The following is a 260,324-nucleotide window of genomic DNA, read 5'->3' as shown; positions in this document are numbered from 1 at the left end:
GGAGTCGCAAATTTTGTAACTACTTGTCTTTATCTGAATTTTAACAATAAATGTCCTTAAAATATTTAAATTAGGTGCACTGTCAGAATGAAAAAAAGTGTTAACATTTTAGATTATGGTGTTTGTGTCATTCTTTGAAGAATGCAAAAATATTAACATTAACAAGAGCTTGGATGTATGAAGAGTTAACATGGATTTATTAATGGTAAATAACTTGATTAAGTAATTGAGTTAACAACTTGAAGGTTGACTAAAATAATGCTGCACCAGTAACTTGTTAGGATCTAAGCCTGTGGCATAGGATGTTTAAACAGAAATAAACAAGACAGACTGAAGGCACTCTTCAATGAGCTAAGACTTGTTTTCAAATTTCCTTTTTTACCCCTTTTCTCCTGACAGGAAAAATTCAATATTCACCCTCGACATCCGTCCTGTAATGTTTTATATAGATGTTTTATTTTGGGGGCCGAACCTCAAATATGCCAGTCACTGCACTGCCAACTCTTATTTATTGAGAATTAATCTGTCACTCTTTTTTCAGTATTAGCAAAATCCTCTTCTATGATTTCTAAAAATATTGACTACATGGTTTATTTCAGCTTTCTCTGCAAATTAAGGCACTTCTACCCACAAGTTTATCCAAATTGTTGATACACACAATAAATTGTAAGGGAGATGCTAAATGCATTTCGTTGTCTCTGTACTGTACACTGACAATGACAATTAAAATTGAATCTGAATCTGAATCTGAATCTGAAATTGATAATCCCAGAGCAGAACCATATGGAACACCACTATCCACATCAGATCCTAGAACATGGTACTAACTCTTGCTATTCTTTCTTATGTTGAACTTTGCCTAAATTTGTTGTTGTCTATCTTATTATTTAATAACTTAAAAAAAAAGGTCAGACACTGGAACAGTATGGTGCACAGAATTATCAGCCTGCACAGTTATAAGCCTGTTAATACAGAAGGTTTCTGGACCTTGATTTGACCCATTTCTGAATCTTTTGAGTTTTTATATTTGAAAAGGAAGGCAGATCAACATACAATATTTTAAATGCAATCTGACCATGTTTTGTTATGAATGCTAAGAATACTTCTGTCCCTCAATTTGGCAATTGACTTTGCGTTGGATCTCTGTTTTGCCTTCACTCTCAGATGGAGTGCCATTTCATTCACTATGCTTGTTGGATATTGCCTTTTCAGATCCTAGAACATGGTGCTACAATACCATGCTTTTATAACATCCAATCTCTTGACCAATTGAGGTTTTAATCCATGATTTCCTCTTTGAGTCAGACTGCTGTTCATCACATACAGCATGGTGTTCAATGGTATTATCCCCTTCAAACCTATCGTTAGACTCAGAGAACTGGGTCATGTTTCATCCCCATGTAATTGGTTCCTCAACTTCCTCATCTGTATGAATTAGCAACAACACTTCCTCTTTCATAACCACCAACACAGGAGGCCCCCAAGACTGTGTTTCTTGCTCTACTCTTTCTATACTAATGACTAGCCAGACAGAGTTCCACTGCCATATTAAAATTATTGAATATTAGGTAACAATGAGTCAGGGTACAGGAGAGAAATTGCATGAAGCCAAAACTATTTTGCTCTCAATATTAACAAGATGAAGGGCCAGACTTTTTACTTGAGAAGAGGAAAGCTAGGATTCCCAAACCTGCCTTCATTGATAGCAGTGGAGAGTTAACAGCTTTGGGTTCCTGGACATATAGGTCTCGGAAGGTTGATCCTGACCCTGCATAATAATGTAATCACATAGAAAGCTCATCAATGTCTCTAGAGGATCAGATAGATTTGCTATGTTGCTGAAAGCTCAAACATTTACAGTTGAGAGCATCTGACAGGTTCCATGAAGGCCTGGTCTGACAACACGAACACTAGAGAATAAAGAGGGGAAGATATTACTTGGTCAATCAGCTACTGACCTCCTTATTAAAGAGATCTACAGAAGATGGTGTCTGAGAAAGGCAGTTAATATCATCAAAGACCCATATCGCCCTGGCCCAATTTTGCTGCTGCCATAGGCAAGAAAGTACAGGAGCCTGAAAACTGACCACAGTTTCTTCTGAGCAACCACCACAATTTTGAATACTACAAAACACTAACCTCAGCAGCTATAATTTAATATGGACTGTGTTTTGGATGTACTACAGATTTTGGTTTTGCACTATTGTGGTTACCCAGTATTACAATTATTAATTTATTGTATTATTGAGTGAGAATTTAATTGTTCCTTTGCTAGTACTACTGGAGATTAAACACTGATCATGGGCACTTGGTATGAGGTGAAGCCATAATTCAGGAAGATTGTGGTGAGCGACATTTTGTGCCTACTTTACCTGCTGCTATTTTACATTATTTGTAATTGTGCCAGATCTATAGAAATGTTGTCTACAATCTGCCACATTTAAAATCCAAATTAGGCATGACTATACTGCTGCTACTTGATTTATTGGTAGCTAAAACGTCTATGTTCTTTCTAATTCTCTGCAGTCTTGATGTTGAACTGCATTGTGAACCTTGGCACCTCACCAGAGTTTCTAAATAACTGAAAGTTAACATAAATAGACTTTATCATTTGTTTCTTGAACCTATTCTGCTTTTACTGTTTTGCTTGTTTAAGCCAGCATAGATTTGTATTTTCCAACCAGTCTGTTGTCTTTTGTTCCCTCTATTTGCATTTCCCTACTGATAGAATCATAAGTAACTACAAAAAAAATGGACAGAGGCTCTGTTTTCTGCTCGTTAAATACAAGAAATGAGAAGTACTAAAATAATAATCGCAAGTGAAAAGATCAGGGACAAATTTACAGACAAATCGTGCTTTTAATAAAAAGTTTAATTCAAGTACTAAAGAACATTATAATATTTAGAAACTATTTAAAGATTGCAGATGGTGGAATCTGGAGCAAAAACCTGCTGGAAGAGCTTAGCGGGTTGGGCAGCAACATACGTGGAGGCAAAGGGGTGGTTTACATTTTGAGTTGAGACCCTGCGCCAGGATTGAGAGTGTCGAGGGGAGATACCTAGTATGACAGGATGAGAGTAAAGGGTGAGATGGGCTGATAGATGATGTGGATCGACACAAAATGCTGGAGTAACTTAGCGGGGCTGGCACTATCTCCGGAGAGAAGGAATTCGAGATGATAACTTGGGTCGACACCTTTCTTTAGACAGTCGGACAGGTAAACAAGATGTGGAAGGGTACAAAGAGCGTGTAAGGTGTGAAAAGAACAGACCAAAGCAGAAGATGACCGAGGAAATGTATAATTTTTGGCTGTGGGGAAGGGGACAGTGAGGTATACAACCAGCAAAATTAATAGGACCCTGAAACCAGTAGAACTAGGGTAGGGGGTGGAAAGAGAGATAGCAAAGGTGGACCTTTGTGAGGAAGGGGGAAGAACAGTGAACATAGAAAAGTAGGTGCAGGGTTAGTCCATTTGGCCCTTTGAGCCAGCCCAATGTAGGACCTGGCATGGGGGGACCGCCAGGGGGGGGGGGGGGGGGAGAGAACCAAGGACGACACGGAGGTGGACGATGGGAATGGAATACTTTATTGTCACGTGTGACCAGGCACACTGAAATTCTTTGCTTACATTACCCAAGGTGTGCAGATAGTCGCCACATAAAGTTACAAAGTACACTGACAAAGTTACAAAGTACCCCCCATCCTCCGCTCTGGGTCATCCATTGTTCTCTCTTTCCCCCCCAAGCCACGTCCTACATTGTGCTGTCTCGAATGGCCTACACCTGCACCTATTTTTCTATGTTCATTGTTCTTCCCCCTCCTTCACAAAGGTCCACCCAGGCCAGTTCCTCCTTTGTTCCTTCCCCCTCCACCCCTCACGGTGGTTCTCACACCCTCATTGGAAAAGGCCAGAGATGTAAAAGGAAACCCGCGAGGCTCTGTTGGCTGCCATGGGTGCGCTGCTGAGGCTCCACCGCTGAAGCTCCGCTGCCAAGGCTACAATGCCGCGGCGAGGCTCCAATGGCCCAGGAAGGCTTTGCGCCCGTCTTCTCCATGGCCTCCCGAGAGGCATCTGCCACTGTTCATATATGTGCATGAACAAAAGCAATCATTCTCCATAGAAAATACATATTAATTTAATATTGAAAAATACCAAATATACAGGGAACATAATGTGACGTAAGAAGACCTGTTTGTACGTTAAAATGGTACGGGAGCTATCAGGGTTTGTTACCATTTCTAGAATGTATACCCTGCAAAAGTTAATGGATTACTATAATATGTTAGAATTATGTTCCCTGGATATTTGGTCTTTTTCAATATTCAACGAATATTCGTATTTTCTATGGACAATGATTGCTTTAGATCATGCAAATATGAGGACGGGTTAAAAGGAGGCTGGATCAGTGAGGACATGTTTCCCTGGAGTGCAGGGGGCAGAGGGGTGACCTCGTAGAGATTTTTACAATCATGACAGTCGGTAGCCACAGCCATATATTTTGCCAGGGTAGGGAGCCTAAATTTAGAGGGAATAGATTTGAGGTGAGAAAGGAACAGTTGCGGTGAGGGGCTCACTTGTACCCTCATGGGCCTGTCCCACTTAGGCGATTTTTCAGGCGACTGTCAAGCCGCCGGCAGTCGCCTATAAAAACGGCGACTGTCAGAGTGGAGCACACATCGCTTCACCAGCCGTTATGCAGGTGGGGGAGAGGGCAAGCGTTGTTTGAATGAAATTCACATGGTGCAAAGCCAATGTGATACAGACACACACCACAACGAACAGGAAGGCTGGCGCTGTAAAGGGGCTGTCCCATTTGGGCGGCCTAATTGGCGAGTTTAGAAGAGTGAAAAAATGTCATGTTGAAGACCTCTTTCGACTATGTAGAAGACCTCCTTCGAACTCCTTTGACTATGCTACGTCTAACTTCGGGAAAATTGGACACCGAATAGTGGAGAGTGAAGATGACCTCCTTCAACCTCCCTTCGGGGGGGGGGGGGGGGGGGGGGGGGGGGGGGGGGGGGGGGGAAACTACCTTTCAGGGTCCCTATCTGGTCGGTGAGGCAGCTTTTCTCCATGCTGCAGCTTCGACTCGTCCTCGCGGCCTACCAGCGGGCCTGGAACGGCGTTTCCTGTCGGGGACCGCCCAGAACCTCGGCTTCGGCGGCGGCACAGCGCTGGAGCGCTATCGCGAGCGGGCGATGCCTTGCCCGGGTCGCCGTGCTGGAGCTCCAGTGAGCTGAGGATCGCTGGGGAAAACATCACTGAGCTGTGGGACTGTGGAGCGACCAGCTGCGGGCGGCGGCACTGAGCTTTACACCGGGAGCCTGGGATCTCTAGATGAGATCGCCAGTTGTGGAGCTCCAACCGGCGCGGCCTTGTCAGCTTCGGAAGCCGAGGCCTCCAGTGCAGAAGCGGCTGTTCCATGGTTCCCAGGCTGCTGGGAGGACTCTCCCAACGCCGGAGCAGCATCACCCGGTGAGAACGGCCTGGAATATCGGGCCTCCGTAGAGGCAACTGTGGAGGCCTCAATGGGCCCGGCTATGGGTGAACGGGTTGGGGACTGGACTTTGAAAAAAAAAAAAATGAAATGATTCAATTTATTGTCATTGTCAGTGTACAGTACAGAGACAACGAAATGCATTTTTAGCATCTCCCTTGAAAGGGAGACACAGGGCGTCGCGGTGTGCCCGCGCCTGCCGCCATTCCATTACAGGCAAAGGTGGGTGAAGTGTCTTGCCCAAGGACACAACGACAGTATGCACTCCAAGCGGGATTTGAACCGGCTACCTTCCGGTCGCCAGCCGAACTCTTAGCCCATTGTGCTATCTGTCGACTTTGTGCCTTCCCTCATGGTGGGAGCCATTGTGGGGGGATGTTCTTTGTGTTTAAGACTCTTATTGGTGTTATGTCTGTATTCTTTTTTTGTGTGCTGCAAAATGGCAAGAAGCATTTCACTTCACTACACCTGGGTGTATGTGAATGTGACTAATAAAATACCTTTGATACTTTGATGTCGACCATGCTACGAGTATGAGTCGAAGGGGGGGGGGGGGGGGGGGGGGGGGAGGAGAAGGAGTGGAGACAACTTTTAAGAAGCCAGAGATGCTCGGCGGACAATAACATTACCAGTCGGTTATCCTTTATTCTGAAAACTACTGCTTACATTTTTTTCCCAATGTGCCAATGAAATTCACCAGTAACAACCTTCGACCTCCTGGCGACCCACCTATGGCACGAGAATTCTCGCTACCCTCCATGGCGGCTTCATTCTGGTCGCCGCTAATTTTTCAATAACCACCCACGAACATGTGGCGACTGCATCCTGCAGTTGCCTAAAAAGTCACTGAAGTGGGACAAGCCCATCAAGCTCAGAGGTCGGCTGTGGGAGGTGCCGGTGCATGGAGTCGGAGCGATGACTGTGGGAGGTGCCGCATTTTCAGGTAATAAGCATTTTCAAAATTTTATTTTCCATTTCAATATTACAGTATGCGCTGCATTCATTTCAAATAAATCTGCCCATTTTGTTTGAACACCCTCCAGACATCTTTTTTGCCGTTCCTTCTTGCACTTTCATCCTTTCTGTTATGTAGTCTCATCTGCCTTGTGCTTGATTAAAAATTTACCCCTTTGTTCTTTCCTCCAATGTGCACCCACACCATCTTTGATTTCTATTACCTGTTCATCTCAAAATTCTCTGCAATCACACATGTTCATTGACGAGATGTTACCTTGAAATGTTGCTTGCCCTGTTCTGCTTCACCTTTCCTGCATCTGCAGCATTTTATTTTCTGTAGATTGCTTTTCCTTTGGGAGATTATGCATAATGCATACATATTTTCACACTGTTTACTACAATAGTTTAGTTTTATTTAGAGATACAGCACGAAAACAGGCCCTTCGACCCACCGAGTCCACACATCCAGTGATCACCTGTACATTAGTTCTATCCTACATACTAGGGACAATGTTCAGAGGCCACTGAACCTACAAATCTGCATGTCTTTGGAATGTGGGAGGGAACTCCGAGAAAACACACGCAGTCACGGGGAGAACATACAAACTCCGCACAGACAGCACTCATAATCTGGATTGAACCCAGGTCTCTGGTGCTGTAAAGGGGCTGTCCCACTGCAGTGACCTAATTTGTGAGTTTAGGAGAGTTTTAAAAAATGTCATGTTGAAGACATCCTTTGACTATGTGGAAGACCTCCTTCAACCTCCTTCCACTAGGTTGAAGACTAGCTTTGGGAAAATTGGACTCCGAATAGTGGAGAGTGAAGACAACCTCCTTTGGTCTCCTTCGACCTCCCTTTGACTATGTTGAAGACTATCTACGACTACCTTCGATTATCTACGAATAATATGCCGACCTACTATGACCTATTTCGACTAAACCTACGAGTAAAAAAAGTATCGATCTTTTCCATGGCAACCTTCTTTTACTCGCGGGCATTTTTCAACATGTTGAAAAATACGCCGCGACCTAGCTGAGGCCTCGAGTACGCGGGGACTACACTCGAGCATGAAGGAGAGTTACAAAGACCTCCTTGGACCTCATGTCACTGTGAGTATGAGTCACGGGCAAACTCGCCAGAACTCGCGGATTAGGTCGCCACAGTGGGACAGCCCCTTAAGGCAACAACTCTACCAATGCACCATTGTAACACAAACAAAACAAAAAAAATCATCCTCACAAATGTTTAGAGAAACCAAGACTCTAATAGCATCGACATTAATACCTTTAAGATTTGATGTGAATTAAATTGTCACAGAATTTAATTTTAAGATTAGCAGTCTATTTCTCCATGAACGTACGTTATTTTCCTGCATTCCTATTGTGGATTTGCTGTTATTGGCAGACATAACAATACCCCTGAGATTATTTTTTTTATGGCTTTGTTCCAGTGAGTTGGCCCCGACTGTGTTATCCCTGTGGTAATGAACTGAAGCTTAACAAATTGCCTCTGTCCCAGACATATGGTTTTCATTAGTGTGCCCAGCCTTGTGATGGCGTGCCGAGTTGTGGTTTAAATAAACAACCTGTGAAAGTATTGTTTTATATATATTTTTAAAAAATCATATTATGTTGTATGTTTGTATTCCTCACTTTCCTTGAGTCATTGAATTGTAGAGTAAGTGAAACGATGCAGGACTTGCGAAGCTTTGGAATAAATTAGCCAAGGAACAGGCTAATAAGCCGTGGTCTAAACTACTGGTCTGAAGCCTAATGGGCCTGTCCCACTTAGGCGATTGTTTTAGGTGACAACTAGGCTGTCGCCGTGGTGTCGCCTGCATGGTCGTGAGTAGTCCCCTTAGTCGCCCAAAGAGTTATAGCGTCTTTCTGGTCGCCGCTGGATTTTCAACATGTTGAAATATTTTCTGCGACAGTGGTGACCATGGGTTTGACGCCGATGAGCGTAGGTTGTCGCCAGGTTAACGTGGGTTGTCGTCAGGATGTCATAGGTTGTGGCCAGGTGATATCGGTTGTTGCCGGTGCTGACTTCATGAATTCCATTGTCGTATTCACCGGCAGCCGCCTAAATAATCGCCTGACTGGGATAGGCCCATTAGTCCAGTTGTTGGTTTTTTGGCGACCTGCTACAACTATGACAGTCGCCTAAAAATCGGCTAAAAATCGCCTACGTGGGGCAGGCCCATTATCTTGCAGAGGAGAAATGCAGAGGAGTCCAAGCCAATAGTTTAATATATGAGAGTCCACTAATGAAATGAAGTCTACATAAGATTTTTTTTTTGCCTGCACCATGTTATCATTTCCATTTTTGAACACAATTTTTAAAATATGTTTTTGCAACAATGAAGTACAAACAAGTCACAAAATACCTACCGAGTTCAGTGGTATTGAACAGCTATTGTAAGTCTTACGATTTTAAGCAAGAAAATATTTATTTTTGGGGAGGGGGTATATTTTCCCTGTACTTCAGTTTCCTGGCAAAAACACGACTGACTGACAGTCCCAATCTCTGTCATCTACCTTGAATTCTGACTGTTCCATCCCCCTGCTCCACATCCCTCACCCCCTTCCCCATCTTCCTTGGTACGACAGCTACACTCTGCTCCGAGTATAATCTTGATGGGTGCAAAGAACACAATTTGCTGGAAATAACCCAGTGAGACACGAGAGAAGAGGTGAGCATTAAGGTCAGAGGGCACAGGAAGGAATCTTTCAAATGACATTTGAACCATGACTGTCATTTGACTTCATTGCCTTTGACCTATTCCACAGCAAAATATATCCTCAGCCCCATCCCCAACCAACAAGTAATCAAAAAGGCCATAGGTCAAATAAAAAGCCTTTGGACATACAGAGAGGAATTTCAAGCACAATTCAAAACCGCATTTCCCGCGTCTGAGATAAAGGAAAATACATGCAAAAGAACCTGAGAGAAACTGATTGTGATTATCTTCAAATTTGACTGTGGTGATTTAGCAGGGGTCTCACTTCCGGCTGCTACAGGGAGCTTGTCACCAGGTTTCTTAGCAAATACCTCATCCCATTCTGTCCATCTGACACAATGGACATGATCCTCACCATGTGAGAACTCCCAAGGACAGCATCAACCTCGCTAGCATCTTTGACTCCATCAATTGAGAGGGAGTGTGGTGGATGTTCCTCAAAGTTGGTTGCCTTCAGAAAGTAAGATCCATTTTATGTTTGCTTCATGGTTGGACTGCCTTGGCATCTCCCGGGTTCTCTTCACACAGTGTAGAGAAATTTATTTGATCCAAGCAACCATGCTTGTTCTATTCCTAGTACCGTGCTTGCCATTTAATTACAAATAGCAAAGTATTAGGTGGAAACACAGGCAGAATATGTGACTTTAAAATAGGAGCTGAATTTTTATCTGCATGATTTGGTTTCATATTTGTTTTGTAACTTAATACTAATTCCCTTTAACGACTGCATCCCTTCAAGTCTCTGCGCAATGTCAGAGGCAGTTGTCAAGGTTTTAATAAACCGGTCCATTAATATAATTCTTCTATCATTCAGTTTTATCCTTCTGTGATGGGCTTCAGTCTATTCCTCTTGATTTGTCAAACAAGAGAAATAATCTTTCATAGATTACTTCATATGATTCCATAAACCTCTTTAAGATTTTGTATTGAACGGTCCACTCTGGTGACAAGCCAATTTTGCTCACCTTTCATATTATACAATGTTATATTATTGCAATGGCTTGACTCATAACCTTTCAATGTCTACAATACCTCCCTGTGATAGGACACTGAGCCTCAGTTGTAATATTCAGGCATAAGAGACAGGGGCAGAATTAGGCCATTTGGCCCATCAAGGATACTCTCCATTCAATCATGGCTGATCTATCTGTCCCTCCTAATTCCAATTCTCCTGCCTTCTCCCTATAACTAATCAAGAATCTATCATTCTCGGCCTTAAAAACATTTCCATTGACTTGGCCTCCACAGCGTTCAGTGCAATGATTTCCACAGATTCACCACCCTCTGACTAAAGAAATTCCTCCTCTTCTCCTTCCTAAAGGAATGTCCTTTAATTCTGAGGCTATGAACTCTAGTCCTAGACTCTCCCACCAGTGGAAACATCCTCTCCACATTCATTCTATCCAACATTAAAATTACTGTCCTGATTAGCCACATAATGAGTCAGAGTTGCAGTTAGTGAAAAGTCACTGGCTCCTGATGTGGTTGCAATGATCGGCGGGGGTTCGGTGATACCTCTGTTACCAAAATCATAGATGCCAATAGGGTGTTAGTCTTTGTTTAGAGATACAGCGTGGGAACTGGCCCTTCGCCTACCGAATCCGCACAGACCAACAAATCACCCACACACTACTTCTATCCTACACACCAAGAACAATTTACAGAAGCCAATTAACCTACAAACCTGCACATTTCTAGAATGCAGGATGAAACTGGAGCACCCAGAGATAACCCACGTGGTCACACGGAGAGTTTAGTTTAGTTTAGAGATACAGCGCGGAAACAGGCCCTTTCGGCTCACCGAGTCCGCGCCAACACTGTCCTATACCCACTAGGGACAATTTTTTTTTACATTTACCGAGCCAATTAACCTGCAAACCTGTACGTCTTTGGAGTGCGGGAGGAAACTGAAGAGCTCTGAGAAAACCCACGCAGGTCACAGGCAGAACGTACAAACTCCGTACAGACAGCACCGCAGTCTCTGGTGCTGCATTTGCTGTAAGGCAGCAACTCTACCGCTGCGCCACCGTGTACAAACTTGTATACCGTGTATAGCACCTGCAGTCAAGATCGAACCTGGTACTCTAGCGCTGTAAGGCAGCAAGTCTTCTGCTGCACCGCTGTGCCACCCTTCATATTTGATATGTGAAGAAGCCAAAGCATCAAGAGGAAGCCTACGTTGTGGAAGGGAGAACTGGTAAACTCAACAGTGGAGGTCAGGATCGATTGCCTAAAATTCTGACATAACAGCTTTGATGGCTGCACCACCAATCCACTACATCCCATAATTGAATCACCTGTAGATGGACAGTCAGCTTGTTAAAAAAATGTGAACATCTTCAATAGCTGTCTAAGAACAGTCTGAAGAAATTCCACATCGCATCTAGCATCTGGGAGCACATTGCACTAGACAGGCGCTCCTGGAGGAAATCCGTGCAGGAAGGAGCGGCACGTCACGAAATGGAACCACGCTGTGTCGCAGATACAAAGCGACAGCACCGTAAGGAGAGAGAGAAGGGGGCTCGATGACTACCAACCACCGCCAGTCTCCACTGCCCACGTTGCACCAAGGTGTGTGGATTGCGGATCAGCCTATACAGACATCTGCTGACCCATAAGTAGTCGACCCTGTGGAGAGGACAGTCATACTCGTTTCGAGTGACCGCTGATGAATTTGCAACTTTTGACAGGCAAAAATTGCAAAGGTTTTCAAATATGATAAATAATTTTTAATATTTATGCGATTCAACCCTTCGTGACCTCAAAAACTATTCAAACCTTATAGAATGTTTTAAGCATTCAAAAACTGATGAAATCTACATCACTCATAAACACTAATTAAACATTAAGGAAACAGTTTTGAAACTCTAATGCAGCTGATAGTTGCTCACTGGTGCTCCTGTCCGTAGGAGTTAACGGGACCATACTGTCTGCTCCAGTTACAACCCAGTGCTGCATCTTCACACAGGTTTGTCACCATTGATATTCAGCGATAGCTACAGCTTGCACTCCCTCGCATCTTGGAGAATCACGTTTCACTGGTTAATGGAAAAATAACAACAATCTGCGCCATTAGAATTTCCATGTCCCCATGCGCGCACACACACACGCACACACACACACACACACATGACTTCGAAGTTCAAGAACATGGAACAGTATAACAGAGAAACCGGCTCGACGGCCCACTTAGTGAAATAGACTTCCGTGTGAATGAGCTGTTGCACAGAAGCCCCTGAACATGTAATATAAGACTGATATTTATCCGGCAATATTCTAGTGCATAAAGGTGCTGGCAAAATGGTGTGAGATCAAACCTCCAACAGAGGGCTAGCAATTATATTCAGAATAATGGCACATTATGCTTTTGGCCGTATGGTAATTTGCATATCACTGTACCTTAATTGGTACATTGGACAATAAAAGACCTTTGAGGATAAAGGGACACTCAAATTAAAAGATAATCTTTATTTGATCCTCGTAGTAGGTTTGACAGTGACTGAGACCTTTGTGCATGGTCCCAATTCTTCTTTCTCAAGGACAAGTCCTTTCCATTTCATGGGAAACACAAGCACAACAATTCCTGCTAGGCTGTGGGCCGAGCATCAAAAATGTGTCTAGAAATCAGTTTCCGTGACCCAAGTCACCAAATGACATGAAATTTTCCACAGATTTAGATGAAATATAATTGAGAAGGATGTCATAACTCGTCATTGCCGAAAGTTGCACATTAATTAACTAAACTAATTAGAAAATGAGATCGTGAAAGTAAGCGCAATCTAGTGGCCAATGCCCATATTATATGATGGGCAGCCTATTTCCGTGTTGCAGTCCATTTAAACTATATATCATTATACCTAGATATATTCCAGATAGTAATATAGGTTCTATTATTATTATTATATATTCCAGATAGATATATTCCTCCGTTTTCCTGGAAACGGCCGTTACGGACGGCACTACGTACCCCCCCCCCCCCCCCCCCCCCCCCCCCCCCGCCCGCGGAGAAGATCCGTGGCTCCGCGTTTGCGAATCGGCCGCTTTTTAATTGAGACCGCGGCTTCACTATGTTAAATACATAGGCCCCGCGATCGGAGCACCTTTCCCCCGGTAAGTTATCGCAGGCAGCTCCGAGATTAGATGATTAAGACTTATTACTCTGCAACAAGCTGGCATTAATGAAAATGTTTAATTTACCTTGTTATTGATACATATAGTTTAGGCCCTCCATGAATGAATGAATAATGATTGAATGAATGAATGAATGAATGAGTGAGTGAGTGAGTGAGTGAGTGAGGGAAGGAAGGAAGGAAGGAAGGAGTGAGTGAGTGTGAGTGACCTCTAAATCTCATTTTTTCACATTATAAAGGGTGCAATTAAATTAATTAAAGTCCATACAGATTAATTTTCATAAATTCAGACTTTAGATCTTACCTTTCAGTTTGAGTCGATTCACAAAGTTTCACAACTTTGTGCTCAGCAGGGACTTTGCTTTCAAGACTTTCTTCCACTTCTATCCACTTAGCTGCACATTTTTCAGACTTCTTAATGCTTTTCTCACTAAATTCAATTACCCTGCTGCAAGTTTCCACGACAAAGAACCTTCATCGGAATCTCCAGTAAAACAGGCATCAGTGAAGCCCTCTCAGCTATGATGTGTGCTAGCCTGAAACAAAGCGCGTGAGTATAGAAGCTGGGATGTAATGTTAAAATTGTACAAGGCATTGGTGAGACCAAATCTGGAGTATGGTGTACAATTTTGGTCGCCCAATTATAGGAAGGATGTCAACAAAATAGAGTACAGAGGAGATTTATTACAAAAAAACGTTGACTCCAAATCAGATGACTAATGAGGGCAGTACATTTTCCTTCTGACAGTTTCATGTTTAAACTCATGCATAACACCACTTGGGCATAATCTTACTCGGAGCATCATTCAACTATTCCAACCCGCTGCATGTTTTTATGGTGTATCTGCTTTACTCAGTTTAGTGCAGTAGTCTCAAATATGTTTGCATAGTGAGTGCATTGAACACTGAGCATAAATAAAATAAACTAGTTATTAGGTTATGTATTGCAGCAGACAAATAAAACTGCCCTCACTTTACCCCAATCCAGTTATTTAAAGATTGGATTTTATTTATTTCCAGTGTGGTTTCTAAGTTGGGACTTCTGACCTTTATGATTTAGCCAAGTCACAGCACAAATACCTGAATTAGGATTCTCACAACTTAATATCTTGATCAGCCTATTAATGGTAAATACAAATATTAACTCTACATGCCACAAATATTGAAAAACAACAACAATGAATAGTTTACTGGTTAGGTTTGTTACAAGTCATTATTACTGCTCCCATATATGTATTATTTTGCATGTTATGCTTTTTATTAATATGTCTCCCGACCTACCATGCACACATTAAACTCAGCATAGAGCTGACTTCACTGTCAGCTGTTAAGATGGCTTAAATTAAAACACCACCATGAAGAAGAGCCTTTTCAGGATGGGCGCTGGGTTGCTGCCAGGAGAGAAGAAAATCTATGAGGAAGTCCAGCTGTGCCTTTTTTCACAATTGTTAAAGCACTCAAAGCAACAGATTTCAAATGTGCCAAGGGTATTCTGTAAAACCTATATGTTACTTTATGCTTTTCTTCATGGCTGCACCATCATTTTCCTGCAGCAGATATTTGTTTGCACCAGTTGAAGAACAGTGATCCTTCAGAACAAGAACATGGATGAACCTTCAGACTTGTTTTGTCATTCAGTGAAATCATGTTTCCCCAACACTCCTACTACACTGGTCCACTTGATCTCATAATCTAAATTTGTTAAGGTAACAAATATCTATCAACTTGTTTTAAAATTGAACAATTCCCATGGCATCAATGACCCTTTATAGAAGAGTTGCAAACTTTTACTGCCATCTGTATGGATTGGAGTTTCTAACTCCACTGCCGAGATCTGGCTCTAATTTTTAGACCCTCACCTAGGCCAAGGCTGCCCAGTTCTCTCTCCATCGAACCTTTCATTCCCCCAAATGTTGTGAAAAGTGATCAAATCGACCCCTAAGAGACAAATTCCAGGGAATTTAAACCCAGTTGTGTAACTTCTCCTCTTGACCCTCAGGAGACCTGGTGTACCTCCGATAAATCAGTGCCACACTTTCTTCACAACCCACAAACTTTGTCTATCATGCAATAGGAAATATAGTGTGGTTGTTGAAAGTCAATTATCTGTTCTCCATTCCCTATTCCTTCTCTCCAGAGATGCTGCCTGACCCACTGAGTTACTTCAGCATTTTGTGTCTACCTTCGATTTAAACCAGCATCTGCAGTTCATTCCTACATTCGGCCCAAACTCCATCAATTGCTTAATTAAAGACCGCCTTTCCCGCACAAACATAAAAGTGGGGATGCAACAATGTTCAATTCCATTTGTAACTCCTTAGAAAACCAAATAGACCATGCAGGTCTAATGACAGTTCAGAAGGTTAATATTCATTCAATTGAAATCAGCTTGGCTGGTTGTTACCTCAGCTATCCACCATAGCATTAACTTCCCCCATAACTGCCAGATGTCCTGTTGAGAGAGTTCATAAGAGAGTTGTCTTCTTCTGATTGCAGAAACTTAAAAGTGCTGGTTTACAAAAAAAATATTAACTCAACAGGTCAAGCAGCATCAATGGAGAAAATGAATAGGTAACATTTCGGGTTGGGATGCTTGGAATGTTGTCTATCCATGTTTTCCAGAGATGCTGCCTGACCCGTTGAGTTACTCCAGCACTCTGATTTAAGGAATTTAAGATGTGTAACTGCAACTGGGTGGAGTTTAACACTCGAGGGAGCAAAAGTGGCCAATGTAATCTGTCCTGGGAATTATAAGGACAGTTATACTCAGAATGTATACAGTGCATTCAGAAAGTATTAGACCCCTTCATGTTTTCCACATTTTGTTATGTTACAGCCTTATTCTAAAATGGATTAAATTCTTTTTTTTTTTTAATCATCGATCTACACACAATACCTCATAATGAAAAAAGCGAAAACAGGTGTTTAGAAATTTTTGCAAAGTAATTAAAAAGAAATAACTGAAATATCACATTTACACAAGTATTCAGACCCTTTTACTCAGTACTTTGTTGAGGCACCTTTGGCAGTGATTACAGCATCAAGTCTTCTTGGGTATGATGCTACAAGCTTGGCACACCTGTATTTGGATAATTTCTCCCATTCTTCTCTGCAGATCCTCTCAAGCTCTGTCAGGTTGGACGGGGAGCATCGATGCACAGCTATTTTCAGGTCCCTCCAGAGATGTTCGATCGGGTTCAAGTCCGGGCTCTGGCTGGGCCAGGCAAGGACATTCACAGACTTGTCACGAAGCCACCCCTGCATTGACTTGGCTGTGTGCTCAGGGTCGTTGTGCTGTTGGAAGATGAACCTCCGCCCAAGTCTGAGGTCCAGGACGCTCTGGAGCAGGTTTTCATCAAGGATCTGCCCCTTTGTTTTTGCCGCCAAAGTGGATAACCTCACATTTATCTATATTATGGAGGATAGCTAATGGTAGGTACAGGTACAGATAAAGGTACAGCAGGCAGTGAAGAAAGCTAATGGGATGTTGGCCTTCATAACATTAGGATTTCAGAATAGCAGTAAAGAAGTTCTTCTGTAGTTGTATAAGGCTCTGGTGAGACCACATCTGGAGTATTGTGTACTGTTTTGGTCTCCTAATTTGAGGAAGGACATCCTTGTGATTGAGGCAGTGCAGCATAGGTTCACAAGATTGATCCCTGGGATGGCGGGACTGTCATATGAGGAAAGATTGAAAAGACTAGGCTTGTATTCACTGGAGTTTAGAAGGATGAGGGGGAATCTTATAGAAACATATAAAATTATAAAAGGATTGGACAAGCTAGATGCAGGAAAAATGTTCCCAATGTTGGGCGAGTCCAGAACCAGGGGCCACAGTCTTAGAATAAAGGGGAGGTCATTTAAGACTGAGGTGAGAAAAAACTTTCACAGAGGGCAGTGGAGGCCAAATCACTGGATGGATTTAAGAGAGAGTTAGATAGAGCTCTAGGGGCTAGTGGAGAAGGGATATGGGGAGAAGGCAGGCACGGGTTATTGATAGGGGACGATCAGCCATGATCACAATGAATGGCGGCTGGCTCGAAGGGCCGAATGGGCTCCTTCTGCACCTATTTTCTATGTTTTTATATGTTTCTATGATCTCTCTGTAATTGCTCCGTTCATCTTTCCCTCGATCATGACTAGTCTCCCAGTTCCTGCCGCTGAAAAACATCCCCACAGCATGATGCTGCCACCACCATGCTTCACCACAGGTATGGTATTGGCCAGGTGATGAGCGGTGCCTGGTTTCCTCCAGACGTGATGCTTGGCATTCAGGCCAAAGAGTTCAATCTTGGTTTCATCAGACCAGAGAATCTTGTTTCTCATGCCTTTTGGCAAATTCCAAGCGGGCTGTCATGTGCCTTTTACTGAGGAGTGGCTTCTGTCTGGCCACTCTACCATAAAGGCCTGATTGGTGGAGTGCTGCAGATATAGTTGTCCTTTTGGAAGGTTGTCCCATCTCCACAGAGGAACTCTGGAGCTCTGTCAGAGTGACCATCGGGTTCTAGGTCACCTCCCTGACGAAGGCGATTCTCCCCCGATTGCTCAGTTTGGCCGGGTGGCCAGCTCTATGAAGAGTCCTGGTGGTTCCAAAGTTCTTCCATTTAAGAATGACGGAGGCCACTGTGCTCTTCAGGACCTTCAATGCTGCAGAAATTGTTTTATACCCTTCCCCAGATCTGTGTCTCGACACAATCCTGTCTCGGATGTCAACGGACAATTCCTTCGTCTTCATGGGTTGATTTGTCCTCTAACAAGCACTGTCAACTGTGGGGCCTTATATAGTGTATGCCTTTCCAAATCATGTCCAATCAATTTAATTTACCGCTGGTGGACTCCAACCAAGTTGTAGAAACATCTCAAGAATAATCAATGGAAACAGGATGAACCTAAGCTTGATTTTGAGTGTCATAGCGAAGGGTTTGAATACTTATGTAAATGTGATATTTCAGTTATTTCTTTATAATTACTTTGAAATAAATTCTAAACACCTGTTTTCATTTTTTAATTATGGAGCATTGTGTGTAGATTGATGTTAAAAAATGAATTTAATCCATACTAGAATAAGACTGTAATGTAACAAAATGTTCAAAAAGTGAAGGGGTCTGAATGCACTGTAAATACATAATTTCATTAAACTGTTGAATTTTACATGCCTTTTAATTTCTTTTTTTTTTTTTTTTTTGTTTTTTTTTTGTTTATTTTATTAGAAGTTAATACAGCACAAAACAGTACAGTGGAACCTAATTTTAGGTGCCAACTATGTAATACCGTAATCCATTCTATGTACAACCTCTAGTTTTATGTTATAAGAAGGAAGTAAGCAGGACAAGAAAAAGAAAACAATAGAAAGGGGAAAAAGTGGAAAAATAGATAGTAGAGAGTAGAAAAACGTGAAGTGTGTATATAAAAAATAAAAAAAGGAAGAGAGAAAGTGGAAAGTAGAAATAGAAGAGAAGGCCCCTTAAAAGAGAATTTTTCAAATCTGTATTCGGAGATGTAGATCTATCTGCGTCATGAACTGAAATCAGCAATCCTTACGGTACCGCTGCATCACATGATTCCAAAAAGTCGATGAAAGGAGACCAACTCCTTAAGAATTGGTCATATTTATCTATTAGTCGGAGTCTCATTTCTTCAAGGCGTGCTATGTCCATCATATTCCTAATCCACATTTTAACAGTTGGTGTGGTTGTATTTTTCCAAAATTTAAGTATCAATTTATTTCCAATTATTAACCCATAATTAAAAAAAACATTTTGATCTTTATTTAAATTGGTATCTTCTCCTATTATTCCAAATATAATCCATTCCGTTTTGGGTTCTATTCTTGACTTGAAAATCTTTGTAAATATATCAAATATATCACTCCAAAATTTATTCAACTTTGTACATCCTACAAATGAATGTGTTATATTAGCGTTTTGAAACAAACATTTATCGCATCTAGGAGAGACGTTTGGATAAAATTTATTCAACCTCGTTTTTGAATAATATAGTCTATGTAATAATTTGAATTGAATTAAATTATGTCTTGCATTAATAGAACAGTTATGTGTATTCATCAAATACTTTTCCCATCTATCCTTCGAGATCTTTATCATTAGCTCTTGTTCCCAATCTTCCCTTAATGCTTCTGTTGAGGGTGATTCTCTATTTAATATATTATTATAAAAGTATGATATTAATTTTTGTGAATCAGCCTTAATATTCATTGCTTCTTCTAAAGGATCTAAAAATATAGTTTGAAATCTATGTGTATATTTCTTCATAAAGTCACATACCTGTATATATTTAAAATATTGATTATCCTTCAATTTTAATTTTAATTTTAATTGTTGAAATGATAACAGTTTGCCCACTTCATACATATCCCCTACTTTCCTAATCCCCAGTCTATCCCATTGTTGATATGTGTTGTCGATGAGAGAAGGTTTGAATGCGGGGTTGTTCAATAGTGGGGTTAGTACTGATAAATTATTTAATTTCAAGGATACTTTTATTTGTTTCCAAATTCTTATTATATTGTGAATAATTGGGTTCTTCTTATATATTATACTATTCAATTTTATCGGTGAGAGCAGGATCGTTCCTATATCGTGCGGATAGCACTCCTCTTTCTCCATTCTTATCCACTCCAACTGCTGAGTGGAACTATCCAGCCAGTACATTATGTTCTTAATATGCACTGCCCAGTAGTAATATATAAAGTTAGGTAATGATAAACCCCCAACTTCTTTAGATTTGCACAAATGCTTTCGTTGAATTCTATGTGTTCTGTAGTCCCATATAAAATTAGTGATAGTGGAATCTAATTTTTTGAAAAAATATTTTGGAATATATATTGGGATCGCTTGAAACAAATATATTAATTGTGGTAAGAAAGTCATTTTTATAGCGTTAATTCTACCTATCAATGAGAGCGGAAGCGTTTTCCAAAATTTAATCGTATCATTCAGTTTATTTAATAGTGGTATAAAATTGGCACTAAATAATGATTTGTGTCTTCTCGTAATTTGAATACCCAGGTACTTGAATTTTTCTGTTGCAATTTTGAAGGGGAACATGCCTTTTAATTTCATTTGTCTTATTTCAGCAGTGCACGCTAGCTGGAGTTAGGTAGGTGAGTGGTGGGAATTGAAAGGGGGTGTTGAATATTGAATGAGCAACTGGGCAATTTGAAAGATTTTCCATCTAGGTTATCCTCACAGCCTCCTGCAGGGAAGTAACTGGGTGTTTACAGCTGAATTGGTGAGAATTGAGAAGGTGTACGATATATGTTACAGAATCTAAAACCCATGGCTCTGATGGTACCAGGTCAATGTTGATCATCATGTTTGCAAATATTTTGCTGGTGTTGATAGGAGAGTCGTGCTGTGTCTGCCTAGTAATAATTTAGTGATGGCTGAAACACTCTGGGTGAAACAGGAGCTTACGATACGATACATTAGAACTTTATTTATCCCAGGAGGGAAATTGATTTCCCTAAAGATTCACGCACATGGTTATGTATTCTGCCTCAAATAAACCACGACCACTTCGGAAGTGTATATGCATTTGTCAAGACATTAGAAATTGACAACAAGACTGGGGTTTTGGATGGTTTTTCTTTAGACATTGATGATTATCACTTGGAAAATGTTAAGTGAGCTTGGGGTGTTAAACTAATTATTTTGTGGGGGATGTTCCTGCAAGCGCTAGCATGCAACCACTTATTGAGGCCTCCATGTGTACTAACCACACTGGACAGCACCGCAAAATGTAGAGAAGAGTGGCAGCAGAAATGGTTGAGCTATCACATCAACCATCAGGAACTAGTCAGTAGTCAAGCGAGCAGCACATGGTGCAGTTGTAGAGTTACTGCGCCAGAGATCCGGGTAACCAGTAACCAGTGTGGGTTTTCTCCTAGAACACCGGTTTTGTTAGCGTGTAAAGGGCCTGTCCCACGAGCATGCGACTGCATGCGGCAAGCGCGACCCACTTCGATCGCCGGAGCCGTATGGAGTTGTGCGGAGCTGGTCCCGACATCGCGCGGGGCTCCGAAAAACTGACACTGTTCAAAAATATACCACGGCAACGGCCCGCAGGCCCGCAGTCGCATTGAGGCCATACACACTGCCTCGACGCCGTACGAAGCGTCTTGGCGGCGTACGCCTCGCACGAACTTCCCGCAGACTTCGACCCGAACTGCACATCAACTTGTATGGGATCACTCGACCTCCGCGCGGCCCCCGCTTCCGGTTTGGTCGCGCTCGCCGCATGCAGTCGCATGTTCGTGGGACAGGCCCTTTAGGATTGCTGGTTGGCGAAGGGCCTGTTTCTGCTCCGTTTCTCTAAACAAAACTAAGCGTCTGGGGAGGGAATGGATCGGAGATGTTTCGGGCCAGGAGCCTTCTTCAGACTGGACTGAGATTTCAGAAATATTTTACAAGGACAAAGTGAACCGTAAACTGATCAACAATTACTCAACAACAGGTGCTGCTGCAGAGAGTTAAGATGATAGTCAACTTTCCTGTACTGATGAGGATGACCTATTAACACCATCTAATTCTCCAACCACAAAACTTACTAGAGACAGCAAAACCGAATGCTTCACCATCTGGAGGGAATGCACCTCATCCTCTCCACGTGGCCAGCTAAGTCTATTTTTAGCTGCTAGACCTTTTTTCAGGCTCTTGAAATAACAGTTAATCAGTACCAAAATATGTGATCTATTCTTCTCAATTTTTATTTTGGCCTACAGTAGGATGTGAAATAGCATCTTAATTGATGCAGAATACCAAATGGTAGGTTTCAGTGCAAGTAGTAGATGTTATGGTCCCCAAGCAACTCACTGTTTCCTTTATTGGAAATTAACTTGAATTTACTTTATGTAGCAAAACAGGACAACTGACAACCACATGAACTTACTTTTCCGTCTGCCACCTCTTGAGCTTTCAGAGGTTTCAAAGGTTTCAAATGTATTTTATTGTCACGTACCAATTAAGGTACAGTGATATGCGTATTACCATACAGCCATACAAAAAACAAGCAACAAGACACACAGCTACATAAAAGTTAACATAAACATCCACCAGAGCGGATTCCCCACATTCCTCACTGTGATGGGAGGCCAAAAAGTCCAATCTAATTCCTCTTTATTCTCCCGCGGTCAGGGCAGTCAGACGATCTGTCGGGGCGATTGAAACTCTCTGCAGCTGGCGGTCGGGGCGGTTGGAGTACCGGAAGTTGGACTCTGACCAGAGAACACAAAGTTCGTGATGTTAAAGTCCACAAGCACCCACGATTGGAGCTCAGAGGTCGGCCCCTGGCAAAGGGATTGCGAGCTCCGCGATGGTAAATCCGCATGCGACCACGGTGGAGCTCTCAAAGGCCGCCAACTCCTCGATGTTAGGCCGCAGTGCAGACGGAGATACGGGATTAGAAAAAGTCGAGGCAACAGATTAGAAAAAGTCCCACAACGCCCCACATAAAACAAGCTAAAGAACACTAAAAACATACATTTTTTAGTTTTATACAATGAACACACAAAGAAGGAAAGGACAGACAGACAGTTGGCGTGGCAACCATTGCTAGCACCACCCAGTGGAGCTTTGAGTTCCCCATTAAACATGTAATTCTAATGAAGAAATGGAAACCTCTGCACATAACCTCTGCATCATTCTTTAGGATTTTCTTCTAATTTTCTTGTCCTGAGTAATCTTTTAACAAATATTTTTCCTAAGCAATTTAGTTTAGTTTAGTTTAGAGGTACAGGGTGGAAACAGGCCTTTCGACCTACCGAGTCCGCACTGACCAGCGATGCCCCCACATTGACAGTATCCTACACGCACACTAGGGACAATTTTACATTTATAACCAAGCCAAGTAACCTACAAACCTGTACGTCTTTGGAGTGTGGGAGGAAACCGAAGGTCTCGGAGAAAACCCACGCAGGACACAGGGAGAACTTATAAACTTTGTACGGACAAGCGCCCATTGCCAGGGTCGAACCTGGGTCTCTGGCGTTGTATAAGGCAACAACTTTACCACGGCACCGCCCTCATTGATTGGCACCTGGTAGGAGCCAACCTGAGCTGTGATCCACTTGTTTAAAGCAAGTGTATCACAGAGAAGGAAACTCTCAATTTCCCCAATCACAGCTGGCCTAATGGAATTGTATGACATGCAGTTCAAACCAGTGCACATTCTGCCTTAGTCATTGTCTCTCTCTCTCTCTCTCTGCCTATCTCTCTCTGAACATTAAAGCCTTAGTCTTGATATTGTTTCTACCTTGTAAAAAGGTCCAATGTTAAGATATTGTGGCACAGTTGGAAATTGCAAAAATAAGGGGACGTACCTGTGAGAAGAGCAACTTATTTCAATTAATTGTTTCATGAGGTGTGGACAGCTATGGCAGGCCAGCTTTAACTGCCTTGTGTAGATGGTGGCGAGCTGCTTCTTGAACCACTGCTGCCGTTCTGGTGAAGCTTCTCCCACAATGCTGCCAGAAGGAGTTTCAGGATTTAGATCCAGAGATCCAGAAAAGCTGACAATATATTTAAATGCCAGGATAACGTGACATTCGGAGGAGAACACGCTGAAGGAGGTGTTTCCGTGCACCTACTGCCTTTGTCCTTCACGATGGTAGAGGTTGATGGGTTTGGAAGATTCTGTTGATGAAACTATGGAAGGTAACTGTGGTGTGTTGTATAGATGATGCTCACCATGACACATGCTGAAGGGAGTTGATCTTTAGATGGGACACCAGTCAAGTGAGTTGCTTTGCCCTGGATTGTGTTGAAGTTGCTGAATGTTAGAGGTCAATACATTGAGACAAGTGGAGACAATTCCACTGCAGTTCCCAGGGTAGAGAAGTCCAGAACTTGAGGGCACTGGTTTACATGAAAGAGGAAAGATATAAAAGAGACCCGAGGGGCAATATCTTTGCACACAATGTGGTGCATATCTGAGCTACCAAAGGAAGTTGTGGAGGTGGGTACATGTGATGTTTAAAAGATATCTATACAGATACATTCATATTTCACACAGAGAGTGGTGAATCTCTGAAATTCTCTGCCACAGAAGGTAGTTGAGGCCAGTTCATTGGCTATATTTAAGAGGGAGTTAGATGTGGCCCTTGTGGCTAAAGGTATCAGGGGGTATGGAGAGAAGGCAGGTACAGGATACTGAGTTGGATGATGCCATGATCATATTGAATGGCGGTGCAGGCTCGAAGGGCCAAACGGCCTCCTGCACCTATTTTCGATGTTTCTATGTTTATCCATGGATAGGAAAAGTTTATGGTGATTTGGAGCAAACACAGGCAGATGGGACTAGCTCAGTTATAAAACCTGTTCGGCATGGACGAGTTGTTCCGAGACTAAATGATTCTATGACTTGTGCCATGTAGATTTTGTAAAGATTCTGGGATGGGATTTGCTATAAGATACACAATTCCTAATTCGCTGTAGCAACTGTTGTATTTACAAAGCAGGCCGAGTTAAACCTGGTGGACTGATAATAATAATGCTGTTAACTATCAGAAGAAGACAAAGTCTCTGTTTGAGGTGGTTGTCAATTACATTCCACTCATCAGGTCAAGTGTGAAAGTTATCCTGGTCTCATTAGACTGGATAGACTTGGTTTATACTCTCTAGAATTTAGGAGATTGAGGGGGGATCTTATAGAAACTTACAAAATTCTTAAGGGGTTGGACAGGCTAGATGCAGGAAGATTGTTCCCGATGTTGGGGAAGTCCAGGACAAGGGGTCACAGCTTAAGGATAAGGGGGAAATCCTTTAAAACCGAGATGAGGAGAACTTTTTTCACACAGAGAGTGGTGAATCTGTGGAACTCTCTGCCACAGAGGGTAGTTGAGGCCAGTTCATTGGCTATATTTAAGAGGGAGTTAGATGTGGCCCTTGTGGCCAAGGGGATCAGAGGGTACGGAGAGAAGGCAGGTACGGGATACTGAGTTGGATGATCAGCCATGATCATATTGAATGGCGGTGCAGGCTCGAAGGGCCAAATGGCCTACTCCTGCACCTAATTTCTATGTTTCTATGTTTCTATCAGGTCGCGTGTGAAAGTTATCCTGGTCTCATTAGCATGGAACAGGCAGCTTCATTATCTAAGGATAGACACAAAATGCTGGGAGTAACTCAGCCGGACAGGCAGCATCATTGGAGAGAAGAAAAGGATGATGTTTCAGTTTGAGACCCTTCTTGACTGTATGAATCAAATAAAATGTTTAATTTCTATGATTTAGTTAAATAAAATAGATATCCTTTAACATTTTAGACTCAATTCTACCTGTTATATTTACATGGATCCTTCTATTAGAGCTCTGATTTTTTTTTTAAATTTAAAGACCATAGCTTACTGGTCCATCATCTTCTGAACACTTTACCAAAAACTTCCTTTAGAGAATTAGACTCTAGATCAGTGGTTCCCAACCTTTTTTTGGCCATGCCCCACCTAATCACCTCTAAAATCCTGATGCCCCCCCCCCCCTCCCCCATGTGGTGATATATAATTCTGATCATTTAAAAAGTGAACTCCGTTTCAGCTGAAGAAGCTTAAAACGGCAATACCTTGGTTTAAACAAGCTTCAAAAGAACATGGCCTCGCGCGCTTCGTGCGACATGCATGAAGAGCGATGGCGCGGTGATTATGTAATAACTACACAATAAAGACCTTTATTACCCAAAAAAAATTATTTACTCAAAATAACATCTGAAACATAAACTACATATGTTTTACCTGATGGAAAATCCAAAAAAAAAAAAATCGAAAATTTGGACCCAGACCTCCTCAATTGCCCCCCATTAAAAATCAAATTGCTCCCCTGTGGGGCGTACACCCCACGTTGGGAACCACTGCTCTAGATGGATCAAAATAAAATCCTTTGTCTATTGTCTATTGAACAGGCAGCTTCATTATCTAAGGATACACACAGAATGCTGGGAATAACTAAAAAATCCTCCACTTTAAAAAAAACTTGAATTTGTGCTAAAAATGCAATGAAGTAAAGTGCTACAATATTGTACTGGAAGGTGTGGATAGGCTCAAACAAACAGGGTGGACTGAATGATCTCCCCCTAAATCATGAATATTCTATGATTCTAAGAAAAGCAACAGTGCATAATGTGTGTGTTCCTCTGCTCTAGAATGTGTAGTATTTGTTCATTTCTACAATTCTACAATTCCTTACGCACCCTTGCCGTGTGTATCTTATAAGTGTCTGCTTCATGACCAATAACAACTGGTGCAACCCTGGAAATATCAAGATGCTTTCCCGTTCCTGCTCGCCGGGCCTGGAGCACCTGACGATCTCATGCCGCCCATTCTACCTTCCCCGGGAGTTTGGCTCAGAGATCGTCACAGCCGTCTACATTCCACCGCAGGCGGACACCGACGTGGCACTTTCGGCCCTACACGATGTGCTATGTCGACATCAAAACAAGTACCCGGATGCGGCTGTGGTGGTGGCTGGAGATTTTAATAAATCAAATCTCAAGAAGGTTATGCCGAACTTCTACCAACACATCACGTGTGCCACCAGGGGGGAGAGAACTTTGGACCACTGCTACACACCGTTCAGGAAAGGCTACAAGGCCGTTTCACTCCCTCCCCTAGGAAAATCTGACCACGCTGCTATTTTCCTGTTGCCGGAGTATAAACAGAGGATAGTTCGGGAAGCGGTAGAGACGAGGGACGTAAAGCGGTGGTCCGACCAGTCAGAGGCCATGCTGCAAGATGCACTGAGTGATGTCGACTGGAATATGTTTGAAGCAAGTTCCAGTGACGTCAGTGAGTTCGCGGAAGCAGTCACGGACTTCATCGCAACAGTAACCGACAACATAGAAACATAGAAACATAGAAATTAGGTGCAGGAGTAGGCCATTCGGCCCTTCGAGCCTGCACCGCCATTCAATATGATCATGGCTGATCATCCAACTCAGTATCCCGTACCTGCCTTCTCTCCATACCCCCTGATCCCCTTGGCCACAAGGACCACATCTAACTCCCTCTTAAATATAGCCAATGAACTGGCCTCAACTACCCTCTGTGGCAGAGAGTTCCAGAGATTCACCACTCTCTGTGTCCCCACATCGTCCCCACGCTTTCCGAACCAAAAACCCTGGGTAGACAGGTCTGTTCGTGTGGCCCTGAATGCTTGCATCACTGCGTACAACTCGGGCCTGGCATCAGGAAACATGGACGTCTACAAGGCAGAGTCCTACCGACTGCGAAGGGCGGTGAAGGACGCAAAGAGAAGCCCCCTCCTCTAGGTTTCAAAGTGAAGCCCCCTCCTCTACTCCCTCTTCACCTATGACTGCACACCTGTACATGGTACTAACACCATCATCAAGTATGCAGATGATACAACGGTGTTTGGCCTCATCAGCAACACTGATGAGCTGGCCTACAGGGAGGAGGTCCAGCACTTAGCAGCATGGTGCGCTGACAACAACTTGGCCCTTAACTCCAAGAAGACCAAGGAGCTCATTGTAGACTTCAGGAAGTCCAGAGGCGGCATGCACACCCCCATCCACATTAACGGGACGAAGGTGGAACGTGTTTCTAGCTTCAGGTTCCTGGGAGTCAACATCTCCGATGACCTCTCTTGGACCCACAATACCTCTACACTGATCAAGAAGGCTCATCAGCGTCTCTTCTTCCTGAGGAGACTGAAGAAGGTCCATCTGTCTCCTCAGATCCTGGTGAACTTCTACCGCTGTACCATCGAGAGCATCCTTACCAACTGCATCACAGTATGGTATGGCAACTGCTCTGTCTCCGACCGGAAGGCATTGCAGAGGGTGGTGAAAATTGCCCAACGCATCACCAGTTCCTCGCTCCCCTCCATTGAGTCTGTCCAAAGCAAGCGCTGTCTGCGGAGGGCGGAGGGCGCTCAGCATCGCCAAGGACTGCGCTCACCCCAACCATGGACTGTTTAACCTCCTACCATCCGGGAGGCGCTACAGGTCTCTCCGTTGCCGAACCAGCAGGTCGAGGAACAGCTTCTTTCCGGCGGCTGTCACTCTACTCAACAACGTACCTCGGTGACTGCCAATCACCACCCCCCCCCAGATACTTATTATTATTTATTCAAATCGTTTGCTATGTCGCTCTTCCAGGGAGATGCTAAATGCATTTCGTTGTCTCTGTACTGTACACTGCCAATGACAATTAAAATTGAATCTGAATCTGAATCTGAATCTGAGAAGGTACAGAGACAAGATGGAGTTACTGATGGAGCAGCAGGACTCCAGAAGCCTGTGGCAGGGGCTACGGATTGTAACCAACTACCGGAGCACCCCTTCCTCATCCGCATGTGCCGGCACCTCCCTAGCTGATGACCTGAACTCCTTTTATGCTCATTTCGAGAGGGGCAACACCACTCCAGGTCTGCCGACTATTGACAATACCGCCAGCGGGCTGGCTACCGAAGCTGAAGGGAGGAATGTGCACACATTCTCGCTGTCCGAGCACGACGTGAGGAGGGCTCTCACACGGGTGAACACGAGAAAAGCTGCAGGCCCCGATGGCGCCTCGGGGCGAGTACTCAAGTCCTGTGCTACGCAGCTAGCTCCAGTGCTCACTACATTATTCAACCTCTCCCTGGACAAGTCCGTGGTCCCTGCCTGCTTCAAAAAATCCATCATTGTACTGGTACCAAAAAATGCCTCCCCAGCCTGTCTGAATGACTACCGTCCGGTGGCCCTTACCTCGGTAGTCATGAAATGCTTTGAGAGGCTGGTGAAGAATTACATCTGCGCCTTCCTCCCTCGGAACATGGACCCGTTGCAGTTCGCATACCGTCCGAACAGATCCACGGACGATGCGGTCTCCCAGGTCTTGCACACCGCCCTCTCCCATCTGGACAGCCAGAAGGGGGGCTATGTGAGGATGCTGTTCATAGACTACAGTTCAGCCTTCAACACTAAAGTCCCCACCTGACTAGCCGGGAAGCTAATGGAATTGGGGCTCAACACCTCCCTGTGTGCCTGGGTCCTGGACTTTCTCACCGCCAGGCCCCAGGTAGTCAAGATGGGAGGGAATACATCGAAGTCCCTCACCCTGAGCACAGGATCGCCCCAGGGTTGCGTCCTCAGCCCCCTATTGTACTCCCTGTACACACATGACTGTGTGGCTAGGTTCAGCTCCAACTCAATAATTAAGTTTGCTGATGACACTGTGGTGGTGGGCCTGATCTCAGACAACGACGAGAAGGCCTACCGGGAGGAGGTGGCTGGTCTAGCACTCTGTTGCCAGGATAACAGCCTCCTCTTGAACATCAAAAAACGAAAGAGCTGATCATGGACTTTAGGAGGGCACATCATCCGAGGACGTACACACCATTGAGGATAAATGGGGATCCTGTGGATAGGGTGAACTGTTTTAAATATCTGGGAGTCCACATCTCTGAGGATATGACATGGGCATCACACGCCTCAGCACTCGTGAGTAAGGCAAGGCAGCGCCTTTACCACCTCAGGCAATTGAGGAAATTCAGAGTGTCTCCGAGGATCCTCCAGTGCTTCTACGCAACGACGGTGGAAAGCATCTTGTCCGGGAACATTACCATCTGGTTTGGGAATTCTCTGCCAAGGACAAGAAGGCTCTGCAGAGAGTAGTTCACTTGCCCCCCTGCAAGAACTATACATCAGGAGGTGCAACTCCAGAGCCAACAATATCATGAGAGACCCCTTCCACCCCTGCAACGGACTGTTCCAGCTGCTACGGTCAGGCAAACGCCTCCGTTGCCACGCGGTGAAAACGGAGAGGTTGAGAAGGAGTTTCTTCCCAGAGGCCATTCGGACTGTAAACGCCTATCTCACCAGGGACTAACTCTACTGAACGTTTTTCCTTCCATTATTTATTATGTAAAAGAATGCGTGTTATGATTGTTTTTATAGTTTGTTTGGTTGTTTGTCTTTTGCACAAAGGTCCGCGAGCATTGCCACTTTCATTTCACTGCACATCTCGTATGTGTATGTGACAAATAAACTTGACTGAATGCTGTTATTGCAGTTATTGATCTCTGCACAATACCAATGGATCAATATGACTTTGGGGTTTGTATACAATTTGTAATGCTGAATTATACTTTATCTCCCTCTAGTCCCCCCTGACTCTCAGTCTGAAGAAGGATTTCAAACCAAAATGTCACCTATTCCTTTTCTCCAGAGATGCTGCCTGACCTGTTGAGTTGCTCCAGCATTAAGAGTCAAGAGTGTTTTATTGTCATGTGTCCCAGATAGAACAATGAAATTCTTACTTGCAGCACCACAACAGAATATTGAAACATAGTACATTGTAATCGATTTAATAAACAAGAAATAAATGCTCAGTGTGCGTATATATAAAACATACACATATATACATGCATACATACACACACATATATGCACACATAAAAACAAACAAATAATAATACTGCAAAAAGACAAAACCAATGACCCCAAGTCTATATAGTCCTGAGCTTATTGAAGGTTGTAGAGTATGTTACTATGTTTGGTGCAAACCAGCATCTCCAGTTCCTTCCAACACATGATATTTTATCTGCCAGTTTCAATGTCTGCCCTCCATTGGTTATACATTCAGGGAAACATCTTTTTGTAAACTTATTTGCAGTCCTACTTCGCAAATTTTCCAATTTTTATTTCCCACCCTGCCAATTGTTGTCACCAATTGCGCAAAGTCAGAATGTCCAACTTTGTCCAACCAATGCATTGAATGTACAGCAGAAGCATTTAGGTCTCTTCAGGGGATGACTGTGTTTTGCCATCCTCACAGGCATCTGTGTCATCCGAATGTCTTTGCTGACATATGTTAATTCCAGATTTTTCTGCAAACAGGTGCAGGGAAGAAATGCATGGGAAGTATGTGAAGCACACTGGTGGTATTCATACCAGACATAGATGGAACACTTGGGGAGTTGTCGAAAACACTTCAGGAATTTGCTAATAGAGTGACTGCTTAGTTACATGAAAACCTTTGCAATTAATATTGTACCAGACACATACGGGGAAGTGTTTTTTAACGTGCTTAAACATTTGTTATTTATTTGTGCAGGAGCGGAAGGGTAGAGTTGCAGCTTCACAGCCCCACTCTGGTTTTCTCAGAAAGTGTGAATCCTGCAGATTTGTGAAAGAGCAGCGTTCATAAAACTGGAAAATTGTAAATACTTACTTTCCGAAGGAACTGAATCCTTGCCGTGGGGTGGTCCACTGATTCCGAAGCCAAGCAGTCATTATTCTGTTTGTGGTGGGAAATATTCCTTGCGGCAGGCACCTTGCCAGAGGCAAATTCGGTCTTCTGGTGATACTTGCAGGTTAACACAGTTGCCAGCAGGGGTCACTGGTTGGTACTGTGAAGTGCAAATTGCCCGGAATCTTAAATCCCCTCCCCATTGAGTCCAAGGACAACGTTCTTCATCCAGGTGACCTGAGGTCAGATGGCAGTTCGAATCCGGGCCCTTCCTGTATGCAGCCAATCATTAATTCACCTCACACATACTTTTACACAATTGCCACAGATAGAAATAATCTTGCTGATGTGCATTGGAAACTAAAGTCCAAGCTGGAGTTTGAAATCCCCAAACTCCTAAGTTTAAGCCACCTTTAGTATAAGCCACTATCTTGGAAAAGGAGATGAATTGATTCAGCTGCATAAAGGATGGTTAAATATCAGATTAACAGTAAAAATGACAGCTAAAACCCACCAAAAGCAGCACACACCATGTTGGCAGCTTCTAACAACAACCTTCCAAAACAATGGCCAGTTGAACAGGAATAAATATGCCTTTACTGAGGATTTCTAGCACAAAGTTGAAAATTGACCTTGAAGCTGTTCTTCATAAGGTCATAAAGAATAGTAGAATTAGGCCATTCGGTCCAACAATTCTACTCCGCCATTCAATCATTGCTGATCTATCTCTCATCTCCTAACCCCATTCTCCTGCCTTCTCCCCATAACCTCTGATACCCAAACTAATCAAGAATATATCTATCTATATCTGCCTTAAAAATATCCAAAGCCTTCTGTGGCCAAGAATTCGACAGATTCACCATCCTCTGCCTAAAGACATTGCTCCTCATCTCCTTCCTAAAGGAATTTAATTCTGAGGCTATGACCTTTGCTCCTAGACTCTCCCACTAGTGGAAACATCCTCTCCACATCCACTCTATCCAAGCCTGTTGGCTGTGGGGTAGATGATAACGAGTTATACAGATAGTGGAACTCATCAGGTACAACAACTGAGGTGGGGGTGGGATGGAGAGAGTGGGGATGGAAGGTTACGTAGAGAAATCAATATTCATATGCTTGTTTGGAGTTGCCCAAACAAAATATGACATTCTGTTCCTCTAATTTGTGTTTGGCCTCACTCTGACAGAAAGACCAGTACGGAAACAGGAAGGGGGAGTTAAAGTGGTTTGCTTTTTGTGTCTATCTTCAGTTTGAACCAGCATCTGCAGTTCCTTCCTGCTCCCTCTAATTGGAAGTTGGCGACTGATGGATCAAGTGCCATTTCTATTTTAAAAATAACTGAATTTATAAAGAGGAATTGCTACTGTTGTTGAAATGTAGGGTCTGCATCTGCTGCAAAAGTCAATATAATGTACACGTTCATGAACGATCAAACTCCACTCGTCCATAGAATAAAAGACAAAGCATCTCAGGAAATTTAATGGCAAAAAATATTTAAAGGTTGATAAGGTTGTATGATGGGAACCTATCGAGCTAGGTTAACATCAACAAGTATAACAGTGGACTCTCTGAGTATTGTTCCAATGCATTTCTGTTGATCTAAGAGTGAACTTCAATCTTGGTGGCAGCCGATGAACTTGGCAAAAGCAGTCCAGGATTTAATGGAGGCCGGTAATTTGCGGTAGTTTTAAAACAAAATAAAATGTATCTGGGAAGGGAGAATGCTTCCACTATTTATTTTGTTTCTTCCGAGAGTTTCAAGAGACTTCTTATCACTCAGCATCCACAGAGGTCGAGTCCCATCTCCCAGCTGCTAGTCCAGGGACCCTGTACGGGGGAGTCCAGTTGTGGGGTCTGAAGATGGGTCCCAACCCGAAACGTTGTCTGCCCATTTCCCTCCACAGATGCTAGTCTGCCCCGCCGAGTTCCTCCAGCTGATCGCTTTATGCATTGCCAGGAGGCCCTCTGTTCAGCAAGGCGCTCCTTTGAACAGCCCTTCCGAGATGAAGCAACAGTGAGCATAGGGTCTAAGAAGGAACTGCAGATGCTGGAAAATCGAAGGTACACAAAAAAGCTGGAGATACTCAGCAGGTGCAGCAGCATCTATGGAGCGAAGGAAATATAGATGCTGCTGCACCCGCTGAGTTTCTCCAGCTTTTTTGTGTACCCGTGAGTATAGGGTCTTCTTGTTCATGGAGTCACCAGCAGAAAGACTGTGTTCAGGCATAGGAGGAAACCAATTAGGCCTTCGTCTTGAAGAGGAAACCAGAAGCCGGCACTGCAGCAATGATGTGGACATTTATCTCAGCGTGAAGACAGCATATCCACGTATCTCCAGACTTGCTCCACGAGCATCTCCAGGTTCTTCTTGGTGGACACTTTTGCCACTCTCTGTCCCTCCATATGTGCTCCATAGTCTGTGTGAAAGAAAGAGCACAGTGGCGTGATGCTTGCTCCACGCCAATTTCTTCTCAACCTCTTCTGAATGCCAGACCTCTTATCAACAAAGGACCCGCTTATGTGCCCTTTTCACCCTTGCAGCAAAATAACCACTTTTACTTCAAGATCTGGCTGTTTTATTTTCTTTTACAATTCTATGGGGCCAATTATCCTCCTTCCACACGTATCAGTAGCCAAGGTGTTAGCCAACCACCAAGGTACAAGTCTCCCTTTAATAATATTAGTAAAGCAGTTAGGTTTTAATGAGTCTGGGGAAGGGTCTCGACCCGAAACGTCACCCATTCCTTCTCTCCAGAGATGCTGCCTGTTTGGCTGAGTTATTCCAGCATTTTGTGCCTATCTTAGGTTTTAATAATAACCTTGCAAGTTTGATGACAGGTTTATCCGGTGCCAACTCATAAATTAGCAGATTCATTGAATTCAAGACATGACTTGAGCTCAATAAATTCCTTGTGCCATGAGCTGCAGCTCTTCTCTATACCATTTGTCCTTCACCATTTCACGCTATTGGTAAAAGCAGCACTGCACCCCTTTCCACGGCCTTTCCTTCACTCCAGCTATGTCCGTTCTCAGAACATTAGGGCTTCAAACACTGCCTCTTTACTGTATCTGCTCTTTGCACAATGCTTTGTTGGCTGGCAGCAACACGAAGTCACAGGTCCTATAAATTACTTCTGAACAGAGAATTAAGCTGTTATCTAAAGCAGGGAATAGTAAAATATATCAATTATACTGCACTACTCCCTCTACTCCACAGCAGTGTTCCCACTTTGAAGGAAATTACAAAAATTCAGGAAATTCTGGTTGTCTTCTGGTAATTTTAGGGAAATCGAATAATTTCGGGAAATTACCGCATCCGGCCCGCGAAGGGGTGTGAAGGTAATACACTAATACAATAATAATTAAAGGTTTAAACAGAGCGCTGTCAGTTTAACGCGTGGGAATTTAAACAAAGAGCTGTCGCTGCAGCGCTATGGGTTCTAAATATAGCACTACCGGCTGCAGAGCTCTGGGTCACAGACTGTTCGGGAAAATTCTCGTATAACAATGAGTCTTTGGAATTTTCTTTCTCAGTGGAAGTTGAGCCTTTGATTATTTTTCAGGCAGAGGTAGAATTCTGGATAAACCTAGTGGTGAAAAGTTACCATTTGGCGGTGGGATTGCAGTTACATTGGGATTGGCCTTGATTTTACAGAACGATGGGTGGGCTCAAGGGGTCGGAGGGAGGGATGGAGAAAGGGGGGGGGGTGGATAGGAGGAAGCAGGAGGGAGAGAGGGAGGGAGGGAATAAGAGAAGGAGAGATAAAAGGACGGCAGAGAGAGGGAGGGAGAGAAAGAGGGAGGGAGGGAGATAGGGAGAGGGAAGGAGGTCCAGAATGTCAGTTTCCTCACCAGAAGTCAGAGCCTCTACAGTGATGTACACGGCTGGTGGCTCCCACTAATGCTGTAGTGGATGATGAGGTGCTGGTCATCATGAAGCAAATGAAGCTCTCCCCTTCTTTCCCAACAATGCAACTTAGAAAACACCCTATTGCCCTAGCAGGTCACATTTATTTTCATTGGTGATAATGACCTCCCTGCATCCTGTGTTTGCTTCGTGTCGTTCATCAATATTGCAAGCCTATCCAAATTATTCAGCTCGATTTTTTTGGCTCAGGGAGCTCGGCAAATTGTTTTTCAGTTAGTGTTTTTACTGATCGTTAAATTATCTCCTGGAATTATCACAGAATTCCTTCTTAGTGGATTCTCCGAAGAAACAGCTAAGAGTTGTTAACATTTTTTTGAGATGGCCACCAATTTTCTGCCCAAGATACAATTAGAAATTCCTGGGAAGATTCTATCACCCTATACAGCATTGAACATTATTTAGTGTTTACAAGGGTTTTGTATTTCCAAATCTGGCAAGAACATTTATTACTGAGCTGAAGTATGATACTTTTAAATAACAACTTTAAGCATAAATATTAGAAGCATAGTTCTGCATTTAAAATTATTTCTAACAGCAGTAATACTATTAACTCTTTCACAGTTCAGATTTTGAGATGTTGCCACTATTTGTATAGATGCAACAAGACCAGGCTGGGAGAATTGGTGTCCCTCTGCTTCCTGCAAAAAGAAATATCTATGCAGGATCGGGATATAGCAGCAACTGGGCTATTAAAGAAGTGATTTTTACCAAATGGATAGCTTGCATACTCAAACTTGGATCTGATTGTTCCTATTAATATGGATGTTCAACTTCTTTTAAATACACATGCTCAGAAAACACACTACATTCTAGTGATAGAGCAAATCATGGTCAGTCACATTCCATAGATATCTGCAATATACTACTTGTGGAATTATGATAAATCCCTTTTTCCTGAAAAGCAATGTAACCTCCATATATCTTCCGAATGAGCTTGCCACTTGTTCTACTAGTGCCCAGTTTGGCAGAAAATAATCATCCCTTTGCAAACCATATTTTAAGGAAGGAGGACATTGTAGCCTACAACATTTATATATTTTATGGTATATTTAGTGAATAAAATCCCAATTTAGATTCACCATAATAATCATGACAAAATCAGTGTTTGTGTATAAAATAATTCATCAACCTTTTGATATTTTACTTTTATGTTATCAGTGAAGTTGACTAATCATCAGGGCAGGTTCAATGCTGTTGTAATCTGCAAACCATTGGCAGTACCTGTAACGCATTATATAATGGTGGTCAACACTATCAAGGACTCCGTTATTTGTGTGCAAGGCAAGGTCTGCTTTTACTTTTGTGGACCAAGCCTTTTTATTTTTTTCATTCTTTGATTGTATTACATGGAACATTTAATGCAGACATTTTCTTATAAATATACACCAGAAAATCTGCTTTGTTGTGATCTCTCCTTGTATATGATTTGCTAAGCTAACGATTCTAAGCCTAATGCACCTTATTTCCACATTAAAACAAAACAAAATACTAAAGTATACAAAGAGCAGGTTTACACAGTGGCAGCTTGGTGCCTGTTCATTTGTGTTTTTAATATGGCAATAGTTGCACAACTGAAAAGCAGTAAAGGTGCTACCTTATACCGTTAATATCAATAAACACATGGTCGTGAGTTCAGGAAAAGTGCAAAGCAGCCACAAAAAACTGCTCCACTATGATATGAATAGAAGATAAGTGCATAGGTATATTACAATGAAACAGGTTGCTCAGATTATTGTGCTCCTAGCTCATGTCATTTGAGTTTACAGCTCCATCAAATGCATTTCAATAATAACAAACACGCATCCCATACTTTCCATCTCATCCACTGCCTTCCTCTTTGCTCAGTACACTTCCATCTTATATACAGCATATGCGCAAACAATTTCACAAATACATCTACATCCAAAACAGCGTCCTTCTTCTTTGACAAAATGTTTTTTTTCACAACTTCTGATGATCCATGTCTTTATGATACTCGTGTCTTTAGTGCAAGCTTCGTACATCTGTAGACTGAGCAGCAGTAGTGAGCTGTATCCTGTTTTTAAATGAGGATTTCAACCACATCTCCATCAAGGTTGGGTTTGTAGGAAAAATAGCCACTTCTTCCTTTCTTGTCATATGATCGGGTAAGCATGGTGGATGTATCTGCCGGAGAGAAAATAATACAACATATCAGTGCTTTGGGGTGCATGATCTCTCTGTGCAGTCTCCCAAATTTAAAGAAACACTGGCAATTCTGAATGAATTATAAACCTTGATTTTACATTGTTATTAAGATGTTTGCAATTGTGTCAAAATATCTCCACAGGCAATGTATATGGTTATGTAGATTCAGGGTACAACATCTGAAGAAGGGTCTTGACCTCACGTCACCTATCAATGTTCTCCAGGGATGCTGCCTGACTCACTGAGTTAGTCCACCACTTTGTGTCTTTTTTTAAATGATCATTTATGGTCATGTTGGCTTGGAAATTCTTGGCATCTCTTCTCCCAGCCAAAATAAGGGGTTTCTTGAAGCAACTAATAAATTTTAATATTTTAATATGCAGGAAGTAATTTAAAGTCAGCTTTCAAGAACAGTAAAATTAATGGCAATTAATCATTATTAAAAATATTGCTACTTCCATTTCTCCCAGGTTTTGTTCACCTAGACTCTCCTCAAAACACTTCAAAACAAGTAATATCTGTGGAATCAGATTCTGCTTTGGAATCAAATATGACGTGATATTTCCATTATTTAATTATTAATGGCTATTCAGCCACGGGAAAAATGTCTTCTATTTGAATGCAAAAACAAAGAACTGCAGATGCTGGTTAAATGTACAAAAGGGCACAGTGCTGGAGTAACTCAGCGGGTCAGCAGGCAGCATCTCTGGAGAACATAGATACACGATGTTGAGTCCAGACCCTTCTTCTCCATGCATGTTGCCTGACCCGCTGTGTTACTCCAGCACTTTGTGACCTTTTGTCCTATTTGAATGTTGCCCTCACTCTAGATACACCCAGACTCATCTGGGTTTTACTGAATATCACTCAGTGACCAGGCTCTTTTCACTTTCCAAACACAGTGGTACTATACACAATTGTAACTTCCTGAGGGTGTTCATCTTGACATTTTTTGACTAAAGTATTTAAGTATCAAAGTATTTGGACCTATTCCACACTGAAACAGGAAGGCAGGTTACTATCTAAATGGCGTCAAGTTGGGAAAAGTACAACGGGATCTGGGGGTCCTTGTACATCAGTCTATGAAAGTAAGCATGCAGGTGCAGCAGGCAGTGAAGAGGCAAATGGCATGTTGGCCTTTATAACAAGAGGAATCAAATATAGGAGCAAAGAGGTCCTTCTGTAGTTGTACAGAGCCCTACTGAGACCACACCTGGAGTATTGTGTGCAGTTTTGGTCCCCTAATTTGAGGAAGGACACTCTTGATATTGAGGGAGTGCAGCGTAGGTTTACAAGGTTAATTCCCGGGATGGCGGGACTGTCATATGCTGAGAGAATGGAGCAGCTGAGCTTGTGCATTCTGGAGTTTATAAGGATGAGAAGGGATCTAATTGAAATATATAAGATTGTTAACGGCTTGGACATGCTAGAGGCAGGAAACATGTTCCCGATGTTGGGGGAGTCCAGAACCAGGGGCCACAGTTTAAGAATAATGAGTAAGCCATTTAGAACGGAGACGAGGAAACACTTTTTCTCACAGAGAGTGGTGAGTCCGTGAATTCTCTGCTTCAGAGGGCGGTGGAAGCAGGTTCTCTGGATGCTTTCAAGAGAGAGCTAGCTAGGGCACTTAAAAATAGCAGAGTCAGGGGATATGGAGAGAAGGCAGGAACGTGGTACTGATTGGGGATGATCAGCCATGATCACATTGAATGGCGGTGCTGGCTCGAAGGGCTGAATGGCCTACTCCTGCACCTATTGTCTAAAATGACCTATTTTACATAGTCTGAATAGACGGGTCTGAATAGAAAGAATGGGTGACATTTTGGGTCAAGATCCTTCTGATGAGTCTCAACCCGAAATGTCACCAATTCCTTCTCTCCAGAGATGCTGCCTATCCCGCTGAGTTACCCCAACATTTTGCGTCTATCTTCAGTTTAAACCAGCATCTGCAATTTCTTCCTACACAGGAATTATCCACACCAAGTTAACACCCAGCAACCTCACCATTAATTAGCAAATCCTTTTACCTGCAGTCTCTTAAACGCAGGAACAATGGTGATGTTTTATTTTTGCTTTATTTGGGCCAGAAATCCAAGGCTGATCATAAAGCGCCCAACACCAAATCAGTCCCCCTTGTTCATCAGAGCAAGGATTACATGTGATCTTGCTGGCCTACATGGCTCAATTCTGCTTATGCTGCATTTATGAGCGAGCTTGTAGACAATCATTCAATATCAATCAGTAAAGGTGGTGCGAGGGCTGAGGAAATCCCTGTGTCTTGGTGCCAAATGTGGGAAATACACAATGATGTTTATTCAGCAGAAACTGCTGAACATGGTCTCAGAAAGGATATAATCCCACGGCATTGAAGTTTTAAATGCTGAAAAACATTTTGTTATGAACACTCCTGGAAGAGGAGGAGAATTAGTTCAACTTTATTAGCCACCAACAAAGCCATGGCCAAGTTTGTTTACCTGTTCTCTCAGTACAGCTACGTGCCGATTTAGGTCTGACGACGGGACTGCCAACAGGGGTAGTGTTGAGGCGCCTTCTACCATGGATTGGAGCACTACTTGGACGGATCAATTCAGGACTTTTATCAGTCTGCGTACTGTTGTCCTTACTGCCAGTCTTGCTGTGTGTGGAAACTACTGGAATTGAGAGTACAGTTGTCTGAAGAGGGGCGGACAAAATGTTTTCTTGACCATCTTTAGCAGTAAGCATCCCTGTGAAATAGAATCAAATTAGCCATCAGTCTGAAGAAGGGTCCTCACCCAGAACGTCATCTATCTAAATTCCACAGAGATGCTGCCCGACTCGCTGAGTTATTCCAGACAAGGTGTGTGGCAAGGAACTGCAGATGCTGGTTTAATCCGAAGACAGACACAAAAAGCTGGAGTAACTCAGCGGATCAGACAGCATCTCTGGAGGAAAGGCATAGGTGATGTTTCAGGTCGAGACCCTTCTTCAGACCTGAAACGTCACCTATTCCTTTTCTCCAGAGATGCTGTCTGACCCGCGGAGTTACTCCAGCTTTTTGTGTCTATCTTCGAGTTATGCCAGCAGTTTGTGTCTTTTTTTGTAAACCAACATCTGCAGTTCCTTGATTCTACATTCTAAAATTGGCCATTGGTTGTTTGACAGCTAAATTTGTTTGCGAAATTCAACTTAGCCTCATATAAATACAACAAATTTATTGAAAAGAAAAATCACCTGACATTCAAGTTTTTAACCAAATTGAACATGTGGTCATATTCATGCATGAACAGTTAACTGTACCCTACTCCTTTTTAAAACTTAATTTATGCTGCCATTCTCATCAATTTATGGGCATGGAGCATTAAACAAAAATGGGGCTTGGAATGCATTTTTAAGAAGTGCCAATGTTTTAATGGTGAGTAATGCATCCCTTTTATAGTTTTGATTCATGCTCTTGGAAATGTAACTGCTTTAATGAAAAGCCCTTTATACAGATTTATATAGTAACAAAGTCGTAAGAAAGTAGCACTAAAATTGACAAGGCATTAAAGAATAATATTTGTATCAAAATTTGAAATCCATTTGCAAAACGTTCACAAGTTATAGGACCAGAAATAGGCCATTCGGCCCATCAAGTCCACTCTGCCATTCAATCATGGCTGATCTACCTTTCCCTTGCAACTGACTTCTCCTGCCTTCTCCCCATAACCTCTAACACCCGTGCTAATCAATAATCTGTCAATCTCTGCCTAATACATATCCCATGACTTGGCCACAACAGCCTTCTATGGCAATGAATTCCACAGCTTTACCACCCACTGAACAAAGAAATTCCTCCTCATCCCCTTTCTAAAGGTAAGTCCTTTTATTCTGAGGCTATGGCCTCTGGCCCAAGGCCCCTCCACTGGTGAGAGTTCACTACTTGTTATTAAATTGTCCGATAGTATTTTTTGAGTATTGAATAACAGATTTAATTGGCATAATTATGTCACTAAACATCTATATATTTCATAAATTCAGTTTTATAGATGCAGCTAAGAAATTTCATGCTTGTAATCCTGTGTGATGGATATGAAACATTTTAGACTGGCAAAGCTGCCAGCTCCAACCTAGGGTTGCCAAGATAATGATTGAGGAAAGAGTACTGACTACTTATCCCTAACTAACAAACTAGAGTAAAATGTACCCGAAGGTTGATGTCCACTTGAGTTCTGATGGGCTTATTTCCATGCTCCGTGACTATGGGTCAATTTTATGAGATTTTGAACTCTTTCCCAGTGAGTGTTAATAACACCCTGATGCAATTTTACCGGATAGATTGTTCTGCATACATACGTTGCTCAGATTTGCTCTTTAAAAGCATTTGAGCAAGTGTAAGTAGCTCAAGGAGGTAGATATACGATTCAATGGGGGTCAGGAGCAGCAGAAATGCTCTGACCAGGTATTTATGTGGGCTACTGGACCCATCCCACCTCAGGGGCCGCTCCACTGCTGGATTTCAGATGGCCCGATGCTTCAGAACCATGCAGCCCACTAACGGCCGGAGTTCAAAGTAAGGCCAAATGCAATTTGAAGGAACAGCATCTCATATTTCACTTGGGCAGCTTACAACTCAGTGGTATGAATATTGATTTCCCTAACATCTTGATCCGTGCATCCCCTCTCTCTCCAACCCTCCCCCACACATCATACTAACTTCAAAGTCGTCTTGTTGAGTCTCATTGTCTGTAATTGTAATTGGTTTTCACCTAGTCCACTGCAAACAATGGCTTGTCTCCTTTAATATTGTTACTTTTTTACATATTTTTCATGCATATCTTTCATATCACTCGGTTCCCTTTCTATCTCATCTAATCTACATCACCCACTTTTCAGAGATGCTGTTCCCTTTCCCCTGACTATCTCAGTATTTCTGAAGAATGCCAGTGTCAGTCACATTCTTGCCAGATGTATGGCAAATAGGGGGGGTGGGGGGGGGGGGGGGTGGGGGGGGGGGGTGGTGGTGTAATGTTAGTTGTCTGTAAAGACTTTATGTGTGTGTGGGATGGGTAATCAAAATGTGCTCTTCTAGAGAATTTGGGGGGGGGGGGGAGAGAGAGAGAAAGTGTGTGAAGGAGGAAGGATGTGTGTGTGGAAGGGAAGGAGAGAAGGGAGGGAGAGGGAGAAAGGAGGAAGGAGGAGAAGGAAAGGGAGGAAGGAGAGAGAGAGAGAGGAAGGAGGAGGGAGGGAGAGGAGGGAGAAGGAGGGATAGGGATAGAAGGGAGGAGAGAGAAGGGAGGGAGAGGGCTGGCGACAGGAGCCGATGCCGGGGTCCGGGCGGACGGGGGTGAGCTGAGGCCGAGGCTTGTAAACATTGCTCCAACCCCCGGCCCTCCCTGTATTGTTCACCGTGTCTCCCCGGGGAGAGAGGGGGGGGAGCCGGGGCTGTGTGCGTGAAGCGCGGCGACTGGAGGGGCGAGAGCGCTGCCCCGGGACCGTGAGGGAATGACCCACCTCCCCCTCTCCCCTTTCTCCATTCACCCCTCACCCCCCCCCGACCCCGCCTACCCCTCTCTCCTCCCTCCACCCGGGGTAGATCTACCCGAGCAGAGAGTAGATAGCGGGGCCCCCTTAGGCGCGGGGCCCAGTTGGGAGCAATTGGTCCAATTGGCTTAAGGCCAGCCCTGATGGCAAAGAGATCTGACCCTGAAAGCAAAAGATGTCATTTGCCATTGGTATTGAGCTACCAACAGGTTCACCAGTTAATTTTGGTGATTGCCCACAACTGGGTTATATCTGCATTGATCATTCTGAACTACATAACAGCGGGATGAAATGCTCACACTTACAACTCTTAACATCAAAACCATCAACGGCTGAATTACAAATGTCACACGAAAGAAAAAAAGACATGTTTTCCCCACAGCAATATACGATATACCAATAGGTTTTAACATTTTCATATACCGTAATGGGGAGGGTAAAGTATTCGTATGGTGTTCACCTGCACTTCCGGTCCAACGGTTTTCCTCCTTTTTCCCGTCCACTATTTGGGAATTGCTGAGGGACGTCTGGCGAGAATGCAGCCCATGTGTGGAGGGAAATGACCTGCCAGGCCTCAGAGACCCTGCTTCAAGCTTTCCCACCTCCTTCCGTGATCGCTGCTGGAGCACTTTGATCATGGCATCTTTCTCGATTAGCTGTGCATGAAGGTTTTTTATTCTATTCGAAATGCAGCCAAATCCGGTTATTTCTGCTAACCTATTGGAAATTAAAAAAAGTTATTTAATTGCGCAGTTGTTTATTCCCACTCCAGTCCCAAAGATGCCGAGTTTGTTCAATGGGCAGAGGTCTTCATATATGATCATGTACAGGTTCTTATCCTTCTAAGCTTATTTAACTCTGTGTTAATGTTACAGCTGTTAGTTATCTCTCCTCAGTCCATTATTTCCCCAACCCATTTCATGTCTTTCATGGCCCACTTAATGTCCAGTTTGGCAAACACAAAAGGGGGGGGGGGGACAGCACCCCATATGGCTTGTAGCCTAATGGTATGAACATTGAATTCTCCAATTTTAAGTCACTAACCCACAAATAGCCCCTTTCCCACTCCCATTTCTCCCCCCCCCCCCCCCAAGACCCCCTTTTTCTTTCCCCTCCCTGAACCCTGGCTGGCCTTCCACTGGCTTCTCCCCTCCCCCTCCATCTGTATCTTTCCAATGGCTGCACAATTCACAACTTTTCTATCCCACAGCTTAACAATTTGCAACTCTTTACCGTTTTCGGGCTTACACTTGTCTTTTCGTCCATGGCCTTTGTTGAACAATCTCCGTATCAAAAAGGCCCTCACCTGTGTTCATCTATTAATGGCCGTGTTCTGTCTTGCCCTATCCTCTCTTCTTGCTTTCTTTTCCCCCGCACCCCACCCCCCCCCCCCCCCCCCCCCCCCCCCCCCCGCAATCATTCTGAAGGGTTTCGTCCCAAAACGTCACCTATCCATGTTCTCCAGAGATGCTGCTGATCCACTGTTACTCCAGCATTTGGTGTCCACCTCATGTCTTTACATTTTCTTCACAAATAAGGACTGATCTGCTCTTTATTTTCAACATTTTCAGTGTATTTATAGTATCAAGATCTTTAATTTTCCTTTTATGTCTTGTATAGTATCCAATTGATCAGTCGCTAGCTCTGATTAAACACACGGATATTATAAATAACATCAACCTTCCAGTCCTCAGTAGTCGAGTTAACAGAGGTAGCTCATCAGCTGAGACATTGCCTCAGCTAGAATTGTCCGACTTGATGATTGTTTAATTACATGCTTGTAAAAAAACATTTTTGTTTTAGAATACTCCGTACCAAATTGAGTGATCATTTGCATTTTCAACAATTAGTTTTTCTATTAGTTTCAGTTTAGTTTATTGTCATGTGTACCAAGGTACAGTGAAAAGCTTTTGTTGCGTGCTAACCAGTCAGCAGAAAGACAATACATGGTTACAATCGATCCATTTACAGTGTACAGATACATGATAAGGGAATAACGTTTAGTGCAAGGTAAAGTTGGCAAAGTCCGATCAAGGATAGTCCGAGGGTCATCAAAGAGGGTAGATGGTAGTTCAGCACTGCTTTCTGGTTACGGTAGGATGATTTAGCTGCCTGATAACAGCTGGGAAGAAACTGTTCTAAGCATCTTCACAGAGTGCCTGGAGTTTCAATCGTGCCTTGCAGTGCCTTTAGATATCGAGCATGCATGAAGGGGCTGTTGCTATGGAGACAAGCTGTATTGGTGAGGCATTTATAGTGTGTATCTCACCTGCCAAAAGGATCACCAGTCCACACTGACACGGACAATGAATCAGTTGTTTCCAATTTGTCACATACATCATAAAATTTGTCAATCAATGAGAAAGAGGAAGCTCATTTCAGACCTCAGCCATCCATCCATCCATATAAATCACACATTTCCTCCATGTGTCTCTTAAAATTCCTTTGGGGTCTTTGATTACACAATCCTATCTCTTCAAGAGCCCAACTTAAATTTGACTTCATAGTGTCCTTGCTTACTTGTGCACTAAATATCTATATTTTGTGTAACCAGGAAGTTAATGTTAAAACTAGTCCACAATTATTTAAATCAGCAATGTTGGAGTAAAAACACAAGCTGTTAGAGAAATATTTTCCTTTGCACTTGTGATTAGGCAATTAATCCTCATATAAAATTAATCCTGAACACATGATTCTGTAAAAGATTCAGTTGGGGAGATGAAATGTACCTGTGTTCTGTGTCTTGGTGTCTCTGATTTGATTGTATTCTCTCCTCTTCTTCCTTCCAACTTTGTGCATCCAGTGAATTGTCATTGTAACTGCTGTTTGGCGAGTGATTTATTATAGTGGTGTCCCTGGTGACACAAGAGAATTTCTGTTTTTCCAAGTGTTCAATGAACCCTTTATGAATACCAACCCATATTAAACATATCCAAGTCAGTCACACTGTTTGACACACTGATGCAACTGAAAATACAAGTTTGAATTATACATGTCACTTTAGCTTTGGTGGATTCTAAATGTCCATTTGCAATGCTAAAAATAAAGATTAGATATTAGATGCATGTACTACTAACATTTAAGAAGGAAGTTAAAGGGAAAGGAAGATTAGACTGGAGAAATGGACTAGGCAAACCATTTCCCTACTCTACCCCTCAAGAAGAACAGGTTCATAAGTGATAGGAGTAGAATTAGTTCATTCGGCCCATCAACTCTACTATGCCATTCAATGATCTATCTTTCCCCCCAAACCCCATTCTCCTGCTTTCCCATAACCTCTGACACCTGTACAAATCACAAATCTGTCTATCTCTGCCTTAAATATATCCACTGACTTGGCCTCCACACCCTTCCGTGGCAAAGAATTCCACAGATTCACCACCAACTGACTAAATACATTTCTCATCTTCTTCGTAAAAGAACATCCTTTAATTCTGAGGCTATGACCTCTAGTCCTAGACTCTCCCATTAGTGGAACCATCCTCTCTACATCCACTTTATCTAAGCTTTTCACTATTCTGTACGTTTAGATGAGGTCCCCCCCCCCTCATTCTTCTAAACTCCAGCGAGTTCAGGCCCAGTGCCAACAAACGCTCATCATATGTTAACCTACTCACTCCTGGGGTCATTCTTGTAAATGGACCATATATTCCAGAAAACAGCATGGTGCTGAGCTCTAGAAGAATCTGTACCTGGTCCACATTTCTCTTTTCTGTTATCAAAATTGTTACAAAAAAGAGGTTTAACTTCTCAGTCCAGTTCAGAAAACTGGAACCTAACCAGATGAAAGGTTCTGATGAAAGACCATCAACCAAAAATCTGTTTCTCTCGCTGCAGAAGCTGTCCGAACTGCTTTATATTGATAGCATTTCTTTAAAAAAAATCATCTGCAATACTTTGCTTCTGTACATCATTAGAATGAATCAGCCTTTAGTTCCAAACTCAGTACCAGACAAGATCTATATTTATTGATAACATTTCTCATGAATCTAATCACCACATTTGTTTAGCATCTTTAACCTTTCACATTTTTGAATCAAAAATGTTAAGTTTTATTTTGCCATTTCTCCACTATCCTTTGCACAACTTCTCTCTTGCCTGTTAACCCAACCAAACCTTATAGAACCAGAATGAGTCGGGTCCACACCCTACCAAAACATAGTGGCTTGGTGGTCAGCTCAGTTCTCTAGTCGAGGCATTTTGTTTTGATGTCAGTAAGAGCTGGCCATGTTAGGTAGACACTTGGCCAGAAAGTAGTTCAGGGACATGATTTGTGATGGCAGCATTATTTTGAAAAATCAATTTCATGTTTGATTTGTTGTCCTAGTAGGAACGGGAGTCTAAGGGAAATAATGCCAAGCCTCGTACGGAACCGCTTCATATTCTTGGTTAGGAAAAAGAATAAGGGCTCTGGCTTGGATTGGCTAGGGTTCAAGAATACACTTGAACTCTGCGTAGCTGTCGGTCTTGTGGGAAGATTCACGGAAATACCAATTCACTGTGCCATGCTAAGCTGACTAGTAACCATAGCTCACAGTTAGTTTTCACTTTTAGGTGTCAGAATTGATTGAAGTTGCTAACTGCTGCCTAAAAAAAGAGCGGAAAAAAAAAATCAGAGGAGTAAAGAGCAAATGAGGTCCATCCCTGAGTAATTAATAATGCACTTGTAGTTCAACAACCAGAAGGCAGATACCATTCCAGAGGGGAGAATGCCCAAGCATCCATGTATGGCAAAGTTTCCAGGCCATTATGAATGTAAGCGGAAAGACATTGGCTCTACATGAAATTGAAGTCAACTACATGTTAGTAAGTTGTGCTAAAACAGATTCTCATAATTCCTTCCTCACACGATGCTTTATTGTTACCTCTGAGCAGCAGCTGTGGCAGCAGCATCCATAGCAAAATGTCTCATTGCTTTTTCTTCCAAATACTTCTGCTCCCACTTGGTCATGTCAGCCTCCAGGGCCAGGATTCGTTCCTCTTTTTCCCGTAACGACTCCATCAGTGCCGGTGCGTTGTACTCGGGAACATTGGCCATCAGGGGACCACCGTGCTGCTGCAACAAAATAGCTTGGATTTTAAATTTAATTAATGGAGAAGAAAAACCCCGATGAGTCAATTTCAGGCTTGTCTAATACAACTGAAAGGTTCCTGCATCTGCTGCAAATACTGGTTCACACCGAAGATAGACACAAAAAGTCAGAATAATTCAGCGGGACAGGCAGCAGCTCTGGAGAAAAGGAATAGGTGACGTTTCGGGTGGAGACCCTTCTTCGGACTGAGAGTCGGGGAGAGGGAAACGAGAGATGTGTAAAGGTTCACAACAAATCTTAGTCCGTACCAATGACCCAGGAAAGGTGAAGCCCACAATGGTCCATTATTGGTTGTGGAAGAGGTGATAACGATGGTATACAAACAGTGATATTAGCAGGGCGACTAGGGTAGGGGAGGGATTGAGAGAGAGGGAACGCAGTTGATATTGATTTCTCCAATGTCAATTTAGCCATTCAATCCCTCTTTCCCTCTAGCGCAGTGGTTCCCAACGTGGGGCGTACGCCCCACAGGGGGGCATTTTGATTTTTAAGGGGGGCAATTGAGTGCGACTGAGGAGGTCTGGGTCCAAATTTTCGATTTTTATTTTTTTGGATTTTCCATCAGGTAAACATATGTAGTTTATGTTTCAGATGTTATTTTGAGTAAATAATTTTTTTTGGATAAAAAAGGTCTTTATTGTGTAGTTATTACATAATCACCGCGCCATCGCTCTTCATGCACGTCGCACGAAGCGCGCAAGGTCATGGGAGAACCTTATTTATTGAATTGGATTTAGAAATGCGATTCAAAGAGCTTTTGCTAAGTTACCCTTATAATATCTATTTCCTCCGTTTTCTCTCAAGGGAAAGCAAGGGGGGGCATCAGGATTTTAGAGGTGATTAGGTGGGGCATGGCCAAAAAAAGGTTGGGAACCACTGCTCTAGAAGGAATGGGTGACGTTTCGGGTGGAGACCCTACGTGCTATTTTACATATCCCCCTTTAAGACATCAATGATCATACTATTTCCTCGTTGTAGAATTATATGTAGAACATTGCCAACCCCTGAAATACATCACCAATAATTTTCACCTTCTGTTTCCTCATATCCCGAACACCTCGCACTCTCTCATTCCTTACCCATACTCTTTAGGCTATACAGATACTAAAGAAATACAACAGCAAAAGTAACGGTGTGCAAATAATATTTAGCTGACAAGAAATGGAAAACTAAAAGTGTTACCAAATGAAGCTTCTGATTTAGGCTGTTTATTTAGATTTTTTTCGTTACTACATAATGTTTGGATAAACGACTATTGTTATATCCAACATTTCTAATGTGTCTGGACTTAGGAGGTTAACTGAGCCTTGGTTATCATAAAGGCTCCTGTTAAAATGTTCCCTGGAGCACCTACTCTTCACCGTAGGAGCAAAATACCTCACAGTGTAACATGGAAAAACAGCCGACTTAACTCCTGTTTTTATGCAAAGACCCACTTTGAGGGCAGGTGTGGCTAGAGTTAAGACATAAACTGAATGCAAGGTCAACTAGGTTAATGATTCCTGTTGCTGAGTCAGTTATTAATGAACATGGCATTACATTCAAGATAAATTAATTCTGCTATGTTATGTAGCATTCAGGGACAATTACAGTATATGGAGGAAGGCAAAAGCACTTTAAAAGTACAAGAGGATAGAGCAGAAATTCAAGGACACAACATTTGTGCTCGGTCCGCCAAGGCCTACTGGAGCTCCTAGTTTGCTAACCATTTTAACTCTCCTTCTCATTCCTATACTGACCTTTCTGTCCTGGCCTCCATTGCCAGAGTGAGGTCACATGCAAACTGGAGAAACGGCAACTCGTATTCCACTTGGGTAGCTTACAGCCCAATAGTATGAACAATTCAATTCTCCAATTTTAGGTAACCTCTAACTAACCAGACACAAACCCTCCCCCTTCACCCCCACAGTTCCCCCCCCCCCCCCCCCCCCCCCCCATTCTCCCCCTTCCGTAACCCACAGCATCTCGCTCCCCTTCCCTGTAACCCACCTAGACTCGCGCCTATCCCCTGTCCCCCCACCACTGGCCTCTTCTAGCTGCACAATTCGCAACTTCAATCCTGTCTCAGACCTTCTGCTTTTATCTCTGGACTTTGTTCCTACCATCTGCCTATTAAAAAAAACAAAAAATATGTGGCCTGTGTCCACCTATTACAACGATTTGTCCCGCCTCTCCCCTCTTACAGCTTTCTTCTCCCCCCTGAAATCAGTCTGAAGAAGGGTCTCAGCCCGAAATGCCACCTATCCATGTTCTCCTGTGAGCTACTCCAGCATTCTGGGTCTATCTTTGGTTGTGTCCTTTTGTACACTAACCAGCATCTGCAGTTCCTCGTTTCTACAAAAAACACTTAGTTTTCAGCACATACACTCAATAGACATGAAGCGAAGTTCTGCTGCACACAATAATCTAACAATATCGACCTTTAAATGTTGATTTGTTTTGGTCTTGATCCATGTGCCCAAGAAAGAAATCTGGATCCAATAATTGGTGTGGGAAATCCGAATATGCACACTAATGACAAAATATAACGAGTGAGAATTCCTGTAAATAACCAGCGAGCTTGATACAAGATATTGTCTTTAGCTGGATAAAGAGAAATTGATTTAAATGAACTGCAATCATAATGTCCAGTGAATCTATTTCTGAATCATTTGTATAGGCTCAGATTTTGGATATTCATTGTCATTATGTTGTGAAACGGACATTAACTTAAGTGGAGTTTATCACATAAATTTAATTCATTCATTCATTTTTTAAAGAAAATAATCTTTTAGCTTTTATCCAAATCATTTGTATGCTTGATAGCGACACAAGAGACTGCAGGTGCTGTAATTTGGAGCAAAAAAAGAAACTGTTGGATGAACTCAGCAGGTTCGGCAGCTATAGTGGTGTTTATTACTTTATTATATTCCTTGAATGAGTGAACAGCATGTGTCATAATCCTGACCAAAGGGTTTAGCACACAACCAGTGTCAACGAGGACCTACATTGAATAAAGCTGATGACTTGTACTGAACAAATCTACGTCACTGAATTACTCTTTTCTCAAATCTTCTTTTCTCAACTCATGGCTTGCAACTCATTGTGCAGCAAATATAAGATAGAGTCAAATTTCTGCAGGTAGTTTAATTTGAGAAATGTGATCCATCCATTTATTGGCTTTAATGAGAGATAATAAGATGATGATAATCTGTTAAAAAAAGGGTGCTAGTTTGTAAAGGTCCCTGTGCTGAACCCCCCCCCCCCCCCCCCCCCCCCCTCTCCCCCCAATACTGCAGATTATTTTTTTTTCTTCAGGATCAGCGCGTAACCACTCAATGTATCTCGACTAAATTCCAGAAACAAAGTCACACAAACCTCACAGTTGAGCTGCAGTGTGCGCTTGCAAAAGCTCAGAGGCTGGGCTCCAACATATCATTAACTCATCCACTGGCCCAGCTGAGAACATGAGCCTTACAGTCAACATACATAAAACCACGATCCTCCAGCCATCTGCCTCTGCTGCCTTCCAACAACAAAGGTGACGATAAGACTCTGAAAAATGTGGCCCACCTACCAAACCCTGGGAGCCAACCCCAAGCAAAGTGAGAAAGTTAAATTTCACAAATTTAAAAATGTCAAATAAAAATGCTAATTTTCTCCATATATTCTTTTAATTCCATTTACTTCAATAAATCCATAGACTTTGCACTGGTTATAAAAGCTGAAAAATCTAACCAACTGTCCTGATCCAGTGAACTCTACAGGGAGCAAAGCTAGTCAGCACAGTGACAGTCAGCAAAGTGTCAAAGTGGAAAATACCACTGCCAACTTAAGGTAGTGTTAGCATTGGACGGGAGTCTTGGCAGAAGCAGTGAAATTCAGGCAGAGGCTGACCCACTGCAAATAATAATCGGCATATTTAGTTTTGCTCCTGGGTTTCATAAACATTGAGAAGGTTTGTCTCACAAGTTAACGGACAAAATGTTCTCTATCTGTTGTGTTCCTAAAGTCATCTAATCAGAGCAGAAAGCTTATAGTTTATGGTTTACTGAAAATATATGTTTTAAAACTCGCATAGCTAATTAATAAAGGAAAGATTAAAAAAAACTGTTAAACTTAAATAATTATATATTTCAGATTCAATTTTAATTGTCATTGTCAGTGTACAGTACAGAGACAACGAAATGCATTTGTTGATCTTGCATAATAAACTATTGCTATATATTCAATGTTTTTGCATTTGATCCAATGATTGACTGGGATTTCCATCTGATACAAGTAGGTTGACTGAAAGCAGGGAATACCTGTTGCACTCGGAGAGATTCCAGCTCCCTCTCCAGTCGAGTACGCAGTCTCCGTTCCATCTGCTCCCTCTTTTCACAGGCTGCTTGCAGTTGTGCCAGGGCCTGTTGCAGCCTCTCCACCCTGTCCACATACATCTGCTTCTTCCGCAACTGTCAGGAAAACAATACATCGGCATCAGGGACAGAAAGTTATTTTATTTCCAGAAGCTAGGAATTTGTAGGCATGCAAATCTCATAACAAGCACTTCTCAATTCCCCTGCTCTATCATAAGATCATGTGATAGGAGCAGAATTAGGGTCTTTGGGAGTATCAAACCTTATTTACCTAGTCATACTTATACCCACACTTTATTATATACATCTACCTACGTAACTTATATATATATATATATGTATGCATACCCACATGTATACTAGTGTCAACACGTTATAGTATTGAAGTTAGTAGACTGCACCCATTCGGCCCATCGTCTACTGTGCCATTCAATCATGGCTGATCTATCTATCCCTCCTAACCCCATTCTCCTGCTTTCTCCCCATACCTGTACTAATCTATGTCTGCCTTAGAAATATCCACTGACTTGACTTCCACAGCCTTCTGTGGCAAAGAATTCCGCAGATTCACCACCCTATGTCCAAGTCTGAATTCCAAGTGGTTGATACTGTATGTATCTCTGCTGACCACAGTTATGTTTGACCCATGAACATTCTAATGCCCCTGTCCCACTTAGGAAACCTGAACGGAAACCTCTGGAGACTGTGCACCCCACCCAAGGTTTCCGTGCGGTTCCCGGGGGTTTTAGTAATTCCAGGGGCATTAGTAATTCCTTTTGTTCACAAAATTAAGTTTCATTGGCTTCAATAGAACCTAATTTCAAAAACAGGGTTCAACTCGCTGTAGGTATCTGATCATGCATTGAGCATTTATGACTTGGGATTCATTTCTATACCTGGTGTTCAGAAGTACTAACTTCAATATTGAAGAACACAATTACTGGGTTACCAGTAAGGTTGATTTTATTGTCACATGCGCATGTATGGCAAGGTATAGGTACAATGAAAATATTGTTTGCAGCACATAGACTCAGCTCACACACAAATTATACATAAATCACATAAAATTGCCTGCAAAACAGTAAAAAACACTGTACAAAAAAACAACAGAGCAAATCAAAAGTTAGAAAAACTATCCATTGTAACGTAACAGGAGGTCCACAGTGTTATGTTGTGAAGATAGGATTATGGTAGTGCAGGTTTATTCAAGAACTTGATAGATGGTTGCAAAGTAGCTATCCTGCGACTTCAGGCTGCTGTACCTGCACTGAGAAGAGGGCATGGCCTGGCTAGAGGGCATGGGTTTGCTGATAGATGCTGCCCTCTTGATGCAGCACCTGAAGCAGATGCTTATGATGGGGGGGAGAGCTGAGCTGTGCCCGTGGTGGACCAGGCTGAGTCCACTACACTCTGCAGCAAAGATCTTATAGCTTTGCTATGAGATCTTTGCTCTGCAGCCTCTTACATTTCTGTGCGTTGAATTTCCACTCAAAGCTGTGAGTCATCAAGTCAGCTTACATTCGACAATATATCTCTATAGGTTTGTTAAAGTAGGTGGTGACGTGTCAAATCTCTTCAAACAGCTGAGAAAGAGGTGGTGGTGCACTCTCTTTGTGATTACATTTATTCGCTCAGCTCAAGACACGTCATCTGAGATGTTAATATAATCTCCAAGCAATGAGGCAGAAGGTTTCATTCTCACCTTATTTTGTCCCCATGGGAAGGCGATTTTACTCTAAAACAGTACCTGTGAAAAATCTAAACATATTTGTCTCCTTCCATTTTTGAGTCTGATAGAAGGTTCTATTAAATTGCACATTACAGTGTGAGCACCTTGTAGCAGGGAAGACAACTCGGAATATTCCAACAACACTGGTTTTAGTAATTCATATGGATGGTTATGGGAACAGGCAACTCAGACGCCCAAAATTAGTGTAATAAGGGCCAACTCGAGGACACAAAAATCTAATTTATTGATACGACAGCCAAATATGCCTATGGCCATGTTTGATGTTTAGTTTATTATTGTCATGAGTAGTGAGGTACAGTGAGAAGCTTTTGTTTGAGTGCTATCCAGTCAAACACTATACATGATCACAATTAAAGGCTAAGAACCCTGATGAGGCTACATGATTACAATTACATAGTCCTACTGTCTCCACCAACTTCTCTTTCTCTTCCCCCCCCACTCCCCGACATCAGTCTGCAGAAGGGTCTCGACCCGAAATGTCACCTATTCCTTCTCTTCATAGATGCTGCCTTACCCACTGAGTTTCTCCAGCATTTTTGTCTACCTTCGATTGTTCCAGCATCTGCAGTTCTTTCTTAAACATGATTACAATTAAGCCTTCCACAGTGCGCAGATAAAGGATGAAGGGTACAGCATTTAGTGCAAGATAAAGCCTGGTTAAAGATAGTTCAAAGGTCTCCAATGAAGTACATGGGACTTCAGGATCGCACTCCAGCTGATGAGAGGATCGGTCAGTTATCTGATTAAAGCCGGGAAGAAACTGTTCCCGAATCTGGAAGAATGCAGTTTCAAACTTCTGTGCCTCTTCCCCGATGGGAGTGGGGAGAAGAGGGAGTGAATGGGGTGAGACTCATTCTTGACTATGCTGCTGGCCTTGCCGAGGCTGCTCTGTAAGCTTCCTTTATCTCGTATCACAAAGGTGCGAGATAACTTGAGTTGAGGATTTCTGATTTGATGTAGGCCAATTAAGACACCTTTTAGTTTTAGAGATATAGCGCGGAAACAGGCCCTGTTACCTGCACTAACATGCATGATGCAAAGAGCACCCAGATCTCTGGCGCTGTAAGGCAGCGACTCTAGCGTTGCACCACCTTGTTGTCTAACTTTTGGCTGATGCATATGAGAACATGTCACGGTCATGTCGGTAGACAGCCTGTCGGCAAAGCTGCCCTTTTAATTTCAAACTGATTATTGTTTGTAACGTATGTAAGAGCAGGTTTTCTGAAGACTGGTTCTTGTTTGAATGAATGCCTGCTTTATCTACATAACTTTATAACTTCACTGAAACATACTGAATATTTGGTTTTAGATTTGTTTTGTTTAGATACAGTGCAGAAACAGGCCCTTTGGCCTACCGAGTCCACGCCGACCAGTGATCCCAGCACATTAACACTATCTTACACACACTAGGGACAATTTACACTTATACCAAGCCAATTAACCTACAAACCTGTACGTCTTTGTAGTGTGGGAGGAAACCGAAGATCTCCGAGAAAATCCACGTGGTCACGGGTAGAACGTACAAACTCCACACAGACAGCACTCGTAGTCGGGATCAAACCTTGGTCTCCGGCGCTGCAAGCGCAGTAAGGAAGCAACTCTATTGCTGCTTCACCTTGTCCCCCTTGAGGGGGTAGATATATCCTCTGGCTGGAAATACCGGAACCAGGGATCACCGTCTTAAAATCAGGGGATCACCATTCAGAACAAAGCTGGGAAGAAATAATTTCCTGTTCAGAGGCCCATTTATTCTGTGGTTCCTAGATCCAGAACATACAATTGGTTATAACCGCTTCAAAAATAGCAGTTATAAGCAACTACAAGTTATGCAGTGTCACAAGTAAACTGCAGCACATAATATTATTTTATCTTTTTTTCTCTGGCACAAAATACTCCCTTCAGGTTGAACAACACTGGAATCTTTAAAATAAATCATTATTCATGTGGGATAACACAGCAGCAACAGCAAGGAACAAACTAAAGACTACATTGGACTTTATTATTCAGCTTTTTTTATTACAAGCTCATTCCTGGCATAGCCTCAGGAGGAGAGCACAGAGAGTGTTTCAAAGACATCCTCAAGGCAAACCATGTAGCAAATGACTCCGTTATTGGAGGCTAGCGCCAAACACTGCTCAAGATGGACTACGTCCGTGCCACATGGAGCTGGCATTTTGAAAGCACGTGACAGCATCAGGCAATGGAAAACTGGGAAAAGCAGAAACAGTGAGCCGATCACCAGATCCCTCCTACTCTGCTGGGTGGTAGCAGACTACGCCACTCCCAGATCGGTCTATTCAGGTCAAGTCGATCCATGACCATCATCCTCACTCACCGGCAATCAGCAATAGCAATACGAAAAAATCATTTTGAATGCAAAATCAACCACAATCCTCTGCTAAAACTCCTTTGTTCACTCCATTGAATCTAATGCAAATTTAGATTATGCTTTTGTTCTGCAGTTGGCTGTGCTTCATACGAGAATTGTAAAATATATATATTTTTTTTAACGATGTTTACACATACCAGATATGCAGATAGACACAAAATGTTGGAGTAACTCAGCGGGACAGGCAGCATCTCTGCAGAGAAGGAATGGGTGACGTTTCGGGTCGAGACCCTTCTTCAGACTAGCAGATATGCAGCACAGAATTTTAAAAGGGATTTTATGTTAAAAAAAAAATTCACCGCATTTAACTGCTTCAATCTCTGACGTCAGAAGGTAAAATAAATGGACTTTCAAAAGTGACTACACATTATACTTAGTTTGGTTTCAATAAAAGCATATGCAAAGGAGGATCTGCTAAAAGGATCAATATCCATCAGGGAAGAATTCAAAGCAATGAATAATTGAAATTTGATTTATTTGTGCTCAGTTTAAAAAAAACTAAATCAATAGCTCTAAGTAATTTGTAAAAGTAGCAAGCCTATTAAAACTGGATGCCAAATACTCTGCAGTGTGGCCAATTGTGTTGAATCTGTCCATCACCAAGAAGCATAAATCAAACTAAATGATATACAAACATTGGGGTTATCAGCTCACCTCCTCGTCCAATTTGACCACCTTGGCCTGTGCACTGTTCAGTGCCTGTTCCAAAATTTCAATATGTTTTCTCTGGTCTTCATTGGTTGAATGTGTTGTGGCCAGTTCCATTTCCAGCTTTTCCTTTTCCTTCAAATACTCCTTGTCTGCATTAAAGATGGAGAACAAGGTTAGCTCTGTGAGGTAGCTTTCCTCTTAGTTGAAACCAAGCCAGATGGATCCAAGCCTAAAAGAAACCTAAAGAAATGTTCTATACATCATTCTCATTTGAAAATCTTCTATGTTATAATACATTTCAGCTGCAATGAATGACTACCCTTCAGAATTATATGGTAGTTATTTACTATTTGCTGAATTTTAATTTGTTTCTATGGATCAGCTACTGACTAAAGAGCGTAAAAAAAGGTTATCACAGACTTCCAAAATAGAGAGCAAAATGGATCAGGTCTGCACAAGTAACCCTTGAATTCCTTGGTACCAGAGAATAGCTTCCAGAAGGATTTTGGTTGTAATTCCCATTGAGGAATATTCACACGTGGAGTTAGAATTGGTAGTGGATGGAGAAAATACTAATTAGTGGAAAAGGTTAAATTGAGAAATTTACAGTTGCCTACCTTACTCACAATGCCAAATGGATACTTACGAGGACTGGTATCAATAAATTATCAGAAACCGAGCCTTTGCATTTGAATTAATGCGTTTGGAATAAACGATGCATTTAGGATATAATCCCTACTTCAGCAGCTATTGATTTGCCTAAGGGTAAATCTGCACGACAAAGAATCCATAATTTCTCTCAGAAATATCTGAAAGCCCCACCTAAAATTAATCTCTTTGAAATGCAATGATTGCTGCTATATAGCTAAATACAGGGGCATGTTCAAGCACATATACCAATTAACATAATTAGAATGAAAAACAAATCCAAAGTAGTGCAAAAAATAAGGGCCATAGTTTTCTATTGTCAAGGTAGGATTAGGTTCAGTCTGAAGAAGGGTCTCGAACCAAAGTGTCGCCCATTCCTTCTCTCCAGAGATGCTGCCTGTCCCGCTGAGTTACTCCAGCATTTTGTGTGTACCTTCGATTTAAACCAGCATTTGCAGTTCTTTCCTACAATAACTTATTTCTGTAAGCAACCTTATAGTACAGCAAAGTTAGTTGTCCAGAACCAGGTTTCAGTATCTCCCTCTTAATGGTGGCAGTGAGAAGAGGGCATGACGTATATGGTGTGTTCCTTGATGATAGATGGCTTCTACACAAGGTGCTGCCTCAAGAAGCTTTCGATGGATGCGAGGGCAGTGCCCATGATGGACCAGCTGAGTTCACCACTCTCTGCAGCTTCTTGGCTTTCAGTGCATTGGAATTACTGTACCAGGGGCACAATGCAAATTTAATTTTCTATACTTTCTACAGTGCCCCTGTAAAGGTTAGTGAGAGTATTTGGAGATTAACCAAAACTCTTTGTAAAAAATTAACAGAGAGTGAAGAGTGGATGAGGCTTCGACATGATTGCATGTGCATGCTGGGGCCACAAAGGATCATCCAAGCTATTAAAGGTCAGAAATTTAAAGCTGCTAACTCTCTTCAGCACTGACCCATCAGTGAAAACTGGCGCATCGTCTCTCAATTTCCCTTTTCTGTTCTGAAATCACTGATCGCTTTCTTGGTTTTATAGTTGGTGTGGCACCTCACAATCAGGTGTTCCATCAATGTCCTGTACGTTGACTCTTCACCACCCCCAATTCAACCAAGCATGTTTGTGTTGTTGGCAATAGGAGCTATACTTAGCCACACAGTCATGTGCGTAAAGAGAGTAGCGCAAAGGGCCATGAACACAACCTTGACGTGCACTTGTGCTGATAGTCAGTGAGGAAATGTTGTTACCATTCCGCACTGTTTGAGGTTGTTTGTAAAGAAAGAAAGGATCCAGTTGCAAAAAGGGTGTTGAAGACCGAGGTCCTGGAGCTTGGTGATGAGTTTGGAGGTTTGATAGCATTAAACGCCAAGCTGTTGTTGATGAATGGCAGCCTGATGTAAATGTTCCTGTCACCTAAAGGATCCAGAACAGAGCAGAGAACCAGAGACATAGCATCCGCTGTTGAACGGTTGTGGCGAGAGGCAAGTTGAAGCTGCCTGACCCGCTGAGTTACTCCAGCTTTTTGTGTCTACCTTTGGTGTAAACCAGCATCTGCAGTTCCTTCCTACACATTGGTAATTTCTGAGTCAGTTGTTGATTTGTGCCATAACCAACTTCTCAAAGCACTTCATTACAGTGGACAGAAGTATTACCAGTGGTAGTCATAGAGGCAGGTCACTGTGCTCTTCTTATTAGTACAATAGATGCTCTTTTGAAGCGGGTGGGAACATTAGACCACAGAAGCGAGAGAATGAACATATCTTGAATATTCCATTAAGTAGGTCTCTACACATCTTTCGTACTCAGCAGGGTATGCCTCTGTTTTTTGTGGATTTACTCTCTTGAAGGACGCTCTGTCAGCAACCTCAGAAACAGAGGACACAGGGTCGACAGGACCTGTGGAGGCTTGTGCAGGTGCGTCATTGTTCTCCATTTTAAAGCTTGCATAGAATGTGTTCAGCTCAAGATTCAAGATTCAAGAAATTTTATTGCCATGTCAACAAGTTGATAGGAATGTGTCTTGGTTCGCTCTCAGACAGACACAATACAGTACAATACAACCACCACATACACCACTAAATAATACAGACAATACCGTACGAAGGACAATATATACAGGAAGGACAGTACCCAGCAGCGTCATATTAAGCGTAATTGCAAGTGCAAAAGAAAGTGCAAAGTGATTAGTGCAAATTCAAATATCTGATGGCTTGGAGGTAGGTGCTGTCTCTGAAGCGAGATGTTTTACTTTTAATGCTTCTATATCTCCTTCCTGATGGGAGGAGATTAAAGAGGTAATGTGCCGGGTGAAAGTGATCTGCTATGATTTTTTTGGCCTTTCTGGTGAGTCTTGTTGAGTAAAGTGATGTCACTGAGGGAAGTCTGCTGCAACCGATGATCTTAGAAGCTCGGCGCACTATTCTCTCCAGCCGAATCTTATCCTGCGAGGTTGTGTGACCATACCAGACAAGCATAGAGAATGTGAGTATGCTTTCTATGGTAGACCTATAGAAGTGGGTCATGGCTGGTCGACCGACCCTGAATTTTTTAAGCTGCCGCAGGAAGTAGAGTCGCTGGTGGCACTTACTGATTATGAGACTGGTGTTGAGCTCCCATGATAGGGATTGATGTATGGTGGTCCCGAGGAACTTAAAGGAGGTGACCCTCTCAACCACCTCTCCATTGATGAAGAGAGGGAGGAGGGGGGGGTGGCCCACTTTCTGAAATCAACAACCAGCTCCTTACTTTTTGAGATGTTAAGTATGAGGTTGTTGTTCTCACCTGGAAGTGATGCGCCGGTGCTAACTGGTTTTGCCTTATAGGAGGTGATGGCGTGCACAACTGTCAAACATCAGTCTACAACTCCAGCTCAGCTCAAAACTGACTCTTATCAGTCTTTGGTGGTCTTCAGGAACCCGTCTACACATGTCTTTGGGAATTTTGTATGTTTCTCTTAGATCACCTCTCTTCCTACTGAACAGAACAGAGGATGGGCCCAGTCTGCTGAACGTCTCATCATAGGACAAACTCAGGAATCAATCTGGTCACCCTCTATCATTCGTACATCCTTTGTTGTAGAAACCAGATCCATATACTGTATTCCAGGATTGATCTCACCAAGACCTTTTGTACTTGCGGCAAAACGTCTTTCTTTACTCTTGTTCTCAAGTCCTCATATCATTTGCCTCCCATTGCTTGCATATCTGTGGCATTTTGCAATTGTTTACATTTCCTACTGGATTACCCTCACATTCAACTTTTCCATTAATATTAATATCCGACATAAAACTCATTGGAAACTTATTTTCATTATGGTGCTTGAATTCACACCATTCTAATTGGTTAAAAGATACACAGTCTCTTGTTTGAGAACATTTCCACCCAAAAGTTAATCATCTTCAAATGTGGCTTAACAAAACTGTCTGCCAACCACTTCAGTTAGAATGGCTGCAATAATGGAACGCTTTATAACCTATTTGAGCAGGGGCAATGTTTTTGAAATCTCTTCGGTTCTCAAAATGTAGTTGAATGATAAAAACCTGGTTAATGCTACGCAAGGCAAAATAGGTTAATTGGAAAAAGAAACTCAATATATAGCCTTGACCTTCAGATGAACTTTCCTATTCTCCACTTAATATTAGTAACACACATTCTGGCTGCATATAGCATAATGTCGAAGGCATTACAGGAATATTATGAAACAAAACTTAAGGCACATATGGGAATACTGAAACAAATGAGAAAATGCTGGGTCAAAAATGTAGGTTTTAAAAGGAATCTCTTAAAAAAGAGAGAACAATAGATACACAAGAAGACTTGAGAGACATCGTCCCAGTTAGGGCTTAGAGACCTGAAGGCATGGCTTCCAATTGTAGAGCAATGGATAGATAGAACGAATAGAATGGAAGTCTAGTGATCAAATAGATGAAGATTTTTTTTGTCCTCCCAAAACATTTAATTACGACTAATATTATGTAATGGGATAAATCACTATAATATCAATTTGACACCACAATTTTGTCAACAGATGTTTGGTTATTGATACGGCTGCTACAAAACAGATTGGAGTTCCCCCCCATTTTCACATAAATATGGCACTCATTAGCTTTGCTTGGTAAAAACAGCAAAAACATCAGCTGCAAAGCTACTGACACAAATGAGATGCCATGATTGCTATTATAATGAATTATTTCATTGTCTAAAATAGCAATGCCTCACATTGATGAAAATATGCAGAGAAAATGCTTGAAATGTATTAATTGACTTGACTGTGTCAACGGCTTATTTACAATCCCTACTTCCCCTATTATTCATTTTTTAAAGAATTTTATGATGCAACTTACTAACAATGAATACATATCAAATAAAACACAACAAGCTGGAGGAACTCAGCGGGTCAGGCACCATCTGTGGTCCGAAATGTTGCCTGTCCATTCCCTCCCCAGATGCTGCCTGAGCCACTGAGTTCTTCCAGTACTTTCTATTTTCTAAAGATTCCAGCATCTGCAGTTCCCCAAGTTCCCACAGAGTTATTCTGCTTGCGTAAATAATGGAAAAAAAGGAGAGAGTGCCTTCACCTATTGATTTTATCAAAATGCTTCACAAGTTTCAGACATGTGATAACACATCCCAGCCTGTTTGACGGCTATTGAAATTACGTGGGATGGGTTTAGTGTTGGCAAAATTAGAGCAATATCTCCAAGGGTCTGAAATTCATGAAGACCAAAAGGCAGCAGTTCTATATCTTACAATGAGGCATTTGACACAACACAACACAGAAGGTAGTTGAGGCCAGTTCATTGGCTATATTTAAGAGGGAGTTAGATGTGGCCCTTGTGGCTAAAGGGATCATGGGGTATGGAGAGAAGGCAGGTACAGGATACCGAGTTGGATGATCAGCCATGATCATATTGAATGGTGGTGCAGGCTCGAAGGGCCGAATGGCCTACTCCTGCTCCTACTTTCTATGTTTCTATATCTAGCCCCACACTGATTGGAACAGGTTAAATCCTGAAGAAGTTAACATCAGTCTGAAGAGTCACCTATCCTTTTCCTCCAGAGATGCTGCCTGACTTGCTGAGTTACTCTAGCACTTTGTGTCTATCTTCAAGTTAAAGCAAATGTCACTCAATTGCCAGGGCTCACTTGAGTGCAAAAATCATGATGGGTAAAACTAACTATTCAGGATTTGTCAATTGCTGTCACCTTATGTCTTCCTTTCAAACCAGTACCATTTAAAGCATGAATATTGTAGGGTGCTGCCGAAAAACCTCATCCAGAATTTGTATTACCTTAATTTGTGCCTTTAGATCAGGGTAACATCTTTATTTGGGAACACCCCCCCCCCCCCCCCCACACCCCACACATTAATCATGTTAAATCGGTCAAAAAACAGAGCGCTGGAAATACATCAGCAGGTTTGGCAGCATCTTTGTGTACCCAATTATATTCACCATGTTACGGCAGGGTGGTTCAGCAGTAGAGTAGCTGCCTTACTGGGGTCAAGGAAAGAGCGTTCACTTCGCAGCTCTGTTGCCACCAATCTTTCCACCACCACGCACAAGAAGACAGACACCATTGTATGCAGATGCCAAGAAGTATGTTCGGCTCGGACTGAACAACTTCTAATCTTGTGTGTGGACTCGATGAGAAGAAGAAGCTGCCTTACAGAGCCAGACTCCCGGGTACGATTCTGACTATGGGTGCTGTCTGCGTGGAGTTTGTACGTTCTTCCCGTGACCTGCGTGGGTTTTCTCCGAGATCTTTGGTTTCCTCCCACACTCCAAAGACGTACAGGTTTGTAGGTTAATTGGCTTGGTATAAAAAAAATTGTCCCGAGTGTGTGTAGGGTTGTGTTAATGTGCGGGGATCGCTGGTTAGTGCGGACTCGGTGGGCCGAAGGGCATGTTTCCATGCTGTATCTCTAAACTAAACCAAACTTAATGTGAAGATTCTGGTAGATATGTGCAGAATCCTTCTGGCATCGCACTGATGGGCTTTTCTATCTGTGAAATGTATTGATCAAGTGAAACTCACATGACTTAACTACTACCACACCCTTTCAGGTCAACAGCTTAGAACAACCGTAAAACAATTATTACAACACCTTAGTATCCAAACTCCAATCATAGAAATGTGCTAATGGGCTGCTAGAAAATGCTCTTAACAGTCAATGAAAACACCTGGATCAACTTATCTGAAGAAGGTCTGAAGAAGGGTTTTGGCCCGAAACGTTGCCTATTTCCTTCGCTCCATAGATGCTGCTGCACCCGCTGAGTTTCTCCAGCTTTTTTGTGTACCTTCGATTTTCCAGCATCTGCAGTTCCTTCTTAAACAACTTATTTCTTGCAACTTTGGATTTTTCCCCCCACCCACTGTACAGGCGAAGTCAACGTTGTAAAAACCACCCTCTAAAATTCATCATAACTTCAGAGAGGTCACTCATCTAAATATAGACATCCAATTGCAGAAATCCAATGCATTTTACAATCAAAGCAGATTGTTACTTTGCAACAATTGAAATAGCATCTTAGCATGGTCCCTGCATCATTCTTCTCTGCAATGATCCTACTCGCAATGACCCCATTTACAATTCAGCCATTTTGGATTAAAATCAAAGAAAATGCAGGATAAACATTTTGGGAAATAAAAGACTAAGGAATTTAAGAGCAGAGAATCGCAGGAGATCAGATATACAATGAGATTGATTCATCACTCTGGCCTCTCAGTTTTTACTTTAAATTGTAGCATCGAGTCAAAATAACACAAACTACTATTGACTGAGCCACAGTTAGAACATTTTATCCAATCTCTGGTACTCGTCTTTAGTAACAAATGTCAAGGCCAAGCAGAAAATACAAAGGAGATTTATTAATTTCATACCAACTGTGAAAATTAAAGAAACCAGAACATGTTGTCAGAGCTATAACGACAGAGGGGAATGGAAAACAAAAATCTGGAAATCTTCAGATCAGACAGCAACATTCTGGGTTGATGACCTTTTAACAATTAAAAAATAAACAATGTTCTTTGAGATAAAAATACATGTTTTGTTTAGTTTAGAGTTACAGCGCAGAAACAGCCCATTCGGCCCACCGGGTCTGCGCAGACCAGCGATCCCCGCATATTAACACTATCCTACACCCACTAGGGACAATATTTTTACATTAACCAAGCCAATTAACCTAAAAACCTGTACGTCTTTGGAGTGTGGGAAGGAACCGAAGATCTCGGAGAAAACCCACGCAGGTCACGGGGAGAAGGTACAAACTCCGTACAAGCAGCACCCACAGACGGGATCGAACCCGGGTCTCCGGTGCCGCTTTCGCTGTTAGGGAGCAACTCTACCGCTGCGCCACCGTGCCGCAAATGTTGGAAGTGAGAGTGAAGAAACAAGTACAAAACATAAGCTCTAGGACATGATGAAATACATCAAATTCCAATGGCAAGGATTACGAACAAGGCAAAAGCCGGTTATAATGGGGCAAGTAAACAAACAAGGTTTTATATGAAGCAACTCATTTAACCAAACACTTCTGTACTGGTAGGTACACAAAAATGCTGGAGGAACTCAGCGGGTGCAGCAGAGTGGGCCGAAACCCTTCTTCAGATCTGAAGAAGGGTTTCGGCCTGAAACGTTACCCATCTCCTTCGCTCCATAGATGCTGCTGCACCCACTGAGTTTCTCCAGCATTTTTGTGTACCTTCAATTTTCCAGCATCTGCAGTTTCTTCTTGAACACTTCTGTACTGGTGATGCTTAGGCTGTAAAATGAGTTTATGAAACAACCTGCTCTCTAAGCTTAAATGTGGAGAGTACATATTTAAAAGTATTCAAGTTGAAATATGCCAGGGACAAAATATGGCAAATGTAAACAATCTCTACCACGTTGTTTTTCAGTAGATGCATTTTACTGGTATCCCATAGCAAAATAGCAGCAGTAGAGCTGCTGCCTCACAGCGCCAGAGACCTGGGTTCAATCCTGAGCATGGGTGTTGTCTGTGTGGAGTTTGTACGTTCTCACCAAGTGGGTTTTCTCCCATTCCAAATACATGTACTTTGTAGGTTAATTGGCTTCTATAAACTGCCCCCAGTCTGTAGTGATGGATGGTCTGTGTGGACTTGGTGGGCCAAAGGCCTGTTTCCACACTGTTTCTGTAAACAAAGCTAAAACTGCTGAACATTTGGCCATTGCACTTGCCATTATATCAGGTCCGCTACACTGTGTCAGTGGGCCCCTCTCCTAGGTTATGAAGACTCTACTGGAAGCTTTCAGTGCATCTGGATTACCGAGTGTTATGAGGCAATTGACAATAGGTGCAGGAATAGGCCATTCGGCCTTCGAGCCAGCACCGCCATTCTAAGATAAAGATAAGATAAGATAAGATACATTTATTGTCATTTGGACCCCTTGAGGTCCAAACGAAATGCCGTTTCTGCAGCCATACATACAAACACATAGACCCAAGACACAACATAATTTACATAAACATCCATCACATCGCTGTGATGGAAGGCCAAATAAACTTATCTCTCCACTGCACTCTCCCCCCCCGATGTCAGAGTCAAAGTCAAAGCCCCCGGCTGGCGATGGCAATTGTCCCGCGGCCATTTAAGCCACGCCGGGTGGTGCGAGGTCGCACACCGGGTCTTGGTGTTAGAGCCCCCGGTGTGCACTAGCAGAGTCCCGCGGCCATTCCAGCCGCGCGGGGCGGTGATGTTAGGCCCCGCTCCAGGAGCTCTTCAACCCCGCAACTCGGGCGGGGGAAGTCGCCGTTGCGAGAGCCCTGAAAAGCGGTCTCCCTCCAGGGGCTCCCGGTGCCGCCGTCTACAGACCTGTCGTTGGGGCCTCCGACCCTCCGGTCGGGCCGCAGCAGCAGCAGCAGCAGCAGCGCTCCTCCACCGCTCCAGCCGTTCCGGACTCGACCAGCCCCGCGACGGCGACGGTGAGTTGTAGCACCAGAGTCCCCGGCTTCTTCCTGTTGGAGGCCGCTCCTCGTTACGGCCCCAACAACAACGGAAACCCGACGAGAAAAGGTCGGGTCTCCAGTGCAGGGAGAGATTTAAAAAGTTTTCCCACCCCACCCCACCCCCACCCCCCCACACACACACCCCAACAAAAAATAACAAAAACTACATTAAAACACAGACAGAAAATAATAAAACGCGGACAGACTGCAGAGGCCGCTGCTGGCCAGAGCCGCGCCGCCCACCGGAAGTTGTTCTCCCGCCTGTGCCTGACGCCGAGCGGTTTCTCCCCCGGTCCTGGGGCCACGCTGCCCGCGTCTCCCCCCGACCCCCGGCGACCCCCGGGGACATTCACTGTGATCGTGGCTGATCATCCCCAATCAGTACCCCGTTCCTGCCTTCTCACCATATCCCCTGAATCTGCTATCTTTAAGAGCTCTATCTGATTAACTGGGTGTTCTAGGAACTGTTGGGTCGGTGGGTTGGACCCAGGGAGTTTGATTGAATGGGGCAGGAGTTGTGGAAGAAATGCAGTGCTTAGCATTCACACAATGAGTGTGGGGAGGAGGATGGGTAGTACAAAGGTAATATCTCCGATAGGGTGGGAACAAATTAATTAATGTGGAACTTAAAAATTTGCTTGGATTCTTTGTCTGTGTTATGCATAACTAATAGCAGGCTGCAGGAAAGTAGTGACAAAGGATGAGAAATAGCACAGGAGGTCAAAGAGGAACAACCCAAAATGGTATGACAGAAAGTCTCACTAAAGGTTGATGAAATAGTGCGAAATAAAGCTATTATTGACGTCTTCAACAGGACACAAAGGAATTTTGTTTAAACTTATTAATAAATCGTCCAAATTACAATTCAAGCTGAATGCCAACAAATACACAAGAGCCAATGTGCCAGATATTCTGAGTTTTGCTATGATATTAACTATAACTGACTGTTCAGCTGGTAGAGGTGAGGCCTTGCCTCAAATTTGTGGGTATGCATCGTGCAACATCAGATTCACAGGGACAAATCTGTCATTAGGCTCCATCCAACCCCATCGTGACCTGAAAGATTCAAGATCCCACCGATTTTAAATGAGGATTGAATAGCAAAGATTTAGGGGGCAAAATACGTTTTAAAAAATGCTTTAATTACAATTTTTTCAATATTTTAAGTGATTGTCTTTCTTGCCAACTGCACGTTTTAAAAAAGGTATTTTTCAGTTTAAAAAAAAAAATGTCTTCAATTGTTGTGGATTATTTTAAACTATTAAACAGCAATGATAATTTTCCAGTCTACAAAGGCCCTGTCCAGGCTTTGCCAGCTGCCAAAGGCAACCTCGAGGCTGGATCTTCTTGCTGCAGAGTTTAGAGTTTATTGTCACGTGTACCGAGGTACAGTGAAAGGTTTTTGTTGCGTGATAACCAGTCAGCCGATACATGATTACAATTGCCATTTACAGTCTCTATATACATGATGAGTAAAGCCAGGATGTTTAGGCGCTAAAAATCTCTGAAATAGGCAGGCAAAAAGGCATAATAAAATTACAAAAAAAGCACAAAAAAGGTGTTCATTGACAAAAAAAGGCATAATAAGGCACGTATTTCCACCACCAAAATATGGTTAAAAATGTTAATATAAAGGTATTCTACATTAAAATACCAAAGTTGCCTGGTTGCACATATTTTCTAGCATTTCTTTTTCAAATTATCTGGTGTTAAACTACCGTCTCAGACAGAATATGCTTCAGTTGTGAAAAACTTCTTTCTACCACAGCTGAGGTCACTGGTGCATACCTGAAACAAGCTACCAACTCTATATTCATGTTGATATCTTGTGCATTACAACTACCTTTGAGAACTTTAGCTATGTTTTGTATTTCTTCAAGAGCTTTGTTAGCTAAAATCAATCTCCCACCTTTTCTTTCTATATTTTTATCTACATCGCCAGGAATTTTACAGATATCGTCAGTTACTTTGTTGAAAACCTGCAAGTTATTCACTAATGTTTCGCCACATTTCTCAAGAGAAGTGATAGCTTGTGGGATGTTTGCAAAATTGGAAGCAATAAACACAAGATCGCGGTGGGGGGACTTTTTCTGAATGATTTCACTGACGATCCTGACTGCAGCAGATTCTTCTTCTTCAAAACAGTTGACGATTTCTTTTATCTTTTCAAAATTTGCAGCATAGTAGAGTACAGCAGAGAGCCATGTACCCCACCTAGTCAAAACGGGCTGAGGAGGGAGCGGAATTTCGGGTGCCATTTCCTTGAATAACTGCACACGTGACGGTGCTTTGAGGAAGATTTTCTTGACATTGGAAACTAGGTGATCGACATTTGGAAGCTACGTATGTGCTTGGCAATTCTATGAAATCCTTGAGCTAAGAATGTCAAATGCAACATTATGGGGAATAAAACTTAAGAGCATGAGCAGCTTTTTTCATGTACGGACCCGCATCAGTCATAAACAGAAGAGCATTCTCATGGTTTATACCTTCTGGCCAAAGTACAGCAAGTGAAGATGTAAACAACTGAGCAATAGTTGAGCTGTTTGACTTCTCCAATACTTCCGATGTGTCAACAAATAGTAGTTTGATGGTTGACCTGCCTCCAGTGTACCAATGACCACATTGGCAACATATCTCCCCACAACATCGATTGTCTCATCTATTGAGATCCATATTTTGTTGCATGCAACTTCATCTCTAATTTTCTGCACAACAATGTTGAAGTTGCTGTCAACATAATTTTTCCGTAATGATGACTTGGCATATGTTCCTCTGTGTATTTCTCTAAAAAAAAACCTGAGAGATTTGTTTTCCAATTTCCACAGTGGAATTCCAGCATCAATGAATGCCTTGCTCAGATCACTCGAAAACTTAGATTTGCGACTGGAGCCAGCAGTAAATGCAGTGAGGAGACAAGCTTGGGTAATCTACACCCCAGCGGTATCAACATTGACTACTCTAATTTTAGATAGCCCTCGTCTTCTCCCTCCTCCCCCTCACCCTTCCCAGCTCTCCTTCTGGTCCTACTGTCTCCACCTCTTCCTTTCTTTTTCCCGCCTCACCCCCCACAGCAGTCTGAAGAAGGGTCTCGACCCGAAACTTTGCCTTCGAAGATGGACACAAAATGCAGGGGTAACACAACGGGACAGGCAGCATTTCTGGACAGAAGGAATTGGGTGATGCTCCGGGTCGAGACCCTTCTTCAGACTTATGTCAGGGGAGAGGGAGATACATAGATAAGGAAGTGTACGGTGTGAAAGCAGGACAAAGGGGATGATGATCAAGGAAAATTTTGAATAGAAAATAGCTGAAGGAGTAGGCCATTCAACCCTTTGAACCAGCGCCACCATTCAATATGATTATGGCTCATCATCCAAAATGAGTGCCCTGTTCCTGCTTTTTCCCCTATTTTTTTGATTCCGTTAGCCCTAAGAGTTAAATCTAATTCTCTCTTGAAAAGCTTTGTTAGCTTGGAGAAGGTAACAACAAGGGTGCTGACTTAAGGGCCTGTCCCACTTTCACGTCCTAATTCTCGACCTTTTTTACTCGTAGACATTTTTCATCATGCCAGAAAAACGCCCCGACCTACTTGATGCCACGAGCACCTTCGACTAGCATCACGGCCTGCTACGACCTACCTACGACCTCGTGATGACCATGCTGAGAGTACGAGTCAAGGGCAAACTCGGCAGAGGTCGGGAATTAGGTCGTGAAAGCGGGACAGGCCCTTAAGGCTTTAACGCAACTGGTTACTTCTGATGAAGAAAAATATTTCCTCAAATATTGAGTAAATTCAAATCAAAAGAATATTATTCAGTCAAAATGACAAATTATAATCATAGTGGGTACCATCAATTCTCCAATAAACTAAATGTGACTAAATAGTTTACAATTTAATGGTTTTGCTAGATCAACATATATTAATTTATTTGAACTAAATTACTGTCTTAATTTAGGTAACATCTTTTCTTTATTGCAAATTAACCTAACCTCAGGCAAGTTACTTGTGCTCACGTTTTTCATTTATTCCAAGTAATTTGAGGCACCTCCCGATTTTTTGTTAAAAGAAAATGTACCGATAAAAGGCAATCCCCAAAACCTAGTACTGAATTTGCTATTATTTACATGCAGGCTCCCGATGTAGTTTCGTATCCATAAAGGAAACCAGTGCAGAGGCCAACAGATGGGGTAGCAAAACAGCCGGCAACCTGCCAAGCGAGAGCATCTTCAAACAGCAATGAATGGCATTTCTCAAGGTCCAGGTTAGAGCCTGATGATTGAAGCTCACGATATGCTCGGCTTATTTAAAGCACGCAAAAACTCCTGGCAAGAGTACTCCAGTGAGAAACTGTAAACCTTTAACCGACAATGCAGCTGCTGTTGGCATTCCCAATATGCAATCCATCCAAACTTAATTCAAGGGAATGTGCAAATATAGAAGTGGACATACTATTTCTGCACATTTAGTTATGGAAATAAAACTGCTATCACATGGTGCAAGATTCTCATTTTACTCAACATATCCAGCTCCAGTAGTGGATTTCCTGTTTTATTGATGGATTTATTAATTCTACATGCTCAAATTAAATATTTTAACTCTTACACCCACCACCTTCCAAAGTTATCAGCAGCTGAAATTGAAAGAAAAATATAAATTTGAGATGGTTGCAGTGGTTTTATTTTTATAGTATCTTGATCACATGTGACATTGCATCATGGTTTATGGTTTATTTTTGGTTCAACTGAGTCTAGGCTACAGACAAAAACGTAGTTTCATAATATGTCGTTTATTTTTAATTACTTGAGGTCAACACCACAGCTTCCTTTCAAATGGCGAGTATTTTTATGTAAAGTTTCTCCTCCTGACAGCTTGTATCAAGTTTCTGATCACTTGATGTGAGAAAAAATGTAATAGCAAAGCAATTCATGTTGAAAAACAAAATAGGAAGTTTGAATTTTAGAAAACAAAAACTGTCTCAGTGTTAATGAATTGCAATGTTTTATTATTTCACTCTACCTCATGGGTTTTATGCTAGCAAGCTCACATTTCCGGTAGAAACTAATGAATTAGTACATTTCATCAGTACATTTTCTTTTACAAAAATTCGTGAGGTGCCTCAAATTACTTGGAATAAATGAAAAACGTGAGCACAAGTAACTTGCCTGAGGTTAGGTTCATTTGCAATAAAGAAAAGATGTTACCTAAATGAATGGGCCTGTCCCACTTAAGGCCCTGTCCCACTTTTCCAGAGTTATTCACAAATTCTCCCAAGTTTTCAAACTCGCAGAATGTTCGTAACAAGTCCGTAGGAGTCCGTAGATATATCGTACCGGCTCGTTATGCCGGCCGTAGGTACTCGGGGCTATTTCTTTACTCGTGGACATTTTTTATCATGCTGGAAAAAAGGTCCCGACTTACCTGATGCCCTGAGTACCTACGGCTGGCATGACGAGCCGGTACAATATATCCACGGACTCCTACGGCTTCCTACAGACTCGTTACGAACATTCTGCAAGTTTGAAAACTCGGCAGAATTTGTGAATAACTCGGGAAAGTGGGACAGACCTTTTAGGCGATTTTTCAGGTGACTGCCGGTGACTGTCAAGAGTGGAACACACACACACATCGCTTCCTTCACCAGCCTGTTATGCAGGTGGGGACAGGGCAAGCGGGGGGAGCGCTGTCTGACTTTTTTTTTTGGTGTGTGCAAATGTTGGTTTAGGTTTCTCTCGGTGTTTCTTGTGTGGGGGTTGGTGGGGGGGGTGGGGAGGAAACTGCTTTTTGGTCGCCTCCTTGACGGAGAGGCGACTTTTTCCATGTCACCTCCCTCGCGGCCTAACAGCTTGGATTGGAGCGGAGCGACCTTTCCCGGAGCTTCAGCAGTGGGCGCAGCGTGGACTTTTCCATTGCGGAGCCGGGCTAACCCTTGCCAGGGGTCGCCAAAGAGCAGTGCTCCTAATGCTGGCCTGGTGACTTTGGCATCATGGGGCTGTCGTCTGCGGAGCTTCTAGCCGCGGGCATGGTGTGGACTCACCATCCGGAGTCTGGGATCCCTTGCCGGGGATCGCCGGTAAGAGCTCCGACCGCCGGCCTGCAACATCCTGAAGCCGCCGTCTCCGGTAGGAACGTGGCCAATTCCAGCACTCCAACCCGCGTGTGTTCGACCATCCCGACGTCGGAGTTTTGATCATCCCGACAAGAGGGCCTGTACATCCAGCCGTCTGTATCGGCGACTAGAGAGGGTTGATGGCCCCGACCATGGATGAACAGAGGCGGACTGGCTGAACTTTGTTGCATCTTCGTTGGTGGATGTGACAAATAAATTTGACTTTGACTGAAATTCACACAGTGCAAAGCCAATGTGATACAGACACACACTGCGATGAACAGGAAGGTTGGTCCTGTAAGTAAGATGGTGAAAGCACAGTGTACGGGAAGGGTCACATGTCCTTTAAAATAGGGGGGGGGGGGGGGGGGGGGGGGGGGGGGGGGGGGGGGGGGGGGGGGGGGGGGGGGAGGGGGAGGAGTGGAGGAGGGGAGAGGGAATGTAGAAGGAGTGGAGACAGCTTCTAAGAAGCCAGAGATACACGGCTGTGAAGCTCGGCGGTCATTAACATCACTGGTCGGTTATCCTTGGTTCTGAAAACTACTGCTTATGTTTTTTTTCCCAATGAGCCAATGAAATTCACCGGACAGCACCGGCTACAACCTACGAGAACCTTCGACCTCCTGGCGACCCACTACCACTGCACCTACGGCACGAGAATTCTCGCTACTCTCCATGGCGGCTTCATTCTGGTTGGCGTTAATTTTCAACGTTGAAAAATTTGCGGTTACCATAATGAGGCCGCGACTAGTTCCCAGAATGCGGGAACTCCTCACGACCATGAAGGCGACTCCCCGGCAACCACCCGCGAATATGTGACGACCATGTGGCGACCGCATAGTCTCCTGCAGTCGCCAAAAATATCGTCTAAGTGGGACAGGCCCATAAGACAGTAATTTAGTTCAAATAAATTAATGTAAGTTGTTGATCTAGCAATACCATTAAATTGTAAGCTATTTAGTCACACATCAGCTATTTAGTTTATTGGAGAATTGATCGTACCCACTATGATTATAATTTGTAATTTTGACCGAATAATATTCTTTAGATTTGAATTTACTCAATATTTGAGGAAATGTATACAATTTCTAAGCATATTTTTCTTCATCAAAAGTGTTAAAGCCTTAGTCAGCACCATTCCTTAGCCCCCAGTGACCATTTGTTATGTTGAATTAGAAGAAATAATGAATTTTTGAGGATGAATAGCAGTGTCTAGTGCCACCACTGTCATTCAGCGAGTCACGACTACAATATTAACATTGACTTCTCTAATTTACAGTAACCCTTGCTTTTCCCCTCTCCCCTTCCCTCCCCTTCCCCTGAACAGTCTCCGAGTACATTTTATCTCTGTTTGCTTTGTTGTTACCTTCTCCCAGCTAACAATGATCTGGTCTCTTTTCAAGAGAGAGTTAGATTTAACTCTTAGAGCTAACAGAATCAAGTGATCGGGGGGAAAAGCAGGAATGGGGCACTAATTTTGGATGATAGAAACATAGAAAGTAGGTGCAGGAGGAGGCCATTTGGCCCGAGCCAGCAACTCCATTCATTGTGATCATGGTTGATTGTCCCCAATCAATAACCCATGCCTGCCTTCTCCCCATATCCCTTGATTCCACTAGCCCCTAGAGCTCTATCTAACTCAGCACGATGAGCCATGATAATATTGAATGGTAATGCTGGCTCAAAGGGTCGAATAGCCTATTTTCTATGTTTTTATTCCAGTTTTTCCTTGATCATTAAAAAATGATTCAAATGAATTAAAGGTCTCTCCATTTCAACCAGAGAATAAAACAAACAGGAATATGAATCTGATGGACAGCAGGAACTTTTGATTTAGCATTTTTGGAGTAGATGTTGAATTTGTCCTGCTTACTCATAGGGATATATCTCAGCCAGCCAATGTCACCTCTACATGTCAACGTCACAGGGCTATACACTCTCAATACACTTTTTTTTTTTTTTATAAAGTGAAAATTATGACACTGTCCTGTGATCCTTTGTCCATCATCACAAAGCAAATTCTCTGCAAGTGAAATAATATTGCCATTAACTCATAGCATCTACAAACTGCAGCATCCAATGAACCATAAAACTTGTTCTGGTAATTGTGGCCCACATAACTCACTCTGTGTTGTGTAATGGTTCTCTTTCGTCATGTCATCCTCAGCATCATCATACATCCTGTAGGCTATCTGTCTGTTGGCAGTCTCCAGGCGATCTATGTAGAAATAAAAACTTTTTACTTCAATAATGCTAAAGTACTATTTGTGATAACATATTGCAGAACAGACATAGAAACAGAAAATAGGTGCCGGAGTAGGTCATTCGGCCCTTTGAGCCAGCACCACCATTCAATATGATCATGGCTGATCATCCATAATCAGTGCCGTTCCTGCTTTTTCCCCCATATATCCCATGATTCCGTTAGCCCCAAGAACTATATCTAAAGCCCCTGACCCACTTCCCGAGTTACTCACGAATTCTCCCGAGTTTTCCCCTTGATTCAAACTCGGAGATGCCAGCCGTAGGTACTCGGGACTATTTGTTTTTTCGTGGACATTTTTCAACATGCTGAAAAAACATCCCGACTTACCTGATGCCCCGAGTACCTACGGCTGCCATTACGGGCCGCTACAAAATATCTATGGACTCCTGCGGCTTCCTACGGACATTCCCGAGTTTAACTCAAGGGGAAAACTCGGGAGAATTCGTGAGTAACTCGGGAAAGTCTCTAAAACATCCAGTGAATTGGCCTCCACTGCCTTCTGTGGCAGAGAATTCCACAGATTCACAACTCTGGGTGAAAAAGTTTTTCTTCATCTCAGTCCTAAATGGGGAAAAACTTTTTAAAGTAATAAACTGATCAAGACACACAAAATTGTGCTCTTCATAGCAATTCTACTTCCAATAAAATTTCCAGAAGTCCTGTCGCAAAGAATGTGAATAATGCTTTCAGAACCCAACTTCCAACAAAACTCGTCATAACAGGAACTAGATTTGTTCATTAATATAATCCTTTCTCAAACCTAGATTACTTCAAAATTTGTTCTACCAAAATAACTTCTAAACTATAGTCTTTGTTGTAATGTTGCAAATGCTGCACCTATTTTGTACACTGTAAGCTTTCATAAACAGCAGTGAAATAGGGACTGATTTTTTGCTTTGTTGGAATTATTTGAATGATACCTGTAAGCCAGGAAATGCTGTCAAGAAAACTGCTGCTTCAGGTATGGGTTCAGTTTATTATCTCAATTAAAAGATAAAATCTCGGCACATAAAACCCAGAAGCCAGAATGCAATAATGAGTCACATTATGTAAAATGCCCTGAAGATAATAATCAATGCAAAATTAACTTTTGAACTGCAGGACATCCTGTTAATTTGACACCCATCAGTGAACTTGCCAAGATTCCCCAGCACTTACACTGGGCAACGTGTTAATGGATCCGGTGAGAGTTCAGACCACAAATAGGTTCCACCAGCCCATTTACATCAAATGGAGATTTTACGGATGCAAGGAACAACGATCAGAATAAGTTATACAAGTTTCCAACGATATCCGCTTGCTTCAAGTGCATCTAACAGGATTAAGAAATCACAAGGAGGATGGACCCGATATGAAACAGTGATCACAGGGATTACACTTGACGCCCATAACTGGCCAGTTATGCACTCCAAGGGAAATCATCCCTGAGAGTGCAGCTTCTCAATGGGACTGCCAAATCACACAATCTATCCATACTGCAATTATTTTAATCAAAGTCTGAAGATGCAAAATGCTATAGAGATATTATACGCATGAAAGTGTAACACGACTGTGGCCGATAAGAGGATGCATAACAAGGAGATTGAACATAAAACAGTAAAGCACAGGAACAGGCCCTTTGGCCCACAGTGTCTGTGCCGAACCTGATGCCGACTAACTCATATCTGCTGCACATAATCCATATCCCTCCATTCCTTGAATATCCACATGCCTATCTAAAAGCCTCTGAAATACCACTGTCATATCTGCCCACATCACCATCCTTGGCAGTGTCTTCCAGGCACTCACCACCCTCCGTGCAAAAAAAACTTGCCATACATATCCCCTTTAAACTTTGCTTTTCTCACCTTGAGGCAATGTCCTCTAATGTTTGATATTTCCATTCTGGAAAAAATGTTCCACCTGTGTCATTCTGTCTACCCTATCAATGCCTCTCACAATTTTACATAATTCTTCCCTCAATCTCTGCCGTTACAGAGGGAAAAAGTATGTCCAACCTCTCCTTGTAGCTATACCCTCTAATCCAGGCATCGTTAAGGTAAATCTCTTCTGCACGCTTTGCAAAGCCTCCACATTCTCCCTGTTTTGGGTGATGAACAATACTCCAAATGTGGCCTAATCAGGTTTAGTTTTAGTTTAGTTTATTATTGTCACATGTACTGAGGCACAGTGAAAAGCTTTATTTTGCATGCTGTCTAGTCAGAGAAAAGACAAATGAATATAATCAAGCTGTGTACAGATAAAGGATATGTGGAGAATGTTTTCTGGGAAAGCACATAAGCAGGCTATGAGCTTCTTCATCCAAACTTACCTTATACTGTAACCCCAAATATGTTATTCAAATCTTCAAACAAGAATAAAAATGACAATGGTCCCATATACTTGAATGCTCAAAGGAAAAGTACCAGCAAACCAAACACTAAGCTTAGTCAAATGATTAGTGTGAAAATATTGTGCTGGATTTTGTTTGTTACTCTAAAGCACTGACTGTTAGCCTGCTCTGCAAGTGCAAATTAAAATGAGTGGAATGTGCTTCTGACAAAAGCAGACCGTTAATAAAACAATTTGATAATACCTCTGAGGTCCCTGTTGAAATCATGTAATCTTCGTATTTCCCCTTCCAGCTTATTCCTCATGGCTTTATCCAGAGTTTCTCGTTTGGTGCTGGACTTCACCAAATTCTCATGGGCTTCTGAGATCCGCTGAATTTCCATTTCAAACTGCAAAAGGACATGAAATAGTGCATTGTAACACACACATGATCTCCATTTAGTTTCATTTCTTAACGGCTATTGAAAGGGGAAAGCACATGATTTGCTTTCAAGACTAACATGACATGCGATTTTGTTAATATTAATAGATATCAAAACAAATTTCTTGAAGCTCATACAGACATATCTATTATGTTTAGAAGTAGTTGCTATTGGCATAAAGTGGAACAAAAGGGCAAGTGTGTTTTCAATGGCAGGTAATGAATGAAAGGCCTCACATTCCTGTACTCACATGTTACTCAACGGAAAGTTTTAATTGAACAGCTTCCTCCAGATGCCCAATTATAAAAGCAGTTATTTTAAATCTTTTAACTGTATTGCTTGAGAGATAGTCAAGAATGCACAATGCAACAACAGTGTTGAACAACACAAGTTGTGGCTGTAGGCAGGATACCAATGTCAGCCCATTGACCAAAAGAGAACCTGAACTATTTTCCAACATTATTGTGTTTCAAAAATAATCCCTCTGAAGATCATAAGTAATTCCACAAAAAAACCCATTAAGAATGCATACGCTTAATAAAAATAAAATTAAAAAAAAAAAGAATGCATACGCTAATTCACCACCACAATTGGACGAGAAATCTACACATTTTGACAGAATATTAACAATGGAATCCTACAAATGTTGGCTATTTTAACAAAATATGCTCCACTTTTATTTCTGATAGTCATAAAAACAGCAGCATGGAACAAGTCTGGAACAAGTTAGCTGGTAAACTTTTGTTTATAGAATTAGGGGTAACTAAATACAGCAGCAAAATTAATATGTTGTGGAATGAGGAAGCACAGACGTTGGACATTGTGGACAATCAATTTGGGTTGGGTGATTGGCATTAATATTGAACTGCACAACAGGGACAAAAACAATTCCATTATTTTTCTCCAATATTTATTTCATTCCCTTGCCTCTGATCTTGTACACATTCTTGACCTCACCGTTCTGCACAAATAGACTTTGAGAAAGGCAATGGCCTAGTCTGGATCTCGTTTCCATGCATAGTGTCTCACCTGATGCCAGTACACATCAGAAAATTACCAATAGAACTCTGCAATTCTCCAGTAATTTTGGTGGCATTTCAATGTATTTTACCATTGGTGCAAGTATGAATGTTTCCGGCTTTTGACTACCATTTTGAATGATAAGATAAAAGAGTATATGATACGATAGGATATAACTATATTTATCCCAGGAGGGAAATTGATCTGGCAACAGTCATAAAGACAAAATACATGAAACATGAAATTAAAGTGATGAGTGGAAAGGATTGGGGATGTACAAAGATTGGGATGGGGGGGGTGGGGGGGAGTGTGGGGGGGAGTCAGTATACCCCGCAACAGAAGGGGGAGGAGTTGTATAGTTTGATAGCCACAGGGAAGAAGGATTGCCTGTGGCGCTCTGTTCTGCATCTTGGTGGAACCAGTCTGTTGCTGAAGGTGCTCCTCAGGTCACCAATAGGAGCAGCAGCAGCAAGCTGTCCAACTATTCAAGCTTGCTCCATTCATCATGGATTGGGGCCACTTTTTCACATTATCCCCATATCCCATATTTCCCTTAATATTCATAAATCTAATCATCACCATTTTGGACGGATACAATCCCCAAGCCTCCACAGCCTTTAAGCCTAGATAATTCAAAGATCCACCAGCCTCTTGAGTGAGAAAACTGCCCACCACTTTTTTGGGAATTTTGAAAGGTTCAATGAGACCTCACTTTCACACACTATGCAGAAGATGGGCCTAATCCACTCAATCCCTCTTCGTACAGCAAACCTGCCATCCCTGAAAGCAGTCCAGTGAATCTGTGCTGCTATGGCAAGTTCATCCTTTCGTGGGTAAGTGGATCAGTATATAATACTCTAGATGCGTTCCAGCAGTGTGGGAGGAAACTGGAACACCCGGAGAATTAGCGCAAGACTTTCAGATTCCACATTCAAACCCACTCATAATAAAGACCAACATATAATTTACCTTAATGTAACAGAAATGAACTGCATATGCTGGTTTATACCAATAATGGACACAAAATGTTGGAGTATCTCTGCGGGTCAGATAGCATCTCAGTTGAAAATGGATAGGTGATGTTTCGGGGTGATTATTGGGAGGAGGAACCAGAAGCAAGAAAAGACCAGGACAACTCAGGGATGGCAACAGATGAAATCAGGCAGAGTGGTTCCGATAGGCCAATTGTTAGCTAGGGATGATGTGATGCCAAGAGGGATACAGCGTTGCAAACCACAGAACTAAATATCCAACTTCTAATGTCATTTGCCTTTCTAAATCGTTGGTTGCGCCAGCATTTTGGCTTTCAGCAACTTGGTTAAAAAGAATACCTTGGCCCCTTTAAACTTCAATTTTATCCCACATTTAACAAACACTTTTCCACAAATTCTTGCCTACTCACTCAGCTTATTGATATTCCCTAGAGCATCTTGATATTCTCCTCAAAGCTGAGACTCCAACCAGTTTTGTACCAACAGCAAACATGCAATTATGACATTTGGTCCCCTCAGCCAAGATGTATAAAACACGAATAGTTGGGCACCAAAGCACCAATCCCTGCGACAAACACTCATCACAAACGGCCAACATGAGAAGGATCCATTTATTCCCAATTTGTTTTCTGTCTGTTACAGTGCCCTCCATAATGTTTGGGACAAAGACCCGTCATTTATTTATTTGCCTCAGTTATCCACAATTTGAGATTTGTAATAGAAAAAAAATCACATGTGGAATAAAGTGCACTTTGCCAGATTTGAATAAAGGCAATTTTTATACATTTTGGTTTCACCATGTAGAAATTACAGCTGTGTTTATACACAGTCCCCCCATCTCAGGGCACCGTAATGTTTGGGACACATGGCTTCACAGGTGTTTGTAATTGCTCAGGTGTGTTTAAATGCCTCCTTAATGCAGGTATAAGAGAGCTCTCAGCACCTCGTCTTTCCTCCAGTCTTTCCATCACCTTTGGAAACTTTTATTGCTGTTTATCAACAAGGACCAATGAAAGTCAAAGAAGCCATTATGAGAAAGTCAAAGAAGCCATTATGAGACAGAGAAACAAGAATAAGACTGTTAGAGACATCAGCCAAACCTTACGCTTACCAAAATCAACTGATTGGAACATCATTAAGAAGAAAGAGAGCACTGGTGAGCTAACTAATCGCAAAGGGACTGGCAGGCCAAGGAAGACCACCACAGCTGATGACAGAAGAATTCTCTCTATAATAAAGAAAAATCCCCAAACACCTGTCCGACAGATCAGAAACACTCTTCAGGAGTGGATTTGTCAATGACCACTGTCCGCAGAAGACTTCATGAACAGAAATACAGAGGCTACACTGCAAGATGCAAACCACTGGTTAGCCGCAAAAATAGGATGGCCAGGTTACAGTTTGCCAAGAATTACTTAAAAGAGCAACCACAGTTCTGGAAAAAGGTCTTGTGGCCAGATGAGACGTAGATTAACATATCAGAGTGATGGCAACAGCAAAGTATGGAGGAACTGTACAAGATCCAAAGCATACCACCTCATCTGTGAAACACGGTACCGGGGGTTTTAAGGGCTTGTCCCACTTGCCGATTTTTTCAGCGACTGCCGGCATCATTGAATGACGTGTCAGGTCACCGAAATATTTACAGCGTGATGACGTATGATGCGCGGTGTTTTTTCAAGAGTCGCAACATTTTTTATGTCGCTGCTGGATTTTGAAATGTTCAAATCTTTTGGCTACACTGATATAACGCCTTTATGGCCTGAGCATGTACGGCTGCTGATGGTACAGACTCACTTATCTTCATTGATGGTACAACTGCTGATGGTAGTAGCATAATGAATTCTGAAGTGTATAGACACATCCAATCTGCTCGTTTAAACAAATGCCTCAAAACTCATTGGGCGGCAGTTCATTCTACAGCAAGACAATGATCACAAACATACACCTAAAGCAACAAAGGAGTTTTTCAAAGCTAAAAAATGGTCAATTCTTGAGTGGCCAAGTCAATCATTCGATCTGAACCCAATTGAGCATGCCTTTTATATGCAGCGGAGAAAACTGAAGGGGACTAGCCCCCAAAACAAGCATAAGCTAAAGGTGGCTGCAATACAGGCCTGGCAGAGCATCACCAGAGAAGACACCCAGCACCTGGTGATGACCATGAATCGCAGACATCAAACAATCATTGCATGCAAAGGGCATGCAACTAAATACTAAACATGATGTCTTTCATTTACATGACATTGTTGTGTCCCAAACATGGTGCCCTGAAATGGGGGGGGGGGGGGGGGGCGGCGGCTTGTATAAACACTGCTGTAATTTCTACATGGTGAAACCAAAATGTATAAAAATGGCCTTTATTAAAATCTGACAATGTGCACATTAACCACATGTGATTTTTTTCTATTACAAAACTCAAATTGTGGAGAGGCAAATAAATAAATGATGGGTCTTTGTCCCAAACATTATGGAGGGCACTGTAGTTATTCTAAATTCCTATTATTACATTAACCAGTTCCGCATGCTCTAATACTGTTCACCAACCCTTCTGCTTCTCTTTTACCTTTTTCATTAATCACATCATCAAAAATCTTCAGCAGATTATTCAGACGTGATTTTGGTTTAATAATCTGCTCCATTTTTTCAGTCTTAAGGTGTATTAATTACTATATCCTTCATTACAGATTCCAGTGATTTCCCTAATCTTGACATTAGTTTAACAGATGGTAGACAAAAATGCTGGAGAAACTCAGCGGGTGAGGCAGCATCTATGGAGCGAAGGAAATAGGCAACGTTTCGGGTCGAAACCCTTCTTCAGACTGATGTGAGGGTTTCGACCCGAAACGTTGCCTATTTCCTTCGCTCCATTGATGCTGCCTCACCCGCTGAGTTTTTCCAGCATTTTTGTCTACCTTCGATTTTCCAGCATCTGCAGTTCCTTCTTAAACATTAGTTTAACAGATTACTGTTATGTAATTTCCATTGGGACGGTGGGCGGCACGACTCTCGTCAGCAGCGGCCTCTGCTGTCCGTCTGTCTTTTTATTATTTTTGTCTCGTTTTTATGTAGTTTTTATTATTTTTTCTGTCGGCGTATTTGTGTGGGAGGGTGGGGGTGGGGGAAACTTTAAAATCTTTCCCCTGCACGGGAGACCCGACCTTTTCTTGTCGAGTCTCCGTTGTCGTTGGGGCTGGGCAACGTGGAGCGGCCTCCAACAGGAACGACCTGGGGCTCCAGTTGCGGAGCTGCGGACTACTCACCATCACGAGGCTGGCCGAGTCCGGAGCGGGTGGAGCTGTGGTGGAGCGCTGCTGCGACCCGACCCCCGGAGATTCGGAGGCTGCAACTGCGGGTCTGGCGGACGGCAACACCGGGAGCCTGCGGGTCCCTGGAGGGAGACCGCTTTTCAGGGCTTCCGCAACAGCGACTTCTCCCGCCCGAGTTGCGGGGTTGAAGAGCACCTGGAGCGGGGCCTTACATCATCGCCCCGCGCGGCTTGGAATGGCCGCGGGACTTTGCGAGCGCCCGCCGGGGCTCCAACAACAAGACCCGGTGTGCGACCTTGCATCACCCGGCGTGGCTTTAATGGCCGCGGGAAAATCACCATCGCCCGCCGGGGGCTTTGACTTTGACTCTGACATCGGGGGGGAGTGCAGTGGAGAGATAAGTTTTTTTGCCTTCCATCACAGCGATGTGATGGATGTTTATGTAAATTGTGTTGTGTCTCGGGTCTTTTTCGTTTTGTAATGTATGGCTGCAGAAACGACATTTCGTTTGGACCTCAACGGGGTCAAAAAGACAAATAAATTGTATTGTGTATTGTGTATTGTGTACTGCTTTACTATTTTCTCTCTGCTTTTCTTAAATGGCCAGGGCATTGCTATCCTCCAATGTGCAGGGACAACTCCAGAACCCGTGGAATTTTGGAAGATGAAAACCACCATCTCCAGGGTCATCACAAACACAAAGATGACAAAGAGATAATGAGTGCCAAATAGAGACAGAAATGAAATGACGGCGAAACAAATTTAAAAAGCAAAATAACGTAGCACAACGAACACAATGGACAAAATGTCATCAGCTGTACACAAAGTCATAGACAATAACAAAGAATGAGTAGGCCGGAAGCAATAATTGAACTTGACCCTAAAGTTGCAGTATTTTGAACTACATGTTGTTGAAAGATCAAGCTGATAACTTTAAGGTATCAGAAATTGAAGTGAATAAGGCAATGTACAAATCTTTAACAAATCACAGTGAAGGATTGGGAAATTAAAAATGCAAGCACTGAATGGGAAGTATGAATTAGTAAATATTAAATTAGACGTCAAATCATGCCAAAAAAAACCACGATTTGATCGAGGATCAAAAGAAAATAAGTTTGAGACTCCAAAATGTTTAACTATTTAAACAAAGGAACGAGGTTACCGACATAATAGTTAACTTCCATTGCCTCGTGGTTAAAAAGTAATAATCAACATTTATTGTATTTTGTATGAAATTAACAACATAAGTTTGTGACATTTAGTTCACATTTACAATGTGCAATGCATTTCAATGGCGAGATACAGTAGATAGTAGCAAGCAAAGTTGTTGATGAGAGCGTATTGTTCCAGTTCTATTTGTATTATCAGTTAGATCTTCCCAACCCTATAGTTGTAGCAGGGTTATTAATTACATAATCATTCATCAAGTTGTCTGTTTATGCCATTTGTCAGTACCTAGAGTTCTGGAAAATTCAGTTATTTTCTTCACTTTTCTCATTTCCAAACTATGTTTGAACCAACATGGCACCACTAATTTGAATGTTTGTAGGAATCTGCAAATACCCCTTTCAGTTGCTTGTTAGGAACACATTAGATAGAAACAATGTTTCTGGAACATTCACAAATATGAGGAGCAGCACCTCAAATGCTGGATGAGTAAATCAGCATGCAGTAACGCCTTGGCAGTAAAGTGGAAGAGCTGAAACAGGTGTCTGACATACCTGGCGAGAGCTGCCATTATTTATAAAATATTTTCTTGGGTATGGATGGGAACAAAATCCAGAGCATCAGAGCAAATGAATATATAGAATAGAATTTAGAATAGAATTTATTTGACACACAACCAGGGTCGGTGGAATTTGGGTTGTCAGCAGCGATACAATGATAAAGAACACACAACCACAATAAAAATGTAACACAAACATCCACCACAGCATTCATCACTGTGGTGGAAGGCACAAAATGTGGCCAGTCCTCCTCCATTTCCCCCCCGTGGACAGGACCAGAGTCCAGAGTCAGTCCAGGATCGGCTCTTCCTCACCGGAGACCGCGGCTTTAAGTTGTTGTAGGCCGCAGGCCAGCGGTCGAGATTTAAAGTCTCCGCTGCAGCCAGAAGCACCGTAGACTGCAGGGCCGACGGTCGAAGCTCCCCTCCAGGGGTGATGTTAAGTCCACGCCGGGCCTGCGGTAGAAGTTTGCCGCGGGCCAGCAGTGGTGGCTTCTTTCTTCCCCCCGGGTCCCCCACGAGGGAACCCGGGCTGTAGACGCCGCACCAGCTGGAACTCTGCAGACCGCGGCTTCAGGCTGCCGCGGGCTTGCGAAACGGAGCGCTCCCCTACGGCGAGCCCCAGCGAGGGCTCACCTGCTCCACGCCGAGAGTCCACGCTGCGCCCGCCGCTGAAGTCCCAGGTGCGTCTCCATAGAAAGGCCGCGCCGATCCTTGATATTAGGCCACGGGGGAGGCGACCTGGAAAAAGTCACCACTCCATGGAGGAGGTGACCGATGCGGTTTCCCCCTTACCCTCCCACACCACCCCCCACACAAAACACACCGAGGAACATCAAAAACATACTTTAAAACATACTAAAAAAAATTTTTAAGTTGAAAAAAAACTAACGCGCTGCTGACATGGCTGCTGCCAGAGCAGCGCCCCCTCCAAAGATTATCCGAAGACTAAATATTAGTCTCTCATGAACGTACATCATTGAACACAATGCTAAAGATCAAACAGATTGTATTAGTCCCAACCATCAGCTAAATATGGTGCACTTGTGCTTCTCAGAGCTTGACCATTATTTCATTTTTTTAAGTTACTCAAGTATTGGGAGTTAGCATTCAATTTTACTTCTTGCATGCAGCAAAGCTGTATGTTTAAGGTCGAGTCAGTTGGTAAATAAGAGGTGAAGAGTAGATGAGTGGCAGAATTGAGGTGACAATCAGATCAGTCATTAAATAGTAAATCAGGGCAGTTAGTAAATTAGAACCCCACCTCTTCCTCTTACTTCATATACGTCTACGACCTGCTTACTATTATTATTATTATTATTATTGTTACACTATTATTGTTTGTTTTTTATGTGTTTTTTAAGATCAGACTGATTATATAATAATATCTGTATTCATGTGTATATATGCATACACTAAACTTTTTTTTCCTCATTTATTATATTGTTTACAGAGTACTATGTTTACATATTCTGTCGTGCTGCTGCAAGTAAGAATTTCATTGTTCTATCTGGGAATGACAATAAAACACTCTTGAAATGAAGATCTCACTGGCTCTACCTGGCCTTATTGTCATATGATAGAAATATAAAACTATACCAACCTGAGAAACCCAAGCATTATGTATAAACAATATTGGAGGTGGGCCCCACTACCACTATAGCAATGCTACATTTCGCTGATTAAATCAGAAGGTTTAATAACATTTTTTTTTTTTTTTTTAAACCTCAGCACACTGATGCCAACTATCGCTGCAGTGTGTGTTTTCTGCCAAGGACAAGAGAAACCAACAGATATTCAAACTTTGAATCATTTTAAGACAGTATTTTGCACTAAATCAAAGACACACTTTGCTACTTGCTTCAGTGCATCTATTTAACAAAACCTCTGTCATGCAACTTGAATTTGATTTGTCCATGCGTTTGCCAATTTACTCATTAGATTCAGAAATAGAAAGAGCACTTCATTAAAAACTTTGCTCTTAGTCCAGACTTTTAAAATGACTTGGAGAAATTCCGATGATCTAAGTAATCTAAAATAAACACAACATTTTATTTGGACTGGAATCTTAAAATGGCAGGCAATCATTTGCATCAAACAACTTCTGCCAGACAGACAAGATCTCTGGACAAAAACAAAAGGTCCAACAGATTTGTAATTAATTTGGTTTTGTTTGGGCCTTGACTGAAATTACTTCTAGTTCGGTTTGACCTGTAATGCTATCTGCTGAAACATGTTGTACTCTAGTAAATATGGACATAATGCATGAAACAAAAGAAGCTCATTCAATGCTGGGCACATTCCTTCCACAGAGTAAAGTGTTGTAATCTAAGGTCAGATGGAAGCCATTTTATCCATTATGCCTGTGCTTGTACAAATGCCACATTGGATCTAACCACCACAAATCAATATATATCAGCCAAAGACAGTCTGACTTTGATCGTTAAACCTTATAGGAAATTAGTCACTCTAAATAGCATCATAGATGGAAATAAGTAAACACCCAGCCATCTATAGTTAATTCTTCCCTGTGTCCATTAATTTTTCCTATTCTTTTCATTAAGCAAAAATGAAACTTGGATAAAGTATCTGTTGGTCCGATTACTAATAAGGTGCCACACAGCGAGTAGAATATGACACTCTCTGGCCATGGTTGCTGATCCTGATGTTAAAGTGTGTTTATGTCATTGTGTTTACTGAAACCAGTGAAGAGGGCACACGTTTTGTTTAGTTTAGAGGTACAATGTGGAAGCAGGCCCTTTAGTCCACCAAGCATGCCGACCAGCGATCACCCGTACACTAGTTCTGTCCTACACACTAGGGACAAATTACAGTGGCCAATTAACCTACAAATCTGCACGCGTTTAGAATGTGGGATGAAACTGGAGCACTCGGAGAAAACCCACGCGGTCACAGGGAAAATGTACAAACTCCATGTAGTAGTCAAGATGGAACGCAGATTTCCGACCCAACTTTACCTGTGCCCCACTGTGCCCGGCCTGGTTGGAGACGCCTGTTCTAGCTTCTCTGAAGAATTTGTAGCATTGCCAAGTAAATTGCCTGCACAGTATCACAGGTGCTATAAACATTTTATCCAATCACAGAAGATATCCAATGGTGCCTAATTCAGTGCCATCATGCACAGGTATTTTTCTACTAAAGAGATAGTTGATAGACACAGTAAATCATAACCAGCTCATCATTCACCACTCTTGGGCCCAGATAAACCAAAAATATTCTCAGTGAATATGAACAAATGAGGGAAAGAATACAAATATAATCTACAAAGTGGAGATAAACTCATCCTAAAGTAATTTCCCAGCAGATGAGAAATTCAACCCCAACTTCCAAAGTAAATTGCTTTAGACAATTTTGCAGCTTAACAGACAGGAGCCATTAGCATACTCTTTGGCTCGATGGCGATAAAAATCCGGAGAAATACTACGCTGTTTTCTGCCCAATTGACAACATTATTTGTGTAACTAATTATTAACAGTAAGAGTATGCTAACTGCTCCTGTCTCTGTTAAACAGCAAAAATGGCATTGGTCATTAACCAGTGGTTCCTTAAATGTTTTACCCTAACCCACATTCAAAGCCATCATGTATCCCATTAACTTTAATGGGAAATAAACATGTTGTTTTGATCACTTGCAGCAGATTGCTGTCTGATAACACCCATGCACTGTTTAGCAGGGCTGAAATGTGATCTCATAATAAACAATTTTGATATATGCATTTTGGACTGAGCGCAGTTCATGAATACATTATTTTAAAAAGGACTCAATTCCTTCTGAAACATGAACATATCCTGGGGTGCCGCGCGCAACCGCGCGTCACTGCCTACGTCACCACACATCATGCGTGCGTAATGCGCACCATGCACGCATCACGTGCATGTCACGACACGCGCGTCGTGCCTCGTGACGTGTACATGATGTCGCGTAAATGATGTCGTGTAATGACGGCCAAGTGGGACAAAGCCTTAATTAATCAAAAGTGCTAAATTGCAGCATTAATACCATACACCCAATAGTTAAGGTACTTCACAGTTTAGAAGGGCAATAGGGAATGCGCAGAGGGACAAAGAGGAAAATTAGATACTAGACAGAAATTTAAGAGTTAGAAGTTTCTAAAAGAAAAAAATAATATTAAACGAAAATAAAATTTAAAGCAGGTTTTGAAAAATGGGAAGATTGTTATTGTGGTCCGATTGGTTTACGTTGATGGAATAGACAGAGCAGAAAAAGGTTTTGCAAACATTGCAGCTGACAGATTAAAAAGTAAGTTTAGATTTAAAATTAGTAGCTTTCCCTATTTGGTGAGACAGAGTCATAGAGTGATACAGTGTGGAAACAGGCCCTTTGGCCCAACTTGCCCGCACCGGCCAACATGTCCCAGCTACACCAGTCCCACCTGCCTGTGTTTGGCCCATATCCCTCCAAACCCGTCCTATCCATGTACCTGGCTAACTGTTTCTTAAACATTGGGATAGTTCCAGCCTCAACTACCTCCTCTGGCAGCTTGTTCCATACCCCCACCACCCTTTGTGTGAAAAAGTTACCCTCCGATTCCTATTGAATCTTTTCCCCTTCATCTTGAACCTATGTTCTCTGGAAAGGTAGCTGGCATATATTCAAAACTGACAATTACGAATTACCTTGTGTAATGGGTTTCGTGAAATGTTCTTGGAACTGACATTCTATTTATTAGTACTATATTAAACAGATGTAGGCAGAATTCAAAATATGCAGGAGGAATGATCATACCCATTTATTCTTCAAAATGAAAAATACCAGATCAAAATATTTATGAACTACTTACAAATGTTTCATCCCACTCTGCTGGTGATAATTCAAATATACACCCCCTTTTTTTCTGATTCACGATGATGGATGTTTTCAATCAAAAACATTTGTCTTTAAAAAAAAATCTTTGTCAAATCAATCAGACTCATAGAACACAAAAAAGACCTCTTCACCCCACCATGTCCATGCTGACCATTTTGCCCATCCACTCACATCCCACTTGTCTGTGTTAGGACCATATCCTTCTATATCTTGCCTATGTAAATGCCTGTTCGAATGTTTCTTAAACTGTTATTGTATCCATCTCCACCACTTCTTCTGGCAGCATGTTCCAGATATCAACCACTCAGAGTAAACAAACATACCACTTAGTTCTCCTTTAAATCTCCTACGTCTCACACTAAAGCCAAGGGCAGCAGGCACAATGGGGACAATATCTGCTATAAGTGTTGAACCATTTTAACTTGGAAATATGTTCCTCCAGGGTGCTGCGTCAAAATTGTGGAGCTCCTGCACTAACACTCAAGGGTATCTTGACTTCTCAGACATTAATGGTTTAAGAAGTCAATTTACCACTATGTTATAGTTGACGATTGGGTGGTGAGATCTGACCTTTCTGGAATACCCACATCATGAATAAATCATGGAGAAAAAAACAGTAGCTATCTAAATTTTAGGATTTTCATGAATATCTCTTCTAGACAAAATGAGCTACAGATTTAATTTTTTTTGCCCTTATAGCAAGTTGATGCCGGAGCATGACAAATCTTTGCAAGGCCATCCCACAAGAGGACGTAGCATCGTTCCACTCTTTGAAGTTACTTTTGTATGGCTTGATTGATGTCCAGTCTGATTTGACTAGATAGTCCACAAAATAAAGCTTCTCACTTTATCTAGATACACACAACAATAATATACCAAAACCAATTTAAAGCTGCACTTTCCTGTTTTTGATACTTCTAACATGAGAACAGGGCGGCACGGTAGAGTTGCTGCCTTACAGCGCCAGAGACCCAGGTTTTATCCTAACCACGGATGCTTGTCTGTACAGAGTTTGTATGTTCTCTCTGTGACCTCCGTGGGTTTTCCCTGGGACCTCCGGTTTCCTTCCACACTGCAAAGATGTACAGCCTTGGTAAATTTGTAAATGGCCCCTAGTGCGTGTAGGATAGTGTTAATGTGCGGAGATCGCTGGTCGGTGCAGACTCAGTGCTCTGTATTTGCTCATAGCAACACTCCAACACATTGCATGTGTCCAACAACACCACAGTGATGAAAATGGTAGAAAAAATGTGTTGTACAGGAGTGCTGGTTCTTACCACTAATCTTTATCAGTTCAGGCATTCTATCAATAACAACAAAATTAACATAGCCCAAGATGCCAGGCATGCTTTGACAAATCACGTTTTATTTTAAAAACATGATGCCATTGTAATGTATGTCTTTTTCTCGAGATGTGCAAATTGTAAGCTTGGAGGTAACTCATTCCACCTAATGCAGCATTTCAATTGGACTCAGACTGCAAAACAGAAGCTTCAAGTTAGGTGTTCAACATGTGAGGAGGAGCACGTGCAGATGGGAACATGATGGCATGAAGCAAATAAATAAAAGCCCTGGCTTAAGATCAGCTCAGAAACGTTGGATATCATCCAGGTCAATTCATGGATCCATTTGAGAAGTGTGATGGTAAATTTGGAGGACTTTACAAGTAATAAGAACGCAGTACATTTTGAATACTTAAAAAGATCGACAATCTACCTTTCAAAGGTGAATAACAAGCAAATCACTCTGCAGAGTCATACTACATGGAAACAGGCCCTTCAGCCCAACCTGCACACAACGATCAACAGGTCCCATCTACACTCATCCCACCTGCCTGCGTTTGGCCCATATCCCTCTAAACCTATCCTAGGCAAGTACTTGTTCAAATATTTCTTATGGGCCTGTCCCACTGTACGAGCTAATTCAAGAGCTCTCCCGAGTTTAAATAAAAATCAAACTTGTGGTAAGCACGTAGAATGTAGGTAGCGGGTACGTCGGAGCTCAGGACGTCTCTTAGCGGCTCGTAACGCTAACGGCAGGTACTCGGGAAACGCGGTAAGCTCGTGAAGACTCGTGAAGATTTTTCAACATGTTGAAAAATGTCCACGAGAGCCCCGAGTACCTACAAGCGGCTATTACCGTAATTCTCCGAGTTCGAATCGGGGGAAACTTGGGAGAACTCTTGAATTACCACGTACAGTGGGACAGCCCCTTAAAACGTTGAGATAGTACCTGCTAAACGTTGCAATAGTGCCTGCACATCCCAGTTCAGCTGGAGGTCCATGTCAGAACCTTTTTTATTTATGCTATTTAGCCCCTATGCTTAATAACAGCATGAATGTATTTATCATAGTGATGAAATGGACTGGATATGCTGAGGAAGTGCCTACCAGCCCTGAAGTAACACTGGATTGAATAGTGGAATAGAATCATCAACTGTGACTGAAAACTTGAGTACAATCCGACAAGGTTCCGTTACACTTGGCCTATTGAGTAGGATTCAACATCAGGGTCATGTTCATAATATTCTGAAATGATTTTATTTATTCTTGCAATAAAAAGTTAAGAAAAAACATTTGCTAAAATCGTAATGTCTTTAGGTTTTAGTTTTCTCGTTACACAGCTTTCATTTATATTGGCTATATTTTCTGTTCCTTCAGTCTAATTAACGACTGCAGTAATGGTGCTGTTAGAAAATTGGTTATATAACAGAGTAAGTCATATGGCTAGCAACTACTGCAAATACCTTAACAATGAACTACCTTCGGAACTTGGCTTGCCTTCAATCTTAACGAACAAAAGAACCACAGTACCTTTTGTAGCTTTACAGTCTTTTCACAGAAACCATCCAGTTCTTGGCACAGGGCACGGTTTTTTTCCGATAACATCTCCACCATCTGCTGTGCACGTGCCACAATTGAAACCGCGTCAACTGAAAGTTGCTGGTTTGACACAGATGCTGGCTGGGGCTGGGGAGACGCAGGCGGTATTATTGCCAGTTGCAACTGATTCCTTTCCAAGGTGCTCTGGGAAGACATGGGACTGTGCTGCTGCAATGGTTGTGGTTGACAAAACACCTGGCATTGCCTGGAAAAACAAAGCAACCACATTGACAATGATATCGTTTATGCGTATAAAGCAGAGCAAGTTTTATGCATCTTGCTGCAACATCTGGATGGCTAGGAATACATAGCTAAGAACTAATCTCTTGTATTTCCTTCTTGAATCGTTCCACCATTCTTCACTTACAATGCTTCAAATCTCCTCCTTTGCCCTCGCTTTGGTTCACCAGACCCAATATATCCTGGTGACCTGGTATCATACAAATATAGAAGATAGGAGGAGAAGGTCATTCAGCCCTTTGAGCCCAGCATTCAATATGATTTCATAGCTGATCATCCAAAATCAGTACCCCGTTTCTGCTTTCTCCCCATATCCCTTGATTCCGTTAGCCCCAAGGGCTAAATCTAACTCTCTATTGAAAACGTCCAGTGAATCGGCCTCCACTGCTTTCTGTGGCAGAGAATTCCACAGATTCACAATTCTCTGGGTGAAAAGGGTTTTTCCTCATCTCAGTCCTAAATGGCCTACCCCTTATTCTCAAACTGTGCCCCCTGGTTCTGGACTCCCCCAACATGGGGATCATTTTTCTTGCCTGTCCAATCCCTTAAGAATTTTATATGTTTCTATAAGATCCTCTCTCATCCTTCTAAACTCCAGCGAATACGAGCCCAGTCGCCCATTCTTTCATCATATGTCAGTCCCGCCATACCAGGAATTAACCTGGTGAACCTATGCTACACTCCCTCTATAGCAAGAATGCCCTTCCTCAAATTAGGAGACTAAAACTGCACACAATACTTCAGGTGTGGTCTCACCAGGGCCCCTTACAACTGCAGTCGGATCTCTTGCTCCTAAACTCAAATCCTCTCACAATGAAGGCCAACATGCCATTAGCTTTCTTCACTGCCTGCTGTACCCATATGCTTACTATCAGTGACTATAAGCACACCCAAGCCTCGTTGCACCTCCCCTTTTGCTAATCTGACACCATTCAGATAATAATCTGCCTTCCTTTTCTTGCCAATAAGTGGATAACCTCACATTTATCCACATTATACTGCATCTGCCATGCATCTGCCCACTCACCCAACCTATCCAAGTTATCTTGCAGCCTTATAGCATCCTCTTCGCAGCTCACACTGCCACCCAGCTTTGTGCCATCCACAAATTTGGAGATGTTACATTAAATTCCCTTGTCTAAATCATTAATATGTATTGTAAATAACTGAGGTTCCAGCACTGAGCCTTGCGGCATCCCACAAGTCAATGCCTGTCATTCTGAAAAGGACCTATTAATTCCTACTCTTTGCTTCTTGTCTGCCAACCAGTTCTCTATCCATGTCAATACCCTAGCCCCAAAACCATGTGCTCTAATTTTGCTATTCTCTTGTGTGGGACCTTATCAAAGGTGTTTTGAAAGTCCAGATACACCACATCCACTGGCTCTCCCTTATCCATTCTACTTGTTACATCCTCAAAAAATTCCTGAAGATTAGACAAACATGATTTCCCCTTCATAAATCAATGTTGACTTTGCCCTATCCTGTCACTGCTTTCCAAAAGCGCTGCTATAACATTTTCAATAATCAACTCAAGCATCTTCCCCACTACCGATGTAAGGCTAACTGGTCATTAAATCCCCATTTTCTCTCTCCCTCCTTTCTTAAAAAGTGGAGTTACATTGGCTATCCTCCAGTCCACAGGAACTGATCCAGAGTCGAGAGAAGATTGGAAAATGATCACCAATGCATCCACGATCTCTAGGGCCACCTCCTTGAGTACTCTGGGATGCAGACCATCAGGCCCTGGGGATGTATCTGCCTTCAGTTTACCGTACACCATTTTCTGACTAATGTGGATTCCCTTCAGTTCCTCCCTCCCACTAGAATCCCGGTCCACTAGTATTTCTGGGAGATTGGATAAGTCTCCACTAAGAAAGATACAAAGTACTTGTTTAACTGGTCTGCCATTTCTTTGATTTCCATTATAAATTCATCTGTTTCTGACTGTAAGGGACCCACATTTGTCTTCACCAATCTTTTCCTCTTCACATATCTAAAGAAGCTTTTACAGTCAGTTTTTATATTCCCCGCTAGCTTTCTTTCATGCTCTATTTTCCCCTCTTAATTAACCCCTTTGGCCTCCTCTGATGAATTCTAAATTTCTCCAACCCGTCCAGTTTGCTGTTTCCTTTGGCCAATTTATATGCCTCTCCCTTGCATTTTAAACTATCCTTAATTTCCCTTGTTAGCCACGGTTGAGCTGCCTTCCCCGTTTTATTTTTCCGCCAGACAGGGATGAACAATTTTTGTCGCTCATCCACGCGATCCTTAAATCTTTGCTATTGCATCTCCACCATCAAACCTTTATGTACCATTTGCCCGTCTATCCTAGCCAATTCCCGTCTCATATCAAATTTTAAGTTATGTATGATCGAGTTCATTTGGCAAATATCCTTAACGTAATTGTCAAGACTTAAATTATACTTGGGTTAGTTATGACTACAAAATCCAGAGTCCACAGCAGAACATTGTATTTACAGGTACTATATTGTGAGCGAGTACCTAGGTCTGCATGGTGGCGCAGCGGTAACGTTGCTGCCTTACAGCGCCAGAGTCCAGAGTTTGATCCTGACTATGGGTGCCATCTGTACAAAGCTTTGCACGTGCTTCCTGTGACTACATGGGTTTTCTCTGGATGCTCTGGTTTCCTCCCACGTGCAGGCTCGTAGGTTAATTTGCATCTGTCTGGTGTGTCTAGAAATAGTGTAGAGGTGATTGCTGGCCGGCATGGACTCAGTGGGCCAAAAGGCCTGTTTCCACATTGTAACTTTAATCTAAACATTAGGTCCAGTTTGCTGGATCTGCCTCACCTCAATCAGTGTAGGGACTACAATGTCCCCTGCAATATAACAGGATTGTTAGTTGTTAAAAAAATTAAATAATTTTACCCACTATTCCTATTACAATTGCTTAATCTTTCACCCACTCCTTTCTCCACTCAAAACTTAGTTTGCCACCTCTGGTCATTGTATAGCTATTCATAAAGACTCACTGTGGCAAACCCAGTGCAGGTCATCACAACGCTCTTTTCAAAATCTCTTGTCATTTGTAAATACGACTACTAAATTAAACTTTTGAAATATCAGGTCTGCCAGCACTTCAATTGGAACTTACAGCTATTTTTAATAAATGATGAATCAATATTTCATGTGGCTTCTGGAACTTTATTCCATAGATCAATATACTCCCCATTCATTTCATTTCTCAATCTGTATTTTTCACTGGTTTAGAAACATAGAAACATAGAAATTAGGTGCAGGAGTAGGCCATTCGGCCCTTCGAGCCTGCACCGCCATTCAATATGATCATGGCTGATCATCCAACTCAGTATCCTGTACCTGCCTTCTCTCCATACCCCCTGATCCCCTTAGCCAGAAGGGCCACATCTAACTCTCTCTTAAATATAGCCAATGAACTGGCCTCAACTACCCTCTGTGGCAGAGAGTTCCAGAGATTCACCAGTTTAGGCTTTAATTCCACCCCCCACCCCTTACTAATATCTTGCAACATAGAAAATGGAGGAAAAAAAGAATGTTTCAATACAGATGATTACTTAAATAGGTTCTTTGTGTTTTAAAAAAATGTAGTTAATGTAATTTTCATGCAATCCAACCATCTGCTCCCTGTAAGCTAAATAATTCTTGTGGTTAATGACCAATTAACATCAAATTCACCTCTTCCTTTCCTTTTCCACATTTCCTTTGTTTTTCAATGTACATTGCTCTTTCTTAAATCTAATTAGGTAACTTATTTAAAATTCAGACGTAATCCAAATCTCCGGAGAGGCTTTTAAAAAAAGTCACCACAAAGCCAAAATAATTCAGTGCAATCTTTTTTTCTCCATTTCTTGAGGGAGTTATCTAGAACATTGATTAGACTTTGCTGTAGAACTAGTGAACAATCGGATTGTTTGTACTTACACAAAGGAATGAGGTCTGGAGAACAGAATATTTTCTGTTTCTTTAGGATAGTGTTTGGAATGGTTAGCCCAACAAATCAGATTATTATGTTTGCAACACATTAGTCCCAGTATTAGTCCCAGTATTTTGACTTGCTACTGTAGTTCACTCCATATTCTGGAAAATTCCACAGCAAAAATGATGCAACTATTGGCCAAACAGGGTTGTTTTTGTAATATAAACACTGTGGACAATGTTCACTAATATTTTATTAATGAAGAGCGTACTACCGATATTAATTTAATCTATATAAACTATCTTTGAACATTGACATCCTGTGTTTTTAAGCCATCTCTTAAATTATTATCAAAGTACCTGTAGTACCTTATTTACAAAATAGTACTTTTAACGTTTGCTGATACCTCTTTTTGAGGATGAAATTTGTACTGTAATCTCTGTGCACAAGTATTTGAGCAGAAAAGCATAATATGGGACAATCAAAGCAGTGTATTCCAACAGTCTTGCCACAGTTATGCAACAGTTAATGCCAAGAGGCATAAATACCTAGATATAAGCAGGCCATTTCTGAGTACAGAATAAACATGGCTTACACAAGGCTTACAAAAGAGCTGATATGATTAGGGATTGCTTTACTGTAGAATTTCCAAAATATCTAACCAAGAGTATGACTGGATGGTATAGAATTTTGTTACATAAAAGACAGGGTGGAATTTAATTGGCAACGGTTGACGAAATATTGGGGCACAGCTCCCATTGAAAAGTTCAAGATGTGTGGAACCACCATTTTTCAAGTACTGAACTGAATGGAAACCTAGGACTTCCGAGCACAATCTTCCATTAAAGTCAAGTCTCAATCTGGGCTTTGCAGATGGGACTCCTCATCAATAGCTATGCAACATGTAGACTTCCACAGAATCCCCAGCTCTGATATTTGAAAGACCACAAACATCGCCTGAGACAGCTCGTACTGTAAGTCTGACAAGTACAGTGGCCCCATTCAAACTGACTTCCCTCCACCTCCTAATGAAAGCCAGCCTCACAGATGGAGGTGCCTTCTTGGCTTAATGCAAACCCCCTCCCCCAGCTTGATCCTAGACATGTGACTGGTGAGCTCTGGTCAAAGACCTATACCAGCTGACTCAGCGTGTTGTAAAGCAACTTCATTAACTTCCAAAACACACTCCAAAAACAGAAAATGTTACATCTAAAGGGCCTGTCCCACTTATGTGTCCTTGGCATGCAAATTACGCGACCTCGTGGTTGCGTTGAGGCGCACGGGCATCGTGTGGCCATGCGGGGCCGGTCCCACTGAGAAGCGCGGAGGGGTATGTAGTTGTGCACGACATCGCGCGGGGCTCTAAAATTTTTGTAGCGAACGAAATCTTCGCGCGCCAACGGCCTGTCGCGTAACTGACGGCCAAAGTGGGACAGGCCCAAGACCCTGGCGCGATGCAACGTCTCACCTCCAACAGCAGCAGAAGCAGGCAAACGATCGCCGAGCTCGGCCTGGGGTTCACGACCATTGCGGTCCGGATCCGCCCCCACTCCTACTCCCATAGCGGGGCCAAGAAAATTGAAGATAGGCACAAAATGCTGGAGTAACTCAGCGGGACCGGTAGCATCTCTGGAGAGGAGGAATGGATGATGTTTCGGGTCAAGACCCTTCTTTCAGACTGAAGAAGAGTCTCGACACGAAACATCATCCATTCCATCTCTGCAGAGATGCTGCCAGTCCCGCTGAGTTACTACAGCATTTTGTGTCCATCTTCAAATGACGTCACCCGCTCCAGACGGCTGTGCGCATGCATGAAATCACGCGCGACCTTCGCGGGACCGTTGCGCCTCATCGCGACCATGAGGTCGCGTAATTAGCATGCCAAGGACACGCAAGTGGGACAGGGGCTTAAGTCACTGGCATTTAATACCTAGCATGCTAACTAACGAAACTGTAACGAGTACAAAATGAGATAAATGACAAAATGAGATAAATTGAATAATGTCGCAATCCTAGCAATGCCTTGAGTTGGAGTGAAGGCAATGCAGGCTGAAGCAGTGGCATAGCAGTCCTGCAGATTCCTTTTGATCCAAGTCACATTCCACAGCCTTTAATATCGTATGCAGGTATAATGATATAATTCAAAATGCCTCTTTTATAAAAGACAGAAATGTGAAATGTATAAATGAATGCTGGCAATTTTTTAAATGAATCAATATTCTTACGAGGTACAGAGTGAGGAGGGCCATCAAAGAGTGAGGAAGGTCATCAGAGAGGGAGCGAGGGAACCATCGAGAGCAAGGAGAGTGGTCGGTGACCAAGGATGGTCGCTGAGAATGAAGGGGAACCCAGTGGTGGGAGGCCACTGAGCACGATGGGGGGGCTACTGCCACGTGCGGTGGCTGGCAATCGATAGGACTGCTCGGTGAACTTTTGTAGCTTTGTGGGCGCAAAAACGTGGCGACACTTGTGTACTGCCTCGGTGAGGCTCGCTACATGATTTAATCCAGTTGTATGCAAAACAAAGCATTTCACTGTACCTAGTTACAAGTGACAACAAGGTATCATTGGGTCATAAAGTTTCCAATGTGTGCCAGATTAGGTTAAAAGCCTTATTAAAATCCATTAGAAATCCTATAGGGAAGTAGAATAGAAACAGAATTCCCATAATAAACACCCAGCATTAAGAATCTAATATTACTATTTCACAACTTCTAATTAGCTTGTATTTTTGTTAAAAAGAGTACATATAGCTATTTTTACCTTGCCGGTCCATATTCTGGTGGTGACTGGTATCTTAGGATGGTTGCTTCTTGTCTAATTGCAAGAGTACCAGAATATTGTTTAGGCAACTCATGAAGAATTCCCGAGGATGTATCACTGTAAAAGTGCCCCAGCTCGTGAGGCTGATTAAGTGTTGGAAACATTTGCCTGGCTTTGAAAGGGTATTCTGGGGGAGGGCCTCTAAAGTCTATTCCTGTGGTGGGGGTCTGTGGAGATGGCTGACCCCCATTCTTGAAGGTTTTGTTGGACTGTTGGGAAGTGATCTTGTTGTTTGAGGCGGCAGGATGGGACTTTACCCCACTCCTTTCCAAAGAAAGCTGCATTAGCCGCTCACTAAGTGAGCGAACGTGACCTTGCTTAAGTTCTTTCAGTGCTTCATCTTTGTGCACCTGCCCAGAGCTTACTCGGTTAACTGTCGGTCTCCCCTCAGTTCTGGTTTTCTGACTGGCAACTCCAGCTACGTATATACCAGGAGCAACAGTTGCCTGTTGTTGCCCTCTGAAGAACTGAGACAGTGCTTTGGCTTCCTCGTAGGTTGGTAACTCATCGACATTCTGCTGTGCTAGAGCAAGCCGTGCCTGCTTCTCCATCACGCTATTGTCCACCTGATGCTCTTGCCCTTGAGGTTCTTGGCGTGCTGACTGGTGGACCATTTGTGGATCTTCCTGCACAAGGTTTTCTGTAGAAGAGTGCGCGCTCCCAATGTCGTTGGATGGTCCTGCACTCCCTGCGGCTTGCTGCTGTATTGCCAGTAAGTTCATGTTCTCATTTGGATTCCCATACCTTAAATGCTCCCGAATTAAACGCTGCAACACATTTCCCGTTGCTACTTCCTCTGAACCTCGCATTTCAAATGTTGGAGTCCCGATGATGTCCTGTGGTGGATGGTTGAAAAGTAGCTCTTTATCTAGAAAAAAAGTCAAAATGTAAGTATTGATAACTTAACATATAGATGGACATAAAGTGCTAGAGTAACTCAGTGGGTCAGGAGTAAAAGGATAGGTGAGGTTTTGGGTCTCTTCTACAGACCGATTGTCACCCATATAATTTCTCCAGAGATTCTACCTGACCCACTGAGTTACTCCAGCACTTTGAGTCTGTCTTTGGTATAAACCATCATCTGCAATTTTTTTGTTTTTACTTAACATATAGACATTGGCATTATTTGAATAGGAGTACAAAACATCTTACCGTCCAACATAGGATTACTAAATATTGTAGTATATTGGAATAATTACAATAATACTATTTAATTATAAAAAGTTGCATATGTCAGACTTAAATTTACAGCAGCACTTTCAAACAAGTTAGCAAGATGAGAATGTAAATGCTAATGTAGAATCTTGAGGATAAATTCTAGACAGGTTCATAATTTGCACTGTAATATGTCCTTCACCCGAAATGTTAAACCAATACTCTTTCTGCCCATGACACTATTTGAAAATGAAAAATGGATGTGATCACACCAACATTTATTCTTAATTTGTTATTGTGCCAAAAACAGATAACCTGGTTACTTACGTTTCTATGACTTTGTCATACACCCTTGGGCCAATGTGTTTACATATATTCCAGTAGGAAGTTACCTTAAGATATTAAGATTCCGGGGCTAACATTGTGCATTTATATTGTAACTCTAATATGGCAAAATATCCTGGTGGAGGGAGGAGGATGGAGACATTCGGTTAACTGCATATATCTGCCAGACATAGCTTCCTGCAGTGGGGTGATTTAACTTGTACAAGGCATCAGTATAGTTGAAAAATGTCAAAGATTTAAAGGACTAGAAGAGGATGCAGGAGTAGAACGACTGGAGGCCATAGCAGGACTTAACATTGAGGTGCCCTTGGAGATTGTAGTCAGGAAAATGTGAAGACATTTGGACAGGTACATGGATAGGAAAGGATTAGATGTGTATGGGCCAAACGCGGGCAGGTGGGACAGCCTAGGTGGGGCATCTTGGTCGGCAGGGCTTGAACTGATAGGCTTGTTTCCATGCCGTATAACTTTATCACAAAGGCTCGAAGGGCCGAATGGCCTACTCCTGCACCTATTTTCTATGCTTCTATGAAGTGCACTTCAAAAATACTTCAATGTCGGTGCAATGTCCTGAACATTGACAAAAGTAGACCTGTTAATGCCTAGTGATTTATTTGGAATATCCAGTTTGTTATCACGTGGAAAACTGAGGAATAAATTCAGATAAGAAAACTGAGGTTTCTGTTAAATATTAAAAAATGAAAAGGTAGAAATACAGTAGAAATTTACAGTTTTGAAAATTTACATGTTTATTCTCACACAGATAGACAGAAAATGCTGGAGTAACTCAGCGGGACAGGCAGCGTCTCTGGAGAGAAGGAATGGGTGATGTTTCGGGTCGAAATGTCACCTATTCCTTCTCTCCAGAGATGTTGCCTGTACTGCTGAGTTACTCCAGCATTTTGTGTCAATCTTTGGTCGAAACCTGCATCTGCAGTTCCTTACTGCACATTTATTCTCTCAATTTATCTTAATGTGAGAGTTTAAAAAAACAATCACTGCCCCTGCAATTATAATTTGAGTTTCAGCTTCAAGCATGGACAGAAGCACTCTTGGATAGAAATACCTTTTCCAGATCGCTCTCTGATAGCAAGCACAATTTAATTTTAGTTTAACTCTTGCTAGCAGGGAAGATTTAAAAAGAAGGGTACCTTCTTCAGTTGCATCAGTTTCTTCTGTGTTTAATGGAAAATGCTCATGACACAGTTCAATCTCACCATAGGACCCCCGTTCATAGAGATATCCCCTTTGCTCTAATAGGCAAAACGGAGGACCAGGGTAATATACATCAAGGGAATCTGAAAATTAGGAAAAACACATCAATTACCACTTTTATTCTACATATCCAGGAGCAACTATAATGTAGCAAAACTGTCTTGCATCTAACGTGCATCCATTCATCCACAGATACCGCACATCAAAGTATCACACTTAGATGCAGCAGTAAACAAAGAAAAGTGAAAAGAGTGTTTAATTGCCCCATTTATCAACAACGGAACAGTGAAATTCTGACTTGCTGCATCTTACCAGGCTAGTAAACATAACACGCATAATAAAATAATCAAAAATAGATTGATAACAATAATACTAGCTAACCATAATAATGCAAAAACCAAAGTCTGCAGAAGATCATAGTTAGTCCCCAGAAGATCATAGTTACTGAAGTAGTGTTGTAGTGTTCAATGGTTAATGGGAAGAAGCTGTTCTTGAACCTGATAGTCATGGATTTCTGACTGCTGTACCTTCTTCCTGATGGTGATAGCTAAATGAGAGTGTGACCAAGGTAGTGTGGGTCTTTGATGATATTGGCTGCCTTTCTCCCATGGATCCCTCCAATGGTGGGGAGATTACTACATTGCAACGCATCAGCTCCATAGACAAAGTCCAATGCCCACAATGGGATAGGGGTGAATCAGAGTGTATATTAGTTTAGGGAAGGACAGTTCAGAAGCGTTATAACAGAGGGGAAAGAGCTGTTCCTGAGTTTGGTGGTGCGAACTTTCTCTTCTGTACATTCTAGCTGGATGATAGCATGGAGGAGGAGGAATGACTGGTGTGGGACGTCTGATTATGTTGGCTGTTTTTCCAAGACAGCAAAGTGTAGATGGAGTCAATGGTGGGAGGTCTGGTCTGTGTGATGCAATAATACATCTAGCCTGCAACAAAATGCTGGGTAATCTGGGGACCTCATCGAAAATATTATACTTTGATATTTTGCTATGACAAGAAAACAAAGAATATAATTTAACTTTAAGTTTAAGAAGGAACTGCAGATGCTGGAAAATCGAAGGTAGACAAAAATGCTGGAGAAACTCAGCAGGTGCAGCAGCATCTATGGAGCGAAGGAAATAGGCAAGGTTTCGGGCCGAAACCCTGTCTGAAGAAAGGTTTCGATCAGAAACTTTGCCTAATTTATTTTAATTAGAATTTTATCATTTTTATTTGCCGTGTCTTTCCTGTATTTTAAAACCAGTCTAGGGCCAAATCTCAATGTTCCTTGAATTATATTTTTATTTCCTATTCTCGTCCAGGTTCCAACCGCATGGACATAACCCATTAAATAGGTTTCTGAATAATCTCTAAATTCCTGCTCATTGTACACAGTTTAAAACATTTTTTTTGACCGAGTTAGTTTTTGAAAGTGCGTCTTCATAGATTGTAAACAACAGGCAAGTTCCCAGTTTTATTCAGTAAGTGATCAATACCTCACATTCTATTGTCTATTGTCCTAGATAGAAGTTTGGGATGTGCTTTTCACTCCAGTTGTATCAACAAAATTAGACGTAAAGAGATGTATAGCAAGATGTTGGTTTAAACCAAAGATAGACACAAAAAGCTGGAGTAACTCGATGAGTCAAGCAGCATTTCTGAAGAAATGGAATAGGTGACATTTTGGGTCGAGACCCTTTTTCAGACTGTGAATCAGGGGAGACTCCCCCCCGAAACATCACCTATTCCTTTTCTCCAGAGATGCAGTCTGACCCATTGAGTTACTCCAGCTTTTTCTGTGTATCTTCGGTTTACTTGCACAGTTAGTTCCTACCTGCACAGAGAAGTATAGCATGCAGCTGAATGTCCCATCTTATTTGGCAATAATGACCAGAAATAAAATTCTCCCCTATATTAAAACATGCTTTGCCGAGAAATAAAGTATGTTCAGTCAAGTCTGAACTGTTGCCCAGGGTACTCGTTGCTGTGAAATAAAGCAGTTTTAATACTTCACACTTGCCAGTGTTTAGCCACATGTATTTTTGCTCCTCCAGAAAAAAGACACAGGGAAGCAAATCTGGACACATATAAAGGACCATTTATCCTGTTTCAATCATAATATTACCAATGCTGTGGCTGGCTGCTCCACTGTGGTGCTGTAGATTGGATAGTTCGGACGATGCTCAAATCTCTTATTACAGAACTAATAATGCTCCATGAGAAAATATCCAACTCAAGACCTTTAAATTACTCTTAATACTTAAATTACTTAAATAAAAAGTATTACTCTTAATACTTAAATTACTTCCCCTCCCACTCCGTCTCCGACCTCTGTCCTGGGTCTCCTCCATGGCCACAGAGAGCAGCACCGGAAATTGGAGGAACAGCACCTCATATTCCGTTTGGGGAGTCTGCATCCTGGGGGCATGAACATCGAATTCTCCCAATTTTGTTAGTCCTTGCTGTCTCCTCCCCTTCCTCAGTCCCCCTGCTGTCTCCTCCCATCCCCCAACCTTCGGGCTCCTCCTCCTTTTTCCTTTCTTGTCCCCGCCCACCCCCGCCCCCGATCAGTCTGAAGAAGGGTTTCGGCCCGAAACGTTGCCTATTTCCTTCGCTCCATAGATGCTGCTGCACCCGCTGAGTTTCTCCAGCTTTTTTGTGTAACCTTTAAATTACTGGTAGCCACCTGGGATGCCAAACTACATTGTAAAGAGAATTCAAAAATGCTTAAAGTTTTAAAGTGAAAATAAGAACAGCAATGTCAATATTTACAAAACTGTTGAAATCAAAATTATCGCTGCCATCAAGAGTAGTACGGGTCAGAGAGCAAGTAATCTAGACAAATTTTCAATTATAATAGGAGAGTTTAATGTAGAACGAACCGTTAAGTGCAGAAAGTTCTTGGGAATGGTGGCAAGAATAAAGGGCAGGAAAATCAAAGAAGAATTCAGGAAAAGAGAAATAACCAAATGAATAAAACCGCCTTTGAATTGGATAACTGCTCTTCAAGATTTCTATATCTTCCACACCTTGTGCACTGACCAGTCATAGGTTCCAGTGATTATTTGATAAGGTTTGAGGTTATCTATTTTATTAAATCAAAATCAGGATGTTAGAATTATTAACCAGGGATAAGTGGAGGGAGCTTGACTTCCAGGCCTGGTGTAATATGGAACACCAGGATCAGGAATGTGGGTTAGGGTTTGGGGCCGGAGATGGTGTCAGTAACTTGGGAAATTGAACTGATATCTCTGTTGCTTGCTGCTTCAATAGTGGTCACGATGGTCTCTCACCATCCAGCTGCCACAAGTCTAAAGATCAGTTGAGGTCCTCCTGTAAGGTTGACATGTCAAAAGCAGCTGAGCATGCCTTGTAGGCTGAAACATAGAAACTAAAGCTTTCATTGAAGTGGTTATATCTATGGCGGAATTGAATGCTACCTGTTAGTGTCATTGGCTGTATCCCAGAAGGTATCTATGGTTTTTGCTATCCACAGTAAGTCCACATCCCAAAACCATGCAGATGGCTTCAGTCTACTTCACATCGGTTTATTCTTTGAGCTCATACTTTAATGTTTGAAATATGCAAACTAAATCCTGATGACAGATAGAACAATCCTACGTGCTTATAAAAAAAGAGTTACAGACATACGAGAATGTCACAAGAAAATGAAAGTAGCCCGGACAGAAAACGCCTTTATACTTAGGGACAGCTTTCTGGGAATGTATTGGTTTACACATGCAGGGAAATTCCCAGAAGTGCCTGGATGGATCTTTTTTTTTAATAAACAAGATTGTATTCAACATAATGATTTGAATGTTTAAAAGGAATACAAGAAAATCAGTTAATAAAAACAGAAATAACTCAATTGAGGCCAAATTGTTTTGACCAGTGCTTTTCATGATACCTTGAAGTGAACAATTACAATTTCATTGCAATCTACAGTGAAAGTTGGGTTCTGATATTTGTCACTTTGACATAATGTTCAGATCTTCAGAATGGAACATTTTGAGGGGAAGTGAACCACACACGGCCTGGTTAATAAAAGTTGCAGCCCATTAGAGAAGCAAAGTGAAAAAAGCTGCAAATAAACAAGTCATTAAAACTTTTCACAGAGGTTAAAAGGGCTCCTCCCCCCCCCCCCCCCCCCCCCCCCAAATAGTACATCAAAGGGGAATAGAAGCATGTACTAATACAGTTTGAAGCATGGAATGGAGATTGGCTGTAGCATAAATACCAAACAAACCATTTTTGTGTGGTGGCCTAATTCTAGAAATCCAAGTACATGAAGCTGATATTTCAACAGGCCTCTGATGATTGTTCCATTGGTAGAACGTTCAGTGCAGGTTTCAAGGGCATATTTTCACAATAAATGTCAGGTTGGGGATAATTTGTAGGGGTAGTGGCCAGTCTAGTGAGAGATTCAGGTAAGCAACAAAACAATGATTTGGGCTTTGGGAGTTGTGAATTATAATGGGAATGAGCCTTGGGGAAGTGGCAATAGAATAAAGGCATGTGGGGTGACGGACTCTTTAGCATTCCTAATCCAGGCCTATGTTACTCAAACATACAGTAGTTGTAGCAGAAGTGACACACCATTGGTCTCCAGAAAACCTAGTCTAAGTTATCGTTCAATATTCCAATACGTCAAGGCAGGCAGAAAATGAGGATATATACTGCAATCAACTTAGAAAATCATCATGCTATAAAAGCGACTAGCTTCCACTAATCAATTTTCAGGAGTGATACAAGATGTTCTGGAAAAAGTCAGTAACCAGTTTCATCCCAGGAAATAAACAGTAATTACTACTTTCCAATAGTAAAAGGTTGTTGCTCTACTGTGCTACTTCTCATTCAAACAACCGCATTTTTTAAAGTGCCAACTTTAATGGCAACATATAAACAGATGTTCATTGTGGAACGGTGAGAATTAACTGATGCTGGATATTAATGTTTTTGTATGAACCGCTCACTCGTTTCCCATTCATTATACCATTCCCAATCACAGCCAGGATCTTCATGAAGAAGCAGTATATAGAGTGAGAGACTAGATATTTGGTTAAGGGAGCCATTTATTTATTTGTAACAAAGTACAATGCTCTCTGAAATGACCGTTTTCATTGTTGGGGAATAATAGGAACCTACTAATTCAAATATATAGAAACATAGAAAATAGGTGCAGGAGTAGGCCATTCGGCCCTTCGAGCCTGCACCGCCATTCAATATGATCATGGCTGATCAACCAACTCAGTATCCCGTACCTGCCTTCTCTCCATACCCCTGATCCCCTTAGCCACAAGGGCCACATCTAACTCCCTCTTAAATATATATCTATCTATATTACTAAATCTCTGTTCTTGACCGCTTTTGGCCATCTGTGCTGCGATTTCCGAGAGAACACCACCACCTACGGCCGTCATTTTTGGCCACCTTGCTCAGAGCCCCCCTCCGCTGCATGTGTGCCGAGGATTTTTCCCGTCAATGAAAAATGACAGAGATATTAATGTCTTTACAAAATTCCCCATTCTCTGTGCTGCCCCCGCTGGCGGCAGGGGGGAGGGACTATAAAACCAGGAAGTGGTGTGCCTCACTCACTCTTCAAGATGGAGGAAGGCAGAGGGTCACGTTTCTCTGAGCTGTGAATAACACTGAACATATGTCTACTCAAATGTGTGCCCTTAGTGGTTCTAAAACGCTTGCAAAAAGTGTCTATTGGTTCTAAAATGCTTGCAAAAAATGTCTATTGCTTCTAATGCTTGCAAAAAAATGACTATTGGTTCTAAAGCTTGCATAAAATGTCTATTGGTTCTAAAGCTGGCAAAAAAAATGACTATTGGTTCTAAAGCTTGCAAAAAATGTCTATTGGTTTTAAAGCTTGCAAAAAAATGTCTATTGGTTCTAAAGCTTGCACAAATGTCTATTGGTTCTAAAGCTTGCAAAAAATGTCTATTGCTTCTAAAGGTTGCAAAAAAAATGACTATTGGTTCTAAAATGTTTGCAAAAAGTGTCTCTTTTCATTCTATAATGCTTACAGAATGTGTCTTTTTTTGGTTCTAAAATGCTTGCCAAAAATTGTCTATTGGTTCTAAAATGCTTGCAAAAAAAGTCTATTGGTTCTAAAGCTTGCAAAAAAAATGACTATTGGTTCTAAAGCTTGCAAAAAAAGACTATTGGTTCTAAAGCTTGCAAAAAATGTCTATTGGTTCTAAAATGCTTGCAGATAGTATCTCTATTGCTTCTAAAGTGTGTGTGCGCATCGTCTGTCTGTGCGTGCGTATGTATGAGTTGCTGTGTCCATATAATGTCCATACTAGCCCTCTGGAAACCATTTCCTTCAGTGCACAACAACCTGAGTGACTGAGCTGCCCGGCCAGAGTGACTGAGCTGCCAGCCCAAGAATCCATTCAGCCCACAATGTCCATAATAGCCCTCTGGAAGCCAGTCCCTTTGATCCACAACACACATAATAGCGCTCCAGAACTGGCCAGCAATATTGGAATTGGTGGAGAGGTGGAATATTGCGTTGGGGGACCACTTAGAAAATAATTAAATTTATTAGCAAATAGCCTAAAGTACTGATATTGAGTATATTCCAAATAGCAAAATAGAATGCCATACCTGCTTTGTAATTCCCTGGTGTAACTGGTCTGTGCTAATGTTGATTCGACACAAGTCTCCTTCTATTCATCTAGCCAATACTGATGGTTACACTCCAGAAAGTACTTTGATTGGTGTAAAACACTTGGGATAGATAACCCTAGTCATAACAGGAGCCATATAATTTGAGATTATTTTAATCTAATAATATCATCGTAATATTTCTCTCATTTGTTTATAGATATACCTTCCCTAAATGCACTCAATTATTCAGCACAAATTCTCCTCCAAAATGAAAAGACAGTGAAAAATATCAGACTGCTGGTCCTATCACCATAGCCATCCACAGACTTCTAGCATGACACTTCATTCACTGGGGGTGTACAAAATAAGCGATTCGGGAAGAGAGCGTAATATTGTGTAACAGAATAAACTGTACTCATTTTGTACGGTGACCAATGCTTCCCTTTACTTCTGTCAGCAATTGTTGCAGACTTAAACCCAGAAAAAATCCTTTGCACCTATTAATTGTCTATTGACATCAACTTGAGAAATGCATCTATCCTCACACCTCTGTCAGAAACACAAATGCCAATTACTGATAAAGATTTGACACAACTCTGTGCAAATCACTTACAGAGAACATGGTCAACATCCCATGCATTTTATAAGGGCCCTACATGACCAGGAAGGACTGACCTTCCCTGCCTTTCAAAAAAAAACGCAAAGTAGTGGAATAACTCAGCGGGACATGCAGCATCTCTGGATGGGCCATGTTTCGGGTCGGGGCCCTCTTGAGACTTTGTGCCTATTGGCCCTCCAGTACTTTGTGCCTATTTTTTGTCAACACACATTTGCAGTTTATTGTGTCTACACTTTATTAATCCTATTCTACATAATTTTAACTCTTGACTGCTCAACCTGTACCTGCCTGCATCATAACTGCAGTTATTATGGGCACAGGCATTGAGAGGGTTTGCTAATAAATAAGTTTTCTTTAACTATTCATCTGTTGTATTGGCTATTTTCGGTACTGAAAATTCTTTCATGCAGCTCATAATTTCCTACTCCGATCATCCAGATACAATGTAGGACAGGACTACCCTCCAACTATATCCAGAGACTGGACCTCGGGCCGTACATATGCTCAAGTTGCCATAAGTGGATCTTAAAACCCACAATCAAACGATTTGCAGACAACTATTACCAAGCTAAGTCTCACTCCCATGCCTTCTTTGGCAGAGAATGATACTACTCAATGTCCACGATCATAAAAAGAGAAGAAAATAACTAACAGGTGAAGAGAAAAATATTATGGAAACAAATATTAAAGCATACTTCATTGTTTTTCACACTAAGTCAAATATTCCCAAACAACATTTTAAATCAAAGTATCCCAATTTACTTGGCGTAAACAATGTATGTGCCTCACAGCATGGAGAACTTTAAAAGTTACTAGACCAAGTGCAGACCCGTTGGGTCTGTTCCCCCAACGAGCGATGGTGTGGGGGGGATGTGGCATACAGCATCACACACTAACTACCACCACCCCCCCCCCCCCCACACACACGCTAACTGGAGTTATTAGGGAGGAGAGAGAGGAGATTGAGAGGGGGGGGATAATAGGAGGGGGGTGGCATCTGTTGTATTGGGGGGGGGAGTTACTGAAAGTTCTTTCATGGAGGAGATAATTCCTACTCCGATCAGAGAGGGGGGGGGAGAGGAGAGAGGACTATCCTCCAACTATAGGGGGGGGAGAGGAGAGGGGGGGGCCGGAGAGGGGGGGGAGAGGAGAGGAGCCATTAGAGAGAGGAGAGGGGGAGAGGAGACGGGGGGGAGAGGACGAGGGGGGGGAGCTAAGTCTCACTCCCATGAGAGAGAGGGGGGAAGATACTAGAGGGGGGGAGAGAATCAGAAAAGAGAAGAAAATAAGGAGACAGGGGAAGAGAAAAGAGAGGGGGGGAGAACAAAGATTAGGGCATAGAGAGGAGGGGGGGAGGAGGAGAGAGGGGGGGAGAGGAGAGAGGGGGGGAGAGGAGGAGAGGGGGGGGAGGAGAGAGAGGGGGGGAGAGGGGAGAGAGGGGGGGAGAGGAGGGGGGGGAGAGGAGAGAGGGGGGGGGAGAGAGAGAGAGGGGGGGAGAGAGGAGAGAGGGGGGAGGGGAGAGGGAGGGGGGGAGGGGAGAGGGGGGATGGGAGAGAGGGGGGGAGGGGGGGGAGGGGGGGGGGAGAGGGGGAGAGGAGAGGGGGAGGAGAGAGGGGGGGGGAGAAGAGGGGGAGGGGGGGGAAGGGGGTGGGGGAGTGTGGGGGGGGGGGGGGGGGGGAGGGACGGTGGGGGGGGGGGAGGGAGGGGGAAAAATGGAGGGGGGAGAGAAAGAGGGGGAGAGAGAGAGAGGGGGGAGATGAGAGGGGGGAGAGCGGAGGGGAGGGGATGGGGAGAGGAGAGGGAGAGAGAGATGGGAGAGGGAGAGGGGGGGGGGGGGGGGAGGGAGAGAGGGAGGGAGGGGGGGGGGGGGAGGGGGGGAGGGGGGGGGAGAGAGAGTGCCTTTTTACTTCAACCCAAACCCAAACAACCATTTGCAGGCAGTGCTTTTTTTTACCTCTAACCATATTTTCATTTTCAAACCTAATTAAGGGTACTCACAGTGCTGTAGACATTTGTCAGTGTCATTCAGAGCTCTGATTGAGGCACACCACTTGCAGAGACTGATTGAGGCACACCACTTCCTGGTTTTATAGTCCCTCCCCCTCCCTCCAGCAGGGGCAGCTGAGAGAATGGGGAATTTTGTAAAAACATTAATATCTCTGTCAATTTTCATCGACGGAAAAAATCCTCGGCACACATGCGGCGTAGGGGGGCTCTGAGCGAGGTGGCCAAAAATGACGGCCGTAGGTGGCGGCGTACTCTCGGAAATCGCAGCACAGAAAGCCAAAACCGGTCAAGAACAGACTTTTAGTAATATAGATTTTATCACAATTGTGAATAATCAGTCTGAAGAAGGGTCTCGACCCAAAACATAGCCTATCCATTCTCTCCAGAGATGCTGCCTGTCCCGCTGGGTACTCCAGCTTTTTGTGTCTATCTTTGTGAATAAACACAAATTGGTTTACATCACATCTCTCACTTTGACAATCAATGACGCAAAGAGGCCCGAATAAAACCGAAACAACAAATAATTTACTTTGTATTTCAACCTCGCTCAAAGTTAAATTTGAAAGGAAATAAAAGGTTATGCAATTCTAGGGGTTCCTCCACATTTATGAACTAAAGGAGTTTTACAATTTGCAAATTAAACTGTGGTTTAATTATCACGAGATTCATGCGTACAGGAATTTAGTTTCAACCAATTTACAAGTGTAGTGAATACATGGAACAGGCTGCATTTGGAAGCCATGATGACAAATTCCACCATCATTTTTCAAGAGGAACTACATAGATTTATTTTGCAGAGAAATATAATATAGAAAATTGTAAAATAATTTGGACGAATCAGATGAAATGCAAAAATATAATCTTCTGAATGCAAGTGTTATAAGTGAAAGTAATATATATATATATTATAATTATTATATATAGATTATAAATTTGTATATGTATAAAATTGAAAGCTTTTTATTTTATGTAGCGCAATATGTACACAGAAGTTTAACTAGATTTCTCCATCATCCACTGCTGTTTTATACCCCACACAATCTGTGTTGGTATATCCCCCAGTTGCATATTGTAAAACAAATACTCAATGTTGGTTTGCTGATCCTTTAACAGAACCTCTCGTTTCCCTTCTCATTTATGTTATTATCAGATGGACCTCCACAAAACAGCGTTATTGCATTCTGCTGGGACTGTTACTGTCTCTCAATGACCCTGGAATCAAAACATACACTGCCTTGGAAATGCTGTAATATCTGAACCCGTGATATAATGAGGCACATTGATAAGAAAGTTGTAAAGTCATGTATATGAGCAGTCTACACTCAGATTAATTAACTATCATTTTTATCTCATCGGTTAGAATTTGATGTAATCTCTTGTTAAACTAATTATAATTTGTATATAGTTAATGTGTGTAAAGATGGTCTACAACAAAGGATCATATCAAATTCACTTGAACTTTGTCCAACCACTTCATTAAGAATTCATAAAGTAGTTTCTGCCAAGATGCTTAGACTACTAAAGACTAAAATACCACAGAACCCATGGAAGATGAGGAAGATGTTTCACTTTCCAGTGAATAGGGTCAATTACAAAGAGCTGAAAAAACAGATGATAACTATTACGATGATAGACAGATATAATGAAGAGAACTAATCTGCATTTGTATGTCAAAAAGCACTATTAAAAAAAAAAAAATGGGATTGTTGAGCAAAATATTTTGCTTACATTTTACTGACATTATAAGCATAATCTTAACATGGTAATCATGGGGATAATATCAGAGCCCAAATCAGATGACACTGTTTTCACCATGTTTTCTCCGTTACTATAGAAGTGTAGCAATGGCATTTAATACTGTCGGATTAGTGCTAAAACCTGGCACCAGCACATCATTGGGATAGGATGAAGTTGAAATCCATATAATGAGTGATCTCTGGTGGAAAGTAACTGACCTGAATGAGATCTGACTTTTTAAAAACAATGTCTTCCAAGAAAGCTGATGTTAAGATGAATTAATCAAGATTTCATTCTCCCACAGTTTGTTCCTATTGTTCAGCAAAAGATCACAGTTAGTTCGTAGTTGTTCTACATTGGTTGGTTACAGAGAAAGTTACAGTTCACATGAACCGGCAGGAGCTCATCACAGGAAATAACTCGGGGCAGCAACATTTCCATGTCATTGAAACAGGCACACTTTTGTGCAGTGCTTAAATGATTTAACATGGTGCATCTTAAAGAGAATGAAATAGGCAATACAAGTTTATAATCTCAAATAAAATTAGTTGGTCCACTCAGGAAGGAAAGAATAGAAACATCACTATTTACACTGCGTTAATTCAGGATTAGAAACAACTAAATAAGTAACTTGAGCATCATCTCAATTGTAAAAAGCATGAAACATAACAGAAGATATAAAGTAAGTAGTGAAAGTGAAGCAGAATAAAATAGGAGCAAAATAACAAACTGATAGAGGAAATCGGCAGGTCAAGCGGCATCTCTGGAGGTAAATGGACCGTCGATATTTCGGGATTTAAGATAGTTGACCTTCAGTTTTTCAATATGAAAAAGGATTCCGATCCAAAATGTCATCTGTCCATTTCCTTCCACAGATGCTACTGTGTTCCTCCAGCAGTTTTTTTTTGCACAAGATCTGCAGTCCCTTTTGTCTCCAGAATAAAAAGTACTGCTGCAATGGGAAACTGCTGAAACAGAATAAAATTAATAATACCTCATGGGTGCAATTATTTGGTGTAAGAAGCCAGGAGCCTCAGTTAGATAGCACTAACTAAGAGCAATAACCATCTGGTAAAGACTGTGGGGAAAATACTGTGCTTGCATCTCAAGAAAAGATGGTGTTCAAGCTAAAAGCATGAATCTAAACTCCCTATGAAGGGAGTTTACTACTCTGCTGGTGAGAAACTGAGTGTGATGGACATTTCTCGATGACACACAGCGGCTTGGATGTGAAAATATATTTTAGCATGGCAAAGAGATTCGACATGGAGAAATAAGCAAATACATTTTTTTTAAAGAAATACTGCAATAATTTACATTTGGCACCTTTTTAATGTAGCAAAACACAGGTTTGTAATCAGACAAAAACTGGCATATGTTCAAGCTAGAAACAAAAAGCTGGAGTAACTCTGCAGGTCACAGAGCATCTCTGAAGAAAAGGAACAGGTGACATTTCGGGTCTGATAGAAGAAGGGTCTCGACCCGAAACTTCACCTATTCCTTTTCTCCAGAGATGCTGTCTGACCCGCTGAGTTACTCCAGCATCTGCAGTTCCTTCCTACACACCTGGCATATGTTCAATGTAGATGAAGATTAAAAATGTCAGGAGAAGGAATTTAAGGAGGATTTGGGGGGCAGGGGAGGGAAGAGAAGGGCTTGAGAAACGATTTAAGGAGGAAACCCTGAGTTTAGGTCTGAGCAGCCGAGGCCCAATGTTGAAGGCACGAATTAGACAAATACAGAGTCCTTGGAGAAATGTGTATTGAAAGTACAGAAGGGCAAGCGAGGAGCCAGATCTAAAGATGAGAAATTATAAACAGAGTTAATGGTGATTTGGAGCCATATTGGTCAATGAAGAAAGAAGTGATAAGTGTATGGGACTTAATGGGAGTTTTAATAGTCCAAGCGTTTAGGAAGTGGGTTAGACTATAGACAATAGACAATAGACAATAGGTGCAGGAGTGGGCCATTCGGCCCTTCGAGCCAGCACCGCCATTCAATGTGATTATGGCTGGTCATCCCCAATCAGTACCCCGTTCCTCCCTTCTCCCCATATCCTGGAATAAATAGACACAAATTGCTGGAATAACTCAGCAGCAGGCAGCATCGCTGGAGAAAAAGAATAGGTGCCATTTCAGGTCCAGGCCCTTCTTCTTCGATTCTGAAGAAGGGCCTCGATCCGAAAATCACATATTACTTTTCTCCAGAGATGCTGTCTGACCCGCTGAGTTACCCCAGCAATTTGTATCTATCTCCAGCAGAAGTCATGTGATAGGAGTAGAATTAGCCCATTCGCCCCATCGTCTACTCTGCCATTCAATCGTGGCTGATCTATCTCTCTCTCCTAACTCCATTCTCCTGCCTTCTCCCCATTACCTCTGACACTTGTACTAATCAAGAATCTATTTACCACTGCCTTAAAAATATCCACTGACGGCCTTCTGTGGCAAAGAATTCCACAGATTCACCACCCTCTGACTAAAGAGATTTATCCAAATCTCCTTCCGAAAAGAACATCCTTTAATTCTGAGGTTATGAACTTTAGTCCTAGACTCTCCACTAGTGAAAACATCCTCTCCACATCCACTCTATCCAAGCCTTTCACTGTTCTGTATGTTTCAATGAGGTGTCCCATCATTCTTCTAAACTCCAGCGAGTACAGGCCCAATGCCGACAAACGCTCATCATAGGTTAACCTATTCATTCCTGGGATCATTCTTGTGAACCTCCTCTGGACCCTCACCAGAGCCAGCACATCCTTCCTCAATTTTACATGGGAGTGGGTAAGAAAGATCACTCTAATCTTGCTCCAAATCAATGCCACCGCCAAACTGGTTCAAGGGGTGGCAGGAGGCTGTTAAGGTGGGGAATGGTCTGGCATTTCTGTTTGTGGTTGGCAGCATTGTCACACTCGCCTCATGTGGTTTCAGGTGTGGAAGGTCAGGAGCAGATTGCAGGTCGGATCAGGCAGAGTGTGCCAGGGGTAAAGTGGGTGGGCATGGTGGGGGGGTAAAGGGGCAAGGTGGGGATAAACGGTTAGGGTGAGGTGTAGTGTAAAGTGGATGGGGGTAAAATGTTGAGGTGGAGGTTAAAGGGGGTGGGGTAAGGCATATAGACGGTGGGAGGAAGACCCGAGGTCACTCCCGGGTTGGAGCATAGCTGGACCTGCCAACTGGCCGCATCTAGATGTCAACTATTCTCATCATAGACCGACCTGGCACCGAGAGGATTTCCTCCAGCTTCGGGTGCGGGGACACACACACACAGAGTAAAGAAAGCAAACCGTTTTCACACAAAGTAGGTAAGCACTTTTGGTCCGAGTCTACAGATTTTCACCACTAAACTTTATCTCCGCCGTACAGAGAAACTAAACGTGGGGCAACGGACTGCTCCACACTCTGTCCCACATCTACAACAAGTGGAAGCCCCAACTCGGCGAAATTGCGCCTTTGTTGTACCTTAAAGCGGGCCCGCTCGGTACTCAGTCAGTGGCTGGGGCCGGGCGGGAGCAACCCTCCTCGCCAGCCAGGGGACAGAGTCAGTGAGGAGCCGGGTCCGAGAGGCCGGCAGGTGAGGAGCAAGAGCCCAACGCCCGCTTCCCCATTCATCCGCCGCCAGCCGAGCCGAGCTGCGCCAAGCCGCTCCCGGGACTCCCCCTCTCGCAGGCGGGCTGCAGCTCGGCTCAACCCCGTCCCCTCCCCTCCACACCCCAGCATCAGTTGCCCCCAAGACAACAGCGGTACCCGCTCAATCGAGGCAAAGCTCCCCCCCCACCCCAAACCTTCCTCAAACCTTCGAGTCCAGCCCGCAGATAACTTTGTTCGCCGAAGTGCCCGCCTCCAGCTGCCTCTTGCAAAGTTGCTCCAAAGTTTGCAGGAACCAGCCAATTTGGAAGCGATCCTTGCAACGCCACTGCCCCCACCCATTGCCAACCGAGAGAGAAAGAGCAACGAACCGAGTGGAGCCGAGGCGAGCGGCTGCTGCGGGCGGGGGGGGGAAAGGCTTCAGCCGGAGGGAGAGCTTCGCCAGCCGACAACAATCAGCCCCATTCACAGCGGAATGAGAGGAATGGCAGCGCTTCACCTCCTGCAGCACAGCCCCGGCCCTCTGGGTCCTAGCGAGCGCCACTGTGCAATCGCTGCAGTCCCGGGCCATCTGATGACTGCAAGGCTTCACCTGTTGTAAGATAGACACAAAATGCTGGAGTAAATCAGCGGGACAGGCAGCAGCATCTCTGGAGAGAGGGAATGGGCGACGTTTCTACAGATTGAACTAACGCGGGTTTCCACAAGTCTCTCGCCCCCACTGTAAATTACAACGACGACACCAGAGGCTGCAGATGCTGGAAGCTTGGATAAAATAAAACAAGGTGCTGGGGGAACTCAGCGGGTCAGGCGGCATCCCTGGAGCGTAAAGGACAGACCACGTCCCGGGGCCATTCTTATCTTAGACTGATAAAGAATCGCTGAGGTCTTCCTCCAGCACTTTGTAAATGACAACGATTTCAATATGGTCTCTTTGAAGGACTGTTTTGTTTAAGAAATAAATGTTATAAGGCGTACAATTTCACTGCTAAAGGGGAAACTCCACTATTACTAGGAAGAATTGATTTCATTATCAAATCAGGTGAATTTCTGGTTCTTTATAATAGGTGGCTTTGATGATCATATTGTTAACTATTATTATATCTATGTCTCATCACAATATTCCCATCTTTCACTTTCTCTGGGTTGCTTTCTATAGACAGCAACTCTTTTTGATGTGCTTATGCAGTGCTTCTTGCATTTATTTAGAATATATGATTCTATTTAATATTCTTTCAATTTTACCTATGTTCTGTCCAGATTGTGTTTCGTTGCTCTCGGAAAATGCTACCCTACAGAAAGTAAGCAGGAACAAAATTGTTTAAGAAGGAACTGCAGATGCTGGAAAATCGAAGGTAGACAAAAATGCTGGAGAAACTCAGCGGGTGCGGCAGTATCTATGGAGCGAAGGAAATGGGCAATGTTTCGGGTCAAAAACTTCCTTCAGAATTTAGAACAAAATTGTAATATTTTCAAAACATTAAATTATGTGTCCAATATTATTTTCTGCCTTTGAAATGTTTGGGTGAAAACATTGTGCAAGCTTATGTTTTCATTTATTTAAGGGTGAGCAGTGCTGACTTTCCTTGACTGCCATGGTGGAGTCAGAGTAACCAACATTATTGTTTAGTACAGATGCTGGTTTACACCGAAGATAGACACAAAATGCTGGAATACCTCAGCAGGACAGGCAATATCTCTGAGGAGAAGGAATGGGTAACGTTTCGGGTCGAGACCTGTATGAAGAAGAGTTCCGAGCTTATCTCCAGAGATGCTGCCCGTCCCACTGAGTTACTCCAGCATTTTGTGTTTAATTTTGCTTACATGGTCATCAGACTCTGGTAAATGGGTCTCAGCTCATCCCTATGCAATTAGATCCTTGACTTCCTCATCAGCAGACAACAGTCGGTACGAATTGACAACGATTTTTCCTCGATGACCATCAACTCAAGGACGTATGCCCAATCCCCTGCTATACCCATGATGGTGCAGCTGGATACAGATCCAATGTCATCTTTAAATTCGCAGAACGCATTAATTGTTGAGCGAATAATGGATAATGATGTGTCAGAGCACTGAAAGAAGATTGAATGGTGCCAGAGGAACAATCTTGCTCTCAACACTAGCAAGACCAAGGAGCTGATTTTTGACTTAAAGAAGGGAAATCTGAGGATCCATGAACCTGTCTTCATCAACAGGATAGGAGTGGAGAATCGGCAGCTTAATGTCCCTGGGGTCTGAATCTCTGAAGAATTTTTCCCAAAGCCCAGCTCATTGGAGCATTCACAAAGAATGCTCATCGGCACCTCTACCTCTTTAGAAAATAGATGAGATTCAGTATGTTGCTGAATATTCTATTGAACTTTTACAGGTGTGCATTAGAGAGCAAGTTTAGTGGTTGCAAGAAAGCCTGATTCGGTAAATCAAATGATCAGGAACGATGGAAGTTGCAGAAAGTTATAGACGGTGTCCGGTTTATTTTGGATATTGACCTTCCCTGCATCGAAGGGATCTACAAGAGGTGCTGCCTCAAAAGGCAACTAATACTATCAAAGACCCACACCACTGCATATGCTTTCATCAAGACTAAAATGCCGGACTTCAAGGGTGGTTATCTCTGGATTGCTTCCAGTACCTCGTGCTAGTGTGGACAGGAACAGGGAGATAGGGGATCTTGTATTCTTGTATTCAAATTTTATTGTCGTTGCCTCACTTTGAGACAACGAAATGAATTTCCCGTACAGCAGTATCGTTAAAAAAAATCACAAGAAAAATAATAAAAATAAATAATAAATAAATAATAAAACATATTAAAAAATAAAATTGAAATTGAATTAAAAATTTAACAAAAGCACAAACACAAAAAGTCCACAACACAACATAACATAAATGGCACCCAGGTGAGGACGGCACCATAGTCCAGCCAGCCTCCCCTCCGTGTTCATCCGTAGTCGGGGTCTTCCGAGCACCCGCAGTCGCCGCCCCGGGTGGCCCGATGTTCAGGCCCTCACGCCGGACTGGTGGAACGCTGACGCCAAGCCCCGACGGTGAGCATCCTCCTCCTCAGCGGCCCGGACCTCCCGATCAGCCACCTCCCGCTGCCGTAGTCTGCAGCTCCCGAGTCCGCAGGTCGAGCCGGGCAGAGTCACAGGACCCCGCGTTGTAGTCAGCGTCGCCCGCGTTGGGAGCTCTGCAAACCGCAGCTCCGTGATGTTGGTGCAGCAGCTCCAGCACTCCGGGCTCCAGACGGCGACCCCTGGTAAGGCATCACCAGCCCCGCGATGTTTCAGCGCTGTCCCGCCGCTGCTGGAGCTCCGGTCGATCCCGGCAGGAAAGGCCGCGCCAATCCAGGTAGGTAGGCCGCTGTGGGGGGGGGGGGGGGGCGAGGACGCGACTCGAATAATAGTCGCGTCCTCACCAGGAAGCGGCTGAAGTACGGTATCCCCCGCACCGTGCCTTCTTCCCCCACATAAAGACACCAAAAAACACAAAAAAATACACTTTTAACATAACAAAATAAACAAAAAAACAAAAAGATACCGGGCTGTAGGTGGAGGCTGCTGGCACCAGCGCCACCGGAAGTACAAGAGTGTCTGAATGTGTGGCTGAGGGGCTGGAGCAAGGAGCAAGGATTTAGATTTATAGACCACTGGGATCTCTTCTGGTGTAGGGTGTCCTGTACAAAAGGGACGGGTTACACCTTAACTGTAGGGGGACAGACATTCTGGCAGGCAGGTTTGCTAGGGTTACATGTGTGGGCTTAAACTAAATAGTGGGGGGGGGGGAGGGATTGTCAAATTGGGAGTATAAAGATGGAGTTGAAGGGGAAGTGGCTACAGGAAAAATTACAAAAGATTCTTGAATTAATGGGAAGGAAAGTTCGACAGTGAGGTCAGGGCCAATTTCGAGCGATGCGAGGGGGGAAATGAATACAGAGGTCAAAGTGCTTCATATGAATGCGCGAAGTATAAGGAATAAAGTGGATGAGCTTGAGGCTCAGTTAGAAACTGGCAAGTATGATGTGGGAATTACTGAGACATGGCTGCAAGAGGGCCAGGGCTGGGAACTGAATATTCAAGGGTAAACCTCCTATGGAAAAGACAGATAGGTGGGCAGAGGGGTTGGGGTTGCCCTGTTGGTGAGGAATGAAATTCAGTCCCTTGCAAGGGGTGACATTGAAACAGGAGATGTGGAGTCAGTATGGATAGAACTAAGGAATTGTAAGGGTAAAAAGACCCTAATGGGACTAATCTACAGGCCCCCAAACAGTAGCCTGGACATACGGCACTAGTTGAATCAGGAGTTAAAATTGGCATGTAGTAAAAGTAATGCTGTGGTTGTTATAGGAGATTTCAACATGCAGGTAGACTGGGAAAATCAGGTTGGTACTGGACCCCAGGAAAGGGACTTTATAGAGTGCCTTCATGATGGATTCTTTGAACAGCTTGTATTGGAGCCTACCAGGGAGAAGGCAATTCTGGACTTAGTATTATGTAATGAACCGGATTTGATAAAGGACCTCGAGGTTAATGAGCCATTAGGAGGCAGTGACCATAACATGGTCAGGTTTAATCTACAATTTGAGATGGAGAAGAGTGATCGGAGGTGTCAGTGTTGCAGTTGAATAAAGGGGACTATGGGGCCATGAGGGAGGAGCTGGCCAAAGTTGACTGGAAAGATACACTAGCAGGGATGACAGTGGAACAAAAATGGCAGGTGTTTCTAGGAATAATATAGAAGGTGCAGGATCAGTTCATTCCGAGGAGGAAGAAAGATTCCAAGGGGAGTAGGGGTTGCCGTGGCTGACAAAGGACGTCAGGGACAGTATAAAAATTAAAGCGAAGAAGTACAAAGCAGCAAAGATGAGCGGGAAGCAAGAGTATTCGGCAATGTTTAAAGTACAACAGAAGATAACTAAAAAGACAATATGGGGAGAAAAGATGAGGTACGAAGGTAAGCTAGCCAAGAATATAAAGCAGGATAGTAAAAGCTTCTTTAGGTATATGAAGAGGAAACAATTAGTTAAGACCAAAGTTGGACCCTTGAAGAATGAAATAGGTTAATTTATTATGGGGAACAAGGAAATGGCAGATGAGTTGAACAGGTACTTTGGATCTGTATTCAGTAATGAGGACACAAACAATCTTCCCGATATAGTAGTGGCCAGAGGATCTGGGGTGTCAGAGGAACTGAAGGAAATCCACATTAGGCAGGAAATGGTGTTGGATAGACTGATGGGACTGAAGGCTGATAAATCCCCAGGGCCTGATGGTCTGCATCCCAGGGTACTTAAGGATGTGGCTCTAGAAATCGTGGATGCATTGGTGATAATTTTCCAATGTTCTATGGACTCAGGATCGGTTCCTGGGGATTGGAGGGTAGCTAATGTTATCCCACTTTTTAAGAAAGGCGGGAGAGAGAAAACAGGGAATTATAGACCAGTTAGCCTGACATCGGTGGTGGGGAAGATGCTGGAGTCAATTATAAAAGATGAGATAGCCGAACATTTGGATAGCAGTAACAGGATCGGTCCGAGTCAGCATGGATTTACAAAGGGGAAATCCTTCTGGAATTTTTTGAAAATGTAACTAGGAAAATGGACAAGGGAGAGCCAGTGGATGTAGTGTACCTGGCCTTTCAGAAAGCATTTGATAAGGTCCCACATAGGAGTTCAGTGGGCAAAATTAGGGCACATGGTATTGGGGGTAGGGTGCTGACATGGATAGAGAAGTGGTTGGCAGACAGGAAACAAAGAGTAAGGATTAACGGGTCCCTTTCAGAATGGCAGGCAGTGACTAGTGGGGTACCGCAAGGCTCGGTGCTGGGTCCGCAGCTATTTACAGTATACATCAATAATTTGGATGAAGGGATTCAAAGTAACATTAGCAAATTTGCAGATGACACAAAGCTGGGTGGCAGTGTGAACTTTGAGGAGGATGCTATGAGAATGCAGGGTGACTTGGACAGGTTGGGGGAGTGAGAAGATGCATGGCAGATGAAGCTTAATGCGGATAAATGTGAGGTTATCCACTTTGGTAGCAAAAACAGGAAGGCAGATTACTATCTAAATGGCATCAAGTTGGGAAAAGGGGAAGTACAATGGGATCTGGGGGGTCCTTGTTCATCAGTCTATGAAAGTAAGCATGCAGGTACAGCAGGCAGTGAAGAAAGCGAATGTCATATTGTCCTTTATAATAAAAGGAATCAAATATTGGAGCAAAGAGGTCCTAGTGTACAGTTGTACAGAGCCCTAGTGAGACCACACCTGCAGTATTTGGTCCTCTAATTTGAGGAAGGACATTCTTGCTAATGAGGGAGTGCACCATAGGTTTACAAGGTTAATTCCCGGGATGGCGGGACTGTCAAATGCTGAGAGAATGGAGCGGCTGGGCTTGTACACTCTGGAGTTTAGAAGGATGAGAGGGAATCTCATTTAAACATATAAGATTGTTAAGGGTTTGGACATGCTACAGGCAGGAAACATGTTCCCGATGTTGGGGGAGTCCAGAACTGGGGCCACAGTTTGAGAATAAGGAGTAAGCCATTTAGAACTGAGACGAGGAAACACTTTTTCTCACAGAGAGTGGTGAGTCTGTAGAATTCTCTGCCTCAGTGGAGGCAGGTGGAGGCAGGTTCTCTGGATGCCTTCAAGAGAGAGCTAGATAGGGCTCTTAAAAATAGCGGAGTCAGGGGATATGGGGAGAAGGCAGGAACGGGGTACTGATTGGGGATGATCAGCCATGATCACATTGAATGGCGGTGCTGGCTCGAAGGGCCGAATGACCTACTGCTGCACCTATTGTCTATTGTTTATTGTCTATTATCTTGTCAGCAGAGGAGCCTGTGACCTTCTCTCTGGAGATGCTGCCTCACCCGTTGAGTTACTCCACCATTTTGTGTCTCCCTAATGAGCCTGTCCCACTTAAGCAATTTTTTCAGTGACTGTCATAGTCATAGCATTTGCTGAAAAACCAGCGACTGGACCCCCTTACGACAATGTCTACAACAACCTACCTCCTAGTCGACGTCAAGCTATGTACGGCAAGCTACCAGCGACCCATAGGACGTCCACCTACGACCACACCTACGACAACCTACGTCCACCAGTGACAAGCTACGACAAGGTATGTCAATTCAGTCACCGGTACCTGTCGCTGGTTGACGTAGGTTGACGTAAGTAGTTGATAATGGAATTCACCGCTCAACATCGACGACAACCTACGTCATCCTGGCGACAGCGCTTCGTCAGGCTACGATCGTTGGTGTCAAGCCCACGGGCGCTAACTGTCGCCGAAAAGTTTTGAACACTTCAAAATCCAGCGGCGACCAGAAAAAAGGTACGAATCTTTGCGCGATTGAGGAGACCATACAGGCCACACCCCGGCGACCACGTGTTGACTGCCTAGTCGCCTGCAGTTGCCTAAAATATTGCCTAAGTGGGACAGGGGCATTAGAATAAAGAACCCGTCAGGTTCTTGAACACTGCACAACATTAACCACAACTCCATCTCAGCAACAATCTATTAAGGACTTTGTTTTGGTTGCACAGCATACTTCGGTTTTGCACTGTTAAGGTCTGGTTACCCAGTATTATCGATTACTAATTTATTGTGTTATTTCTTTATTTGTTGTGCTATTGCATTAAAAGGCCTGCATAGCTGCAGCAAGTAAGGATTTATTTGTTCCAATACCGGTACAAATGATAATTAATGCTCTTGACTGATTCTTAATCTGTAAGAATTTCACTCCTCCCCACACCACCATGTTTTTGAATTACTTCAATAGGGAAATTCAGTGATGAATACTTGAATCTTAATGTTATTCGACATGCTGGTTACATTTACAGAAGTGCAAAAAGCAGGAAATATGGGAAGCTGTGTCATTACATGACATCATCACATGACATCATCACATTCACCAGATTGCTATTGCAATGTTAAACCTCTATAGGTGTAAATAGTAATAGGTGTAAAAGTAAGGCTGAGCAGTAATTCTACTTTGAAAGTTTTATTCTTGAATCCGTGCGTCTGCGCTTTTGCATAATTTTAATGTATTTTTAAACTTGATGCAGGAAATTAGAGATTCTGCAGCTTTCTCGAGTGGAAAAGTTCAATTCTGTGGCATGATGCTACATTTCACAGACGGGCTTGGTTATGGGCCAGTGACAGCCAGACCATCCCTCCTCAGGGGAGTACATGTTCATCCTCCACACCCTGGGCAATAATCCATCAGGGTGTAACACCTTTCTTTATAGGATGTGCATGATATCCATTATTTAGAAATTAATGGAAAAATGTAATGTGCTCCATCAGCAAAATTCAACCCTATTGTTTATAAATCACTATGGTTTATTAATGTGAAAGATTGTTATAACATTAATTTATCTTGCCTTAAAGCATCATGAACAGAATCCATATTTTGTGTAGGTGAACATTTAGCCTGTTTTTAATGAAAATTGTTATAGTGCATCAAAATAATGGAAAGTACACCAGAAAATACTGATTGTAGCTTTTACACATGAAAAATCACAAGTGTCTTTACTTTTCTTTAGTTTGTCTGCAGCTTTGAAAAAATGAAACTCCTACAATTGCTGTTTTGTCACTTACAAATACTAACTGCTTATATTTCTTGGACTTTTTTTGTTTATTCTTCATTTGCATGTTAATGAAAATAATATTAATCTGGCCTATTTCAATTTATTTTCATATGTATTTCAACAGACTAATAGTTAATCTGGGTGGGAGAAGTATTTGATTCTCCCCACCAATTCCCCCTCACTGCTTAGTTTGTCTCTAATGTAAAATTATATATTTACAAATAATGATTATTGGGTCCTTGTAATTGATTGGAAACCCTTTGCTACTATGTTAAATGTTGTACGGTGGTTCTTGATTCATAAGCTGTATCTGAACTGTTCTTTTATATTTATTCATTTGCTGGGATCTAGACGTCACTGGTAAGGCCAGAATGTATTGCCCATGTCTAATGGTCCATGAAAAAAGCTGGTGTGTCACATTATTGAAGAGTCGTAGTTCCTCTGGTGATCATACACCCAAAGTGCTGTTGGTTAGGAAGTTCTAAGATTGACACCCAACAGTGCTGAATGTCCAATGATACATTTTGAAATTAAGACAGTGTGAAAAGTGCTGTTTCTCTGTGCATCTGTAGGTCTCTATTCAAGTTCAAGTTCAAATGTATTTGTCACATGCACCATAATGAGGTGCAGTGAAATGTAATTTACTGATCTCCATTCAAAGCATTTAAAGTGACATTTTAGGGGAGAGGTTAACATTAACAATTGTGCTAAATATATCACCACATTGCTCTTTTCCCTCTAATAATAGATTAATTTTGTTTTAAAACCAATTGTGATTTTGATTGAATCTACACCACTGCCTTGGAGTGCCAAATGCATGCAGCCTATGCCATTGAAGCATTGACAGGCCTCTCAACATCTGTTTGTTACATTGATCTGCAGCAAGTGTACATACAGGATGTGCTTTTGTAGAAACCTTAAAAGGATCTGATCACTCGGGCATGATTTATTTCAAGCTTTACTTGGTTGAAAGTGTTTCCAAGCAATTGTTGGAGTTTTTAAGGAAGGTTTATAACGTGGGTTGGCACGATGGGAGGTGTACGGTGCGGAGATGATGAACATGGGGAGGCGAGAGGCAATGGAATCCAGAGTTGAGGCTTAAACCAATGTCCAAGGGAAAGAGTGACTGAGACCTTTCTCTATTTGAGGGGCGTACTGTTGTGATCTGGGTGAAAGGTCTTGTTAATCATTACGACAGCATTTTCCCGACAAGACAGCAAATGACAGGTTATTATAAACGGTTGCAAATTACTGTTCACCTGATACCTGTAAATCGTGTCCCTGCAAAATTCTGCCAATGTCTTAGTAGTGCAGTGGGAAAGCTCCAAATTCTTGGCATTCATTAAAAATTAATTAATTCAATACAAGCTGTAGTTTCAAGAATTGATAACTGATTCAGCATTTTACTTTAAACACCAAATCATTTTTTGAATCGATTGATGTGCAATTATAGAGCTATATGTATACTTTAGCTATATATATATATGACTTTCGTGGATGACAAGCTTGAGTTTAGCTCTGCGTTTGCACTGTGATGTGATCCGTGGGCCGAAAACAAAAACATGGATGGCGCAGCAGATGGAGCTACTGCCTCACAGCGCTAGACACCTGAGATCGATCCTGATCTTGGGTGCTGTCTGTGTGAAGTTTGCTTGTTCTCCCTGTGACCACATGGGTTTCATCTGGATGCTCAGGTTTCCTCCCACATTTAAAGACGTATGGATTTGTATGTTAATTGGCCTCTAAATTGCCCCGAGTGTGTAGGGAGTGGATGGGAGTGGATAGCATAGAACTAATGTGAACACCGTCATAACAATGGTCGGCTTGGACTCAGTGGGCCAAAGGACATGTTTCTAAGCTGTATCTCTAAACTAAACTAAAATTTAGCTCAACATCATCTTGCTTATTCCTCTCACTGATTTATGTTGTTTGTTTAGCATCCAGGGTTGCACAGGAGAAATGTTCTTCTATTTAAACAAAGGAAAGTTTTATTTTTAAATGGCACATACTCTATTATCTAACCATCATTTCCATTGCTGCCCAAGAGGGAATCTTTCAAATCTATAGCCACTTCAAAACAAAGTGCATCTATTTCTAGCTCCATAATATCATTTGTATTCACTAATGCTTTCATATTGCCTTGAATCGGAAATTCTGTAATTCTCATTCTCGGTTATGCTTATGTTGCTCCTTTTATAACCCACAAGTATTTCTGATGGGAAATGTGTCTCACGGGATCATTACCAATCTCCTAATACTAGTGATGTCATAAAACATGTGGGAAAGAATGGTTAGTGTGGATTGTACAGTTACAGATGTCTGTGCTGGAGCAGGTGGACTGACCAGAAGCATTTCTGATAATGTATCCAGGAACAATACGTTGCATGGGTATTGGGTTAGTGCAGGGAGTTCATCAGTAAAGATCACTCACTTCTGGGTGTTCCATCACCAAAACCGAGGAAGTAAATGGGAGGGAGGTTGATGACCAGGAGAGTGGCAAAGACCAGGACAAATACAGTGGCTACAATAGAAGATAAACTATTAAGGATGGGACTAGGAGAGGAGATATAAAGCAAGACTTGCATTTCCATTGTGACTTTGATGACCTCTGGACAACCTAAAATATATTTAGTGTACATTAAAATACAGAAATCACAGTTGATGCAAGCTTCCACAAAAAAAATATTTAAAAATTGCCTTGAGTTCCTCTCCTGTTGCAGCACTGAATACATCAACTAGCAGTGATATTTTATGCCTCTGAAATTCAGGTTTAGTGCTTACAGGTTGAGTGGGTTGTGAGGCAAATCTGTTCGGCTGATGATAATAGAAAATTGCTTATTGACTGTGATGACAATCCTGTCCTTCAGAATAGTATGTTCACCCCAAAGGAAAAATATAGTTTCAGTCCAACACTTCATGTGTAAACCACCGTCCTAACACTGCTATGCTCCAGGATTCCGTAATCTAGTCTCTGGAGTAAGCCTCTATTCCATGAATGGACATAAAATCCCGGAGTAACTCAGTGGGTCGGGCAGCATCGCTGGAGAAAAAGGATGGGTGATGCTTTGGGTCAAGTCTGAAGAAGGGTCCCGACCCAAAACGTCACCCGTCCATTTTCTCCAGAGATGCTGCCTGACCCGCTGAGTTACTACCAGCACTTTGTTATAAAAGGGCTCTTTGGTAGTAATGGTGATAATTCTGCAGCTCTTTGTTACTCTATTCCATGGCCTTTTACTCGGAGGTAAGGGTGCCTGCCACTAAAACCACACATAAAGTAGTGCAGTTAGTGCTGTTTCACTGTCCTAGTGACTTGGGTTCAATCTGATGTCTGCCCCTGTCTGTGTGTTTACATGACCACCCACATCACAAAGATGTTAATTGGCCATTAAAGTAGCAGAATCTAGGAGATGTTGATTGGAATTTGGAGAGAATATAATCAAATTACTCCATATATGAGTGCTTGATGGTCATTGCTGACATGATGGGCTAAAGCTGCAGGAAGGAGGGTCTCAACCTGAAACGTCACCCATCCTCTCCAAAGATGCTGCCTGTCCCGCTGAGTTACTCCAGCATTTGGTTTCTGATGGACTAAAGGGTCTGTTTTCATGCTCTTTGACTCTAAAGCAAAACATAGGCTTGGGAGTGACTTCTTGGGAAAGGAAGCAACCCTGTTCCACTTAGCTTCACATTCGGATAAGTCATTTTAAAATTCTTACTTTTTTGGTTGTGCCAATAATTCTCCTTTTATAGCCTCAAAATAAAGCGACACAATTGGCCTAAACGTATGGCATTAATTGGCGCTAAGTTGGTTCCTTTGAGCAGGCCACGTTGCTCGCCTGTCTGACACCAAAACAGATTGGCTGTTCTGATCTCTGTCAAGTAGGGAAAAATATTGTGATTGGGGATGTTCTTAAAGCCTTGGGGGGGGGGGGGGGGTGTAACATCCCCACAGAATTTAACTCCATTAAAGGTGGAGTTGAAGCATTTGGGATGATGTTGGGCGTTTCAAGATCATTCGTCAAGAAAACACAAAGCCCTGAGACTGACAGACATCAACTACTGCAGGAAGATCATCAACCTGCAGTAGATGGATTTTGGTCGGCCTGAAACCTTATGTCATGAGATGGAGATGTCTGTGAGCAAATGCTGCTGACTGAATAACACATTCCAAGGTGCACAAACATGTGCTGAGCGATGCACTGAAACGCTTTGATTCCCACATTGGCCACAAGACCAGAGTGGAAGATCACAGATACATGCACAATATGTCAAATGACACATAAGGCACAAACACAATCCTGGAATTAGTCTCACTATGTGGTCTGTAGATGGAATACCAGAGTATATTGTGGATGAAGTAGAGTGATTAAAATGGTCATAAAATTACTAGGATTATGATTGAGAAGCTGGAAGCATTGAACAAAAAGGTGGGATCCTCTGCCCCCTAGTGGATTATAAAGTGATCAGGTAGATTTATTTGACTTTTAAGAGGTTTGTTTTATTCTTTATAATATTATCACTGAAAGGAGTATTTTTTTCAGTATTTTTATGGAATAGTTATTTTTTCTTTTTAGTCCTGGTTTACACGTGACTCTTTGCTGAAAATATATTACAGAAAGGACTTTAGCACAAGAAATTGCAAACAAAAATAATTTGCAGTTTATACATTAAAAAAAAAACCCAGAGTCAATCTAATTAACCATACACTTGACATCAACAGCGATTGAGGAAGAAAGTACACATCTTCGACAACCCTTTGCTCGGATAGTCAGCCAGGAAACAACTCTAACTTTTATGCCGTCTCTTTTATCCTACAGTCCAAAAACAACAGAAATAGCAAATATCTACCTTTGCAGTTCTAGTAATCTCTTGAAAACATTGATCAAGTTACCCTGAAACTAAATTCCAGTAGATGCAGCACAAGTTGGTGCAATCATTCCTTGAAATTAAATATTTGAGTACAATTCCTCTAATTCTATGCTGCACCCTGATTTCGATGACCTCACTTTTGCCTATACTTAAATCTATTTACCTCAGTTATGCTTGTTTGTCCTCTTGGGAATCTCTTTAATTGTCATTACAATCTCTTTGTAATTTTATGCTTCCATATGACCACGTTCACCATTTCCACTTACACCGTAGACTTCTCTAACTTCAAGTAGCCCGTTCTTTCCCTCTCTCTATCTCCATCCCCTCCCCCTTCCCAGTCCTCCCACCAGTCTTACTGCCTGCGACTACATATTGTCTCTGTACCGCCCACTCCCCTGACATAAATCTGAAGAAGGGTCTCGACACGAAACGTCACCCATTCCATCCCTCCAGAGATGCTGCCTGTCCCGCTGAGTTGCTCCAGCAGTTTGTGTCTACCTTCACCGTTTACAATCCTGTTCACTTTAGTCTGTGATGTTACATTTCTGGCTGCTCTTATTCATGACTAAATTACCTGTGTCTGAGTAAAAATGAAACCAACAAACAAAAAGCAGGCGATACAAAACCAACCACACTAAATGAGAAGCAGGACAATGTGAACATTTCAAAATTAGGAGCATCTGATGTTGATAAAGTGCAAGAAATTGTTTGAGAATACATCACATTCTATTTATTAGCTTTGCAATTAAATTTCAAACTCACAGAACATTGTTCCCTCTTCCTTTCCTTTTGACTTTTCCCATCTTCTCCATCAATGTCTCTTCATTTATTCTCTTTGCTCCCAACCCCCTCTGTCTCACCTCCATATTTTCTTTTTTTGATAGGTTTCATGTGTATAACATAAGAGACAAGTGCCAGAAAATCCTAACATTATATCCTCCAGTGTATTAGATGAAAGTGCAGTACTTTGTTCTCATTGTGTGGTATACATCCACAAATTCTGCCATTTAAACGCTTTCTTTGAAATAATCATCTTATTATCAATTTTGAATGATTTGGCAAAATAATGGTTTCTAAAAGCAGCGCAGTGGCGCAGCAGTAGAGCTGCTGCCTTATGCCCCTGTCCCACTTATGCCCTGTCCCTGTCGGTGGTGGTTGCCAGAGGTTGCCGGAGGTTGCAGGTGGTTGCTGGAGGTTGCAGGTAGTGGAAGGTAAGACCTTTGGTTTAGAAGGTAAGACCTTCCACTACCTGCAACCTCCGGCAACCACCTTCAACTAGCATAGCAACCGGCTTCGACTAAAAAATTACCGCTTTTTAAAATGGCAATCTATTTTTAAGTCGCGGCCAGTTTTGAATTTTTTGAAATAATCGCCGGAACATAGAAGAAGCGGAAACTACTTTCGACCATTAGGGAGACTGACAAAAACCTCCAGGAACCACACGGAAACCTTGGGTGGGGCACAAAGTCTCCTGAGGTTTCCGTTCAGGTTTCCTAAGTGGGACAGGGGCATTACAGCGCCAGAGACCTGGTTTTGATCCTGAGTATGGGTGCTGTCTGTACGGAGTTTGTACATTCTCCCCGTGACCACGTGTGTTTTCTCAGGGTGCTTCGATTTCCTCCCACACTCCAAAGATATGCAGGTTTGTAGGTTAATTGGCTTTGGTAAAATTGTAAATTGACCCTAGTGTATCGGATGATCGTTGGTCGACACAGACCCGGTGGGCCGAAGGGCCTGTTTGCACACTATCTCTAAAGGAAAATCTAACATTTGGTTTAGAATTAGTGCAAACATGCATTCATTTCTGAGAATTCATCCATCATAATAAAGTATCACCATTACTACTTGTGGTGTTATCTGATCGTATAACATCTTACCCATATGATTGCTATCCACTGGTGGAGGTATCAGTCCTGATTGGGCATTTTCTGTGTGAGAGAAATATTTCTTGTAAGTTTTTTTCTGAAAATGTTGTATTACCCTAAAAAAAAAGTCCACAGTAACCCACAGTGTTCTGAGTTTACACAAAAATGCTGGAGAAACTTAGTGGGTGCAGCAGCATCTATGGAGCGAAGGAAATAGGCAACGTTCCAGTGGATAACATCTGCAGTTCCTTCCTACGTAAATGGAAGCTAGATGCCTAATTGAGCTTGATCTGGCCCATGACACAACATGTCACCGCTACTACAGCCCTGGTGTTCATCTTAATCTCCACAGAAATTCTCTCTTCAATGATTTTTGGTGTATGGAAACGTTCAGTGGAATTCTGCCTTTGTGTGAGCAGCCTATATAATCTATCTAGGTCAATGTCTTCTTTACCTACTTCATGTACAAATTATGGACTCCACACTACTTGGTGGGTTGGAATTATCTTGGACTTAATCTTGCTGTCAAGCAAATTGCAAACAATTGATGGTGAACAAACTGATTGTTTCTGCATATAATAGCATGACGCAAATGATAACATTTCATCTCCTGTTGGTTATTCCCTTTTCCTGAATATGCAATGGAGTTAGTCACATTTTAACATAGAACATAGAACAGTACAGCACAAGAATGGGTCGTTTGGCCCACAATGTTTGTGCCGAACGTAATGCTTAGTTAAACTGATCTCATCTGCCTATACACGATCCATATGACCCTATTCCTTACACTTCCTGTGCCTATCTAAAAGTCTTTTAAATGCCACTTTGGTATCTGCCCCCACCACCATCTTGGCAACGTATTCCAAGCCCCCGCCACTCTTTGTATAAAAACATAACTTGCCCTGCAAATCTCCATTAAACCATCAATAATCATAATTGAAAGTTTAAAGCTCGTATTACAACTGTCCCCACTGTTGTTGGGCATATCCACCCTGGGGTAAAAGGTTCTGACTGCCTACCCTATCTATGCCTCTGATAATTTCATATACTTCTATAAAGTATCCCTTCAACCTCTGACGTTCCAGAGAAAACAATCCAAGTCTATCCAACCTCTCCCTGTAGCTGAAACCCTCTAATCCAGGCAACATTCTGGTCGTCCTTCTCTGCACCCTCTCCAAAGCCTCCACATCTCCTATTGGAGTGCCCAGAACTGCACTCAGTACTCCAAATGCAGCCTAATTAAAACCCTATCGAGCTGCGTCATCACCTTGCTAAAGGTCTGACACTACTGGGCAATGTTGTTAATCCTGTGCTTGATTGTTGTTGTCTTTCTTGTGAGAGCAATGTCAAATGCCTGCTTCAAATATAATTTATTTTCAATTTTCCTCCTTTGAATATATACATTTTGGCATTCTACATGATAATAAAAAGCTTAATAGTTCAGAATTAGATGATAATTATTCCATAGTCATTGGACAGCAAAACTGTACACTTTTGTGAAATTATTAGTGCAGTGTGTTCTTAACGTTGGTTGTGACTTTCAACTGCTTGGATATATGCATATCACTGTCTGTCTTTGGCTATTTGTAATTTGATGAGGATGCGGACACTGGGACAGTCAGTTAAAGCGCTCCTCTACCACAAAATCTCAACACAAATTCTTGGTTGAATCAAGCAATATAACCGCCATGTGGCGCTAGTAATGGCTGCCATGCCAACAGTCTGTCTGTCCCTTCCTTCTTTGTTGCTCTTTTTAGTATGTGTTAAATGGATGTTTTCAGTGTTCTTTAGCTTATTTTATGTGGGGATTGGGGGAGACTTTTTAATATCTTACCTCGATGGAGATGTGATTATTTATTTATTTATCCCCCCCCCCCCCATATCGTATCTCCATCCGCACTGCGGCCTAACATCGAGGATTTGGCGGCCTTTGCTGGAGACCGACTTTGGGAGCTCCAACGGCAGGAGCCTGCAGGACTTACCATGTTGGAGCTCGTGGTCCCTTTGCCAGGGATCGACCTCGGAGCTCCAACCGTGGGAGCCTGCGGACTTTAACATCGTGGAGCTCGCGGGCCTTGGTTAGAGACCGACTTCGGGAGCACCAAGCGCAGGAGTTTCGACCGGACCGATACAGGAGCTTCAATCGCCCGGATGCGACAGGCTTTGATCGCCCAGATGCAGGAGCGTCGATTGCCCCGACTGCGGAGAGTAAGACTGCCCCGACCGCGGGAGAAAAAATGATGGAAGAAGATTAGACTTTATTGGCTTCCATCACAGTGAGGAATGTGGGCAATCCGCTGTGGTGGATGTTTATGTTAACTTTTATGTAGTTGTGTGTCTTGTTGCTTTCTTTATCGTGTGGCTGTATGGTAATACGCATATCACTGTACCTTAATTGGTACACGTGACAATAAAAGACCTTTGAAACTTTTGAACTTTCATGTGTATATGGGATAATTCTTACTAAATAGAGCACTTGCCAATTGGGCAGGTCAAAGTATAGTTGCTTTGTAACAATGCAAGAATTAGGAAAAGTAACTCTAGTTTAGGAGTGACGTTAAACAACATTGTAATAGATGATAATTACAATTATAGGGTTTACTAATTTACACACATGTATAAAAATATAACCAATGAACTGTTTGTTTTAAGTGATTCTGATTTAAATAAAGCAGCAACCTGTTGAAGCTTTGAATAAATATACAACCATTGAATGAATAATAATCTACTGCAACCGAGTCTTTACATGCACTGTATTAACTTTACTAAAATAACAAATCATGTTTATTTGGAAATCTTGATGATTTAAATATTTATTTACCTTCACTTTTCACCATATCAGCAATGTGATTGATTCCAATGTGTGTTAGCCAGTTGGTCAAAGCTGCAGAAGCCCAGTTTTCACAGGGATCCATACCGTTAAAGAGTTAAACCCGCACTGCAACACAATATTAATACATACTGTCAATAACACTCTGTGATTGAATGGTCTGGCTGTATTCCTTTGTCAATTAATATATGTTATTTTTATTTTTCCCGCAAATAATACGTCAAGTGTGTTTTTTTTTAAATTGGACTATATTCTTCTTCTATTGTTTCCTTTGTTATAACGGATGCTTATTGAATTTCTGAATTACTTCTGTTACTCAGAAAATGTTGTGAACTTCAATGCAAAGATCCACAAACCTGTAACTCTCAACGTGGTAGACACCAATTATAACTCTGCAGACATAAAAGATGCAATTTATGAAGTCCTGACAATTTATTTTGAGAGGTGGAGATCATAAGGTCAGGTCTTCATTGCTGCCACACTACATTAATAAGTACTAAATTAGATGGGAATTATTCCTTAGGAACAAGAGCTACTACTTCAGAATGGCTGAAGTGTCACTCTTGGATTGCTCATATCTGGGGAATAATTCCAGCATCTTGAGATAGTAATTTAAGATAAATTAGTATTAGCTCTGCATGATAATGTAGCCCCATACTCTCACTGCATTTTATCCTATTTAAGAAACAATGAGGCATTCATCATAGTTAACATCATAATCAATGTAATGTTCAGATATAAAGACTTCATAAAGCAATATCCAAAGTGATGACTCATTGAAGATTACTTTCCCTAAATGTAATTACTTTACAAAGTGATCTGACTTGCCAAATTCATGATTAGGAAAGCTTACTGCTTCTCGTGAGAAATCTTGGAAATATCAATAATTCTCCTATTGATTCTCCTTCTTCTTGCGTTTGAGGAAGCAGAACTCAGCTGCAGCGGGGTAATGCCATCCGGTTCGACATCCGTAGGTGCGCATTTTCAAGATTATAGTTGCATTGCATGATGGCAGAACTTCAAGGATATGAGAGTGATGGAAACCGTATTGGACAGACAACTCTGGTGGTTTTGCTCCACCATAGGCAGTCATGAAAATGAATTTAATAAATGAACTTGTCATTTAAAAAACAGAAGTGGTTTACTAATATTTTTAAAGAAAGGTAACTGAACCACTCCACGTACATTTTTCCATACATGTGATTACAAATAACAAAACTGGCTTGTTGTTAGGGCAACTTCACTGGATCACTCACATTCTTGGTGGGATGGACTATGTACAGAACAGCTAGAACCCAAGCCGTGTGTCATTAGCGGTGGTTTCACAATTCTAAACCACAGCTTGAAGTCATAGAGAAATACAAGGTGGCAGTGGGGTGCTTCGGGCCATTGAGTTCACACCGACCATCAAGCACCCATTTTACATTAATCCTACATTAACTCATTTTTTTCCTTCTCCGCACATTCTCTTCAGCTCTTCCCCAGATTCTACCACTCACCCACGCACCAGGGGTAACTTAGTTAGGCCAATTAACCTAACAGCCCACACACCTTTGGAACATGGGAGGAAGCCTGTGTGGACCAGGGACTGTGCACACACGTCACATAGGCAGCACCCAAGTACATGCTTGAACCTGGTTCTCTGGCGCTACAAGGCAGTAGCTCTACGTTGATAACTTGCTATAAGGAGCGGGTTGAAGGCAGTGGGGCTACTATTGTGTAACGTAAAGAGAGCTGCCTGTGTCATTCCCAGTAGCTGAGGTATGATGCTGGAAACTGGTTTTAGTTTTGGGTACATAGTAAGTGAAAGAAAAACCTTTGCCAAAGAGATGTGCAAGCAGGTTCTGGTGGAGGATCATCCTGAACAGTTGGGTGAGACTGAACTCTCTGCTCAATGGGGTTTTCCCCAGGGCCACAAGACTGAGACAAAGAACAACTGCCGTTGGAAGATGATCAATTCAGTGAAGGGCACCCTTCGTTCTGCCTGAAACATCTGTCTTTCATATGCATGTTCCTAGGTCCGGGATTAAAGGCTGAGGGATGCAGTGAAGCTGGGTGCAACCCATTGTTTAAGGACACCATGCCTTTAGTCATTAAGTGCTGTATCTCATGCAACGATTCTTTGAATTATATGGCCACAGAAGTTAAGCAAAACCAAAAAAAAATGTCATGCTAATGTACTGTGGATCTTGTTCATAAGCCCTTGGTTGCCATCTCAGTCCTCCCCACTCAATCACCATCCCTTATGATGAACCTGCCATACTGGGCATAACCCTGACTCCCAAAGCTCCGACATGAATTCTCCACTAAGATCGTCTGATTTAGTATTTTCCTTTGTCCACTCCTAGCCTCTCGTTAGGTTAAATATATGTCACTGGGTAGAGAAACTAAATAGGTCAGAGTTGGCATTATGTATTTGTTATGAAAGCTATGTACAATGACCAGCATTATTGAATGGTCAAAAACGTCACTCTTTCTTAACATGCAGTAACTGCATCAGGCAAGCCTAGGGTATGAACTTGAGAAACAACGTCTCCTTTCTCTATATTTCAAAACATATAATTTGTTTATTAACTAATGGATTTTATGCAAAGGCATCACAAGCATGGAAAATGGTTGATGATCAAGCATACTTGATTCCTTCTTTGATTATCAGAGGTTTAAAAGACATTTGAACAGGTACATGGATAGGAAAGGTTTAGAGATAATGTGTGCAGTCTGAAGAAGGGTCTCGACCCGAAACATCATCCATTCCTTCAATCCAGAGATGCTGCCTGTCCCGCTGAGTTACTCTGGCTTTTTGTGTATCTAAGGTTTAGAGAGATATGGGTTAAACATGGGCAGGTGGGACTAATGTAGTTGGGGCGGGCGCCTTGGTCGGCATTGACAAGATGGGCTGAATGGCCTGTTTCCATGCTGTATGACTCGATGATTCTACAGAAACCAAATTAACCTACTGCACTTATAGGATATGATTAGAAACTGAAGCACCAGGAGGTATTCAATGCTGTTATATTTCTTGTGTAGGATTGCTGGCCTTTATTTCCTGTTGGTTTTAGTGCAGTAGAGATGACAGGTAAAATGGTGCAATGTCCCTCCAGCAGGATGTGGGAAGTTAGGGAGACTGCTGGTGTTCCTGTTGACTAAACTTGTGGAGATTGTGTACACATGTAGCTCTTTATTGGGGAACAGGAGCTGTGGCCGGACGACCTCAGGATTGTCCAGGAGAACGAGAGCTCCATGGAACTAAGTTAGAGCGTGGTCGTATCTAAGGTATAGGAAGAGAGTAGGTGGGTGACCCAGAGGAAAGGGAGAAGGCAGAGAGTTCAGGTGATCCATCTGGACATTCTCCTTCAAAAACAGGTATACCCTTTCAGATAGTCTTGAAAGGGATGACCCGTCAGGGCTGAGAAGCAGAGTAGCAGTTGGGTCTGTGGTAATGAGACAGGCTTTGAGACACAGTGGGGAAGGGTAATGTCAGGCAGAGCAACAGTGGTAGGCGACTCAATAGTTAAGGAGGCGGGCAGGAGGTTCAGTGGCAGCAATCCATACTCCATGATGGTGCGCCACCTCCCTGATGCTATAGTCCAGGATGTATCGGAGACATTCACAAATAGGGGGATGAGCAACCAGAAGACATTGTGCATGTTGGCACAAATGACATGGGTAGGAAAGGGGATGATGTTCTGCAAATGAATATTGGGAGTTAGGCAAAAGGTTACAAAGCAGAAGTTCCCGAATAGTGACCTCTGGATCACTCCTGGTGCCCCATGGAGAAATGACTCCTGGTGCCACAGGAAGATAGGACAGATGAATGAATGGCCAAGGAGTTGGTGCAAGGGGCAGGGACTCATATTTTTGGACCATTGGGATCGCTTCTGGGGCAGAGGTGACCTGTACAAGAGGGATAGATTGCACCTGAACTGGAAAGGAACCAATATTCTGGCAGGCATGTTTGCTAGTGCTACACAGATGGGTTTAAATTAGATTAGTAGCGGGGAGTGCTTCAGTATCCTTCCACACTCCAAAGACATACAGGTTTGTAGGATAATTGATTTGGTAGTGTAAATTGCCCCTAGTGTGTGTTGGATAGTGTTATTGTGTGGGGACTGTTGGTCGGTGTGGAATCAATGGGCCAAAGGGCCTGTTTCTGTGCTGTATCTCTAAACTAAACTAAACTAAACTCTGATAAGATCAGGGAATGGGTTCAAGAACTTCTGGGGTCAGTTTGAGATTTATTACAATTTCACCTTAGATCCAAACAAAACCAATTCGATTTTGGAAGTTAACATTTTACCCTTTATTGCTTGCCTGTCTCTGCCATTATTTTCAATTGCAGAGCTGTAAAACATTTCTATATATTTTTTCCTTTTCTTAAGGGAGCTATTTTGCCTCCTGCACTATTTTGTCTAACTTTATTGTCTATGGCATAGTGGAATTAACCAACATGAAATACAGATTAATGAGACTGGAAACAAGTGGAAATATTAGATTGGAATTGATCATTCCTATTTAACACTTTATCAATAGACAATAGGTGCAGGAGTAGGCCATTTGGTCCTTTGAGCCAACACTGCCATTTAATATGATCATTCATGGCTGATCATCCACAATCAGTACCCCGTTCCTGCCTTCCCGCCATATCCCCTGACTCAGCTATCTAACTCTCCCTTGAAAGCATCCAGAGAATCGGCCTCCACTGCCTTCTGAGGCAGAGAATTCCACAGATTCATAACCCTATGGGTGAAAAAGATTTTCCTCAGCTCCGTTCTAAATTCATCTACTCCTAATTTTTAATCTGTGACCCCTGGTACTGGATTCCCCCAAAATCGGTAACATGTTTCCAGCCTCTTGCGTGTCCAATCCCTTAACAATCTTTTCTGTTTCAATAAGATTTCCTCTCATCCTTCTATATTCCAGAGTATATAAGCCCAGCCGCTCCATTCGATCAACATATGACAGTCCCGCCACCCCGGGAAGTAACCTTGTGAACCTACGCAGCACTCCTTCAATAGCAAGAATGTCCTTCCTTAAATTAGTATACCAAAACTGCACACAATACTCCAGCATACCTGCCATCATTTAAAAATTAAAAATCTTACTCTGAGTGCGCGGGTTGATGGAGTGCAAGTGCCATTACGGTGTGGTCCAGGGGCCCGCCTTAGCTCCTGGATTTTAAGGGTTTTTTTAAAATAGTTTCCCAATATCGCGATATATTCAGAGCTGCCAAGTTTTGTCAGAGCATTTCAGCATTCTAGTATCTGAAAATCAGTATTTTGCTGAGGAAATCAGTATTTTTACGCTGTGACATTTTCCTGAAATGTTTTTTTTGTGTGTGGTCATACCCATGTAAGAGTACATGTATACGTAACTTTATGTCATAGCTGCTTTCTTGCCAGTCATGTCAGTGTCTATTTTGCTTTCTCTCTCTCTCTCTCTCTCTCCCTCTCTCCCCCCCTCTCTCCCCCCCCCCTCTCTCTCTCCTCTCTCCCCTCTCTCTCTCTCTCTCTCTCCCCCCCCCTCTCTCTTTCTCTCTCTCTCTCCTCTCTCCCTCCCCTCTCTCCCTCTCTCTATCTCCCTCTATCCCCCTCTCTCTCTATCTCTCCCTCTCCTCCCTCTCTCTCTCTCCCTCTCTAATTCTTCTTCTCTCTCTCCCTCTCTCTTCCCCCTCTCTCTACCCCTCTCTCGCTCCCTGTCCCTCTCTCCCGGCTGATTGGACGAGAATTTTATAGGAATCTGGTCAATGATTGGATGCAACCCCCTTAGAGACAACGACTGATGCCCGATTTTTTCCCCTCATTTCAAAATCATACTGTTCCGATTTTTCACACTTTTTAACTTAAAAATCAGAACAAATAAGATAAAATCGGACTAGTTGGCAGGTAAGCTCCAGGTGTGGTCTCACTAGACCCCTGTACAACTGCAGAAGGGCCTCTTCACTCCTACACTCACCTCCTCTTGTTACAAAGACCAACATGCCATTTGCTTTCTTCACTGCCTGCTGTACCTGCATGCTTACTTTCAGTGACTGATGAACAGGACCCCCACATCCCGTTGTACTTCCCCTTTTCCCAACTTGACACCATTCAGATAATAATCTGCCTTTCTGTTTTTGCCACCAAAGTGGATAACCTCGCATTTATCCACATTAAACTGCATCTGCCATGCATCTGCCCACTCATCTAACCTGTCCAAGTCACCCTGCATCCTCATAGCATCCGCCTCATACTTCACTCTGCCACCCAGCTTTGTGTCATCTGCAAATTTGCTAATGTTACTTTGAATCCCTTCATCTAAATCATTAATGTATATTGTAAATAGCTGCGGCCCCAGCACCGAGCCTTGTGGTACCCCACTAGTCACTGCCTGCCATTCTGAAAGGGACCCATTAATACCTAAGTCTGAAGAAGGGTTTCGGCCCGAAACGTTACCTATTTCCTTCGCTCCATAGATGCTGCTGCACCCTCTGAGTTTCTCCAGCATTTTTGTGTACCTTCGATTTTCCAGCATCTGCAGTTCCTACTTGAACCATTAATCCCTACTCTTTGTTTCCTGTCTGCCAACCAATTTTCTCTCCATGTCAGCACTCTACCCCCAATACCATGTGCTCTAATTTTCCCTACTAATCTCCTATGTGTGACTTTATCAAATGCTTTCTGAAAGTCCAGGTACACTACATCTACTGGCTCTTCCTTGTCTATTTTCCTAGTTGCATCCTCAAAAAATTCCAGAAGATTAGTCAAGCATGATTTCCCCTTTGTAAATCCATGCTGACTCGGACCGATCCTGTTACTGCTATCCAAATGAATCCATTATTCCATCTTTTATAATTGACTCCAGCATCTTCCCCACCACCGATTTCAGGCTAACTGGTCTATAATTCCCTGTTTACTCTCGCCCGCCTTTCTTAAAAAGTGGGGTAACATTAGCTACCCTCCAATCAACAGGAACCGATCCTGAATCTATAGAACATTGACAAATGATCACCAATGTGTCCACGATTTCTAGATCCACTTCCTAAAGTACCCTGGGATGCAGACCATCAGGCCCTGGAGATTTATCAGCCTTCAGTCCCATCAATCTACCCAACACCATTTTCTGCCTAATGTGAATTTTCCTCAGTTCCTCCGTCACCCTAGGTCTTCTGGCCACCTATTACATCTGGGAGATTGTTTGTGTCCTCCTTAGTGAAGACACATCCAAAGTACCTGTTCAACTCGTCTGCCATTTCCTTGTTCCCCATAATAAATTCACCTGTTTCTGTCTTCAAGGGACCCACATTTGTCATAATTAATTTTTTTCCTCATCACATATCTAAAGAAGCTTTTACTATCCTGCTTTATATTCTTGGCTAGCTTACCTTCGTACTCATCTATTCTCCCCATATTACCTTTTTAGTTATCTTCTGTAGCTCTAAAATGTTCCCAATCCTCTGGCTTCCCGCTCATCTTTGCTATGTTATACTTCTTCTCTTTTATTTTTACACTGTCCTTGACTTCCCTTGTCAGCCATGGTCGCCTCTTACTTCCCTTAGAATCTTTCTTCCTCTTTGGAATGAACTGATCCTGCACCTTCTGTATTATTCCCAGATATCCCTGCCATTGTTGTTCCACTGTCATCCCTGCTAGGGTCTCTTTCCAGTCAACTTTGGCCAGCTCCTCCCTCATGCCTCCATAGTCCCCTTTGCTCAACTGTAATACTGACACTTCCGATTTTCCCCTCTCAAATTGTAGATTAAAACTTATCATATAGGAAGTCACTACCTCCTAATGGCTCCTTTACCTTGAGTTCCCTTATAAAGTCTGGTTCATTACACAACACTAAATCCAGAATTGCCTTCTCCCTGGTAGGCTCCAGTACAAGCTGCTCTAAGAATCCATCTCGGAGGCATTCCACAAACTCCCTTTCTAGGGGTCCAGTACCAACCTGATTTTCCCCATTCTACCTGCATGTTGAAATCTATTCAACTTATACCCTATATCCAGGCTAAAGTTTGGGGGTCTGTAGATAACTCCCATTTGGGTCTTTTTACCCTTACAATTCCTCAGTTCTATCCATACTGACTCTACATCTCCTGATTCTATGTCACCCCTTGCAAGGGACTGAATTTCATTCCTCACCAACAGGGCTACACCATCTCCTCTGCCCAGCTATCTGTCTTTTCGATTGGACGTATACCCTTGAATATTCAGTTACCAGCCCTGGTCCTCTTGCAGCCATGTCTCTGTAATTCCCACAACATCATACTTGCCAATTTCTAACTGAGCCTCAAGCTCGTCCACTTTATTTCTTATACTTCGTGCATTCATATACAACACTTAAACTTTGATATTCACCTCCCTTCTAACACCCGTCACTATTGGCCCTGACCTTACTCTCTTATTCCTTCTCGAGCTTTCCTTCCCATTAATTTGGGAGTCTTTTGTAACTTTTCCTGTACTCCCCCCCCCGCTATCAATGTCGAGGAGAAGATTCCAATTCAGCCATAACAAGAACAAATGTAGTAATAAAGTAACTCGCTCAAAGCATTTTCCAATACCAGTAACCAGCCCAGTTTTTACTTTTGATTACAATGTTTTAAATTATATTCTTTGGTACAAAGTTCTGTCTCAAATTAAATTAAAACAAATTATCATTTAGGAGCTAAATAAATTGAAAACTGAGCTGGAATGTTTCAACGGAACTGATGAAAATGCTGGAAAATAAGTGGTCAGTTTTACATTGTCATATCTAATGGTGAGAATGTATAAAAGGCAGGCAATTGCTTTGGACTTTGATCAAGATATTTGATTTTGGTATCTCTACTCAGTGCCAGTGAAACAGACTATTTAATGGGAGCAAAAATTCCATAGATGCTGGAAAACTGAAATAAAAAGCACTCATCAGATCAAGCAGCAGCGTGGGTTGAGAAACGGAGTTTCACATTTCGGGTCAAAGACAGTTCTGGTGAAGGATAGGCCATACCCTTCTTCAGAAATGTTTCCAGCATTTTTGGTATTGCTTCAGATTATCCTGTTCATACACAGCAAACAGGTTTGAGGCCTCTTTAGATATTTTACAAGTGCCTCATTCTATGACTGGATCTTTTTCTTCTTAATTGCTTTATTGATGTGCAGACGTCACTGGCAAAGATTCCCAAAGTTGTGCAATTCCAAGTGAGCAGCCGTGGGAAATAGGAATCGGACTCATTTGGCGCCTTTTGTATTTTCATTATCTTTTCTCAAAGATGATATAAGCATACACATATTTCTCTTTGCCCATGTTCTATATTTTTTAAAATTCTTCACTTGCACTTTAGACTTTAGACAGCATTGAAACAAGCCCCCTCGGCCTGCCGAGTCCACGCCGACCAACAATCACCCTGTACACTAATACTATCCTACACAGTAGGGAAAATGTATTTTTTTTTAAGTGAAGCCAACTAACCTATAAACCAAAGATAGACACAAAAAGCCGGAGTAACTCAGTGGGACAGGCAGCATCTCTGGAGAGAAGGAATGGGTGATGTTTCGGTTCAGAATGGTTAGGGTAGGGATAAGGGAAATGAGAGATATGACAATAGACAATAGGTGCAGGAGTAGGCCACTCGGCCCTTCAAGCCAGCACCGCCATTCAATGTGATCATGGCTGATCCTCCACAATCAGTACCCCATTCCTGCCTTCTCCACATATCCCCTGACTTCATTATCTTCAAGAGCCTTATCTAGCTCTCTCTTGAAAGTATCCAGAGAGCCAGCCTCCACCGCCCTCTGAGGCAGAGAATTCTACAGACTCACAACTCTCTGTGTGAAAAAGTGTTTCCTCATCTCCGTTCTAAATGTCTAAATGTTTCTTCGACATTGTGATAGTACCTGTTGCAACAAAAGTGTGTATGGATGGGTTCCAACTGCATTTCTAACAGCTAAATTAGGTTTACATGGTTAGAGAACCAAGTCATGCAGAATCTTGAGACGGAATCTCTGCTTCATATAGACGATGATGTGGAGAGATAAACAGTGAATGAAAGATATGCAAAAAAAAACGATGATAAAGGAAACAGGCCTTTGTAAGCTGTTTGTAGGGTGAAAATGAGAAGCGTGTGTGACTTAGGTGGGGGAGGGATAGAGAGAGAGGGAATGCCGGGGCTACCTGGTGAGAGAAATCAATATTCATACCCAGTAATTCATACAGTAAGCTGCCCAAGTGAAATATGAGATGCTGTTCCTCCAATTTGTGTTTAGCCTCAATTTGACAATGGCGGAGACCGAATGGGAAGGAGAATTAAAGTGTCCAGCAACCTGGAGATCAGGTTGGTTCAGGCGGTAAACCTGTATGTCTTTGGAGTGTGGGGGAAACCGGAACACTTGGAGAAACCCCACGTGGTCACAAGGAGAATGTACAAATGCCGTTCAGACGGCACCCGCAGTCGGGATCGAACCCGGGTCTCTGGCGCTGTAAGGCAGCAACTCTACTGCAACGCCACTGTGACGCCCATTGGTTATTTAAAATAAAAAGTCCTATCAGGTTCCTTCTTAAATTTACTAATATTTTCTATTTCCAGCATCTCCTTTGTATAATATAGTTAACTCTAGACTGTCTGCTCCACTATTTAACATTTGACTTTTAGTCCACAACTCTGATTGCAGAACTTATAATTGTATCAAAATAATTTATTTGCCTCAATTTATCTGCATCTTTCAGAATTTAACAAAATCTGTCCAGTAGATTAGGTATCAAACTTCAAGCAATAGTTTACCTGCTTAACTATATACCCTTCCCAAAAAAAGGACTTTCACACAGTAAAAATATAAAAAAATACTGCATTGGACAGAACAATAAATGAGATCAATTATCCAGAAGATCATAAGGTCAATCAATTATACTGGTTACATTTTATGTTCTTATTCCTGTACTTATGCCCTTCCTTCCTAGCACCCTTGGGATTTTGGAATTTATATATGAGTGTGAAGTGATGGATTTTGAGAAGATGACCTCGGGCAAGACATACACACTAAATGACGGGGTCCTGGGGAGTGTCGTAGAAAAGAGAGACCCAGGGGGAAAAGCACATAGTTCCCTGAATGTGGCGACACAGGTATAAGGTGTGATTGAAGTATGCAAATGGGTCCTGATCCAAAACATCACCTATCCATGTTCTGCAGAGCTGTGCCTGATCTGCTGAGTTATACAGCTTCTGCAATTCCTTGTATCTCCGAATGGCAACTAAAGTCGGGACATTATTTTACAGGTTTGCAAGTCGATGGTGAGACCGCACCTGGAATATTGTGTGCAGTTGTGGTCACCATTCTTTAGGACGGATGTGATTAAGCTAGGGAGGGTGCTGAACAGATTCACATGGATGCTGCTGGAACTGGAGGGCTTGGGTAATAAGGATAGACTGGACTGTAATAAGGAGGGACTATTTTCCCATGAGAGAATGAGGCTGAGCCTTGTGGAGGTTCATAAAATCATGAGCAGCATGGTTAAGATGGACGGTCACATTCTTTATTTCCCAGGCTAGCGGAATCTAAAACTAGAGGGCAACACTTTTATCACACTGATTTGGAATCTGTAATAATCAATGAAAAAATACCCTACCTTTGCAATGAGTCGCTGATGACTGTTTTTCTGTCTGCTGTTTGTATGAAGCAGGGTATGAAACTTCCAAATCCCAATACTGCAGCCCAATGTTATATTCAGTACCATGAGGACTTTTAAAGCTTAATGTAGTTCTTTGCCCTGTATTGACTTTTATATTCCATATCTCGTGATCAAGACCAGAATGTTGTTGTTCTTTTTGTAAGGCTTTAATATAACATACATATACAGCCCTATGTCTTTCTTTTCTTACATGACATTCAGTATGATTCCATATGAGTCCTGTTGGTGCTTTGTTTCATAGTTATGATTGAGCTTTAATTTGTTTGCTGAAAAGACTGCACTTGGCAATAGTAGTATGCTTATGAATTTGAGTGAGCATTCCTGAATACTTCAGACACATGTCATACACAAAGTTACCTTTGTGCATGTCCTTAGTGGGGGGGGGGGTGTCATGTTGGAAGAGTTGTTTTACCTACAACTCCAGTCTAATTCCCTGCTTACCAATATATTGTACTTAATTTACTTTCCTAGTACAATAAGGTTAATAATAAAATTGGGGCCCATTCATGTAGTTTTACCTGGAGTTGCTATATGTACAGCTTTAACAACAGTTAAATGAATTGGGTGCGATTCATTTCCACTGATGCCACAATTATTTTTTTGGACATCTACCCTTTATGCATCAACTAAGGGGATAAGTTTTGTCTGGTTGGTTGTGTCAGCATCACAGGAGACCATATTGCACATGGGGCTTACTGCAGGGATACCTTAAAGCAGAGAAAATAAATGCAGGCGGATTTCTTCCTAGCCGACTGATTCACACAATGTAAATTTATAAACTAAACAGATAATAAAATTATTAAGCCCCACTGAGCAAATCGCACACGTCCCCCTAGCCAACTGTTTGTTAAATGCCTCTAACACAATTAGCTGGCCAGTTTTCAACTCAATGTTAGCGAAATCAACTTTAAAAAAAACATTTTTTTGCATGCTTTTAAATGAAAAGGATTGTCTACCATATAAGCATTGAACAGGCATTTGAGGTATAATGCTTTGTTGAGAGCCAAGTTAAACTATTAAATCAAAATAAGCAAACCATGGAATTCCCACAATACCCAGTTGGAATAAAGGCTATGATTAATCAACAATAAGACTGTACGTACAATATGTATCACAAGGCTGATAGAATGCTTTCAGAATATTGGACAATTAAGTAGATCATATTACTGTAACTCAATAAGCTTACATGGGATTCCAATTTTATATGAAAAGGACTCTGTAAAATGATCGCAAAAAAAATATTCAAACATGCAAGCATGCATTGATGACTTTTGATTATTATTACCATTATTATTATTATTATTATTATATTCCCCTGCAGGAGCAGCCATGTTAAAAATGAGTCGTGAACAGTGATTGCAACACAGTGCTAAGCAATTGCACACTGCAGTTCCATACCCGGGAACCAGATCCCATAAAGTGTATGTTTAGTAACACCACATTCCATAAGAAATAAGTTTTAAATAATCCAACTCTCACGCTTAACTCCTCAAACATTTGAACCATAATCAATAATGTTCTCTGGGAAATAAAGGCAATGGTGCTTGTTTTACAAGCAGTGGTCACGTTTCACATGCTCAGAATTGTCTTTGTTCTCAAATCATGGAGCAACAAGAACTCTTATCATCATTAAACATTCAAATATTGTTTGGTATATCTGAGTACAAGTTCCATTTTCAGTTTCTTACCTTGTAAAAGAGAAATGTAAAGCCTTTGGTGCTAAGAGTTTTGCAGCATTTGCTAAGTAATCCACATCATTTCGAAACAACGAACTCACAGCTTGGAGAACATTATGAGGCAACTGTTAGCAATTTCTTCTGATAGAGGAATGCAGCTATGTCTGGACTTGTGTCTGTCAGGTGTGTTGGTGGAACTTGTCTTTAGCTGGAAGCGTTACAGCAAGATGATTACATTGCTAAACACATTCTTTCAAGTGATGAATGGATCGTATGATGCATGAAGCCGAGTATGAAAACGTACTTTGAAAACAGTCTTTTAAAACAAAAACTATACTTTGCTCTTCTGTTATTTGATGCAAAGTAGTGATTTTAATAAAAGCACAGATGTGAGCATAAAAACAGCTTTTTTGATGTCTGAATTGAAATGACGGTGTCATTAGCTACAGCTCCCTTCACTTGCATGTGTCTGAACATGTAGAGTGATTCTGATAAAATGGGTGGTTCAAACTAGAAGCAACAACCAATGATTTATTTACATAGGTCAGTGCAGTACAGTACTTACTAGCAATTATAAATCTATATCTGTCATTTTTAATTCTAATATCGGTTTAAGTGGTAATTGGACCTTCAGGACTTCCCTTTAATATCTCATTGCCTAGTAGCATGCAGCCTTATATCATTTTGAATTTAAGTTGCCTTCCTATCAATAAGATACAAATTTTCAATTCAGATGACATTGCCACAGCAACCTGGAAGAAAAGGGGATTGTTTTCCTTTCAAATTGGCATGGAATATAGACACAAAGTAATGGAGTAACTCATCGGGTCAGGCAGCATCTCCACAGAAAGAGGATAGGTGACGATTCGGGGTAAAGACCCTTCTTGACCAAATGGTGCCAGCAGAATAACCTGGCTCTCAACACCAGCAAAACCAAGGAACTACTCGTTGCTCGAGGGTGGCGCCTATCGTGACGTCGGAAGTGTCCACGGTGAGGGCTGTTTGGGCTGACGCCATAGGGTGTTCCAGCATAGTGCATTGGCCAATGCAGTCTTAGCCCCCACAAACGCCTTCTCTGCCTCCTTGAACCAGACCAGGTTCTTAGGCTTACCGGCCAGGCATTGGAATAACGGCCGCATGATGGCGGCTGCTGACGGGACGAATCGGTGGTAGAAATTAACCATCTCGATAAACTCCTGCAGGCCCTTGAAAGATCGGGGCCTCGGGAAGCGACGGATAGCGTTGTCCTTCTCGGGCAGCGGCTGCACGCCGTGGCAGGTAATGCTGTGACCCAAGAATGAAATGGAACGCAATCCGAACTGGCACCGCGGGGTTGATCACCAACCCGTGCTTACGCAGCCGTTCCAAGAGCAGGCGGAGATGCCCGACATGCTCTGCCTGCGAGCTGATGGCCACCAGAATATCATCGAGGTGGATGAATATGAACGGCAAACCCCGACCGACCTGATCCATTAACCTTTGGAACGCCTGAGCTGCGTTCTTCGGGCCAAAAGGCATTCTGAGCCATTCGAAAAGGCCGAAAGGGGGGTTTATGGCCATCTTATTTGATTTTACCCACGAATAAGGTCGACATACGAGAAGAAGGTAGCGCCTTCTAGATGAGCAGAGAAATCCTGGATGTTCGGGACTGGGTACCGATCTGCTGTGGTTACCGTGTTTAGACACCTGTAATCACCGCAAGGTCTCCAACCCCCGGACGCTTTGGGTACCATGTGCAGCGGGGAAGCCCAAGGGCTATCCGACTGCCAGACTATCCCCATGTACTACATAAGCTGGAACTCGTCTCGTGCGATGAGCAGATTATCGGGCGGGAGGCGGCGCGTGCAGGCGTGAACCGGTGGGCCCTCAGTGAGAATGTGGTGGACCACGCCATGACAGGGCGCGGCCCCGTCAAACCTGGGCGTGAGCAACCCTGGGAAATCGTTGAGCTAGGGCTGAGAAAGGTTGCTGGATCTCAGCTACCTCGTCGAGTTGCTGTAGGGGCGTGGACGAATTACGCGGCTTGGCAGGGCACAGGTCCGACACAGGGACCATGCGTCCGCCTCGCACATCGACTAACAGGGAGAACGTGCGCAGAAATCGGCCCCAGGATTGGTTGGACAACGTCAGCAACGGAAAACTTCCACCTGTACGGGCGGTAGTCGAAATTTAAGTCCAGGGTCTGCATACCGTAGGTGAGAATGTCGCTCCCGTTAACAGCTGAGAGGACAGGTCCTACCTTACCGATGCGGGGTATCTTGGGCGCTCGGAGGCAGGCTGCTGGCAATGGGCACCAGAGTCCACCAGGAAACGGTGGCCGGAATGGCGATCATGGACGTAGAGGCGTTGGTTCGGGCCGATCGCCTTCGCCTTTATGGACGATTGGCCGAGACATTTCCCTGGTACGAGCAGGGGCTCCGACATCTTCAGGCTTCGGGCCCGTATCGATGATGGTAGTAGCACCAACAACATCGGCTGTACACCACTGGCCGCTGCAATGCTTTTTCGGCGCTGGGCTGGGCTGGGCTTCTTCTTCCCAATGTCGTCTTGGTTGCACCCGCGCCTTTATCTGTTTATTTATGTGTGTATATATATATTCTATGGTATATGGACACACTGATCTGATCTGTATTTATGCCTACAATATTCTGTTGTGCTGCAGCAAGCAAGAATTTCAATGTCCTATCTGAGACACATGACAATAAACTCTCTTGACTTGACTTTGGGGGTGCAGCTGGGGGGGAGAGTGATTGGTGGTGAAGAGCTGGCAGCGAGAAAAGACCAACCAGGCCTGGCAATAAACAATTAAATTAATCAATATGTTCCCGATGTTGGGGAAGTCCAGGACAAGGGGTCACAGTTTAAGGATAAGGGGGAAATCCTTTAAAACCGAGATGAGAAGAACTTTTTTCACACAGAGAGTGGTGAATCTCTGGAACTCTCTGCCACAGAGGGTAGTTGAGGCCAGTTCATTGGCTATATTTAAGAGGGAGTTAGATGTGGCCCTTCTGGCTAAGGGGATCAGGGGGTATGGAGAGAAGGCAGGTACGGGATACTGAGTTGGATGATCAGCCATGATCATATTGAATGGCGGTGCAGGCTCGAAGGGCTGAATGGCCGACTCCTGTACCTAATTTCTATGTTTCTAATATACAAATTCCACAAAGAAGAACAGAGCATTTGTCGTTGTCTTGTTACGTTTGCCTGTTCACTTTCAAGCTACCAAATTATCTTGAAATTATGAACATTTCTGAAAAAAAACTCACAAGGAGAGAAAGAAGCTGTGAAATAATTTATGCATTCTCCATATAGTTGCAAAATAGGCATTGACGTCAAAGAGTAACCCCCTCCCCACCCCCCCCCGATGGCAAGGTGGGAGAATTAGGTGGATGAAATTTGGGAGAAAGTGACCCAAGCCACAGATTTACCATCTGCTCTTTTTGTACTGTGATTTCAGTGTGAGAGGCAAACAATGATTAAGGGAAGTATTGGCAAAAAAACCCCCATTAAATGTGTAAAGTGGGCAACCTACAATAGGTGAGGTGGTACAGTGGTGCAGCTGTAGAGTTACTGCCTTACAGTGCCAGAGACCCAGGTTCGATCTTGACTACGGGTGCTGTCCGTACGGATTTTGTACGTTCTCCCTGTGACAGCGTGTGTTTTCTCCGGATCATCTTCCTTTCCTGGATCCCATGTGATCTAATCCTACAGAGCAGCCTACCATGCAGATACCTATTAAACGCCTTGTTGATGTCCATGCAGACAACATCTATGGGTTTGTCATAGCCTCTTTGGTTACTTCTTCAAATAAACTCAATCAGATTCGTAAGATATGATCTCCCGCATACATAATCATGCTGGGTATCCTTAATTAGCCCGTCTATCCGAATGCACATATATTTTAACCCTCAAAATCGTCTTCACAGATAGTATGCTCACTGGTCTATAGTCCTCAGGCTTCTAAGAGAGATTTTTCGACTTCCATCACAGTGAGGAATGCGGAGGAGTCACTGGGGTGGATGTTTATGTTAAAATGTATTTTGTGTGTTCCGTTGCTTATTATTTGTTTAGTGGTCTCAAGCACTATTGGTTATTGACCTTAATCTCAATAGTTGAGCACAGCATTTCATCTCACGAAATAACATCTTTTCCTGTTTCACACACAGAACAATTCCCTTTATCGCATTCTACATTACCAATCACAAGGTGGCACCTCTCATGCTCATTCCTAACATATTCATCTTTTCTTCACTTGTCCTCAAGTCTTTCCTTCACCCTAACACTTTAGTGAACACATTAGCACTCCTTCCCATCTCACATTTCACACACTTGGCTTTACATTTATAGCTTCTCTCATGATATTCCCTGTTGCATTTCCTCCCAGTGCACAGACTACATATGCACAAATCACACACAATTCCACTCGCCTTTCCCACAGTTACTCACTGTCACATCACGGCAGCATGGTGGCGAAGCGGTAGAGTTGCAGCCATACAACACTTGCAGCAACGGAGATCCGGGTTCGATCCCGACTACAGGTACAGGTATGTACAGGTACATACAAACTCTGTACGGAGTTTGAACATTCTCCCCGTGACCGGGTGGGTTTTCTCCGAGATCTTTGTTTTCCTCCCACATTCCAAAGACTGACAGGTTTTTAGATTAATTGGCTTGGTATAAATATAAATTGTCCCTAGTGTGTGTCGGATCGCTGGTCAGTGCGGACTCGGTGGGCCGAAGGGCCTGTTTCCACGCTGTATCTCTAAACTAAACAAAAAACTAAACTAAACATTAGCTTGCTGCAGAACAAAATGTGGTTCAGTGATTGAGTCAGGAGTAAGATCAGAGAAGAAATATGTCACATCTTGATTCTTCACCCAAAAGGAGCAAGAGGCATCATATACAAAAGTTTGGGAATTAAAATTGCACAGCCCTCATGATGACAATTACATACAGCCTGAAGCTTCACCTTTGACTCTGATATGATGCAGGAAGTCAATAATAGTTTAAAAATGTTGAAACAGCGGTCTGCGCTTCACACTATTCCAGACCGTGCATTGCGAAAACGTTTATGATTTAAATAATTAAATAATGGTTTATGATTTTATCATTTAAAAGAGAGCTAAGCATTACTGAAAGTCTTCAAAATGGCACTTTTTGTCCAAAGAATTCTGCAAAGATGGCTTCACCTTCCTCAGTGTCAGTGAGTTCCATTCATTCAGCCAACATTCTGATTCCAGTAAAGATAATTTATGAAAATCTTTGGTAAAATGTGTTCGTTCAAATGTTTCTTTGATATGTGAAAGGAGGAGAAAAATTAACTTATGGGTAAACAGGAAATCTTTTTTATTTTTCCGACATCGTTGCTCCTATACTGTATGTGAAACATCTTCTTTTAATGATACAAGAGGAGTCATCAAGTTAATGCTGGCTCATGAGCAATACCGTCAGTCCTTTCCCCCTCCCCTATATTAAAGAATCTTAAAGAAACCTGGTCTTGATCCCTCCTCTCTCATTAACTACCACCCAATCTCAAACCTCCCCTTTCTTTCAAAAACCCTGGAGCGTATCGTTGCGTCGCAACTTCATTCCCACCTCCTTGCGTATAACCTACTTGAACCCTCCCATCTGGCTTTCGCCCCCTCCGTAGCACAGAAACAGCTCTCCTCAAAGTCCTCGACGACCTCCTCACCTCTGCTGACACTGGTTCCCTCAACATCCTCATCGACCTGAGCGCAGCCTTTGATACAGTGAACCATAACATCCTGCTCACCAGACTCAAAGACCTTTGTTCCTACCTTTCCAACAGATCCCACTTCATCTCTCTCCACAACCACACCTCTGCTACAGCCACAGTCACTCAAGGCGATCCCCAAGGCTCCGTACTCGGCCCCCTCCTCTTCATCATCTACATCCTCCCTCTTGGTCAGATACTCCGCCACTTCAACCTGGACTTCCACCGTTACGCCGATGACACCCAGATCTACCTCGGCACCAAATCCCCCCACAAGCCCCCCCCCCCCCCCTCTCTCATATCAACTCCCGTTTGTCAGCTATAAAAAACCTGGATGCAACATAACTTCCTCAAACTCAACAGCGATAAAACAGAATTCCTCCTCATAGGCTCCAAATCTACACTCAGCAAAATCAATAACCCCACTCTCACCATCGACGGCACCACTGTCTCCCCATCTCCCCAGGCCCGCAACCTTGGCGTGATCTTTGATTCCACCCTCTCCCTTGAGCCTCACATCCACCATGTCATTAAAACCTCCTTCTTTCATCTCCGCAACATCGCCAAACTCAGACCCTCTCTCACACTGCCCGCTGCTGAAAGACTCATCCATGCCTTCATCTCCTCCCGACTGGACTACTGCAACTCACTTCTCCTTGGCATCAGCTCCACCTACATCAACTGACTCCAACTGGTCTAGAACGCAGCCGCCCGACTCATCACCCACACCAAATCCTGGCATCACATCACTCCAGTCCCCAAACAACTTCACTGGCTTCCCATCTCCCACCGGATCACCTACAAAATCCTGGTCCTCACCTACAAAGCCCTCCACCATCTGCCCCCCCCCCATATCTCACTGACCTCCTCTCCCCCTACCAACCCTCACGGTCCCTCAGATCCACATCAGCCGGTCTCCTCTCCATCCACAAGTCCAACCGCTGCAGTTTTGGGGACAGAGCCTTCTCCAGGGCAGCTCCCAGGCTCTGGAACTCCCTCCCCCAACTGATCCGCAATTCTGTGTCCCTCACCATCTTCCAGTCCCGCCTCAAGACCCATCTCTTCACCTCTGCCTATCCTTAGCCCCACGTCCCCCTCCCTTTTCATCTGTGCTTGAATTGCCTCATATTGTGTTTTGAATTGAATTCTGTCTTTAATTTGTGAACTAGTCATGTCTCTACTATTTATTTAATTCCCGTTACATGTTTTTCCTCTACTTGCTAAATTTTTGTAAGGTGTCCTTGAGACTCTTGAAAGGCGCCCATAAATAAAAGTTATTATTATTATATCTAAGTGACCTGTTCTCACCCATATGTCCATCAACTCCATCTTTAATTCTTTTTGCCACCTCCCTACACAAAAGGGGAATGTTTAGTAACCAGTTTACCTCCAAACACATTTTGGGAGTATCTGGAAGAAAACACATTTGTCATGAAATGATGGTGAAAATTGTGTGCGGATGGCTCCTGAGGTCAGGATTGAACCCGGGTTCCAGGAGATGTGGGGCAGCAGCACTAACCGCTGCACCATCATGCTGTCCCAAGAAAGCATGGCGTCTATCTCTCTGAGGTTGTCAGTGGGAACCTCAGAGTAGTGTCTCCTCTACCGCTTGTCCGCTAAAAAATGCCCAGCTTGGAGTTCAACAGGAAAGCAGGACCGGGGAAACAGTGAAGGAGCAAGGGGATGGGCAGCTATAAAAACATTCCTATTATGAAGAGTTCTAAAAATAGCGTAGGACAGGCCCTTAAGGAAGTGACAAAAGGCTCAAAGGGTGGTTGAATGGTGTGTGGGAGAGAATAGGTTGCAAGCTGCAGGGAAATAGAGAGAATGGGACTGAAAGAAGGCGATGGGCCATATGCTTTGTCTCAATGTCATCATAATTAAGTAATTAAGTATGTGGAAATGATTTGAGTATATTCCTTGCAAGCATCCATAACCAATATCTTCACCTCTCACATTGTAGGCTCCTTTAACTGGGGAAAGTTTATCAGTTGATGTCTTTGCCAAGTATTTGCATCCTGCCCGTAAAAAAGATTCTGACCTTCCTGCAATCCATTAGTCAAACTCCCCCTCACATTCCCACTTTGACATTTCTGTCTTTGACTTCCCACACTGGTCAAACCAAACCCAGTTCTAATTTTGGGAACTGTGTTTCAAATGTCTCTCTCACATACTGCAATCCTCATGTTTTTGAAATCGTGGAAACAGGCCCTTTGGTCCACCTAGTCTGTGCCAACCAGTGATCCCCATACAGTCCCCTTTTTGTGTAGCTGCTTTGATAGGTGAAATCCTACCTGATACTGCCATTTGTTTAGAGGTTTTGGTAGTACAGAGCTCAACATCTTGCCTCAAGGAGCACGACAATTCAGTCAACATAACACTGAATTACAGTAGGATCTAGTTTATGGAAAAAATGACCCATCACCAAAAATGCACATACTTGTAAAGGAATCCTTTAATTAACATAATGTATCAGCTTTTTAATACCTTTAAAAAGTGGACAGATATGAAATATAATTTTTGAGGAGTAATTGTAAAATATGCAATATGAAAAACCCATCAAAAAGTACAAATCAAGTTAACTAAACAGTTTAGAAATGAAAGGACTAAGGAATAATCTACTGTAACAGATTAATACTCTAACGCGAGTCCTGTACCTTCACCAGCCTTACAATTAGTTTACTGATTATAACATAATTATCAAAGATTATAATTTTAGATTAAGGTACTCCAAAGCAACAATACAAAGTATTAAAAATATTCAACCTTAATAAAAAATCCAACGCAAATACAACACTTTCTTGTGTGCTTATTTACTATCTTTTAGGCAATGTTTAAGGCTGACCATTGCCACACTAAGAAATATAACATTCTATTCTCAAAGATGTATAGAAAGACCAACAAACGTGTAACAGGAATATTGTTTCATGTAAATGTAAATTATGCTTTTAGAGCAAATCTAAAATCTCCAATATAGTTTACTTGGAGACTTCCTAAAGCAGAGATTATTGTGGATGTCAAAAACAACTGAACACGCATAACATTTTTGTTTTTTTCAGAAAGAAAGGTCACCAATTGCCTGGTTCCTGGATTCACAGGAAGAAAAGGCGATCGGCCAACTCGAGGTCGGGTTCTCTGTGAATGTTTTCGGCCACCAATCTTGTCAGCTTGCACGCATATTGACATGGAGCAGGAACACGTATCACACCCTGCAACAATGCAAAACAAATGTAGGTATTCCTGAATATCAATGTATTTCCCAAATGATCCACCGAGAACATAAATTGTCAATTACATTAATTTTAGTAAGAAGTGAGTTGAGCACTTGATGACTTCATGGTAATCATGTACTGGTTCAAGATAGTTTCATTATAAGGGTCACAAGATGGTAGCAACTGCACAACTAGCAGATGGAGTTTTCTACCAAGGCACAGAAGGGACATTCTATTCAATATTGAAGAAAGATAGTTGCAACACATGCACGTCACAAGATCCTACTTTTCATGAAATTAAATGGGATGACATTTTTTAAGTGGATGTAAGGAAGAAAAGTTTGACAGGCACTACATAGGAAAATCTTAAGCTTATATGAAACCTGCTATATAAAATAAAATCCCATCTGTTTTAGTTTTCAATGTCATAGATGATTTCTGTTATTAACCAAAAAGTGCTTATTACACATTGCTAGAAATAAGACTAATTCTACAGAAATTCTTTCTCACTGTGGCGTTTTACAGAAGAAAATACAGAGACTCCCCAACTTACATAAAGGTTACATTCAGTAAACCCTTGCGCAAGTCAGATTGTACGGAAGTCAGGATCATTTGAAAACTAGGTGGGAACAAAGAACTGCAGTGTGGAAGATAGCAGCGAGTCATGGGAGAAGGAGGAGGAGGCAGTGACGGGGGGGGGGGGGGGGGGGGGGGGGGGGGGGGGGGGGAGGGTGCGGTGGAGTGGACAAAGTGAGGGGAGGAGGTGCCAGTGGAGGGGGGTAGCAGACAGGAGTGGCCGACAGGAAGAAGTAGCTGCTGGTGAGAGTAGAGGGAGTGCCACGGTGACCGAGCACGAGCTGTCGATGAAGAAAGCACTGTGGGTCAGGGGCTACAATGAGAGCCACAACAACAGCCGCATCAACAGGATGGTGCAGCTACTGGTGAAGAAGGGCTCGCTGATGCACCTCCATATAAAGAATTGTTGGAAACAGCTTCTAAATGTATGAATTGATAAACTATCAAATTATTTATCAAGGAAAAATGGAACATGGTTACCAAATGTTGTAATATTAATGAATTATGGAAGTATATTCAACAATGGAGCATCTAGATTAAAACGGACAACAACATTTTAATATTACTTGAATTTTTCACTATATTTATAAAAAATAAATTTCTTCTGAGGAAGCAAGTGAATCTGCACCCTCAAAGTCTAAATTATATTAAACTGGCACAACACAACATAAAGCTTAATTCCCTTAATTCACATTTAGTTAAATGAACAGTTGTAGATAGTAAAATGTTTAGAAATTCAAATTCAAATACTGCTTTTTATTTTAAGTTCAACTCCAGCATCAAGGCCTCTTTTGATTATCAGTATCAGTATATCTTTATTGTCATTTCCTGAGTACTCACATACCCAGAGGAAACAAAAAAACGTTGCTCAACCAGTGTCCATTCAGTGTGCAGTACATATAACAACAAGTAAATAGAAATAAAAATACATATATCATGAACAAATTAGATTAAACACTCTACTCTCTACTAAACATAAAGATTAGCTTATTTTCATGAAGAGTGCATCACAGCCCATTCATTTACACCGGCCAGCTGATTCCACCTCTGAAAATCGAGACAATGCTAAGTTTAACACAAAACAATAATTGAATTATTTTATTGATGTTGAAGTGATGACAAAACCAGCTCTAAACTAAAAATCATTGTGATGAAAATGTTGACTTACAGGCCAATTGTAATAAAGGTGACACAACTTGTAGGTCAACCGTTGTGTGTGATCTGGCTTCATGCAACTGTTATCGTAAACGACATTGTAGTGTGTGGGCGAAACTGTACCTTGACGTGCACACTGACTGATTAGGAAAAAGTCATACCTATGAATATCACACAACAAAATAAAGTCAATCTCATTATATTGTGATCAGTCGGCTATTAATATACGAGGACACCTTATTGGCTTTAGAGGTAACATTCTGAGTAAAAGGGCCAAAGCTTCCATTGGCCTCTGACAAGGTCATGACAGCAAAGAGATTTCCATCTGCATATGGTAAAAAAATCTGGTTCAGTCACTCGGGATGACCATTATTAGAGGCTGGCAGCACAAAGGGGCAAGGTTGTAAATTATAGAGCAAGGGATGAAGCAGATTAGTTGCTCAGGGAGAGGGAACTGGGTATTACACTTTGTTGAAGTCCCCCAAACTACAGCTGCAGGCCTGTATGGACTTGTATCTGCAGAGCACTGAGCCCCGGCTGGCCTGTGCTTCCAACCAAACCTCTCAAAAACTGCAGCCTAGTCAGACTGTAGTGACTCAGCCAGGGTGATTGCCTCCAGCGCTTTTCAATGAATGCCAATGTGATGTGGAAATTACTCCGCTCATTTATACTCTCACAAACCATTCAGGACGAGTCACTTCACTGTCAATCAGGGTTCCGACTGGTGGATTTTGAAGCATTCCATTCGTGTCAGCGAAGAATCGACAGGTCCCTTTCTTCCGAACTACAATTATGGTAACTTTGGGGCTAAAAAGATCAAGACTTCCATTAAAACACACCCAAAATACTGCAGATGTTGGAAATATGAAATCAAAACACAGGATGCTGGAAATACTGAGAAATCAAATAGCATGAACAGAGAGTGACAAATTATTATTTCATTGGAAATTAAAAATGTTCACCACTCAATTGTGCACTGAGCTTATGATATGTTACGTGTGCATAAACCCAGGTTAAAAAAAATGGGAGCATTGGGCCGTTAGGACCTTCTGTCATTCAGTATAATCAATCAATCAATCAATCAATCAATCAACCTTTATTGTCATCTTGCAAGCAACAGTTGTACAGTGCAAAATGAAAAGACGTTTCCCAGTGAATAGCGGAGCATCGCACATGAAATTTAAAACATTTCACACATAATAACACTAAAAAACTAATCATGGCGGAGAAGCCTCACAATATTCCCACGCTCTCCTCTCCTTAATACTTTTGGCATCTGAAATGTATCTATCTCGTTCTTAAAGAGATTTAGTCACTTGGCCTTTGCAATTGAAAAAAATCAGATTCACAGTCTCTGAATTAAGAAATTTTTCCACATCTCAGTCATAAGTCTCTTGCCCTGTAGTCTGTGGGCCCCAAGCAGAACACTCTCCCCACATCCAGTCTTTTGGAAGCTTCAATTAGAGCCTCACTCATTTTTCTTAACTCCAGTGAGTACAAACCTAATCGACCTAATGTTTACTTATATAGAAGTTCTGTCATGATAAGAAACCCATTGGACGAGCCTCTGCTACACTCCTTCTCAGTTCGGTAGAGTTTATTTTATTGTCACCTGTACCGAGGTACAGTGAAAAGCTTTTTGTTGCGTGAAAGGCAACATATGATTACAATCGATCCTTTTACAGTGTATAGATACATTGATAAGGGAATAACGTTTAGTGCAAGGTACAGCTAGCAAGTTCAATCAAGGATAGTCCGAGGGTCTTCAAAGAGGTAGATAGTAGTTCAGCACTGGTCTCTGGGTGTGGTAGGATGATTCAGTTACCTGCCAAGTTTGTCCTTGGACAAGCCCAAAGGGTCACAAAATACCCCAGGTGTGGTCTTTGCAACACATTCTAGCTCCTTTACTCTAGTTCCATTGTTATGACGGGCAACATACCATCTGCCTTTATTACTGCTTATGAACCTGGACATTTGCTTTCAGTGGCTGACGTGTTAATTAGTGAGTTCATTGTTCAAGTAATACAGTAGTTGCAGTAGATGCAGTAATGCAGCCTTACCTATAATCTGAGTTAACTTCCTTGAAGCTGTCAAGTATTTGGGGCACTTCATAGTCCACCAGTGTCATTAGTTGCCCATCTCCCACACCATCACGATAAACCACAATGCGGCCCGGCAAATCATGATTTAACTCAAGCCATTTACGTAACGCACCTATGCAACATCACGTCATCAATAAGATTAAAGTTGATGGTTATTATTCTGGTGAATAGAATATTTTTGCTTGCTATACATTGACTGGAAATCCAGTATCAGAATCAGGCACTGCCAAGAGAGACGGCTGAATAACTTAATATACAGTGCTGTTTAATCTAGCTTCACACCCAGTGCCTTATATGTAAACTCATGTTTGAATAACAAAGACATTTAGAACCTTTCACTTTAACGAGTTATCACAGGCTGCCTGGGCAAACCTGGCAGTGGGGTCTCACATTCTGCTTCTGACAGATGGTTGCTTCATGCAGCCTCTTCTGCCTCGTAGAAGGGCTTCTGGCATGGAGGTGTCCAGCACCAAAGATCCTATAGCGGAGTGCACAGCTCACTATCGAAGCTCAGTTACTGTCCTCAACAAAATTATAACTCATGGCATCAATCAGACAGTGTCTTATAAATTATTACTGAAGTCAAGGGACAAAGGGAAGCAACTTTTTATCCTCTCATATCATTTTACTGAGAGCAGCTGAGAGGAGGAGCAGCAAGGGAGATTTTAAATGCAACCGTTAATGAACCAGAGTGACTGCTGCTGGTGTTGTGTAAAAGGAAGAAAGGCACAGCAGAGTGGTCTTTTGGCGGCAGCCATTTTGGGAATGGCTGTGTAGAGGCAAAGGGCAGTGTGTGGGGGTAAGGGCTGAAGTTTGGGTTCAAGATTCTTCTGCTAGGAGGCTGAACAGAGGCTGATGGTTAAGGCAAGGTTTTTTGTTTTGAAACTCTTCTTTGGTCTTAGAGCATTGGGGATAACAGTTAGGGCACTGGTTGGTATGCTTGTCCTGCAGATTGTGGGAAATTAGAGAAAACTCCCAATGCCTCTGAGGACTACACCAGTAAGTCCAGGTGACTTACCATGTGCAGGAGCTTAGACTACAGTTGGATGATGTTAGGATTCACCAGGAGAATGGGAGCATTATAGAAAGGAGCGATAGTGAGGTGGTTACACCTAAGGCACAGGTAGTAAGTAGATGGGTCACCAGGAAAGGGAGTAGGCGGCGAGTGCATGAATTTAGTTGTACAAATACATAGTTCCCGGAAAATTGTGTCACAGGTATATAGGGTGGTGAAGAAGGCTTATGACTAGAGCCGGGATGTTTAGGCGCTAAAAATCTCTGAAATAGGCAGGCAAAAAGGCATAATAAAATTACAAAAAAGGCACAAAAAAGGCATTTATAGACAAAAAAGGCATAAAAAGGCATTTATTTCCACCACCAAAATATGGTTAAAAATGATAATTATAAAGGTATACTACATAAAATGACCAAAGTTGCATGGTTGCACATAACTACCAGCATTTTTTCAAATTATCTGGTGTTGAACTATGCCGTCTGTCCGACAGAATATGCTACAGTTGTGAAAAACTTCTTTCTACCCCAGCTGAGGTCACTGGTGCATACCTGAAACAAGCTACAAACTCTACATTCCATTCGGTATCTTGTGCATTACAACTACCTTTGAGAACTTTAACTAGGTTTTGTATTTCTTCAAGATCTTTGTTAGCTAAAATCACACTCTCACATTTTCCTTGTATGTCTTCACCTACATCACAAGGAACTTTAAGTACAAAGTACAGCAAGTGAAGATTTAAACAACTGAGCAATAGTTCAGTTCTTTAACTTCTCCAATACTTCCGATGTCAAGAAATACTCCTTTGATGGTTGACCTGCCTCCAGTATACCAATTACCATATTGGCAACAAATCTCCCCACAGCATCAGTTATCTCGTCTATTGAGATCCATATTTTGTTGCATGCAACTTCATTTCTAATTTTCTGCACAACAATGTTGAAGTTGCTGTCAACATAATTTTTCCGTAATGATGACTCCCTAAAAAACCTCAGAGATTTGTTTTCCAATTTCTATAGTGGAATTCCAGCATCAATGAATGCGTTGCACAGATCACTCGAAAACTCAGATATGCGATTGGAGCCAGCAATAAATGTTGTGAGGAGACAACCTTGTGTATTTCCTACCTTCTGTTTCTCTGTCACCAACTTGTGTTTAGCTGTCTATTATACATGCGTGGAGATGAAATATTTTTTCTCATGATTCACTGTTTTCTCACATACATTGCAAAACAGCACACAGTTGTCTGTAGAGAATATATCACTCCCGTATACTCACACCAAATCGTTCAGTTTTTTACAGGGTGTTGACTTGACTTTAGGCATTTTTGATGCTTGCAAAGGTAGATCCTACAGGAACGGGGATGCAGACCTCTACAGGCATGCCAAGTACAAGCTAAGAAGAGGAATCAGAGCTGCCAAAGAAAGGTATTCTGAGATGTTGAGGAGCAAGTTCTCAGCAAATGACTCTTCTTCAGTGTGGAAGGGCTTGCAAGAAATCACAAGCTACAAGAGGAAAACCCCTTGCTCCTTGGACAATCGTCAGCTGACCAACGAACTGAACGAGTTCTACTGCAGTTTCGATAAACAGAAGCTTAACCCTGGTAACTCCAACCAACACTTCACTCCTACTCACAGCTTGACTCCAGTTTGAAAAGACTGGACCCTTCCCCACCTACTCCTCCCCAATCACCACTTCACACCTACTTAAAGCATGACTCCTGTTTGCAAAGACTGGACCCTTTCCCACGCACCTCTCTTCAATCACCACTTAACATCCACTTACAGCTAGGTTTTGCCCTGGTGGTGTAAATTTTCTTGTAAGTGACGTTAAAACGACAAAAAAGGCTGATTTAGGCATTCGATCATGAAAAAGTCATTATCTTCCTGAAATCATCAAAAAAAGGCATGAAAAGGCACATGGCATGTATAGCAAAATCCTGGCTCTACTTATGACACACTGGGCCTCATCAGACAGGGAATTGAATATATACAGTAAGTTAGGTCATTATGTTCTAGTTATAGAGTCATAGAGCCATTAGATTGGAGACAGTCACTCCAGTCCACTCCCATGCAGAGTCTAGACTAGTCCCACCTGCCCGCGTTTGGCCCATATGTCAGATCAGGTCCTCAAGTCCTGGCAAAATCCCCATAAATCTTCTCTGTACTCTTTCCAGTTTACTGACATCCTTCCTATAGCAGGATGAACAAAATTGAACAATATTCCAAATGAAGGCTCACCAATGTCTTGTACAAATGCAACATAACAACCCAACTTCTATACTCAATATCTTGATTGAACAGTCTGAAGACGGGTTTCGGCCCGAAACATTACCCATTTCCTTCGCTCCATAGACGCTGCCTCACCCGCCTCTCCAGCACTTTTGTCTACCTTCGTATCAAAAACCTCTTGATCATCCTATCTACCTGTGATGACACTTTCAGGGAACTGTGTACCCGCTCTCCTAGATCTCTGGGATTTCCCATTCACTGTGAAGGTTCTGCCCTGATTTGACTTCCAGATTTCAAAATCTTGCACTTATCTGCATTAAACTCCATTAACGATTCGTCAATCCATTTGCTCAACTGATCCTGTAATTTTCGATAACGATCTTCGTTCTCTGTGACATCACCCACTTAAGTGTCATCTGCAAACTTGCTAAACAGGCCTTGTACATTCTCATCTAAATTGTTGATATAAAGCACAAACAGCAATGGCTCCAACACCGATCCCCGAGGCACACCACTAGTCACAGGCCTCCAATCCAAAAAGCAACCTTCCACCATAACACTCTGCATCCTTCCCTGAAGCCAAATCTCCCCTGTGTTATAACCTTCCAGAGCAGCCTACTATGCGGAACCTTGTCAAATGCCTTGCTGTTGTCCATAGAGACAACATTTACAGCTTTGCCCTCATTAAACATTTTGGTTACTTCTTCAAAAAACTCAATCAGAATTCGAAAGACATGATCTCCCTGATGCAAACCCATGCTGATTATCCCTAATCAACCTGTCTATCCAAAATCATATACATCTTATCCCTCAAAATCTTTACCAGTAACTTGACTATCACATATATTAGGGCACTAGTCAAGGCACATAAAACATTGGTGTGGCTGCACTTGAAGTATTGTGCTCAACTTTGGTCACCTTCCGATACAAAAGATACTATTAAGACGGAAAGAGTGCAGAGAAGATTCACAAGGATGTTGACAGGCCTTGAGAGCCTGAGCTATAGGGGGAGTTTCTGCAAGCTAGGAGTTTATCAACAAAGGTTTACAGTGCTTGACAAACCAGATTAAAGAGGGAGTAGATATCAGTACCTTTCATGCAAACTTTCAAGCAATCAGCTGCTTCTGCACCATGAGGCTGGAAGATGCAGCGTGAAAACCATCTGCAGAGAAATCCATCCATTGAAGCATTCTGATTATTACATAAATCATAAGATTGGCTCAAAAAATATTTTGAACATTTGAACTTTGTATCATTTTTCTTGTGCCACACAGGTGAAATGGGAAATAATCTTTCTTTGCCCAAAAGCATCCAAATGAAAACACTTTTTTGGAGGGTTTAAATGTCTCACATTGAGATTAAATATCCCTTCTCACAGGAATAAGATGTGCAGGAAATGCAGACGTGTATTACTGTCAGACAAGCCTTCCATTAGATGAACAGTCATTCACTGCAAAAATATTGCCATTTTTCCATCACTGCTCCATCTGCTTAAAGGACATCTGTAGTGCAGGGATGCCACAGGGTTAATTTTCTCCCCCCCCCCCCCCCCCCCCCCCCCCCCCCCCCCCCCCCCCCCCCCCCCCTTCCTCAACCAGTAGTAGTGAGCATAAACTAATGAGCGCAACCACTGACATTTGGTTGGCATTGTTTGTTAGCTTCACCCAGGCACTGCCTCTTCCAGAGAGAAGAACATTTCTGATTCCTGACTTCTTCAAAACGAAACTAATCAGAACAAAATCAACCTTCCACCATAACACTCTGCACCCTTCCCTGAAGGGGAAAAAAAATTGTTCGGCATGGACTTGTAGGGCCGAGATGGCCTGTTTCCGTGCTGTAATTGTTATATGGTTATAAAATAAAATCTTACCCCTTGAATTATCTAGAGTAGGCCACAGCAATGGCAGATCCCCATAGTGGATCCCATTTTTACTGATCAATAGGCCACAAATTATTTTCCTTCTCAGAATATCATTTACACAAAATACATCAAGCTTCTGAAAATGTAAGGACTGAGGAACTCCCAGATTAACAAGCCCTCTCCAGTCAACATATGAATAGTGGCCTCAGTAGAAGACCAACAGCATTATAGCTGGGTCCCAAGACAGTCATCTTCTAAAATATTTTCGTGGAAAGCATTCAATAAACACTTGTATTCTGAAAGTATAATATAAGTTTAATGCTTGAAGAGTTGGAAGTTATTAAAATAAAACTAAACTGAACTTACTTTGTGACCGTGAAGTTGATGCTTGCCACAAATCCAACAAACGTTCCTTTTCTAAGTGCATCCCGGTTCATGTCAATACCAATCACCATCAGGGATTTTAACTGCAGAATACAGTTTCATCTTTAAAATTTTAATTCTGTTGTTTATTTCCAAATGTAATCATGGTATAAACTATATAGTTATTCTATTTCCTCCGTGTATGAATGCTGAAAACATTCTGGTTATTTTAGCATCTTCCAAACCAAAATATATACTAATATGGGTTGAACATATATAAAGGAAAATATCCACCTACACAAATAATAATAAAGTCATGTCATAAGTGATAGGAGAAGAATTAGGCAATTCAGCCCATCAACTCTACACCATTCAATCATGGCTGATCAATCTCTCCCTCCTAACCTCATCCTCCTGCCTTCTCCCCATAACCCCTGACACCCTTACTTGTCAAGAATAAACCTCACTGTTATAACTTACACTGCGTAATAGCACATAGGTCAGATGAACCATCAGAGAGATCTCTTTGTACAAAAAGCTCAGTAATGCCCCTGTCCCACTTAGGAAAACTGAACGGAAACCTCTGGAGACTTTGTGCCCCACCCAAGGTTTTCGTGCGGTTCCCGGAGGTTTTTGCCAGTCTCCCTACCTGTTTCCACTACCTGCAACCTCTGGCAACCACCTGCAATCTCTGGGAACTGCACGGAAACCTTGGGTGGGGCGCAAAGTCTACAGAGGTTTCCGTTCAGGTTTCCTAAGTGGGACAGGGGCATAAGTGAACATGCCAGTACAGCAAGTAACTTAGGAGGACTTTATTGCAAAGAGGATAAAGTGAAAATGTTTTGCTACAAGGAATCACACTGAGACTACACTCGGAATGCTGCCACGGTCTAGGCCTTTATTTAAGAAAGCTTCACCAGTTTGATTTCTCGGAGTTGTCCTGGTGAGAAAAGTTAGAAGAATGAGAGGCAATCTTATTGTAACATTTAGACGTCCAAGGGGAATTGACAAGGCAGATGATGTGAAGTTTTCTCCCCTTGTGGGGAAGTCTAGAACTGAAGGAGAGAATTTCAGTATAAGGATCGACCCCTGAGACGAGGAGGTACTTTTTCTCTCATTTGTTTGTGCATCAGTGGGACTCTCTACCCCAGAAAGCTGCAATGCTGAATATGTGGAACAACTCAGAATGCTGTCATTAAGCATGTTTAAGGTCGAGTTAGACTTTTGAGCTGTATGAGAATTAAGAATTACAGATCACCCAGGAAAGTGGCCAAAGTTCAGATGAAGCATGACACTGAATAATAGGTGTTCTGTATTGTATGGGAGTCTGTATGGTACAGTCCTGCGCCTATATCTGATAAATTCTGAAAACTCACTAAATGTAGAAATCAAAATGCAGGCTGAAATAAAAGACAGAATGGCAGTGCAGCATGGATGCAAATGATAAAACTTATTCAAGTGGAAAATAATTTAGGATTGGTCAATTCCACAGTGGAAAATCTAACCAGCATCAGGATTAGTCAAGAGAACAATCATGCATTTACAGATGGCCAGAAATTGTAAATAAACACTTAAAACTTCAATATTAATGCAATTTGAAAGAAAAGAATGAACATAGAAACATAGAAATTAGGTGCAGGAGTAGGCCATTCGGCCCTTCGAGCCTGCACCGCCATTCAATATGATCATGGCTGATCATCCAACTCAGTATCCCGTACCTGCCTTCTCTCCATACCCCCCGATCCCTTTAGCCACAAGGGCCACATCTAACTCCCTCTTAAATATAGCCAATGAACTGGCCTCAACTACCCTCTGTGGCAGATAGTTCCAGAGATTCACCACTCTCTGTGTGAAAAATGTTCTTCTCATCTCGGTTTTAAAGGATTTCCCCCTTATCCTTAAGCTGTGACCCCTTGTCCTGGACTTCCCTAACATCGGGAACAATCTTCCTGCATCTAGCCTGTCCAACCCCTTAAGAATTTTGTAAGTTTCTATAAGATCCCCTCTCAATCTCCTAAATTCTAGAGAGTATAAACCAAGTCTATCCAGTCTTTCTTCATAAGACAGTCCTGACATCCCAGGAATCAGTCTGGTGAACCGTCTCTGCACTCCCTCTATGGCAATAATGTCCTTCCTCAGATTTGGAGACCAAAACTGTACGCAATACTCCAGGTGTGGTCTCACCAAGACCCTGTACAACTGCAGTAGAACCTCCCTGCTCCTATATTCAAATCCTTTTGCAATGAAAGCTAACATACCATTCGCTTTCTTTACTGCCTGCTGCACCTGCATGCCTACCTTCAATGACTGGTGTACCATGACACCCAGGTCTCGCTGCATCCCCCCCTTTCCCAATCGGCCACCATTTAGATAATAGTCTGCTTTCCCGTTTTTGCCACCAAAATGGATAACCTCACATTTATCCACATTATACGGCATCTGCCAAACATTTGCCCACTCACCCAGCCTATCCAAGTCACCTAGCAGTCTCCTAGCATCCACCTCACAGCTAACACTGTCCCCCAGCTTTGATGACGATCTGGTAGTAAGTACTCACAGGAATTTCCACCATCCACAATTCTCCCCCTATTTTGCAGGCCATCTGCAGAGCAATTTTAGTGACAATACTCATAATATTTGCTCTGTTCAGTGTATTGGCCACCACACATTGACTGGAAGTTGGTTTTTCCACGCACAAGAATTTCTTTACAGAATCATATTTATCCTTCTGACTTGAGGATAGGATGTACAATACCTACGAGTCAAGAAAAAATAGGTGAATAACAAATTGGCATAGAGATTAGTATGCATGAAGGTCACTTCTTGGGAATAACGTGCATGCAAATATTAGATCACATATACATCAAGCTAATTGATAGTGTGTCAGAAGGAACTGCAGATGCTGGTTTACACTGAAGATAGACACAAAATGCTGGAGTAACTCAACGGGCCAGGCAGCATCTCTGGAGAGAAGGAATGGGTGACGTTTCGGTTCGAGTACCTTCTTCAAACTGGTAGGTTCCTTTGATGCATAAATTAGGGGCTTCAAATCATGTAGAAGGAATCTTTTCAAATTGCTCATCTCATATGTTTTTCCATGTCATTATGTTCCCAAATGTAAAAAGAGGCCAAGAATAAATCCTCAGATATGCAGGGATAGGAAGAGAAGTCATCATACTAATTCTCTGACTCTGATTAAACCAATAGGAATAACACTAACTAAGAACAAACCCACTCAGCTGTACAGCCTGTTATGCTGCTGCAAGTAAGAATATCATTCTGTTTTGGGTTCATATGGCAATTAAACACTCTTGACTCTTGAGCTGAGGAGAGGTGCTGCAGAAGGTGGTCACCAATAGATGTAAACTGTCAATGATAATAAAAATGCAGACTTTACCACATTTACAAGAAAGGTCAATAGAGACTTTGATTAAGGCTACTTGGATGCCGTGGAAGAGGCATGAACCTTACTGGAGGAGTTCAAAAAAGAAACCTCAGCACGCATGGTAGGACCACGTTCCATAGAAATGAATAAAGCGAGTGCAATACCATCCAACTGGGCAGAAGAGAGATGTGGAACAAAGATAATGTTTTATAACTGAACTTTCTGTAATCATCTGTACTCCATTCAGATTCAGATTCAAACTTTATTGTCATTGTGCAGTGTATAGTACAGAGACAACGAAATGCAGTTAGCATCTCCCTAGAAGAGCGACATAGAATATGAGCAATAAATAAATATATTTACGTGCATACAGTCATAGTAGTGCAATTATTTTTTTTTTTCCTGGTGGAAGGAGTGTCCGGAGGGTGGGGGGGGGGGGGGGGGGGGGGGGGGGGGGGGGGGGGTAAGGTGTTGAACCTGAAAATAGCCGCCTGTAGCGCCTCCCGGATGGGTAGGAGGAGTAAGCGCAGTCCGGATGGTAGGAGGGGGAGAGAGGGAGAGAGCAGTCTTTGATGATGCCGAGCGCCCTTCGCAGACATCGCTTGCCTTGGACAGACTCAATGGAGGGGAGTGAGGAACCGAGAATTCAAGAGTAAGAATGAGGGGACCACCTACAAAGCAGCAGCAGGGGGCTGCTACTGACAGTATGCAAAACCAGGAAGGTTACTCCACCATTATCTCTGGCCAAAGTTTTAGAAGGATATATTCTTCCATCAAAAACAAATGAATGATTTTTATTAAATGTGAACAGATTTCAAAAATCTCTTCATAAGCCAAGAACGATCCAAAATAATTGCTAACTGTAGCAATGTTACAAAATTTTGAGATTTTAAAAATCAAGTTTTTAATTTATCCCATCAGATAAAGCATAAAAAGAAGTTTAATTTGACACCTAATTCACTTTCAAATCTTCAGTATTAAAAAGGTTATGGCCATTTTCATACTCGGAAATTGGCATCTTGTTCCCTATTGCTTTTTCATTGACTTAACACAAAAGCTGTGATGGAGAACATTTAAAGGCCGATAACTTTCTTAAAATTGAAGAGAACTGAAATAAATTTTCAGTTATTATCGATTGAAGCATTCTGAAACAAATATGAAACAATCTTAGTGTTTAAGAGGGAACTGCAGATGAAGAAGGGTTTCGGCCCGAAACGTTGCCTATTTCCTTCGCTCCATAGATGCTGCTGCACCCGCTGAGTTTCTCCAGCTTTTCTGTGTAACCCATGAAACAATCTTACTTAGATGACTTGAAATTAAAGCATATAATTAGTTAGTTACCTAATTGTAGCTAATTACAAAATTCAATTACTAGATCTAAACATCTATCCATTTCTTAAGAATAGATTAACATTTTTAAATAGCCTAAGTGTCCAAATAACATTCACACAAGAATTCAGAATATAACATAATTTTTAAATCTCATTGTCATGGGTTTGTAGGCCAAATGGAAGGAATTTAATGTTTAATACCTGTAAATTAATGGCCATTTAAATCAGCTTGCGAGTGGGATTTTCTGGAATGGGACCATTTAGAACGTTGAGGTTGCGGTGAATTTATACCCCCATATCTGCAGCAAATACACTGCCGGTTTTTCGGGGGGGGGGGGGGGGGGGGGACTAAATCATCGTTTCGCAACTTTAAATGTGAATTAACTACATCTTAAGAAACACTTTTATACATAAAAATAAACTACTTTCTTTTACCTGGTCCTCCATAAAATCCGTCCCAGTTGTCGGCATTGGCGGCTTCAGAAGCTGCTTTTAAAATCATTCCAGCGATTAACTAATCGGGGAGACTAAGCGACGGTTGGGCGATCGTTTCGCCGAACACCTCCGCTCAGTCCGCAATAACCTGCCTGAACTCCCGGTGGCTCAGCACTTCAACTCCCCATCCCATTCCCAATCCGACCTCTCTGTCCTGGGTCTCCTCCATTGCCAGAGTGAGCAACACCGGAAATTGGAGGAACAGCACCTCATATTCCGCCTGGGCAGCTTGCATCCTGATGGCATGAATGTTGAATTCTCCCAATTTTGCTAGCCCTTGCTGTCTCCTCCCCTTCCTTAACCCTCGAGCTGTCTCCTCCCATCCCCCCGCCCTCGGGCTCCTCCTCCCCTTTTTCCTTCCTTCTCCCCTCCCACTCCCCATCAGTCTGAGGAAGGGTTTCGGCCCGAAACGTCGCCTATTTTTTCGCTCCATAGATGCTGCTGCACCCGCTGAGTTTCTCCAGCAATTTCGTGTACCATTGATTAACTTGTCGGGTGAATTTTTTTTAAAAAAACACACAACGGCCGTAGGAACGATTCTTTAGCAAAATCTTGCACTCCAACAAATATAATTCAGGACCAGGTCAGGAAAAAACCCCGTTTTAACCCCACCCCCCTCTCAAACGTGCCAAAATCGCGCACACGGCCAGTGGCAGAATTACAGCTTTTGTAACATACCTACTAACTGAACCCAGCCATCCTAGTTTTCTTTGGTTAAAAAAAGCGAAATGATTATTTTCTGTTACTAAACTGTTGCATATCTACTTTATTTGTATAACTATTCCCATTCCCAGATCCCAGGTAAAACTAGAGCTAATGGTAGTAGTAATGGCAATTCTCTTTCTTTACCAATGTCCAACTTTCCGTTGCCATTAACACACAGGTAAGTAGGGTTGATTTTACGCAGATTAAAAAGAACAGATCATCCAGTCATTAATTCCAGTTTAATTGATTCTTTATTGAAGTAGTTGTAGAAACAAAGAGATGAACATACCAGGTTCTCCTTATTCTCACACACGCTGTAACTTTCTGTTCTCTCCCATCTGCTGAGAACTGTGCACACTCCACCTCCTATGCCTGGTCTGCATCATTCCCTGTCCCCTAAGCCCTTATGTTACGCCCCTCTATGCATCAAATGAACGCCCCCAAGTGTCCAAAATATCTAGACAAAATAATATAAATTGCCAACAGTAACTAGCTTAAACATAAATGGCTCCTACACACCGCCCACTAATTGTTCTAATGCATATAGCAAAACAATTACCAATAAACATTAAAAGCTCCCTGTTGGATTGCAACCTAGTCGTGGTCGGGGAGCTTGTGAGTCTCCGTGACCCCTAGAGCTATGCCAGCGGATGTGATGAATGTGTAATATAAATGCCAGTGCCCCTTGAGGCCAAAAGCAGAAGCTGGTAAACGTGCCTGTGCCTCGTGACTGAGGTCAGGTGACCTTCTAGAAGTTTCCTGGTGGTGCAGATTAAATCCTTCTTACAAGATGTTGGATGTGTATTCATTGTGCTAGTCACAACAAGGTCTTACAGAAGACATTACAAGATCTGCTAACCATCCTGTCCATCGCTGACAGAAGGATTGGGGTATGTTTTCATCCCATTCGAGTTTTTCCTTACGGAGCTCCTGCATAATCAGCTTGGCTGGCTGAGTAAACGGTGCTAGAAATCCTAAAGGTAGAGCCAACCACGGACAAGATGCCCCCGTCTTGTGTATGGTCGTTCCTGTGTCGCAATCCTGAACTTGAACACATCTGTTTCAACGTACCAGTGCAATCCCAGTGCCCTTTCCATAGGCAGATTGTCTTTGTCCAAATCCAACTCCATGGTCTCCTTGGCTTCGTTTTCTTGTGGAATAGATGCCAATACATACACGACTGTTGCTGATCCACTTTGACAGCATGAATCCTCCCATTTGGCAGAGGGAAGTCAGGTCTCTTGCCAATTGAACTGCTTCCTGTTCCGAAGGCATGGGATTTAAACAATCATCTACATAGAAGTTGTTCTTTACTGTGTTTGTCACCTCTGCTAGAAAGTGAGCTTTGTTGTCTTCAGCGGTCTTCCTAAATGCAAATTTTGCACAACATGGTGACGACACTGCGCCAAAACGATGCACCTTCATCAAGATCTTGCTGCACATCACCCTCGGGCCACCACAGGAATCGCAGATAGTCAATATGCAGTTCTGATACCTTGACCCGACGAAACGTTGCTTTGATATCAGCCATCAAAGCAACCACTTCTTGTCTGAATCTGATGAGAGCTCCAATGAATGAGTTGGTAAGGTCTGGACCCTGCTGCAGTTGGCAGTTAGGTGATGTTCCTTTAAAGACTGCACCACAGTCAAAGACCACCTTCAAGGTCCCTTTCTGTGAGTGATACACCTGTGGTGTGGGATGTACCAGAGCTCTCCATCACCTCCATTCAACTGCTGCACTGGTACCATTTCAGCATAACCATTGTCAATCATCTCAGTGAGGAAGGATGTATATTAATCATGACATTTCTTATTCTTCCTAAACCTGCATTTCAGGCTCTGGATGAGCTGCTCCACAACGCAACGGTTATTTGGCATGGTGACACTTTCTTCTTTGAAAGGTAATAGTGCGCACCTATCATCTTTGCTGAACAATTCATAATATCCAAGAATTTGACCTCTTCCCTAGATATTTCTTCTATTTCCTTGCAGGTTCTTTCACTGAAGTGGTGATTATATTACTTGACCAGTAGCTCCTCTAGGTTTACAATGGATATTCGATTGACAGCAGCAGCAGGGAAGCCATTTACATCCCTGCTTTTGTTGTCTCTTCTCAGGAGAGCATAAATGACCCACCACAGTAGGGTCCCCATGGCGAATGGTCCATTCCCTTGGCTGTTGAACAGCTCCCAAGGTTTCAATAACTTTGAAGCATTTGTTCTGATGAGTAGGTCGATGCCATTTTATCAGGTCTTCCTGTCTGGGTGTGTTTAGCTGAGAAACAGGCCTGGTCTTATGTGTGAACACATCAGATAGTTGTATAAATCGTCTTTGTCCAGGCTAGATATTTCCAAACCTGAGATATGATGACTGATCACAGGCTTCTCTTGATTCATGGTACGCAAGAGAATACTAGTCTTTCGTCCTGTAATGTTCAGCCTTCTCATCAAGCTTTCTGTGCAAAAGGTAGTTGAACTTCTATGATCCAAAAATGCACATGTTTGCAACACTGTGTCCCCCTTGTGGCTCTTTACCTGTACTGGTACAATGGAGAAGATGCAGGTTTCTTCACCGGCTCCAAAATGCCCACACCTATGAGATGAGGAAACAGCATTACTCACAATTGGCTTCCCGTTCTGTTCTGCATGCTCTGGCTTCTTCTTCTTGTTCTTCTGTTCAATGTGAAGTATTTCAGGATGATTGTGGTTGCACACATCACAAGTCAAACAACTTTGCAGTCTTTGCTCATGTGTCCTTTCTTCTTGATCTGTAGACATCACCCCAATATGTGCCCACTTCTTCTTGATCTCTTGGCCTTAAGGTATATTAGCTGCTGCCAGCTCAGTCTCCAGTTCCAGTTGTTCCTTCTCTCTTTTCAACTGCTGTTTTTGTCTATTCAACTGTTCTTCTTTTGCGTCACTCTCTTTTCAACTGCTCCTTTTCTCTATACAACTGTTCTTCTTGTGCCTCAAGCTTGTGCCTTTTGTCCATGGCAGCAGCCCGTTCCAAAAGAGCAGCCTTTTCTGCCTGAGCTTTTAAGCAAGCAGAGGTCGTTGAAGATGCACGTGAAGAATTAGATTTGTGGCTTAATTTTGGTTTTGACATTTGAAACACTGTCATCAGGTCCAATTTCTTCTGAGTTTACAACACTCTGCAGTATAGCACTTTCAGCAATTTGCTGTCCAACATCATAACAACCTCTCTACATCTTGTATAAAACCATTAAAAGATTCCATTCTTTGTTGAAACCACTGATTTTGCCGTTCAAGTTCCTTTTCAGGCAGTGGTTCTTTCATCAACAGCTCGTGCTTTTCTCTTACTTCATTACAGAGCTTGATTAATTGAACCAGGTTAAATTATACTTCATTCACATTTTCATCTGATTTCATGGGGTCTTTCAGCTTTTCCATTAACTTGCTAGCTTGTTTACTTATTGAGTTTCTTGACCTGACACTTTTCATAAACAATTCCCAGTCTTTATCCGTGTGCCTAATGATTCTTCTTTCCTTTCCTGAATCCTGCCCAATATCGTCCTCTTGTGACTGAGCTTTAGACGTACTGGCTCACTATCCCTTTGAGACGTGTTGCCGTAAAGCCGTAAGCCTGCGGGTAGTATTTCAAAACAACTTATAGCGCTCAGATCCTCAAGGTCACTTCAAAATTCTCCATTTCAGCAGCCGTTTTCCAATACAACATTATATATAGCTTCTCCAATAAACCTTAATACTGTATGTACTCACTCTACCTGCACGTTGACTTTCGGAGTTTCCAATCTTCATTATTCAGATTGGTGCAGGTGGCGATCTTGTCCAGTTAATTAGAATGAGGATGTCAGACTTGTGAAATGAAACAATCCTTTGTTCCATTTGAATGATTCACAAGCTCCAGTTTCACTCACAGAGCTAGTTCTCACTTAATTGTAATGGCAATTTCTTTCTTTACCAATGTCCAACTTACCGTTGCCATTTTTACACAGGTAAGTAGGAGTGATTTTACACAGATTAAAAAGAACAGATTGTCCAGTCGTTATTTCCAGTTTAATTGATTCTTTATTGAAGTAGTTGTACAAACAAATAGATGAACGTACCAGGTTCTCCTTATTCTCACCCAAGCAGTAACTTCCTGGTCTCTCCCATTTGGTGAGAACTGTGTACTCTCCACCTCCTATGCCTGGTCTGAATCACTCCCTGTCCCCTAAGCCCATATTTTACGCCCCTCTATCATCAAATTACCACCCCCAAGTGTCCAAAATATCTAGACAAAATAATATAATATGCCAAGATTAACTAGCCTTAAAATAAATGGCTCCTACAGTAGTGAAGTAGGAAAAGAAGGCATTTCGGAAGATTATCTGATTACAACTTCACCAAAGAGATTGGAATCAGACCAGCGCAGTTCAATAAGGAAGGCTAGTAAGGAGAGTTGTTGCAAAAGTATGGTTGAAATTTGAAACTGATCAAGAACATAGTCCCCTGAAAATGGTGTCCTAAATTGTTGATATGCTGGCCTTCATCAATCAGTGAACCAGGTATAGAAGTTGGGATATTATGTTACAGTTATTCAAGACATTGTTCAATCCACAGTTGAGAGTATTTGTGTGTTTTGGTTACTTTGCTATAGGAAAGAAGTCACGAGGGTCAGAGATATTGGGAATGGGTGGGAAGATTAGGACTTTTTTCCTTGAGGCGTAGGAGACTGAAGGGTGATTGGTAGAAGTGTATAAAATCATGAGATGAATGGTTTAGAGGAATAGGAGCCAAAGGCGAGCAAATTATAATACCTTAAATGGGGCATTGGGTCAGCATGGAGTTCAATTAAGAGCCTATTTCTGAGCTGTACGTCTCTATGACTATGAAACTAATGTGGAAATAGTTTACCTTATACAGTCATAGAAAATACAAAATCTGGTTTTGATAAGAGATAATTCTGTTATATGTCAGTGTCATAATACTTTCAATCACAACAAAGTTGACATATGTCCTATTGCCTGCGATAAGCATCCCTTTATTTACTGCCTTTTTTATTGGTATTTTAGGGAGGGAGTGCCTTGAGCTGTGGCCCTTGTGTAAAATGGAATCAGGGGGAATGGAGAGGAAGTTTGGCAGGTACTGGATACAAACTTGGGTGTTGGATGGTATTTCAAAAATATTCCATTAAGCATATTGAATGGCGGTGCAGGCTCGAAGAAAATGGCAGATTCAGGCCTAAAGTCCAGACCTGAAACGTCACCTACACATTTTTTCAAGAGATGCTGCCCGATCCGCTGAGTTACTTCAGCATTTTGTGTCTATCTTTGGTATAAACCGGCATCTGCAGTTTCCTTTTACTAACTTTTTCTATCATCTTTTAAACAGTAAATAAATCCAGCAATAGCTTGCATACTTACCAATTGTGTACTGGGCTCAATGTTATGCCTCAAAGCCTGTATAAAGGACGTGGTCGTTTCATTTACTTGCACCCTATAAATTAACAAAAAACAAATGTTAGGTAACTATATGCCAAATATGTTCAGACATAAGGTATCATGTAGTAAAATCATATGAGTAAAATTGAAATGTATGTAGAATAGTGGAAGAGGTATATTATTTTCAGTTCAGTTTGGTAGGAATAAACTGAAACTTTTCACAAAGGCAAGTGATTAGTGGGGTACCGCAAGGCTCAGTGCTGGGGTATTTACAACAAATTAATGATCTCCAATTAAGAAATTCTCCAAGTTTTGACACTAAGCTGGGGGGCAACTTAGTGTGAGGAGGTGCTAGAGCTGCAATGACTAGGCTGGAGTGGGCAAATGTTTTGACAGATGCAGATGTGAAGAAAAGGTCCATTTTGGTGGCAAAAACGCCAGACTATATCTTTGGTTTGGGAAAGGGGGAGATGAGCGAGACCTGGCTGTCCCGTACACCGTCATTTGAAGGTAGGCTGCAGGTGCAGCAGCAGTAAAGAAAGCAAATTTGTAGTCTATCTTTGGTATAGGAACTGGCATCTGCAGTTTCTTTTTACTAACCTTTTCTATCATTGGTTCCAAACAGGAAGGACATTATTGCCATAATAGCTTGCACTTCACCAGACAATTGGGTGTACTGAAGAAAGACTGGATAGACTTGGTTTATACTCTCTAGAATTTAGAAGATTGAGAGGGGATCTTATAGAAACTTACAAAATTCTTAAGGGGTTGGACAGGCTAGATGCAGGAACATTGTTCCCGATGTTGGGGAAGTCCAGGTCAAGGGGTCACAGCTTAAGGATAAGGGGGCAATCCTTTAAAACCGAGATGAGAAGAACTTTTTCACACAGAATATGAATTCAGAACTCTCTGCCACAGAGGGTAGTTGAGGCCAGTTCATTGGCTATATTTAAGAGGGGAGTTAGACCCTTGTGCATCAGGGGGAATGGAGAGAGGCAGGTAATTGATTGATCAGCCATGATGTATTGAATATGGTGGAAAATGGCCTAAACACCTATTTTATTTTAAAAGAAAGTTTCTATAAATAGCTTCAATGCACGATGTTGAAATCATTACAACTTAAATGTATCTCAGATTACTGAAGGAGGGAAGGTGAAAACAAGGGAGTCTCTGGCTGCAATCTCTCTCTCCTTGGTTTTGGGAGTGGTTGGGACTTTGTATTGCTGGAGAGTTGCAAGGGTCGTAAAAAGGATCGATGGATAAACAGATCAACTACAGGGCACTCAGTCTGGCACAAATACAATACAATACAATACGGTTTTATTCGTCACATTGCACATAAAGTGCAAGTGAAATGAATTTGTCAGCAGTGGTACAATGAGAAAGAACACACAAAAACACAATAAAAATTTAACACAAACATCCACCACAGCATTCATCACTGTGGTGGAAGGCACAAAATTTGGCCAGTCCTCCTCCATTTCCCCCCGTGGTCGGGACCTCAACCCTCCGCAGGCGTCCAGATGAATGAAAGTCCAGGTAAGTCCTGAATCGGTGCCTCCCCCACCGGAGACCGCGGCTTCAGGTTGGTGTAGGCCGCAGGCCGGCGGTCAGTGATTTAAAGTTCGCGTCGCAGCCAGAAGCACCGCAGACTGCAGGGCCGGCAGTCGGGGTGGAAGCTTCTTCCTCTCCCAGGTCCCCAGCGAGGGATCCCAGGCTGCAGACATCGCGCTGGCTGGAGCTCTGCAGACCGCGGCCCCAGGCTGCCGCAGGACACTGGACGGAGCACTCCCCTCCGGCGAGCCCCAGCGGGGGCTCACCCGCTCCACGCCGAGAGCCGAGAGTCCGCGCCCCGGGCGCTTCACAGGGAAAGGCCGCCCGATCCTCGTTTCCTCGTTGTTAGGCCACGGGTGAGGCGACATGGAAAAAGTCGCCTCTCCGTGGAGGAGGCGACCAAAACGGTTTCCCCCACACAACACCCCACATAAGACACACAAAGAAACATTAAAAACATACATTTAAACACACTAAAAAAAATTTAAAAAGTTGAAAAAACTGACACGCTGCTAGCAGGGCTGCCGGCTTGCAGCGCCCCCACCGACCTACACACACACACATGGTGTTCGAAACAAAACACAGAGAATACTGGATAATTGTTATGTTCACAACACATCCAAGAACACTGCAGATGGTCATGGACTAAGAATTCTCAAGAAGCAATGGGAATTTTTTCAAAGAGCCTTTGAGCATACCCTTGAATCTCTTCCTCCGACACCAGATAATATTTTTCCACGATAGAACTTGGAATAGGGTATCTGGTTCGAGAGTCTGGTGACAGGCAAATGAACAATGTAGTTTATTCATTGGAGCTGATTGAGTGAAATTTGGTTCTCAATGTTGGAGACATTGCCATGGGAGAGGCCGTGTATTGATTCACTTGTCTTTCAAACAAATTTGGAAAATTGGGTAGAGATAGCATCTTTCAAGTGCCTTGAGATATCACCTGGCCCACAGCCAACAATGGACTGTTTCCTTGATCACCATTACTTTTTTGTATTTATTTAATTCATTTGTTCTATATCTCTCTATATTACTGTCTATATCTCTCGTTTTCCTTTCCCCGACTCTCATTCTGAAGAAGGGTCTTAACCCGAAACCTTACGCAAAACCTTTCTCCAGAGATGCTGTCTGAGTTTTATCTGAGGACATACATCCTCCTTTCAACTGGTGATGAGCTGGTCATTTAAATTTGAGATGTGGAAAAATCTTTTCGCACAGAGGGAAGTTAATCTCTGATATTCTCTCTTCCAGAGAATTGTGGAGACCAGATCATTAGAAGCATTTAAACTAGAACTAAATAGATATTTGAAAGATCGGGGAATTGGGTGCTATGGAGATTCACCACAAAGGAGGAGTTGATAATATAGAATTGAGGAATTGATAATATTGAATGGCAGGGCAAGGAAAGATTTGAGGAGGCAGATACCATACTCCTGTTCCCATGTTCTTGTGGAACAATAAACAGCATTTATTAACAATGTCATTTACCCTTGATGATCACTTACATTTTGGGATTCTCAACCGAAAAGCCCATTGATGGTCCTACTCTCCTGAGGAGTGACAAAAGCTTTCCAGCAGCATCACAGCTTCTTTGGCTGAAAACCATCAGCCAATTTTGGAGTGTGTGACTGCCAATAATCCTTGAATGTTGCAGATTTCTGGACCAGTCGACTGGCGATACTGGCATGAACTGTACATAGTTTAAAAAAAGGGAGAATGGTTCATATTAAATAGTTTAATTGCTTTGTTAAGATTACACAAAACAACATAGAATACGCAGCCCAGAGTAAGACCCAGTGCTGAAAATGTAAGATATAAGGCTTTAATGGTTAATAATTGTTACTACATTGCTTGCTGCAGACTCATGCCCTGAAGCTGTAATATGTTTTGCTGGAGGGTGAAATGTTGCATCATTATCTTGTGTTGACTTCCATTGAAAATAGTAGGAGACCAAAGGCAGAGCGGTTAAAGTGGCAATGAGATTGAGGTACAGTGCTGCATCACCCTTGTGGAACAGATGACACATCTTGTTAACAGATCACCTAATAGCTTTTCCAATTTAGTGCTCACAATGTTGTCTGTTCTACTTTAGGAAAACAAATTGCAGATTGGGCCTTTCCACCCCATCACATTTTCCTGTGTTTTAAAACTACCATTCCATGTTATTAATTTATTGACTTTTCTGCCATTTCGAATAATTATTACTTCCTTATTTAAAAATATAATAATAATTTCTCCTGAGGACACCAACTGCACTCTGATTCATAAGGTGCTGGTACATCTCTTTCCTGTCTCAGTACAGATGTAAGATCACTCTCTTTCCCTCACCAGCCCTTTAGCAACTTGTTAAAATATCTGTGTCAATCTTGATTGGCATGCTGCTCAGGCAATGTTTCAGAGATTATTATTCAGGATGAATGACCTTAACCATGGAAATAGGAATTTGAAGGTTTGAGCTATTTTGTATTTAAAATTCATTGGCTTCATGTGTTGACACAAAATAGTGATATCAGCGGTGGCATTCCTGGAATATATAGTTTGGCAAAGAGCGATCAAAGTTTTTTTAAATAAATTTAGAGCATTCACATTTTCACAAATTGAATGATCTATCAGAGCATAAATTTTATTGTTGATCTCATCCTGATGATGTTTCTGCAATATCAAAAGCTGAATACTTACAGAATGATCATGCACGTGAATTTTCTCAGGAGGAAGAACACGGGCCGACAATGAAATCTGCTCATCAAGGCGTAATCCCCAGCCTTCCAACTCAGCCCGTGCTACTTTATTCCTGTAAAGGACATTGCCAGAGAACTATTATTTTATTATGCATCTAGCTTCAAACTTATGCACATGTAACTTTATCTTGAGTTACAATGCCATAATTGGGGGCTGCCGTAACTCAATAATCCAGCAGAGGCTTGGTAGGCTGAACATTCTGATTCTGTGTTGTGCCATTCTTTGATTTTAAACATTACAATGAAGGAGTATTTATTCCACACAATTTTCTCCTGAGATAAGAAAGTCAGGCAGAGTATACAGAAGCTAATGATTCAGCATATTCATATTCTTTCTTATTACTCAAAATTAATTTAAATATAAGACAAATTTGGGGTAAATACAGAAGGCTTGGTTTTCTAATAGAATTATTCAAATACTTCACAAATTATGTTCATTATTATCTACTGCCATGAGGAGGACATTTTATTTAAAGTAGAGGGTTTCATACTCAGTTCTCCCATTGCAAATGTTCTTGAGAGTTATTGTACTGAATATGAATGAAGCTGCAATTGACAGAAGGCAGCAAATAAAGAGGGAGGCAATGGAACGTTGACATGGTAGGATACTCTAACTACATAAGAGGGTGTTAAGACTAAGGCTTAGTTTCTTTGTATTCTGAAGGCCAGAAGCAAAGATGGATATATCGGATAGGGAACACAGGAACTACAAATGTAGAATGTTGAGCATAAATCATAGTGTTGGGGGAACTCAGGCGGGTAAAACAGCATCTGTGGAGAGAAATTGACAAGACAACATTATGGATTGGGACCCTTCTTCAGACTGAGTCGGGGGAGATAAAGCTGGAAAAGAGACGTGGGGGCGAGACAAAGCTTCGCAAGTGAAAGGTGGCTATAGGTGAGATGGGGTGGTGTTTGGCAAATTGGTGAAATAAGCGCCAAAGGGCAGAGGTGGAAAGGAGACAAAAGGTTATCAGATATGGAGGAGTGAAATGTGAAACCGGAGGGTGGGATATGGGTGGAAGTCAGGGAAGGGGAAAGGGGTAGGGGGGAGGTGGAAAGAAAATAGCATCTGTTTTTACAACAGAACAATGAAATTCTTAGTTGCAGCTGCATAACAGGCCTGTAAACCCAATGGACATAAATATATATAATAAACATAGATCCAATAAATTAATAACCACAATACTAGTGCAAAAAAAAAAGTGTCCAAAAAAATCTGCTGACCTCTGTATACTATCTATCAATTCATGCAGTCTCTGTTGCCTCTTTTGAGGAGTCAGCTGTGTTTCTGCAGCCAGATCCTTCATTATACGGAAATCAGAGCGAGTCTGTTTGCTTAGCCCTGTGATGAAATACAAACAAAATGTAGCAAAATTATTATTTCACAAAATGAGTGAATGAATCTCAGATTATTCTGTGTAGAAAGGAACTGCAGATGCTGGTTGATACCAAAGATAGACAGAAAATGCTGGAGTAACTCAGCGGGACAGGCAGCATCTCTGGATAGAAGGAATGGGTGACGTTTCCAGTCGAGACCCTTCTTCAGACATCAAACAAAGTCAAAGCAGTTCTCCTCCAAATGGTAGTCCATAATTGCTATGGCAAGCACCTCAAGACACCATCAAAAAATGTCTCACAAAATCCTCAAAAGGATAAACAAGCTAACATCAGTGTCTTCAAACCAGGCCAAATCCCCAAGTATTAAGATCATAGTTACACAAAGTTAGCTATGTTGTTCACATGTGTGACACGGGTCTGAAGAAGGGTCTCAACCCAAAACATGACCCATTCCTGCTATCCAGAGATGCTGTCTGTTCCGCTGAGTTACTCCAGCATTTTGTGTCTATCTTCGGTTTACACCAGCATCTGCAGTTCCTTCCTACCTGAAATATAAACATGTTTACTTTTGTCCCTCATTTCTCATTTAAAGAATAGTTGTTTCACTGGAAATCTGTTGTCAGTTACCTGTCAGAAAGCAGAATTCTGGTATGAGGTGAGCAATACGAGGCACCGCATCTGTTCCAAGATGCTTCATCTTTAACTGGCTGACTAGCATTGGTTGATTCAAATCAGATATCGAGGCATCATATTGCTGTAAAACCAAACTAAAAGATGTTATGAAGTATGCATCAAGGACTGAAACAAATAATTAGGGATGAAAATAGTCAATAGCAGCAATGCAAATTGAACATCCTTTTAACCTTTTTGTAGATTGCTGTCCTTTGCCATCTCATGTTCAGGCCAGTTCACTTCTTGGCCCCTAAGCTGCTTAGGAAACCATGAATAATGATATAATCAACAGTGCTATTTAAGAGGCTTTTAGATAGGCATATGGATATTCAGGGAGTGGAGGGATAGGCATTATGTGCAGCTAGATGAGATTAGTTTATCTTGGCATCATGTGCAGCACAGATGCTGTGGGCCGAAGGGCCTGTCCCTGTGCTGTATTTTTCTATGCTCTAATTCCAACTGTGCAGATTTCACTAATTGTACCTCTGCCCAGCATCAATGCATTTGCATAACATTTTGCCAGAATACATCTAGAAATATATTTATTGTTTTATTTATAACTTATAATTCATGTATATCGAAAAGAAAAATACAATTTTAACATTGAATCATTATCCACTAGCCACACTTCAGTTAATTTCTTTTCCCATGTATGGACTCTGAATTAGGGCACACTATTAGATTATTATGTCCTTGAATAGTAGTACAAAACAATTTGATACCAACAAAGTTCAAATATGTCTCCTAAAGCACGTATCATATTCCTTTTCTAATACTTTTAGTCAGCGGTAGCAAGTTTATTGATCTTATTGATCAGAAAATACATTTTTAATGTTTTTCTTCCATTATCTTCCATACCTGTGAATAATAATCAACATAACTGATTTCAGTTCCATCTTTCTTTTTAAATGTATGAGTGGGTTTCACAGCCCAATCAATATCATCAATGCGATATGTTTTATTATTATATCTAGGAGAAAGAATCAATACATTATTTTTACAATCAAGTTTTTCCTATAGTAATGCCAGCATCTGGCTGTAATTCAAAGCACCTGGAATAAAACTGGGGTGGCTCGGTGGTGCAGCAGTAGAGTTGCTGCATAAATGCCTTGCAGAGACCCAGGTTCGATCTCGATTATGACTGCTGTCTGTACGGACTTTGTACACTCACCCTATGTCCTGCCCGGGTTTTATCTGGGATCTTCTGGTTCCTCCCACACTCAAAAGATGTACTGGTTTGTAGATTATTTGGCTTGGTACAAGTGCAAAATTGTCCCTAGTGTGTGTAGGATAGTGTTAATGTGTGGGGATCGCTGGTCACTGCAGACTTTGTAGGCCAAAGGGCCTGTTTCTGTGCCGTATCTTTAAATTAAATAAAACTAAAAGGGACTTTGACGTATGCTTGCTTCGCTTTAATCCCTGCTGTCATTGTCATATTCACAATTTATACTAGGCATCGAATATTTTCTCAAATACAGACAAGCATATAAATAATTACAAATTCCAGAAAATGTTAACAAAACATCATTCCCCTTATCACTGCCAGAAGATGCCTGTTTGCCCTTTGCAGCATCAATTGGCTTAATTCTGGATGCTGCAGTGGACAAGGTTAATTCCCGGGATGGCGGGACTGTCATATGCTGAGAGAATGGAGCGGCTGGGCTTGTATACTTTGGAATTTAGAAGGATGAGAGGGAATCTTATTGAAATGTATAAGATTAAGGGTTTGGACACGTAGAAGCAGGAAACATGTTCCCGATGTTGGGGGAGTCCAGAACCAGGGGCCACAGTTTAAGAATAAGGGGTAAGCCAATTAGAATGGAGATGAGGAAACACTTTTTCACACAGAGAGTTGTGAGTGTGGAATTCTCCAACTCAGAGGGCGGTTGAGGCCAGTTCTCCGAATACTTACAATAGAGAGCGAGATAGGGCTCTTAAAGATAGCAGAATCAGGGGATATGGGGAGAAGGCAGAACGGGGTTGATTAGGCATAAACATAGACATAGAAAATAGGTGCAGGAGTAGGCCATTCGGCCCTTCGAGCCTGCACCGCCATTCGATATGATCATGGCTAATCATCCAACTCAGTGTCCCATCCCTGCCTTCTCTCCATACCCCCTGATCCCTTTAGCCACTAGGGCCACATCTAACTCCCTCTTAAATATAGCCAATGAACTGGCCTCAACTACCTTCTGCGGCAGAGAATTCCACAGATTCACCACTCTCTGTGTAAAAAATGATTTTCTCATCTCGGTCCTAAAAGACTTCCCTCTAATCCTTAAACTGTGACCCCTAGTTCTGGACTTCCCCAACATCGGGAATAATCTTCCTGTATCTAGCCTGTCCAACCCCTTAAGAATTTTGTAAGTTTCTATAAGATCCCCCCTCAATCTTCTAAATATAATGTTGCAATTAGTTTTTCAGTGGAGTTAAGTGTTACAGAGTGGAAACAGGCCCTACGGCCCTACAGAGACCGCATCAACATTAACACTATCCTACTGTGGGATAGTAAATTTTTACTCTAGGGACATTTTTTACATTTATACCAAAGCAATTAACCTGCGTCTTTGGAGCGTGGGAGGAAACAGAAGATCTCGGAGAAAACCCAACGCAGGTTCACGGGGGAACACACAAACTCCTGTAGTCAGGATTGAACCCGGGTCCCAGGCGCTGTAAGGCAGCAACTCTACCGCTGCACCACCGTGACACCGATTGGGGATGATCAGCATGATCACATTGAATGGAGGTGCTGGCTCGAAGGGCCGAATGGCCTACTCCTGCACCTATTGTCTATTGACTTCCAAGACCTGATGTTGCTGTCCTCCAGATAACATTGGGCAAGATCCCAGGCTGAGCCAGGGTATTACAGCGCTCTTATATACCCTGAAGAAGTGTCTCGACCTGAAATGTCGCCTATTCCTTCGCTCCATAGATGCTGCCTCACCCGCTGAGTTTCTCCAGCATTTTTGTCTACCTTCGATTTTTCCAACATCTGCAGTTCTCTCTTAAACAGTGCTCTTATAGTCAGTAGAAGTCACATCCGTCTGCTCCATCACTAAAGTTGCAATTAAATGAAAGGCCTGATATCAAAGAATCAACTACATAACAGTAAAAAAGATTGTGAACTATTGAACTGAAGTTGTGTGAAATTTCTGTTCCAGAGGAAACCATGCCCAGAGGCAGATTTTACAATTACTGAAAATTACAAGATTAATGTAAGATGGGGTGAACATTTTCTAAAGTTCATGTATTTTAATTGATAATACAGTATTTCATATATTTAAATTTATAGCAACATGTAAGGCAATACCAGAGGAATTGTTTGCACTCAACCGCTTGATTGGATAAATAACCAGGTCTGTAAAAGATTGTACAATATTTCTGAGCAAATGTTAGAAAATAAGCTGTTAATGATAAGGTAATTGCAAGCTAGATATTGGGCTTGGAAGTAGTACCTGACATAATAACGTCCATAAAAATGGAATGCCTTTTAGGGAAATTTTCAATGTATCAATACCAGAGAAGTGCATTATGTATAATTTATGAAATAATAACAGTAATCTTAGATATTATGAAGCATTAATTCAGTATAGCAACAGTGTTGCTTATTGAAGGTTCACAAAAATGCTGGAGAAACTCAGCGGGTGCAGCAGCATCTATGGAGCAAAGGAGATAGGCAACGTTTCAGGCTGAAACTCTTCTTCAGACTTGCTTATTGAATTTAGTTGAGAAACAGTTTGAAGATATTTGTGCAAAAGCATTTAAATTCAGCTAATATTAATTGCAATTTCAACATCTGAATTAAGAATTTGCTTTATAAGTTGCTTGTTTCTCTCTGCTAGTTTTTTTTTAAATTGGATAAAGTGTCATGTTTGTTATTGTTAGTAACATCATACCAAAATAAGATGTCCGGGGAGTTCAATGCCAAGAAGCACTGTAGACTTTTGTACCATTTGGAGTATTGTAACCTTTTAGGGTTTCTCATGTGGAACAATTGTGTCTTTGTTACCTTGTAAGAACAATGAATCCCACTAATTCCTTCATACAGGTATCAATGAAATGCTGATCACCACTTCTGTTGTATAGCCCAGTCATGAAATCCAATACAGTTTCGCTCCGTAGAATCTTATGACTTATATCAACAGACAATAATATCTTGGTCTCATATCTCAGGATTGAGGTAGCAAACCCAGGCCACAGAACTAGTCTGGAATTTAAAAATATAAAAAGTTAAAATACAAGTGTCTAGAATTTGAAAGCATCTATTGTGTTGTGCGAAACAATGGAACATTTTGCTTGAGAATGCAATGCTGGGAAATTCAGTGGTATAAAAGCTAAAGTATCTGTTACTCCAGACCACACAAAAGATATTAGTTGGGACTTGGACCATGGATGAGGGATTGTGGGGAATTGATGGTTGTGAGTGATGATGGACGATTTTAGATAAGAATGTACATCAGGGCTGATCAGGAACTAGAGAGGTCATGAACTGGATTGCTACAAAGAGTAGGGAAGAAAGATGGCTATCAGATTCAGTGGGATCGGAGAGAAAATGATTGTTGGAGCAGGTTAAAGAAATGGTGATCCACGAATGGGGCAGATAATTTTGGACGGCGAGGATGAATAGGGCAGGGCTGAATCAGCATCATATGCCTCATGGGCCCATGGGAAAATTGTTTAGATTCAATGCTTAATTGGTATTTATCCAAAGTATATTACTAGCACCAACTGTGGGAAAGCGCATTTCTTAATGCCAGTAAATCTCAGACCCGGCACAGAACTCGTAGTCCACTGGGCAGCAGAAATGATCGCCCTTATTTATACTTCACTGATCTCGAATATTGACAGACGCTCGTAAAAGCACTAGAAAAGTATCATCAATACACCAAATCCCCCAAATTCATTGGAAGGGTAAGTGAACCAACATCATTGTCCTCTACCAGGCCAACAATCCCAGCATCAAGCCCCTACACTCAGATGGATGTTGGGTAGGCAACTTCATTCGTGTGCCTGACACCATACTCTTAATACAACACATTCAATACCCAGCTTTGCCTCGAGAAGATATTAGCTCTCAGACAGAGAATGTCACAGAACAGAAAAAGAATGGATAGGGAAGAGAAAGATGGGAGAAGTTGGAGGAAGTAGGTGGAGGAAGAATAAGGGTTAAGGAAGAGTAGAAAAAATGGAGAAGGTGGAGGAGAAATAAGGGAGGAGAAGAAGAATTAGAGGTTCAGTTCCTAATTTTTCTGCTCATTTGAACCAGTGGTGGTTTTTATCTGGTGGTTTCCACCTTACACCAGTCAATTCTCCTATTTGTATGGCAGCTTGGTTTTACTGCCAACAATTTTATTGCAGGGACCACGGACTCATTTACAGTCCAATCACCGTAAAATTGTAAACACCTCCAAATTCAATCTGCTACTCAAGGAAACTTCCTGTGCAACTGCAGGATGTGAAGTATTTACCGTTTAACCTCTTCCCTTTCCAGCATCCAAGGACCCAAACAATCCTTCCAGATGAAGTAATGATATACTACTTCTCTCAATTTAGTGTAATCACAATGCACACTCCTGCACATTGGAAGACCTAATATAGATCAGGTGACTTGTCAACTAACCATCCTTGTTCAGTTCACCAAGGTGACTGGAATTTTCATCTGCCTGTCAATTTAATATTACATTTTCCAGTTTTCACTCTGATCTTTCCAACTTTAATTTGCCCTTTAGAAGCACTAACCCAAGCATGCTCGGTAATCTTAATGGGCCTGTCCCACTTAGGTAACTTTTTAGGCTGCAGGAGACTATGCAGTCGCCACATTTTCGCGGGTGTTTGCCAGGGAGTCGCCTTCATGGTCGTGAGGAACTCCGGCATTCTGGGAACTAGTCGCAGTCTCATTATGGTCACCGTGAATATTTCAACGTTGAAAAATTAACGACGAATAGAATGAAGCCGCCATGGAGACTAGCGTGAATTCGCGAGCCGTGGATGGGTTCTAATGGGTTACCAGGTGGTCAAAGGTTCTCGGAGGTTCTCATAGGTTGTAGCCGGTGCTGACCGGTGAATTTCATTGGCTCATTGGGGAAAAAAAGGTAAGCAGTAGTTTCCAGAACCAAGGATAACCGACTGGTAATATTAAATGTCCGCCAAGCTTCGCAGCCATGTATCTCTGGCTTCTTAAAAGTTGTCTCCACTCCTTCTCCCTCCTCCTTTAAAGGACTTATTGTACACTGTGCTTTAGCCGTCTTTTTACAGCGCCAACCTTCCTGTTCATCGTGGTGTGTGTCTGTTTCCCCTTGGCTTTTCACTGTGTGAGGTTTTTAGACACCGCTCCCCCCGTTTGCCCTGTGCACCGCCTGCATAACGGGCTGGGAAGTAAACTATGTGTTTTTGTGTGTGTGTTCCATTCTGACAGTCGCTATTCCAGTTGCCAGGGCGACTGCCAGCTGTCTACTGAAAAATCGCCTAAGTGGGACAGGCCATAAGGATCAGTTTACTTTAATTTTCATAGCTTAAAACAAAATCTTCATATTGATTTCTCAAAAATTAACAACAAACACTTAATTATATTTTCACAGATGTTGTTCCCGTGAAGGAATGAAACAGTTGCCAATGAATGGAATTCATTAGATCTTCTAGGTTATTGCATTTTGTCATAAATGGTTGTGCATTTGACATGTTGATTACTTACATTTCCTATCTGTAATCATTCTACTTTTTAATGCACCACAGTTATACAATCAATATTTTCATTTATTAAATATGAGATTGGGTGTTTCCTAAATATAAAAATAGCAAAATTATAGGCACATTGTTATTGGCCAATTTATAATTGTTCCCGCTAACGAAAGCAAGCAAACATAATCTGCAGGCAAATTGCACAAATCAACATTGGTAAATGTCTACAAAATATCATATTGATGACTTGTAATCAAGAAAAACTGGTTCCCCTCAGGTGCATCAACCCACAAAGTAGTTATATAATTGACTGCAAAAAATTAGTAAAGTAAATATAGAAACAGCCTACCTGTGTTGAGGAATATGAATTGGAGTTGATGGATTATAAAAGTTTCGCCCAATTGGATACAGAGACAGCATTTTTAGAACTCTAATCAAAAACAGAAGTTTGATATATAAGGTATGTATTTGTATTGACATAGAACAAAGAACTATACAGCATGGGAAGAGGCCCTTGGGCCCACAATGTCTGCATAAACCCTTGATACAAATTTAAACCAATCCCATCAATCTGCATCTGGTTTGCATCCCTCCATTCCGAACCTGTCCATGTGCCTCTCTAAATATCTCTGAAATCTTGCTGCCGTATCCGTTTCCACTGCTATTCCCACTCGAGGTGTAAAAAAAAACTTACTTCACAAAACTCCGTTAAACTTCGCCCTTCTCAGCTAAACATATGATATACGGTACTTGATATTTCCATCTTGGGACAAAGACCTACTACCACATCTATGCTTGATATAAACCCCCCCCCCCCCCCCCCATCAGTCTCAAAAAAGGTTTAGGCCTGAAACGTTGCCTATTTCCTTCGCTCCATAGATGCTGCCTCACCCGCTGAGTTTCTCCATCACTTTTGTCTACCTTCAATTAAGGCAAGATACTGGCTAAAGAAGTAATCTTAATAAATTAAATTTATATCAGGATATCTTGCCTTGGGAGAAAATGGGCAGTTTACCTGTGCCATCCCAGGCTGGAGTTTAAAATTCTGTGGATAAATATGGATCATTAATAATCCAAGGGAAAATGGTGATGAATTGCATAAAGATAGTGACAGGCATGACACAAATGCCGGAGAAACTCAGCAGGTGAGGCAGCATCTATGGAGCGAAGGAATAGGTGACGTTTCGGGTCGAGACCCTTCTTCAGATCTGGGGGGGGGGGGGGGAAGGAGTGAGAAAAGGAAAGAAAGAGGCAGAGACAGTAGGTTGTGGGAGAGCTGGGAAGGGGAGGGGATGGAGGGAGAAAGCAAGGTCTACCTGAAATTGGAGAAGTCAATGTTTATACCACTGGGGTGTAAACTACCCAAGCGAAATATGTGGTGCTGTTCCTCTAATTTGTGGTGGGATTCACTCTGGCCATGGAGGAGGCCCAGGACAGAAAGGTCGGATTCGGAATGGGAGGGGGAGTTGAAGTTCTGAGCTCCGGCATGAGGTAACTATTCACCAGAAAAACAATTAAGCAGTGTGCTCATTGAAACAATGAAGCTGATGGTCATTATATCTCCCCCTCTCTCAGCTGGAACCATCTCATTTCTCTCATTAAGCTCCTTGTCTTCAATCTTTTCAGAAATCCCCTTTCTAGTCTCTACCTCTTTCCCTTCTCTATAATTTTAAAGCATGTTTGATTTCTAACTTTCCCAGTTAGATGAAAGGTCATCAGCCTGAAATTGTAACTATTTCTTTCTCCATAGAGGCTGTCAGTGTGTTCTCAGTTTTTTTTGTTATTACTGACACCCATTTAAAACTATTTTCTAATTTTTAGCTATTGAATAACTATCCAAATTCTCAATCTAATTTACGTCATTGAGAACAACTCACTTTCTGATCGTGATATTGAAAAACTGGATGCACGTGGGAGAATCCTGTGGAAATTGGCTTGTCAGAGTAATGGTTATATTCACTGCCTGGCCATTTTTCATTATGCTTGTCACTTCCATTATCTTAAAAAAATGTAAAAAGAACTGTTAGATATGAAAAGGTCGACTTAATTTTTTTAAATTGTTAGTTCCTGTCTTTGTGCATTTTGAGTGGTCTAGGAATTCCAAATCTCTATGAATTCCAAGTCTTTACAGGCATTAACACTTGCCCAATGTACATCATTTTGCGGTTACAGAGTGGGTAGTTCATAGTGCCACACAGAATGTTACATAAGGGGACCATGAACTCGTTCTGCATTGGATCTTGCAAACCTGCATTTATGCTAGCGACGGCTACTTTTCATATTTTGTCTTGTTGAATAATTCCAAAGAAATGTTGTAACTGATGCAACACAAATCTACTTCTCTCAGATACCAGCTGTGAAGAAGTATTTCCTTTGGACTGCAGTATGCCTTGGAGATCTCAGAGAACTGAGAAGATTTGAGAAATGAAAAGACTAAGGTAGATGGAAGCTACGCAGGAAGGGGCCATGTCTGTAGATGAATGCTGTTCAGCCACTAACCACATGTTGCTAGCTTTACTAACCACCCCATCACCAGAGCAAAAACAGCACTCCCCTCCTCCTGCAGTAAGCCAGATTCTGCACGAGGTCCCAACGGCTGACAGCTTCCAATGCTGTGCTTGTACAACAGTGATTAAAGTTGTGTTTGATCTAATGATCTATTGTCATCAGTCTCACATCATTTACATGGTGTAGAAGTGGGATGCGAACTGTTTACCGGTTTTTATTTGTTTACTGAGTTTTTATTTCTCACCATCATGTCCTCGTGCAGAAAGCCCGACCCTCTAATCTTTGATGCTGGTATCAGCGAACGCTGGGCCACCTTTGAAATAGACTACCGGCACTTCATCAATGTTGCACACCGAACTGACTCCGATGCTGTAAAGGCCTCCCTCCTATTCAATCTTGCTGGGCCAGAAGCACTACGCCGCTCCAGAACCTTCAGATATGCCCCTGCGGTTCTTGATGACAACGACCAGGTAATAACTCCAGCGGAGTCTCCCGACGATTATAATTTGTTACTGCGTAAATTTAGCCAGATATGCAATCTCCCATCCAACCATATCCTGGACCGGGCCAAGTTTTTCTCTCGACGACAGCTCCCTGGAGAGGGAGCTGACACGTTTATAGCAGATTTATTGTATCTTGCTCAGCGGTGTAGATTTCAGCAGCTACCTGCTGAGGAGCTGACGGATCAATTAACTCGAGACATTTTGGTAAATGGAATAAGTGATCTCAAGCTCAGATCTGAGTTTTTAAGGAAGGTTGACCTCACGTTGGATGAAGTGGTGCACGAGTGTCGCACCGCAGAATTTGTTGATCCCTCTGACCCCCGGGAGAACAAAACTATACATCAGACAGACCTCGTTAGACAGAGGGACTACTCGGATAACAGACGTCCCATGAACCAGGTCTCCTCCGACAGGAGACGCCCCACGACCCCTGTCAGCCAAGCGTCCCGCAACGACCCTCATAGGAGGTGTCCAAATTGCAACATGGAAGACAGGCTCTTGCCCTGCTATGGGAAAAGCCTGCAACTATTGCCGAAAAATTAACCATTTTGCCTCTGTGTGTCGTTCAGCCGCTCGGTCCCGTGGGAACAGGCCTGCTCTCAACTTTCTACTGCAGGGTAATAACAGCTCACGGCCCCTTTCCGACCTCTCCCCCGGGCTCAGCCCAATTAATTCGCAAGAGGACTCTGTTGTTTATACTATCACCATGCAATTGTGCAGCACTCTGACCCTGCTGTCACTATCTCTGTGAATGGATTTCAATTTATTGCCCGTCTCGATACCGGCGCGAAAGTAAATACAATGTCTGTTTTTTTGAGAAGATTAGAGCTAACGAGAAGCCCATCAAGAACAGTTCCACTCTCCATGCATTTGGCGGTGAAGTTCTCACTCCCCTGGGGAAAACTACTTTGAAATGTGACCTAGCCAAACCCAGCAAAGCTCTAACGTTCTATATACTAAATTTTAATTCTGTGACCCTCCTTGGAAACCAGGCCTGCCAAGATCTCGGCCTGATTGCTTTCAACAAAACGGTTCACAGGCTGCGCACCTCCTGGGATCCACTCCCTGATCTCTTCCACGCCATCCCAGGCAGGCTACCTGTCACCTATAAGATTGTCACAGACCCCAATGCAACTGCCGTTGTTCGACCACCACACCGCCAGTCCATCGCGCTGACAGACAAGGTACACTCCAAGCTCAAGAACATGGTCGCTGCTGGCATAATAGCAGCAGTCAGCGATTCAACCGACTGGATCTCCACCATGATCGCGACCGAGAAGAAGAATAATGGTGACATTCGCATATGCATCAACCCTAAGGACCTAAACTCTGCCATTAAGCGCCCCCACCACCCCATGAAGACAGTGGAGGATGTAGCGGCAAGAATTGGAATGGCCACCCTATTTTCAGTTCTGGATGCAAAGAACTCCTTTTGGCAGATACCGCTAGACAAAAAGTCGTCAGACCTCACTACGTCCTCCACCCAGTTCGGTAGATACAAGTTCCTCAGAATGCCATTTGGTATCAACTCCGCTAGCGAAGTCTTTCAGAGAATGATGGAGCAGTTGTTTGCATCAACCTTGTGCCATCATTGTTGATGACATCCTTGTGTACGGGAAAGACGTGGCAGAGCACGACCGCAACCTCAAACTCGTTCTGGAGCATGCACGAAAAGTCAATCTCAAGCTCAATCCAGACAAGTGTAAGCCCAGGGTCCCAGAGGTCACATATCACGGACACGTATTCACCTCTGGCGGCCTCAAACCAGATCCTCAAAAGACTGACGCCATCACCGAGATGCCAGCCCCCACTGATGTGAAAGCCTTGCAGCTCTTCCTGGGTCTGGCGAACTACCTCTGCAAATTCATCCCGAACCTGTGAGATGAGCTCTCCACTACGACAGCTTACGAAGAAAGATACCACATGGATGTGGCTCCAGCAGTACCAGGCGGCCTTCGATGTGCTCAAGTCCAAGATGAGCAGTGCGCCGACCCAGGCCTTCTTTGACCTTGATTGTCCGGTGACGATCACCTGTGATGCCTCAAAATTTGGACTTGGCGCAGCCTGTCTACAACCGTCCTCTGATGGCACCTTACAGCCCGTATCGTATGCATCTCGCACCATGACTGAAACGGAGCAACACTACGCGCAGATCGAGAAGGAACTGTTGGCTGTCGTGTTTGCCTGCACCAAGTTCCGCGACTTCCTCTATGGGAACACTTCCACGGTAGAGACGGATCATCAACCCCTGGTAACGATCCTTAATAAGCCCATTCATGCCGCTCCCGCTCGCCTTCCACGCATGATGCTGCAATTGCAGGGTTACGACTTCACGATTACTTACAAGAAGGGCAAAGGCATGCACCTTGCCGATGCCCTCTCTCGCGCCCCACGGGCTTCCTGCGAACAACACCCACACGAGCGAGAAAGCTTCACGGTCCTCGGTGTCGACTTCGTCTACAGCAGACAGCTACGCACCCTGGCTACACACACTGCTGCTGATGGAACACTTCAAGTCCTATCGTCCGTTATCAAGACAGGGTGGCTTGACAAGATATCCAACACGCCCATAGCGGTGCAGCCGTTCTTCCTCGTCCGTGACGAACTGGTTGTGCAAGACGGTGTCGTCGTCAAGGGCCACAAAGTGGTGGTGCCCTCGTCGCTAAGAGACGAGTACTTCACGGAGGCACACAGCGGACACCCCGGAGCTGACGCCACGCTAGCGCGTGCCCGCGATCTCTTTTACTGGCCGGGGATGGCGAAATACATCCAGGATCGCGTAGCCTCATGCCCCGCCTGCAACAGCCTCGCGCCTCATCAGCAGCGACAACCGCTCCTACAACAACCCCCGCCAGCACTGCCCTGGACGTCGCTGGCGGCAGACATCTTCGAGTGGTGCGGCAAACACTATCTCGTTCTCGTCGACTCTTTCTCCAATTGGTTCGAGATCGACCAGCTGCACTCCCTCACGTCCGAGTCTGTCATACGGAAGATGAAACGACAATGCTCTGCCTATGGGACTCCGGTAAGCCTGCAAACCGACAATGGCCCTCAGTTCAGCAGCCACACGTTCAAGCTTTTTGCTGATCGATGGAACTTTCAGCACATCACAAGCAGTCCAGAGTATCCACAGAGCAACGGACTCGCTGAACGCGCCGTCAGAAGCGCAAAGCATTTGATGGAGCGTGCACGTATTTCACATTCGGACATTTACCTGGACCTGCTGAACCTTCGGAACATTGCCCGGGATGGTGCCCTGGGCTCACCGGCTCAACGCTTGATGTCTCGCTTGACAAGATCTCCGATTCCCATTGCACAACGACAGCTGATCCCCCGAGTGCTCAAACCCGCTAACGTCCAGAGTCGCCTCCAGGAGAAGAAAGACATACAGAAGCGGTCCCATGACCGTTCTAGCAAAGCGCTCCAGCCTCTACTGCCTGGGCAGGTTGTCCGCCTTCGCACCACGACTGGTCACTCCCGCTTGGTCACTGAGATAAACTCGGCTGATGAGCCACGGTCGTACATTGTTGAATGTGATGGAGCTGTTTACCACAGAAGCAGACAACATCTTCTTGCTGTGAGAGAGCCACAACCGTCACCCACTGGTCCATATGCTCCTCCGCTCCAGTTCCAGTCGCCATCTCCTGCGTCCTCCCCTCGCGCCCGCATGCCTCCCACCCCTCCACGGCTCACGTTTACTACTAACAACGGGGCCTCGCTTGTAAACTCTTCTCCTTTCGGTCTCCACAGACGGGTTCGGTGACGTCCTCGCCTCCTGGTCTTCGCTCTCCTTTTCTCGATGAGGGGGGGGGGAGGGTTTAGTTCGCACGCGCTCAGGCCGTGTGAGTCGACCCCCAAACAGATATGGGGAATACGTTTAACATGTGCATGCCACCCCATGTTTGGCGAGTGCGTTTCATTTTAAAAGGGGAAGGATGTAGATTTATGCTGTTCAGCCACTAACCACATGTTGCTAACTTTACTAACTCCACCCCATCACCAGAGCTATAACAGCACTCCCCTCCTCCTGCAGTCAGCCAGATGCTGCACGAGGTCCCAACAGCTGACAGCTTCCAATGCTGTGCTTGTACAACAGTGATTAAAGTTGTGTTTGATCTAATGATCTATTGTCATCAGTCTCACATCATTTACACCATAGCGTTCAGTGTCATTTTCTGAACTGGGGGGGGGGGGGGGGGGAGGAGGGGGGGTGGGGGGGGGGGGGGGGTGTGGGGGGGGGGGGGGGGGGGGGGGAGGGGGGGAGGATCCCAACAACTGATCAGGAAATTTAATGAAACATGTTAAAATAGGTTTATTTTTTTGTGTCATTTTGAAACTAAATCTAATTCATAACATTTCACTATGTTAAAAGTTCAATATTTGTGAGCAGGATCAAACATGTGCTTTTTACCTGGTTTTGTAGTTTATTTGGAAGGAAAAGTATAGTTCCATCAAATCCCCTGATCTTTCCTAACAGATCACAATGGCTAAAGAGTAGTGCCATCCGTAAGCGTTTTGATTCAATGTCAGGCAAGAAAGTCACATGATACTGGTACATGAACCACTTTGGAGGAGATCTGAAGGCAAAAAGATTTGTGATGATCTTCACTGGAATCCCACTGGAACCTGCAAATGTCCAAACATCAAATAATTATCAGTATTTTTAATTTTGGTCATAGCGCGGGAAGAGTTATACACCTCGAGAACAGTTCTTCAACCCAATTGCCGTTACCAAACAACATGTCCATCCGAGCTTGTCCCAGTGGCCTGCATTTGATCTATATCTCTCTAAACCTTTCCTATCCACGCACCTGTCCAAACTTCTTTTGAACATTGTTGCATCTGGCAGCTCGAACAATGTACCCACCCATCCTTTGCGTGAAAACGTTTCTCACCATCTTCAACATTTGCTTCTAGTTTTAGATTCTCCAACCCTGGGGGAAAAACATTGAATATCTACCCTATCTAAGCCACTCATGATATTATAAATCTCTCTCGGATCACCCTTCAGCCTCCTTTACGCCAAACAGTCCCAGCCCATTCAGTATTTCATTATAACTCAAGCCCTCCAGTACTAACAACATGCTTGAGAATCTTTTCCACCCCTCGCCAGCTTCATCATATCCTTCCTGCAGCATAGGGACCTAAACTTCAGACAGCAATACAAGTGCAGTTGTACTCATGCCATGCACAGCTGTAACAGGACTTCCCAACTCATGTACATAATGGTACACAAAAAAGCTGGAGAAACTCAGCGGGTGCAGCAGCATCTATGGAGCGAAGGAAATAGGCAACGTTTCGGGCCGAAACCCTTCTTCAGACTGATCGGAGGCGGGGGTGGGTGGGGACAAGCAAAGAAAAAGGAGGAGGAGCCCGAAGGCTGGGGGATGGGAGGAGACAGCAGGGGGACTGAGGAAGGGGAGGAGACAGCAAGGACTAACAAAATTGGGAGAATTCGATGTTCATGCCACCAGGATGCAGACTCCCCAAACGGAATATGAGGTGCTGTTCCTCCAATTTCCAGTGCTGCTCGCTGTGGCCATGGAGGAGACCCAGGACAGAGAGGTCGGAGACGGAGTGGGAGGGGGAGTTGAAGTGCTGAGCCACTGGGAGGTCAGCTTGGTTATTGCGGACCGAGCGGAGGCATTCGGCGAAACGATCGCCCAACCTCCGCTTGGTCTCACCGATATAGATCTGCTGACATCTAGAGAAGCGGACGCAATAGATGAGGTTGGAAGAGATGCAGGTAAACCTCTGTCACACCTAGAACGATTGCTTGGGTCCTTGAACGGAGTCGAGGGGGGAGGTAAAGGGACAAGTGTTGCATCTCTTGCGGTTGCAAGGGAAAGTTCTCGGGGAGGGGGTGGTACGAGAGGGAAGGGAAGAATTGACAAGGGAGTTATGGAGGGAGCGGTCTTTGCAGAAGGCAGATATGTACATAATGCCCTGACTGACGCTGCCATATTCCTCCTTCACCAACATGTCGGCATTGCTGGAGATCCAGGATGAGCTTGCCAATTAGAATAAAAATTGGCTTTGTGGCCAATGGTGATCACCCTACACACTAATACTAAGCTGGTGTAACTCAGCGGGTCAGACAGCATCTCTGGAGAAAAAGAATAGATGATGTTTCGGGTCAGGACCCTTCTTCAGACATCTTCAGACATTCTGAAGAACGGTCTCGAGCCAAATCATTGATTATTCTTTTTCTCCAGACATGCTGACTGACCCGCTGAGTTACTCCAGATTTTTGTGTCAATCTACAAACTTGTACATCTTTGGAATGTGGGAGGAAACCTAAGCTCCCAGAGAAAACCCATGTGGTCAGAGGGAGAATGTATAAACGCCATATAGACAGTATCCGTTGTCAGGATCGAACCCGGGTCTCTGGCGCTGTAAGGCAGCAACTCTACATTTGCGCCACTGTGCAGTAATGTAGAGAAACTAGCCTCCTATTAAGTCGGCTGAAGTTGATGAAACCCGCAGATTTTTATACAGAATGGATTGAAGTGTTGTCTGAGACAGGTCATGTTAAATATAAATTACAGTAATACTCTCCTTCTCAACCTGACATTAGCTTTTTGACAAAATATGTGATTAGCCATAGCCTTCCCTTAATTGTTAGAAGAGGTTTCATGAATCTTAAACTGATAAAACTTTGAAACAGGCCCTTTGCATCTGTCTAAGTCCGCACCAACTATCATACATCATTTATAATAATCCAACACTAATCATGTTCTATATTCCCTAGATTCCCACAAATTCTCCAGAGATTCTACCACTCACCTGCATTTGAGCAATTTACAATGGCTAAATCATGTACCAATCTGCACAACCTTGGGATGAGCAAGGAATCTGGAGCAATTAGGGAAACTTATGTGGCCACACAATGAACAAACGTCACGCAGCCAGGTGTCATGAGGTCAGGATTATACCTGGGTCACTGAAGCTGTGCAGCAGATGTTTTACAAGCCAGTGTCTTACTTACCGTACCAATTTAAAAGTCACATTTAGCATCCGCAAATTGAGTTGTAGTGTGATGTAGTGACATATATCTTTCCCACAAAAAGCAAAGTGCTGAAGGAACTCAGCAGGGCAGGTAGTATCTGTGGATGGAAATGGGCAGAAAATGCTTTTGGACAGAATCGTCTTTACACCCGATGGAGTAGAGAGTGGAAAGCTGCGAGAGAGATAATGGGAAGCTTTCTGCTGCTCCCTCGCCTGCTGAGTTCCTCCAGCACTTGGTATTATTACTCAGAATTCCTAATATGCAGTCTCTTGTGCCTCCCTATATCTTTCCAAGCTCTTTTCAGCTTATGACCATCAGGCATTTGCAAGATTACATTTGGAGAAGGAAGTATCATATTTTAAATTTAGACCCTTCAGTATCTATATATACACATAAAATACACCAAAACTCTAAATTAAATTGTATCACAAAGGAACTTTTTGCAGTAAATAATTTTCACAAGAATATATTAACAATTTCAAAAGCAGAAAAAATTTAAAATAATTTCTGCCAAACAATTATTTTACCTGATTTAGAATCCTTCACGTGTTCTATCGCTTTTCTCGTATTTACACCATAATCAAAGAAATTGCGCCTCTTGGAGCGCCCTCTCTCCATCATTATTTGCTGCTCAAAACCAGCAGACACTGCTAAGCAAGAAAATGATTGCAAGACTGATTATACAAGTCTCTAGTAAAGTTTCATTATTGATAGTAAACTTTTGGAAAACATGACCCCTCATGTTTGAATCATACTCTTAATCAATATTGGAATAAGAAAAGTAAACAAACATCCTCCGAACAAGTTTTATACTTACGCAGCACTGAGATCACTCGCATCTTGTAACTGAGGTATTTTTGTTATATGCAGTGACAGAATGTGGCCAATTAAACAAGTGAAGGCAAAATATTCAAAGGAAATGCACTAAGTGTCCCACCTCTCCACACAGGTTCCAATACATTAAAAAAAAAGTGGCAATTATGTATGTTTGTATTAGGGACCGCTTTCCATTTATTTATTTATTTAATAGCATCTTACATAATAAATATTGGTATTGGTATTTGTTTATTATTGTTATGTTTACCAACATATAGTGAAAAGCTTTTGTTTGCATGCTGTCCAGTCAAACAAAATCATACTATACATGAGTACAATCAAGCCATACACAAGTACAACAGGTAGAGAGAAAAGAAAAATACCAAGGCAGAATATGTGTTACAGCAGGATTAGACCATCCAGTCCCTTAACACGAGGTCAAGATGAACTCAGAAAATAAACAGATGCTTTAGTTAAAGTTTTAATAGACTTTTTCTAAATTAGCCATACGAATTCACAACTAATTGAAACCTGTTGAACTAATTATTTTATCTTGAGCACTATATATATGTTTAGTGACTTTTTATTTTAACTGAAACAAAGAGCCTGGGCAACATAGAGCGATCTTACTTTTAAACCCTAACCTCAAAAAGAACTGAAAAAGCACCCTGTATGTATGTATATATCCTTGGTGTATGCCCTATGGTTTCTCCTCCATCAGAAGAACATGTTGGGTGGAAAATAAATCACCAAATTGCCTAAAGAAAACCTCTACCTCACTAGTTAAAAAAATCTTGGGATTTTTGAGACGTAAAGCTGCAATGTTCATTACTCACTCATGATGAGCAGCCCTAAAATCAGAGGATAAAATTAATATGTCTACAAATTTTCAGCACATCTGATAGCCAGATTGACATAATATAAAGCCACTTCTAGAAACAGTATGCTATGTGCATGTGTTTTGTCAACAACTGTGTTTAATGCAAGCCATTACCTACATTTTGCATTTGAATTGAGAAAAAAATAAAACTAGGTGTAAATCCTTACGACAAATTCATTAGAAAAAAAAAATGTTTTGAACCAGGCTATCAAGTCAGACAGGCATGCAGTAAATATGTTTTAATGAAATTCAATTGTCCACAATGAAAAGCAATGCTATGAACAATAGAACTCACATTTTCAATGTTCCCCAATAATTCATAATGTAACTTCAAAGACAAGTACTGAAACAATTATCCTATGCAAAATGAAATCACCAACATTTAAACACTCGCAAAACACTGTTAAGTATCTTAAAGATTCAAAACATTTTCTTTGTTCAAAATTGTAAATGTTATCATATAAACGGTGATTGTATTACATGACCTATTTGGGTGAAATGTTTGGTGAATTATGCTCCCATTCATCTAATCCGAGTACAAAAACACAAACAGTAAAGGAATGTGCTGGAAATTTAAAACTACCCCACTGTAGGGAAACAAGGAAGAGTGATGGGTGATTACAACTCCACGGGCTTGAAAAGCAAAACAAGGCAGATACCCAAAATCTGAACCAGAAAATACTGCAAACACTCATCAGACCACGTCAGGTCACGATAAACAGTTTACATATAACATTTTAGGTTCAAGGTCCTTTATTAGAACTGGAAAGCATTAGATTTACATCACAAAACGAATGGGTGGAGATTTTAAGTGGGGGAAAGGTAATTTCAGTGATAAAATGAAGCCAGCGTAGCCATGGAGATGAGATCGTTTTCAAGAATTACAGCAAGATCATGAACTGTTGGGCAAGTGCGCTGAGGAAGAGCTCTTGGAGTTCAATTCATGCGTGTGATGTTGCATTCTGGGAAGTCAACCCAAGGCAGAGTATTTTCACGGAGAGAGTTGTGAACCTGTGGAATTCACTGCCACCGAAGGCAGTGGAGGCCAATTCACAGAATGTTTTCAAGAGAGAGTTAGATTTAGCTCTTAGGGCTACGGGAATCAAGGGATATGGGGAAAAGCCAGAACGGGGTACTAATTTTGGATGATCACTCATGATCATATTGAATGCTGGCTCGAAGAGCCAAATGGTCTACTCCTGCACCTATTTTCTATGTTAAAGTGAGAGGGGAAAGATTTAGTAGGAACCTGAGGGTAAACTTCTTCATTCAAATGGTGGTGGGTATATGTGTCTTTTTACAATACTGGAGAGATTTTGAGGAACAAGATTATCTTTCAGTTTTTTACACCGTTACACTGTTCTTAACAAAAATCTACCCATCATGTGAAACCTTATAAATAACAGATGTAAATTAGATAACTTCAAGACCGAAAGTCAAAAACTTTTTTCATGACAGACAAAAACTTCATAGTTTTACCACCAATTTGGACACCTAAAATGTGACATTAAAAACGCTGCCACATTTAGTCATGAATATTTAATTCATAAATAAACTTCATAGGGCCCCTCATACATATACGTTTTGATAATGATCTAGGGAAATATCTTCATCAATACCAGGAGAAAAATACAGTAACATAAAGGTAATACAGTACAGTAAAGATCCCGTAACGGTTGTTGTGCTTGATGTCTATTGTCATAATGACCGTTATCGGGCGAGTTCATTATTTTTTCTTATTTTCCAATTTAATGTATCAAAAACATCATGGTGTCAAAAACGCAATGACCGTTTACGATATATAATTTCAGACTTTCTAAAATCAATTAAAAAAAATGATTGGACATCAATTGGTCATCAAAACTATGAAACTGGGCCAATCTTTAATTTGGCAACATACTGTCTCGTGTTTACCTTTCGTATGGACCAAGTCACTAACTTTATTCCTTCGTGTCAACTTCGGGAAGCTCCACAACGCCCATTAAGGAGACATTTTACTGACAAAAAAATCATCCCAAATCAATCGATCTGACGAATCATCGGCCATCGATAGCTCAAATCCGTAAGGTAATGTACCGTTTGGATCACATTGGTGAAAATGCTTGGTTCTCGCTAATAATGTAACGTTCGTTTTCAGGGACACCAAACATTTTAGTGTCCGCCGCAACGTACATTTGTGTGTATGATGTTTAACGCGTTTTGCGGTGTCCACTCACATGGATACAGTAATCTACTACATGATCAAGTGAATGAAGTACAAACAGTGTTTGCAATTTTATTGTTCCAAGTGGTATTCATAAACATAGAAAGGAATAAGAAATACGTACACTTAACACTGTGCCAACCAGGTCACTGGTGGACACCACGCGATAACCGTTACATAAAATGTATTTGTGTATTCTGATGCCATTTTCGGAAACTTGCCATCAATGTGCTATCTTTTCTTATATTTCTTTATGATAGTATGTTAGTCATGAACTCAATAAAGTGCTTGTCAACTTTTTGGAAGGAATTTGAAATTTGACCCCTTTTGTCACATTTTTGTGTGCAGTATTGTAAAAAGACACGTATGGAATGAGGTGCCAGCAGAAATAGTTGAGGCACAAGAATAACAACATTTAAAATACATTTGGACAGGTACATGGATAGGAGATGTTTAGAGGGATATGGGCAAAATGCAGGCAAATTGGACTAGCTTGGAACATCTTGGTCAATAGGCAATAGACAATAGATGCAGGAGTAGGACATTTGGCCCTTCGAGCCAGCACCGCCATTCAATGTGATCATGGCTGATCATCCCCAATCAGTACCCCGTTCCTGCCTTCTCCCCATATCCCCTGACTCTGCTATTTTTAAGAGCCCAATCTAGCTCTTTCTTGAAAGCATCCAGAGAACCTGCCTCCACCGCCCTCCGAGGCAGAGAATTCCACAGACTCACCACTCTCCGTGAGAAAAAGTGTTTCCTCGTCTCCGCTCTAAATGGCTTACTCCTTATTCTTAAACTGTGGCCCCTGGTTCTGAACTCCCCCAACATCGGGAACCTGTTTCCTGCCTCTAGTGTGTCCAAGCCCTTAACAATGAGATCCCCTCTCATACTTCTAAACTCCAGAGTGTACAAACCCATTCTCTCAGCATATGACAGTCCCGCCATCCCGGGAATTAACCTCAATAGCAAGAATGTCCTTCCTCAAATTAGGGGACCAAAACTGCACACAATACTCCAGGTGTGGTTTCACTAGGGCTCTGTACAACTGCAGAAGGACCTCTTTGCTCCTATATTAGATTCCTCTTGTTATAAAGGCCAACATGCCATTCACTTTCTTCACTGCCTGCTGTACCTGCATGCTTACTTTCTTAGACTGATGTACAAAGACCCCCAGATCTCGTTGTACTTCCCCTTTTCCGAACATGACGCCATTTAGATAGTAATCTGCCTTCCTGTTTTTGCTACCAAAGTGGATAACTTCACATTTATCCGCATTAAACTTCATCTGCCATGCATCTGCCGACTCCCCCAACCTGTCCCAGTCACCCAGCATTCAAGTCAAGTCAAGTCAAGTTTATTTGTCATATACACATACGAGATGTGCAGTGAAATGAAAGTGGCAATGCTCGCGGACTTTTGTGCAAAAGACAAACAACCAAACAAACTATAAACACAATCATAACACACATATTCTTTTACATAATAAATAATGGAAGGAAAAACGTTCAGTAGAGTTAGTCCCTGGTGAGATAGGCGTTTACAGTCCGAATGGCCTCTGGGAAGAAACTCCTTCTCAACCTCTCCATTCTCACCGCATGGCAACGGAGACGTTTGCCTGACCGTAGCAGCTGGAACAGTCCGTTGCAGGGGTGGAAGAGGTCTCTCATGATATTGTTGGCTCTGGAGTTGCACCTCCTGATGTATAGTTCCTGCAAGGGGGCAAGTGAAGTTCCCATAGTGCGTTCAGCCGAACGCACTACTCTCTGCAGAGCCTTCTTGTCCTTGGCAGAGCAATTCCAAAACCAGATGGTAATGTTCCTGGACAAGATGCTTTCCACTGCCGCTGCATAGAAGCACTGGAGGATCCTCGGAGACACTCTGAATTTCCTCAATTGCCTGAGGTGGTAAAGGCGCTGCCTTGCCTTACGAGTGCTGAGGCATGTGATGCCCATGTCATATCCTCGGAGATGTGGACTCCCATTTATTTAAAACAGTTCACCCTATCCACAGGATCCCCATTTATCCTCAATGGAGTGTACGCCCTCGGATGATGTGACCTCCTAAAGTCTATGATCAGCTCCTTCGTTTTTTTGATGTTCAAGAGGAGGCTGTTATCCTGGCACCAGAGTGCTAGACCAGCCACCTCCTCCCGGTAGGCCTTCTCGTCGTTGTCTGAGATCAGGCCCACCACCAGTGTCATCAGCAAACTTAATTATTGAGTTGGAGCTGAACCTAGCCGCACAGTCATGTGTGTACAGGGAATACAATAGGGGGCTGAGGACGCAACCCTGGGGCGATCCTGTGCTCAGGGTGAGGGACTTCGATGTATTCCCTCCCATCTTGACTACCTGGGGCCTGGCAGTGAGAAAGTCCAGGACCCAGGCACACAGGGAGGTGTTGAGCCCCAATTCCATTAGCTTCCCGGCCAGTCTGGTGGGGACTATCGTGTTGAAGGCTGAACTGTAGTCTATGAACAGCATCCTCACGTAGCCCCCCTTCTGGCTGTCCAGATGGGAGAGAGCGATGTGCAAGACCTGGGAGACCGCATCGTCCGTGGATCTGTTCTGACGGTATGCGAACTGTCCATGTTCCGAGGGAGGAAGGCGCAGATGTGTTTCTTCACCAGCCTCTCAAAGCATTCTCATAGCATCCTCCTCACAGTTCATTGCCACCCGGCTTTGTGTCATCTGCAAATTTGCTAATGTTACTTTGAATCCCTTCATCCAAATCATTGATGTATATTGTAAATAGCTGCGGCCTCAGCACCGAACCTTGCGGTACCCCACTAGTCACTGCCTGCCATTCTGAAAGGGACCCATTAATCCCTACTCTTTGTTTCCTGTCTGCCAACCACTTCTCTATCCATGTCAGCACTCTACCCCCAATACCATGTGCCCTAATTTTGCCCACTAATCTCCTATGTGGGACCTGATCAAATGTTTTCTGAAAGTCCAGGTACACTACATCCACAGGCTCTCCCTTGTCCAATTTCCTAGTTACATCTTCAAAAAATTCCAGAAGATTAGTCAAGCATGATTTCCCCTTCGTAAATCCATGCTGACTCGGACCGATCCTGTTACTGCTATCCAAATGTGCGGCCATCTCATCTTTTATAATTGACCTCAGCATCTTCCCCACCACCAATGTCAGGCTAACTGGTCTATAATTCCCCGTTTTCTCTCTCCTGACTTTCTTAAAAGGTGGGATAACATTGGCTACCCTCCAATCCACAAGAACTGATCCTGAGTCTATAGAACATTGGAAAATGATCACCAATGCATCCACGATTTCTAGAGCCACTTCGACCAGGACGAGTGGGATGAAGAGTGTGCTTCCATGCTGTATGACTATGAAGGCAAGATCACCAGGAGGATATAAACATAGGTAGTTAGATAACAGTGGCTTATTTGTTTGAGAATGCCTAAGTATGAAACCATTGCCTTTTACAATCAACGAGTACTATTATACTATGTCTAATTTAAATGAAAGGCTATCCAGCCCCCAAGTTGGTTGCAAAGAATTGTCTACTTATAATAACCTCAAAAATGTGTGGTTGCACATAATTATTCCCCTCGTTAATTAATTGCTGTTTTAAGATACCATATTCACCAATTGGCAAATTAATTTTAGTTTTTTTTTTAAAAAGCGTAATTTAATATTAAACAAATATTGAAATTTGATGTTGCCAGCGTCTTTAATGAGTTATGCTAGAGTTTTCAACTTGGTTTAGTATAAAAATAAATCAGAAAATTGAAACACCATTTCCTTCAAAATCCTGACGCGATTGGCATGGAAAAAAATATTTCTTCTCTCACTGTTCCACATTTTGCAATAAATAAAAACCTCGCTGGCAGATCTATGTGAATTAATGTTATTCACAGCACTTCAGATTTCTTGCAGGAGTATTTTGATTAAACCCTAAAAAGGACGATGAAGTTCGGCTTCGTGTGATTGTGACGCACACGGACCAGCGTCCCCGCACTGTCGCCCGTTCATACCATCTTTAAACCATTAAAAAGGACATTTATTCATCATTAACAACGGTTCAACAACTGCCTACTTATTGCGGGACTAGCCTTCGCTTAACTAAGGTACAGCCCACAGAAACACTCGCCTCTCTGGCACAGCAGCGCCGCATTAAAGTCTCTGAGCTGCCTTCAACCTCACCTTGTCTCCTCATCTAGAGGCACCGCCCCTTGCAGTAAGCCAGTGTGTACGTATGTGCTGGGATAGTGCAGGCAGCTACACTCAGCCACTTCCTGAGTAACACAGGGCTGGATAAAAATAAGGACAGAAGTGGTTTATTATTGGAATGAAAAATTAAGGAGAATTCTAAACCACTCAATTAAGTATATTAGGAACATGAGGGTAAATAGGTAAAGAGAGAGAGTGTGTGTGTGGGTGGGGGGTGTGGTGTGTGGGAAGGAACTGCAGATGCTTTGGTTTAATTTAATTTAAAGAAATGAAAATATATAAACAATTATATATTGTTTCATTAATACAAAAAATAACAACATTTTATAATTCTAAAATGGACATTCTCTAAGGAATAAAATCTTCTTTAGTAAAGTGCTGCAGTTGTTTGCATATTTCTGACAATGTGTCATAGAAACATAGAAATTAGGTGCAGGAGTAGGCCATTCGGCCCTTCGAGCCTGCACCGCCATTCAAAATGATCATGGCTGATCATCCAACTCAGTATCCCGTACCTGCCTTCTCTCCATACCCTCTGATCCCCTTAGCCACAAGGGCCACATCTAACTCCCTCTTAAATATAGCCAATGAACTGGCCTCAACTACCCTCTGTGGCAGAGAGTTCCAGAGATTCAACACTCTCTGTGTGAAAAAAGTTCTTCTCATCTCGGTTTTAAAGGATTTCCCCCTTATCCTTAAGCTGTGACCCCTTGTCCTGGAAAGTAGACTATGAGGAAGAAATAAAGTGCATGCATAAAACTATAGACTGGGTAAGTGACATGGCCAGAACATTTCAGATGGCATTTAACTTTAAAAGTTAGCATTTTAGCAGATGCAGAAACGACAACCAAGTTTTCTGAACGTTTTATTTACACATACGCTCCTTGGCAAATAGGTCCCTGCAAACACCTCTGATCACAACGTGGTCAGCAAAACAACTGTGGCGCGAAAGTGAAAACGCGCGAAAACAGCAGCCCCTCCCGAGTCACGTGACCACAGCATCCGAATGCCGGGTTTGATATCTGCGTGCGCCAGCAGCCCCCCCCCCCCCCCCAGAATTCGCGGTACGGAAACGCACGGGTAACCGGACGGTTCAACGGGAAAGCATAGTCCGAGGTCGCAGGGCGAGCGTAACATTCGGGGCCGGTAAAACAGAACCGGAGGGATGCGGCAAATGTGAACGAGGGACAGGCGTAACAGAGGGGACCGGTGAAACATAACCGGGGGTAACAGGTGCAGATAGAGGCAAGACGGCCGGTGGACGCCCCCTACACCGCGGAGTGGCCACAGCCACCGGGCTATCCTCATCGACGTAGGCTGGCTTAAGGTGGCTGACGGAGATGAACTCCTCCCTGCCACCCATGTCCAATGTAAACGTCGAGGTACCAGTCCTCATTACCCTGTACGGACCTTCGTACACCCGCTGTAACGGCCAGCGGTGAGCATTTCTATGAAGGAAAACATAAGCACAATCCTGTAACATAGTAGGCACATGCACCGCGGACGACCCACGTCGGGAAGTGGGAACCGGGACCAATGCTCGTGCTCTCTCGCGAAGGTCAGCTAGCACTGCCGAAGCCGGGACCTCCTGATCGTGGGTGGCGGGCAGAAAATCCCCAGGAACCTGCAAAACCGAGCCGTAAACCAGCTTGGCCGAGGAGGCGTCGAGGTCTTCCTTGGGCATGGTTCTGATGCCTAGGAGAACCCAGGGCAACTTGTCAACCCAATTGGGGCCAGTGAGCCGGGCCTTCAACGCCGACTTAAGATGTCTGTGAAACCGCTCGCCTAAACTGTTCGACTCCGGATGATACGCGGTGGTCTGGTGCAGCTTCACGCCGTACAGCTACATACCACCCCACAAGGTGGACGTGAACTAGACCCCATGATCGGTAGTGATATCTGAAGGGACCCCAAAACGAGCGATCCAATTGGAGACAATGGCGCACAAGCCTCAGCGGAGGTATCGGTTAACGGTATTGCCCCCGCCCACCTGGTGAACCTATCCACGATAGTTAGTAAGTGAGTGGCCCCACACGAACATGGCAAGGGACCCACCAGGTCAACATGGATGTGCAGGAACCTGCCGTCTGGAACAGCAAAATCCTGCACGGGCGGGCGCACATGCCTCTGCACCTTGGAGGTCTGACGGGGGATACAAGCGCGGGGCCCATGCTGCGACCTGCTTTCGTAACCCATGCCAGACGATCTTGAAAGCAACCAGGGCAGAGGTGGCGCGGATGAACGGGTGAGCTAGGCTGTGGATGGTGTCGAAAATCCGACACCTCCAGGCAACTGGGACGATCAGACGGGCTTTACCCGTTGAGACATCGCAAATGACTCGCACGCTTGCGGTGCCACAAGGCACCTCAGCCAGCTTGAGACCCGATTCAGCATTGCGGTAATCCTCCATGTCGGCATTGGCCCTTTGGGCTGCTACCAGCTCCGCATCATCCACACCTAGGTTTAAAGCGGAAACCTCAGGGACCGCCGGACGTGAGAGCGCGTCGGCCACAACGTTCAGCTTCCCCGCCACATGCCAAATGTCAGACGTGAACTCGGATATGTAGACGAGGTGCAGCTGTTGCCTGGCAGACCAGGGGTCGGACACCTTATTTAAAGCGAATGTGAGCGGCTCGTGGTCCGTGAATGCGGTAAAAGTGCACGGCCCTCTAGGAAATAACTGAAATGTCGGATCGCTAGGTAAAGTGCGAGGAGCTCCCGATCGAAAGCGCTGTACTTGATCTCCGTGGCCCGCAGCTGTCTGCTGAAAAATGTCAGCGGCAGCCAGCAGTTACCTACCCGCTGCTTGAGGACAGCACCCACAGCTCCACGGTGAGAGCTATGAGGTCTGATGCCCTCGGGTGTACCAGCATGATGGGGTTGGCCAGCCCGGTCTTAGCCCCTTCGAAAGCTAACCCAGCCTCCTTGGACCAAACCAGGTCCTTAGACTTGCCTGCCAGACACTTCAACAATGGCCGCATGATGGCGGCTGCTGACGGGAGGAATCGGTGGTAGAAATTGACCATTACGATGAATTCCTGCAGGCCCTTGATGGATAGTGGCCTCGGGAAGCAACGGATTGCGTCGACCTTCTCAGGCAGCGGTTGTGCGCCCTGGCAGGTTACCCTGTGACCTAAAAAGGAGATGGAGTGCAATCCGATCTGGCACTTTGCGGGGTTGATCACCAACCCGTGCTTACGCAGCCATTCCAAGAGCAGGCGGAGGTGCCTAACGTGTTCAGCCTGCGAGCTGCTGGCCACCAGAATATCATTGAGATAGATGAATATGAACGGCAAACCCCGCCCGACCTGATCTATTAACCTTTGGAACGCTTGAGCAGCGTTCTTCAGGCCAAAGGACATTCTTAGCCATTCGTAAATGCCGAAAGGGGTGATGGTGGCCGTCTTACGGACATCGTCAGGATGGACCAGGATCTGGTTATACCCACAGACCAGGCCGACCTTCGAGAAGAAGGTAGCGCCCTCCAAATGAACCGAGAAATCCTGGATGTTCGGGACTGGGTACCGATCTGCTGTGGTTACTGCGTTTAGACGCCTGTAATCACCGCAAGGTCTCCATCCCCCAGATGCTTTGGGCACAATATGCAGAGAGAAAGCCCAAGGACTATCCGACCACCGGACAATCCCCATGTCTTCCATAAGCTGGAACTCGTCTTGTGCAATGCGCAGTTTATCGGGCGGGAGGCGGCGCGTGCGGGCGTGAACCAGTGGGCCCTCGGTGGGGATGTGGTGGACCACGCCATGACGGGATGCGGCCTCGTTGAACCGGGGCATGAGCAACCCTGGGAATTCAGTGAGAAGGGCTGCAAAAGGTTGCTGGATCTCAGCTACCCTGTCGAGTTGCTGTTGGGGCGTGAACGGATTACGCGGCTTGGCAGGGCACAGGTCCAACGACAGAACCATTCACCTCGCACATCGACCAGCAGGGAGAACGCGCGCAAGAAATCGGCCCCCAATATCGGTTGGGCGACGTTAGCAATGGTGAACTTCCACCTATATGGGTGTAAACCGAAAGTCCAGGGTCTGCGCACCGTAAGTTCGAATGTTTCTCCCGTTAACGCCCGAGAGGCCGGGTCCCACCTTACCGACACGGGTATCTCGGGCGGTCGGTGGCAGGATGCTGGTTATGGCACCGGAGTCGACCAGGAAACGGTGGCTGGAGTGGCGATCACGGATGTAGAGGCGTTCATTCGGGCCGATCTCGTTCGCCTTTATGGGCGATAGGCCGAGGCATTTCCCTGAAATGAGCAGGGGCTCCGACATCTTCGGGCTTCCACACCGTAACGGAAATGGTAGTAACACCAACGGCGTCGGCTGCACACCGCTGGCTGCCGCGATGCTTCTTTGGTGCTGGGCAGATCCTGACCTTCGTCCCAATGTTGTCTTGGTTGCACCCACGCCATGGCAGAGGGGCGGATGAAAGAACAAAGTCCCGTCGTCTGTGGGTCCACAACTCGTCGGCTCTCTCTGCGAAGTGCTGGGGATCACTGAAACCGGCTCCGGCGAGCATCAAACGGACCTCTTCTGGCATCTGCTCCAAGAACGCTTGTTCAAACAGCAGACACGTGCGGTGTCCATCCATCAGGGCCAGCATCTTCGCCATGATGGTGGATGGACGCCGATCACCGACACTGTCCATGTGCAGGATCTTCGCTGCCCTGTCTCTACGGCTGAGACCAAAGGTATGTAACAGCAGGGCCTTCAAACCTTCATACTTTGCGATCGTCGGTGGGTTTCTGATATACGGCAACAGCCTCGAGGCACAATCCTGTGGCAGAGCTCCCACCACGTGAAAATACATTGTGTCGTCCGCTATTATTCGATGCAGGTGGAACTGTGCCTCTACATGGGCGAACCACACCTGAGGTTGATCTGGCCAAAAGGAAGGTAGCTTGAAGCCCGGTGAGCCCTGCCTCATGCTGGCCGATTCTGCAGGGACGTAGTCCTCCTGCATGATCTCTTGTCCAACAACGGCTAGACATGTCGGGGTCACCACTTTAGCGGATGCAGAAATGACAACCAAGTTTTCTGAACTGATTTATTTACACGATCGCTCCTTGGCAAACAGGTCTCTGCAAAGACATCTGATCACAATGGTGGTCTGCAAAACAACTGTGGCACGAAAGCGAAACCGCGTGAAAACAGCAGCCCCTCCCGAGTCACGTGACCGTGGCTTCCAAACGCCGGGTTTGATATCTGCGTGCGCCAGCAGGCACCGCTACAGCATGTTGTTTTAATAGGATGTCAATAGGGGAGTTGCACGTAAGATCATCGGGTCAAAGGGGGTGACGCATGGAGCAGCTCAATCCATGTGGAGGACATGGCAGTCTCGACATTCACTGTTAACACACGAAATGCATACCTTCTTACCTGTTAAAAACCACCGAAATGGTCCATTTTTGCGCTGTAAATAATTGTGAGTGCTGTCATTGAAAGCAGGAAGGTATAAGGTTTAAACTGGCGTTATCTCATGGTGTAGCATCTTTTACAATCTGTGACTAATAGCCGCATTCATTGTCGTGTCCAGACAGCACCATCTCGATAAGCCTTCGCTATATAAAGTGAACTCAAACTCAGAGCAATTTGATTGCAATATTGTGGGGTTATTTTTTTTTGGGTGACTGAGGGTCTGAGTGAGGTAGGGTCTGGGGGGGGGGGGGGTTTAGGTAGGGTCGGGAGGGGGGGTAGAGTCAGGGGGGGTATGGCCGGGGGGGGGAGAGACGGGGGGGGGGGGGGGGGGTGGGGGGTGGGGGGGGCATTCCAGGGGGGGGGGGGGGGGGGGGAGCAGTGCCAGTGCAGTACGGTCAGAGACTCTGGGTAGGCGGCGGGACCAGATTGTACCCCCTCTGCTGCACGCTGACAGGGACGTTGCTGGGTTTTCGTCCCCGTGTGTCCACGAGCGGCTCCGCTCCACCCACGAGCGGTGCTGCCAACCCACAGCCCGTGACAGTGTGGCCGCTCGGAGGGAGACGGAGGGCGGTCGTGGCGGACAGCGCTGACCCCTGGGGGGCTGTCCTGAGGGATGCGCTCCTTCAGCCGCTTACACCTTGCTCAGGTTCAGAGCAAAGATACTAGAGCGTTTTGTTCAGAGCGCTCAGTCACCCTCCACAATTATTGATAGCCCAAAAATTGATCATTTCGGCGGCTTTTAACAGGTAAGAAAGTACGTGTTTCGTGTCTTAGCAGTGTATGCCGGAGGCTGCCATGTCCTCCAGATGGATTGAGCTGCTTCGTGCGCACACCCTTTGACCCGATGACCTTATGTGCAACTCCCCCTATAATAGGATGCCCAAGAAGAGAAGGGTGACAGGCCTCATTGATTACCAATAGGTGGCACTAAAGTCCATGGTGATAAAGTGATTTGAGAAAGTGGTTTTGATGCATATCAACTCCTGCCTTAGTATGGACCTGGATCCGACCCACTACAATTTGCCTACCGCCATTATAAATGAAAAGGAGATAGGATCTCGCTGGCTCTCCCCTCTGCACAGGACCACTTGGACAATAAAATCAACTTCCTCATCGCAGGTCACAATCAGTATGGACTGGAAACAACACTTCCTCCTCAATAACCATCAACACAGCTGCACCTCAAAGCTGTGCGCTCAGTTTCCAGCTATACCCTCTCTATTAACGGTATAACCGAACACAGCTCCATTAATGTGTGAATAAAGAACAATGATGATTCAGGGTACAGGAGGAAAATCTATTTGAATGGTGCCAGAACAACAATCTTGGTCTCAACATTGCGAGGCTGAAGGAATTGATTATGTTTCCAGGCCTGTTAAGCTGCAGCAAGTATGATTTTTTTGTTCTGTTGCTGGTACATATAACAATTAAATGTCCTTGATTCTTAACACGCAAAAATGTAAAATAAGGAAATACAATAAGAAGTGTTTAAGAGGGAACTGCAGATGCTGGAGAATCGAAGGTTACACAAAAAAGCTGGAGAAACTCAGCGGGTGCAGCAGCATCTATGGAGCGAAGGAAATAGGCAACGTTTCGGGCCGAAACCCTTCTTCAGACTGATCGGGGGCGGGGGTGGGTGGGGACAAGAAAGGGAAAAGGAGGAGTAGCCAGAAGGCTGGGGGATGGGAGGAGACAGCAGGGGGGCTGAGGAAGGGGAGGAGACAGCAAGGACTAACAAAATTGGGAGAATTCGATGTTCATGCCCCCGGGGTGCAGACTCCCCAAACGGAATATGAGGTGCTGTTCCTCCAATTTCCGGTGCTGCTCGCTGTGGCCATGGAGGAGACCCAGGACAGAGAGGTCGGAGGCGGAGTGGGAGAGGGGGAGTTGAAGTGCAATAAGAATATTGAAAGTGTGGGATACTTTCAAAAAGATGAGAGACTAGGAAATGATGAATTCAAAATCTTTATACGAGAGTTCTTCTTTGGCCCCCTTCGGTCATGGCTGACCATGAGTGTCTCCAGGGTTGGAGGACGCCAGTGCGTGACTTTGTTTAACATGGGGAGACTGGTGCCACCACATCCTTGACAGATCTGGGTCAGGATCCAGTGGCATGGAATCCAAGACAACCGGAGACCCTTTTCTGCTGCAGCCTTCATTCGCCTTCCCAGCTGTTGTGACGCTCCACTAAGGTCAGCCTGTTCCACCGTTGAGGTCTTGGGTGGATTGCTCTTTGTCAGAGTCCTCCCCCTCGACCTTACCGCCATGGGTGGCCCCACCAGGAGCATAGCTCCAGACGGCATCGCTCTCAGGACTATACAAGCTTCTCCACCATGACAAGGTGACAATCCACGGAGAGTATACAAGAGTATTAGGAGGGGAAATAGTACACCAGGCTTCAATATGATTAGCTACTAAAGCCCATTATAAATTCTTGCATAATTTCCTCATGAGCTAATGAGAGAAAGGAGGGATAGCATTCGATTGAATATTTTGCCAAAAAGGGATAGCAAACCCTACCATTGGGAAAATTTATAAACCCACACAATGGTTTGCTATTCTTTTGGTAACATTTTCTTTTAATCTATTGCTTCAAAGTTTTCTTGAACCATTGATTGAGATAATGAGCATAAAGTTGCAAAAATTGTGAACTTACATTGAAAGAGCTTTTTTTTAATTAAATTTAAAAAAAAAGAAAGAGCTTTTCAATTGCATAAAAAGAGAATTAATGAAAATAAATGTGATGGACAGTTTTACTCCTGGATCCAGATATGTTTATAACATTTATGCAATGCCTAATCCAGAATCATACATTTTAAAAACATAAATAACTTTAAATGGAGATGACCAAAACCTTCATGCTCCCTGTCATTTCAGATTGTATCTAAAAATGATAATACCTTTTAATTCTATTTATACCCAAAATGTTTCCTCAAAGGATTTTTTTTCAAATTCATTAGCAAAGCCTGCACAGCACAGTGCCTTTAATATGTAAGTACTCTCACTTCTCATTAGTCAAAAACATATTGAAAAAGAAACTGACAGCTACCTAAACTGCCTTTATGACTGTTACACTGATAACAAATATTGAATCAGAGTCATACCATATAATAACCATATAACAATTACAGCACGGAAACAGGCCATCTCGGCCCTACAAGTCCGTGCCGAACAAATGTTTTTTCCCCTTAGTCCCACCTGCCTGCACTCATACCATAACCCTCCATTCCCTTCTCATCCATATGCCTATCCAATTTATATTTTAAATGATACCAATGAACCTGCCTCCACCACTTCCACTGGAAGCTCATTCCACACCGCTACCACTCTCTGAGTAAAGAAGTTCCCCCTCATATTACCCCTAAACTTCTGTCCCTTAATTCTGAAGTCATGTCCTCTTGTTTGAATCTTCCCTATTCTCAAAGGGAAAAGCTTGTCCACATCAACATACATCATGAACATACAAGGGGTTTGTAGGAAAGTGACACTCTCTCGATGGAGAAAATGCCTCCTGGAAATTCAGGACTTTCACAAATTCAAGACTTGTGACGGAGTCTTGAATATTCCAAGACTTAAACTAGGAAATGTTGTGAATTTGTAATAGATATGCCAATGTTTCTCAGGAAACTCTGGGTCATTGAGAACTGCTGAATAATTAAATCAGTAAATGCTCCCTTCATAACAAGCATTAACATTGAAGATCATATTTCCATAGTCAGCAGCTGGTTGCATATTTCAGGCATCATGTCCACCACAGATGGATGAGAAAGTTGTGGACCATGGACAGAGGCAGGATTTAGGGCAGTTTTTGAGTTTCATGATACACCTCTGGAAAGTACCTGCACAGGTGTTAGATATGTAAAAATGGGATATATCAAGCGTAATACAATGTTCCCATGTTCGAAAATTGTGAGTTAAGGATTAACAGTCAAAAACAAAGAAAAAGTTACATTTGGTTACTAAGGACATATTTCTCCTAAGCAACGGTGACTTATGTACCTTTAAATTACCTAAAACTATGCTAGATATGTGTAAATTAAACAAAATGACCCCCCCCCCCCATACACACACACCCCACACACACACATATGCTCATCCATCCCTCAAATGTACCTTTAAATTACCTAAAAATATACTAGATTTACCTAAATGTACTGAGGCTCCATCTGTAGGTGTGTCCGATGACATGGGAGCAGCAATATCTTCTACAACCTCGGCACACACAAATCTTCGACAAATACTAAATCACTCTCATTTCTACGTGAGGATTTCATGAATCTCAAAAATGGATACGTCTTTTGCAGCCTCTTTTTCAAATTCCATGGTTTGTACCCTGGAATGCTTACTCCCTCTACATCCTGAACACATTTCTGAAACAAAGTTAGTAATTTCTTTAACCTCAACACTTCTCGATTTTGAATTATTCTACTCTCTACAACTGACCCACAAAAATTGAGTATACCCTTATGAGTATTGAGTATTGAGTATAACCTGATACATGTCTTTCTCTGGACCCTCTTTTTGCTGCCTAGTAAGAAACTTTGAGTAGCTTTGGTAAAAACTTAAGTGATATCTTCTTATGCAACAAGATCTTGCCCCCGAATGTGCAGGAGAATTCCCTCATCTTTGCACATTTCTGCAGCAAGGGGAAGTTCACCAGTGGTTAAAGTATCACATTGGATCAGTTTCATATTGTATCCGGAAGTGGCGGCTAGCTGCGGCTCGCCTACAGTCCGTCTGTTTTTACTTTTAGTTGTTGTTTTCTTTTAGTTAAATTTTAGTGTGGGGGGGGAGGGTGAAACATGTTTTTTTTATCTGTTCCTTCGGGGGGACGCGGCTTTTCTTGTCGTATCCCCCTTCTCTGCCTCCGTGTGCGCATGGGCCTAATGGCGGAGCTGGCGGCCTCCAACTGCGACCGACCTCGAGGCTCCGGAAGCAGAGCCAGCCAGGACTTACCAACAAGGCTGGCCGAATTCGGAGCAGTGGCGGAGTTCCGGGGTTCCGGTGGCGGTGGCCCGGCTTCGGGGCTTCGGGCTGTGGCAGCGTTCCGGCGTTCCGGTGGCGGCGATCTGAATTCATGGCTCGGCCGCGGGCCCAGTGGACGACATCGTCGGGAGCTCGCAGGTCACAGGTTGGTGACCTGTTTTTCTGGAGCTCCCGCAACAACAGCTGCGTCCGCTGGATTGGAGGGCGGCAGCTTCTACCACCCCGGGCCACGGAGCTTGAACCGACCCGTTCGCGGAGCTTGGTTGAGCCGCAGGACTTACTCATCATCGTCCGGCGGGGTCACAACATCGGAGGCCTGGATCGCCTCGGGGCAGAGGGAGAACAAGGAGGGAAGAGACAGAGACTTTAAGACTTTTGCCTCCATCACAGTGAGGAGGTGCCTGGTGAACTCACTGTGGTGGATGTTAATTTGTGTTTATTGTGTGTTTTGTTATTTATTACTATATGACTGCAGGCAACGACATTTCGTTCAGACCGAAAGGTCTGAATGACAATAAAGGAATCCAATCCAATCCAAATTTTCCCTTTTCCTTTTTCTTGTGTACTGCTCAGTGATGGTCTTATCCTTTCTGTATATGAGGAGGCAGAAGGTGGGCAGATCTGTGGTGAGAAGATGCAACAGGAGGATCAGATCCCTTTACACGTTGAACCCTGACCTTGGAGGAAGGCTCTTCTACTTCTTCTTCTTCTTCCCCTTCCTTCTGACTGGTGGTCGCAGCTGGATTGAAATATACAAAATACCAGAAACAAAATACAAAGATTGTACAAAGATAACTTAAAATAAGTGATTTATGAAGTATTGCGACATGAAGTTTAATAATTATGTAATTTGAAAAAAATGTATTTCAACTCTCAATGGGTTAAATAAATTAAAAAACTCTAGGTCATTATTTTTTTCAATATCAAAGAAGATAACAGGTAAACAAAATTATGATTACATTTCGTTAGGTGTGGATGAGTGGACAACTTTCACAATATTGTCATTATGTTGTGATCAGTCTTGTTTATGTCCTATATCAATATTTGCAAAGAAATTCAAGAATGGGGATAGACGTAGCAAAATGTCTCCAATTTGTGACAGTGCAATTACTAGTCACTTCTATTGTCTCTTCATTGTTTGATATTTCATTGATGTTCGTTATAAAATGTCAGGGATGTCTGATCATACTTACCTATTTTTTGTGTGTAAGTTAAGAATATATTTACTTGTCAATAGCTGAACAAAACAAAATGAGAGAGTATCATAAGTGCAAAGTCACAGAATTTAATCAACCCCCAATTTCTAAAGTCATTAATAAAGAATAAAGCCATTTCTAGAGGCACATAAAACAATATTTAAGTTTGTTGTTACATTTTGCAGATGGAGGTCATTCAGTAGTTAGTACCAATCCTGAGTTTAATTAAAAAATTATACTGTCTCTATCCAGGTTGCCAACCATTCAGTGCCATAAAAGAAAAAAATATATTTCTGCTATCGTTGGGTCAACTTCCACAATAATGCCGAGATGATAACGTGTACCAGTACCACAGTCCACACTTTGTGACGATAATACAAGGCAAGAATTCCATCCAATAACCTAGATCTAAACCTCTAAAAATAAGACCTATTCTATAGAATATAAATATATATTTATATATATATTTTATTATTTATTTCGAACAGAATAAAAGAATAAAAAGCAAGTAATAATAATAATACATTTTATTTATGGGTGCCTTTCAAGAGTCTCAAGGACACCTTACAAAAATTTAGCAGGTAGAGGAAAAACATGTAAGAGGAATGAAATAAATAGTAGACATGACATGACTAGTACACAAAGTTCCCTGAACTGCGGAGGTTGGACTTGTGAATGGAGAGGAGACCGGCAGATGTGGATCTGAGGGACCGTGAGGGTTGGTAGGGGGAGAGGAGGTCAGTGAGATATGTGGGGGCCAGATGGTGGAGGGCTTTGTAGGTGAGGATCAGGATTTTGTAGGTGATCCGGGGGGAGATGGGAAGCCAGTGAAGTTGTTTGAGGACTGGAGTGATGTGATGCCAGGATTTAGTGTGGGTGATGAGTCAGGCGGCTGCATTCTGGACCAGTTTGAAAGCATCAAGACCAAGTGGCAAACAGCATACAAAAAACAAAACAAGAATATTTATAAAGTGTCATAAACAATGTCTATAAATAAATGAAATCCTATGTGTCCAAAAATGAAAGTCAAGACCAATTTGGTTAGAAAAAATAACCACGACTGATTACGGTAACATCGCGACAGAGAGGACTTACACTTTTTACTTTGTCGATGCATCATAATTTGGTATTCTTTTTTCTGAGGGGTTGTGAAGCATAATGGCCCAAGTAAGAGAAGCTAAAAGTTAGGTTTAATAGCACTTGAATTGCGTTATGCTGCTAATTGAACAAAACTGTTGAGAAAGTGGGTGAAAAAAAGAGAGAGACAGAGAGAGAGAGAGAAGCAAAACTGACATGACTGAGACAGGCATGGTATTGATGCACTAGGCTTCATTGGAATGTGGTTTGCTACAAAAGCATATTACACATTCTGGCATGATTTCCTTATAACTCATTTAATTTTCAATCACCCAATTTAGACTGGCCGAAGATGCTTGGAAACCAGCGGGTGATGCTTTTACTTTCGGATTTTTTTTGCTGATGTCACGATTTCATTGGGTCACACAAAATGTCAGTATGTGGGCCTGTACTTAAGAACCTGCAGGCGTGTGGAACATGCACTTAAAATGACCTAAAATTTATTAAAGAAAAGATGTAGATTGGCTATTGCATGTTAGCCAATTAGAATGCTTAGTAATTATAACTCCGCCTAATTATAAAATTTATTGTGTAAGAACTTGCCCACTGCCTGCCAGTAGCCGTAGCAGTGTGAATGTGTAATGACCTGCTTAGAAGATTATGACCTGAACAATAAAGATGCTTGTGTTTCAACCTGTGTGAGTTTGAGCTCTTTACAAGTAGTTAATATTAATGTAAGAATTGCAAGTTTCAAAAGTTTGGTCAATAATTGCTCTGTGGTTATTTAATAGTTCATGGTGCTTTGTTTGTTGAGTTTGTATCCGTGTACATAGGAAGCCTATGTGGTTAGAAAATATTGACAGCATTGTTTTATTTGTTTGTTTTGACTTAGCCTTAATAACTCTGTTATGTGTAAATCAGAAGTTTTGAGCGAGTCTGAAGAAGTCTGCTATTACTGAAGAAAATTGAGTATGTAAGCTTTACTAATATTTCCCTTCTGTGGAGATAGACTTTCTCGCTGATAGACTAGCTGAACTCGACTTTCCACAAAGCCCCAGTACTGTGTTGGGAATTCAGCTGGAAATAACTGACATTATGGCAACTCTCTTTATTATAACTAGGTTTATTTTTTAAATTTCAACCCATGTTCAGAGAGTGGTAATGGTGTTCTCAGAAATTCTTGCTTCATCCTTATATTTTCCAGTCTCTTATGCATCTTCTTGGTTTCAGTTAAAAATTCATGGCTATGGTCGTTTAGCCGATCTGTGACAGAATTGTCTCTATGTTCCAATGCAAGGAGTTGCTGGAATTCTCAATAGCAGGTAAGCATTTACCAAACTTCAATTATACCAGGCAGGTTATCTAATGTTTCATAGTGTGAGGACATATTCCTCGTAAGACCAGTCTAAAGTGAGAATGTAAGTCCTAGTAGCAGAGCTCGTGTGATTTTGCCCTCTTGCAAGCTGCAGACAGTGATGTCATGTCCTCCTGCCTTAATGCCAACACATTGTGGTGGTGATTAAATGTATGAAAATGCTTCTACCCTTTTTCTGCAATGTGTACATGATGCTAATCTCTAAGTTAATACCAGATAGCCCCACATAGGGTCACTGCACCTTTGGGAAAACCCCCCTGGTCCTTATATGTCAAAAAATGTATCTTCACTTTTCCAGCATCTGAAATGAAAGAGAAGGTTAATGATATTTTATGGGTGAAAATACCAACATAGATATGTGAGTGTTTTTGGCGTGTATCATGTGTGAGATAGAATAAGGAACCAGAAAGAGTGTTAAGCATTAAGCATTAAGAGGCCTTGCTCAACATCTCATAATATTGATCTTTGATGAAAAGCACCTTTTCTTTCACAGAGCAGAGAAAGAGCAGGGCGGTTTAGCCGGCAGTGGGGCCAACCAGTGAGAGCATTTAGTTGACAAACAAGGCTTGTAATGAAAACAAACTTTATTTCATCTCTCGGACAAAGTTAAGTGCAAAAAGTGTTACAGTTCAATTAATTCAACACTCCAGGATGCTATCACTGAGAAAGCCAAAAGCTCCATCCTCATGAGAACATCCTCTCCAAGACATTAACCATCATGCCCCAAACAAGCATTCTGCTTTCATCATCATCACTAGGTTAATACCCTGGAACACTTTGTCTAATGTCATTGTTGGAGGACCACAATCAAGATCACAATAAAATGCATTAAAATGTAATAATTTACATGTGAGCCTGGAGAACAGGTTTTAGCATGGTATTCAACCATGTGGTCCAAAAGTGCAATTTCTCTATTGAGCTTGAGCTTGGCTTTATTGAAATGTAAATGTAGGCTGATCCATTCTTGCAGGAAGTGCAGTAAGTAAATGGCTGTTTCAAATCTGTACATGCTGATTAAATCTCTAATGCGTGTGATGCAATCTTATCGGTTAGCGACTCATTTAAATTGCACTTCGTCTTCACCCAATGTCAAAGCATTTCTCGAATTGTTCACCACATAATAATTTGTAATGCCCCTGTCCCACTTAGGAAACCTGAACGGAAACCTCTGGAGACTTTGCGCCCCACCCAACGTTTCCGTGCGGTTCCCGGAGGTTTTTGTCAGTCTCCCTACCTGCTTCCACTACCTGCAACCTCCGGCAACCACCTGCAACCTCCGGAAACCACACAAAAACCTTGGGTGGGGCGCAAAGTCTCCAGAGGTTTCCGTTCAGGTTTCCTAAGTGGGACAGGGGCATTAGTCTCTCTTTTATCCTTATGCACTAAAGCACATCCACCACATAAATCAGCACAATGTGCAACTTGTGGATCACAAATTAGTACAACTCAAGATTAGTTAAAAACTAATGTTTAGACAAAACAAATAAAACTAGAAAAATCCAATGTCATATTTTTATTTCATATTTGAAAGTATAAAAGTACAAATTCTGACATTGAAGTATCTTATAGTGACACAGAAGATAATTTGGCGTTTCAGTTCCATACCGATTCACAAAGACACAATCCCATTAAGACATTCCCCCTCTCATCTACCTTTACTCCTGTAACGTATACTTGCTAACACTAGATCACCAACTCCACTTCGATTCTCTTTCCATTAATTACCCACTGCATCTTTGGGGATGTGGGAGATCCCAAAGAAAACCTTCCAATCACTGAATGTACAACCTCCACTTAGACAATACAACAGGTCTAGAGTAAACCAAGAAATACCTAGGTTCTTCAGTTAAATTTTTAATAGATATTTTTTTCTAAATTAACCAGGCAGTTTCACAGCTACTGCCATTCATTTTTTGGTTACATTCTCAATATTAATCCTGCTGAACTAATAATTTTGTTTGAGACATGTAAATATTATTTTCCATAGCATTCCATATACCATAACAAACACTGTAAGACCTGCTGGCAGTTTTGTTAGGTGCCACAATTAGGTTAAATAATATTATGTATAAATTAATAACATATTATTCCATTCAGTATAACAGAAATACAGTAGCATTTGCAGTGAGATAACTCTGATCACATATATTTTCACGGTGGTTTCCTTTCAAATTTCCTGTCTGTGCTTCATATACCAGGCCAGCTGTTCATTTGGCTTTTAATAATGACTGTAACAAAATACACCTAGTATTTAGAATGCTCAAGTAGTCAGTCATGATTTCACTTACAAAATTCAACTAGCATTATTGTTTGCTATTTTTATTGCATGCACCACCAAGAATAAAATAAAAACTTCTTTCAGAACGGCTTAGAGTCTCAGGTTTTACTTCTTCCCAAAAAAATGAAAGCTATCTTGTATCAATAAAAAGGCAACATTTCTTTCATTATAAGAACGGTAGGAATTGTAAAAGCAAACCACTAAACTCTCCTCTATTGAGAGTTGATTTTAAAACATCTTTATATGGAATATCTATGATCTCCTTCCTATTTGAAAATACGCCAAACATGTGAGTTTGTAAATTTATGTTCAAATGACATCCCACTGGAAAAAAAACATGTTGCATTGGAATCAAGTCACAATTATCACAAACATACCCCATATTGCACATCCCTGAAGATTGATGCTTGATAACCTTCTCATTAAATAATGTTAATAGTAAGTGTTTATACTTGGAATAAAATTGGATCTGAATGCTAATTACTTAAAATACTTGTTCAGGGCAATTATCATAAATAAAACATACATCTGAAAGTGCTTTCCTAGTAACTTTCTCAGGTTACTTCATCCAAAGTGAACTGCAATGCTGTTCACAACATGAGATGGCAATGCATTTGCTATTGTAATAAAATAACAAAGAAATATAATTTAGCAGGTACAAAAAAAAGATCATAGTTTACGAATTGGAACGGAGTATGATTATTTTTTAAGCACTGGGCAGTGATAAGGCCAAATAAACTAACATACTGCTCATTTTACATGAATGATTGGGGAACGTAAAGTTTAAATATATAATTAGAGTTGAACAAGGCCAATCTTGCCATCCACATTCCTGCATATGTTGGTAGACAATAATTTTCACAATGGAAAGCTATGCTACACTTAATCATTGATAGTAATACTAAAATAGTGTATCCTTTGGTTGTTCTGCTAATCTTAATAAGGCAAGCAAAATTACATATTTAACATGATCCTTAATAATACTATTTCTCACCTGTATGTGGCTGAAACTAGAATCATTACTAATAATGTGTAAGAAAGAACTGCAGATGCTCGTTTAAATCGAAGATAGACACAAAATGCTGTAGTAACTCATCGGGACAGGCAGCATCTCTGGAGCGAAGGAATGGGTGACGTTTCGGGTCGAGACCCTTCTTCAGATATGCTGCCTGTCCCGCTGAATTACTCCAGCATTTTGTGTCTAATAATGATTTAAATCTATCAATTGCACAATGTCCAGTAATTTCAATGAAGAGTCATAAGAAGGAGAGATTAACTGGATAAAGCTTGTGGCACAAATAATCCTGCATTTTGCTTGGTGCAGTTTCATAATTCATGAGTTACTATTTTATAAATTAATAATGGAGTACACTGTTAAAGCAGCATTTTTATGACACAAATATCTACATTGAGAAATTGTAATGTAATGCAAATTTCCCCAGTCTTATTCCAGAATAACGTCCTAATTGTTGGTGAAATCCAGAAACGCTTCCAGGTTTTCTAACTGGCAGCAGTGGGCTGCAACAAAATATCAACAACGTGTGTATGCACTGCCCCAAACAGGACATAAGGCGGATGGAGCTGTAAAAAAAAAAATGCAGATAATTTTCCCTGCACTGTTAGCTGGTGCGAGTTTATTTTATGGACGTTAATGTAAATTAATAATGTTGTACCTTTGCTAGGAAGTCAAAAATTTGCAGTTATTTTTTTAGCAACCAGTTCAAGATTATTTTATGGAGATGGGCCTTAACTTGCTTGAATCAAAATAAACGGTACTTCAATATTACAGCCAATAAATAGATCGTTTAGAAACTTGACCAATTATGGTCTTTGCAAACAAATGTTTGCATCCACCGTTCCACCTTGATCTTTATGCAATGATGCAACCGATTCCCAATCTTCACAATTAAGAGTATTCTTCCACCACCTCATCTTTTTTTAAAACAAAAGTAGACTTCAATCACTGAAACCAAGTATCCAGATTTGAGATAGTCTTGTGTTGCCTCCCCGCATTCTGGATAGCCTCGCATACTTTGCAATACTGCTCATCCCAAAACTTTGTCAGATGCACATTGTAGCCCTTTTTCCACTCGAAATATTTTTTATAGCTTCCACTATTCTTATCCAAATACATCAAATACTCGGCCAGTTTTCCTGGACTCGAAAAGTCATTTACATGGATAAAAGAATCCGCCGGTATGTACTGTTCATAATTGGTTCTGCTGGGTCCCAACACCACGGGCACAGCGCTGGATAAAAAAGCATTTTTCCAAAGTTTTTCGGTTATGTAATCCACGTGTTGGGAATTTTCGAAAGACAGATAAAACTTATATGGCAACACTGTCAGAACAACGTTGTTATTTTTAAGATCCAAGCCAAATTTTCCATATACATCAATGCTCACGTAGTTCTTGAGCTTGTTGTAATATTTAACCCGTGCATGGTCTTCATTCCAATTGCTGATGACCCAAGCGACCAGTTTCGTTTTCTTGGGCAGCACTATCTGTCGCTTTTTCTTTCTGGGATAGAGGTATCCGTAAGGGACGAAGATGTCAGACTCGCGCCTGTAAGTCATGGTCCAGTTGAAGATACCGTTCAGCTGTTCAAGCTGGTAAGAGTGAGTCGGGGACTCGAAATTCATCCAGATCCATCTCTGAGCTATGGGTCTCCGTCCCGAGGGAAGTTGATCCAAACGACTTTCCAAATCCCGGTGATGTATGATTACAGCCTGCGAGAGGACATAGCGCCGTCGGTCTGTTGTCAACTGACAGCTGTGGATGTTGTAGAGAGTGCCGCAGTTCTTGATCTCGGTTCTCTTGCCGAACGGATGCCACCAGATGAGCACAGTCGCCGTTGGCTTCGAGTTCCTGCCCCCGACTCTTTCCTGCTGCGAGGTGAAGGAGTGGCTGAACAAGAAGAACTCTCGCACAGTCAGGTACGTGGTTAGCACGATACTAGCGGAAGCAAGGAGAGAGAGCCGTCGGCACAAACTTCTCATTATTTATTCTCATAATCTGAACCCGAGGCGACAGAAAATGCCAAACGCGATTTCGGAGCATTTGAGTTCAAATGGTGAAAGTAGGTTGACTGGAAAGGCGCGAATGGGCAGCTACAATCCCTGGGCTCTCGGCAGCTCTTGTGCTCACGTTTGTCAGAATGAGATAAAGGTCGTAGTACTCCCGACAAGTTCCTGACGTGGCACGAATTGGAGAGGGAGTGGATACAGAGAAGGGGCGTGTTGGCATTTGCAGGGTTTGTGTTTACTTATGCCTGAGGCGGCTGCTGGAAAAGGATTCAGATTTTCAAAGGGTGTTCCTTCGTGTTTAGTATTCATGATCCGTCCTACAGCCCCCCGGCACTGCCTCGATCACGGCTAACGTAGACTGCTTGGATATGATTTGGACGCAGTGTTAATAATGGACGTGCCAATGCATGTGGCAAATGCCTCAAGGGAGCAAGACGAAGATGTTTATTTGCTGAGCGCTTGCTCGATTATATCCAAACGAAAGACGTTGAACATTATAATAAAATACTCGTCATTATGTATCAGGAAGTTTCTTCAGATCGGACATGGGGGCAATCCTCAAATTGGAAAGTCTTACGCATTTTTTTTAAATTACTGCAGTCCAAATTCTCGGCACCGCTCACTTCAGAAATAGGCCAATGGCCGAGATTAGACGGAAATCAAGTACAACTGCAGACACTGGAATCTGAACTAAAACATAAATGCTGTCTGAGGGATTCGGCAATTCATGACCCAGTCCTGTTCTAAAAATGTGGCCTTGTCAAACATAAGGTTTGGCACAGCACGCTACGAATCCCAGTTGTGGAGACACTGGTATCATTGTCTCGTTGTAAGACACTGATCTTTTTTATTCTGGATTTTAAATCATGTGTTATGTTTTTTGTATAATTTATGATGCTTTTATAAGTGATATACTAAGATTTTATATGTATTTTATAGTGTTTTTATATGCCATGTATTTTATGTAATGTCATCCCTTGTCTGGACCTTGAATCCAAAATAAAGTTAAATAATAATAAAAATAATAATAATTTACTGGCACTGTGATGTTGCTAACCTTGTAATTAGTGTTACCGAAGATGGACACAAAAAGCTGGAGTAACTAACTCAGTGGGACGGGCAGCATCTCTGGAGAGAAGGAATGGGTGACGTTATGGGTCCAGACCCTACTTCAGTGTTAGTCGAATTAAAGGTCTGCATGGGGAATCAGCTCAACATCATAGCAAGGTCAACAGATCTCGTCGCCCCTTTACAGGAAGGATGTGGAGGCTCTGAGAAGAGTGGTGCAGAGGTTTACAAGGTTCTGTCTGCTTTAGAGGGTTTCAGCTACAGGGAGAGGTTGGATAGAAGTATATACAGTTATGGGAGGCATAGATAGGGTAGACAGTCAGAACCTTTTCCCCCAGGGTGGAAATATCTAACACTAGAGGGCTTAGATTTTAAAGAGTGGGGGGAATGTGTAATGGAAATGTGCGGGGCAAGGTTTTTATCACAGAGAGTGGTGGGGCCCTGGAACGCTTCGCAAAGGTGGTGTTTAAGAGGTTTTTGAATAGGCACATGGAAGTGCAGGGAAATGAGGGATATGGATCATGTACAGGCAGATGAGATCAGTTTAATTTGACGTCACGTACAGAACAAACATTGTGGGCTGAAGGGTCCATTCCCCTGTGCTGCATGGTTCTTTGTTTAACCACATGCTGATCCAGTGACTCCCACAAACCAACATTTGTAAAATAACCTTTTTTAGGAAATAATTTCATTTGATAGCTCTCTGTATTCACCCAAGGTATATATAGTACAGGAACATGTTTCTTTGGATGCCTGCTCCATCATGACCATAATTCCATAGCTGGGTACTATTTCCATATGAAAAACCTTCTTGCAGTAATCAATGTTCACAATGATCAATTTCTTCAGAATCTGAATGACATTAATAATGTGGCACTCTGGAAGCCCCTTTTAAGTCCAAGTTCCAGAAACAAGTTGGTCATTCCTCTTCCAAAAGGGGGATGACCAACTTGCGAAAGAGACAAAATAATGTACAATAGATTGCTTAATTTCCTCTCAGTATAATGTGTGCAACTGCAACATTAAAAAACAAGGAGCGTTCTTAATAGCTTTAAGCAGCATACTTTACATGTACTGTTGCACAAAGATCTTATAGCGAAGCAAGATAGGCTACTCCTGCTAAATGCAATGGACTGACGTGTAGTACGCTATGGAGGGGATCGTGGGCATTTTCCTCGCCCATTTTAGCAACCTGAGCCTACCTAACCCGACCCGACTCGCACTGTAATCAATGTTGCGGGGCAACAGTTTGTGTGGGTCAGATTCATAAATCTGTCGGTTCAAACTTCTTGTCAAGAATAAAATTTGACTCGTAATTGTCTTTTTTAATGTTTTTTAAATCATTTCTTTTTAAATGGCTCACAAACAGTGTTTGAGTTGATTTTGTAGCAACTGGAACCGACCCGACTCGCAGGGTGATTGACAGGGGGCGACTTTTTGTGCGTGATTATAGGGTTAGATTCATAATTCTGTTAGTTCATAATTCTGTTGATTCTTGTTAAGGAATAAAATGTTTATAAACACACATACATGAAAATTATATAAATGTATATAACACACACAATTATATTTCTTCTAATCCAATAATGAACTTTATTTCAGACTAGATAAGGGACATTAAATAAGAAACATTGTAAATAAGAAACATTGTCTTGGGGCACTCTCCTCGCTGCCCCGGGCCCCGCACTCCTTCTCCCCCGCTGCCCCGCACTCTCTCTCCCCGCTGCCCCAGGCCCCGCACTCTCTCTCCCCGCTGCCCCGGGCCCCGCACTCTCTCTCCCCGCTGCCCCGGGCTCCGCACTCCTTCTCCCCGCTGCCCCAGGCCCCGCACTCCTTCTCCCCGCTGCCCCGGGCCCCGCACTCCTTCTCCCCGCTGCGGATCCAATCTTTGGCCGGAAGCAAGAAGGCGGGAGCAAGAAAGCGGAGCAAGATGGTGGAACAAGATGGCGGAGTCAGGTTGCTAAAATGTGTCCTATAATCACCCATGAATCTGCCCATGAGCGTACCTCACTTTTGCGCGAGAGTAACCCATCTTGCTTCGCTATAAGATCTTTGCTGTTACAGACAATAGGGGCCAGTATCTATATTACTAAAAGTCTGATCTTGACCACTTCCTGTTTTTCTGTTTCATGATTCTAGAAAAAAAACGCTGCCTCTTACGGCTGTGATTTTTGGCCAGAGTCCCCCTCCACTGCGCAGGACAAGAGGATTTTTCCCATCGATGAAAAATAAAAGTTATTCATGTTTTAAAAATGTTGAGATTCTCTCTGCTGCCCCTGCTGGTGGGAGGGGGAGGGACTATGGGGGAAGTGAGATTCGGTTGAAGTAAAAACACTGCAAATGGTTGGGGGTTGGGTTGAAGTAAAAGCACTGCAAATGGTTGGGGGTTGGGTTGATTGGTGGGGTTGGGTTGAAGTAAAAGCACTGCAAATGGTTGGTGGGGTTGGGTTGAAGTAAAAACACTGCAAATGGTTGGGGGTTGGGTTGATTGGTGGGGTTGGGTTGAAGTAAAAGCACTGCAAATGGTTGGTGGGGGTTGGGTTGAAATAAAAGCACTGCAAATGGTTGGTAGTCTAAACTTGACAACTTCCTGTTTGCATTGTATATTGATTTTAGATAAAATGCTACCACTTACGGCTGTGATTTTTAGCCTTCTTACTCAGTCCCCATCCGCTCATCGGGTAGAGGATTCTTCCCATCAATGAAAAAGAAAAGTGTTATTAGTGTTTAAAAAATGTTGAGAATCTCTCTCATGTCAATCACGCCAATAAGGCCACACCTCTCCCCGTGGGAGGGGGGAGGGATTATAAAACCCGGAAGTGTGGGTGTAGCTCAGTCTCTGCATGATGGGGAGGGAGAGGTCATGACTCTGTCTGAGCTGTGAATCAACTGAACACGCTGAATGTCTACTGAACTGTGAGTGGTGTTTTGTGTGGTTTTATGGTGGTTTCACCCTGCTTGAAATGGTATGAAACTGCATTAGAATTTAGTGGCCTTGCACTCTGCTTGAAGTGGTATGAAACTGCACTAAAATTTGGTGGCCTTGCACCCTGCTTGAAGTGGTATGAAACTGCACTTGAATTTGGTGGCCTTGCACCCTGTTTGAAGTGGTATGAAACTGCACTTGAATTTGGTGGCCTTGCACCCTGCTTGAAATGGTATGAAACTGCACTTGAATTCGGTGGCCTTGCACCCTGCTTGAAGTGCTCGGAAACTGCACCTGAATTCGGTGGCCTTGCACCCTGGTTGAAATGGTAGAAAAATCTATTTGAATTTGGTGGCTGTGCACCCTACTTGAAGTGGTATTTCAAGGATAAGCCGTGAGTCAACTGCCAGCACATCAGGCTTGAGGGACTGAGCTGCCACCTCAATAATCCATTTGGCCCACCATGTCCATACTAGCCCTCTGGAGACCAGTCCCTTCAGCCCACAACACCCATACCAGCGCTCCAGAAAGCACCCCCACCACACTGGCCACCAATATTGGAATTGGTGGAGAGGTGGAATATTGCGTTGGGGGACCAGCCCTCCCATGTGAACATGGGACCCAACAGGTCCCACTTGGTCTAGTATGTACTGACATCTACCACAAACCCACTGATTCCCAGTTATCATGACTCGTCTCACCATGCAAGGATGCATTCCTTACTCACATTTTCTCTGTCACTATTAAATCTGCTCCCAAGATAAGGCTTTTTACTCTAGATCATCTGAGATCTTCTCTTTCTTCAGTAAACATGGTTTCGCCCCAACTGTTGTGAATTGAGCCCTCACGTGCATCAAAGAGTTCTCCTCAAACTCCCCACCTCGTTTCCAGCTTTCTCACCCTTACTAAATCAATCTGAAAAATGCCCTGACCTTCCTTCCCAGATGCCATCTGACCCACTGAGTTCCTCCAGCTATATATAAATTTATTAAATGTGGGGGAGTTGTAATGGTGCTAAAAATAAACGGTTCAGAGTAGGTCAAGTGCAGCAGGAGGCAATGACTGCAGAAAGGTGAAGCATGTGGAGAAGAGTTTTGTCACCTGCGAGGCTGTTGACATGAGGGTGGAATCATTGATGCAAAGGTCGGATTCTTAAACTTGTGACTCATGAAGTTAATTAACAGGTGAGCAGTCAGTCTAAGCAGTGTAACCAAGCCTTGGCAGATGACCTCCAGACACTGATGTCCATGGCAACAGTTTTTCTGCTGTTTTATTCATTATCCCCTGGAAGGTTCTCTGTTCCACACTGCTGGCATTGGGGTGAAGGACAATTTCCTTCCAGTCCTTCCTTCAGTGGTATACCAAGCATCAGTGGAAAATTTAAGAGATTTGAGCTGCAGACTGCAAAGCAATTTATTTTTCCTTAAGAAGCACTCCAAGCTATCTGCAGTCATACTGAATCTTCTCTTTAAAAGTTATTTAAAGTGCTGCTAGCAATCATCAATGTATCCTCCATCCTAACAGTGAATAGCCTAGCTTCTGCAGGTTGCTCATCTGCCTGATGAAACTGAGATGACAGCACCAAAGTAACATGCTGTTCGTGAACAGAAAAATTACCTTCTTCGTAAAAAGTATGCACAAAATGTTTCTAGCCTTAAAATGAAGTTTGAAAATGGGGATATCATACACAAAAAATATATATTACTTGGGCAGCATTGTGGCGCTGCGGTAGAGTTGCTGCCTTGCAGCGCCAGGGACCCGCGTTCAATCCTGACCATGGGTGCTATCTGTACAGAGTTTGCACATTCTCCCTGTGACCACGTGGGTTTCCTCTGGGTGTTCCGGTTTCCTCCCACATTCCAAAGTTGTGCGGGATTGTAAGTTAATTGGCTTAGGTAAAATTGTGTGGGATAGAACTTGGGTATGGGTAATCACTGATCGGCGCTGACTCGGTGGGCCAAAGGGCCTGTTTCCATGCTGTATCTCTAAAACAAACAAAAAAAAAACAAGTAATGAAGATTGCCTTTACATTTAAATGATTTGGACAACTTGTGACCTACACCAGAAAAAGAAATCTAACTTGTCAGTTTTCTTCCCCCTCCTCCCCCCCAAACTAGTTACTGATCTTCAGGGTAGGAAGTATCTGACAATCTGTAGAGTGGGATATGTGTGTGACTCTTATAATCAGTACTTGGATTTTAATGTCCAAGAAAGTGACAAATTCTAATCATGAGTTTAAAACAGTATATCAATTTTAGACATTGAACCTATTTATTTGACTGATTGGGATAAATGTAATTGACATATAAAGGAGGCTGAAAAATAAAGCCTGCCAATATTTGAGAACACCAAAATAATTATTGCACATGATGTTATAAAATGCTGCCGGACCTGTTCAGTTACTCCAACATTTGCAAGTCTAAGTCAAAGTCAAGTTTATTCGTCACATACACATACGAGATGTGCAGTGAAATGAAAAATGGCAATGCTTGCGGATTGTGCAAAAAAACTACAAAACAGAATGGAACAGAAACACATCGCATATTTGTGGGAGGAAAAAAAAGAAAAAAAACAGCAATTTTAAAAAGACACAACAGTAAATTGGTACAGTAAAGTTAGTCCCTGGTGAGATAGGAGTTTTCAGTCCTAATGGCCTCTGGGAAGAAACTCCTTCTCATCCTCTCCATTTTCACAGCATGGCAACGGAGGCGTTTGCCTGAACTTAGCAGCTGGACCAGTCTGTTGCTGGGGTGTAAGGGGTCTCCCATGATCTTGTTGGCTCTGGAGTTGCACCTTCTTATGTATAGTTCCTGCAGGGGAGCGAGTGTAGTTCCCATAGTGCATTCGGCCGAACACACTACTCTCTGCAGAGCCTTCTTGTCCTGGGCAGAGCAGTTCCCAAACCAAATCGTGATGTTCCCGGACAAGATGCTTTCCACAGCCGCTGAGTAGAAGCACTGGAGGATCCTCAGAGACACTCTGAATTTCCTCAATTACCTGATGTGGTAAAGGCGCTGCCTTGCCTTACTCACCAGTGCTGCAGCTATTTTGCGTCTATCTTTGGTATAAGCCAGCATCTGCAGTTCCTTCCTACACAAAGAAAGGAGTAAACATGCTGCTCTTTGCAAAGTGGTCAGGAGCAGCATCAGTTGCAATGTCATATATGTCTACAGTAGATGAGAATCTCTTCTGGATGCAGTCTGGTAAAATTATTTCTCAATGTATGTACAATATAATCAGTTTGGTACACATGTTAAAATCTAATTAAAACTTATTTTCAGAACATTGGCTGTTAATGAACTGCAAACTTGATGTGCTGATTAGCCTAAGTTTGTTACTAAATTGAAACCAAAATAAGAATTTATCTAAAGTTACTATATTGTTTCATGTTTTGCAAAAGTCAGGATAATGGAATCTTATATCAAATTGTCTTTCAATCTAAACGATAATATATCCACTATCATGTATCAGTGAAGAACACTGAGCAAATAACAATTCTACTTTAATTAGTCTATATTTGAACAAAAGAAAAGCAAGTCAATATTAATTGTATTTATTTAACAGACTTCTACTTTTAACAGCCATATTTTAATTTTTCTTCTGGTTTGCTTATTTCAGGGTTAAAGTGCAAATATAACAGGCATAAAGCTAAAAGCTGCTGGAACACTCACAGTTCACACAGCATCTGTGGAAAGAGAAACAGGGTTAATAACTCAGACCAAAGACCCATCGTTAAAAGGGAGACCATTTTTACACTTCCAGGCAGTTTTTTGATAATCTCCAGCATTGAACAGGCATTACCTTTGGAGTCATTTTTTCAGTGTCATAGATAACCAGATAGGAATTATTTAGCCCAGTGTCAAAACAAGATTCAAGATTCAAGAAATTTATTGCCATGTCAACAAGTTGATAGGAATGTGTCTTGGTTCGCTCTCAGACAGATACAATACAGTACAATACAACCACCACATACACTACAATAAATAATACAGACAATTCCGTACGAAGGACAATATATACAGGAAGGACAGTACCCAGCAGCGTCATGTTAAGGGTAAGTGCAAGTGCAAAAGAAAGTGCAAAGTGATTAGTGCAAATTCAAATATCTGATGGCTTGGAGGTAGGTGCTGTCTCTGAAGCGAGATGTTTTACTTTTAATGCTTCTATATCTCCTTCCTGATGGGAGGAGATTAAAGAGGTAATGTGCTGGGTGAAACTGATTATGATTTTTTTGGCCTTTCTGGTGAGTCTTGTTGAGTAAAGTGATGTCACTGAGGGAAGTCTGCTGCAACCGATGATCTTAGAAGCTCGGCGCACTATTCTCTCCAGCCGAATCTTATCCTGCGAGGTTGTGTGACCATACCAGACAAGCATAGAGAATGTGAGTATGCTTTCTATGGTAGACCTATAGAAGTGGGTCATGGCTGGTCGACCGACCCTGAATTTTTTAAGCTGCCGCAGGAAGTAGAGTCGCTGGTGGCACTTACTGATTATGAGACTGGTGTTGAGCTCCCATGATAGGGATTGATGTATGGTGGTCCCGAGGAACTTAAAGGAGGTGACCCTCTCAACCACCTCTCCATTGATGAAGAGAGGGAGGAGGGGGGTGGCCCTCTTTCTGAAATCAACAACCAGCTCCTTAGTTTTTGAGATGTTAAGTATGAGGTTGTTGTTCTCACACCACCTTACTAGCTCCTCCACTTCACTACGGTAAACGGTTTCGATGTTATTAGTAATAAGACCTGCCACAGATGTGTCATCTGCAAACTTAAATAACAAGACAGAGTCAGAGTGTGAACAGCAAAAATGTGTGTATACAGAGTACAGAAGAGGTGATAAAACGCAACCTTGGGGGGTGCCGATGTTCAGGAACCTAGCCAGTGAGACATGGTTACCAATTTTTACCACTTGTTTTCTGTCACATAGAAAGCTATAGATCCATTTACATAGAGATGAGTTGACCCCCAGTTCCTGTAAAGTGTGTATCAACTTTACAGGAACTATGGTATTGAAAGCAGAGCTAAAATCCACAAAAAGAATGCGAGCATATGTGGATCTGGATTCCAGGTGTTGGAGGATGGAGTGCACACAGAGGGACACTGCATCATCTACACTTCTGTTGGCTCTGTAGGCGAATTGATAGGGGTCAAGTGTAATGCTGGAAAGATGTTTGCATACCAGTCTCTCAAGAACCTTCATGATGACTGAAGTTAAGGCAACAGGCCTATAGTCGTTAAGACAAGTGATGTTATTTTTCTTGGGGACTGGTACGATCACAGCTGACTTGAATTAAGCAGGCACAATTGAGAGTTGAAGTGACCAGTTGAAAATGGAGGTGAGGACGGGTGTCAGTTCATTAGAGCAGTGTCTTAATATAGCAGGCGCCACACTGTCAGGCCCTGCTGCCTTCCTGGTGTTAAGCTGGCGGAGCAGGGTTCTGACGTCATGTTCTGAGACAGTAGGAGTAGTGTCACCCAGCTCTGTGGTTAAAGAGGGGGACTGATGGTTGCCCTTGTCAAAACGACAGTAAAAGTCATTGAGCTTCCCAGGGAGGGAGGGGTCGCTGTGTAGAACATGGTGCTTGGTTTTATAGTCTGTGATAGCCTGCAGACCTTGCCCTTTGATGTCATTAGCTTGTAATTTGTTTTCTAGCTTTACTCTGTAGGAAGCTTCACTCAAACAACGCGGGGGTGGTGTTTGCTGCTACATCAACAGGAATTGGTGTTTAAGAAGGAACTGCAGATGCTGGAGATGGGGACTGGTGTACTGACTCCAAACTGACTCCAAAACCATGTCACAAACCTGCTCGCCGGTTTTAGAGTTTCTCACGGTGATGTGTAAGCCCTTCTATCTACCGAGGGAGTTTTCCTCCATCATCCTGGCCGCTGTCTACATACCACCAAGCGCCTCAGCTCCGTCCGTGTCGCAGCATCTGGCCGATCACATCATGGAGGTGGAGAATTCCAATCCAGACGCGGTTGTGCTGGCGTTAGGAGACTTTAATCACGTCACCCTAAAGAAGGCTCTCCCGAGATACAAGCCTCAGATCCACATTGCCACCAGGCTGGATAATACACTGGACCAATGCTATTCCTCCATCCCCGAGGCATATCATGCTGTGGCTAGAGCCCCTATCGGTGAGTCTGACCACAACACCATTCTCCTGATTCTTAAGTATCGTCAGAAACTTAAGGTGGAAAAACCAACTGTCAAACTTTTTAGGAAATGGTCCTCACAAGCTATAGAAACTTTACAGGACTGTTTTGACTCCACTGAATGGAGCACCTTCTGGGCTGATGGCCAGTACGATATTAACACCTACACTGACATTGTTACATTGTATATTCATTTATGTGAGAGTGTATGCATCCCAACTAAAACTGTGACTGTTTATAATAACAATAAGCCCTGGTTTAATAATGATGTGAGGATACAATTTAGAGAATAATACAATTTAAAGAAGAAATGTCCAGTACTTTAGCCCTACCTGACGAAAGTTCCTAGTTCTTCAACTGGCTTGCTAATTTCTAATACCAGCACACGAGTTAGGAACATGAGTAGTCATCTAGATCCTGCTCTACCATTTATGAGCTCATTCTGTGTTGTTAGCTTTCAAATCTCACCCATACTTCACCAGCTCACTGATAATCAGAACCACAGTTAGAGATGGAGTCTTATTGAAAACTCCCTAATGTTAAATCAGCACATACTAATTTTCAACGCTTTAGTCAGTGACTGGTAGCAATGTGTAGGAAGGGTCAGCAGATGCTGGTTTAAACCGAAGATAGACCCAAATTGCTTGAGTAACTCAGCGGGACAGGCAGCATCTGACTTGACTGTCTCGCTGAGTTATTTCAGCATTTTGTGTCTATGACTGGTAGCAATGGTTCTCCGAAGTGCATTAAATTTTAATAAACTGACTTTCCAAAAAAGGCAATTGGATCACTGCTGCTGAAATCCACAAATTAAACTCGCTAAATCTGGTAGCAAAATAATTATTTTAGATTGAGTGTACAAGTGATCTCTATTTCGTCATTGTTTACAATGCTGAGTAACAAACCTGCGTCATCAACGTTCAATGCATGGTCTTCCAGAAGCTGGTTCTCCCATGGTTACCTTACAGATTTTATTCAAAAGCAAAAGTAACCTGTAGATTCTAAAAATCTGACATAAAAGCAGAAAATGCTGGAAAAACTTAGCAAGCCAGGCACTATCTGTGGAAATAAGTTAATGAGTGTAGTGAATCATTATTCATCAGAATTAGGAACAATTAAGGGAAAGGGCAGAGGTGAACAGAGCAAAGGTTGAAGAGCACGAGAGAATGAACTATGCCAATAGCAGTGAAAAAATGACATCAGGATGCGAGGTGGTGTACACAGCTCAGTCTGCATTAATGGTGCTGAAGTGAAGATGATCGAAAGTTTCAAGTTTCAAAGCGTAGATATCACCAACAATTTGACATGGTCAAGTCACATTGAAGCTATGGACAAGAAAACACAACTAACCCTTCTACTTGTTCAGAAGACAATGAAATTGGGCATACCTCTAATTTTTACAGATGTATTTATTGGCAATACCACCATTTGCAGATTTTTTGTCTTGCTTGGTCTCTAACACTCACAGCGATGGGGCCTCAGCAGTGATGGAGCCTCGCGGGTCGACCCGTGGTCGATTGGAATGTAGCGGACCACCGTGAGGGAGGGGGAAGAATAATGGAGGACCCGGCGTGGGGGGACCGCCGTGAGGGAGAACAATGGACAATGGGGGGTGGACAAAGGACAATGGGGACCCGGCGTGGGGGAACTGTTGGGGGGGGGGACAAAAGAAGGAGCCGGCGTGCTTTGTAACTTAGTCAGCGCCGTAGGTCGCTGCTATTTGTATTCATTGTGTTTGCAAGCAAAGAATCTCACTGTACCGAGTCACATGTGACAATAAAGTATTCCTATTCCTAAGCTTTTCCTTGTTCTCGCCATTCTTTCTCCTTTTCTGCACATTAAAACATGCTTGTTTTCTAACTTGCCCTAGGTCTATGACAACTCATTAATCCAAAACATTAACTCTGTTTTGCTCTCTATAGAGCGTGGCCTGGCCTCAGTATTTACATCATTTTCAGATTTTATATTCAATTCCAAACATTAGACCAATTTCAGCATCATCTATCCTGCTTGGATATAATATAACATAATGATACACTCCAAGTAACAAATACTTAACAGGCATAACCAACAAATGCATTTTCTATATGCTGATCATTTACCTCAAATTATTTTGAACTTTTTAATACATGAAGATTGTCATAAATAAATTGTACAATGTATCATTAAATTAAATATATATATATATATATATATATATATCTATATATATATATATCTATATATATATATATATATATATATATATATATATATATATATATATATATATATATATATATATATATTATATATATATATATATATATATATATATATATATATTTGTACCAATATGTTTATTTTAATTTTCTAGTCCAAATTAAGATAATATGTAAGGAAGTAACGGAATGTTTGAATGGAATGGAAAGTTGATAAAAATTGTGAAATACTTGTTCATTATTTATATTATCAGCCATATTTTTGGAAATTGTTACAAATTTGCAAATTAATCAGTTCAATTATGCTGAAAAGCAGCATTTTAATATACCTGTTTCTAAGACAACACCAAATTCTATAATAAATCTCAAATATTTAAATATTTAGTTAAAATATGTGAAAGCATTCACCTTTTAATTATCAGAAATTTAAATAACACTGCTTGCATTTTGGATGAAAAATATGTGAATCTTAGAAGTCAAACTCTTCCTGTTTATTCAGACAATCGTAGGCCTTTCCATTCATCTGACATTCTTTTGATCTTGAAGATTGCTTCATTTCAATTGTATTATCTGATCAAAAATAATAGAAAACACATTTAGAAAGAACACGTAAAAGTAGTACCTGTATATGGAGATAAAAACAGCAAAATAATTTGTCAGATTCCTGTTCACTGATGCAATTTCACGGTGTTTCTGTCATGAATACCCCATTAGCCTGCTTGACGTCGTTCTACAGAATGGTTGCATTATAGAAGGCGGCATTTGACGCATTGAATCTACAATGACTGTATGCAAGAACAATTCAACTTGTCCTGCTTCCTTGCCTCTTCCTCATGAACTGCAAATTCTTTACTTCCCTTTTCATCACTACAATGAAATCACGACCAACTCAGGCAATACGATTCAATCCCTAACCACTACGTGTCACTCATGTTATGAGTCATACTTTGTGGCTACACCCACTAGCTTAACAGTAAGCCTCCCTGCCTTGTTCCCACACTTTTAGAGAAACGTGCTAGTATGAAGTTACCGATGCTGTAACGTTAATAAAGCCTTTGGACCTTTATCATGGTGTAAGACTTCAGTTATTTAAACAGCAGAATCGCAACATGGTGTCAGAAGTGGGATTCGAACCCACGCCTCCAGGGCACCCAGGCGCTGAAGCTACTGTCCTATGGGTAAGAAGCTGTTTTACTGGCCTGGCATGGCCGAATACATCACCAAGATTGTGGCATCCTGTGCAGTGTGCAACAGCTTGGCACATCACCAACAAAAGCAACCACTTCTTTCACATCCGGATCCTGCACTCCCGTGGCGTACAGTGGCAACTGACATATTTGAGTGGCATGGCAAGCAGTACCTGGTACTCATCGATTCGTATTCAGGATGGTTTGACATTGATTTTCTTAGCAGCCCCACTTCTCGCGGGGTGGTTTCGAAGCTATCTCGCCATTTTTCAGTCCACGGATCTCCGGGTATACTGTTATCTGACAACGGCAGTCAATTCACCAGCCAACACTTCAGGCAGTTTGCTACACACTGGAATTTTCGCCACATCACCAGCAGTCCTGAATATCCACAGTCGAATGGACTTGCTGAGCGGGCTGTCAAGAGTGCCAAACAGCTCATGGAACGTTCGCACAGAGCTAATTCCGACGTGTTTCTCGATCTGCTCAACTTACGCAACATCTCCCGTGACCCCATTTTGGGTTCACCTGCTCAACGGTTATTGTCGAGGCAGACTGGTGTCATGGTGCCTGTGGCGAATCAGGCATTGATCCCTCAGGTGGTTCTGTGACATTCAAAAGCAATGGTATGACAAAACAAGTAGGCCACTGCCACCATTGACCAAGCGGCACATGGTTCATTTGCAGACTGACAAAGGCCATGACCGTATTGTTGGAATTTCTAGAACTGCTTCAGAGCCACGCTCATATCTGGTCAGTGCTGATGGCAGCACCTACAGGCGTAACAGACTACATAGCCTGCCTGTGAACAAGCCAGTTCCACATCCGGATTATCCAGACCGTACAAGTATACTTCCATCTGTATCTAGCGGCACTCCTCCGCCTATACCAGCACAACAACCCACGTCTGCAATGGCTGGTTTGTCAGTGACGACAGTCTCCTGGTTCGTCTCCAGGAATGCTGGTTCAGTCTCCCTCACCTGTGAAGTCACCTGCTCTGTCCCCGAGGGGAAAGAACAGAGATGGTCTTTATCGTACACGTGCTGGTCGTATTTGCAAGCCGGTTGTGAAGTACCCAGGCTATGTTTGACTTTCCTCCAGTTTATTATCAATTGCTATGCATGCCTTACTTAGTTCATGGTTTTGTATTGATGTTTAATTCTTTAAGAGGGAGGATGTAGATCAGTGTCACTCATGTTATACTTTGTGGCTTCGCCCACTAGCTTTACAGTAAACATCCCTGCCTGGTTCCCAAACTTTTAGAGAAATGCGCTAGTATGAAGTTACCGATGCTGTAACGTTAACCAGAGGACTGGGAGAAATTCAGAGGCCAGCAGAGGAGGACAAAGGGTTTAATTAGGAAAGGGAAAATAGATTATGAAAGAAAACAGGCAGGGAACATAAAAACTGACTGCAAACGTTTTTATAGATATGTGAAGAGAAAGAGATTAGTTAAAACAAATGTAGGTACCTTGCAGTCAGAAACAGGTGAATTGATCATGGGGAACAAGGATATGGTGGACCAATTGAATAACTGCTTTGGTTCCGACTTCACTAAGGAAGACATAAATAATCTGCCGGAAATAGCAGGGGACCACGGGTCAAAGGAGTTGGAGGAATTGAGTGAAATTCAGGTTAGTCAAGAAGTGGTGTTGGGTAAATTGAATGGATTAAAGGCCGATAAATCCCCAGGGCCAGATAGGCTGCATCCCGGACTACTTAAGGAAGTAGCTCCAGAAATAGTGGATGCATTAGCGATAATTTTTCAAAACTCTTTAGATTCTGGAGTAGTTCCTGAGGATTGGAGGGCAGCTAATGTAACCCCACCTTCTAAAAAGGGAGGGGGGAAGAAAACGGGGAATTACAGCCCAGTTAGTTTAACATCGGTAGTGGGGAAACTGCTAGAGTCAGTTATTAAAGATGGGATAGCAGCACATTTGGAAAGTGGTAAAATCATTGGACAAAGTCAGCATGGATTTATGAAAGGTAAATCATGTCTGACGAATCTTATAGAATTTTTCGAGGATGTTACCAGGAGAGTGGATACGGGAGGAAGAACCAGTGGCTTGTTTATATCTAGACTTTCCTTGAGGCTCCCACGCAAGGCCCACATTGCAGATTAGTATACAAATACTAAGCACACGGTATTGGGAGTTCAGTATTGATGTGGGTAGAGAACTGGCTGGCAAACGGGAAGCAAAGAGTTGGAGTAAACGGGTCCTTTTCACAATGGCAGGCAGTGACTTATGGGGTACCGCAAGGCTCAGTGCTGGGACTCCTCCCCTATTTACAATGGATATAGGTAATGATTTGGACGACATTGAACCGCAACATCTCCCCTTTTGCGGTCAATTTCACCTGGGGGTATATGCTCTTGTTGTGAGGAGGATGATTCTGCTGCAAGGTGATTTGGATAGGCTGGGTGAGTGGGCAAATGCTGGAGATGCAGTATAATGTGGATAAATGTGATCGGTTATATCCATTCTTGGTCGCAAAAACAGGAAAGCAGACTATTATCTAAATGGTGGCCGATTAGGAAAAGCTCCCTATGCAACGTCACCTGGGTGTCATGGTTACCTTTCTTTGAAAGTAGGCATGCCTTTGCAGCAGGCATCTAGAAAGCTTCTTAAGTAACTTAGTGGTTCTTCATCAAAAGGATTTGAGTAGGAGCAGGGAGGTTCTACTGCAATACAACATTGGTCTTGGTGAGACCACACCTGGAGTATTGCGTACAGTTTTGGTCTGCAAAGGTGAGGAAGGACATTACACTATAGTGCAGAGAATTCACCAGACTGATTCCTGGGATGTCAGGACTTTCATATGAAGAAAGACTGGATAGACTCGGCTTGTACTCGCTAGAATTTAGGAGATTGAGGGGGGATCTTATAGAAACTTACAAAATTCTTAAGGGGTTGGACAGGCTAGATGCAGGAAGATTGTTCCCGATGTTGAGAAAGTCCAGGACAAGGGGTCACAGCTTAAGGATAGAGGGGAAATCCTTTAGGACCGAGATGAGGAAAATATTTTTCACACAGAGAGTGGTAAATCTCTGGAACTCTCTGCCACAGAAGGTAGTTGAGGCCAGTTAGTTGGCTATATTTAAGAGGGAGTTAGATGTGGCCCTTGTGGCTAAAGGGATCAGGTGGTATGGAGAGAAGGCGGGTACGGGATACTGAGTTGGATGATCAGCCATGATCATATTAAATGGCGGTGCAGGCTCGAAGGGCCGAATGGCCGACTCCTGCACCTATTTTCTATGTTTCTATGTTTCTATGTTAATAAAGTCTTTGGACCTGTATGGACCTGTATGGACATGTTATTTATACAGCAGAATCGCAACACTATGTAAAATCATTTTTCCTCATGGTGCTAATCTTCACCCTTTTGCAACAGGGAAATGTTCTTCACAATCAGTCTTTATTCTTCACGATTTTAAACTCCTACATGTATTACAACCTCCTCTGAACAAAACTGATTCCTCCAGCTTTTTAATAAAGCTGAATTCTCTCATTCTTGGAATAATTTCAGAAAATTACTTCTGTCTTTCTATCCGTGCTGCTCCCGTCCCTTTCATTCCGATGACAATCCTATTGTGCAGCACTTCATCAAATGCCTATTGCAGTTCTTTAACAAATCCCTTCATAGTTGATGCAATAAACGCTCGTTATAACAGACCCTGGTGGGGGCGGGATGGTGTCCATTATTGCCAATTGTCCACTGTAACCGAGAATGGTACTATCATAGTATAAGTAGTAGAAACAAACAACTGTATTTGCAGGCTAATACACAAAAGGACACAAAGTGCTTGAGTAACTCAGCAAGTCAGGTACTTCTGGAGAACGTGGATAGGTGACGTTTTGGACCAAGACCCTGCTTCAGACTCTCGGTCTGGAACTGCCTGCAATCCAGGCGAGTTGCCGACCCCGGCCTTCTCGCGGCTGGGGGAGAAGCAAGGATCGGCGGAGTCAATGGTCGCGGCACATGGGATGGAGTGAAGATAAGGGTCAGCGGTGGCAGTGGCAGGCGTAGCTTGGAAGTGGCCGAGGAAGGTGTGTGGGCTGGCGGTGGCGGCAGTAGGTCAGGCCTAGAAGCGGCACGAGCCAGTGGGGCGGAGCTGGCAGCTGGGGCAGCAAGCGGCCGGGCAGTCAGTGCGGACTGCCAGCGCTGCAAGCTGCAGGGGAGGCGGTGTGGAGGACCTGATAATGGGGGACCTGGTGAGGGAGGGGGGTGGTGGGGAAGAACAAAGGGGGAACTGGGGAGGTGGGGGGGGGGGTGGGAATTTGTGACTTTGCAAGTGCCCTTTATGGGTGATTATTTACATTCCTTGGCAATGTATGCAAACAAAGAATTTCACTTTTATTAAAGCATTCAATAAAGTGATGCATGTGGGTGCGGGCAACCAGGGCTGCAAGCAGCTATGGAGTTGGTGCAAGCCAGGGGTGGTGTGGGGGCGGTGTGAGCAGCCGGCACTCTAAAGCTGCAGGGGAGGCAGCGCGAGGTAGGTGGGAGGGGGCAGCCGCCAATAGTTTTGTTCACTATAACTGAAATCCATTTATAAAGAGGTCCGTTAAAACAAGGGTTTATTGTATTATATATTATACATCAACTACATTGCCCTCATCAGCCATCTCTGTAATTTAAAAAAAACTAATAAAAAGTCAGAGAGCAAGAATTGTTTTTAATAAATCCAGCATACTGTTTTTTTTTTACTAATCAACCTGCATTTGTCTAGCCTTTGTCATTTACTCCACACCTATGCTAATTAAACCATCCTCGGAGATCATATGTCCCAGAGTAAGGGATAAAGGATAATGTATAACTCCACATTCATCTAAGGGAATGTGTATGAGGGTGAGCTTGTGGGAGAGAGAGGCCCCTGAAAAATTGTAGTTTAGATACAAATTGTAGGTGAGTTATGCATCTATAAATTGGTAAGATTAAGACCAAATACTGTGGATGTTGATCCTCAGAGTTAATCAATTGGTCCTCAGAGAAATGTAGTGAAGAGCCTGGGTTGGTGCACCATGAGGGTGGATAGGTCTTGTTTGAAAAAACATTCTATACCATCTCCAATGTGGTTTCTTTTGGCTATCTGGGACATCTCTGACACCCACTGTAAACCTCTGTACCAAGTGTAGATGAGTTCCCATTTTCGGGTCTGCATTGAAGTCATTGAAAAAGCTTGGGCGTCGCCCTCTTGAATGTCAAGAGTTTATAGTGTAATTAGTGAAAATATAGAGTGCCGTAGAGCAGCAATGCAAAGAATTAAGGCCATGACCTTTAATAGCATGTCCATGATATTTAAACAGCATCGTTTCAGGGTAAAGGTTTAATAATATGTGGTTGTTTTCCATGTCAATAAAAATGTTGAGCTTATGCTGGAGACCAATACTTGATGTTGAATATGGTTGACATAATTTGGGGTGTTTTACACCACAACAACATTTTAAATGTTAACAAATATCCCGCCTGGTAGTGAGAGGTTGAATTTCTTACTGGACTCCAAGTGTGTGAATGGAATCAGTCTTACTCTGCTGTAGGTGAAAAGTCCAAACACATAAGATTCCACATTACAGGGAATAATTTCAAGGACCAACCAATTTCAACTTCAATCTTACCTCTTACTTCACCATAACGAGAATAGTATTTAGTAGAAGTAGATGATGTTTTTGCAGTTTTTAATTGCCCCAATGGTATGTTCCTTCTAACATTCCATACTTGATCTAGATCAATAGCTATGAAAATACAAAAAATAAATTTATAAAAGGAATTTGTATTTATTATATACAGTATATGTGCTTATTGCAAAATTATTCCCAATATATATCTATACTACTAAAAGTCTGATCTTGACCACTTCCTGTTGTTCTGTATATCGATTTTAGAAAAAACGCTGCCACTTACGGCTGTGTTTTTTGGCCATCTTACTCACAGTCACCCTCCGCTGTGCAGGACAAGAGGATTTTTCCCATCGATGAAAAATAAAAGAGTTATTAGTGTTTGAAAAATGTTGAGATTCTCTCTCCTGAAGGCCACGCCCCTTCCGAAGGGACTATAAAACCCGGAAGTGTTAAGTGCCTCAGTCAGTCTCTGTAAGATGGGGGAAGCGAGAGGGTCATGTCTCTCAGTCTGAGCTGTGAATAACACTGAACACTAAACTGTGAGTTTGGTTTTACTGACCTTGAGTGCCCTTAATGTGGTTTGAAAATGAAAATGTGGTTGGTTTGGAGTAAAGCACAGCAAATGGTTGGTGGTGGTTGGTTTGAAATGAAACAGCAAATGGTTGGTGGTGGTTGGTTTCAAATAAAAGAAACAGCAGCAAATAGTTGGTTTGAAATAAAAGAAACAGCAAATGGTTTGTGATGGTTAGTTTGAAATAAAAAATGAATAAAAGTCTAAACTTGACATCTTCCTGTTTGCATTGTATATTGATTTTAGATAAAACGCTATCACTTATGGCTGTGATTTTTGTCCATCTTACTCAGTCCCCCTCCGCTCTTCAGGTGCAGAGGATTCTTCCCATCAATGAAAAATAAGTGTTATTAGTCTTTTAAAAAATGTTGAGAATCTCTCTCCTGTCAATCAAGCCATGAAGGCCACACCCCTTCTGGTGGGAGGGGGGGCGGGATTATAAAACCAGAAAGTGTGGGTCTCTGCAAGATGGGGGAGGGAGAGATCACGACTCTGTCTGAGCTGTGAATCAACTGAACACACTAAATGTCTACTGAACTATGTGTGGTGTTTTGTGTGGGTTTATGGTGGTTTCACCCTGCTTGAAATGGTATGAAATGGCATTTGAATGTGGTGGCCTTGCACCCTACTGCATTTGAAATTGGTGGCCTTGCAAAATGGTATGAAACTGCATTTGAATGTGGTGGCCTTGCACACTGCTTGGCATGAAACTGCACTTTAATTTGGTGCCTTGCACCTTGTTTGAAGTGGCATGAAACTGCACTTGAGTTTGGTGGCCTTGCACCCTGCTTGAAGTGATATGAAACTGCACTTGAATTCAGTGGCCTTGCACCCTGCTTGAAGTGGTCGGAAACTGCCCTTGAAGTGGTATCGGAAACTGCCCTTGAATTTGGTGGCCTTGCACCCTGCTTGAAGTGATATGAAACTGCACTTGAATTCAGTGGCCTTGCACCCTGCTTGAAGTGGTATGACACTGCTCTTGAATTTGGTGGCCTTGCGCCCTGCTTGAAGTGGTCGGAAACTGCCCTTGAATTTGGTGGCCTTGCACCCTGTTTGAAGTGGTAGGAAACTGCATTTGAATTCAGTGGCCTTGCACCCCGCTTGAAATGGTAACTGAAACTTGAAATGGTAGGAAATTGCACTTGAATTTGGTGGCCTTGCACCCTGCTTGAAATGGAATTTCAAAGAATAGCCATGAGTCAACTGCCAGCCCACCTGCCTTGAGTGAGCTGCCAGCACATCAGACTTGAGTGACCGCAATAATCCATTTGGCCCACAATGTACATACTAGCCCTCTGGAAACCTGTCCCTTCAACCCACAACACCCATACTAGTGCTCCAGAAAGCGCCCCCCCCCCTCCCTCAACACTGGCCACCAATATTGGAATTGTTGGAGAGGTGGAATATTGTGTTGTGGGACCAGGCCTCCCGTGTAAACATGGGACCCAACGGGTCCCCACTTAGTCTAGTAGTATTATAAAATAATGTTAAACTATTTCTGTTGTGTATTTGGGTGCTTGGAACAGACTTAAATAAGGCTCGGACACGTGAGTAATCTAGCAAGCTTCTTTATTCTAGGATGCCACCTTGAGTCTCCCACGCACATGCGTACTTGCACAAGACATCACATATACTAATTACACTCCTCCCCCTTTAACTTGGAGGCAGGTAACACCATTTCTATTACATACCTAACACTCCTCCCCCTTTAACTTGGAGGCAGGTAACACCATTTCTATTACATATCTAACACTCCTCCCCCTTTAACTTGGAGGCAGGTAATACCATTTCTACTACACACACCGCACTCCTCCCCCTTTACCCTGGTGGCAGGTAATACCATTTCTATTACATACACCGCACTCCTCCCCTTTTAAGTCAATTTCACCTGTACGGTATATGCTCTTGTTGTTTCATGAGATTCTGCAATGCATAACCATTTGTCCATTGCTCAGTGAAGGAGGCTCCATGCTGGACTATACTGAAGTGTCCTAATTGCAATCGGTCCTGCATTCTTTTGTCTTGACCTACAAACCTCTCTTCTTTAGACTTTTCTATTAGGAGCTCCCTACTCATTGTCACACATTTATTTAACCTTTCTTTGAATCGTTTAAGCCTTTTCTGTTGTTCATCTATTTGTCTTCTTAAGTCAACTTTGTGGTTCTTCATCAAGAAGTAAGATCTATATTGTCTTTACAATACAACATTGGCTTTGATTTGTGCTCTGTTTAGTTTTCTTGCTGCATAAGTAAGGTAGTGAGACTGCACTACAATTGTTGTATATTTCTGTTTGAGGAAGTTTTTCCTATATCGTTTAAGACTTTTGTATCATTTCAGCCTTTTCTGTTGTGCCTCTAATTGTCTTCTTAAGTCTTTCCGATACCATCTCCTACGGAGTACTGACTGCGCTTTTACAGTAGCTCTCTTTTGCTTAACCCACTGCGTAATCACATACTCTTGCAGGCAGCCTGAATGGTAATAGTTGCATCCCTCATTGACTGACCTTGCACAAACTGGGAATACCCTATTTTGCATGCTTGGTACCATCTCTGGATCGAAATGATTGCTTGACGCACAGCTCTGTAGCGTACCCTTAATCGGTAACCAGGCTTGCTTGTTTCACAGGCTGGCTTTCACTTAACTCTTAACCAATTACTGCATCTGCCCTCACAGAAGATGCACAAAACTAGCCTAATGTACAAGAAAATCAAGGGTCTAGTATGAAAAGAGACAACAAAGGAACTATCAATGTATTATACAAAAGGAAGCTGCCGAACCTGAACAGACTTGATGATTGACATGTCAGAATTCTGAAGGAGAGTGTGGTTGCTCAGGTTATTATCTTCCATAACCACAATAATACTTTATTAGCTAAGTATGTTTTGCAACAAACGAGGAATTTAATTTGCCAAGTCAGTCAAACAAATAAAAAGCAACGGAACACACAAAACACATTTTAACATAAACATCCATTACAGTGCCTCCTCCACATTCCTCACTGTGATGGAAGGCGAAAAAAGTTCAATCTATTCCCTTTGCTCTCCCGCAGTCAGGGGCCTCGAGCTTGCCGTTGACGGGATTATCTTGACTCCTGTAGTCGGCGGCGAGCCCTCAGCATTGAGGCGATCAGCTCCTGCATCGGGGGGATGTCAGCTCCCCCGCGCCGGATGATCGAACCCCGCATCGGGGCTGGTTGAAACTTCCACGACGATGGAGCTCCCGACTATCTCTCCCGGGACTGCGAGCTCCTGATATAAAGTCCGCAGGCCGCAGTTGGAGCGATCCCAGGCAAGGGATCGACTCCGATGTAAGTCCACGCCCCGCAGTTGGGAGCCAAGGCCAGTCCGAGGAGACCTCCAGCTCCTTCGATGGTAGGCCGCAGAGCGACCGGAGAATGCGATCCGAAAATTAATCGCATCTCCGGCAAGATAAGAAACTGAAAAAAAGTTTCCCCTTCCCCCTCCCCCACATAAAACAAACCGGAGAACATCTACACAAACTTTTACCACACACTAAAAAATTAAAAACGATGAAAAAACAGATTGTTGGCAGGGCTGCCAATCGTGCAGGACGCCTGGTGGATTAAGCTCTATAAACTCAGGAATTGTTCCTATGGAACGGAGGATAGTAGTGGTGTAACACAGGGATCAGTACTTGGGGCCCCAGCTCTTCAGAATCTATATGAATGAGATACATATTTCCAGGTTTATTGACAAAGGTAGATAGGATTATACTTATGGAAAATGATGTAATGAGATTTCTAACGGTTATGGATGAGCTGAGAAAGAGGACAGGACCATTTTAGCTGGAATACAATGTGGGAAAATGTAAGGTTTTCTTCTTTAGTACATATTACAAAATAGCATAATATTTATAAAATAGTGAAGGGTTGGGTAGTGCCGACATAGAATTTAGAACAGTACAGCACCAGAACAGGCCCTCGGCCCACAATACCGGTGCTGAACATGAACTTAAAGTAAACTAATCACATCTGCCTGCACGTGATCCATATCCTTCCTTTCCCTGCATATCAATGTGCCTATCTTAAACCCTCTTAAATGCCTCTATCGTATCTGCGTCCATCATCACCCATGACAGCACGTTCTAGACCCCCAACACCTTGCCCCTCGTGTCTCCTTTAAACTTTATCCCTCTCAATTTAAAGCTATGCCCTCTAGTCATTGTCATTTCCACCCAGGGAAAAAGACTCAGACTATCTACCCCATCTATGCCTCTCATAATTTTATATACTTCTCTCGGGTCTCCGCTCAACCTCTAGAATTTCAGAGATGACAATCCATTGTTGTCCAACCTCTCCTTGTAGCTAATACCCCCAAATCAAACAAAACAGGGAATGATAGATTTCTCAACATTAAGGGAATCTGGTTAGATAGGGATGTTACAGGAAAAGATCAGCCACAATTAAATGAAAGGTGATGCAGGTTTGAAGGGCCAAATGGCCTACACCTACTCCCATGTTCTTCCATCTGTATTAGTGTACTATAAGATGTGAAGTATCTAGTCATCAGAAAAAGGACTCACAATTCATTTGTTTCTTATCTTGCAGCTTATGGCTCTGGATCGTAGGTAAGTTATGAGATTTCTCCACTGGACCATTGTAAAGGAACATTTTTTCTGTAGAAAAATTCAGAATTATAGATACATAAAATAAACCAATTAAATATCATTTAATAACATGCTTACTCCAACTTCAATCTGAAGGAAGATTTATAGATCTTCATACATATGTATCTATGCATTGGATACACATATGAAACAGGGATGAATGGTAGGAGAGGGTAGAGAGAGGGAGAGAATTCAGTTTTAAATGGGAGTATTTTTTACTAATAACAAAAATGTAAAGAACCATTTCAAAATAATTTAATGGAAAATGCTGATGCATGCACGTGCACACACACAAGCTTTGAAGTTTGCCATGCTATTTTACTATGAAAACAGGTAAAAAATGTAAAACTCTGGGGCCAAATTAACAAAATCTAGCCGAGATTGTGTCCGAGCTCCTAACCCAAATTATTACGTTATTTATAAGGCTATGTTAAGTCCCATATTTACAAGTTATGAAAATTAAGTTAAATTAGTGCGACCCTCAGTTGCCATTCACTTTCTGATCATGAGCCAGGCAGAACTTAACCCACTCTTGTACTTTGATTTGGCTATTAGCTAAATATTTATAAAATTCACCTCAGTCAATTTAAATGTTGTTTAATAAAAATTAAACTAAATGCTTCATATAATTAGAGAATAAATAACTACCGTATTTCCCGGCGTCGAAGATGCACCCCCATTTTGAGTTGCTAAATTTTGAAAAAAAGGCTGGCGGGACAGAATCAAGGGTTTGGTTTAGTCAATAGAAAGGAAGAGGTGAAATTCCTTCAAGGAGGCAATGAGGACCAGGGAGCCTCCTTCTTCACCTGTCCCACTATGCGCTGTGCGGTTCAGGTCTGAGGGATGGGGACTTCCTGGCTCAGGGAGCTCACATAATGGGGCGAGGGAGAGGAGAGAGAGAGAGCCCGGGATGGAGCAGCCAGCCTTCCGCCCAGTAGCTACCCGCCAATCACCACTTCCACTGGTTGCCGAAAGACACCGTGGCTGGCTGGCGGGCCGGCAGAAAGCGCTGAGAATGCGGCCGGTTCCTGTGTCCGGCCCCAGCGGCCGCTCGCAGTCAGCGGAGTCCGCAGAGCATCAGCACCCTACGGGATGTGGCAGAAGTTTCGGGCAACAATCCAAGACGCAACCAGGCACATCGTAAAGTGGAGAACATGCAAGGACGTAAGCCATTGGTGAAATGGCCAAAGTCTAGCAGCAAGGAGTGGGAAATCATTAATGCAGATGTGAGCTTAATCTTAAGTGGAATCAAGGGATCAGCAGAAAAGAAATTGGAGAAGATGGGTGATCTAGTCTACAGCTATGGAAAGGAGAAATTTGGTGAGAAGGAACAACTCAGCAGGAAAGATAGGCCTCCTCCCCCCAAGTCCCGTCGTCTCCAGGAAATCCAATGATTTGTTAAAGAAAGAGGCCTGAGGAAGGTGTGGAAAAAAGCAACAGCAGAAGAAAGGGAGTAAATCATTCTCCTTCAAGAGGACCTAAAACAGGCTCTCGAAGCTGCTCAGAGCGCAGAATTTAAGGAAACAACGCAAAAAGGAAAAAGCAAGAACAGACCAACAAAGATCCCTTTAAGTTTGTGAAAGGCATTTTCACAAAAGAAAAAAGCAGATCCCTGAAAGCATCAAAAAAGGAAGTTGAAGGATACATCAGAACCATCCAACCAGTTAAAAGATGAACCGATTTTTGTCCCCGCTGACATCCCACCAATCTCACCCCCCGCATCAATTTGACATCAGCCCTCCCAAGCTGAGCGAGGTAAAAGAAGTTGTGAGGAAGGCAAGAACGGCCTCTGCACCAGGCCCTAATGGTGTTCCGTATTGTGTCAGCAAGAATGCCCCAGATATTCTGAAATTCCTCTGGAGGAACATGAGGGTTGCGTGGGAAAAGGAAGTCATCCCCAAAGCCTGGCGAAGAGCTGATCTCAAAAGAAAAAAATTCTTCCACCATCGAACAGTTTCGGCAAATAAACCTTCTTGGGATGCCTTGAACATACCAGCATCATATGGCATCAAATCCAAGTGCTAAGAAAGAACAAAAGAATCTGCATGTCTTGTTCCTCGATCTGGCCAACGCCGATGGATCATTTCCTCATTCGCTACTGTGGACTGCTTTTGAATTCTTTCAGGTGCCTGCAATAATAATAAATCTGGTAAAAAAACTACTTCCAGGATCTGCAATTTTGTCTCACAACATCAGACTTTACCACAGCGTGGCAACCACTGGAAGTAGGCTTCATGGCAGGGTGCACCATCTCCCCATTGCCCTTCACTATGGCAATGGAGCTCATTATCAGAGCATCAAAATGAGTTGTGGGAGGAAACCGGCTGCAGTGTGGTCAGCGATTGCCACCGGTACGAGCCTATATGGACGATATAACGACACTAACAACAACTGTTCCCTGCAGCAAGGGACTTCTGGAAAAACGTCATCAAAACATCACATGGGCAAGGATGAAGATTAAACCCAGCAAGTGCAGAAGCATCTCCATTGTCAAAGGTCAAGTCAAGGATCAAAGATTTCATATTGACGGAATGCCTGTTCCAACTGTTTCAGAAATGCCAGTGAAGAGTTTGGGTCGATGGTATTATGCAAAGCTCAAGGACACCGAGCAGTTTGAACAACTGAAAAATGATACCATCATGCACATAGCTCGCCTCAACAAGACCATGCTAACAGGAATGATCAGCCATGATCATATTGAATGGCGGTGCAGGCTCAAAGGGCCGAATGGCCTACTCCGGCACCTAATTTCTATGTTTCTATGTTTCTATGAAAACTCAAGCTGTGGTGCTTCCAATTTGGCAAACTACCAAGAATCATGTGGCCTATAACTATGTATGAAATCAACATCAACAAAATGGAAAAGCTGGAAAGAATGATCAGCAACACATGTGAAACAGTGGCTTGGACTTCCACGATGCTTAAATGCTGTCGGACTGTACGGGAGTGGCAAATTGGAATTACCCATTGCAGGACATGTGGAAGAGTTCAAATGCACTAAAGCAAGGTTGGTCATGACCTTCACTGAATCTGAAGATACTGTTATTCGAACAGCGGCCCCCAGTGTGGCAACGGGGGGGAAGTGGGCCCCATCTGATGCCGTTCAGAGTGCTAAGTCTGCTCTTCATTTCCGGGATGTGGTTGGCCAAGTCCAACACGGGAGAGCTGGGCTCGGGCTCGGGCTCCCAAAAGCTCCTCAATGGCACAAGGCAACATCAGTGCAGTAAAGACGGCTCATGGTGGAGGAGGCAAGAAGACGGGAGGAGGCAGAGCGACACGCCAAGGCCATCTGAATGGCCAAGCAGGGCCAATGGACTAACTGGGAGAGCCTGGAAAATTGGAAACTCAGCTGGCGTGACATCTGGCAAATGGAAGGATCTCGGCTAAGTTTTGTCATCAGAGCCACTTATGATGTTCTACCATCACCCCAGAACCTGAAGCAGTGGTTCGGAGAAGAACCCGCTTGCTCCCTTTGCCAAGCACCTGCATCACTAAGACACATTTTAACAAGATGCACTAAGAGCCTCGGGCAAGGGCGTTACACTTGATGGCATAACCAAGTTCTTACACAGTTGGCATCAATCCTTGAACAGAGACGCAAGATCACAAATGCTTCCCCACCAACATCGGTAGGAAATGTCCACTTCACAACATTTGTACCAGCAGGCCAACCTCCAGAGCACCAGATAACATCAATGGATGCAAGCATTCTGCAGACTGCTCGGGATTGAAAAATGGAAGTGGACTTAGAAAAAAGGCTTGTGTTTCCCCCAGACATTGTGGCTACAACACTCTGGCCAGACATGGTCCTGTGGTCCACAACAGCCAAGTTGGCATACGTTGTGGAATTGACAGTTTCATGGGAAGATGGTATTGAAGAAGCTTATAAGAGGAATAAGACTAAGTACTCTGAACCGACAACTGAAGCTGCCCAGAATGGCTGGAAGACCAAGATTTTTCCTGTCGAAGTGGGATGCAGGGGATTTGTTGCTACATCTATGACCAGGCTATTAAAGAAAATGGGGGTGAGGGGTCGCTCCCTCCAACAAGCAATCAAGTCATTATCAAATTCTGCAGAAAAAAGCAGCAATTGGATTTGGATCAAAAGGAAAAACAACAAGTGGGCTGCTAGATGAAGACGGGAGGGTATTGAATTGAGGGGGGTGTAACTGGGTCGCCAGGCATCACCGTTGAGCCCTCTGAATGACTGGATCGTATTGTGAGGAAACTCTTTTGTCTCCATTTCATGTCTAGTCTTTGTCACATACGCAATCCATCTACCAATCACATCTTCCTCATCTGTATCCACTTATCATTAGTCAGGCTTTGTCCTTCCCTCTTTTATAGTTTTCTCCCCCCAACAATTAGTTTTAAGGGTCCCAACCCGAAACATCGTCACTCCATTCCTTCCACAAATGCTGCCTGACCTGCTGTGTTGCAACAGCACTTTGTGCTTTGCTCAAGACGCCGGCATCTCCAGATTAATTGTTATTTGAAACTGTTATTTGAAACTGCTATTTCCATTTACACCTACTTAAAACCTATAATCTACTTCTTTACTTGCACCATTATCAACTTGCTACATCATGCTTTGTTAATTAATATTTAGAAGAGGCTCAGTATATATAATATTGGAAGCAGGACCAGTATTTGACTTATCTAGAGATGCTATTTTATAAACACTATTTGATGTAATTGGGTAACATAAACCTAGTCAAAGCGAATATCTGGATTGATTTAAAATACCCAAAGTAAATTTTCAGATTTTCCTTTTTAGCCTCAGGATTTTCGTGGGTTTATTTTAGCTTTAACAACATTAACCACAGGTTTAACTTCACATATTCATTATGTTAGGCAGCAAATTAGAGACATCGTCACAAGGCTGTACAGCACAGAAATGGAGCCAATGTCTCCTTGTAACTAAAGCCCTCCATTCTAGGCAACGTACTGGTGAATCTCTTCCGCATTTTTTCCAAAACTAGTACATCCTTCCTGTAGCGCAGTGGCCAGAACTCTACATAATTCTCCGAGTGTGGCCTAACCAACATTTTGTACAGCTGCAATGTGACATCCTAACTCTTACACTTAATGCCCCTAGCCAATCACAGCAAGCTTGGTAAATACTTTCATTACCCCAGCTGTTTTGTGTCACCACTTTTGGAGAAGTATGAAAGTGCTTTTTCTCAACGTCTTTCTGTATAAAACACTAATAAGATTCCTACCATTTGACATCTGATTCCTGCATTTGATGCTCAAAATACATTACCTTATACTTGCAAGGATTACATTTCCATCTTCCATTGCTCTGCCCAACTTTCCAGCTGAGCCATGTCTGTCTGTATCTTTAAACAACCTTCTTCACTATCTATGACTCCAATGTCGTCAGCAACTCTTAATCCACAATATATAAAAAAAACAAAGGTCAACAGCAATCCCTGCAGTACATCACTACTTACAGACTTCCATTAAGAAAATCAACCCTCCACCATTATTCTCTGCCTCCTTTCATCAAGCCAACTTTGGATTCAGTTTTCAACATGCTTCGGATCTCATATGTTTTAGTCCTCTGGACCAGCCTACCGTTAGCATTTCGGCTAAAACCTTCCGGATGTCCATGTACATTATGTCTGCCTTCATCAATATTCTTTGTGACCTCCTCAAAATCTCAGTCAGATTTGAGAGACATGACCACCCCTGCACTAAATCATGCTGACTCCTCCTAATCAGTCGGTGGTAGACACAAATGCTGGAGAAACTCAGCGGGTGAGGCAGCATCTATGGAGCGAAGGAATAGGTGACGTTTCGGGTCAAGACCCTTCTTCAGATCAATCTTTATTCTTACTCGCATTGCTCGGCAGTTCAGTGAAGGTTTACTAGACTGATATCTAGAATAACTGGATTGTATTGTGACCCAAAACGTCACATATTCCTTCGCTCCATAGATGCTGCCTCACCCGCTGAGTTTCTCCAGCATTTTTGTCTACCTTCGATTTTTCCAGCATCTGCAGTTCTTTCTTAAATACCTCATAATCAGTCCCTAATTTTCCAATATCCTTCCTTTATAAATGTTAACAATAATTTTCGTACTTGTTAATGTTTCAGGTCTAAAACAATTAATCAAAACAACGGAAGTGAAAAATTAAGTTTGTTTTATTTGCAGTGAGATTGGAGTAAAGATGAATAGGGCAGAGGATTACTAATATAAATATAAAGCATGTTTAATCTGAACTATCATAATTAACCAATAAAATGAATGTTAGACATTTACAGAAGATATGTTTTCTGTATCAAGGTTTCAAGGTCAGTTTATTGTCACATGTACCAATTAAGGTAAAGTGAAATTTGAGTTACCATACAGCCATACTAAGTGATAAGCAACAAGACACACAGCCACATAAAAGTTAACATAAACATCCATCACAGTGGATTCCACATTCCTCACTGTGATGCAAGGCAATAAAGTTCAATCTTCTTCCACTTGTTCTCCCGCGGTCGGGGCAGTCAAACCATCCTCAGTCGGGGCGGTCAAAGACCCCGCAGCCGATGATCAAAGCCCCCGTCGGGGTGATCGAATCTCCCGTGTTGGGTCAGCTGAAACTCTCTCGGCAGCATGGAGCTCCCTTGTCGGCCTCTTCTTACCAGAGATCGACTCGGGTCTGCTCTTATGATTCAGGCATAGGTCTTTGGTGCTGGAATGTTTGAACCATAGTTCATAAATAATTTTATTCTTCAGCCATGGATTAACAACATCCAGAGTGCAGCATTGTTCCTGTATCATGATACAACTACATAGTGAAGGACAGGAGTTTTTCCAGCAAAGCGGAGAACAAAGGGAAAGGTACAGTTAAATATAGACTAATTAAACCTATGCAAACCTACCGAGATGTTCATCTGGAACATATCACATTCTCCTCGACATTTAATCAAGCTCATACCCCACCCATTTAAACTGGTGGGCAAACAGCTGAACCTTCCTGATCTTGCAATGATCACTCCTAAAATTGATCAGCTCTATTCATATGATGAATAATCACGATGACCGTGAACGTTATGCCAACAACTACTTTCAGTCTGCCATTGGTATCATGTATTCAACGAATAGTTGATACATGTAGTGTTGATTGACAACATTTGACTGTCATAATCTTTATCCTGAAATTTGAACAGGCTTTTTTGGTTTTGTATTGTAGCTAATCTGCTAATACACAAAGGCTCGTGTAACTTGCATGCTTCGATATGCTCCTTTGACCAATTACATTGTTTTTAAGAACAGGAAGATTCTTTTCCATAAACATACAGATTGTTTGTGGCTGCAAAACGTTCATAAAGATAGATGCAGATAGCCTAAAGTTGCCAGATGCATTCATAAACATCC

At 42.7% G+C, this 260,324-nt stretch overlaps 4 protein-coding genes and 1 long non-coding RNA gene across 8 annotated transcripts in view; 1 reads left to right on the top strand and 4 right to left on the bottom strand.

Annotated features, from left to right (window-relative positions):
- Positions 1 to 36,962: 36,962 nt before the first annotated feature.
- On the bottom strand, positions 36,963 to 148,935 carry amotl1 (angiomotin like 1). Of its 4 annotated transcripts, XM_055637306.1 has the most exons (15): positions 148,570 to 148,935; positions 135,233 to 135,349; positions 132,424 to 132,474; positions 102,456 to 102,602; positions 99,745 to 100,672; positions 92,755 to 93,028; positions 77,908 to 78,052; positions 75,192 to 75,284; positions 57,351 to 57,496; positions 52,504 to 52,653; positions 47,990 to 48,180; positions 45,854 to 45,979; positions 43,585 to 43,841; positions 40,097 to 40,348; positions 36,963 to 37,601 (listed from the first exon to the last, which is right to left on the bottom strand). In XM_055637306.1, the coding sequence occupies exons 2-15, from the start codon at positions 135,324 to 135,326 to the stop codon at positions 37,498 to 37,500; spliced, it is 2,958 nt and encodes a 985-aa protein (XP_055493281.1). In that variant the 5' UTR covers positions 135,327 to 135,349; positions 148,570 to 148,935; the 3' UTR covers positions 36,963 to 37,497. The 4 variants fall into 4 exon arrangements, with proteins under 4 accessions (XP_055493281.1, XP_055493282.1, XP_055493285.1 ...); XM_055637307.1 differs by lacking the exon at positions 132,424 to 132,474; XM_055637310.1 differs by lacking the exons at positions 132,424 to 132,474; positions 135,233 to 135,349; positions 148,570 to 148,935 and adding an exon at positions 117,453 to 117,600.
- On the top strand, positions 116,604 to 118,581 carry LOC129698271 (uncharacterized). Its single transcript, XR_008723658.1, has 2 exons — positions 116,604 to 116,798; positions 118,342 to 118,581. It is a non-coding gene; the product is annotated as an uncharacterized LOC129698271 (long non-coding RNA).
- Positions 148,936 to 157,051: 8,116 nt separating the features above from the next.
- On the bottom strand, positions 157,052 to 202,054 carry LOC129698269 (piwi-like protein 4). Its single transcript, XM_055637305.1, has 18 exons — positions 201,660 to 202,054; positions 198,535 to 198,749; positions 192,990 to 193,111; positions 191,462 to 191,542; positions 188,444 to 188,641; positions 185,293 to 185,404; positions 184,390 to 184,516; positions 183,649 to 183,766; positions 182,363 to 182,474; positions 181,189 to 181,373; positions 178,106 to 178,178; positions 169,361 to 169,558; positions 166,807 to 166,907; positions 165,671 to 165,741; positions 161,295 to 161,448; positions 159,916 to 160,041; positions 159,248 to 159,395; positions 157,052 to 157,500 (listed from the first exon to the last, which is right to left on the bottom strand). Exons 1-18 carry the CDS (start codon positions 201,751 to 201,753, stop codon positions 157,384 to 157,386), a joined length of 2,352 nt encoding a protein of 783 aa, XP_055493280.1. The 5' UTR covers positions 201,754 to 202,054; the 3' UTR covers positions 157,052 to 157,383.
- A 22,499-nt stretch (positions 202,055 to 224,553) lies between these two features.
- LOC129698268 (alpha-(1,3)-fucosyltransferase 4-like) lies at positions 224,554 to 228,942 on the bottom strand. The gene has a single exon (XM_055637304.1). The coding sequence runs from the start codon at positions 228,565 to 228,567 to the stop codon at positions 227,530 to 227,532; it is 1,038 nt and encodes a 345-aa protein (XP_055493279.1). The 5' UTR covers positions 228,568 to 228,942; the 3' UTR covers positions 224,554 to 227,529.
- Positions 228,943 to 241,062: 12,120 nt separating this feature from the next.
- The window catches only part of LOC129698267 (uncharacterized protein C11orf97-like), a 24,837-nt gene continuing 5,575 nt past the window's right edge, over positions 241,063 to 260,324 (bottom strand). Inside the window, exons 2-4 of the mRNA XM_055637303.1 lie at positions 252,866 to 252,958; positions 247,750 to 247,866; positions 241,063 to 241,514 (exon numbers count right to left, since the gene is read on the bottom strand). Coding sequence (XP_055493278.1) covers positions 241,414 to 241,514; positions 247,750 to 247,866; positions 252,866 to 252,958 — 311 coding nt within the window. The 3' untranslated portion in view covers positions 241,063 to 241,413. The remainder of the gene's footprint in view (positions 241,515 to 247,749; positions 247,867 to 252,865; positions 252,959 to 260,324) is intronic.

This window comes from Leucoraja erinacea, chromosome 6, assembly GCF_028641065.1.
Source record: "Leucoraja erinacea ecotype New England chromosome 6, Leri_hhj_1, whole genome shotgun sequence".
In the NCBI taxonomy this organism is placed as follows: Eukaryota; Metazoa; Chordata; class Chondrichthyes; order Rajiformes; family Rajidae; genus Leucoraja; species Leucoraja erinaceus.
Note: the sequence above shows the minus strand (reverse complement) of the source record. Positions and strands in the feature narration are given on the sequence as shown.

Coding starts and splice junctions, on each gene's coding strand:
- amotl1 (XM_055637306.1), bottom strand. CDS start 135,326: ATGGATCCCTGTGAAAACTGGGCTTCTGCAGCTTTGACCAACTGGCTA. Junction 43,842..45,853: donor CACCAAGACACAGAACACAG/GTACATTTCATC, acceptor AATTTCCAATAG/GTTAGCAGAAATAACCGGAT. Junction 40,349..43,584: donor CCGTTGGACCGGAAGTGCAG/GTGAACACCATA, acceptor TCTATTTCACAG/GGATGCTTACTGCTAAAGAT.
- LOC129698269 (XM_055637305.1), bottom strand. CDS start 201,753: ATGATGGAGAGAGGGCGCTCCAAGAGGCGCAATTTCTTTGATTATGGT. Junction 169,559..178,105: donor TTGAGCCCAGTACACAATTG/GTAAGTATGCAA, acceptor CTTGACTCGTAG/GTATTGTACATCCTATCCTC. Junction 161,449..165,670: donor CTTGAAAGTTTGCATGAAAG/GTACTGATATCT, acceptor GATGTTGCATAG/GTGCGTTACGTAAATGGCTT.
- LOC129698268 (XM_055637304.1), bottom strand. CDS start 228,567: ATGAGAAGTTTGTGCCGACGGCTCTCTCTCCTTGCTTCCGCTAGTATC.